Raw genomic sequence first — 288,358 nt, 5'->3', positions numbered from 1 at the left:
AGTTGCTTGTTTGCTTACTGTCTGTTCCCCACCCCCACCAGCTCCCAAAATGTAAACTCTACAATGGACAATTCTGCCTCTTTTTTCATTGCCTGGCAGGTATGGATCCTCAATAAAACTTTAGTATTTCAGCTGTTGATGGCTGGGCTAACAGCTGGAGGGAGGCCAGAACAAGATAACAAGTGTCCTGCAAAGGTCAGAAGATCAGAAAATCATATGGAAATCAATCTGGAAAGGTCCTTAGCATACAGTTCAATGCCACACCACCCTTGAGAAAATGGATGCCCAGAAAAAAAGGACTCAAATGATACAGGAGGGTAATGGTAGAGCTGGTTACTCCAACCAGGTCCTCTGACCCTCCTTCCAGGGTTCCTGCCACGAAGTCACTTTCATAGGGATTCCATGCAAGGGGCTCAGTGTCTTTGCTCCCTTGGTTTTCTGGTAGCGTTCTGCTGGGACATTTTAATTATTTTTAAGATTATTTCCTTTTTATTTCTCTATCAGAATTCAGTTATGGCATTACATTGTGTGGAGGTAGGTTATGTTATATTGTAAATGTATTTCATTTCAGAAGATTAGCGGATCATCTTAGCCTGGGATCCCTGGAAAGCAGGGCCTTACGCAAAGGCTTTGTTGCATGGGGTTGACTATTGGAGAGGAGGATCCAGGGGAGCTGGAGTGAGAACCAGGAAGAGGAACAAGTTGGCCTGTGCTACAGGGGCTGCTGCCTGTGCATCCCACTGGGACCTTCTCAGTGGCTGTATTTGATGTATTTCAGAGCTGCATGGCAAGGGGATGAAAAGGGAAACATTTATCCATCAGCGTTCATCCCCCATTGGCCAGGGGTGGCCTTGCAGGCATTTACTCTCCCCCTCTTCTGGGTTAGGCAGGCTCTAGGGGTGCCCCATATGACAGCATCAGGATGCATGTTCACCCAAGACAGGAGGACAGAGGTGCGTGGTGAATCCCAGTAAATATGTCCAGTTGCACCTGCACAAAGCTGGTCAAAGTCAGCCTGGAACTGGTCACTGCAGTAGTGGCTGGAATAAGAGATGGGGCCCAGAAGATTTTAAGGAGTATTCAGGAAAGGTCTGTCTAATCCCCAAACCTCACAGTGCAGACAAGTGTCAGTGCTTTAGAAGGAAGCGTCTGGGAGCTTCTGCTACGAGCCTGTGGCATTTCTGGCTAATCACATGGATTTCTCATCTTAGAATCCTCTAGGAAATTCCAACTGCAGCATCAAAGTCACAGGGGAAGTTCAAGTGCCTTTATATTTGGAAAGAACTGAAACAAAATCTCACTTCTGGGAATTCCTGGCTCCTTAAGGTCTCCCACTTTTGATGCTGCAGCGGGTGTCCAACTTGTCCTCACACGGGCCCTGAGTACACAGAGGTTAGTAAGAGGGGTGCAGGGAACTTAGCCTGCCAGGGAGGATGCTGTGAGAAAATTAGCTGTGCTGACAGGGAACAGCCATCACTCACTGAGGACATACTAGTTCCAGACACTTGGCAAAGCACATAAAAGACATTTTCTCATTTACTTCTCACTGCAAATATTTGTGGTAAATAGTATTCTCAATTTACAGAGAAGCAAGACTGGCTACATAACTTACATGTCCCAGGACAAAATGAAAATGCAGGGTCCCTTGTTAAAAATTATCACACATTTTAAGATGGCAACAGCAAAGCATGAAACTAAGTAGGGAACCTTTCCAAGTGGAGGAGACCCTAAGTGTCTGCACAGTTCACAGACTCTCGAAACTAACCTTGGAGAGGAGGAAACCAAAGCTCAGAGATGTTAAGCGACCTCCCTAAGATCACACACAGCAGTTATGTTATATTGTAAACGTATGTTATATTGTAAACGTAAGTGTTGGTGCCATGATTTGAATCTGGGTAGTCTCACTTCTACATAAACATTCTCGGGCTGAAGCAGAGGGGTGTGCTGGGAAGTACACTCCATCCATAGGCAGATGACTGGTATTCCAGCAACTCCTCACTCATTACATTTCCCTACCCAGGTGTGGTCTACCCAGATTCCTCGCAAGCAGCTTGAATTCAAAAAGTGATTGTCAATACACTCTGTAAGCCCGGCACTGCAGCAGCCTCCAGAGACAGAGGAGAGTTGGGATAATAAGCGTCGTCTTGCATTTTGACAATGGCACAGATTACAATGCCCTTGCAATGTAAGGAAGGGCCTGATCGCAGAGCAGTGTTTTCTGCTGAGAAGTTAAGGATTCCTGTGTCTTTTCCTGGGGAATAGGATTTTAATAAGAGACTATTGAGGAGCAGAACCTTAACTAACTCCCAGCTGCAGCCATCAGTGCTCTAGGTTGCAGGCGATTGATGCTGGCTTGGGCTGGCTAAGCAGACAAGGAGTTTATTAAAAGGCTATTGGGGCTAAACAGTAGATCCTCTTCTCCAGTTTCTCGGAATTAAACACTGACTGGCAGAGCCTCATGCCATGAGGGACTTGCCCATTGGTGGTTTCTGAGTTCTGCCAAGTGCAGTCCCAACTCTTAATGTCAGAATTTCCCCAAACTTAGCAAAGATGCTCAAATGCTTGAGACAGACTGAAAAGCAAAAACATCCAGTGCATTGACTTCAGAATGAAACAAATGAAACCATAATGATCAGTGAGGCTCATTTTCAACTCTTGTGACAGAAACCCGACTACTGTGGCCTAACCAAACAAGGTGTTTATTCTGCTCACATAATGAAGAGTCCTGGGTGGGCAGTGCTGGGCCTGTGACGCTGCTTACGGAACTAGTCTCCTCCCTCCTTTCACCATTCCTATAATGTGACTGTCAACCTCTTGGTCCCAAAGAGGCTGCTCTACCTTCAGGCATTGTGTCTGCATTCCAGGCAGCAAAAGGAGGGGAGGGCAAAGGGCAAAAGGCACATGTCAGCCAAGTCTTCTTTTTGTCATGTTAACAACAGCTTCCCCAGATGGCCCACCCAGTTGACTTCCATTTATGCTTTTTGACAAAAACTAGGTTACATGGGATCTAAGGAGAAGCGTATTTGAACACAAGGCCATCACAAATACAATCAGGATTTTGCTAGTATAGAAGAAACAGAAATGAATATTGGTGGGCTGGCTGAGCAGTGTCCCCCACAGCCACTCTGACACCATTTTGGCTCAAAAGCCCTCGCCAGCATCCCACTGTCCATTCCAGCACTGCCTAATAAAAATAGAACACAAACCACAAATGCAAGCTCCGGCTGTCCTTTAACATTCTCTAGTAGCCACATCAAAAAAGCAACAAGAGGCAGGGCGCAGTGGTTCACGCCTGTAATCCCTGCACTTTGGAGGCCGAGGCAGGTGGATCACCTGAGGTCAGGAGTTCACGACCAGCCTGGCCAACATGGTGAAACTCCATCCCTACAAAAATACAAAAATTAGCTGGGCATGATGGCGGGTGCCTGTAGTCCCAGCTACTTGGGAGGCTGAGGCAGAAGAATCGCTTGAACCTGGGAGGTGGAGGTTACAGTGAGCCGAGATCACACCATTGCACTTCAGCCTGGGTGGCAGAGTGAGACTCTGTCTCAAAAGGAAAAAAAAAAAAGCAACAAGAATCAGGTGAAATGAATTTAAATATCTCATTTACTATAATCTATCCAAACTATTAACATCTCATCATGTAATCAATCTTTTAAAATATTAATACGATTTTTTAATACCAAATCTTCAAAATCCAATGTTTGTTTTTTCCACTTCCAGCACACTCCAATTCAGACTAACTTCATTGCAAGCCATTCATAGCCACCTGTGGCCAGTAGCTTCCATATTGGAGAGTACATATCTATACTTAGGCAATTGGTTCTCAGCTGGGTGTTTTTAAAAGCGCAGCGGAGTTGGGCTGTCTTTTGTCAGCAGCAATGATGAGGGTCCTGAGAGATCTTTGGTAATCACACAAGGCTTAGGACAGTCCCATTGACAATGAAGAATTGTCCTGCCCAAATGTTGATAATGCTTCTATTGAAAACCACGGCTTTCATACATGCAAAGAGCTTAGAACAGTGCCTGGCTCATGATAAGCACTGAATGCAAGTTTACTATTATTATAATTACTATGCAGTCAAGTCCAGACTTCATCTTCTAGCATATAAACCCTCCATAATCTCACCCCAATGCTTTTACCAAGAAACTACACACACACACACACACATACACACATACCCCATAATAATACATATCGGTACTTTCTATGTCTTCTATGCATATTGTTTGTACATGTGTGTGTGCAGTGCCTGAGTGTGTGTGTGTGTGAGTGTATATATATATATCTATATATATAGATATATATCTCAGGGTCTTCATATATCTCATTTCATTGCTCTGCAAATCTACCTTGAGAATAGGAGAGTGTATTAGTCTGATTTTATGCTGCTGACAACGACATACCCAAGACTGGTCAATTTACAAAAAAAGAGGTTTAATGGACTCACAGTTCCATGTGGCTGAGGAGGCCTCACAATCATGGTGGGAGGTGAAAGTCACGTCTCATATGGCAGCAGACAAGAGAACTTGCACAGGGAAACTTCCCTTTATAAAACCATTAGATCTTGTGAGACCTGTTCACTATCATGAGAACAGCACAGGAAAGACCTGCTCCCATGATTCAATTACCTCCCACCAGGTCCCTCCCACAACACGTGGGAATCATAGGAGCTACAATTCAAGATGAGATCTGAGTGGGGACACAGCCAAACCGTATCAGAAAGTAACTATAATTAGTTCTGTTGTACAGATAAGAAAACTAAGGCCAGAGAAGTTAAGCTGCTTGCTGAAGTTCACACAGCAACTGAGGAAGAGCCACAACCTCAGCCTTCTTTGCTAGAGATTAGAGGTTACTATCCATACATCTGGAAGCCCTAGCAATACCAAGGTTATAGGTATCAAGACTGAAGCGAGCCCATCTTCCACTGCCAAAGACCTGCCAAGCCCTTCCTTGGGCGACACACCAGAAGAACAATTCTCCCTGTGCCTGGGCCTGAGGCTCACCATACAGTTTCACTCCTGTCCTAGAAACGAGCTTGGAGCTGGTGACAAAGAGAAACATCCCAGTGCAATTTCAGTCTCAACAATGACAACTGATGATGCACAATAGCGGGATCTGGCCTGTAATCAGTTTCAAGCTATACTTAGCCATTTAAGCGTCCATTCTGCTCATTCCAGAGAGTGTGCAGGAGAGTCACACACTCCTCAGCTTCAGCTTCTGGCTCATCACCGCAGAGCACCATGCGGAAAAAGGACCCCTTTGTGACAGCACCGTAAATTACAGCCCAGGCAATCTGGAGTCTCAGCTAGAGTGGATTCTTCTGTCTCCTAAAAGAAAAATCTGTTTTAGGCTTAATTACAGTCTGTCATTACCCGCAATCTTATAATGATCCAAAGTCCCTGGAAAATGATAATAATAATAAAAAAAGAGAGAGAGAGAGAATTGATTCAAATATGAATGGAAAAAGCCAGACAAACGCAGGGCAGGGAAGTGCTGGTAGCATTCTTCAGAAACAATTGTGCCACGAGGATGAGAGCTTTACAATGGTAAATACTTATTCTGGCTCAGTTGTCAATTTACCAGGCCCAAGGGCTCAGTGTTAACTTTACTCACTTTCTGAATCTTTAATCTCGTTGCTCCAGAATTCACCTTATAAAATGCAGGAGCAGCTCCCAAGATAAATTGATGCTGAAAATCAGACGACTGAGATTTAATAGGACAATGCTACTCAGATCCCGCGAGGACGCATTGAACAGACAAAACGTGTTCAGTGATTGCTCTTAGTATGTTAGCAAGGAGATGCTGAGGTTTATCAGGAGACGCCTTTTAAATCAAGTTTTCTTTGTCAGTTTTCACGGACAGGACTTTCAGGTACAGCCGACCATTGGGAGCTCCCTCTTGTGGCCACATCAGGAATGGAAATGTATCTCTTCCCACCACCCCATTTACCTGCAAAAGCAAAACAGACCAACTGACCCAATGGTGAATCCGCGATTGCCTACTAGACAGTGGGGCCGTAGGGAGTCTCAAATGCTACATTGGAATTTTCCTGGGGTCCAGATGTCCTTCTGAATCCACGAAACCTTGTGAAGCGATGTGAACGTCAGGAAAAAAGCCTTTCTTTTCCTGTTTAACTTCCTCGTTATTTATGGACACAATTACTTTATATTATGTACAGATTATATAAAATAACTCCTTGATCATTTTTAATTTATTGCTTGTGAGAATTCCTTGTGCATCAAAGAAGCCTTTTAAGCCCATTTTGCTTCCACAACAAGATTCTCGGATGAATTCAGTTTACCAGAATTAACATCAATGCAATTGATGTGACATTCAGTTGGGAACATGGAGCTGACTGTGTTTAGAGAGAGCTGAGCAAGTTCCCTGGGCAGGTTCCTTTTACGGTAATGGTCCCTGGGTCACAATGAGAACCTGGCTACCATCCATGCAACTCCTCCTTTTCTTTCCCTTGCACTCTGGTTTCAGGAAGGAAATGATGACATGACTTACCCATCAGCCCTGTTTCCTGATTTTGAAACCACAGGGGATCTACTCAATTGTAGGAACCAGGTTAGGAAAAGAACTGAGTTAGGAATCATTACATTGCGAATAACAGAAAACTCAAACCAGTTTAAATAGCATATGGAATTTATAGGTGCAGGTAAATGACAAATCTAGACATAGGTTTCCGGTAAGGCTTGGTCCAGTAGATCAAGACTATCGCCAAGGACCCCACTTCTCTCTATGTCTTCTGTCTTTCTTCTAAGGTACAGCAGACACTGTCTGACCATTTCCCCGCAGCCTATCCTGAAGATCACTTGCAGACATTTCCTGTATGCTTCAAAGTTTGCCCGTATCTTTCTGTCTGAGGGCATTCTCTGTTCCTGGTGGTGTACACCCAAGCTGGAAATACCAGAAAGTTAACACCCCAAGACTGACCCTCAATACTAAGGAATAAAAGTTAGTTAATAAATATCCCAGGTTCCTTATCCAGGGACAATAAGGAGATATGCTCCACAGTATTTCTCAAGGTATTTCCCAAGACACTGAATCCATGTCCCCCATGGTGGCCTCATTAATTCACCCTTTATTGGCTTCCATTTGTTCCCTGTCTCACTTCCCTACTCCCTCAAAGTGTTCCCTGCAATTCCTCTCCCCCCAAACCATTTGCACGCAGTCCTTCTCAGGGTCTCCTTTTAGGGGTAATTCAGGCTAAGAACAAAGTGCACCGCCTGCAGAAAGGAGCCATGAGTGTTGGACAACCAGTCACAGAAGTCATCCTATTGAGAAATCCTAAAGACACGCCCAAGTCAGAGAAGCCAGTGGACTTCCCTTCTGGATATGGGGCATTTTACCAAAGGAAACCAGCGAGTCCAAGCAGATCTGAATCAGTGGCAAAATTGCCAGCATTTCAGCTGTGAAAAGCGCACAGGATGCTAAAACCATTTCATTGTCTGGTGGGTGGTGGGTGTGAACGGTGGGAGGAATGATGGGGAAAGGGAAGACAGTTCATTTTATTCACAGGGAAAATTAGAGACAACAACCACAGGAGAATGGGTTCCAAATGTCATCCTACCCCCATCCTTGTCGCTTCATCTGAGGTTTTTCTGATTTTTCTGACTACTCCAGAACTCACTGACCTCCCACGCCAACAACGAACCATCCCTCACAATTTAGACTAGTGGTGCCAACAGAAATAGAATGTGAGCCACATATGCAAGCCACCACGTGCAACTTACAATTTCCCAGTGCTACATTAAACGAGGGGAAAGAAACAGGTGAGATTAATTGTAACAATGTACTTTATTTAACTCAGTAGATCACAAATATCCTTTCAACATGAAAAAAAATAAAAGGTATTAATATGATATTTAAGTTATTAAAAAGATACCAAGTCTGTGAAAGCTGCTGTGTGTTTTACACTTACGGCACATTTCAGCTCAGACTAGCCACATTTTACATGCTCAGTAACAGCAGGTAGTTAGTGGCTACTGTGTTGAACAGCACAGATTTATGTATGTATGTATGTATGTATGTATTTATTTTTGAGACAGGGTCTTGCCCAGTCACCGAGGCTGGAGTCAATGGTGCAATCATAGGTCAGTGCAGCCCCAAAGTCTTGGGCTCAAGCAATCCTCCTGCCTCGGCTTCCTAAGTAGCTGGGACTACAGGTGTGCACCACCAAACCCAGTTAATTTTTTACTTTGTGTAGCGATGGGATTGTGGTTATGTTGCCCAGGCTGGAATTGAACTCCTGACCTCAAGCAATCCTCCCACCTCAGCCTAATAACCTGCTGGGATTATAGGCAAGAGCCATCGTGCCCAGCCAGGTAACACAGATTTATAGAATATCTTGTTACTATGTTCGCATTGAGCTTTTGAATTTCAAAATGCTTTCACATGCACATTATCATCTGGTCAATATTCCTAAGAGGCAGACCTATGTGGTATTATCATCCCTGTATTGGTAATGCCTTAGGGGAGGTTAAGCTATTTTATCCTCCTTAGGGGTAGCAGGGCTGAGACTAGAGCCGGACTCCAGTGCTGGGTGCCTTCTACCACGCCTTAGGTATTTCATTTGGGTCCACAACATCATCTTTTTTATCTTCTTCAACATCTGGCATTAGCTAGACAGGCTTGTTGATTCACAGATAACATTAGTCAGGATTTGTTTGGCCACAAATGACAGAGACTTGATTCAAACTGGCTTAACCATAATAACAGAGGTGTGGGGGAGTGAAATGTTGGTTTGTAAAATGAGTGCACGTGGTTTCAGGAATGGCTGGATCCAGGGAGAAATGGATGTGTCCTGACTCACGGCTCTGCTTTTGTCTGTGCTTGGTAGATCTTAGGCAGGGTCTCCACGCAAGATGGCTAAGAGGAGCTCCAACCTGCCAGCTTGGCGTCCTCAATGGAAAAAGAATACCTCTTTCCCAAAGCTCCAGCAAATGTCCTGGGAAAGGAGCTCATTGATGGGGCTTGGGTCCATGCCCATCCTTGAACCAGTCACTGCGCATCATCACTAAATCCCGTGTCCACCCCTGCAACCATGAAAGCAACACAGTGTCAAGGGTGGTCCCCCAAAGAAAGGGGAAATAATGGACTCCGGGCAAGCAGAAACCACAGAGTCTTCCCTGCCGATCCTGCATGCCTGTCTTTGGATTTTGTAATTAGAAATGAGGTTGGTTTGTTTGTTTCCTGATCAGGTCCATCCTTTAATCAAGCCTGGACAGGTGTCTCGGGAAGCACAGAGCCTGTGTTCTGGTGTGGTCCATGCACACTCCTCTAGCAGCCAGATGTTCTCCACAATCACACATAACTTCCAAATCCCCGCTTGGCTCCAGAGCCGGTGTCCATTGCACTCACCTGACAACACTTCTGGGAACATCCTTCAGAAACGACACCATACCAGCGCAGGCCAGGTGATGGCACACTTTTTGTTTTTTGTTTTTTGTTTTTTTGAGAGGGAGTCAGTCTCGCTCTGTTGCCCAGATGGCTGGAGTGCAGTGGCGCAATCTCGGCTCACTGCAGCCTCTGCCTCCTGGGTTCAAACGATTCTCCTGCCTCAGCCTCCTGAGTAGCTGGGACTACAGGCATGCACCACCATGCCCAGCTAATTTTTGTATTTTTGGTAGAGACGGGGTGTCATCATGTTGGCCAGGCTGGTCTCGATCTCCTGACCTCAGGCGATTCGCCAGCCTTAGCCTCCCAAAGTACTGGGATTACAGACATGAGCCACCGCACCCGGCCTGATGACACACTTTGGATAAATGTCCTGGTGATACCTCTACACCCACTTCTGCCTTCTCTAGCCCTTCACCCTGACACAGGTCTGGTTCCAGGGCCACACAGTGCCCAAGCAAGGAGGATACCTGCAGACAGCCTCAAGTGGGGGACTTTGCCTGTGCCCCATGTTGCTTTCCTTGACAAATGGGCCCTGGAATTACTCTACAGGGCCCAGATAGATTAGTAAAGATCCCTTCGAGCTCCAAGTACTCTTAAAAAATAATTAAACTCATTTAAGGAAAAAGGTAATTATTTGGCTCAAATAACTGAAAAATCTAAAGTAGGCACAGCTAAACACAGGGCTCAAATGATTGCCACCAGATCTTTCCTCTCTTCTCCACTTCCCTCCCTTCCCCCTCCCTCTCCTTCCCTCCCTTCCCCTCTTTTCCCTCTCCCTTCTCCTTCTTTTTCCTGTCCCCTGTCCTCCTCTACCCTCCTTTTCTCTTCTTTTCACTTCCTTGTATGCATGGACCACACTGGAACACAGACTCTGCCCTTCTCAGGACCTAAATGATGGACATGATCAGAAAAAAACTCATTTCTAATTACAAAATTCAAAGACAGACATGCAGGATCAGCAGGGAAGACATCTGTGGTTTCTGCTTGCCTGGGACCCATTACTTCCCCTTTCTTTGGGGGACCACCCTTGACACTGTGTTGCTTTCATGGTTGCAGGGGTGGACGCGGGACTTAGTGATGGTGCGCGGTGACTGGTTCAGGAATGGGCATGGACCCAAGCCCCATCAATGAGCTCCTTCCCCAGGACATTTTCTTCCTTTCTCCTCCCCTTCCCTCTCCTCCCTTCTCCTCCCCTCCCCTCTCCTCCCTTCTCCTCCCCTCTCCTCTCCTTGTATCTTTTCTCTCCTCCCCTTCCCTGTCCTACTTTTCCTTCCTTTCCGTCTCCTGTCTCCTCCCCACTTCCTTCTCCTCCCCTCCCCTCCCTCTCCTATCCCCTCTCCTCCCCCTTCCTTCTCCTCCCCTCCCCTCTTATATTCTCTCCCCTCCCCTCAAGTTCCCTTCCTCTTTTCTGCCTTTTCCTCCCCTCCCCTCCCTCTCCTTCCCCCTTCTCCTTTTGTCTCGCCTCCCTTCTTTTCCCCTTCTCTCCTATCTTCTGTTTTATCTTCCCCCTTTCCCTTCCTGCTTTAGTCTATTTTGTGCTGCTTTAACAGAATAGTTATCATAGAATACCTGAGAGTGGGTAATTCATAAAGAACAGAAATTTATTTCTCATAGCTATGGAGGCTGGAAAGTCCAAGAGCAAGGTGCTGTCATCTCATGAGGGGCTTCTTGCTGCAACCTCACAGGGCATAAGGCAAGAGAGCAAGGTAGTGCAATGCTGCACAAAGCCTATTTCATAAGAGTCTTAATCCCATGAACAAGGAGGGAGCCCTCACGGCCTCATCACCTTTTTACAGGCCCTACCTCTTCATACTATCACATTGGCAACATCTGAATTTTGAAGGGGACACATTCAAACTATAGCATTTCCCTTCCCTCCCCTTCCTTCCCCCAACCCCTCTTTCAACCCCTCTTTCCCTCCCTCTCCTGGTTCTACTCTTTCCTGCTCACCTCTTTCCCAGTCCAGAAAAAGCACCAGGATGGGGTGGCTGAAATGGAGATCTTCAGAATCAGGGAGACCCTGAGCGCCACAGAATTGGATCACCCAAGGCCATGCAGTTGAATGGGAAGATGTGATTAAGCAGACATTTATTGAGCACTTACTGAATGCAGACTGGTGTGGAGGATGTAGAGATGGATAGGACATGGCTTCCCTTTGAGAAGCTCAAAGTCTAGTGAGAAGAAGAAAAGAAAGTCACATTAGTTGAGAAATTCGTATGTGCTAGGGAATTACATTGTGAAATCTTCATGACAGAGTCACCCAGAATGATGCAGAAAGGTCTGGTGGCTTCTGGGAGCTGCAGCAAAGCTGGGAGTTCACATCAGGGCTGCTTGGCTGCAAGGTGGTTACTCTGTCCTCTAGAGCCACACATTTGCCACTTGAAAAACAACATCTCCTGGAATTGCCGAAAAAGCAAAGAAGTGTGAGTTTCCCCTGCAGAATTCAGGGATTTCACCCCTCTAGGGTTCTGGCTCGGGGCGGGGGCAAATTCATGTGGGAGTGCGGGGTGCAGAGCTGATGCCTCCCGAATCCCTCCTAGGCCTGTGAGTCTCAAACCACAGATGGCTGATTGGTGGGAAAAGCAGCCGGCACCTGCGGGTCACCTTCCACCCTGGGGAGCAAACTGTCAAAAGGAGTTGTGCCCGAGGCTGACCTAGTTAGACAGTGGGCCGCACACAGGCGCTCTCCTTTGCAGGATTTGTTCCAGGCATTTGTTTATTTGCACACCACTTTATTTGCCACTAAAAATACTCCTCCGAAGCAGAGGCGCAGTTGACCGTGACTCTTGCGAAACAGCCGAGTGCACAAACACTGAAGGGCTCCCTCTCAGGCTTCCCGGGCTCGGGGACTGCAAGGGGGACAGAGCAAGGCCTACTTGCCTTAAGGCAGGCAGCCCTATTCACTTCCATAACTCCAAACCCAATCCCTCCGTGAAGCACTTGCTGATTAAGAAGCACCTTCAGCTTGCCTGGTGGACTGTGGATGATGCTGCACAGAACTCTTCAGTTGTAACAAACAAAACTCAGTTCAAACTGGGTTAATCATATACACACACAGGTGTATTGTCTCAATGAGCAAAAATTCCAGTGACAATTGTAGGCACAGCTGGATCCAGTACCAATGGATGGCTGGAATCAGGTCTTCCTCTGGCCTTTTTCAGTTCTTGTTTTCCTCTGGGTTGGCCTCACTCTCAAGCATGTTTTCTCCGCACCATGTCAAGATAGCTGCCAGTAGCCTCAGACATGCTTACTCACAGCTCCAAGTGCAAACAAAAGGGGACTTCTTTTTCTCAAGACTTTTTTTAACTCACTTTTTTGAGGTACAATTGATATACAGTAAACTCCATATACTTAAAGTGTACAATTTGATAAGTTTTGACATATGTGTACACCCATGGGACCATCAGCATGTGGAGACAAAGAGTCAGACTCCATAACATTTTAAAAGAGGTTTATTCTGAGCCAAATATGAGTGACCAAGGCCTGAGGCACAGTCCCAAGAGGTGCTGAGAACATGTGCCCAAGGTGGTTGGGTTACAGCCTGGTTTTTATGTGTGTGAGGGAGACATAAGACATCAGTCAATACATGTGAGGTATATGTTGGTTTGGTCTGAAGAGGTAGGACAACTTGAATGGGAGGGTTACAGGTCACAGGTGGATTCCAAGATTTTCTGATTGGCAATTGGTTAAAAGAGTTAAGTTATTATCTAAAGAGCTGGAATCAATAGAAGAGAGGGTCTAGGTCAAGATAAGGGGTTGTGGAAACCAAGGTTCTTGTTACATAGATGAAGCTTCATGGGTGCCCACCCTTACAGGCCAAAGATGGCAAACGTTTCCTATTCAAACCCTTAAAAAGGGTTTGCTAGACCCTCAGTTAATCTCTTCAGGATTGGGAGGGCCTGGAAGGGGAAAGATCTAGTTAACAGATTCCTTACAGATGTAATTCCACCACAAAAATCACATTGCAGGCTATTTCAAAGTACGGCAAATAAACATACTTTGGGGTAAAATGTTTTGATTTCCTTCTTTATCTACCGTGTGATGTTATGCCAGGGTCAGATTGGAAAGTCAGTCACTTAGACAGGATTAAATAAACCTCTCTGATGAGATTTTACGGTTTGTAGTGTGTGATTCCCCAGGCTTCTTAGGAATTTGGGCAAGAGAGGAAAAAAGGCTGGGTGTGGTGGCTCCTGCCTGTAATCTTAGCACTTTGGGAGGCAGAGGGGAGTGGCTTGCTTTAGCTCTGGGGTTTGAGACCAGCCAGGGCAACATGGATAAACCCCATCTCTACAAAAAATACAAAAATTTTCTGGGCGTGGTGGTGCGTGCCTGTAGTCCCAGCTACTTGGGAGGCTGAGGCGGGAGGATGGCTTGAGCAAGGGAGGTTGAGGCTGCAGTGAGTTGAGATGGCATCACTGCATTCTAACCTGGGTGACAGAGAGAACTTGCCTCAGAAAAGAAAAGAAAAGAAAAGAAAAGAAAAAGGTAAGAATTTAGTCCTCAACCACAATCAACACAGCAAACAGGTTCATGACAGCCAGGGTTTTCCTGTGTCCCTTTGTCATCCTTCCCTCTGTCTGTGAAAATAGTCAAACTCTGTGAAATGTTTGAAGAGATTTATTCTGAGTGAAAGATGAGTGACCTGTCCTCCACAGATTCTGAGAATATGCCCAAGGTGGTTGGGCCACAACTTGGTTTTATATATTTTAGGGAGACATAAGGGACCAATTGATATGTGTAAGATGTACATTGGTTTGTTCTGGAAAGGTGGGAAAACTGGAAGTGAGAGCTTCCAGGTCATAAGAAGATTTAAAGATTTTTTGATCAGCAACTGGTTGACTTATTTTCAGTAGAAAGGAATGTCTGGATTGTGATAAGGGGTTGTGGAGAGCATGGTTTGATTATGCAGATGAAGCCTCTAGGTAGTAGGTTACAAAGAGAATAGATTGTAAATGTTTCTTATCAGACTTAAAGAGTCTGTTGTATCAGTGATTCTAAAAGAGAGGAGGATATAATGAGGCACATCCGGCTCCCCCTTCCCATCATGGGCTGAACTAGTTTGTTTTTCTGGTTAACTTTAGAACGTCCTTACCAAGAGGAAGGGAGTTGGTGGGCGAGTGGTGGATAGCTGGAAAAACATTCAAGGAATCATGCACAGTTTCTACACGGCTATACTCTCTCTCTGGGCACAAGTGAGCCGTATATACAGCATTAGCAGGGTAATTATACCTTCTATACCTTGGCTCGGAGCCAAGCACAAGCTCACATGGGTGATCACCTAATGCATCTCTTGTGGCATGGTTACATAATGTGCAGGGTTGTGCACCTGCTGAATCATGCTGCACTGGAAGGCCACTTTGGCCTACTCCTGACTAAATTACAGCCATCTCCCTTATACTCCACCTCCCAGGGCAGAGGGTATCCCCTGGGCAGGGACACATGTCCATAGGGTGGAGCCCTGAATTCATAAGCCACAACAACAATACAGAGAGCAACAGCTCACTACTAGGATCCCAGCTATGCTACTTATGACTATTAGGGCCCAGCATAGGCCAGAGTCTAGGGATGCCCATCATCTCTGTAGGGGGTCATCAGTAAGATTCCTGACCACCTTAATCTCCCATGATACCCCTTGCAGGGCTGCTGTTATGTTCTGCCAATTGTCAGGGATAAAGATACAACATTGTATTCCTAAAAGGGCACAGGTGCCTCCTTGGGCAGCAGTTATTATGTCTAAGGCCATTCAGTTTTGCAACACCACCTTTCTCATCCAATCAACCTCCTCTGTAACAGGAGGAGGGCCACTTGGGTGTAATTCAGAGCCCCGGTGGTGTGCTCTTCAAGAGCAGTAACTTGTGCTTCTACAGTTATGACACCCGCTCCAGGGATAGTCATTGCCAAGGGGTAGAACCACCAAGGGGCGCATCGCACTCATAAAAACCAAGAGCGTAGTGCCTCCTGGTTATGTGGGAATCTGGACAACATGGAGAGAACAGTGCCAGGTACATGAGGCCACCCCCAGGTACAATGTCCAGTTCAGTCCACTGGTAGGTAAGGCCACTCTGTGTCACCCAGGACCCGTAAACTCCCGGGGGCACAAAATCCACTGGGGCCTGACATTGGTGGGGCTGCTTGTTCCACCACCTTGTCACTATACCTTTGGTGTAGTGACATATGTTATGTTTACACAGGCCGTGATGGGTACCCACCCCACAGTGGTGTCACCCCAGTGTTGCTCAGTGTACCGTAATGCCTGGACTGGGGGTGCTACATGTTCTCCCACCAGCCAGCCCCACTCATCATAAACACTACAGGCCAGCCAGGGCGTGGGTGTGCCGTGGATCTTGTGGCATCCTTTGTCCAAAGCTTGCCACATTGCGTTCCAGGCATCAGCCATGGGAGTCCAAGTCTCCAGCCATGTGCAGTTCTCTGCAGGTGCTGAATGTATGTGCCAAGGCAAGCCATCCACAGCTTTTGCTGGAAGGGTGGTGCAGATGCAACAGCTGGAAACACTGGTCATCTCAGCGTAGGTGTGGACTCAGTCCACAATGCAGTTGGAGCATGTTAACCTATGGTGGAAATGACTGAGTAGGCACAGGTACTAATGGAGGTAAAGCACGTCCCTCAGGCAAAATACAGGCTACACTTTCATCTCTGGATAACAATGCAGCCACCAAGGACTTTTGCCACGGGCAATGGTACCACACCTTCTCAGCTCCCCATAGTTCCTTTGAGTCCTATATCTGTGCCAAAGTCATGGGGGAGCTCATAATAGGCGGCACAGACAGTACATATATCCCCTAGAGGAGGGTTCTTTCCCTGACCGTTCCCCTATGAACAGTCAACTGCAGGGGCCATGTATTGAACACCCAAGGAGTGAAATGCAAGTCATACTGTAGGCCCTCCCCCCAGGGAGCTACAATGGCCAACCACTGGCTGTGGGGGCTTGGAGGGTACATGGCCACAGCCAGGTTTTCTGTTCCCTGCCTTCAGGGGAGCTGTGGCAGGCAACAGCAGGTTACCATTCGTCCACATACCTGGTCGACGGAGGTCATCCTTGGTCAGATACATCCAGAATGTATCTGCAATTGAGTGGGGCAGCGGCCTGGTGTAACAAAGCCACCACTGGGGCCTGGCTGCCTTTCTGTGGCCATTCATTCCAGGTTAGGAGCACCAGGTCCAGCTTGGAACTCCAGCCCTGCAAAGACAGGGGTGTGACATGCAAGCGTAACCCATTCTTCACGAGTTTGTTACATCGCTCTATCATACTTGTAGGTTGTAGGGCACATGGAATCCTGCTTTATGTCCATTTGTTGAGCCCATTATTGTACCTGTTTTCCAGTGAAATGTGTTCCCCTATCACTGTCAATGGCCAGAGGGCAACCACACAGGGCACATAAATGTTGCAGGGCCCAGATGGTGTTCTGTTGGTTGGCCACCCTGCAAGTGTAGGTGAACAACAGGCCTGTGTCCACAGCTGTTAGTGCATGCATATACCCTTGTGACTTCGGCATTGGCCTGAGGTAGTCTACTTACCACCTGGTCAAGGGCACTCGCCCTATCATTACTTGTAACACTGGGCAGCTGCCTCTGTTTAAGGTATGCCTGAGCACATGCCAGGTATTTCTAACAAGCCTCCCAAATGTCTTGCATGGGCAGGGACAGACTCCAATGCTTATTGATCTGTTGCATCAGTTTGCCCCTTGCATGTCCCAGGTCCCAGTATAGCCACAAGGCCACATCTCATGTAGGTGCTGACTCTAACTATCAGAACTTTGGCGAGGCATCTACCTCATCATTGCCAGAGGTAGCCAAAGGCATATGGCCTGACACATGATAATAGTTATCTCTTTCTGATGACCCATTTCCCAGAGGTTGTACCACATGGGTTGCCCCCAGATGGGTCGGTGGCCAACTAGCCACTTCTGTATTTTCCAGGTAGTTAACCACAAGGTTAAGCCTCAATAGACCACCCAGCTATCAGTACAGATTACCATTACCATAGGTATCACCTCCTTGGTGATCACCATCCATACTGACCAATGGGCTACTTTGTCCACACCCAGTTTCAAGCCATATGGTGTCAGTACTAGGCTGGACTGCAACAGCAGTCCAGGCAGCAGTAACGCCTTGGCTAGACCCATCTTTGTACCATGACCCACTGCGAATGAGGGGCCTCCATTCCTTAAATGATGAAGGCTCAGGGTCTAGGGGTGCCTCGGGCCCCATGGCCTTATCTTGCATTAGGAATACAGGTCCCAAGACCTCTTACAACTCTGTTGCTAAGGGACTTGTACTCAGGGTACTCTGCTGCTCCAAGTAAGCACCCCACTTTGCCAAAATAGATGTCTGCAACATCCCAATTCAGGGGTTTGTTACCCATGAATGCACCCATCCTGCTATTGGGTAAGTCATCCGCACAATGACTGCAGCCCATCCTGTCACACTTTCACAAGCCTCAAGGGTGGCATATACAGGTGCTAGCTGTTTCTCTTTCAAGGAATACTGGAGCTCAGCTCCCTTCCATAGTTGGGACCAAAAGCCTCCTAGCATTCTCAAGCACTCCGTGTGCTGCCACAGACCTCATCCAAAACCATCTGTGGTCACATGCACATCCAGCTCAAATGAGAGCCCCCGGTCAATGACCTGTAGGGCTCATGCCTGCTGAATAGCCTGCTTGGCTGCCAGGAAGGCAGTCTCAGCTGCATCATCGCAATCCCAGATAACTCCCTTCTTTGTTAACCAATGCAATGGTTTTATCATCTGGGCTAAATGGGGCACAAATGCCCATCAATAACCCAGGAGGCCCACAAAAGTTTGCAGCTGCTTCACCATGGTGGGTCGGGGATATGCCTGAATCTTATCAGTGATAGCCTCTGGGATGGCCTTTGTCTTACCCGGCCAGATAACTCCCAATAATTTGGCAGATAATCCATGCCCTTGGACCTTGGATTCATTGGCAGCCCAACCACATGCTGCCAAATGTTGCTGCAAGAGGGGCGCCACTGCTTCTAAATCTGCAAGAGAATCAGAGGTTAACATAATATCATCAATATAATGGAATAGGTAGACCCCTTCTGGACATTGCCAGGTGGCTAAATCTGTGGCAAATAGACCATGACATATGGTGGGGCTATGCACATAGCCCTGTGGCAACACTGTAAAAGTCCATTGTCCCCCATCCCACATGAAGGTGAACTGTTCCTGGATCTCTGGACTGATGTCTGTGGAGAAAAATACACTGGCCAAGTCCACTATATAGTGGTTCTGTCCCAGTTCTGTCATCAAACGGTCCATCAAATCCATGATTGATGGTACAGCTGCACGCAAAGGGGGTGTTACTTTATTCAGTTCCTGACAGTCCACCGTCATCTGCCAAGTTCCATCAGGCTTTCTAACTGCCCACACCAGAGAATTGTAGGGGCTGTGGGTGCCACACATTTTCTGCACCTCCTCCAGCTTTTTAATTATCTCGGTTATCTCTGTATACCCACCCAGCAAATGGTATTGATGGGTGGAAGTAACCCATCAGGGTTGTGGCAGGACCTGAGGCTGGTGATGCATATGTCCGTCACATGCACTCAGTCTGAATTCCCTGGCCATGGCTTGTAATGCCAGGCCATGCAAAATATCCACCTCCAGAATGTATTTCGGTATGGGAGAGACATATATAGTATATAAATGGGGAGCCAAACAGCCGATGTCAAGGTGCTGTGATACAGGTTTCACTTTCACTGACTGACCTCCATAACTGTCAATGAAAGCAGGTTTGCCGGGAAACTTATCTGGGTTCCCATAAATGAGGCTGCAATCTGTGCCAGTATCCACCAGCACCAGCACCCACCGTACATTGGTGGGGGACCAGTAGATTGCTAATTCCACATGTGGCCTCCAGTCATCCAGTGTTTCCCCCAAGTCAGGCACTTTGGTCAGCTCCCTAATCAAACAGAAAAGGCTCTACATTTCCACCTGGCTGCAGCAAGGAGTCTTTGAACGGAAGCGTCTGGGCAGGACCAGGTCACACAGCAATGTCCTTCTCCCCCTTGGGCATTTTCTGAAATTGCTGCTCCAGAGACAACTGTCTCCACAAATTTAAGAGTACTTCATTGGGCTGCTCATCGATTTGCTCTTGGTCAACCCTGACAAAAATCAAATCTATTCACATCTGTGAGTGTGTCACTCGTTGGGGCCTCTTTTCTCCTGTCAGGGGCCACTGTGGGTGGAGCATCTTCCCCTTCTTTACAGCACAGACCCCTCAGTCCCACTGACGGCCTTCTGCCTGCCCAAGAGCCATCATAGCAGTGGTCACTTCATGTATGTGGTGCCCTATATACAGGATAAGGACAACAGCTAGGGAGCCAAAGGCACTCAGGGACACAGAACCCCACATGAGATCCCTCCTGTGGGAGGTGACATGTTCATCATGTGGCCCCCAGGTATTCAGGTCAAACATAGCCTGCCACATACCCATTTCCTGGATGACTTGCACCAAATTGGCATATGACTGCCATTTACTCACAGTTTTGGGTATTTCACCAGTGTCATTCCACACAGTCCACATAGCTGCCCATAGCCACTCAACCAGGGTATGGTCACATTGACCTTGTACTAACCACGTGCTCACCTGCAACCGCTCAGGATCCTGTTTGTGATGCCGATTGTCAGGTTCCAACTGAGGTCTGAGGGGAGTTGGTGGACAAGTGGTGGGTAGCTGGAAAAACACTTGAGGAATCATAGACAGTTTTGACATGGCTTTACTCTCTCTTTGGGCGCCATTGAGTAGTATGTACAGTATTAGCAGGGTAATTATGTATTTATAGACAAGAGTGGCTCCAAGCCAAGCATGAGCTCACGTGGGTGATCACCTAATGCACCCCACATGGCATGGTTACAGAATGTGTGGGGTTGTGGGCCTGCGCTCCAAACCTGCTGAGTCATGCTGTGACTGAAGGCCGCCTCAGCCTACTCCTGACTAAAGCGCAACCATTTCCCTACAGGGAGGTAGTCCTGGATTACTTTGAGTTAATTGGCCTTTGTTTTTCAAGGTAGAAGCTGAAGTCACTGATTTGAGATCTTCTTTCTCCTTGTCTAATGTAACTAGTGTTACAAATTTTTCCCTAACTATTGCTTTGGGAATATCTCAAATTCTGATATGTTCTGTTTTCAGTTACATTCAGTTCAAAATACTTTCTAATTTAATTGTTAATTTTGATCCATGTTATTTAAAAATGTGTTATTTACAAATGTGTTATTTAGTTTCAAACATTGGGGAGTTTTCCAGAGATTTTTCTGTTGTTAATTTCAAATTTCATTCCACTGTGGTCAGAGAACATATTTGGTATGACTTGAATCTTTTTATAGATTTTTAGTAGTTGTTCTAGGTATTACAATATACACATGCAGCTTATGACAGTCTGCTGCTATAGGTGTTTTCCCATTTGAGAGTAGAAAATTTTCTTACATTTAGGTCCCTTTATCCTCTCCACTTAAAAATATATAATTATGCTATGTATTTCTCTACATATGCTAATTAACACGTAAAATGTTATAATTTTTGCTTCAACCATCAAATATAATTTAAGAAATTCATAAGAAGTAGTCTATTGCTTCTAATAGAGTAGCATGTTTTATTTACCCCCAATATTACCCATTCCAATGTTTTTTCCCTTCTGAAGTTCCAAACTGTCTTCTATTATCATTTTCTTTCTGCTTAGAGAACTTCCTTTTACCATTTTTTAAGGATAGTCAGGAACAAATTCTTTTATCTGAAAATGTTTTCATTTTTCCTTTATTCCTCAAGGATTTTTTCATCAGACAGTCATTTTTTCCAGACTTGAAGAAAGTACAGTTCTTTCTGACTTCCATGATTTCAGATGAGAAACCTGCTCTTTTTGAATTGGTGTTCTATTAGTATTGTGTCGTTTATCTTTAGCTGTCTTCAAGATTTTAAAATTTGTCTTTGGTTTTCCGAAGAATAATTATGATGTGTTTTGGCATGAATTTCTTTGGGTTTATTGTATTTGGGATTCCCTTAGCTTCATGAATCTGTAAGTTCATGTCTTTTGCTAAATTTGGGGAGTTTTCAGCCATTAGTATTTCAAACACTTTTTCAATTCCACTTTCACTATTCTCTCCTTCTGGGTCTCTTGGTGATACAAATAACAGTTCTTTTGTTATTGTCCCACAGGTCAATATTGCTTTAGAGGTATCTCAAATTCTGATAAGTTGTGTTTTCAGTTTCATTCAGTTCAAAATATTTTCTAACTTAATTGACCCATGTTATTTTGAAGTAGGTTATTTAGTTTCAAATATTGAGAAATTTTCTACAGATTTTTCTGTCATTGGTTTCAAATTTAATTCTACAGTAGCCAGAGAACACACTTGGTTCTGTTCATTTTTGTCAGTTTATTTATTGTCCATTGTTTGGACTGGGTAAATTCTGTTCTTGGGTTCATTGATTCTATCCTGTCATCTCCACATCTCCATTCTACTACTGAGGCCATATGGTGGACTTTTTATTTTGGTTATTGTATTTCTTAATTCTATAATTTCCATTTGGCTCTTTTTGCTTGTTTTTTTTTTTTTTTTTTTTTTTTTTTTTTTTTTTTTTTGAGATAGGGTCTCACTCTGTTGCCCAGGCTAAAGTACAGTAGTGTGATCACTTCTCAAGCCAGCCTCGACCTCCTGGGCTCAAGTGATCCTCCTTTCTCACTTCTAAGTAGCTGGAACTACAGACGTATGCCACCACAACTAGCTGATTTTAAAAATTTTTTGTAGAGATGGAATCTCACTATACTTCCAAGGCTGGCCTTGAACTCCTAGGCTCAAGCCATCCTCCTGCCTTGGCCTCCCAAAGTGCTGAGGATCTTCCTACCTTGGCCTCCCAAAGTGCTAGGATTATAGGCATGAGCCACTGTGCCTGGCTTGGCTCTATTTTATAACTCATTTCTTTGCTGAAATGTTATATTCTTTACTTATTTCAAGATAAACTGTAATTGCTTGTTAAAGCATTTTCATGATGAATGCCTTAAAATCTTTGCCAGATAACTCCAACATCTCATTCATTTCAGTGCTGGTATCTGTCGTCTTTTTCTCATTCATGTCATGATTGTCTTGGTTCTTGGTATAAGCAGTGATTCTTGATTATCTCTTGGACATTTTGGATATTATGAGACTCTCCATCCTATTTTATTGTTTTTTTTAAAGCAGGCAGTCCTCTTGTTGAGATATAAATTGATGACTAGGTAGGTATGCATGCAGCTCCCTGCTGGACACCACTAACACCTTCCCAGAAAAAGTGAGACGTTGACTTGTATCACCTTGTTGCCATTGAGTGAGTGGGAATATAAACTCAGTTCCCCAATGGGTCCAGGGGAGAGAGGAAGTAGAATGTCAACTACCTTGCTTTGCATCACCTTGTTTGTGTTGGGTGAGAGTGGAGGCTCACCTGCCTGTGTGGTTCTGCTCACACTGAGTGTGTGTGTGAAGCCTAGCAGCGACTACCCAAACTGCCCTGTTAAGTTTCGCTGCTGCTGGATGGATGTGGAGGCTCTGTTCACCCACAAATGCCACTGCCACTACCCTGGTTTTGGTGATTGAAAAACGACCTACTTTGGTCAGGTGGGGAATGGAAGATCAACTCTCTGTTCAGTCTTGCTGACCCTCCCTTGGCAGGGAAATTGGTGTTCCTACTCCCACTAGGCAGAAGATGGTAAATTAGATCCACACTTCACCTTGCTACCACCACCCAGCAGAAGAATTAAAAAGTGCTTCCTGCTTCTCTGGGGTGGAAGATCAACTCCCTGCTTGATTGTGGGTGTTTTTCTATTGATGTTTGGCTAGAGTAATGAGAGTATTGCCACAAGGTTTTCAGGTGTTAGTCCACCTCTTTCTCAATTTTTTGGCTAAGGAGAGCGTGCTTTTCTTAAAGGTTATGTTTTTGTTTTATTTAATTTTTTTGTCAGTGTCTGTTTGTGGTTCTGGTTGGAGGCATCTGGAGCACCCTGTTTGGAATATATGGAGGAAACTCACCACCACCATGTCATTCCTCAAGTCCTGTGATCCTACGCTATCCACCTTCTTCTTTCTGTCCTTCAGCATCTTCCAATGAACTGGAATCCTTTTAAATTTATTAAAATTTGTTTTCAAGGCCTCAAGTATGGTCTATTGTGGTCCATGTTCTGCATGCAATTGAGAAGAGTGTGTATTCTGTTGCTGTTCTTATCCATGTAGGGTGACCAACTATTCTACTTTGCCTAGGATTCTTTTGGTTTTAGCACTGAAAAGTCCACCTTCTGGGAAACTCTCTTGTCTCATGCAGACTTGGATAACTGGTAATTCTAGTCTAAAAATTTCAATTTGGTCAAATTGGTTTTAGTGCTGTTCAAACCGTTGCATCCCTGCTGATTTTCTATTTATTCTACCAGTTACTGAGTGAGGAATATTGATATTTCCAGCTATAATTTTGTATTTGTCTATTTCTCCTTGTAATCCCATCAGTTTTTGTTTTATGTATTTTTAAGCTCTGTTATTTGAGTCTTAAACATTTAGGATTTTTATATCCTTTTGGTTAATTAACACTTTTTCATAATGAAATAGCCGTTTTATCCCTGCTAATATTCTTTGCTCTAAAATATATTTTAGGTGATATTCGTGTAGTCACTCTAGCTTTAAAAAATTATTGTTAACATGGCATACATTTTTCATCCCCTTACTTTTATTCTGTTTGTGTCTATATTAAATGTATGTCTTTTGTAGGCAGAATATAATTGTATCTTGTTTTTTTTTTTTTTTGAGACGGAGTCTTGCTCTGTCACCCAGGCTGGAGTGCAGTGGCGTGATCTCCGCTCACTGCAAGCTCTGCCACCTCCCGGGTTAACGCCATTCTCCTGCCTCAGCCTCCCTACAAGCTGGGACTACAGGCGCCGCCACCATGCCCGGCTAATTTTTTTGTATTTTCAGTAGAGACGGGGTTTCACCGTGTTCACTAAGATGGTCTCGATCTTCTGACCTCGTGATCCGCCCGCCTCGGCCTCCCAAAGTGCTGGAATTACAGGTGTGAGCCACCGCGCCTGGCCTGTATCTTGGTTTTTAATCCAATCCAACAATCTGATTTTATTTGGGATATATAGAACATTTGCATTTAATGTGTTTATTGATATGCTATTTATTTCTGCCTTCTTTGGGACTCAGTATTTTCTATGATTTCAATAGAACTGTATTTTCTATAACCCAATAGAACTTCTAAAACAGCAAAACAAAGAATTATAGCTAATAATTAACAATTGTTAAATAACAATATAAGAAAGAATTACATTACCTTTGTTGTTTTAGGAGTTCTATTAGGGTTATAGTATATATCTTTGATTTACACAATCTATCTTCAACTGGCATTATTTCACCTTATGCATAGTAAGAGAAAATCTTCACAGTAGTATGCTTCCCTTCCTGGCCTACATGCTATTGTATATATCTTACTTCTGCATATGTTATAAACTCCACAATTCATTGTGATTATTTTGTTTGAAATATTATCTATTAAAAGACATAAAGAGGAAAATAATATATTTACCCATGTAGTTAATGTTTCTGATGCTCCTCATTCCTTTGTGTAGACCCATATTTCCATCTGGTATCATTTTCCTTCTGCCTGAAGGACTTCCTTTAATATTTGTTGTAGTGCAGGTCTACTGGTGGTAAATTCTTTTAGTTTCTGTATGTCTGAAAACACCTTTACTTTGCATTTGTTTTTAAATGGTATTTTTGCTTGGGATAGAATTCTAGACTGATAGGCTTCTTCTTCCAGTTCTTTAAAGATGTCCCATTGTCTTCTCACTTGCATTTTTTTCTGATGAAAAAGCTGTTTTCATCTCTATCTTTATTCCTCTGTCCATAAAATGTATAAAAAAGTCTATTTCTCTGGCTGCTTTTAGGATTTTCTCTTTAACTCTGATTTTGATCAATTTGATTATGCTATGCCTTGGTATGGGTTTCTTCATGTTTCTTGTGCTTCTTAATGTTTTTGGGTCTGCAGGTTTATAATTTTTGTCAAATTTGGGCACATTTTTGCCAACATTTATTCAATTTTCTTTTCTGTGCTGCTTCCTCCTCTCCTTTGGAAACTCCAACTAGGTTGGTATCCAATCAAAGGTTACCAAGCATGCCAAGTAACACGGAAACAGCACAACTCATAACAAGGAAAATAATCAATCAATAGAAACCAACCCAGAACTGGGTTAGATGTTAGGATTAGCAGATAAACACAGTTGTTCCACAGGTCACTGATGTTCTTTACATTAAAAAAAAATTTTTTTTTGAGACAGAGTCTCACTCTGTTGCCCAGGCTGAAGTGCAGTGGCATGATCTTGGCTCACTGCAACCTCTGCATCCTGGGTTCAAGTGATTCTCGTGCCTCAGCCTCATTAGTAGCTGAGATTACAGGTGTACGCCACCACGCCTGGCTATATTTTTAGTAGAGAGAGGTTTTTGCCATGTTGGCCAGGCAGGTCTCAAACTCCCGGCCTCAATGGATCTGCCTGCCTCAGTCTCCCAAAGTGCTGAGACTACAGGCTAGAGCCACCGCACCTGGCTTTCTTTTTCTTCTCTATGTTTTTCATTTTGGATAATTTCTATAGCTATGCCTTGATCTTCACTAATTCTGCAATATCTAATCTGCCATGAGTTGCATATAGTGCATTTTTTACCTCTAGTATTACAGTTTTAATCTCTGGAAGTTAGAGTTGAGTCTTTTCAGATATCTTACAACATATGAAAATGATTACAATGACTGTTTTAATGTCCTTGTCAACTGTCAGATCTGGACGGTGGAATAGTTGATAGAATTAGTGGATCTCAAGGTCACGTGTCCATCTCTTTTGTTGTAAAGTGGGTCTTTGGTCTGAAGAAATGTAATGTAGGATCCCAATGGTAGTAATCAGACACTTTGTGAACTTTAGATAGTGGTTCTGTCTGAGGCACTGCAGGCAGAAAGCAAACCATCTAGAAGAAATAATCCTGATCAGGATAAAGCACCACTCTTTCCAAAAGGAAGGCATCTGGTATAATCAATTTACTTCAATGTGGCTAGTTGGACTCCTCAAGGAATGCTACCTTATGCAGGGCTAAGTATTGGTCTCTACTGTTGGCAAATCACATATTCAGCAGCATTAGTAGGTCAATGAGCCCTGGTAAGAAAGAACCTATGCCATTGGATCATAAAGAGCTTCTATATCTGCCACTGTGACTACTTCATTCATGAACCTATGGCATAAAAACTGGGATGACCAAGGACAGACATTTCCTGATGTCTACTGGCTGAGGCATCAGCCCCTTTGGTTGTTTAATGTCTCTTTTGCACCAGATACTCTCTGGTGAACTTGGGTGTACTATTTGAATATATTATATTTGATGTCTGCTCTCAAGAGTCCACCCACATCCTTCCCAGACCTTTCCATTCCCAATCTTCCAATCTTGCTCCTTCCCATTCCCTTATTAACTATGTAAGTCAGGAGTCAGCAAACTTTTTCTGTAAAGGACCAGATAGTAAATATTTTCGCTTTTGTAAGCAATCCAGTTTCTGTTGCAACTCTGCCATTCTTGCAAATGGAGCCACAAACAATATGAAAATGAATGGACATGGCTATGTTCTCATAAAACTTTATTTATAAAAATAGGCATTGGGCTGGATTTTGCCTGTGGACCAGAGTTTGCTAAACCGTGATGTAAGCATTGCTCGTTGCTTATGAATACATGTATTCCCTTAACTTAAATTTCTTACTGCTCCATGGAAAATAGATGACCCGGTGCACTGGCCCCAGTCTTTTAGGGCTGTCCCTGAATGGGATTGTACTATGGTGGTGGTCCATTTTAGGTCAACACTTTCGTATCAAGTCAATAAATCAGTGGGCTGAGTTTGGGCTTAATCCTCCTCCTTCAGCTAGTTGTAGAGAACCTCTCATAAAGTTATACATGTGAGCTGAAAGAAGAGAGTCAATGAAACACTGGTAGATTACGTGAGGATCTGTGCTACCGGTTTGGGGAGATGACTTATGCCCTCTAACCCCAGAGGTACCATTTCTATCTAACAATGGAAGGTCCCTGGATGTGCCTGATTTTGTTGCTTAGTGGATTCAACAGTTCCCAGGTTATAAAAGACAGCTCTGGCCACATAGTCACTTGATATTTCATGGTCAGATGGCTTCTACCAGAGCCCAGTTACATGCCAGGAGCTGTGTTTTGAATAGAGTTCTCTGCCATAGATTTCATGGCTTTGTTCCATAATTCTAGGGATTTGAGCTCTAATGTTGGAGCCAGAGATTCCACACAATATCTTTTTGTGATGTGTTTAGTACCGTGGGACTTCTTGGTCACATAGCTCTAATAGCAGGTATGCTTATACTATAGCCTAGGCGTAGTACAGAGCTCTTTCATGCTCTGGGCCCCATTCAAAGCTAGAAGCCTTCCAGGTCAGCTGATAAATTAGATTGTATACGCTTTCTCAAGTGTGAAGTATGCTGCTTCCAGAACCCAAAGGGACCTGCCAAGTTTCTGCTTCCTTCTTAGTGGTAGGCGATTCAAAATACAATAAATTTATTTATTTATTTGCTTTAGATGGAAGGTCATGACCTGCCTCAGGCCACTGAACACCTATACATTTAATCAATATGGCAGACCCCGATCCTTTGTAGGGTTTATTTCTCATCTCCTAGAGTGTCCTACTATGGCATCCATAGTACTTCTCACTCACTGGGCCCAATTGCTATGATATCATTGATATAATAGGCATGGAGTGCCCCAGGTAAGGTATGCGTGTGGGTGCATGCTGGGGAGAGCTGAGGTAATGGATCACTAAAGTAATTTATATTAATAGCCCAAAGTTACCTAGGTCTGGTTTAGCTCTCCCAGGAATGGCAATATAGTAATTCAGAAGTTCAGGCTGGAGAACAGAGTCAGAAGGTTGTCAGCAGCCTTTCGATGAACAAGACAGCTTTAGAAGTCACTTTGAAAGTCTTTACATATGTTAATAGAGAGTCACTGAGTGGGTGAGTTGGAACTATCAGGCCTGGGGCTAGTTCAGAGAAATTCTTGTTATGGGGTCAGGTTGTGTTAACTAGGTTTGCTGTCATCTCACAAGAACTTTGTCTTCTAAGGCAGCAGAAGGAGAAATGACTCAGCATACACCCAGTTAATTTGGGAGATGATACATGAAAACCTTGAGGCCTATATTTTTGCCTCTCAGTAGTCTAACAATTGGGCTACAATTATTTCAGAACCACTGCTAGAGTCTAATATATGCATTAAGCTTTCTGCCATCTCCTTGGATGAAGATTCAAGCAAAGATTGTGTTCCTCTATTTGGGGTAGTAGGAGGGGTGTGAATAAAGTGTTATTCGACTGAAGTTCCTATAAGAATTTTCTTCAAACTTTTTATTGTGGTAAAACACACAACATAAACTTTACTATGTAACCTTAAGAGTACAGTTCAGGGGCATTAAATACATTCATAGTGTTTTGTAATACCATTGCCACCATCCATGTCCATCACTCTTTTCAACTTGAAAACTGAAACTCTATTCCCATTGAACAGCAAATTTCCATGTCTCCCTCCCCTGGATTCTGGCAACCACCCTTCTACTTTCTGTCTCTATAATTTTGGCTACTCTAAGTATCTCATATAAGTAGAATCATACAATATTTGTTTTTTTGTGTGTGACTGTCTTATTTTACTTAACATAATATCCTTAAATTTCATCCATGTTGTAGTATGTGTCAGTATTTCTTTCTTTATTAAGACTGAATAATATTTCATTGTATGTACATATCACATTTTTCTTACTCATTCATTTGTTGATGGATACTTGGGTTATTTCCACATTGGTATGGTTTGAATGTGTCCTCTCCAAAATTCAGGTGTTGTCAATGTGATACTATTAAGAGTTAGGGTCTATAAGAAGTGACTAGGACTTGAGGGTTCCTTCCTCTTTAATGGAACTAAGGTTCTATGAAAGAGGCTACTCAAATGCAGCATTTGACTAGTCTGCCCTTTTTGCCCTTCTGCCTTCTGCCATGTGAGGAGAGAAGGTTCCATCCCTCAGGAAGGATGCAGCAAGAAGGCCCTCACCAGACATCAAATGCTAGTGCCTTGATCCTGGACCTCCCAGTCTCCAGAACCATGAGAAAAATAAACTTTTCTTCTTTATAAATCACCAAGTGTCAGATATTCTGTTACAGAAACACAAATGGAGTAAGACAAAAGTTGGTACCAGAAATGGAATGTTGCTATAACAAATCCAGCAGCAAAGCATTTGAGATACTGTGTGTCTTAGCTACTTATAATAAAATGCAAGTAGAGAAATTATTTAATTTACAATTAAAAGGGAAGCAGAATGCAGAAATTTAAAAAATTCTCAGTTTAACCACGTAAAGAATTAAAAAGCATGTTTAGGGGAGAAAACCAAGAGCGTGACCAAGCAACCATTTGGTAAGATCAGTATGAATAGAAAGCACCCAGGTGCTATTCATCAAGACAGTGGGAGAATGACCCTGAAAGCATTTTGGAGCTCTTCAGGGCTGCCGTGCTCATCACAAGTCCAGAGTGATAGGACCTTGGGGACAGAACAATTTCTAGGGAGGGGGCCTCAGGATTCACTGCTCAGGGCCGTCTTGGATCTCTGCTCCCTGCATTCCAATGCAGTGTTCCTTGCATTAGAAGAAATCCAGCTGTGGCTCAAGTGGGCCTAGGTGCAGCTCAAGCCACCATTCAGGAAAGCACAAGTGGTGAACTTTGGTGGCATCCACATGGTGCTAATGCTGCAGGCATGCACAGTGAACAAGCTGTGGAGTTATGGCTACCTCCACATGGATTTAAAAGGATATCTTGGATAGCCTCGGAGCCCAGACAGAGGCCTACGACAGAGGCAGAGCTCACAGAGAGCCCTTACTAGCACAAAGCATAGTGGAGCCTTGGGGGCAGGGCCATCCCTGAGACCTCAGAACTGTAGAACCACCAGCATGTAGCACCTGCCTGGAAAATCTGCAAACATGTGACTTCAATGCATGAAGCCTGAGCTGTACCCAGCAAAGTCATAGAGGGAGGGCTGTCTTGAGGCTGCCTATGGGTCTTTTCTGAGTTTATCCTACTTGGAGCTTGTTGAGCTTCTTGGATGTTTATATTAACGTCTTTCATAAAATTTGGGAAGTTTTCAGTCATTATTTCTTCATATATTCTTTTGGTCCCTTTCTCTCTCTCTTCTCCTTGTGAGACCTCCACAATGTGTCTTATAGGCTTTGTTCACTTTTTTGTATCATCTTTTTTCTTTCTGTTCCTCAGACTAATAATTTTAATCGTCCTATATTGAAGTTCACTGATTCTTTCTTCTGCCTGCTCAAATCTCTCTTTGAATCTTTCTAGTGAGCTTTTCATTTCAGTTATTATACTCTTCAGCACCAGAATTTCTTTTTGGTTTCTTTTTAGCTTTTCTCTCTTCTTGATATTTTGCTTTTGTTCAGACATCATTTTCTTAACTTTCTCCACATCTTGCTTTAGTTCTCTGAGAATCTTTAAGGCAGTTATTTTAAAGTCTTTGGCAAGTAGAGCTGGTATCAAGCCTTTTTCAGGGACAGTTTCTGCTGATTATTATTTTTTCCTTTGAATAGGCCATACTTTGTATGCTTTGAAGTATTTTTGTTGAAAACTAGACATTTGTATATAATGTTCTGGTACCTAGTAGTACCACAACAATACCTAGAAGTCCCCAACAATTTCTCGAAATTAGATCATCCTCCTTCCCTAGAGTTTGCTGTTTGCCAAGGATCAGGTTGAGGTATAAACTTGAGGTCTTTTTGAGTCTTTTCTGAGGTGTGCCTTTTCCTGGGTATGCGCAGTCACTTTCTAATTTTCCTAGTACAGGCAGTTGTTTTTGAATGTCTTTGTCTTTAATATTTGGGTCTCAAAAGGCAGAAAAGACAAAAATGAAGCAGGGGGCGCCCTTTTAATCTCCTGGAAGTCATTTCAGCTGGAGAGGGAGGGACTTGTAACAATGCACATGCTCCTGGAGGAAGCTGCACACAGCTTGCAAGAGCCAAAGTGGGCAAAAAGGGCCCCATCCTCCAAAATCAGGAATCTGTGTTCTGATCACTGATTGCTATTCCAGTGGAGCCCCCAGCCAGATGCTAGAGAAGTGGCATCTCTTCAATTCTCAGATGTCATCCATTTGCCAGTCTTCTCTGGACCCAATAGACAGTGGACAACAATTGGAGGGGAGCAAGTTCTGTTACTGGGGGAATGAGCACTTTATTGGAGGGTCAGGCGGCTCTCACAGGGCAGCCCAGTATTATCAGTGACATTCTACTGACATCACAATCACCTTCTAACGGATGTTCTCAAACCTAGCCTTCTCATAAAAAAATTTCCTCCTAAAAGACAGATACTCTATGATTCCACTTACATGAGGTGTCTGAAGTAGCCAAATTTATAGAAACAGAAAGTAGATGGTGGTTGCCAGGGGATGGGGAAGAGTGGGGGAAAGGTGAGTTATTTAAGGGGTACAGAGTTTCAGTTTTGCAAGATTAAAAGAGTTCTGATGACGGATGCTGTTAGTGGTTGCACAACAATATGAATGTACTTAATACCACTGAATTGTACACTTAAAAATGGTTAAGATGGTACATTTTTTGTTATGTGTCTTTTACCACTATATATACATACATATATATGGTTTTTTTGTTTGTTTTTGTTTTTTGTTTTTTTTTTTTTGAGATGGAGTTTTGCTCTTTCGCCCAGACTGGAGTGCAATGGTGTGATATTGGCTCACTGCAACCTCCGTCCAGCCTCCTGGTTCAAGCAATTCTCCTGCCTCAGCCTCCTGAATAGCTGGGATTACAGGCATCTGCAACCTTGCCTGGCTAATCGTTGTATTTTTAGTAGAGATGGGGTTTCACCATGTTGGCCAGACTGGTCTTGAATTCCTGACCTCAAGTGATCCTCCTGCCTTGGCCTCCCAAAGCGCTGGGATTACAGGGATAAGCCACCTTGCCCAGCCAAAAAATATGTTTTAAAAAGTAATTTAAACTTCACCTACTTCAGAACCAAAGTGGCTCCAAACCATTAATAATAGAATACACATACGTATAAACAAAGCCGAAGGTTTGAGGGGTGCACGTTAGCACACACTGTACACGGTGGTGTACACGTAAGCTTCACCATGCTTCCAGAGGAGTGGTGGTGTGAGTGTCCTAAAGCCTAGCTGAGAGAAACTGTTGGGGACTTCATGTGAAATGACAAGAAAGAAGATGATCTGAGAAGGGAATATTTTAATTTAACTGAAGCAAAGGCAATGAGCACCCAACAAAAAAAGGACTCTCCTTTCAAAATTGAGAAAGGAAAAATGTCTCGTCCTTCACAGAAACTCCTTTTCTTTCAAGACCGAAGGTGCCACATTAATATACAGCACTTACCTCTGCGGAGTTTCAGAGGGTGCATCTGCAGTGTGGGCTTTAGTCAAGACTTGGATTATTAACATGCAAATTAATAATCATAATGCCTGCCCTTCGAATTGCACTTCTTTCTGAAAGGCCTCAAAGAGCTTTACTGTTTACCATTCCACACAAAATGCTGCTTTCTCTAATAACACTGTGAGGTATAAATGGCCACAAAACAGATATAAAAAGAAAACAATTTAAATACAGTCACTACCACAGGTGCATTTGGGATGGGAAATGTATTTGGTCGGATAAATTGTTATCACCCAGCCTTTCCCTTCTTTTCTGCTTTTTTAAAGCCACTAGAAAAACCCAGAGTAAGTTACCATGAAAAGCTATAATAATGCCAATTTTGTTCCCATTTCCTGGCTTTTTCCACTAGACTCGAGGCTCTTTAATATGACTTTAAAATTATTTTTCCCCATTAGTAATAGCCTTTCTTTTGCGCTCTGCTCTTTTGAAGTTGTATTATTATTTTCCTCTATGACTGACTGTGGCATATTTGCTAGTTATAATCGACTCCTAATGCATGAAAGCACATTCCCAAGGGCCACGCTGTCCACCCTGAAGTTTAAAAGCTTCCAAAAACGAGAGAGGGATGCATCATTCTGAATGGAAGCACATGGGGCAGCTTGCCCTGAAACCTCCTTGGGTGCAGGCAGATCTGGACTGTGGAGTGAATTTAAATGTGGAGGCATGCATGGGATCTGTCACTTGCCGTCTGCAGTCCCGGTCACAGCCTGGGCACCCACAGAACCCACACATGTGGCGATCACCCACTACAGGTAGCGATTTCCTGTGTATCGCTGCCCGTGGCCCCCTTCCCCACTCCCCTAGCTCGATGACACCTGCTTTTAAACCCAAAGGGGTCCCCGAAGATACAGAGAGGCTGAGCTATGATGTTGAGGGAATCTGTGTCCCAAATGCTAGATTTGAGGAACACAGGGAGCAGCCAGTCAAGACGTGAGAATTAAGTCAACTTCCTGTGGCAACGTTGGCGGGGTCCTGTTTGTTAGAGGCTCTGAATGGTGGCTACACGTGCCCCAGACCCCTGAATTGGGAAACAAGTTTGTTTCCTTGGTAAACATAGCTTGCATGGTGGGGAAGAATGTATTTATTGAATACGTGAATGAATGAGTAAATGAAAAATAAAGTAACTTGTCATTACCCCCCACTACCACCCTAAGGGGTAAGTACTATAATATCCCCATTTTATAGATGAGAACACTAAGGATTGGAGAAGATCTGAGTGCTTGCCAAGATTATGGAGCTGGCTCATGGCAGGGTTTAGATTTAAATCTTTGTCTTACTCCAAAGGCTGGGATTCTCCACTCCCCTTCCAATGTTGTGCTCATTCCCATCAGCCAAATTCCCACCCCTGAGTCCACTTGATTTGGGGTCCATACTGAAATGAAAATAGTAAAATGATGTTGAGTAATAACAACTAACATTTGCATTGCACTTACTCTGTGTCAGGCACTGTGCTAAGTGCTTTGCAGATACTAATTAAATACATTTTCACAACCCTCCTATGAGGTTGGATTAGAATCACCCTTCACAGATGAGAAGGCTGAAAACAAAAATAGTATTATTTGGCAGCAAGTGACAAAGACTGGATTCAGCCCTGGGCAGTTTGGTTCCAGAGTTCATGCTCACAGCCTTTGCATTCTCACTGTTATAGAGACAGGGGCTCTGGCATACTCTCTCTGCCACCTCATGAGGCTGAGGAACGTCAGAGCTGTCCTTACCAGTTTCTACCAGGACAACAATTTCTCTCTTGAGTTCCCAGGTTGGAGGTGACCCCTGCAGAGATGGCTGTTACACACAGATGGTTTCAGCCATGTGCCTCTGGCATGAGCCCAGTTCTCTGATCCTTGGCACAACCCATCACCTCTGTCGCCATCCTTCTCTTCACGGCCACCTCTGCTGTCCCCTCTGTGCACCTGCAGGTTACTAAAGCAACCACCCACCTTAGTCACAGGCCCCGGGGAGTCCACACCTGAATCCCTGACAACATCTTGGTGAAAGATCCCATTGGTCTTATTCTTCTGCCTGCCACTTCCTTCCCGCACAGGGAATTAGATCCTAACTCCACAATGTGCTGCTCTTGCTGTTTTCTCTCAGGTTGACAGAGCCCGAGTCCTGCTTTCCTGGCCTCAGTGCTGCTGCAAATGAGAAGTATCTCAGGGCCCTTTCTTTCTGGCTCTGAGGTTTTCGTAGTTGGCTTGTGTGTTTGCAAATGTGTGTAAGCCCCCTGAGACTAGGAATTCTATCTTATTTACCCCTTAACCTCAGAACCTAGCACAGGATCTGGCTCAGTATAGGTGCTCCACTGTTATTAGCTGAATGAGTGAATAAACAAATATAGGAGCTCAATATATTTGGATAATGACAGATGAGGGATCCCCCGCCACCTCTCTACAGCTGACAATTTGGAAGGAATCTCAGAAGCTGGAAGTGTCTTTCTGCACAGGATCAGGTCCCCGTAAGTGCATGAGGGTGGGGCATAATGTGTGCAGGGAAGCCCCAGCTACACTCAGGGCAGCGCCTCTCTGGTCTGTTTTACCTAAGAAGTCTCCGAGTGTACCTGTTCCAGCAGGAAAGAGATGCCACATTTCTGTGGGGTCTTTGAGGACAGTTTAATGAAAAGGTTATTTCCAACAGAATGGACAGGGTTCCGGGAAACCCCAAAGGCATGATGAAGCCCTGAAGGCTAACAACAGCAGTTGCTAACCTTGTCTGAATGGGCAGGGTTAGGGGATTCTATTAGTCTGTTTTCATGATGCTGATAAAGACATACCAGAGACTGGGTAATTTATAAAAGAAACAGGTTTAGTTGACTCACAGTTTCACATGGCTGGGGAGGCCTCACAATCATGGCGGAAGACAAATGAAAATAAAAGGTACATCTTACATGGCAGATGACAAAGAGAGAGCTTGTGCAGGGAAATTCCCCTTTATAAAAACATCAAATCTTGTGAGATTTATTCACTATCACAAGAACAGCACAAGAAAGATCTGCCTTCATGATTCAATTACCTCCCACCAGGTCCCTCCCATAATATGTGGGAATTATGGGGACACAGCCAAACCATATCAGGGATGATTCTGGAACTCAGAGAGAGGAAGAGAGAGGTATGGTGGAAGGAGGACACTGGGCAGGAGCACTGCCACTGTCAACCAGTGGCCTGGCAGGGAGGGAGTTGTAGGTGTCAACATCCCGACCTCTATCTTATTTCATCCTCCAGTCTTCTATGGGCACCTCCTGCTGGCTGAACCTGAGTGGAAGCTAGCAGGCAAGGGAGTTTAATGATGCAGTCCTCAGCATTGTGGACCAAGAGCAGGGTGAGAATGCCGGAGCATGCGTCTGCAGAGGCAAAGTGAAAATCCAGCAGAGTAGGATGAATCCATGAGCAAAAAGCCTCCTACTATGAAAAAGACAAAGACAACACAACACTGTGAAAACCATTATTCTGCTTCAACCCTTCTATTTCACAAGGGAGGAGACTGAGGTAGAAAACAAGGACTCGAGTTGATCCATTTGCAAACCTAGAACCCTTGTCACCAGTTGGCAAATCCCTAATTTGTCCTCAAGAACATCCTTTGAACTTTCTGTCTTGGACATACTTCAGAGTCATATGCTTCTCTAAGGACTGCTGTTTGCAACCACTTGCTGATTTTTCATGACAGGTTTCTTAAATCACCTGCCGTAGCCCACTGCCTGCCACTCCTATGCCTGTGAATTTACAGTTCCAGTTAAAGTCACGTCCATGAATGGGGAGGGAACGAAGGCTCTCCCTATCCCTTCAAGCCCCCAAATTGATTTGGCACTCGAAGTCACTGTTATATTTTATACTGAGTCTTCTGAATCAGTTCATTGAATTTTAGCTGTAGCTATATACAATCCTCTCCAGTGAAATTATTTGGCCATATTGCGGATGGCTCTGCCATGATCCATCAATGCCACTAACTATCAGCAATAAAAAAAAAAATCCTCCTTCTCTTTTCATTGTAATGAATTTTCTAAACTCAGATTGAACCTTGGAAGGTACTTTACTGGCTTTTTAATTTTTAAAATGTAGCATTTTGTACTTTTTATATGAAGCCCATAAGATGGGTGGTGGCAAATTTTGAATATTTTGTATTCCGAGAAAGTTGTTGAGGATGAGGTGATTCGGGCAACCCTGGCTTGGATTTCATGGAAGAGGAGGATAGACATGGGGAGGACTTCATGGGTGTCCAGTTTGACATAGACATCTGTGACTTTCTGTAGGTTAGGACGGAGGAGTTCTCTAAGTGTATTAGTCCGTTCTCATGCTGCTAATAAAGACATACCTGAGACTGGGTAATTTATAAAGAAAAGAGATTTAATTGACTCACAGTTCAGCATGGCTGGGGAGGCCTCAGGAAACTTACAATCATGGCAGAAGGGGAAGCAAACATGTCCTTCCTCACATGGTGGCAGCAAGCAAAAAGAGGAAAAATCCCTTATAAAACCATCAGATCTCATGAGAACTCACTCACTATCATGAGAACAGCATGAGGGTAACCGCCCCCATGACTAAATTACCTCCCACCCCATCCCTCCCATGACATGTGGGGATTATGAGAACAATTCGAGATGAGATTTGGGTGGGGACATAGCCAAACCACATCACTAAGCAAAAAGCAAGGATGAAAATTCAGCTGAGATTCTTTCAATGCATTAGTAAATTAATAAAGGGGGAAAATTAACATAATTTATCCAATGATTGCAAAAATATTGTTATTGTCCTGCACAGGAACCTGATTTCCTGGGCAGAGAGGAAGCTATTGAAATCGACTTTAGGAAAGCATTGTAAAGTGGCTTGGGTGGAGGAAGCAGATGGCATTACAAAGAGGAAATAATTCACAGTTCGGAGAGGAAAATCTATAAGTACATATGAATATGTGGACACCACAAGTAATTGTGTATTAAAAACCTAAGTCTTAAACTCTGAAAGTGCATGTGTAGTTAACATAAATAAGATTTTTCAGACAAATCTTTAGATCAATCACAAAGCGGCCTTAATATTAACTTGCCCACTAGGAAGGCAGAGATGAAGCTCCTACCCACGCTAGGATAAAGTGGCCACATATTCACTGTGGTCTCCTTAGACTGCCATTTAACATATATTCCTTTCTCAAAGGAACTTCCTTTAGTTAGTCAACATTTTACTTTCTCGCTAGCTATGCAATGGTGTTTTAACCAATGGAAAGTCAATCAAAAAGATTAAAAAATATATCTTTAGCAAGTACCCGCCCTTTGTTGTAATGTTTGTATTACTTTTGTAATTAGGAAAAAAACAAAGATGTTTTAATTGAAAAGTGTTATGTTTGAATCATAGAAAAATCGAAGTAAATAAGTTCTCATTCCTCTTTAACTGAGCTAAGTACAGACCACTTCAATGACAAATGTGAAGACAAGAGATTTGCAAGCAACAGAAATGGACTCACTAATTTTATAAAAAGGGATTTATTGGAAGGATACTGGGGACTCACAAAATCTCAAGGAGCCTGGAGAACTGTCCTGAAAGTGGACAGGATTCAGGCTAGGCCATTGAACCATGACACCTCTCCACAGTGATGCCTGGTCACAGCACTGGGAAGAAGAAATGCTGTATGTTTGAGTCTGCGTCTCTTGCTAACAACCTAAAGTCCCAGAAGAGAGAGTGATTGGTCAAGCAAGCGTCGTGTGTCTATCTCTGACTGTAAAGTATGTTTTTCAAGAATACTTATCACCCAAATTCTTCCATTTTTGCCTATGGAGAGGTACTTGGCCTTCTTTCCTCTTTTCCTTTTCCTTTTTTCCTAGAACAATGGTTCTCAAGTTGTGATGCCCAGACCAAGAGCATCAGCATCACTTGATATATTAGTTTGTTAGGGCTGCCAGGCATGGTGGCTCATACCTGTAATCCTGGCATTTTGGAGGCCCAGGTGGGCAGATCACTTGAGGTCAGGAATTCAAGACCAGCCTGGCCAACATGGTGAAACCCCCGTCTCTACTAAAAATACAAAAATTAGCCAGGCGCGGTGGCAGGCCCCTGTAATCCCAGCTACTTGGGAGGCTGAGGCAGGAGAATTGCTTGAACCTGGGAGGCAGAGGTTGCAGTGAGCCAAGATCACACCACTGAACTCCAGCCTGGCTGACAAGACTTCATCTCAAAAAAAGAAAGTTTTGGCATATAACAAATTATCATAAACAGAGTGGCTTAAAACAACAGACATTGGCCAGGCATGGTGGCTCACACCTGTAATCCCAGCACTTTGGGAGGCCGAGGTGGGCGGATCACAAGGTCAGGAGATCGAGACCATCCTGGCTAACACGTTGAAACCGCATCTCTATTAAAAATACAAAAAAAATTAGCCAGGTGTGGTGGTGGGGCCCTGTAGTCCCAGCTACTCCGGAGGCTGAGGCAGGAGAATAGCGTGAACCCGGGAGGCGGAGCTTGCAGTGAGCAGAGATTGCACCAATGCACTCCAGCCTGGGCGACAGAGCAATGCAGGTAGTTTTCCATGTAAGGACAAAGGAGGGTTTGACGGGAGAGGGAATGTGGGAGTAGGGGCTGGACTCTGAAGCAGAAATGAACCTGCACCTGAGCTCTGATGACCTTACCAGTGGTCGTGAGCTTCCTTACACTTACAGTTGCCAAAAACAACTACCATCATCACTATCCTTTCAAATCATACATGGCAGAAAACAAGTCATTGAATAAAAGCTCTCAAAATTTATTTTATTTTACTTTAAGTTGTGGGATACATGTGCTGAATGTACAGGTTTGTTATGCAGGTATACATGTGCCATGGTGGTTTGCTGCACCTGTCAACCCATCATCTAGGTTTTAAGCTCTGCATGCATTAGGTATTTGTCCTAATGCTCTCCCTCCCCTTGCCCCCCACTCCCGCTTCAGAATTTATTTATTGGAGTCAAATGATGATACGTCTACCTTACCAATAGATTTAATTACTTTAAACTATTTTTTTTTTCAGTTCTTAATGCTGGTTTTTTTTTTTTTTTTTTTTTTTCCTCCCCAGGGAAATTTAAGGCTTTTCTTAATAGCCAAAGGAACAAAAAATATTCCTCTTCTAGGATTTCTAACCTCAGACTCCTCCTGATCAGGGCTTTCTGTCATTTCTCTTTAATGCCCATAATTGATGCATGATGCAGATTCACTCTTAGGGTCTGGCTGAAATGAATTTACACTATTTGGAGATCTTGATTCTGTGAACTATGGTGATTTCACCCTGATTAAACTTTACTCCATCCATCAACAAAGAAGAAATTTCAAGCATATGCTCTGTGCTCCAACACCATGTTAAGTATTTTTAGAGAGGAATAGGAAGGCACATACAGAAATATCAAATACCCCCTATACAACCATTCCGCCCCCTGCCCCCCCCCCCCCCCCGCCACGCGCCAACCACCATCATATCTGTAAGGGGCAGCACAGCATTTAGGAAAGAGTGTGAATTTCGTGTCAGAAGAACTCAGATGTATTGCCAACCTCCCTCTTCAGTTCTAGAACAGCAGGGACATTTACTCCTCACCAACTTCCATGTGCTCTTCTGTATGTCTCTGGACCCCTTACAGTTAGGAGGAGTCACGCGGCTAATTCTGGCCAATAGGTGTGAATAGAAGTGTACGTCGTCTTAGAAGATGTACATCACTTACAAGTCAGAGCATTAAAGGGCCAGGGTGTAACTCTCCAGCTTTTCTCCTCCTCTTCCTCAGCAAGCTTTGAAGCCATCAAGTGTGGCAGTACAACCAGTATGATCTTTAACAGCCTGAATCTCTGAGTGACCACATGGCACAGAGCCTCCTGCTTAACTACAAAGATTGAGCAAAAAGCAAATCTTTTTTGGCTAGGCCTTTGAGATACGGGTTTTTAACATGTCACTGCACCATAAACTATGTGTTAAGCCACTGAAATGTGAGTTTTTAATATGCTATTGCAGCATAGCCTAGTCTATCATGACTAATACAGATGCTGATCTAGAAATGGTCAACAGGTTATTCTCCCAAGACTGGGAGTCTTGAGTGAGCACCTCAATTCATGAATAAATGCTTGGAGGACATTCATCAGGACCAGTTTGCTCACCAGACTATTTATGCTACAAAACGAATACCACTGCACCTCCTTCCACCCCTCCTGAGTTCCATTTATTCCTGTCTCTTTCCCAGCCAAGTTCTCCAGATTTTTGTCAGTTCTGTGGTTTTCTTGATAACCTTCTAATAAATTCACCTTTGCTTAATTTTGGCCAAGGCCTGCTTCTGTTGGCCTTGGTAGGACTCTCTTCTCCTTGGCCTTGGCACCACCAATAACGGGATGTAAAAGAGGTCCACCTGTGCCCCTGAAGAGATTTACCATTCTTCTGCCCTGGGCACTGCCCACTGCACCACCAAAAATTACCTCAGAAACCAGGCCCCAAAGGGAGTCTGTAATTAAAACTGATTTTCCCTCTCCCTTAAGAGACCTTCAGGACTGATCTCACTACCTCCAACCTAACAGAATCATGCCAGCCTCCCAGGCCATTCCTTGTTGACTCGATTCCCATGCAGCTCTGGGCATCTCCTAATGCAAGTCAAGCCGCCAACCTTTCCCACTCTCAGGTTCTTCCAGTGAGCCTCTAAAACCCGTTCCACCAGTGGTGTCATCCCCATTGCCCTAATGGGGGACTGTGGAGGTTGATCAATGGGAACAAAGAGTTAGACAGGAAGGACACATTTTGGTGTCCTATTATATTCTAGGGTGACTATAGAAAATAACAAAGTACTATATATTTCAAGAAAGCGGAAAGAGGAGATTTTGAATGTTGTTACCACAAAGAAATTATAAATGTTTAAAGTGATAGATAGGGTAATGAGCTTGATTTGATCATGACACTATATATACATGCATTGAAACATTACATTATATCCCATAAATATGGACAATTATGTCAGTTATACATTTGAAAAATAAATTTAAAATATTTAAAGAAGATAAAGCCTGGTTTTCCCTAGAACATATATTTGATGATATATATATGTAAATATATATGTATATATATATAAATATATATATATATAATGATTGATATATTTCAATCATTGTAAAAATATGCGGTAATATTGCCCATCTTAAAAAAAAACCTCAAAAAGCAAAGCTGAAAACCTCCCTTATCCATACCCCCCACTGACCCTACTGACCCATGTCTCCCCCGCCACTTTAAGTGAAAGTCTTGGAAAGAGTTGTATATATCAGCTGCCTCTACTTTCTCATCAGTTCTTTTTTCCCTACTACTCCACTGAACTTGCTCTTCTCAAGGTTGCCCAAGACTTCTGCATCAATGAGCACTTCTCATCTGTGTTAACTAATATCAGCAACTTGGGTGAGCATTGCCTCTTTCTTGACACATTCACTTTCCATGGCCTCCTGGACATCATTCTCTTTCTCGTTTATTCTGCTTACTCACTGACCACCTCTTTTCTGTCTCTTTTGCTGGTCTCTCCTGTCCCTGACCTCTAAAAATTGAGAGCTCTAGGTTCCATTCAGTTTCATGGTTTTAAATACCAGCTATATATGGATGACTCCCAAATATATAACTTTGGTTCTCCCTCTCCCCTAAACTTTAGACTCATATATTCATTGTGTCTAGTCTTTTCTGGCTGCTATAACAAAATACCATTTACTGAGTGGTTTATAAGCAACAGAAATGTATTTCTCACAGTTCTGGGGACTGGAAATTCACAGGCAATGCCCTGCAGATTTGGAGTCTGGTAAGGGCTTGCTCTCTAGTTCATAGATGGTGCCTTCATACTGGGTCCTCACATGACCTTCATACTGGGTCCTCACACGATGGAAGGGGCAAGGGAGCTTTCTGGGGTCTTTTATAAGGGCACTAATCCCACTAATGAGGATTCTGCTGTCATGACCTAATAATGTCCCAGAGTCCCCACCTCTTTATACCTTCATATTGGGGGTTACGTTTTAACATAAATTTAAGGGAGAAACACGCATTCAGGTCACAGTATACTGCCTAACTAAAATCTCTATTTTGATTTCTAATAGTCCCCTTGAATTATTTAAAATATAAATCTTTACTTTTACTACCCTTTACCCCAAATTTGCTCTTCTTGTCTTTTCCATTCCAGAAAATGGTACCATGATTAACATGGTTGTCTAGTCCTAAAATCTTGAAGTAAGTTTGAATTACGTGCTTTTTTTCACTTCTACATCCAATCTATCAGCAAGCCTTGCTGGGTCTAACTTAAAAATACTTCCAGGATCTGGTAAATTCTTGCATCTCTGTTGTTACTGCTCTGCTCTGGTGTAAGCCACCATCATCTCTCATCAGGATGACTGATGGAGCCTGCTATCTGGTCTCCCTCATCCCACCTATCCTTCTTTCCTCTAATCCATTTTCTACATGGAAGGCAGTGGGATCCTTCAGATATATAAGCCATTTCATGTTACTCTTCTATGAGAGGTTCTCATCACATTTGTAATAAAATATAAAGATCTAATCATGACCTTTAAGTCTTGTGATAATCTGACTACCTCTGTGTCTCCATCAACCACTTACTTATTGTATTCTCAGTCGACTTTATTCAGCCATATCCCATATCTTTGCTCTCTTTGACCTTCTTATTAATCCTCAAAGACACTAAGTGTTTATCTCAAGGCCTTTGTCCTCATGTTTCCCTCTGTCTAGAGTGTGCATCTAGACCATCTTTGCTGTGGCTCAACCACCCATTTCATTTAGGTCCCTGTTCAAATGTCATTTCCTGAGATTACAATATCTAACAGGGTCCACTACTCCCAGTCACTCTTTGTAGTAGATAACTAATTCTGCCATTAGAAGGTGGAGTCCATATCTCCACCCTTGAGTCTGGGCCAGTTTTGTGGCCTGCTTTGACCAAGAGAATGCAGAATAGGTAGCAGTGTGCCAATCTGTATTAGTCTGTTCTCATGTTGCTAATACATACCCAAGACTGAGTAATTTATAAAGAGAAAGAGGTTTAATTGACTTACAGTTCCACATGCCTGAAGAGGCCTCACAATAATGGTGGAAAGCAAAGGAGGAGCAAAGGCATCTCACATGGCAACAGGCAAGAGAGAGAAGGAGAGCCAAGCAAAAGGGGAAATGCTTTATAAAATTATCACATTTCATGAGACGTATTCACTACCATGAGAACAGTATGGGGGAAACCACCCCCATGGTTCAATTACCTCCCACTGGGTCTCTCTCACAACATGTGGGAATTATAGGAGCTACAATTCAAGATGAGGTTTGGTTGGGGACACAGCCAAACAATATAACAGTCCTAGGATTAGCTTTTAAGAGGCTTGGCACCCTCCATTTTGGTCTTCTTTGGAGAGGCCAGCTGTCATGCTGTGAAGAAGATCAGGCTAGACTACTGAATGGTGAGAATGACACCATGGAGGGTGACAGAGTACACATGAAGGAGCGCTGAGGCATCAAACATATTAATAACTAATTGGACCTTTCAGCATCGTCCAGTGGCAACAGAATGCCAACAAGTGGTTGACTCCAACTGGTGTCACATGGAGCAGAAGAACCATCCAGCTGAGCCCTCCCCAAATGTCTAACCCACAATCATGAAAAATTAATGTCATTCTTAAAAGCCATTACATTTTGGGATAGTTTATTACATGCCAATTGATGACTGAAATAGTCTCTAACTCTTCATTCTGTTTATTTTTCTTTATAGCACTTATCTCAATAAGAAATCACACAATTATTCGTTTATTTGTCTACAGCTTATTTTCTGTCTCTCCCTCAAGAATATGAACTCCAGGAGGAAAAGGACTTTGTCTTGTTCACCACAGTATTCCCAGTGCTTGGAACAATGCCTGGCCTATTTCAGGACTTAATAAATATTTGTTGAATAAACTAAATACTAAGAACCCTAACATAAGCCTTAATTTTCCACAAAAAATTATACCCATCTTCACAGACACATTTTTTTCTTTAATCTCAACATCCAATTACTTTTGCTTTTTAAATCAAAGTTCTCTGTCAGTTTGCTAGAAAAACTTACCAGGCATTTGTTTTTATAAATCCAGAAAATACTTTGGTTCAAGATCTGCAGTGCATTTTAAGATGACTTGGGCATTATTACCATTCACTGAATAATCCTGTGGGTAGGTTAATGACAAAGTACCACTTAGTATCCTATCTTCCCAGGATAGATTTCTAGTGCCACCCAGCCCCTCCCACTTAAGTACATACAAGTCCTCACTTTTAGGATAGCACATCCAAGCTGGGGCTGATAGTTCCTTATTAATTCCTGAGATCCCACCAATTTTTCCATCAGGGCAACACAAGAACAGCCCCCTCTTTGTTAGTCATAGAAGAAGATCATTTTCTGGTATTTTTCCTCCCTGACTCACTGGCCCTTACCATGCATAAGACATTGGATGCTGCCACATTGGGAATGCCTTTCTGTGAAATAGGTTTGCTGTGATTTCTTTCATGCCTGGTTGGAACACAGAGTCATAATTAGAACAAGGATCCTCTCCCAGATCATTGCTCTGATGGCTCTAAATTGGTTCGCACAGTTCCATTTTCTTTCTAAACGAACAAGACCTTTGCTTTTCTGATTGTGGAGATGTGAGATTGATCACCAGGTCCCTGACACTTCCCTCTGACTAACGTTTTCCCTGGTGTTTTCAGGTATTCTGCCCTATTCATTTCACTTTGGAAGCCAGTGCTGGGTTGCAATTTAATTTTTCTAAATTTAGTCTGTAGAAGGCTCATGGCCAATGGGAGGGGATTACAGCTTACCAGGAATCCACATTCAAAGCAAAGGAAAGTCGTCTTTGGGGATCTGGATTTATTTATAGAGTTTGAGGACTCAAAAGAAGACCAAATAGACTTAGCAGCCACACTTCCCCACTTCAATTTAACAGTCTCTTAAGCACAAAATCAAACACAATATAAATAAAGTGGCCTGACTCCTTCCTGAGTGTCTTACCTTAACTTCTCCTGTCTTCTGTCTTGCTGTCCCCTAGGTGTCCCCAAAGACCCCATTCTATCTTCTGTGAAGACCTCTAGCTTTTAACAGAGAAACAATCACATCTCCTAAAGTGATTCCTGGTACAGGTGGAGCAATCTGGCAGTGCTGAAACTTAAATTACTAAAAGATCAGATCTGTTGAAGATCTTCATTAGAAAAGGTACTAATTGTGTGCAGTGTCTTTCAGAAAACCTGTTAAGTGCCTAAAACTGTACTTGGCATTATGACAAATACAGAAACAAATCAATTTTATATTTTAGTCTTTGCTAATAAGGAAGTTTAAAAGAGAAGCCACAATATAATATAATAGTTTAGAGCAAGCACTGTGGAACTAAACTGGCTGTGCTAGAATCCTGTTAGAACACTTAGCCTTTCTGTGCCTCAGTTTTCTCATCTGTAAGTTGGACACAAAAAGTGTAGCTACTTCATAGGGTTACTATGAGGATTTAAATGAGTTAATAAATATAAACAGAAGAGAGTCTGACATAGTAAGTGATTTTTATTTTATATAGACATGATATGGATTATGCATACTTCTATATATATGCGTACTTCTCTCCATACAATATAAGGGAGGAACATATTACAGTGCTGCCAGAATTCAGAGGCAGGAGACATTGTTTGTAGCCAGAGGAAACCAGGAAGGCTTTCTGGAAGATGCATAAGTGGCAAAGACAATAATGCTCACAAAATACGCACTGCATAACCTCCACCTGCTTGCTCCCCAGTGCTTTTGCAATTAGGGTCATGTGACTGGTTCTAGCCAATTCGATGTGTATAAAAGTGCTGACTCATTTGGCCTCTCTTCTCTCCTGCTTCAGTGAATGAGAAGGACACTAACCCCAGGTGTTGCAGCTAAAGATGGTAGAAAGTCCATCAGCCTGGGTACCTGAGTGGTGGTGTAGAGCAAAGACACATCCCCCCACCCAAACACACACACCTCACAATGGATATGTAATAGGAGCAAAATATAAATGTATCATGTGCTAAGGCACTGAGAGTTTAGGCTTAATTTTGCACTGTGGCATAGCCTTGCCTGTACTGATATGTGTATATATATGTATCTACACACATATATAAATACACACACATATACACAGACACATATGCATATTATACAATATATACAAATATTTTATAATACATTATATATGTGTATGTGTGTGTATATATATGATGATCATGGTGGAACAGCCCAAAAAAATAGAAATGGGACAAAGTACAACATATTGAACACATATTTGATTAGAAAGAAAAGCTGGGGTTACATCACTGAAGCCCTTAAATTCCTGACAAAAGAGTTTAGACTTTATTCCACAAGGCAGCAGGAAATCATTAAGTATGAGTTTCCTAGAATAATTACACCAAGCAGGTAGTACCAATGAGAGCCCTTTGAAGAGCAAGAGCCTTCCATAATTTTAGGTATGAGCTTGTGCCAGAGGATCCCTCCCTCCTCTAGCTCAGAACACTAGAAGTTTGTTTTATAAGTTAACATTAAAAAAAGTTAAATTTTATGATCCCTAAAACAAAAATTTTTTATCATGATTTCTAACTTATCTCTATAAACTCTCCCTGTTTAGAGTAGCAGGAACCCTCTTGCTTGCTGTTGAAACTGGAATAATGTCTCAGTATGACAACTTCTAGGAAGAACAACCAAACCCTTTTCTGCTTCCCCTCATTGAGGGACAGGGAGTTGGGGAGTGGCTGAGTGAGACATTTCTGGAAATGGGAGTGGTCTTTAAATACCTCTACAACAAAAATTAAAATTTTAAAGTGGACATATTTGTGCCCAAAGTAGAAAAAAATCATTTGCCTAAGAAAACCAAGAATCATAGTTTTTGTACTTTTTCAGCGATAGTAAAGCCTGTTTATTACAATGGTTAATGTAATCCTAGCTGCTGTAATCATTCTGTTTATGTAATCACATAAACCCAAAATTGCGCAATGACCGAAACATGGGACACACTTTTTTTTTACACAGAATCCCAAAATGGTGCTACTGAATGGTAGGTGGCTTCCCTCCATGTGATGACTCAGGGATGCAAGCTCCTTCTGTCTAGTGGCTTTGCCACCTCCTAGCTGTGGTTTCCAAGGTCACCATGCTTATCTGCACCAAGCTGGTAGAGGGGAAAGGAAATGGAAGGTCATGCATGGAGATTTAATACGGGTCTAAAAGTGATACACATCATTTCTGTTCACTTTCCACTCTCCCGGTTACAGGGTCTCCTCCAGCTGAAAAACAGGCAAGTAAATGTCATTTGTCTGTATGTCCAGGAAAAAGAGGAAAGGTGTAAAGGTGTTTGGAGAATCATAGCAGGCTCTGATAAACACTTTTCTTGCCAACACGTGTCAATTAAAAGAATAATAGTAAACTTCTAGTTTCTTGTTCTGTCAATAGACATTTGTTGAGCACCTGCATTCAAAGTGCATGCTTGTTGGTTGATGGGGGGAGAGGCAGAGAGTCAGAGAGACGGTCTAAAGTTCATAATCAGGTGGGGAAAAATATGGATATAAGCAATAAAATATAAAGCAGAAAATGACAAGAACTCCAACAAAGGCTCAGATAAGACTTTTTGGAAGTTCGGAAGCAGGGCTAGCTGGAAGATTCTGTGACGTGAGTGGGTGTTCTAGGCAAAACATAAGCAGAGGCACAGAGGGAGGAAATTAGGAAGTCTTTATGATAGAAAGTCAGAGATTCACTTGAAGGGTGTAAGAAGAGGAGAGACAGAGTTTACGTTGGAAAAGGGTGTTGGGGTCTGATCTTTCAAACTCTCCCTAATCACACAGGATGTGCATTTCTGAGAGAGGCTATTCAATCACCTATCTCCACAGTTTCAAATTTTTCCCATCTATTTTTCATTAAGCAGGTACTCTGCTCCCTTTTCACTTCAAATAATTATAAAGATGATTATGGAAATGATAGCGGTGGTGGCGCTAATGATTAGGAGGGAGAAGAGATTTTGTAAAATTTCCTCATCTACCCAGAAATCTTTCTGCCTCGCTCTGAGAAGAATCCTTGAGACCATGATTCATGAGCCACTGAGAGCCGGTTCCCACTCCCTGGGAGCCCACATGAGAAAAAGTGCTGCAGACGATGGGCTGTTTTTGAGAATCAGCAGGGCAGGGCTGCTTGGCAATCAGTTTAGGAAACGCAGAAGTCATAAACCAGCACATTGAGGCCAGCTAGGAATGGGACCAGGCACCTTCACCAGACCACGGGACGGCAAACCCCAGAGGTAGAGGCTGGATTCCCATACCTCAGCCTTTCATAAAAGAACCAGTGGATAAAAGCTCTCTGCAAAAAGGGCACTGATTCTTTGTTTAAATTAGGCGGACACAGAGCTCAATGCATGACACTGTAGCAACCTGGCAGATGAAATTTAGCAATAATGCAAGATCATTTCAGTTGACCATAAATGTCACCTGAAAATGGGAAGTGTGCTGCCCTGCCTGTCACATGAAGTTCACCCCATTCCTCTTGTTCTTTGCCTTCCTGACCTGCTGGACTCATTTCAGTTTTTGGACACATTAGGGAGTGACAGGAAGACACCTCTCTGCCCTGTGAAGACCATGACAGCACCTGTATCAGTTTCCTAGGGTTGCTGTAACAAATTACCATGAACCTAGTGGCTGAAAACAACAGAAATTTATTCTGTCACAGTTCTGGAAGAGCATTCCAAGCAGGGGATCCCTGAGAGGGGAGAGGGCCAGGCGAGTGTGATTGGAGCAAAGAAAGCAAGCAAAAGAGTAGTAGGAGTTGAGAGAGCAGTCTTGGATCACCCAGTCATAGTTAGGCTCATATATTGACAATGAGAAGGAATCAGTGAGTTCATGAAGAAAATGAGAAATACTGGTCATCCATGTTAAGCCTTCGACTTTTATACATACCATCCATTCTGTTGGAATTCCTAGGCATCCTTCAGGACAAGCTTGTGCCCACTTTCCCTCACAATGCCTTACCCTTTCCTCCCCTTCACCATCTTCTCCTTCCTGGGCACCTGCACCATCTACACATAGTATTAATCTTAACCTCTTTTGTGCTACCACAGTCCAATGTACGTGTCTCTAGAAAAATACCTAGCATGTTGCTTTGCACACAGTAATCCCCGAATAGTGTTTTCCTTCTTTATCTCTTAAGATCCTTACCACAATGTCAAGAATTTTCACTGCAAATCAAATTTGAACTGAGTTTTTAGAGAAGTCCAAGTTTATGTGCAAAGACATAAAGATGTAATAGAATCCTTTCAAAGAGCTCTCTTGCTAATGCTCAATCACAGGGAGCAATGCATTGCCTGACATTTTCAGATTCCCAGACCAGACATAGAACATGATAGAGGGAGGGAAAGGGGTGAGACATTTTGTAGAGGTCTTTTTGGTCCTATCCTTCTTCTAGACTCTATCTTTATTCATGGGGCAAAAGGAAGAAATTCACTTAGATTTCATGGATGTGCACAGGTATAAGTACCCTGACTTTTTTTTCAAGCCAAGCATACATGTATACATCCCCTGTAAAAGATCTAATAAGGAACTCTAAAGGACTGCAGGGTGATACAGGAGAGAGAGAGAGAGAGAGAGAGAGAGAGAGAGAGAGAGCGCGCGAGAGAGTGTGCTTGAGTGTAGAGAGAGCCAGAGTTGGTGTATGTTGGAGATGGGGGAGGAGGTGGCAGATCAAGTTAATATAAGGAAGTTTATTTAATAGACATTTGACTGCTTAGCCAAATATATGAGTAGTTCCTAGAAAACTACATCATTATACGGGAAGGAGGTTGTTTGTAAGTGGAATACTTCAGGCTATGAGGTTTCAGCACCTGCTTTAATCAACGTTACAACTATTTTTGTGAAGATTTACATTTACAGAAGTTTGAGTCGTTTTCTTGAGTTCCTTCCCTTTGCTTATAGTTTGGAATTTTTCCATGTTTTTGGACGCAAATAAATGCAGCTGTTTGCTCTGCAAGAGCTATGGAAAACATATATTTATGCTGCATTTGTAATACAGAGAATGTTCAATTGAGACTGAATTTGGCTTCTTGCCTTATATTTCAACTTTTCTTTTTAATAACATGAGATCTTTCATTCATGCAAATGATGCTATTGACTCATCAGCATGGTATAGTGAAAGAACAGGGGTCTGGCCATAAACACAACTGAGTTTCAGTTCTGCTTCGTCAGTAATGACCTTCCTGGATGTGGGAAATTATATTTTCAAAAGATGGCTGCAAGAACCTCACATCTCATGTACTCCTTTACAATGTGACCTTGATATTCTCTAATTAAGAGAAGTCTATGTCCTCTTCTCTCAAATCCAAATGAGCTTGGGACTTCCTTGTAACCTATGGGATATAGCAGAAGTGACCATGTGTGACTTCTGAGGCCGGGGGTCTTAAGGGCAATGCCACTTCTGCTTTGTCTACTGCAACACTCGCACTAGGAGCCGTGCTGCCTCTAAGGAGTGTGACTGTCCTGAGGCTGCCATACTGCGAGGAAGCTAAGTGGCATGGAGTGGCCCCGTGTAGGTGTCCCAGTTAACAGTCCTCGTCTCAGGTTCTCCCAGCCCAGGTGCCAGACATGTGACTGAAGAAACCTTCAGACGATCCACAGTCCCAAGCAGGGAATCACTCCCAACCTTCAAGCGTTTCCAGCTGAGACCCTAAACAGGGCACAGACAAGCTTTCCCTGTTATGCCCTTTCTGAATTCCTGACCGACATAATCTGTGAGAATAATAAAATGATTATTCTGTGTTACCAAGTTGGAAGCAATAGGAACAGAATCAGCAGCAGTAGAAACAGAAACATTGAAATAGAAATTTGGAACCTGGAAGTGGGAGACAATTGTAGCAAAAAATGGAAACATGTAGTATTAGCACTGGGACATCCCGCAGTGGGTTCTGGAAGCCCCTGAGGGAAGGTAGGACAAGCTAGAAGGGCCTCAAGGGGAGCGTTGATGAGGGTTCAAAGGAAACTGAGAAATATGTTATCTGGAAACCCAGGAAAGGGAGATCTTTGTTATGCAGTGGAAGAAAGTTCAGCAAAACTGTTCCCTGTGATAATGCATAAAATGGAAAGCATATTTATTAAACTCAATTTCCAGGCAAAGCATTGAGGGTGCTGACTAACTTCTTTCAGTTCCCTATAACAAAATGGGAGGTGTGAGAGAAGCTCAAGAATGAATTCCTTTTTTTCTTTTTTTTTTTGAGACTGAATTTCACTCCTGTTGCCCAGGCTGGAGTGCAAAGGCACAATCTCGGGTCACTGCAACCTCCACCTCCCAGGTTCAAGCGATTCTCCTGCCACAGCCTCTCGAGTAGCTGGGATTACAGGCACACACCACTATGCTTGGCTAATTTTTTTTTTTCTTTTGGTAGACATAGGGTTTCACCATGGCCAGGCTGGTCTTGAACTCCTGACCTCAGGTGATCTGCCTGCCTCAGCTTCCCAAAGTGCTGGGATTACAGGTGTGAGCCACTGCGCCTGGCCAAGAATGAATTCTTAAGTCTTCAAGCCTAATTGAAAGGATAGATAAGGTCTCAGAATAGTCATCTTAGTCAGGAAAGTGCCCCAAATTAAGAAACAGGCTCTGGGAAAATATAAATTCAGAATGGGACTGTAAGATCCCTTGTTTAAGTCTCAGAAATATCTTACATGCTACTTCAGAGAAGCTTCCAGGAAGATAAAAGTCCTTCTCTAAGAATCTATAGTGTTTGTCCTGTAGACCTTCTTCATCAAACAATATGACTTCAAAGAATCTTGAAGACACTGTCCCACAACAGTGGCACAGACACTCAAGATAGAGAAGGACCTGACTCAAAGAGATTTGTAAGTGTGATTTTTGTCTATAAAGTTGATTGTATATCTATATATATAGATAGATAAAAAATAAAACAAAACAAAACACTGCAAAGTTTTTTTTAAAATGTTAGCTTTGATGGACAGGAACAGAGACAGTATCAGATGAAAAGAATCCTTTTGACCCTACCCCACCCCCAGTCTTTTAAAGGCAAGAAGCAGGCTAAAAGGGCTATTCAATTGCATACTGAAGTATTTCTTATGGAAAATGAAGGATAACTCAGAGGGCTGAACCAAGAGCCATGAAGAAAATCTCCCAGAGAGTATGACTGAGTCCTAAGCTGTCCCCACATTTCAGAATTGCTATGGACCAGTGACCACCAATGCTTTTCATTTTCTCTGCTTTTGAACAGGAATGTCTACAGCAGTTATCCAATGCCTGTTCTACTGTGGCATGCTGCTAGTATAAGGGACAGAGAACTCATCTCTTTAGTTCATAGATCTTCAGAACAAGAGGATGATTGACCCAAAAAACTGTACCTGAGGAGCCTCAACCACACTTGGACAAGATGTAGTTGAGATTCTGGACTTATAACTGATGTAGTAACAGGAAGAAACTTTGGGTGTCTCAGGAGAGAGGTTATTCATTTTGTACATGTGATGGGTATTGTAGCCAGTGGATGTGGCCACTGTGGTAGATAGCATTTTCCAAAGGTGACTGCAACAATTTCTTCCATCCCACAAGCTTCTTTAAAATGAAACTGACACTCATCCATACTTAAGAGGTGGCATCTGGACAAGTTTTTGACTCACTCATAACCAAAAAATAATGTGGTGGAAATGATGTTGAATGACTTCCGAGAATAGATGATGAAAGGCAGTATAGTTTCCACTTTGTTAATTAGAATAGTCATTCTTGCAACTCCATGGCACCATCAGAAAAATTCACTACTCTGAAGCAGCTGTGCTGTGAGGAAGAAACACCACATGGAGAGACCACATTTAAGGCATTTTAGCTGACAGTCTTAGTCTTTGGGTCCTCCCAAAGTAGGTGTCAGGCATGCAAAAGAATGAGTCTTCAGATAACTCCAGCCTCCAGCCACTGAGTCACCCTCTGTCTTTGAATCTTCTCAGCTGAGGCCTCATGCTTCATGGAGCAGAGCCAGCTGACCCTACTGTGGCTTTTCTGCATTCTTGTACATGGAATCCATGAACATAACGAGATGTTTCACACCACTAAACTTGGGATGGTTTGTTATGCAGCAATAGTATCTAAAGTCATGGACCTCATTTGGTTTTCACATGTGTAAGATGAAGAGTTTGGATTAACTGACTTCCAAGATCCTATTTTTTTTAAGCTATAAAGACTTGAATATCTGATATCATCACTTTATGACTTAAGATCTTTTGGGTCAGAGTGGTGCTACTCCCCGTATCCCAAATCCATTTTCATCTTTCTCGGCAAATGGCCACCCAGCTAGAGTACATTTCCCTGCTTCCTTTGCAGTGGCATGTAGCCATATGTCTGTTCTTACTAATGGAATATGAGTGGAAGCGACATATGCTACTTCCCTGTCACTTGCTTAGAAGGATATTGCCTGGACCTCTTCCCTTCCCACATGCTGAAACACACTTGAGCTGCAACCCAGCTTCAAACCCACATCTGAGGGCAGTATCCGAGGTGAAGACAGAATCACAGTTTGTAAGGAATCTAGGGCTCAGAGTGGCCTTGGGGAGCAGGGCTGCCCTGGCAACCTGTCTTGTGAAGGAGAAATCAAATTCTTTCTTAGTCAAGCCACTGTATATTTGGGTGTCTTTGTTACTGAAGCTTAGCTTTAATCCTAATACATACTTCAAAGGTTCCCAGGGCTTGTGTGATAAATTCCAACTTCCTTAACACATGACTAAGGCTCCGCTCCTCACTCTTGTCTGATCTCCTGTCACTCTCTTCCCTCCTCTCTATTCTCTGGTCACACTAATCTTCACTCAAGTTCTTTTGTTTTCACCTGTTCTCTCTGCCCACGTGCTACTCCTTCTCAGCCCATCTTCTTGCCTACCTAACTTTTATACATCCTTCAGGTCTTGCTTTCAATGACTCTTCACTTAGATTCCCTATTAGATCTCTCAAAGAAAACCTTTTTTTTTTCTTTCACAGCATTTATCACCTTGGTGATTAAATAATTTTTGCATAATCATTTGATATCTGCTTCCCCACTATACTATAGACAACATGTGGCTAAAGTTTATGTCCTTCTTGCCTCTCCTACTAGTCCCAGTACTTAAACAATGCCTGGCATAGCAGGAACTCAACATAGTAGGAACTCAAGAAGTATTTGTTGAATGTTATTTAATGAACTTGCAAGATAGCTGACCAAGGTTTGCAGTTTAGGCTTGTGGCCACAGAAGTAAGCAAATATTAAACTGTCCCTGGGATTATCAGCCTGTGTGACCTTATCCCCATAGTTATTATGCTCACAAATCAGCTGAGCTCACCCCACCAGGCTGTAACCCTCCTGAGCTTGTTCCCTATAGACCATCTTGAGTGTCATCAGGGACGCTTCTGATAATAGACTCTCTCTCTTTAAAAAATTGGTTTATGGATGAAAAAGTCCCAAGTATATAGGATGCTGAGCTGAGCAGAATCTGTATGTAAATTGGTATTTCGCTGGTGATCAATCTTGTGCTAAAAATGGAAAATCAATAAAAAAAAAGAAAATCTAAGGGGAAAAATAAGTTGTAGACATTTTTGGTCCAATGATTTTCCAAGTCCGAGGACACTGCATCTGAGACCAAGGTTACTGTGTGTTTCAAAGGAGTATGCAAGAAAACCAGACAACCATCTCACACACTCAGAATATAGCAGAAGCCCCCAGCAAGAGAAAAGTTCCAAAGGTAATACCTTCCTATAGCACTCACTGGGGAAAGCCTTTGTAGTATCTCCTTGAACTAAGAAGGGATTCATCATTTGAGAATAGCAGTTCCAGAATCTCGCCAGCTGCAGAGTTCACTAAACTGCTGAAGGGACAGGAGCTGACTCACACACCAGCCCCTGATTGTATGAACATCAGTGAGCTTCAGGACGTTGGAGAAACATGAAAAAGAATAAAAATGAATCCAAAATGCCCCATCCCGCAGCCTTCAACTAGGTATCAAAATGATTTGGCACAATAGAAAGATGTGGATTGCATGGAGGAAGGGCAAATATTACTGAATGAGTGCCAATTCAAACCGCTTTGACTGAAGTTGGTGGGGCGGGGGTAAGTATTGGAATGGTGAAGCATTCACTGGGACCTAGTGGACCTACGCCAAGTGAACATTCTCTAGATGACTTATGTAAATGCCTAATTAACTTTGTTATAACAGGAGGGATGTCTCATTGAAAAGAAAGTCGCTATTAACGGCTGGATTGTGCCCTCCTCCTCCCAAATTCATATGCTGAAATAGGGTCATTGCGGATGTAATTAGTTAAGATGAAATACTGGAGTTGAGTGGGTCTCTTATCCAATATGATGGGTGTCCTTATAAAAAGGGGAAATTTAGACACAGAGACAGATACGCATAAAGGAAAGATGTTATGAAGAGACACACACCGAAAGTACCTGGAACAGATGAAGGATCTCAAAGTCTCAAAGCCCTTGGAAGGGACCAACCCTGCCGACACCTTGACTGCAGATTTCTAGTCTCCAGAACTTTGAGACAATAAAGTTCTGCTGTTTAAACACCCCCATCTGTGGTCCTTTGCCAGCCCCAGCAAACTGACACTGCAGCACAGCACAAGAGCGGGGAATAGGGAGTGTGGATTTTGGAGGCAGTGTAGCCCTGGACCCACCCCTTACTAGCTACGTGACTTTCATCAAATCTTTAAAAAAAAACTGTGTAAAGTCCCCAGCTTCCTTTTCCTTCACATATGTGGGTAATTAGGATTCCAAATATTCAACAGCCCACGAAGTGCAGGCCAGAGGCTGCCATTCCCACATGTGGGCGCTGGGGCGTGACAGCAGGTACATTGTTCTGAAAGACCCTGTCTAGTCTTGCTTAGATGGCTAGATGGGCACCAAACATTTACATGCTGAGGTACCAGCACCACCTGCACCAGGGCTTTGCCTACCTCCTTAAAGTCTTGTCAACTTGATCCAGAAATGGGAGCCATTGTAGGAGAACCATAGAGAGCTCTCAGTCATGAGGGAGGCTCCTGGGCCGTGCCCACTGGGTCTCTCCTGGACTGGGGTGTTGAATCAGGGAAAGAAGTACATATAGGGTTCATTCAAAGGACACAGAATAGCCGTAATTTACCAATCTGTATGGAAATATTTTGATATTTAAGTGACCAATAGGGCCTTCCTCGTTTTCACCTCCTGAGTATCAGGCCTGGAATCATCACATAATTATATGGTGTTGTAAAGATTTGATGCAGCGACATGTCACATGCTTAGAAAAGTGTCTGGTGCATGAAGAGTCCTTATTAAATGCTGTTTATAGTATTGATGAGGAGACTAGTACCGAAATTGAGCTCAACAAACATTTATTAAGCACCTACTATGTGCCAGGCACTGTAGGTGCAATCCCTGCTCTCAAAGAGTCTATTTTTAGCAAAGCTGAGACACTCTTTTCTACTCCCCTGTTTTTCCTGATGAAGGGAAACTGAGGCTCTTCCAGGGTCTCAGCACCTGTTGCTGACAGTCCCACCCACTTTTCCATGCTAGATGTTCTCATACATTCCTCAATAACAATTTCCTTAGGAACTCACCTATGCCATGGTTTGGCTTAAGTGACCCCTGAACTGGTAGGTTCTAAAAAAATATATAGCTATTGAGGCCTGAATTTAATTGATTTTGTTTCCATTAAGATAAACAATGCAGGCTTGGTTAATACTTGTCTAATATGTATTTTTTCCAAACAGGACATGGAAGAATAATTTGTGGTAGAAATCAGAATTGCTGCTATGGTAGCTTGTTTCCAAAGATGGAGGTCATCAAATCCTTCCCTTCCGGTACAGACATGGCTCCATTCTATGACCATCTAGAGGTGGAGTCTATTCATCCACCCTTCTGCATCTGGGCTGATCTGGTTTTGAATGCTTTCACCAATAGGATGTGGTAGAAGTGACTCTATACCAGTTCCAGGGCTAGACTTTAAGAGAACTGGTAACTTCCGTTTCCTCTCCCTTAGAACATTAGCTCTTGGGAAGCTCCTACTGGGAACCCAGTTGCCATGTTGTGAGAGGCTCCCTTGGTAAGCTGCCATGTTGTGGGGAGCCCAGCATGAAAAAACATGAGTGGGGGCTTCAGTTGACAGCCTCAGCTAAGCTCCCAGCCAATGGTCAGCCATGTGAGTGGGCCATCTTGGATGTCCAGTGTAGTTGAGCCTTCAGATAACCACAACTGTGGCCATCATTTACATTCACCCAGGAAACTCCACATGAAAACCACCCAGCAGAGCCCAGTCACAAAGCCAGAAGAGATGGTAATAAATCCATGTTTAAGCCACAAGGTTTTGGGTGGCTTGTTGTATAGCAATAGACAACCAGAATTCTGCTCTTCATGAACTTCAAATACCTTCAACTCCTAAGCATTGTGGGGGAGCCAGGGCATTGAAAGTTCCAGGTTGTAGCCACAGGCTTGTCCTTAAGATACTTTATGACCATGGGCACATTGCTTTATCTCTCTGGGCCTCTATTTCTTCTCTTGTATAGCAAGGGATCCAGAGCTTTATGATTCTTAATATTTCTATGTTCTAGGTTACTATAATCTTTCTTGGATAGTAGTAACAGTACCTTCACTAACCTTTTATACAGAGTCCCCACCCAAATGTAAAATTAATTTCGTAGAGTCACAGGCCTTCAAGATCATCTGGCCCAATCCGCCCATGGTGGAGGTAACAACACTAATTCATGGAAAGGTAAAGGTGTTATGCTTGCTGTTCCAACCCACTGTTCCCTTTTTAAATGTTTTGTCCAATTACTACGTCCTTCACCTTGGAGAGGGTCATTCGTCTTTGTTTTCAAATATTCTGAGATATGGTGAGTATAATCACCCATTCATGCTTTCCACATCTTGGTAGTCTTCAATCCTGCCTCTCTCAGAGCTTTCCAAATAGACCTGGTTTTCCTTTCCATTTCCACCCCCCACCTGCAAAGGTTGTTATTGTTGTTTACCAGTAAAATATACATAACATAAAATTTAACATTTTAACCATTTTTATGTGTATCCAATGGACCTGGTTTTATGGTTCATTTCCAATTACTGAAAGGGCTTTTTGTGTCTCACATCACAGCTAGAGTTCAATTCTGGGGTGCCTCTCTGTGTTTCTGCAATATTAAGCTTCTTGGGAACATGGCTATCATACTCCAAAAGCCTTGAGGACAGATGTCTGGGTCCTGGTTGTCATCCTCACAGCCTAGTTCAGCATATAAGAGAAGCTCAAGAAAGGCTTATTGAGTTAATGACCCATTATGTTAAAGGAGACCCTGCTAAGCCTCTCTTATAGCACCTTAAGATTGTTATTCCTGTATCATGGAAACAAATGGGGCTAGTAAGTTAGTAAGTGGCAACCAATGTGTCATATGTGGATATAGAAGGGGCATCCATGTACCTGTTTCCCAAAGGTAAGCTGCTCAGTGCAATAGCAGGGGACATGATATATTGGCAAACACCCTTGTTGACAGTGTCTATCTAGAAATCACGTTTACTTGACATTTTGAGTTTCTATTAGAGAACAAAGAGAAATTTGACTGAATGAGGACAAAGCAATGTAATGAATGTCACCAACGGCTGGCAATTTCTGCCCTACAGATATAATAAAAGTGATGAGATCACTCCCACTTTGAAACAGTTGCCCCAATACACTGACACACTGTGGCTGAGAGCTGCAGATCAACTCCTCTTTTCTACCCTCAGACCAAGGAAGCCCCAGCAACTCAGGAACCCAGAAAGTTTTGGACAGAGAAAGGAATCACAGCTTTGGCCAAAGGCAGGAACCAGTGCTGATAATATCTGTCTCTAATAGGAATGGAGGAACAGTAAAACTCTTTGGTCTGGCTTTGCACCGTAGAGTCATGAATCTCCTGTTTCAATGCAATTGTAAGATGCAGAGCAAGGCCCAGGGAGGCAATTCTCCTACTGTGAAAGGTTTGATGTGCTGTCTTGGTCACAGCCAGGCTAGAGAGGTTGCTACCAACTGGGAGAGGCACGTCATTAGATAAATGCCATGACCTGGTGTGGGGGTGAAGTTGGATTAAAAACCAACATCTGACGTTCTGAAGGACAGCCTAATGGACAATAAATATTTCACCAGCACTGGTCATTTATATGAAAGGCCACCTTTTCACCTTCTCCATCAAATTGTTTTCTTTTTTTTTTTTCCCCTTCCCCAAGCCCCGTATTCTACAGTACAGAAGAAAAATCATTTTTGTCACTTCACTAGCGATTTCTGTGTACACAGTAGGTCCTTGATCATTTTTATTGTCTTCTTTTTTCTCCCTTAAAGATTGTCCCCCACCCTAAGACAAAAATTAGGAGGGCAATGTAGGTGATCCTATTTTAGACATTCATCAGGTTTTTTTTTTTTTCATAAGGCTTCCAGAGCGACAGGGTCAGTCCCTCTTCTGGCCTGCAGGAGAGGCCAGTGGCCCCCAAGACAGACATTTCTATTTTCAGCTCCCCAAGTCCAGAGTGCAGTAACCTCCACCTCGCCCAGGGCCACACTGCTAACCCACCAGCAGCACAGGGCCTGCTGCCTCTCTGCGTTTCCATTTCCATAAATTTACATCAAATTTGTGCTGAATCATATCCCCCCCACGCAGAAGAAATGAAATACATTATCAATAAGTACAACAAATTTGAATAATCTGAGAACGGATGACTTTTCCTGTCTCTTTTCCATTTAACTCCTTCCGTGGGCTGCATCTCCATCCACTTCCCCCTCCAGCCTGGGGTTGGGTTTCTCCCCACCCCGCCGGCGCCGGTGGTTTTCCGATCTCCTCCCGTGGTTCTTTATCTTTGGGCGTCTCCTCCAGCGCCCCAGGCCCTGTCTCTCTCTGTCTCTCAACTCCTTTCTGGTCATCCTCCTTTCCTCCTGACATCTTAGTCCCCCTTCTGGGAACCCCTCCAACAGCCAAGGAGTGGCCTTTCCGCCTCTGCTCCTCCCCACCCCTTGTCTCCCGCAACGCCCAAGCCAATCATGCCCAAGCCTGTGCCCCCTTAGGGTGACAACTACGGGTCCCCGGCCTGCCAGGCCGTCATCAGCCCCACTCAGTCATTTTGAGTGCTGCGGTTCAGCAGGGAGTACAACTTCCTTCCATCCCCTGCTGCCCTGCTGATTGGCAGCCAGCGGGGCTGGAGGGGAGCAGCTCGCGCTGATTGTTTGCCGCTGGGCAGGGAGGGCTTGGCAGGGGTGGCCGTGAGAGGACCTGGGAGCTCAGGGGTCTAAGACACACAGAGGATTCCCTGAGACAGGAACCCGGCCAGAATCCCCCATCTGCCCCTTTGGTGTCTGGCTGCTGGCCTCTGTAGGGAAATGATGGATGAGGTCCCTCCCAGAGAACCTCTAGGTAGGGGGAGGAGAGAGAGGCTTATCTTCTACAGAATTGAGGCCAGTGTTTCAGGGGCCCTCAGGTCTCAGGCCTCTGCAGGAGGCCTGGCTGTGGCACTCACCAGGACCTGCAGTCTCCTGACCCTGGTTAAAACCAAGAGGAAATGAAGTAGTTTAGCAGCCAGGCTATAGGGGCTCCTGGCAGGACCTGTCAAAATGGCCCGCCTGGCTCATATAGAGCTAATTAATATATGTATGTACACACATACACACACACACACCCACACCCCATTATAAACAACAGTCATTATGAATTGTTTTCTGCCCAGATTGAGTTTCTTAACTGAGGCTGGAGAAAAGTCACTGGGGAAAAAAGTGGCCATGAATATTGCCCCAACTATACAGTTCAGAGAGAAGCCCGGCCAAAATCTCTACTGGAGATTTGCTTAGTTTCTTTTAATGAGAACTCCAACAGCCAGAATTTTGCTTGGGCAGCCAGAATTTGAACTGAAATACTGTCTGGAGAAGTCACATCAAAAGCTTTAGGGCTTTCCCGCGTGTCTGGAGCTGCTGAGACCTGGCCAGAGTCTTCGTGCAAGTCAGTATAGAACCCATAATGAAAGCTTAGGTTGCTAACAATAAGTTCAAATCATCCTTTCTTTCCCAATATTTCCAGAGATTTTTGTTGTTGTTGTTTTCATCAGTCTGTGCTGGCTCAAGTGTTTAGATTAAGTTATTTTGGAGTTTCCACATCTAAAATCCTCTCAAACTTTTAAAAGTGAAAAGCATTACTCAAAGACATCTAAGTACTTTCTTCTAACACTATAGGTGCACATAAATAAATCAATAAAACTGGTCCTGGGGCTATGAATATATATGGAAAAATTAGGTCCCTAGAGATGAGTTTTCAGAAAGCTAAGGGGATGTGAAAATAGAGGCTAAAGCAAACGTTTCAATACTTTGTAACAGGGTGGCACATTTAAGACAAGGGCACCAGGTTTTAAAGTGGTCCTGTGAAAATGGACCGTCGGATGGGACATTTAATGTAATGCTTTTATCAGGGATAAAGATAGTTGGTGTATAGGTTTATTTTTTCTTTGAAAAAAGCTAACCACAATATAATTAGCTCTCTTTTTTGTCAGTCTGGGCTGCTGTTGATGAGGTATCTAGAGGCCTTCTGGTATAGGTGCCTAAAACGTTAAACTGCATTTAATTATTATTATTACTCAATGTCAGGCTACATAAATGAAAAGAGATAAAAAAGAATCGCTTGCAGCTACATTGCCTTGGTTTGTGATTTCATCGCATCTCACAAGCGAAGCAGGTTTGAGCTGGCACTTGGGGCATGAAACCTCCAAGGAAAACCCAGGCAGCTAGAGATGCTGTTTCAACTGAGTTGAAATCTCTTCACATTCTGGGGAGGGTAGAGGCTTGTCACGCTTTGATTTTCCTCCCCAACTTTATTTTTAAGTACCGTAATAACTGTCTGACTTATTTCAGAGAAGGAAAGCAAATAGGGGAAATGGAGTCACAGGGACAGTGGTCTTAAAGGCACATAGTCTGGAATGCGAAGATTTCTTGGCTCCCAACGCTCATTGATTGTCTGTCTTGCTGCCTGAAATACCAGTGAGGGCGCCAAAGGAGCAGTGGTATATCATGAAGGGCTCAGCTAACTGTGGAAACTGGAATGGGCTTTCCCACCTGAATGCAGGCAGAGAGCAAAGTGCAGACAAGGAGGCTCAAAAGGCAGATGGACCAAGTTCTGCCCACTTTTCCTACAGTCTATTTCATCCACAGGTCAGGATGAAAACAGATGGTTTGCCAGAGGGCAATATATTGGCGAACAGTACCTTGCTTTTTAGGCATGAGACGTCAAGCTTAGGAACAAATGCTTGGCACTGAGTTAATTAACTCTAGACATTCAGCTCAAGGATGACCTTCTTTCTACCTCCTTAGATTAAAAAGATAATGAGTTAGGCAGCCCAGAATGGTCAGAAGACCAGAAGAAACTTTAGTTGCATTCTAGCTCCCACTTTTTTTCTGTTGTTCTCTAGCACATTAGTTTGCAAGCCCCCTAGGACAGGGACCATGGTGTGCAATGTTATTGAACTTCCCCAGGATGACTGCTGCAGTTGTATACAACAGGCAGAAAACCAATGTGCTGACTAATATGCCGGTTCCTTTTCTTAGCTCCTGGCCAGTCAGTCTGTTTAGATGATGCCAGCCAGTTCTTTAGATTATGATGCCAGAGACTGTTGCTTTTTGAAGGGCTGCCAGGGAGAGTTCGAGCCGTTCAGGCCCTTCATCAGTTGTGTCACAATCCATTTCAGTTACCTGTTGATACCTAGCAAATAGCCCTAAAACTTAGTGGCTTAAACTCAACTATTTATTTAGTATGTGATGCTGTGAGTCAGCTGGTTGAACAAGGCTCAGCTGGGTGATTCTTCTGCTGGTCTCAGCTGGGCTCACTCATGTGCTTGTCATCAGCTGGGGTGGCGGAGGGCAGGTAGTCAGTGGCCTCACTCACACATCTGGTGATGGTTGGCTGTTGGTTGGGAATCCTATCTTAACCAGCAAGCTATTCTGAGCTTATTTACAAGGTGGTGATCACAGGTTTCCAAGAGCAGAAGCAAGAGTAAGTCCCGATGCACAATTGATTTAAAAGCCTTTATTTATTTATTTTTTTGTTCCAGTAACACATGTACAAATGTTGCTTTGGCCAAAGCAAGTTACATGACTGAGCACAGAATGAAAGTTAGAGACTGTGGCAGGGCAAGGGACAAAGAAGGGGAATGATTGCAGCCATTTTGCAATCTACCATGTGCAAAACAAGGCCAAGAACAAACTTTCAAGGTGATACTTCATTCCTAGATTTTCAAGATGCTGGAGCGAGAAGTCCTAGTTGAGTCCCTGTTTCTCTACGTTTCAGGCCTCAGTTTCCCCATCTGACAGATGGGGATAACATCCATTTCACAGGATTGATCCAGGATCAACAGGGGCTAAAAAATTATAAATAAATGTTGGCGATGATGCTTCCACAACTGTACAATGGGTTCACAACTTCTCAACCTACTTGCTCATCTCCACACACAGCATTTCTGCGAGTACAGAGGGCTCACTATTGATGCTGGTCCAAGAGGGGATTTTAGGTGTCATAAGAACACCACACTGAATACAATTGTCTTATGTGTGAGATACACCTTCCCTCTGTCATTCTGTTTCAGTCCTTCCTCTTAGGAGAAATCTCAGCTTCATGCCAATGTCTTCCCTTTTTGCTAATTATTTTATTGTTTTAAAGAGGGGGTGTCTCGCTTTGTTGCCCAGGTGGTCTTGAACTCCTGCCCTCAAGGGATCCTCCTGCCTCAACCTCCCAAGGTGCTGGGATTAAGGCACGAGCCATAGAATGCCACCAGTGCCAATTTGTCTTTGACTCCTCTCCCAACCCATGCTAACCATCTCCCTCAGAGTTTTTGGCCCTATTCACAATTGAACAATGCTTTATTTTCAATTTTTACATTTGCTTTCTATTTATGACAGCTGAACCGTTAAAAAAGTAAATATAAGCAAACATTAATAGTTTAAAAAACAATGCTAAGTATATAATAAAACGTGGTTCATTCATTCTCGCATTCAACAAACATTCGTTCAACAAATATTTGTAGAGCATCTCCTATGGGCCAGGATTGCCAAAGGCGCATCTACGAACCTAGAAAACCCCTGCCCTCGGGGAGCTTTCATTCTACGGGTGGGAGTCGTGATGGTGGTCGGAGGAGGACTGGATTTGGGGATTTGTTTCTTGCGGGGGACACAGGACTGCCCGTGGGGCCCGCCTTCCGCGCAGAGCGCTGACGGGTCCGATGTGACCTGTAGGCTGAGACCCCGGCTTCCCCTTGCCTAGAGGCCGGGCAGGGGGCGCGGAGCCCGGGGTCGCGGGGCTGAGGGAGCGGGGCTCGTGGGCGGAGGACGCAGGGCGGGCCCGGCGGGGCTCGGCTGCGGCCCGGGCTGTGTCTGCTGCCCCAGCGGCCGCGCCCCTCCTCCCTTTCCTCCCGCGGAGGCTGACGTGGAGTCAACAGCGCGGGCGGCCGCGGGAGGCGGCGGCGCAGCGGCTCGGAGGCGCCGGGCCCTCTCGGGGCCGCGCGGGGCCCGGGCAGCGGAGGCGGCGGCGGTGACGCCGCGAGGAGGCGGAGGAGGAGGAGAAGGAGGAGGAGGCGGGGGTCCAGGAGGCCGGCCCGCGCATGGAGGAGGAGACCATGAACGGCGACCGGACCGAGAGCGACTGGCAGGGGCTGGTGAGCGAGGTGAGGCCTCGGCGCCGGCCAGGCGGGATGGGCCGGGCCGAGCGGCCGCCGTTCCGGGCCAGCGCCCCCAGAGAAACAGAGAGGGGAGGGACTAGCGGGGGGCGCGCACCCCAAGTGGCCGCGGCTGCCGCCCCCGCGCGACCCCGCCAGGTGCGCCGCTCCTCCCGCACTTTCGGGTCTGCGCGGGCGCCACTTTCTTCCGCGCCATCTGGTGTCAGCCTTTGGGGAGGGGCCTTCCCCCCAGGCAGGGGTTGGCCCTGGATTGGAGGCTGAAGCCCTGGGATCCGGGAGGAGAAGGTGCCAAGCCCCACCTGCCTGCCTGCTCGCGACTGTTGTGGAGCCAAACCATTGGACGCCTGGGACTGAAACGGGAAGGTGGTGCCTTGGGGTAGAATCCGAGCCCTGGGGTGGCACCTGGGCCAGGTGGAATTCGGTGGTTCGAGTTAGGGGAGTTCGGGGGTCCGTCGCAGCCGTTCACTCATTCACTTGCTCAATTCAGTCAGCACGTGTTTACTGCAGGCCTACCATGTGTAAGGTGGGGAGGGGCATTTATCAAAAAAGTGAAACACAGGTGCAGAAGTGATTCGATTTGTGGAAGCACAGAACAACGTGTCCCCCTGCCCTGAGACTCTTTTGTCATAAACATACCCTGGGGGTCCGCTTTCAGCCTCCTATGCTATTTGCTCTTCAGTCCCCGCTAAGAGAAGCTGCTGGCCTCTCCAGGTGAGAGGGAACGCGGATGTCTTCCTCTCGCAGGTAAGTTGCCCTGATTTGCCACCATTTGTGGGGGCAGTTCCTGGTGTTACTTACCCATGCCAGGGAATTTCTCCCTTCTGAAAACCAAGCTCCAGCCCAAGGCCAACTTGGGGCTTCCTTTTCTTTAATCCTGTGCACACAATGCGGAGTGTATCAGTTTGCTCTTATCTTTCCCTTGTAGGGTATGGGAAGGGAAACCCTCTACTGTCTCACTCCTTTCATCGTTTTCTGGGTCTCCAGGTCAGTCTGATAATAGTGCTTCATGCCCAGTGTGTGCAGAGCGTTGTGTTTCTGAAGAGGAATGACATGCGGTAGCTTCTGCCCTAGTTTAGTTTGCTCGGCGTTGGTCTAGTAGTTGAAAGCTCTCCTGTCTGGTGTTATGATCCATTGTATTGCAACCTGGCTCCATCTTCTCAAACTGACAGGCTTTATGTCAAGGGACAGATCCTCTGGGGACCTTGTTTCTGGTCCCATCAAGAATCATACTTAGTAGTCAAGGAGCTGGAGGTAGTTCTTCTTAGAAGTCCGGTGTTAGGCCCTTAAATAGCAGCAGAATCTTCACTACTGCAACAATTGCATATCAGTTGTCTGTTAGGAGTCAGGTACATTGTGAGGTTCTTGGGATTCAGTGGTGGATAAGACAACTCCCCTACCCTCAAAGAACTCCTGGGGATTTCATGATATAGTCTGTGAGGAAGGTCACACCATAGACAGTAAGAGTGAACTAAAGGATGGAATGACTTCAAGTGCTAAATGGCAGGGGTGCCCCTCAGTGGGTTGGGCTTACCTCCACCTTGCACTGACTGCATTATTGTAACAATAATGGGTTTCCTCACTAGACTGTGTGCTTTGTTTGGCTCTTTATTTCCAGGGCCTATACACTGAGCTCTGTATGCATCAGGTGCTCAAAAAATGCTTGTTGAATAAGTCAGTGAATCCTGAAGTAGGTCCTTCAGGAGTTTGCCTGCGCATCCCAGCAGAGTTTCTCCAGAGTAACGCCTCCTTAACTTCACAAACATGAGGTGAACACATAGCCAGGGGCCATGGGGGAGGTGAAAATGGGTCTTACTTCCCACCTTAATAATAACTAATGACTATTTCTTGAGTGCATCCTTCATATTAAGCATTTTACATGGCCTCATACTCATAATGACATAAGGTAGGAATTCTTTCTTATTTTACAGATAAGGAAACAGTGGCTCAGACAGGCTAAGGAACTTGCTCAGAGCCTCACCTCTGGTAAGTGGAAGAGGCAGGATTTGAATCCTGGTCTGTTGGACTCCTTGCTTGAGCCTTGGCTTGTCTGAGCCTCGCTAGGCCACACTTTCTATTTTAATCATTACTCATCTGTCTGTATCTTCTGCTAGATGGTAGGCTCCTCAAGGAAGGAGACCATGTCTGATTCAACTTTGAGTCCCCAGCAACTGGATCGCTGTTTCTTAGAGTATGGCCTACAGATCAGCTGCATCAGAGTCATTTTGGGTGCCTGTGAAAAATTCAAGTTTATGGGTCTCTCCCAAATTTATTGTAGTGAATTGAATTATGTACCCCGCCTGCCCCCCACCCCCTGCCTGCCATAGATGCATCTGGGAACTAACCCCAGTAGGTGCGAATGTGACTTTATTTGGAAATAGGGAAGATATGATCAAGTTGAGGATCTTTGGATGAGATCACCCTGGATTTAGGGTAGGTCCTAAATCTAATGACTGGTATGTTAGAAGAGAAAGGACAGAGATTTAAGCTGCAGACACACAAGGGAGCAGGCTATGGGAAGATGGAGATACATGAAAGGAAGACCATGTGAAGACAGAGGTAGAGATTGGAGTGATGCAGCCACATGGCAAGGCATGCCAAAGGTCGCTGGCAGCCCCCAGAAGCTGGAAGAGGCAGATTATCCCTCAAAGTCCCCAGAAAAAGACAACAGCTGACACCTTGATTTTGGATTTCTGGTCTCTGTAACTGTGAGTGACTATGCTTCTGTTGTTTTAAGCCACCCCATTTGTGATCATTTGTTACAGCAATGTATTAGTCCGTTTTCATGCTGCTTATAAAGACATACCCGAGACTGGGTGATTTACAAAAGAAAGAGAGGTTTCATGGGCTTACCGTTCCAGATGGCTGGGGAGGCCCCAGAATCATGCTGGAAGGCAAGGAGGAGCAAGTCACATCTTACATGGATGGCAGCAGGCAAAGAGAGAGAGCTTGCGCAGGAGAACTCCTCTTTATAAAACCATCAGATCTCATGAGACTTATTCACTATCAGGAGAACATTATGGAGGAAACTAGCCCCATGATTCAATTATCTCCCACCAGGTCCCTCCCACAACATGTGGGAGTTATGGGAATACAATTCAAGATGAGATTTGGGTGGGGACACAGAGCCAAACCATATCAAGCAGCCACAGGAAACTAATACACCTACTGCTCAAAAGTGCCTGGGGGAAGAGCCCCCGATCTGCCTTTCTTACAAGCTGAGCTGCCCAGGTGATTCCCCTGCCCAGTCAGGTTTGGCTGGCAGGGGTTCCATGGGTGTGACTGGGTCTGGTACCAGCCAGGTGAGATTCAGGGAAGAGTGTGCTCAGCAGCTGTGGTGTTACAAAGTGATTTGGGGACCTGGCAGAAGGACCTAAGGAAGACATCACTGCACAACTAATCTACACTACATGGGGTTTTCGTGGACTTGCATTTATTTCTGCAGAAGTCCTGGGTGCTGCCTCCCACCCTGGATCCTCTCTCCATCACCTCTGTTTCACCTCATCATCACCTGCCCAGAGCCCTGTCCTCTCTTTCAATCAGTTTGCTTCCTCCACTTGCCTCGAGGAAGCAGTTTTCATTTAAAACGATCCTACAGAGATCAGTTTTATTTTCATATATTTGGTATAATAAGCTGAAATTACAGCCTTTTCTCAGGCCCTGAAGTAAACACACCCATGCATGTGAAAGAAGAATGGCCGGGTTCTGTTTTGGAAATTAAATGTCTGGGGAGGGGCAGATATTCTTATTGCCACCTGAGGTAAGCTTTCAAAATTGGAGACATCTTGAAGTACAGCTGTGCAGGCAATCAATAACTTTTTATTTCCAAGATAAAAATCCTGGTCGTTGCTCAGCCCACCACTCTATGATAAACTATACATAATTCCATTTCACTGTTTGAATTTTGGTTAGATAGCAATCAATCTCCTATTCCTTGAGCATGTTGTGTACAGGAGCCAGGAGGCAGAAGACAGTTAACCGTGGGCCTCCACCCAAAGTAGAGACTGATTTTTGGTTTTTGTTGTTGTTGCTTTAGAGATGAGGTCTCACTCTGTTGCCCAGGCTGGAGTGCAGTGGTGCGATCATGGCTCACTTCAGCTCCATCTCCTGGGCCCGAGGGATTCTCCTGCTTCAGCCTTCTGAGTAGCTGGGGTTACAGGCACGTGCCACCATGCCCAGCCAATTTTTTTTTTTTTATAGAGATAGGGTCTCACTATGTTGCCCAGGCTGATCAGGAGCTCCTGGCTTCAAGGAATCCTCCTGCCTCAGCCTCCCAAAGTGCAGGGATTATAGGCATGAGCCACTGTGCCTGGCCTAGCCACTGATATTTGGAAAGGAGAGGTTGAATAGGTATAGAGACCAGCTCTGTGGTTAATTAAGGTAAAGATCCAGCTTTGGGTTTCAGTTGTTGACTTTGACTCTGAAGATAATAAGAGACCTGGGGGTAAGTCCTGGCCCTGCCTTTTTCTTGGTATGAAAGATCAAAAACCCAAACCAAAGTGGATAAGCTTAGAGGCAATTTATTGGCTGATATTGTAGGTTGTATTGTGTCCCCAAAAGAATGTGTTCAAGTCCTAACACCCTCCCCTCAACTGCCACTACACAAACACCTGTGAATATGACCTTATTTGGAAGTAGGGTCTTTGCAGATGTAATCAAGTTATGATGAGGTCATCTTGGGTGGGCTCTAATCCAATGACCTGGTGTTCTTATCAGAAGAGGCAAATTTGGCCACAGAGATGCACAAAGAGAAGAAAATGTGAAGACACAGACGGAAGAAGGCATGTGACAACAGAGGCAGAAACTGGAGTCATGCAGCTGCAAGCCAAGGAAAGCCAAAGATTGCTGGCGACCACCAGAAACTAGGACGAGGCAAGGAAGAATCCTCCCCGAGAGCCTCACTGGGGAACACGGTCCTGCCAACACCTTCATTTTGGACTCTAACCCCCAGGACTATGCAACAGTTGAATTCTGTTGTTTTAAGTCCCCCGGTTTGTGATAATTTGTTATGGCAGCCCTTGGAAGTGAATATAACTAATATGACTAATAATTCCATGCTAGGGATGGCTTTCGGCTGATTCAACACTAAGACAGTTTCTCTCCATCTTTGAGTCTGCTTGCTGCCTGGCTTTAGTCTCAGCCTCCCTTCCTCTCAAGTTCAAGTCCAGAGGGGAAGACGAGACCCTTCTCCAGCAGATCCTGTGAAACCCTGGGATGCTCCATTTAAACCCACTTAGATCACTCACCTATCCTGCAAGAAATCGCTCAGGTGGTTAGTGATCTGATTGTTTTAGGCCCGGAATTGTGTTTGGAGCCCTGCCCCAGGATACATGGACTGTGAGTGGAGCTAGGGTAGATCCCCAAGTAAAATTGGGGGGCTTCTTTCCAGAAGAGGGAGAATGAGTGTTGAGGGAATGACTGCACCATGTAACTTCTCTGAGCCTCATTTTTCTTGTCTTTAAATAGGGTAAAAAAAGTACCTACCTCATAGGTGATCCTAATTGTGAGGATCAAATGAAATAATGCTTGTGAGTACATAGGCCTCTGCCAGGCAAGGCAGTGGTAGAATAGTGAGCGTGAACCTCACGACAGAAACTCTGGTTTGTGAAAACTATAATTTGCTATAATGCCTTAATTTTGATTACAAGTTTTTGTTGTTTGAGTAGTGAAAATGTAATCTGCATATGAAGCCACACCACTCCCTTTCCCTGAATTTGTATTTTAATTCTAGGGGACTTATGAAATACTAAGACTAAGGCTAAGTCATTGGCTGAGGTGCTGGGGTGGGCTGTTTTTATCTATCCACAGGCTCCTAATTTAGTCTAGTATCTTGCCCTTGGTCACTCTAGGTCACTGTCGTGTCATCTCTCATACCCCTTCAGATGTCCTCTGGTCTTCTGGCTGTGTGCACCACGTCCATGCTACTTTTGGGTGAATGAAGAACAATGATGAACTGCTTTTTAATGTTCTGGGCATGGTGAACTTTGCTGTCTTGCCCAAGGTGGGGCAAGTTTTATTCATTTTTAAAATTTGAATAAATTTTAAAATTTTATTTTAAATTGGGCACAGTGGCTCATGCCTATAATCCCAGCACTTTGGGAGGTTGAGACAGGCGTATCACCTGAGATCAGGAGTTCAAGACCAGCCCGGCCAAAACCCCCGTCTCTACTAAAAATGCAAAAATTAGCTGAGTGTAGTGGCACGTGCTTGTAATCCCAGATACTTGGGAGGGTGAGACAGGAGAATTGCTTGAACCCAGGAAGCAGAGGTTGCAGTAAGCCAAGATTGTGCCACTGCACTCCTGCCTGAGCGACAAGGGTGAAACTCTGTCATAAAATAAAATAAAATAAGATAAAATAAAATAAAAACTTTGTTCTGCTGCCCCTGAGTTACTGTAGGGCTAAATTATTATGCTGCCCTCAAATCACCCTGGGGCTATGGGAAACTTTGGGAAACTGTTGTGCACACAGCATGTCACAACACCAAGGCTGAGTCCAAGGAATTGGGGATTAGTTTTCACTTCCTAAGAAATAAGGGTGTATTTGTTAGGGTAAAGTCTAAGCCACTGTAAGAAATATGCCTGCCTCCAAAATAGAGTGGTTTAAATAAGGTAAGACAGTTGTGTCTCTTTCATGTGAGTGTGGTGGTTCAGGCATGGAGGGCGGCCCTGCTCCGTGAGTCATCTAAGAATTCAGATTTATCTTGTTGCTCCATGATTAGGATATGGTCCTCATCTGTGTGGCTGAAGCTTGTTGCTGCCACATTTGTGTCCCAGCCCATGGGAAAAGAGAGAAGGGGGAACTCCAGGGCAAGGGGCTTTTCTTTAATTAGGGATGAGTGGAGAATTGTACATATCACATCTGCTCACATCCCATTGGTCTGAGCATAGTCATACGGCCACTCCTAGCTGTAAGAGAGGCTATAAATGTAGTCTTTAGCAGAATGTGCCCATGTTAACTTTTGTGTCCTATTAAGAAATAAGAGTAGGCTAGGCACTGTGGCTCACACCTGTAATGCCAGCACTTTGGGAGGCCAAGGCAGGTGGATCACCTAAGGTCAGGAGCCTGGCCAACATGGCAAAACCCCGTCTCTACTAAAAATACAAAAATTAGCTGGCCGTGGTGGCGCGCGCCTATAGTCCCAGCTACCCAGGAGGCTGAGGCAGGAGAATCACTTGAACCCGGGAGGTGGAGGTTTCAATGAGCAGAGATTGTGCCACTGCGCTCCAGCCTGGGCAACAAAAGCAAAACTTTATCTCACAAAAGAAAGAAAAAAAAAAGAAACAAAGAAGAATATATAGGACATGGAAAAGATAAGTTATCAAAAAAAAAATGAGTAGGTTGACATATCAAAGTTAAAAAGTTATTCTCTTTGGAGGACTCTGTTAAAACAATAAAGAGTCACAGACTGGGAGAAAATATGTGCAGAACACACATCTTGTATCCAGAATATAAAAGGAACTCTCACTAAATAAGAAGAAAGGCTGGGCACAGTGGCTCGCTCCTGTAATCCCAGCAGTTTGGGAGGCCGAGGCGGGTGGATCATGAGGTCATGAGTTCGAGACCAGTCTGACCAACATGGTGAAACCCTGTCTCTACTAAAAATACAAAAATTAGCCAGGCGTGGTGGCATGCACCTGTAATCCCAGCTGTTTGGGAGACTGAGGCAGGAGAATCGCTTGAACCTCAGAGGCGGAGGTTGCAGTGAGCTGAGATCACACCAGTGCACTCCAGCCTGGGCAACAGAGTAAGACTCCATTTCAAAACAAACAAACAAACAAACAAATGAACGGAAACAAAGAAACAATCTGAATTTTTTAATGAACAAAAGAATTAAGTAAACCCTACACCGAAGAAGAGGGATGGCAAATAAGCAATGAGTAGAGGCTCAGCATCCTTAGTCATTAGGGAAATGTAAATGGAAACCACAGTGAGATACCACAACATACCTATTAGAATGGAAAAGCAACAAATTACAAAACTCATCATCTAAGGGCTGACAGGGGCGCAGAGCAACTAGAAGTCTCATATATTGCTGGAGGAAATGTAAAATAGTAAAGTCACTTCTGAAAAGGTTTGCAGTTTCTTTTAAAGTCAAACATACACTTAACCAAACAACCCAGCAATCCTTCTCCTAGGTAGGGTCGAAGAGAAATGAGGACACATGTCCACACCTGTCTGCACATCTATGTATGTAACTCAAACAGTATACAACCAAAAAACTTTGTTTTAAAAAATAATTATTTTAGCAGCAGAGGTACTGCTCCTTGTGGAGCAGGGCTACCCCATAGGCAGTGTGCCCAGAGCAGCCACAACCAAATAACTCATTTGGGGGAAGTGGGTTACAGGGTACATGGTACAGGGTAAAAGCTGATAGTTTTAACATCTGTGATGAGTGACTATTTTGTACTCATGAATTAATGCTGTCTTATATCTTTCTAAAAACACCTTTATTAAGGTATAATTAATACATTAAAATGTGCACATATTTTAGGTGTACAATTTGATGAGTTTGGATGTGTGCATACACTGGTGTAACCATCACCACAATCAAGGTATACATGAAATTTTTGAAAAGTAAAAATTAAGGCCAGGCATGGTGGCTCACACCTGTAATCCCACCACTTTGGGAGGCCAAGGCAGGGGGATCACCAGGGGTCAGAAGTTTGAGACCAGCCTGGCCAACGTGGTGAAACTCATCTCTACTAAAAATACAAAATTAGCCGGGTGTGGTGGCATGTGCGTGTAATCCCAGCTACCCAGGAGGCTGAGGCAGGAGAATCGCTTGAACCTAGGAGGCGGAGGTTGCAGTGAGCCCAGACCGTGCCACTGCACCCCAGCCTGGACAACAAGAGCGAAACTCCATCTCAAAAAAAAAAAAAAAAAAAAAACCAAAAACCAAAAAACAAAACAAACAAACAAAACTAAAAATTAAAAAGACAGAAAACTAATCGGTGATTGCCAGAGCCTGAAGGTACAGTGAGGAAATTGGCTGCAGAGAAACATGAGGGAATCTTTTGGATTTATGGATGTATTCTGTCTCAATTGTGATGACGGTTATATGACTGTGTAAGCTTGTTGAAGTTCATGGAACCTTACACCTAGAAGGGATGAAATTTTCTCCAAATTATACCTCAGTAAACTCAATATTTTTCGAAAGGAGGTGAATGGATATTTTAAACAGCCATTGCTACAGAGAGCTTTAGTCCTTATCTCTCCAATTCCAGAGCTCATCAGGTTTCCATCAAAACTAGCTGTGCCCCCCAAATTTCAGCCCCGAGTCCTTGCTCTGCCCTCTCGACCCCAGGCTGATTGGGCCAAGCCCAGTGTTCCTCCTTGGAGACTGATAACCAGGCTCTCCTTTGTACTCAGATTCTGCCCTTTTCTCGACTTGGAAGATCCTTTCTAGTCTTTTGAGGAGTTATGGTTGAGGGCACCACTGGAGAGACTCAACTGCACCCTCGTATCTTCAGGAGCAGGCCCTCAACATGGAAAAGCCAGTCAGTTGTTACCTGTGTTCTGCTGGGCTGTGCCTTTCTTAGATGTAAAGACGGAATGTCTGGCTTCTTAAAAAGGGAGAGAGAGATGTGGGGGAGAATTAGGGTAAGGGTTGCAGGAAATGGAAGCAAGGTGGGAAGATAGGCTGTCAGTTAATATTTTAAAATGCTCTTTTTTTTTTTTTTTTTTTTTTTGAGATAGGGTCTCACTCTGTCGCCTAGGCTGGAGTGCAATGGCACAGTCTCGGCCCACTGCAACCTCTGCTTCCCAGGCTCAAGTGATTCTCCAGTCTCAGCCTCCTGAGTAGCTAAGACTACGGGTATGAGCCACCAATTCCTGGCTAATTTTTCTATTTTTTGGAGAGACAGGGCTTCACCTTGTCGTCCAGGCCGGTCTCATATTCCTGAGCTCAAGGCAATCCATCGGTCTCAGCCTCCAACTGCTGGGATTACAGGTGTGAGCCACTGCGCCTGGCTTAAAATACTTGTTCTTATTAGCTGTTATTATTAGATAAAAACACCATGCACAATAGTGAGCAATAGATCTGAGACACTAATGTAGGCAGTTGGCGAGGCTTCATGGAGTGGGGAAAAGCTTCTTAGAAGTTGAGCTTTAACTGAGTCCCTTCCCTTTGGTTGAAGAGGGCAAGGGAGATCATGAGCAGGCATGAGCACTGGGCTGAGTTGGTGGCCTTTGCAGAGATGCTCCAGATAAAGGCAGAAATCTCTGGGTTGAGGTAGAGCAGAAAATGAGATTGGATAACCAGAGAGGACCAGATGGTGAATGACTTCAAAAGCCAGGCTGCAGGATATGCCCTGATATAGCTGGTAATGGGGAGGCACTGAACGCTTTTGTTAACTGGAGTACAAATTGATGAAAATACTTGGGATAGGTTGGTTTCCACTGAATTCAGTTACTGAGGCTGTACTGTCTGCAAGGTACTATGTCAGGCTGTGATGATATAAAAACTAATTTGGTGACCCTGCCAGGAATCAGGGAAGGACAATTTAGGAAGAGATACCAGTAATCTAGCCTTTTCTGTCACCATCAACGTTCTCAATTATTTCCATTGCACCTAAGTCCTACCACTTATCATGTAGTTTTCAACCTAACCCTTGACTTATCTGTCTCTCCTCTGAACCCAAAAGATCTTGAAATCTTTGAGAGTAGGGACCATATGTAACTTTAGCACTTAGCACTGTACTTTGCCCATTGCAGGTACTCCATACACGTGGAATGTATGAATGCTTGGATGTTTGAATGAATGAGGTGTTAAGGGGTTACAGCATTGGTGGGGATAGAGAAAAAGGGATGGCTATGGGAAACATTCTAAAGGAAGACCCCTACAGCAAATCATGGCCAGCAGAATTGGAGAGATGGAATAGAATGAGTCCAAGATGGCCCTTGCTGCATGGCTGGAGGGTGGTGGTACTGGAAGTCACAGGAGGTTAGGGGATATGAGTCTGGTGAGAAGAGCATGGGTTCTCTTCAGAACTGTGCATCATTCAGAGTTTCCTGGGAGTACTTGAGCTCTTGAGAAGCAAGATTAGTGCTTACTGGGAACATTTTCGATGAGCAGCTATCTTCATAGTGGCAGGCTAATTTCAGAGTAAGTTTATTAAAATTAGTGTGTGGGGGAAAGTGAGCTCAACTGCTATTTTTAACTGATGGGATTCATGTTCTCTCCTGTGCAGGGAAATTTCGCATATGTGCTCCTAAAATTGACAATTTCCACTCTTATTATGTTAAAAAAAATTAATATAGTGAGTTTCACATTGAATAAAATACATTGGCTGAAGATGAGAAGAGGACTTTGGCCAGTCCCTGAATGAAAATGACCAGAATGAATGACATTTATTACTCACTGCCTGGTTTTCCACCCATAAAACCATACTGGGGCTTTGGTACCTCCTGGCAGAGAAGTTGCTTAAGTTTGAGAGTCTGCACCTGTCTCTGGCCCATCAGGCAGAATGGTGCCAGTGGTAGGGGAGACCTGGTTCCCAGAGAACACAAACCTTTGGTTGATTTTTACTTTGAAGTCTTTCCACTTTCACCTCTATCTGGTCCACTCTCTTCATTATCTGAAGCTATTTTATTGCAACAAGCACCCTAATACTGTTCAGGGTATCAGATTTTCTTCAAGTCTGCTTATCCTCTGTACAGCTAGCCAATTAAACCACCTTTAAGAAAAAATATTTTTCGCAACGTCCTCTTACTCAGAAAGCTTCAGCGGTAGTTCCCCATCACCTGGTGTTCGAGGCTCTTCATGCTGGCCTTGACCTATCTTTCTGCCTCTGTCTCATTGCTCCCCACATAAGCTGGCTGCTTCAGTCAAAATAATCTGCCATGTATTCTGGCTCCCCCACCTTTGTCTCACACCCTGACCTCTTCCAGGTGGGCCTCCCACTTCTTCTCTGACCACAGCCTTCACCAGTTCTTTAAGGTGGGGTGGAAACCCACATCCCTCCTAAAATCCTCCATGATGCCAATCTTGAAGTGAGCTCTTCGTCCTGTTGCCTTATGTGGCTTGGCTTAAACTGATCCTTTCACACTCACTCGCTACCTAAGAAAGAGAGAAGCCTTGTCTCTGTGTAGATATTAACTCCTGTATAAGTTGACAAGCTCCTTAGAGGAAGGACTGCGGTCATCTATGTTGGGGCAGGAGACAGGAATTCTGGAATGATGATGTATCATGCAGTGGCTCAGGTGTACAGGTCCTGAGGCAGGGCACTGATACAGAATACAGAACCAACCTGGTTCTGGCCCATTTGCAGAGCCTCTACTTTGATCTCACATCCTCATTTAGGGAAAGTAGCTCATGCATGTGCCTGCCCACCTATAGCTCTGTTAATGGCAGGCACAAAGGTAGAGGTCAGCGATGTCAGGAGAGAGCCACCATTGTAGTGAGTTGGCTGGTTGATGTGAAGGAGGAGTGAAGGACAGCCCTCATATGTCAGTGGACAGGATGTCTAGCAGAGGAAAAGGTCAGCATTCAATGTGCTGGTTATATAGTGAGCATTACTATGGGCAGAGCCTTCTGCATATGACAGTTGCCTTCAAGGAGTTTACTGTCCAGTGGTGATAGAGAATGGGGATGAGGTCACTACGCTGTGATGTACATTGTGATAAGCATTCTTCAGGTTAAGGGGAGGCTAATTTAGATTGGAGGATTGAGGAGGGTTCTTAATGGAGGTGGCACCTGGGCCAGGAAGGTTGGGCAGAATTTCAGCAAATGGAGATGTAAAGGAAGGGTGTTCTAGACAGAAGGAATGGAGATGGCAATGGTGCAGATGTAGCAAAATGCAAGACTTATTGGGGGAAATCCCAGATCATCTGGTCTCTGGTGGGGACACATAGTGGGGCATCGGGTGTTTGTTAGGCAGGCCTCAAATGCCCTGTTAACTGTATAGAGGGCGCGAGGGTCCTGAGTATGGCATTCATTCTGGAGGTGAACAATGGCACAATAGTCTCCTTTGAGTAGAAGAAGTTGCCTGGATGCACTGGGGAGGGAACTGATCTGCCAGGAGTGTATGTGAGGGACTGGACAGGGATGGGGCTTGGGGAGAGCACAGGAGCCTGTATCTGTCTGTCCCTTTGCCCTTATCCACTTTCAGCTCACTTAGGTCTCCCGTTCACAGCTTCATTGTCCCTGATAATGCTCTTGCCAGGGTTGCCTAAGACCAGCCTCCTAACTACCACACCCAGTGGTCTTTCTTTAGGACTCGATTGCTGGCTGTGCAGCCTCTGACTCCAGGCAGCCTCCTCTTCTTTTCTTACACGCTAGGCTTCTGCATCCCTCCATGTGGCTACTGGCCATGTCCCCAGGAACTAAACACCTTACTCAGTGTGCCCTCAGTGGAACTCCTGCTCCTTCTATATTACACCTTTCCTGTCTCTCTTTCCTCTTTCTATCCCGCCTCAATGGTATCGCTGTGAAGTCTACCTTGATTCTTCTTCCCAACTTACACCTCCCAACCCGATTCTAATTCTTATTCACTAAGATCCATCTTTCTGGCTTTTGAACAAGTCGTTAAATAGGGCATCCATGTCGCCATTCCCACTCTTTCACTGTGGCCAGATTCTCAACCCCTCTCCCTGGAATATCTTCTAGGACCATCTTTCCTCCATGCAGTTACTAGAGTCATCATCTAAGCATAGAAATGATTTTACCGCTCTACTGCTGAGAGCTCTCTGATGGCTTTCTAGGGACTACAGAGTGAAGGCCGTATCCCTCAGTTGGCCTCCAAGGGCCTTTCCCACTCCCCATCTCTGGTAACTCCTGTATCCCTTATTTCCACCACCTCCCCTACCCTTCATAGTACTCCTGACTCTGGCCAGATCATTCCATGCCCTATAGCATCTCTAAGGCTTGCTTATGTCCAAAGGTGACATCCTACTCATATATTAAAGCCCAGCTCAAATGTCACAGACTCCCTTTGGGTCTCCCACTTCCCTTGGGCCGCAAGAGGTTAGGCAATGAATGGTACATGACATGTGGGAAGATGGTATGGGGGATTGTTGGCAGAGTAACTGGGTTCCTGAGGATGGGGGCTCTCAGAGTGGTGGGTGGTCACCAGTGTCTAGCACAATACTAGGCACAGGATAGACACTTAGCAGTAGCTTGTAGAAGGGAGGGAATAAGAAGGAAAGGCAGTTAACCTTGTCATTTCCAGGGTTCTCTTTGAAGCCAACCTTGCTGGTGTGCCCCACTTCCAGTCTCTCCCCCAGACCAGTCATGGCCCTAAGGGAGCTGGGAGTGTCTGAAGTGCCCCAGAGCATGCCCAATGTCCTGGCCAGCTTCCAGGCTCAAGTTGCAATGGGTTGTGTACGTCACCAAGCTCCACCAGTAAGTAGCTACCTGGTTTTGAGCAAATTTCCTGACTTCTCCAATAACTCATTTTCTCTGGACTTCATACAGTGAGGATGTCTCTTGGTTAAGATGATGATAAAGTGAGATGATATATGTGAAAGTGTGTTTTAAAGCCCCCAGCCCTCTCCAGATGAGGCGATGCTCCTATCCTTGCCTGGGCTTTGGGAAAACCCTTCCCCAGGGCTTCAGAGATGCTCCTGCAGAGAGAGGTGATGTGTCAGCTGCTGGCTGTCAACATGATGCCGTGGAAAAATCATATTGATGGGGCGCAGATTGCTGTGCCTGCTTGCTCTGCCATCTGCAGACCCCATGACCAAGGCAGTATTGGAGATGGCAGGGATGGGACTCTCTCTCACTAGCCAGTTCCAATTTGCTTTTTAATTTGCTCCAACCTGGTGAGTGCTACTGGGGTCAATCTGTAACCTCTTCTTCCTTCCCAAGAGTCTCTGGCTTTGCCAGACTTTGCAGCATGCATGCAGGCTGCTCAGTCAAGCCTGGGCAGCTGCCATTTCCACGGCCTCTTCTGAGAACCTCCTAGTTACCTTCTGACTTCATATGCCTCTTATTGTGTCCAAGTCCAAACTCATGCCCAAATTGTTCTTCCCTCTTCATTCATACCCCTCTCTGGCCTTCAGAGCATCTGTTGGCCACTCTCCTTTGCTGATTTGCTGGAGTTTGAATAAGCCTTTTATTAAGCTGATTTCAGTGCTTAGGAAAGAAGACTGCAATTGCTCACAAAGAACTCATAGCAACCTCTCTCTGGGATTTTTTCGGGCCTCCCCAGCAGCCTCCCTACCTCCTGTGTCTCCTTGTACCTTTCCATTGCATTAATTACTGCCTGATCAAGTCCCTGGAAGCAAAACTCTAACCATGACCCTTCCTCACTCACAGACCTCCATAGCTCTCGTCAGCTCTCATGTTGGCCCAAACTCTGCTGTCATTTAAGGCCTTTCTTTCTTTCGTCCAAACCAAACTTTCCAGCCTTATTTTTACTTTCTCCTTTTCACACATCCTGCACTCTTGGAAAACAACCACTTCCATTTCTGTCTGAAGCCCATGCTTCCACACACCCAGCCTTTGAGCAGGTCGTGCCCTCTGCCTGGAACTCTTGTTCTCTTCCTTTTTCTTACTTCTCTGTCAAGCTTCAGTCACAACTCTCTTGCCCCCAGACTGAAAGCCCTCCTCCCCTTCTGTGATCTTACAACATCTAGCCATGCCTCTCTGACCGCATGTCTCCCGGGCCGCCGTGGGTTGGAATTACATGTGTTTGTGCCTTGCCTCCAGCTTGGAGTTACTCCAGTGCAGGAACTGACCAATTCATCTTTGAATCTCCCACTGTGACCGGCACAATGTCCTGCATATAGTGGAAAAACCTAAAAGATATGACAAACCTCACGGTTTCTCAGTTAATACTTAAATTGAAAAACTACTGAATTAACACAAGGATGTTCATTTTTTTTTGTCCGAACAACATTATCATCTGTTTCTTTCCCCAAAGTCCTTTTGTATTCATTTTTGTCCCACAGACATGACTTTCAAAATATAGATTGTGATCTTTTCAAGGTAGTAAGTCAAATCACCTTTTAATAAGCTCTAAGGGATTTATGAACTTATTATAAGTCAACTCCTTCCTCCCTCCTTTCTTTACCTTCCTTCCTTCCAAACTGGAATTTTATTATCTCAGATATATTGCTTGAAAAAAATCTAGGCAGAGGCTGTGGGTGGGAAATCATTTGTTATAAAGAGCTACTTTCTATAATGGGATCTGACCTGTATTATAGCGTGTCTGAACGTCCACCAGGCTTTAACTCTCCCCTGCTCTAGTATTCAAGCTTGCTCCAACGGTTATTTACCACCTACGGTTGACTCTCATGCAAAGAAGTCACGTAATTTCTTTGGTCCCTATGGTCTTCTTATTAAGAAAAATAATGATAAAAATAATTCTTTACATTTGTCTTTCTTCGACTGGTATTTACAAGGATTTACTGTGTCTCAGGCACTCTGCCAAAAGTTGGGGTACACAGTCCACCAGGATGTCATCACCTTCCTCCCCATTTCCTTGTGGAACCCTCATAACAAGCTTGTGGGTTAGACTGAGCAGGTGGTAGTGACCTCATTATGTAAATAAAGACATGGTAATTCAGAGTGTTCGTGAAATGCTCAGAAATTCAGCGTCCTTCTTTGTGGTCACTCAGCAAGAAGCAAGCAAGAGGAGCTCAGTTTTAACTTCCTGTCAGATGTTTTCCCCGCTGAACCCCGGGTTTGTGCTGGGAACCCTGGATTCAGGCCCCCAGCACACTCACTTCCAGATGAGAGGCGGCAGCCCTTGCATGCTGCAAGACCGCTTTCCTCATCTCTGCTTCTGCTCACCTGATCTAAACCCAATGTGAGCTGAAAAGGAGACTTTTGGGGTCTGGTTCTAGATTCCTGCCCAGACTTCAGTATAGGCTGGAAACTGAGCAACAGTGGGCTGAGGAGTCCGCAAGAGTGTGGTCAGGTCATCCTGAAGGGACGGTCTCGTAGCCCCTCTGCTGTGGGATCCTGAAGGTGGGTGTACCAGGTGACCCAGTCCCGTCTGAGCAGAGGCTCCAAGAAAGTGAGATAATCTAGTAATACCTCGGACTCACCTCCCCAACCCCATGCCTGCTTCATCCCCATTATAGAGAATTTCCTCAGGTAGCCATGAGGGGCCTGCCGCAGACTGCCTGAACCTGTGAATGAGGACACGTTTGAGAAGAAAGTGAATGAGTGAAGGTGTTATCTAGAGATGAGAAATGCCTTAGGTAACTGGATTTTAACTTTAAACACCGAGCAATGTCAATTCACTGCACCCTCCAAATTTAGAAAATATAGATACATATAAAAGAAAAAAAAGCCACCTACAATTTGACTACCCAGAGCTGACTGCTGTAATATTCCATGTTTCCATGCCCTAATTTCTAAAAATGAGTTTATAGTATAGGCTGTTTTACGACTTCATTTGTATCGAGGCTAACATGTAGACAGCAGATGCGCACATTTTAAGTGGACAGCTCAGTGCATTTTTACATGTGCACACACCTGCGTTAACCACCACCCAGAGCAAGTTCTAGAGCATTCCAAGCGCCCCAGAAGGCTTCCTATGCTCTTCTGAGCCAAGATGTTGCTCCTGCCTCATCCAGAAGCAACCATTATTCAGACTTCCAGTGCCATATGCTGTTTTTATAACTTCTTATTCCTAATCAGCAATAAGTAGTGAATAGTTTCCATGTCATTAACTCACCATCATCACCATCATTGTCGTCGTCATCATCATCATCATCATCATCATCATCATCGCCAGAGCGGCAGCTTGGGATTCCATGATATTGACAAACCATGCCTGCACTGGACTTTAAGCCTATGTTTTAGAAATGCCTACTCTATTTTTTCCCACTACCAGAAAGCCTAAATGACTGGCATGAGGGGTTCTATTTGGTTCTAGCACAGGCTGCAGGGGTGTCAGCGACTTTGACATTTTTTTTTTCTTCAAGGCCTACTTGTGCCTTCTGTGGCTTGCTTAGTTTTTTTGAATATACGTGTGTTATGCTAAACATTCTAATAACCGTTGCTGTGTATGTTCGAAAGAGCATCTCACATCCTAACATGCGTTGTGAGATGCCCTTTCAAACATACATTTGCTCTGGTGTTTACAGGAGAACAAATACGAAGGTGCTTGTTTCTCCCATTCCTCAACTTCTTAAAGAAGAGAGAAAGTCACTGGACAATTTAACCTGGGTTTAGAGAGAGGTTCTTTTAAGATGACATTGGTGAGGAAGGAAAATGACTATTTTGATTACTGGAATTTGTGAAGACACCAACAAGGAGGCGAAAAGCTCCACACATCTCCCAGAAATACCCTCCCACTCAGTGCTGAACAGCTGAGTCTTGATTATGTAGGCATTAACTGTGCACACTTGGAAACCTGCCTCTCTTCAACCTCTCTCAGTTTAGGTTTTGATTATTTTACTACCACTATCACTACAACCACTATGCTGATTGCTACCACTACTCTTATTATTATTACTAATGGCAATAAAATTATATTAAGTTTCCATTTGCGGTGTGCCAGGCACCACATGAAGACTTTTTAATGTAATTTTCAATTCAGGAACTTATATGAAGAAAAAAGGAAACATTCATTGAGCACTTTTTAATGCTTAAGTCCTGTGCTGGATGCTTGACATACGACTTTCAGTGCAGCTAAAAGATGATAAGTAAACATCAGGGAATATGCAAGGAAAGCCAGAGCTGGTATATGAACTCCAGGTTTCTCTGATTCTGAAGTCTGTATTGTTCCTACTCTAACACGGTGTCACCAAATGAATGAATGAAGGAATGAATGAGTGAATGAGTGGACCAACCAACCTGGTACACTGAAGCCCTCATTTTTAAGAAGTCTGTATTTTAGCGTTGGTGTGGTGGCTCACACCTGTAATCTCAGCCCTTTGGGAGGTTGAGGTGGGCAGAGCACCTGAGGTCAGCAGTTTGAGACCAGCCTGGCCAAATGTCTTTACTAAAAATATAAAAATTAGCTGGGCGTGGTGGTGGGTGCCTGTAATCCCAGCTACTAAGGGAAGCTGAGGCAGGGGAATCACTTGGACCCAGGAGGCAGAGGTTGCAGTGGGTTGAGATTGCCCCATTCCCTGCCAGCATGATCGGCAGAGTGAGACTTCATCTCAAAAAAAAAAAAAAAAAAAAAAAAAAGTCTGTATTTTAGATTGTGCTAGAAGGGAAACATTCTCTTATTTAAAACCTTGACTACATAATGCCCTGATGTAGTACTTACATACTTTTGTGTCTCATATAATCAGTGTCATCTGTCAGTGGTGACACAGAGTTCTGATTGTGAAGTGGATTACAAATCTTACAATATTGGGTGCCCAGTTTCCTCATACCAGTTATTTGGGTATGTTGGTATTTTATTTAGGATTAATTTTAATGAAATGCCAGAAATAATAATGGCTTAAATAATATTGAACTTAATTTTTTTCTGAAGTGCAGTAAATGTGGAGGTGGGCAGTTTAGGGCTGGAATGCAGGCTTACGATCTGTGAAGGACCCAGCCACCTTTCATTTTTCTGGTTCATCATTCCATGCGTGAAGCTTTCCACTTTGCAGACCACTATGTGGCAGGAAGGAGGAAGACATAGGCAAGAGTGAACCTGCTCTGGTTTGAATGTCCCCTTCACAACTTACACGGAAACTTAATTGCCATTGTGATCGTGTTACTAAATGGCACATTCAAGAGGTCATTAGGTCAGGAAGGCTCTGCCCTCATCAATGGATTTAATGTCATTATCATGGGAGTAGGTTTGTTATTGAGGGCGATTAGCCCTCTTTTCTCTCTGTCTTGAGTTCTTGCTCACCATGGGATGCCTTCCCTCATTTGTGTTATGATGTAGCAAGAAAGTCATTGGCAGATGCTGGTGTCATGCTCCTGGACTTCCCAGTCTACAGAACTGCGAGAAATAAATTTATTTTCTTAATAAATTACCCAGTCTCTGGTATTCTGTAATAGCAACGAAAAAATGGACAAAGACAGTGCCCCTCCCTTAAAGGAAATGTTTCAGAAGTCTAAAACATTGGAAAGGAAATGTTTCAGACACTGTTGCTTCCATCTCACTGGACAGTATTTTATATAGGGGATCCTCATAGTACCTACCTCAGAGGGCCTCCTTGTGAGGATCAAATGGGCTAATGTGAAAAACTGCCCAGAACAGTGCCTGCCATCAGTGTTTTGGCTGATGCTTCTATGGTCATACCTGGGATCTGAGCCCATCAGGCTTGGTAGGTCTTTCCCAAGGACTTGTTTTAACTGCTCTAGTCTTTGTACCCTTCCACGTAAGTGGTCAGCAAGCAGTGCTGATGTTAACCAGGAAGATGATGATTATGGATGATGATGATGAGTATAAGCTCTTAAGTAAATGGCAGCTGCGTGCCAGTTACTGGGCTAAAAGCCTTCTTTTCGTTGTCTCATTTACTCCTTTGGCAAACCCATAGTACCATGAAGTAGGTGCTATCATAGTCCTTATTTTGCAGATAAAAGATCTTAGGCTCAGCAAGCAATGGATTTCCTTGCCCAGGATCATTCAGCTAGAAGTGATAGGGCGGGAGTTGGAATCCAGCGGGAAGTCTGACTCACACCCCGGGTCTTACTTGGGAGTATCCACTGCCTTCTATCTTTTTAAGTCTCTCCGCCTCTGAATTTCATCTCCTTTTGGAATGGTCAGCCTGGACATATATTTAACAATCCATTTTGATGCTACTCTTTATGATGATACTGATGACTACTGAATTTTCTTTTGACCTTTTTATCTTTTTTGAGACAGATTCTCACTCTCTCCCCCAGGCTGGAATCCAGTGGCATGATCATGGCTCATTGCAACCTCAACTTCCTGGGCTCAAGGGATCCTCCTGCCTCAGCCTCCCAAGTAGCTGGGACTACAGGTGTGTGCCACCACACCCAGCTAATTAAAAAAAAAAAAAATTTCCTAGAGAAGGGGTTTCACTATGCTGCCCGAGCTGGTCTCAAACTCCTGGGCTCAAGCACTCCTCCCACCTTGGCCTCCGAAAGTGCTGGGATTATAGGCATAAGCCACTGTGCCTGGCAAATTTTCTGTATTGAAAGTGAGATTCCCAAACCTTGAGCTTATCTGAATTAGTGATGTCTACATGCACTTCTCCAAAGGAATTTTTTATTTAATATTAGATCTTGTAGATGCACATGCAAGGGAGTAAACGTTCAAACAACCCATTTTTGTTGTCATTTAAATGTCCTCTTGATCAATAGTGATGACAGAGGTGATGATGGTGGTGTTCAAATGGACTGTTAAGAAAAGCAGATCAAATCATGCCCATCACTGGCTTGCAGTCCACTGGTGATCTGCAGCCAGTGAAGATTTCGCCATTTTCCCAGAAAGCCATAATTAATTTGGGTCACCCATGGGAGCCTTTTGCTAACATAATCAGCCCATCACAGTTATCAGCCAGAGAAACAGACCTGGATGGAGTCCCCACCTTGAGCAATGTTTCCAATTTAGTTTGTCCTCTGAAAACTTCAGTGATTTGAATCACCAGGATTGTACACCCATCCATGTCCCAGAATAAATTTCTGCCCGACTTTTTGCTGGGGGGCTGAGTTCTGAACTGACAGTTCTTGTTGAGGAGAGTTTCTCACTAATCAGTAGTGTCTGGAGTTGATGGAAAGAAAACAAAAATGATGAAGATGAAGTGCAGGAGCAAGTTAACGGCACTCAGGAAAATATGAGCAAGGTGCAGTGAGAGGGAGAAAACAGCTCCCAGCCACAGGGCTCGGCTGGGGAGGCCTGCATGCTGCAGGCAGAAATTCAGGGCCCAAGTGGCCCTTTAGCGATGACTCTGAGGTTCTCATCCAGAAAGACTGTGTTGATCATGATTGGTTGAAATCTCAGCAGATGGTGGTAAGAGCTCTATTTACTTGGATAATTAAAGTAGTGATGGATTTGCACGGCTGATTTCAAGATCTCAAGTCTGCAGATGACTGCCTTTTGGGGCAGACTGGGATGGAACACCTCCTTGCTTTAGAGTATGTGCACCTGACTCGAGTATCAGCGAGCTGGGAGTGAGGGACTGTTCTCAGACATGGTCCATCTTGGGTTGAAGCTTCATCTTGAACACACTGGCCCTCTTATGGGACTGTTCATCCCAGCAGGGGACTCATATTTTTCAGAAGACAAGATATGTCGACACATTTAGGAATGGAGATTGTTTTCCGTCTTCAAATGGGACAGACTCAGTTCTTTTGATTACTGTGATAATAAGATTGGTGTCTTTAGAGTTTATTGAGTGCTTTTTCTCATGTGAGTAATTTTATAGAATCCTTCCAACTCTCCTGTGAGTGAATGGGGTGCTGTGGCAGAAAGGGCATGGGACAGTCCTGGGTTCAAATCCCGCCTTTGCCTCTTACAAGCTTCATAATTTTTTTTCCCCTAAAAAACTCTTAGAGCCTTAGTTTCCTCACCTGTAAAGGGGGGTAATGGTGTTTACATTTTGGGGTGGCGATGAGGATTAGTGATTAATGTATATGAAATGCTGAATCATCTGTTAGGACTGAGTAGGCTTCCAAATGCTGCTGGCTGTTTGTATCATTATAGAAAAGAAAACTGAAGCACAGAGTGGGGGAGCGGCTTCTTGTGGTCCTCGTGGTAGGAGATAGTGGCAAAACCCACATCATTTCATTGTAAAGTCCAGGTGCCACATTGCTTCTATTAATGATGCCTTCCTGTCTGTATCTCCTAAGTTTCCCTTTTGTTAAAGGACAGTCAAGGAATCAGTTTAGTTCTGCAGATGCCATCCTGTAACCCTCTCAGTACCTCATCTATAAAGTGGAAGCACGATTACAGGTCCCCTTGGCCTGCCAGGGTTCGGGAACAGGTCTAAGAAGTTAAGAGCTGATAATAAGCAAAAGTGCACTGGGCTTCATCAGTAGTAGGGGTGTTAGGGTTTTTTTTTTAGAATTTCTCTTGAGATAGATAAAGGGAACCACAGCAGTTTTACAGCTTTTAAAGTCAGTCGGACCAAAATATTGTACATGCTTTGCTGACTTTCTACTGCTACAAAGCCCACAAGGAAAGCCCTCTGCAACTGAATTGAATTACTATTCTATAATGAAGTAACCAGTGAATCTATCGTTACATTCCATATGTGACAGTTATATGTCATAATGTGTAATTGCAGTATGTGAGGGCTGGTGATGCAAGCCGCCTGTCACCCGTATCCAGCAGATCTCAGGCCCCTGGCAACCTGGATGGCAAAGAGAGGGTTTCAGATGCATGGATAATTTTAGTGCTTCATCCTGAATACATACATGATCTCTGAAACAAACCAGAGCTGCAAGGTGCACTGGCAGCATCTCGGCCTGAGGCAAGGTTGGATCAGCCTAGCACTGGGGACAGAGCAAATTCACTCTAGGCAAGCAGTGATTTTTAGAAACAGATGCTATCTTCAGCAAGTGAGTTTCCTAGTCCGTTTATGGCCAACAAGAAAAAAGCCAATCTTTTTTCCATGTGTTTCCTTCTCATCTTTATAGGCTTGCCAAGGACAGGTGTATAGTCAGTGGAGAATGCAGAGACTGAGAAGATGGTGAGAGGGAGGAAAGGAGAAGTAAGAGAAGTGAAAGAATTGAAATAGATATTCAGGCAAACCTTCGTTATTCAAAACTTCGGTTAGCCAAGACTGTCAGTGAATTTCACATACCCCCCAGCTACCATAGTTCACATCATAAACTCTTTCAATTACCTGAAATCTCACTTAAATTTCAGCACATCCCCTGGGGCATTCAAATAATCAAAGTTTGCCTGTCAAAAGTAATACCGGAGAGGCGAATGGTGAGTGAGAAAGATAGATCATAAAAAAAAAAAAGAAGTCTTCCTTCTTAGAGAATGGCATTAGAATCATTAAGCTATGGACTTGAAATTGCTGAAATGTTATCTAAAAATTACAGAGGTGAATACAGATTTAGAAAAGGCTGTGGAAATGCCCAGGGAGTCTTACAATTGGAGGACAGAGTATCGGCGTGGGCAGGAAAGGCTCACACCCAAGATGTGAGCGTGTTAATGTTGCAGGGCTTAGGGATTGCCGCAGGCTGGAGGACTTCAGCAAAATGAACATCAGCATGTGACTAGCCCCACAGAGCATTGTACTCCATAGATACCCAAATCCGTGTCTGGAGAGGTTAAACGTACGTGTATCTCCGAGTGGCGGTTCTGAATGCCTATCTGGGGTTGGTGAATCTGCAGGACTTTTAAGAACGAAGGTGCTGAATGGAGTGTATACCCCTGTAATGGCAGGGAAGTGGTCCTTTTAAGCAATAAAAACGAGGTCAACATACAAATGTCGTTTTGATGATTCTATAGGAACTGTCCTGCATCCTCTCCATACACACTCAGTTTGTGTAACTGGATATTCTTTTTTCCCCAAAGCATGATGCTAAATGAGATTTAGACATTTAGGCATCATAATAAATTGATGGCTATCTGACTAAAATATGTAAAATCTATCTATCTTTATATGTATGTATATATTCAGCTTGGTGGGAACTGAAATTTATTTCTCAAATATGTATTCAGCACACATTGCGGGCCAGGAGCTGTACCTGGCTCTGGAGGTGCAAAGATGAATAAGATGGGCCCTGGCTGCAAAGAGGCCTCAGTCAGACAAGTGGGCAGGTGGGCAGGTGCTGCGATACAGGGTGTGTGAGTGCTACTCTAAGTATACTCACAATGCCGCATGGCTCTCACTCTGCCTGAGGGCATGGCAGAAGCTTCCCAGACAGGGACTCGGGAACAGGGTGCAGGACAGCGTAGAAAAAGAGAGAGGTGACGAAGCTTGAGCGTGGGGGCAGCCGTAGGTGGGCTGAACAGGAACGTGGAGGGCAGGAATAGAAGAGCTGATGATGAAGTCAGAGAGGTGCGTTGCAGCCAGACACTGAAAGGCTCCTGTTTGCGAATCTCCTTAACATCAGAGTTTTTTTTTTTTTTTAAAGAAGAGTGGCAAGCCCTAATTTACATCCTCCAAAGGACTGGTACCCGGACTAGACAAGTAGGGAAACCAGAAGGCTGTTGTGATGATCCCTGCCAGAGATCACAGGGCAGAGCAAATCAGAGGTTCCAGGCTGGAGGGGTGGCTTGTCAGAGGCTGGGAAAGGAGGTTGATTGTCGAATGCTGTTCACCTGGAGCTGTTTGTTGGGTGGGAAGTGAGGTATTGCTGGATGGGGGATGGAGAAGAGGGGAAGGCGAGTGCAGTTATGAGTAGAGGGTGATCGGGGTGGAGGTACCTCTGCAGAAAGAATGAGTCTGCAGTTGAGAAGTTTCTAAATTATTCCTGAACATGAACCCTTTGGCCGTTGTCTGTTTATCATCTGCTGAGAAGCCTGTCTGGATTCGCAGGCATGCCCTTGCAGTGGCTAATGAGAGCTAGCCTGATCCCATTAGTAAAAATCTCGAAGGAACAGGAGTCTTTGTTTGGTGAGAGGTGACGCCACCCCATCCCCATCCCCTACCCTCCCCCGCCCCCCCGCACTACACCCCAGCTACCTTCATCTCTCATTTATCTGACTATAAAGCACCCAAATAGTAATGTAGTATGTCAGATAGCCATTTAATTATTATGATCTTTTGATCTTTGTTGTAGCAATTATGATTTGCTTTAATGCAGATAACAGTAAACGGGTAGATAAAAGCCCCTCAATGGCCAATGGTTTGGGCTCTTAGGATGATGAGCACAGGGCCACCTTCATGGTGTTTGTGTGTGGGCGTGAATTAACATCGACAAATGAGTTGTGAGCTCTTCTTTAAAAATGTAATGGAAATGCAATTCCAGAGAAATTTATTTTTGAGAGAATAATAAAAATATTTTATGATATCTAGTATTCACACTCAAAACTGGGCATATTTTACTGAGCTTATTCCATTCGCGTGTCACTGATTACCTAGTATATTTGGCGTTAGTATATACCAGGTGGTTTCTTCCTTACTCCAGCTGGTAGGTGTGTACCCAAGGGCAGCCACATGAGCCTCGCCCTGAGTGTTCCTGCAGCTCCTATGCACTCCTGTGTTTCTGTGTATGATTAATAGAGACTTAGAGGTTAATTAAAGTAAAAGGATTATTATTACATGATCACCATTTCTTTTTCAATCTTTATTCAAAAACCACAAGAAGGGGAGCCTTAGCAAGGTTGAGAAGTAAACTCAGTAGCATGGATTCTCCCCAGGTTGGTGCGGTGCACATTTGTTGTTTTCTCACTTCCCAGAATTCATTGCTTTTTCTCAATAGCACTTCCATGTGGAGGGTATTACCATTGGATACAGTCTGTGTACATTAACAACTGTGGACAGGTGCCTAGGCAAAGGCTCCCCATAATCTGCTTTAGGCTATTGGAGACATCCTTGAACAGAGAGACAGAGAGATTGAAATGTAACAGAGTCCAGTTCATCCCATTTGGCAACCTCTGATTCAACCTTTCCTGCAACAAGACCTGGTGGTTGGTGGCTCCCAAATCGTCTCCATTGCCCAGATTTGCCTTGCTGCCCACCTGTGTCTAAGTCTAGTTCTGCATTCTCTTGCCAAGTCTATAAGGGCCAGTATCCTTCCAATATATTCCTTTGTTAGAGTGTCAGTTACTGTTGCTTACACCAAAGAATCCTAATTGATATACCCAGGTAACAGTCTGGCTCTTCCACTTACTACCTTTGTGATGAAGGATAAGTTTACCTGTTTGAGGTTCTGTGTCCTTCTCTGTAAAATGGGACTAATCTTACAACCTATTTCATAGTGGCATTAAATGTAGATTAAATACGATGTTTCAAGTAGAACATTTAGCAGTTTGGAAAACAGTAATGCTCACTGGATAGTGGCTGCTACTGTTACTGTTATAATCAAATGAAGGTCTTCTTCTTACTCCTAAGAGTGCATGACACATAGTAGATATTCAAAAAAATACTAATTTCATTTCTCTGTCCCCTCTTCTGAAAACAAACTGAAACCTTCCTGAGCTGGGAAGGAGAGAGAATGTCGGTGGTCCCTACTCTACACATGAACTTGACCAGCAGAGTTTCGTCTTGACTGAAGAGAGAAAGTGGAGGCATTAGGAGAATAAAGTGTGTGTCTCTTGGCCCCTCCTAGTGACCAGAAAGTGGGGTATTTCCCTGTTTTTCCCTGCTCAAGTTGGCCCTTTGGAGTGTGTTTGGGCAACCATGTGACCCACTCACCCACTGATGTGATTCTGGCACCAGCTGTCACAGCGGAGGCTGAAACCATGCATGAGTCTGGTTGCCTGGGTAGCACCCTGTGTAACAATACTGCATTAGACACCATGATCACAGACTGCATTAAGAAACAGCAAAGCCAGTGTGTTCTCTGTAGGACTGACAGCTCAGATCAAACTGCAGGATCCAAAGGTGTATCTGTAGAGTGGGTCCTGACCCACAATCACTTTCTCTTCTCTTCTCAAGCTTGGCAACACATTCCACCCACACTGTACTGTCCAGTATAATTTACACCACAGGATGAAAGTTTCTTCCTGAGATGATTCTTAATGACACTCCCCCATTCGGAGCCCCTCGGGGCTCCTGATTGCTGGAAGAATACAATCTGAACTCCTCAGCACCACATCCAGGCCCTTTCTGACCTGGCCACCCATCTGTCTTTCTGACTTTATCTCTCACACTTCTACTCCCACCCTCCACCCCAGCTAGCCCAGGGTGTGGCTCACTGTTCTGACCACACATCTTCTGGCCTCTCACCTTTGTGCTTTGCTGTGGCTGTTTCCCAGCCAGGAGTAACATTTTCCCTGTCACTGCCACTTGTCACAACTCCATCTATCCCCAGCCAAGATGTATCCCTCTACCTCTCCCTCCTGATCCATTTCAAATACCACGTTGTCCTCCAACTCCTTGAGCACCTTCTTTGCTAAGCTATGATCACTCTCTCCTCCGTGATAACAATAGTAGTAATGATCATTAACACGCATACAACACACTGTTTTAAGTGTTTGACATATACTAACTCTTAATTCTCATACCAACCCTCTGAAGATGCTATATCTTCATTTAAAAATGGAGAAACCAAGGCACAGAGAGGCTAGGTAATTGGTCATGTCGCTAGTAAGTGACAAAAACCAAGATTTGAACTCAGGCATTTTCGGCTCCTTCTGCCATGTTCCCAACCATTAGTCTAAACTACTTTTCTCTCTTTTCTGGGAGTTTTGTGTCTCTTTTATAGCGTTTAGTGTACTGTAGTTAGCCACTATTAGTGAATGATAATCAGCTACTTATTACCATCTATTATTATCTGTGCCCATGCATTGCTTAATGACAGGGATATGTCCGAGAAATGCTTTGTTATGCCGTTTCATCATTGTGCGACCATCCTAGAGTGTACTGACACAAACCTAGATGGTATAGTCCGCTACACCCCTGGGCTACATGGTATGTCTTGTTACTTCTGGGCTACAAACCTGTACAGCATGTGCCTGTACTGAATACTCTAGGCAATTGTAACACAGTGGTAAGTGTTTGTGTATTTAAAGATATCTAAATATAGAAAAGGTGCAGTAAAAATATGGCCGCATAATCTTACGGGACCACTGTTGTACATGCAGTTTGTTGTTGACAAATCTATAGGTGGCCTCTCGGACCTCAGCCATTCCCTGTGGAATTCGACTTAGGGCCCCAGGAGAGCTGCCTCTCGCCCAAACAGGACCTGGAAATGAGTTACAGTGTATTCCTCTGAGCTGTGCAGTTACCTCTATGGAGTGACTTGTTGAAAATACTGTTTTGCTCAACACAGGTAATGTGTTGAACCACTTATAACTAATCTGGTGCCAATACAGAATAGTAAAAAGAACCTGGAATGTGTAATGGAAAGTTCTGGTTTCAGCTGACAGTTGTTAGTTACTTATCTAGGAAAGCTGCTAACCTCTCTGAATCTCAGCTATTTTGCCCATAAAATGGGGAAAGCAGTTCTTGTTCCACCTGTCATGGAGTGTTGACTGACAAATGGGAGCGTGTCTGCGAAAGTGTTCTGGATGCTTTAAATGCTCTAAAAGTCATGTGTTCAATCTTTTTTGAGTTTACAAAGCCTTTAGCATAGCACATTTCCTTTCAAGCTCACAATAACCTCAACGTAGGGGGCAGCAGGTGGTGGACAGAGCAGGGATTAAATCCCCAGAGCTGTGACTCAATCCCAGAGAATAAGTGAATGATTTCCATGACAGAATGGTCTCTATTGAGGTGCCTTTTACACCTACTCACCTCTCAAAATTCACATCGAACATCATCTCTCAAGCTTTCCTCCCTGCCCCACCCCCACCCACCTGTGCCTCTCTTCGTTCCTTTCACCAGTTATTTGTTGAGTGAATGGATAAGTGTCCAGAGTGGCTTATTAGAGAACAGTGGTTTTCAGACTTTTAAAATGTCAGCTCATAAGAAATATATGAAAATAGGCATATGTGTATGTTTATTCCTATAGACTTTTCAAATAGAAAAGCTTCAGGAAACAATAATTACCCTTACTACAGGGCATACACCCTGATATTTTCTGCTCTGTTCTGTATCTTTTTTTTTTTTTTTTTTTTTTTAAAGAAAACAAGGATTGCAACTAATGTATCATGACCCACAATTTGGAAAACACTGTCATGGAATATGCTGGAAGTTAGGAGCCTTGTTCTTTACAACTGGACAAGTCACTTGGGTTATCCATGAGGTTTATCCCAGCTCCAGCATTCAGTGCTGACTCTAAAGGATAAGGAAGTTAGGAGGCTGGGGGAACAGGCACGTAAGCATATGGAAGCTTGAAGATTTACTGCATTTAATGCACTTACAGTTTTTCTTGGCCTATGTGAGGAAGTAGAAATCTAATGAATACTTAGCTATTTGGGCAATTACTGTTGGAGAAAGATTTGATTTTATTCACACATTCATCATCGAGACTGTAGAGATTTGTAAGGGTGACTTTCCAATAAAAGATTCCATATCTGAAGTTCCTGGAGCCCAGATGTGTTTCTCATGCAGGAGTTTTGGGAATCTGAAACGAAATGCAGTACACACACTGTGTATTATATGTCATCCCCAGCAGAGTCTCAGGCAGCAGCCAGGGATCAAACACATTGATTTTTCTTCAGCAATTACATGAATATTCACACTCCGTGGGATAAAGGCCACAGACACCCTCACGTCAGCTTAGGTCACTAACAAGATAGAAACACATTTTCAGTTTTCAGAACCTTCAGGATTCCAGATAGCAGGAAATAATGTTTTGTTATCCAGGTATCATGCCTTCCCTCATCAAAATCCAATGATATCATTTATCTCATGAGGGTCCCAATACTTAGCTCAGTGCCCAGCACATAGAAGGCACCCAGAAAATATTTGACTGAATAATGAGGCCAGCTATAGCTTACAGAAAACTCCTGTTGCAATCAAACTGCTTTTGAGAAGAGAACCTTCTAGTTCCTTTCTGAGGCCCTTTAGTTTGTCCCATTTCTTAGAAGTGAATGGAAACCTTACTGTTTCCACTTGGCTCCCTCATGAAAAGGAGAGAATAGTGAGGCTTGTGGATTTTTAAACATTTTTTTTTTCCATCTTCCTTCAGGCTTTGCATCTGAGGAAATAAGTGGCAGACCCACTAGTTTTAGAAAAAGTTGTTTGAATCAATAAAACCTTTATCACTATTTGTTCTAGGTCCAGAAAAGTAGCCAAATTCAAAATGTCTCTTTCTTTGTTTCCTTGTACTAGGAATACCAACTAGATGTGGTAACCAACTCCATGAATATTCTGATTTTTGGGGGTGGGACACAGAATGTCTAGTGTGTCAGGAGCTGGGGTTCCACAGGCTTAGCTCTATAACGAGCTGGGTTCCAATTCTGGCTTCGCAATCCCTTGGCACATTATGCAAACACTTTCATTTAAGCCTCACTTCCTCATTTATAAAATGCAGATGTTAGCACAGTAACTTCATTGCATTGTCCTGAGGATTAAAGGAGATTATGCAGGTAAAGCGTGTGTTACAAAACCTTGCTTTTTGTCATCAATAGCACTACTAATAGTGATCACATGAACCCTCGTCCTCAGTGTGGCGACTCAGTGGACACACAGCCCAGGGGCAAGTATAACCTCTCTCCACCCCAGACAGTCCCGTTCTTTGATATAGACACTGTGAGTCAGGATGAGTTAAGTTATGCTTCAGTAACAAACCCTCAAATCTCAGTACTTTGACACATCAATCATTTTTTTCTGGATCACACAAAGTTCCCTGTGGACCCAAATGGCTCTCCAGGCAGTTGTCTGCTGTGCTTGCCCCTCCAAGCTCTGTTATCCTGTGGCAGCCCCATAGCGACCTGTGCTTCCACCATTGTTGCTGCAGGGGAGGAGAAAACCCAGCAATTCTCACCTCCTCTCTCAAGTGCCTTCCTCCTGAAGCAACTCACATCCCTTCCAATCCCATTTTATCAGGCAAAGCAGGTTCCGTGTTTCTGCGTTACCCAAAAGCAGTGGGGATGGACAGTCCTGCCACATGCCTGGAAGGAAAGGAGAACTAGAAATAATAGCAAGAGCCATGAATATTGACTCAATAGATGTTTGGCGTTTTCTCACTCGATTATAAATTGCTGCTGCAAATGCAGTTTCAGTCCCAGCACCCTGTCCCACCAAGTGACTGTCCAGAGATTCTGGAAATACTCTGGCCGCAGATGGTCTTTGGAAATCATTGAGCCAGCTCTGTCTTAGACAAGGCAGAGAAAGCAAGTTCTGGGTGCTTAAAGTGAGTTGTACCTTCTGGACTGGAGCCCTTACCCTGTGCTTTCCCCTGCACTCTTCACATCCAGTGATATTCAACAGTGGTGTTGAAATCGTGGGTTCCTCAAGGTGGAGAGTGCCCTGGGAACCCCCTCATCTTTCAAGTGTGGAAATGAGGCCCGGGGAGTGTGCGTTCTTTTGGTCCTTGTGTTTTATGTCTTTCCCAAGGTACCTGCAGTTCATGATGAGCCCATTGCTGGATCTGCTATCTATAGTTACTGATCCTCCTCTGGGAGCCTAAACAACCCAAGCACAGTGACTTAGCTTGTCTGGTTTTCCATTCTAATTTGGGTTCCTTCTAATGCCCCAGCCTTATATTTGGTGGTTGTTCAAAGCTGCCCACTAAGAAGGATCTTCATGACCTTTTTCTCTCCAGTTTTTTTGGTGTTTGTTTCCAATCACAGGGATAAGAAATGGGACATTTTAACAGCTGTCATTACAGGGAATATGCTTTTACTTTTTTAGAATGAGGCCAAGAAATTTCATCTCATTCTCCAACACTCCCTTATCCCCACTTCCCAGAGTTTTCATGACATATACAATCATGCGTCTCTTAATGACAGGGATGCCTTCTGAGAAGGCTAGGCGATTTCATCATTGTGTGAGCATCATAGAGTGTACTTACACAAACCTAGATGGCACAGCCGACTACACGCCTAGCCTGTGTGGTACAGCCTGTTGCTCCCAGCCTGCAAACGTATACAGCACGTTCCTGTACTGAATACAAGGCACTTGTAACACAATGATATGTATTTGTGTATCTAAATGTATCTAAACATAGAAAAGGTACCGCCACCTTTCTATGGTAGGACCACTATCATATATGCAGTGTGCCATTGACTAAAGTGTTGTTATGTGCTACATGACTGCATAAGATTTTTGGCTAGAGGCAGTAAAATGCAGTCCATGTTTGTACTTGTCTAGAATCCCAAAAGCTACAAAAGGTGGCACAGACTCTCATCGGAATGGCTCTGAGAGTGTTCCTCACCCCTGAACTCGTGGGCTAACTGTGGCCCCTCAGTCCCTCCAGACCATTGTAGTTGGTTCTAACTTTTGAGACACTGTGCAGCTTGAGGCTTCCAGAGCCTGAGTTTTTAAAGTATGGACTGGATGAGAATCATCTGAACCATGGGCTAAGAATGCAGATTCCTGAGCCAGGCACCAGAGATTCTGATTTAGTGGGCCTGGGCTGGAGCCCAGGAATCTGCGTTTTTAACAAGCATCCCAGGTGATAGAGAGCAGTGTTTTCTTTTTCTTTCTTTTTTCTTTTTCTTTTTTTTTTTTTTTTTTTTGAGATGGAGTCTCATGCTATCACCCAGGCTGCAGTGCAGTGGCATGATCTTGGCTCACTGCAACCTCCATCTCCCGAGTTCAAGTGATTATCCTGCTTCAGCCTCCCAAGTAGCCAGGATTACAGGCACCTGCCACCATGCCCAGCTAATTTTTTTTTTTTTTTTTTTTGAGACAGAGTTTCACTCTTTTTGCCCAGCTGGAGTGCAATGGTGTGATCTCGGCTCACTGCGACCTCTGTCTCCCGGGTTCAAGTGATTCTCCTGCCTCAGCCTCCTGAGTAGCCTGGGACTACAGGCACCCGCCACCACACTCAGCTAATTTTGTATTTTCAGTAGAGAGGGGGTTTCGCCGTCTTGGCCAGGCTGGTCTTGAGCTCCTGCCCTCAGGTATTCTGTCCACCTCGGCCTCCTAAAGTGCTGAGATTACAGGTGTGAGCCACCGTGCCTGGCAAGGAGTCTAGGATTCCTTATAGATGCCAAAGACTGTCGTGCCAGGGTGCGGCAGAACTACAGGGGAGGTGTCTCACCTTCAGCCAGAGCTCTGCTTCGAGCTACTTTACAAATGAGGCTTCAGCCTCAGGTTGTCCTGCTGATAAAAATAAATAACATGGAGTAAAATTGTTGGGACCTACAGAACTTTTGCTCTTCAAATCCCAGGCCAGTGGGTCTCAGCAGAGGCCTCTGTGCCTGTTTTCTACCAGGCACTTCAGACCCAGAAGCAAGGGAGGCATTTTACTGCCCTTCTCGGCTTTCATGGCCTTATCTGGACCGTGCTTTGTGAGTGAAATAGCTTTTCTCTTAGACCCCAACAGAGACTGTTCAAGGTCAAGGAACTTGAATTTCCACTTTGACAGTCAGCAGTGGCCCTTACCTGTTACTCTGCAATGGGCGGGTGTTCCCGCGGAGCTTACCTACTGCAGCTTCCAGTGTCTCTGTGCGTGAGGATTTTTGTCCCCTAAATTGGAAGGCAAGAGTGTCTCTGGGGCCTCAGGTTTGAATCTGATAAATTGAAGGGATAAAGGTGACTGTCTCTGGGTCACCGATACTCGATACTCGCAGTGCTGACAACCAAGGGTGCTGATTACGGGAAAAGAACTGGAGGAACAAGGGCAGATGTGTTACATTGTGTGTAAATGGTGTTTTTCCTGTGAAATCTCAATACATCCCTGAGGACACTGCAGTTTGGGTTTCTGAGCCACTCTCCTCTGATATTTACTCATTGGGGATTTTACTCTTGAGAAATCACTGTGACAACAGAACCATTTTGCCTCCATGAAGACGATGTCAACGTCTCAAAATCCAGGACATTTTAAGGCAGGATTCCAACCTCATTACTGCCAGAAATAAAATTCATCCAAGGTGGAAGTGTCCTTTTTTAGAACTCAAATCCGTCTCAGAATTGCCTTTTCTTTCCCCTTTGTTTTTGAAGCTAAGCAATTACTCTTTTTTTTCTTTAAGGAAAAAAAAAATTGTGCAAATGTACAAAACTCTCTTTTTCCCTCTTTCATTTATTTGAAATTGAACTTAACAAAGTCAGTTCCGAGCAAGCACTATATATGAGTAATGCTTTTTGTCCATAAAAGAGCATTGACTCTAGTGGAATGGGAGTGCTGATTCTCGCTTCGCTTTGTGTGAGCGTCCATAATGACAAAGTACTCATGTCAGAGTGTATAATGAAACTATAAATTGTTTTCATGAATGCTCTGAATTTGGTCTTTTACGGGGCAAATTCAAAAGGTATTTAGTGCCACATTTCACATATGTGAATAATACCAGACGGTGCAATATATCCAATAAAAAGTGAAGTGTCCTATTCGGGCCCATGCTGGCCAGTATGGTGGGTCAGACTTAGGTGAGGGTGGCTTGCGGTGCAGGAGAGTGAGCAGAAGGAAGGATGCCACATCACTCTGAGGCAAGAGTTCCAACCAGGTGTACTCAACTGTTTTGGGGGAATTCAAAATGTAGCTAAAATGCTTAGCTCCTAAGATTGGTCTCTGGATGGGGAGTGCCTGCATTTGAATCACAGGAAAAGTTAAACACATCAGGGCCACGTTAGTGGACAAATTTGCAAGTGAGAAAATAGCTGATGGGTTTGGTGGGCAGTTGCAATCTATTGCAATGATTTATGGTTCAATTCAATTATTTTTACTAACTTTTTTGGGCTTTTTTTTTTTTTTTTTTTTTACAAGAAAAACTATATGGACCAGGCGTGGTGGCTCACGCCTGTAATCCCAGTATTTTGTAAGGCCAAGGTGGGCAGATCATCTGAGGTTAGGAATTCAAGACCAGCCTGGCCAACAGAGCCTGGCTGTCTCTACTAAAAATACAAAAATTAGCCGGGCATGGTGGGTACGCATCTGTGGTCCCAGCTACTTGGGAGGCTGAGGTGGGAGAATTGCTTGAACCCAGGAGGTGGAGGTTGCAGTGAGCCGAGATCATGTCACTGCACTCCAGCCTGGATGACAGAGCAAGACTCCCATCTCAAAAAACAAACAAACAAGCAAACAAACAAAAAACCATATAGGTTTACTCTGGAAACTTAGAAAACACAGAAAAGCATCAAGAAAAGTTTTAAAACCTGGGTAAATAATTTGACTACCAAGAGATTATCGTTAGTAACATTTTAATAAAAGTTGTATTAAATATCTTAATAAAATTGTACATAATCTTACCTGGATATATAAATCCTTTATAAACAAAATTGGGGTCCAGTTGTCTACCTGTTTACCCGTTTATGCAACTTTTTGAAACGTTCTGGTTTTTAACTTACTGTCCAAGGTTTAGGTTCTGTCGTGAGGGCACTGTATGTTAGCACTGTGGAAGCCTTTATGTACATGTCATTTGCTGAAAAATATCTCTCTGGGCATATGAGCTCTAAAAATGAGAATGGCAAAAATTCTCCACAGGGTGTGTGAGGTACGTTGTGTGTTAAATGGAGGCCCATGGATGTTTTTAACCTGTTGCCTGGATTTTTTGCTTTGTAGTACCTGGTGTGTAAGAGGAAGCTGGAGAGCAAGAAGGAAGCCCTGCTGATCCTCTCCAAGGAGCTGGACACCTGTCAACAGGAAAGAGACCAGTACAAACTCATGGCCAATCAGCTCCGGGAGCGCCACCAGTCACTGAAGAAGAAGTACCGAGAGATGATCGTAAGTGTTAGGCTGCCCTGTTCAGCCACTTTCCTATTCCCTGAATTAAGATATAAAGAGATTTTCACATGCTGTTTCTTTAGAAATGGTTAAATGTAAACAGTTCAAAGTGGAAGAATTTAGAAGTAAAAGTCACCAGCTCTATTTCCTCCACAACCCAGTCCCACTCACAAGTTAATCTCTCTCTCTCTCTCTGTGTGTGTGTGTGTGTATGTGTGTATGTATATGCTTCTTGCTCTGGCATCTGTGAACATATACGTGTGTGTTTGCAGTAGGCTCCCCAGCTTATCCAAGGGAGGCATGTTTCAAGACCCTCAGTGGATGCCTGAAAGCACAGATAGTATGAAACCCTATATATGCTGTTGTTTTTTTAATCTGATAGCCAAATCAGCTCCTAAGTGACTAGCGAGTGGGCCACATAGACATCGTGGATACCCTGGATGAAGGGGTGATTCACATCCTAGGTGGGATGGAGGGGAATGGTGCAAGATTTCACCACACGACTCAGAACAGCATGCAATTTAAAATTTATAAATTATTTATTTTTGAAGTTTTCCATTTAACATGTTTGGACCATGGTTGACCTCAGGTACCTGAAACTGAGGAGAAGTGGGGACTACTGTATGTGTGGCTGTTTATTTGTTAATTTGATTATATAGAGTTCTTCAAAAAGAGGATTCATAAGTCTACAGTAATACAGAGGCCACTAGCTACAGGTGGCTACTTAGTTTTAAATTAATTAGAATTAAATAAAATAAGAGACTCCATTCCTCAGTCTCAATGTCACATTTCATGGGCTCAGGTGACTGATGGCTGCTGTATTGGGCAGTGTATATAGAGAGCATTGCCATCCTTCCAGAGAGTTATATTAGGCCAGATGCAGTGACACACCTGTAATCCCAACTACTTTGAGAGGCTGAGATGAGAGGATTGCTTGAGCCCAGGAGTTTGAGGCCAAGCTGAGCAACATAGTGAGAACTGTTCTCAAAAAAAAAAAAAAAAAAAAAATTCATGGAGAAATAAAATAAATTCCAAATTTATTTTTAAAAATAATAAAACATGCTGTTTTCCCTCAGCACTTTATTTTGGACATCTTTCTAGGCCTACAGATCTAACTCATCCAGATTTGAATCATCCAGATTTCTAGGCCTACAGATTTAACTCAGTCTTTTTTTTTTGAGACGGAATCTCGCTCTGTCACCCAGGCTGGGGTGGAGTGGTGCGATGTCCGCTCACTGCAAGCTCCGCCTTCCGGGTTCATGCTGTTCTTTTGTCTCAGCCTCCCGAGTAGCTGGGACTACAGGCGCCTGCCACCACGCTCGGCTAATTTTTTGTATTTTTAGTAGAGACAGGGTTTCACCGTGTTAGCCAGGATGGTCTGGATCTCCTGACCTCGTGATCTGCCCGCCTCACCCTCCCAAAGTGCTGGGATTACAGGCGTGAGCCACTGCGCCTGGCCTTTAACTCAGTCTTTTAAACAGTTGCATGGTAATACACAGTATGGACATAGCCATACTTTTTGTAACTTTTCTCGTATCCTGGGCTTTTTTATTTTCTCTAGGTTTTTATATGGCAAAACTTTTAAGGTGCAAATGATACTGAAATGGAGAATGCCAGCTGCATAATACTAGTTTTCATTCTTGCTGCTTTTGAGGCAATCTCTTTTTTAAGTGGGACACTATTACTGACATTTAACTATCTGCGCTGGCATTATTAAACAGCCCTGGAGTAGAAATAGAATAGAATAGATTCCTCAGGTTAAAATCATGTTGACTTATATGTGGACAGCATCAGATATTAGAGTGCTCATTTAAGGAGCATTCGCTTATTCACCTGAGATATTCGTCTTCCCTGATAAGGCACAAAAGGGAGAGGAATTGAATCCTTTTTTTTTTTTTTTTTTCAGAGACAGAGTCTCACTCTGTTGCCCAGGCTAGAGTGCAGTGGTGTAATCTCTGCTCGCTGCAACCTCTGCCTCCTGGGTTCAAGCAATTCTCCTGCCTCAACCTCCCTAGTAGCTGGGATTACAGGCACCCGCCACCATGTCTGGCTAATTTTTGTATTTATTTTTTAGTAGAGACATGTTTCAGCATGTTAGCCCAGCTGGTCTCAAACTCCTGACCTCAGGTGATCTGCCCACCTTGGCCCCCCAGAGTGCTGAGATTACAGGTGTGAGCCACCACACCCGGCCTGAATCCTTTTAAGGCCAAAAAAAAAAAAAAAAAAATCTAATAGGACTAGAAGTTCTCAATGTCTTCTTAACTTTGAGCAAGTACTGTCCCTCCCAACATTGATTGTTCTGCCCATAGAGAAAACTCTCTCTCTCTCTTTCTCTCTCTTTTCCTCTCTCTCTGTGTGTGTATGTGTGTCCCCATCACTGTTCTTTGGTTCTAACTATTTAAAGGAGGAACTCAAACCAAATGAAATATTATTTCAGTTTAGGCTCTGATCAAAAATAATTTTGACAAATCCAGTTTTTTTATTCAAATAATTTTAGAAAATATATAGATTTGGTCCTAATGGGATTGATTCTCTAGAGGTTTTTCCAAAATAACTCTGGTTCAGTTTGTAGTTATTTTTTTAAAGTATATTTGAGCTTGCTTCAGCACATTACTGGCTGCAGGGTGGGGAGGGTGGGGAGAATCTACATTTAGGTTCATCATTTAGTTCAACTTCTTGTTTCTAAGTACATCTATATTTTTTTACAGAGTAAAATGTAGCATGTGTTTCTTTGTAGGATGGAGATCCATCACTTCCTCCTGAAAAAAGGAAACAGGTAAGACTTATTTCTGATCTCAGATTGTTTTACTGATAACTTGCAGCAATTGGGAGGATCAGGGAATGTCATAATGTAAAGAACTTCCTTTAATTTCCTGGAATTCTTTCTGTTATTGGGAGGAGTGGGTAGAGATTCCAACTGCAAAGAGAAATTGGGAGTGGAGTGAAGGAAACCCAGTGAAGTCTGGATGGGGGAGGTACACCAGTTGACTGCATTCCCCTTCTTGTTGGGAATCCTGATGGGAAATAGAGTTGAGGGCACATGGTTACAGGACTTGAGCTACCTACTGTTCAGTGGGTACATGCTGCGGGCATATACCATTTGGTGGGTGCATACTGTTCAGTGGATACACACTGTTCAGTGGGTGCATACCATTCAGTGGACACGTACCACTTGGTAGGTACATATCATTGTGTGGCTGTATACTCTTCTATGGGTACATACCATTTGCTGGGTGCATACTGTTCAGTGGGTACATACTGTTCAGTGGATACATACTGTTCAGTGCATACCATTCAGTGGACACATACAACTTGGTAGGTGCATATCATTCTGTGGCTATATACTCTTCTATGGGTGCATACCATTTGGTGGGTGCATAGTGTTCTGTGGCTGCATACCATTCTGTGGGTACAGACCGTTCTGTGGATGTATACTGTTCAGTGGACACATACCATTCGGTGGGTACATCCCATTCTGTGGGTGCAAGCTGTTCTGTGGGTGCAGACAATTTGGTGGGTGCATGCTGTTCTGTGGGTGATTACCATTTGGTGGGTGCCTGCTGTTCAGTGGGTGCATACCATTTGGTGGACACATACCACTTGGTAGGTGCATATCATTCTGTGGCTATATACTCTTCTATGGGTACATACCATTTGGTGAGTGCATACTGTTGTGTGGGTGCATACCATTCTGTGGGTGCATACCATTCTGTGGGTTCCTGCTGTTCTGTGGGTACATACCATTTGGTGGGTATGTGCTGTTTTGTGGGTACATACCATTTTGTGGGTGTGTGCTATTTTGTGGGTACATACCATTTGGTGGATGCATACTGTTCAGTGGGTGCATACCATTCTGAGGGTGCATACCATTCAGTGGGTGCATACTGTTCAGTGGGTACATACCATTATGCAGGTGCATACCATTCAGTGGGTGCATACCATTCTGTGGATGCATACTGTTCTGTGGGTCTATACTGTTCAGTAGATGCATATGGTCCAGTAGGTGCATACCATTCAGTGGGTGCATACCATTCTGCAGGTGCATACCGTTCAGTGGGTGCATATCATTCTGTGGGTGCATACTGTTCAGTGGATGCATATGGTCCAGTAGGTGCATACCATTCAGTGGGTGCATGTCATTCTGTGGGTACGTGCTCTTCTGTGGGTGCATACCATTTGGTAGTTGCATACCGTTCTGTGGGTGTATAACATTCAGTGGGTGATACCATTTGGTGGGTAAATGCCATTCTGTGGGCACATAATGTTTAGCGGGTGTATACCATTTGGTAGATACATAATATTTGGTGGGTGCATGCCATTCTGTGGGTGCATACTGTTCTGTGTAGGTTCTGCCACTTCACACTCTTAAAAGCCGTCTTCCATTAAAATTCACATGCCTTTACTTTCTTTTGTCCTGCACCGTGGCCAACACTGTTTATTGACCAAACCAATGGTTTTAGATGCACATTTTTATCATCAAATCCTTATATATATGTGGATCTTCTTCTTAACTCTTTGTTCTGTTCCTTTGATCTCCCTGAAAAGTCCTGTGGTTCTACCACATTATTCTTATTGTTTTGCTTTATAATACTTCTGATATCTTTTTGGGCTAACCTTCTTCGCTTTGCTCTTCCTTTTTAAAGGTTTCTTATTTGTTACTTTTCTCAGATAAAACCTAGAAACATTTTATCAAGTTCTCCTCTGATCCTTCCCACACAAATCCTACTGGTATTTTGATAGGGGTTTTGTTAAATTTATAAATTAACTTGGTCTCTCTCTCTCATAGATAGATATGTTCTGTGGCTTTATAATTCAAAAATTTACATTGACTAAGGAGAATCTGATGAATTCCAGTAAGTCTGTTAAGCTGCATTCTTACAACTCTAAAAATGCAAGTTCAATGACCTACACATTGGCTTTGTAGCATTTCAAATTGCATTAAGTTTCTATCCCTTTAGGATTGAGAGTGTGGTGGTGGGAGCTTGGCCTCTGCAGGCTTTCTGCCTGGGTTGGAACCACTGAGTCACTCTTTCTTATACACGTATTTATGAGAAAGAGAGAGAGAGAATGAGAGAGCAAGCTATTTTCATATATACTTTTGTTAGAACTTTCCTTAATTTTATAGTTGTTCTGTACCGACATGCCCTAAATGGCAACTTTTTATGGACTTGAAGGGAGTCCAGATCATGGTGATGTTAATGCTGTGTGTTTCCCATTATAGGGAAGCCTCTGTGCCTGAGCAGGACTTTGAAATGGGTGGATGCGGATAGCAACCCAGGAATGATTTGCTCTCTTCCCAGCTGTCACGACTAACCCAGCATCCTGCTTCTGCTCATTGATGGTGTACCAGCATCACATGTATATTCCTTAATTCTGTGGAGTCATTACCTTGAAACTTTTTTGTGCTGGTGAACAGTATGTCCAACACACACACATTTAGCCTCAGAGATCAGCTCAGTCCTACGGTTACCCATTCATTCGTTCATTCATTCGTTCATTCAGTGTGCTTACTTATACACTCCCTCTCTATCTTATGGATTATTTTATAATGCTCCAGGTTTGATCTAAAGTCACATTTTTCTGTGATGCTCATTGACTTTTTTTTCTAAACAAAATGTAGAAATTTATCTTTAATGTTTAAAAATTGGAGTTCTTAATCCTGAATTGCCAGGTGTTTTGGGTTTTAAGGTTTCAGTGGTTATAAGCAGCACCTTTGCTGCTATTTTAGAGTTTGTTAGTATTCATGAAGGAGTTTTATAGTTTTAGGGGAATTCATATTCCATAACTTTATAATAAAAAATTTATATCAACTGAAGAGAATCTGATGAATCCCAGTAAGTCTGTTAAGCTGCATTCTTACAGCTCTAAAAATATAAGTTCAACATCCTAAACGTTGGCTTTGTAGCTTTTCATATGGCATTAAGTTTCTGTCCCTTTAGGACTGAGTGTGGTGGTGGGAGCTTGGGCTCTACCACCTTCCTGCGTGGGTTGGAACCAGTGACTGCTGCATGAGATAGGATGCTTTGGGGTGCAAGTGACAGAAATTCTAAACTGCTTGAACAATAAACGAATTAATTACCTTACCTAGCCAGAAGTTCAGCGGTAGTGTGGGCTTTAAGTACTTGATGGTTTATGGCTTCATGAAGTTGTCATGTACTCATTCTCTCCACTGTGCCAAATTTAGCAAGTAAAAATACAGGGCACCCGGTACATTTGAATTTCAGATAGGAATGTAGAAAATTGTACTCTTTTTAAGTACAAAAGTGTGTTCTATGTGATTTTGGGGATAGGCTTATATTAAATTATTATTCATTGTTTATCTAAAATTCAAATTTAGCTGGACATTCTGTATTTTAACTGACAACTCTACCATTTTGCCGATTTTAACTCGTCAGCTTCCTCTTACATTTAGTATCAGCTTCCTTCTGTGTCTGGTTCCCCTCAGGAGAAGCAGAAAATGCAGCCATGGAAAATAAGTCCTCCTCTGCAGTCTGGCTGGGCCAGTATAGGACTTGCTCCCATTCCTGGTCTAGTAACACGCACCAGGGGGCTGCTGTACACTCATCGGCTTTGATTCGTCACTTGGGATGGAAGGGCTATTAGAAGTTAGCAATGATGCCCACTAAACTAATTGTGAGACTTTGGGAAGGCTCCTTTGAGTGTCTTGAGTCTCAACTTTCTCATCCATAAAATGGGGATAAATATGGTACCCAATGCATAGTGTGGCTGTCAGGATCAAATGAGACAGTGCAAGTAGAGGCCTCAACACAGTGCCTGGCACGAGGTCAGCATCCATCAATGTTTCTCACCTGCTGCTCCTCCTCGTCATCTCTTTTTTAAACAATTGTATGTTAGCAGGTTGATTCTGTCCAGCACAGCTCTTGGCTGTCAACAGGACACACTGCCCTTGTTGGTACTCTTTTGGTTGCAGTTGCCGCTCAAAGTAGCTTGCTCCAAAGACAGGTTCTGGCTCATAGATTATGGGAAGAGTTGGTTAAGCATTCCCCGTGGAAGACAGAAGTGCCACTGGGCCCCAGGAATAGCCACAGCAGGGCCCAGGAGCCCAGGCCTCTCGTCAGCTCTCATCTCCTTTTCTGCTTCCTCCTCAGAAGCGGAGATGAGATAGAAAACAATATCACATTCTTAGTCTTTGAAACACTTCATATTTTTCAGAGACCATGTATATATGCATGCCTGCATGCAGTCTCCCAGCATTCTTCTGAGGTCACACTGGGAGGTATGTCTTTCGTAAAGGCACAGGGCAGCATCACAGTTAGCAATAAATAAAAAGAGTTTAGATTCTGGCATTTAATTGCATGGATTCAAGTTTAACCTTTCCACTTGCTGACTGGGCAAACTATGTCACCTTTCAAAGACTCAGTTTCCTCCTGTTCATAATGGACATGATATTGAGATGTGTTTGTAAAGCTCTTATGAGGAATTGATGTGACAGTGTTTGTGCTGTGCATTGCCTGTTAGTTGGAGAGTGCTCAATGAGTATTGGATATTTTAAATTTTTCCTGTGACTTATCCAAGGGCACATAGCAGGTTAATGGAGAAGGCCTAGAATCCAGACCCCTCTAGCTTGTAGTTTGGTGGTCTAGTTCAGGCTTTTTCTTCTATATTCGATTCCTAGACTGTTTGAGCTGGGGAAAACCGTAGTCAACATTCAGTCCAGCCCATTTTGGAAGTCTAAAGATTAAGTGTCTTGTTCAAAGCCTTCTGCCTAGGAGTGGTAGAGAACCAGAAATTGAGCTAGAAATTTTTACCTGCTAAGCCAGGCTTCTTTCCCGTAGCAACCAATATATATGTGTATGTGTGTGTGTGTGTGTGTGTGTGTGTGTGTGTGTGTGTGTGTGTGTGTATTTGTTTTTTGCTTTTTGGGTCTTCACATTAAAGGATAGATGAGAACTTTTACATTTGTAGTTCTAGAAATATAGTTGTTGAGGCTTTCTTTTGGAACTCAGAATCCTTTTTAAAACAACCAATTTCCAATGGCAAATCATCCGTTAAAGAAGCTGTGGAGAAATTGAGACAACAGTGATTGCACTAATAGCTTCTCGTGGGATATTGAAATGAAAATTTCTTCTTGTGACTTCAGGCAGAAGTGTACACAGAGTGCCCCTTTGCACTGCAGTGAGAGATCACCAAAAGATCTCCAACGACCCTTTAAATATTTTTCTTTTGCTAAACAAGCAGTTCCTGCAAAGCAGACAAAGGGGAATTTAAATTATCTTGGGTTAATTTTCTTATAAGATGGGATTCTTCGGGGTTACAGAGGTACATTTTCCCCACGAAAACTCCTTGAATAAACAGTCAAACACATCTTTAAGATCTTTGTCTTTTCCTTTTTTGATTTCAAACAGACATACCACGAAAGGTATCTCTCTTGGTCCAGGAGGGAGCTGTTGCTTTCTCGCCTCTAAAACGTGATGGCTTGTTTAGACAGTGACATGTGCCAAGGTGACAACCCTGGAAAAATCAGAGCATAGAGTGGTCCTTTGTGGGATGGGAAGGAGCCTTTCATTTCCGTAGAAAAGTCTCCTTGGTCAAGCTTATTTTAGTCTCCTGTGACTGCAAATCACAGTGACTTTGTATATACGTCCTGGTTTGTTGCTCAGAACCTAAAACTTCCTTCAAAGATCTCAAGTGCTTTGAGATGTTTCTTTTTATATCACTTTGAATGGTATGACTTTTTCATTACACCAGAGAAACTAGGAAGAAATCCCAGGTCCTGTCCTTAGGAGCACTCCCAAATCATAACAATAGCAACTTTATTGTGAGGACTAATGCACCTTGCCATAAGCCCTCTCAATCCTTGAAACCATTTTGTAAGGAAGGTGGAAGCACCCCCCCAATTTATAGATGAGGAAATTTAGGCTCAGTGAGTCTAAAGAACTTGGGAGCTATTAATGGAGCCACTAAGTGGCAGATGCAGAATCATAATGGCCAAGATTAAAGCAAACATTTATTTAAATAGCAACCTCCCAAGCCTATTCAAAAGCATTTGCCTGTGGGGCCTGGAAATGCATTCATTCACAAGTGTGTGTTTTGAGATTACGAGGTGGCAGTAGGCTGCTAAGGTCTCCTTGCATAGCCAAAAAATATGTACGAATAAGCTCTCAGCTGGTCGTTCTTTTTGTAAATAAGACAGCTGTCGCTGTAGCAAAGGTCATCACTTGGCAGTTGCGGTGAACAGGGGCCCCTTGCTAAGCAAAGCAAGTTTCACTCTATTACTATTAACACAGGAGTCACCATCAGACTAAAGCAGCAGAGTAGAAATTGCAATTAAGTTTGCCATCAATCACATCTCTCAAGAATGCTTGATGTGTCATCAGACTTTTTTAAAAATGTATTCTTGCTTAATCTAGTACTTTCCCATATTGAAGGGATGGACGAGGGTCCTAGAGTATCAAACTTTTTAATACCATGCAAAAATCTGGTCTCTTTTTCTCATTCTCTTTTTCCTTACTTTTCTTGAGAAAGTGCCTAGGTCAAGGGCTTGCTTGTCTCTCTCTCTTATTTTCCTCTCATTTTTGAGTTCCACTTCTGATATATGTCTTTCAGATTGAGAGGTATGTTACCCAGACTTTCTGGAATACCTCATTTTTATATTATCGTATAGAATAACTTTTCCATGGCTAGGTTACATGTACAGTCATTCCTCAGTATACAAAGGGGATTGGTTCCAGGACCCCCGTGTATACCAAAATTCTCACATACTCGAGTTCCCCAGTCAGCCCTGCAGAACCTGTGGATACAAGAAGTTGGCCCTCCATATCCATGGGTTTTACATCCTGTGAATACTATATTTTTGATCTGCATTGGGTTGAAAAAAATTCACATATAAATGGATCTGTGTGGTTCAAGCCTGTGTTGTTCAAGGATCAACTATATTTAATAAATTCTGAAGAATTTAGGATGATTTTGTGGCTGCCCGATAGGTTCATTTTGCCCACTGCCTAGATAGAGCCAATTTATCAAGACAAGGAAATCGCAATAGAGAAAGAGTTTAATTCAAGCAGGGCCAGCTGAATGGGAGACTAGAGTTTTTTTTTTTTAATCACTCAAATCAGTCTCCTTGAAAATTTGAAGACTAGGGGTTTTCAAGGATAATTTGGCAGGTAGGGGGCCAGGGAATAGGAAGTGCTGTCAGATCTGAGATGAAATCACAGGGAGTTGAAGCTGTCTTCTTGGGCCGAGTTGGTTCCTGGGTGAGTGTCACGGGACCGGTTGGCTAGTCCCAGTAAGGTTATCCAGTTGTCAGAAATGCAAAAACCTAAAAAGACATCTCAGAAGGCCAATCTTAGGTTCTACAATAGTGGCACTGTTAGCAGGAATAATTAGGGAAACTGCAAATGTTGTGATCTCTGGAATAATGGCTGGTGATTATTTGATGATACCTACCTTTCAGTAGAATTCAGGCCTTCTAACTTGCTGGCTTTTCATTAGTTTTACAAGAGCAGTTTAGTTTTTGAGAAGGGCTATTATTTAAACTATAAACTAAATTTCTCGCAAAGTTAGCCTGGCCCATGCCAGGTGTTAGAAATACCAAAATTGTTAGAAATAGATAATCGGCCCCATGAAGAAAAGTCAGCATGGAGACAAAAGATCTCTCAGCAAGGCAATCTTTACTTTCTGCAGAAAGGGTGCTCAATAGCAGATGGAACAATGGCGAGAGCACACCTGAACAAAGAAAAAGCAGACATATTTATCCCTTACGATTTAGGTCATCCTTACTGCTGTGTCCTGCATCCATTGGCTGGAGCTGAACCTCACAATCTTAAACTGATACCTGATTTGCTAATAGCCTAAAACTTTCTTAAATAGGTAAGTGCAGGGAAGAAGAAAGAAGGAGAAGAAGTTGCTTATGAAAGGTATAAGGAAGCAATAACATTTCTAAATAAGGAAGGTGCACAAGCTATGAGCTAAGACTAGCCTGGGCCTGTCCAGACATGCCTGGGCTAAAGTGTAAGAACTAATAGTTGATAGGAGGCTTTAGAGTAAGGAACTATTATTCCTACTATTTTATTTTTAAACCAAGACGAGCTTTGAAGAGAAACTTTTCTACTTTCTACACTGGAGAATAAGTGAAGACAGCCAGCCTGTGAGGTTAGAAGCCATGTCAGATTTCTCTTACTGTCGTAATTTTGCAAAGGCACTTCAACTTGCCGTACTGTTCCTGGAATATTGGTCTTTTCCTCTCTTGGCTACTGGTCTGAAATATTTAAGGACCAGGTAAAAACATGTGGCCTACCCCTTTGATTCCTATTTCCAGTGCCTGGAATAACACAAGGTTAAAAGTTTTTTCTTAAGGTTTTTTGTTTTTGTTTTGTTTTGTTTTGTTTTTTGAGATGAAGTCTTGTTCTGTTACCCAGGCTGGAGTGCAGTGGTGTGATCTTGGCTCACGCAAGCTCCACCTCTGGGTTCAAGCAATTCTCCTGCCTCAGCCTCCCGAGTAGCTGGGACTACTGGGACTACAGTTGCGTATTACCACGCCTCGCTAATTTTTGTATTTTTAATAGAGATGGGATTTTGCCCTTTTGGTCAGGCTGGTCTCGAACTTCTGACCTCAGGCGATCCTCCTGCCTCAGCCTCCCAAAGTGCTGGGATTACAGGCCTGAGCCACTGCCCCCAGCCTCTCTTAAACTTTTATCACTTTGTTTTTTGTTTTGTCTGTGGGAGAAATAAAAGTTTTCCTTTCTCCTCTTAGGTTCAGTGACTGGGGCCTGCAAACTTAAATGACAGAAGACAAATTAACAGGAGAAAAACAGCATACAATTTTATTAACATTTTACATGCAATGGAAATTCACAGAAAAAAATAAAACTCAGGAAGCAGTTAGGCTCCGGGGCTTATGTGCCGTTTTAACAAAGGAAAGGGAATTTGGGCTTTGAGTGATGACGAATTGTGGGAAAGCAACCAGGAAATATATGGGAGAAATTAATGGAAGGTAAGGGTTATTTTAGTAAGATTTGTTTATGAAGAATATTGTATCAGGTTTGAATCAGCCTAGTTATGTTAACTCCAGCAGGGGCCAAGAGGTTTCACGATGAATCAGTGGCCAACTAAATGTTTTCAAATTCACGATTTGTGTTGTGAGGCTTTCACACACTAGCAATCACGTAAGTATATTCAGTGCATAGGCAGTGATGAGAGAGAGGGGGACAAACCACAGCGAGTAGCTGGGGAGAACCGCACATCCACAGACAAACTAGAGAGGGCTGGAATCTTCTAAAATTGCTGACCAGCAGGGGGTGACTGCTCTTTTTGGGCAGAACTTCTGGTGGCCACTCCTGGTGTCCAGAGGCGGCCTCAGAGTTATCACAGACAGAAGTTCTACAGATGCTTCTCCATGGTCAGTTGCTTTGCTGTTTTCACGGCCCTCCACAGAGTGTACACACTCACTATCTCAGCTGCCACGTGACTTCAGTTTCTCGTCAGGTCTCAGGGTGCCTAGCCGCAGCAGGAATCATCACCTCAGTCCATTATACATATGTTTATCACTTTGAGGGGTCAACAGTTTCACTGTCACTTGTCATCAGTGACTTCATTTTGAGACAATTAGCATCACAAAACACTATTATCTATCAAGATTCATCTTGGTTCTGACTGTCTCTGGTGACAGTCTCTCTTTTCTTCCTGGTACTGGAGTGAGGAACACCTTCTCAAAGGGAGATGTATGCCTGCTTTTAGGCAGAAAAGGGAGTGTAGAGAACTCTTCCTGCATTTGTTGATTCTCAGTTGCCTTTAGCTCAAAAGACTTATGCCAAAGTGGCATCATTCAGGGTGGTGTATCGTGATTCCCTTCATGTCCATCTTCTCATTTCTGATAGCAGGGAGAGAAATGGTACAGAATGGAAGCTTTTCTCCCAAATCTGAAAGATTTAGGGCTGTCAAATTTGACCACTGTCAAATATTTGATCATTGAAAATAGGTTCCCTTAACATCATGGTCATTGCCAAATGTGATCCATGATTACACAGATGCTCCTCAGCTTACAAGGGGGTTACTTTTTTTTTTTTTTTTAATTTCAGTATTTTGGGGGGAACAAGTTGTGTTTGGTTACGTGAGTAAGTTCTTCAGTGGTGATTTCTGAGAGTTTGGTGCACCCATCACCTGAGCAGTGTGCACTGTACTCAATATGTAGTCTTTTATTCTTCTCCCCTATCCTGCCCTTCCCCTTCGAGTCCTCAGAGTCCATTGTATCATTCGTATGCCTTTGTTTCCTCATAGCTTAACTCCTACGTATCAGTGAGAACTTAAAATATTTGGTTTTTCATTCCTGAGTTACTTCACTTAGAATAATGGTCTCCAGCTCCATCCAGATTGCTGAAATTGCCATTATTTTGTTCCTTTTTATGGCTGAGTAGTATTCATAAAAACATAAAAACAACAAAGCAACTGACCATGGAGAGAAGCATCTGTAGAACTTCTGTCTGTGATAACTTTGAGGATGCCTCTGGCTTAGAGAGTTTTCCCTCTCTAGTTTGTGGGTGTGAGTGTGTGTGTGTGTGTATACACCACATTTTCTTTATTTGCTCGTTGATTGATGGGCATTTGGGTTAGTTCCATATTTTTGCAATTGTGAATTGTGCTGCTACAAACATGCATGTGCAAGTGTGTTTTTCATATAATGACTTTCTTTTCCTCTAAGTAGATACCCAGTAGTGGGATTGCTGGATCAAATGTTAGATGTACTTTTAGACCTTTAAGGAATCTCCGTACTGTTTTTCCATAGTGGTTGTACTAGTTTACATTCCCACTAGCAGTGTAAAAGTGTTCCCTTTTTACCACATCCATGCCAACATCTATTATTTTTTGATTTAAGTTATTATCGCATTGTGATTTTGATTTGCATTTTCCTGATAATTAGTGATGTTGAGCATTTTTTCATATGTTTGTTGGCCATTTGTATATCTTCTTTTGAGAATTGTCTATTCATGTCCTTAGCTCACTCTTTGATGGGAATATTTGTTTTTTTCTTGCAGATTTGTTTGAGTTCCTTGTAGATTCTGGATATTAGTCCTTTGTCAGATGCATGGTTTGCACAGATTTTTCTCCCACTCTGTGGGTTGTCTGTTTACTCTGCTGATAATTTCTTTTGCTATGCAGAAGCTTTTTAGTTTAATTAAGTCCCATCTATTTATCTTTGTTTTTGTCACATATGCTTTTGTATTCCTGGTCATGATGTCTTCGCCTAAGCCAGTGTCTAGAAGGGTTTTTCTGATATCTTCTAGAATTTTTTATGGTTTCAGGTCTTAGATTTAAGTCCTTCATCCATCTTGAGTTGATTTTTGTATAAGGTGAGAGATGAGGATCCAATTTCATTCCTCTGCATGTGCCTTTCCAATTATCACAGCATCATTTGTTGAATAGGGTGTCCTTTCCCTACCTTATGTTTTTGTTTGCTTTGTCGAAGGTCAGTTAGCTGTAAGTATTTGACTTTATTTCTGGCTTCTCTATTCTTCTCCATTGATCTATGTGCCTGTTTTTATATCAGTACCATGTTGTTTTGGTGACTATGGCCTAATGGTATAGTTTGAAGTTGGGTAGTGTGATGCCTCCAGAGTTGGTCTTTTTGCTTAGTTTTGCTTAGGCTATGCGGGCTCTTTTTTTTTTTTGGTTCCATATGAATGTTAGGATTGTCTTTTCTAGTTCTGTGAAGAATGATGAGGGTACTTGATGGGAATTGTGTTGAATTTATAGATTGCTTTTGGCAGTATCTTCATTTTCACAAGATTGATTCTACCTGTCTAAAAGCATGGGATGTGTTTCTATTTGGTTGTGTTGTCTTTGATTTCTTTCAGTGGTACTTTGTAGTTTTCCTTGTAGAGGTCTTTCATCTCCTTGGTTAGGCATATTTCAAAGTACTTTATTTTTTTGCAGCTTTTGTAAAACGATTGAGTTCTTGATTTGATTCTCAGCTTGACCTCTGTTGGTGTATAGCTGTGCTACTGATTTGTGTACATTGATTTTGTATCGATCTGGGAGCTTTTTGGAGGAGTCATCAGGGCTTTCTAGGTATATGATCATGTCATTGGCAAACAGCAACAGTTTGACTTCCTCCTTACCGATTTGGATGCCCTGTATTTCTTTCTCTTGTCTGATTGCTCTGGCTAGGACTTCCAGTACTATGTTAAATAGAAGTGGTGAAAGTGAGCATCTTTGTCTTGTTTCAATTCTCAGGGGAAATGCTTTCAACTTTTCCCTGTTCAGCATAATGTTGGCTGTAGGTTTGTCATAGATAGCTTTTATTACCTTAAGGTATATCCCTTCTATGCAGATTTTGCTGAGGGTTTTAATCGTAAAGGGATGCTCAAGGGGGTTACATTCTGATAAACCCATTGTAAATTGAAAACATTAGAAGTTGAAAATGCGTTTAATACACCCAACCTACTGAACATCATAGCTTAGCTCAGCCTAGCCTACCTCAAACATGCTCAGAACACTTACATTAGTGTACAGTTGGGCAAAATCATCTAACATAAGACCTATTTTATAAAGTATAATTTATTCCATACTATACTGAAACTGAAAAACAGAATGGCTATATGGATACTCAAACTACAGTTTCTACTGTATGCATAGCTCTTTCACACCATTGTAAAGTTGTCAGAGCTTCATTAAATCAGGGACTGTCTGTATTTTAAAATCTCCCATTGGTTCTTGTAAGTTTAGAAAACATGTTGCATCTGTAGTGTAAACCCTTCTGACATACTTTGCGGCATTTATAGGGGAATTGGAATGGTGATAGAGGCAAGAGCTAGAGTTCAGGGTGCAGTAGGGCTTAAAGAAAGGCTGCAAGATAGCTCCCCTCTCCCACATGGCTAACCTCCCTCCGTAAGGATTCCTGCAAACAGTTGGGAAGAGGTTGGGGTGAGGTTCGACGGCTCTGTCAATTCCCTGGTCTTTGCCTTCACAACAACTGTCAGTATTTGTAGTCATCATCCCTGTCCAGAGAAAATTTCCAGGGCCTCCCAGTTCCCACACCAGGGGCTGACTTTGGTGAATTGTTTCTGCAGGCATCATTTGTAATTGGGGATTGAGTTGTTCCTTGACAAAAGAAGGTATTTCAGAATGGAGAGCTGTCATATCCTTTTGGCCTTGAATCTCACAGCTATGTTTTCATCAAATCTCTTTTCCCTCCCTTTCCCATCACAATTTTAATGAACTCCTATCTAGAAAGAGTGACTTAAATATATGGATTCTACCACATATCCCACTATTTTCAACATTCCACTATTATCAGAGCAAAAATGTCAACCTTTAATGTCGGCTCTCGCTTGATCTGAATATTTAAAAGAGGCTTCTTTTTAAACCTCTTTATGTTTTGCTATTTATGCTGCCTCCTGCCCCCAAAAATTTAGAGAAAAGAATCTCTTGGTTTTGTTTTCCTTCCCTGTGAAACCCAGTCTTAGGCAGGCTGCCACTTTTCCCTGACATTTCCTTTACATAGTGCTGTTATTCTAAACTGATGGTCACAGAGTCCTTCTCAGTAACAGGGAGACAAAGCACTCTGCATAGCTGATAAATTATAAGCAGGCACCGTGTGTTAGCTTGATGGATTGTTATAGTGAATGTGTGTGAGTCATGGGTGTTATTTTTGGTCAAAAGAATCGTGTGAACTTTTCTCCTCTATTTTGAGCACTTTGAAATGTACTCCTTTCTTTTTTTTTGTTGTTCTTTAAGGTGTATGTCAAGGAATTAGGCACCATTATCAGAATAGTCATTTTCTAGTTTTCAAAGTTATTGTTTTGGAGTTGAGGAGGTGGAGGGACTGAATACAAAAGATTGTGTGTTGACAAGGAATCTAGCCTGTTAAATGTAAAAGAAAATTACAGTCACCTGCTTTGAAGCAGCGGCGCCGCCCCCACCCCACCGTACTCCAGGGGTCAAGTTTGAAGCTGGGGTACATTTACAGTGAACTCACTTGGAGGCATGGCGATTTTAATAAACCATTGTTTTGCAGCTAATGTAGAAACGCCTGGCTCTTCGTAGATTTCTTTTCAGCCAGGCTGCAGAGTAAATCATGTTCAATAATCACGTCACTGGGTCTCTAAATAACTGTTTCCTAAAGCAGCCCTGCCCTCTGTCCTGGTCATCGCTGGAATTATCGACTGATTTTTATACCAAGTGTCTTCCTAGTTTCCACATCCCTGGGAAAACCATGTGAGCTCAATGCTTTTTAAAGTGAGGCCCAAGGACCAGGGCCAGGCTGCAACCTAATTGTTTCTGATCCATGACAAGATACATACAGAAATTGAGAGTAAGTGTTCAGAAACTTTCATAGCAATTTGACAGCATGGTTTTATGTCTGTTGAATCTAATGATACACATTTGGGGTTTTATCTTCTTGTCTTCTTATTTGCCTAGTAATTCATTTTTATTAGATTTTACAAAAGTATTGATCTGTTGTGGATTGGAAAAAGAGAACTGGTCTTTCCCCACCAATAGATTGAGTTGTACTGGTCTACCAATACAGTAGCTACCAATGTAGCCACTGCAGTTACATTGGTCAGTGAATGTCAGGATCTTCCCACCCACCAGAGACTAAGGAAATATTGATTTAAAAAGGGAAGGTTAGGGAGGTTGGAGATTTTTTTTCCCTTGTCTTTTGTTACATTTTCATTGTTGCCCTTACAGACATTTCTTTGGGCCTCTCTTCTGCTAAATGAAGGTTTAGGTGGATTTTGCTGCATTTCCTCCAGATGGGGATGCTGAGATTCACCTGAATGTGCAGTTGGCAGCCAGCTCCCAGACCGAGCAAGCGCTGGGCTGCTCCTCCTGCCTCTCCCCAGGGATAGTCACTGCTGCCGAGTGGCCTGGCCCTCCATCTGGTAGAGAGGGATTATGTTTGCTGCCAGGGGAAAGGATCAATGAGCTAATGTCTGGGGAATGTTCTGGAGTTCTGTGGAGGAAAGGCAGAGTCCACCCACATGTGACACCTTGAGCTAAGGAAGGAGAGCTGTGGATGGAGAGGGGGAACCAGGAAAAGAAAATCAGGAATTGAGTCATCTCTTGACTTCACTGCAGTCCCTGTGGTCAGCCTGCTCTTGTGGCCTTGAGCTGTGCTTCCAAATGGAAGTTTTGAGATGTGATGGGGAGAGGGAGAGAGGGAAGCCTGTTTGCCTTTTCCTCTGTCTGGGACTTTTTCTCCAAGATATCTACAAGGCTCTCTCCTTTTTCAAGTCTTGACTTAAATGTGACCTTCTCAGTGAAACCTTCTGTGGCCCTTTCTTCCAGCACATTCTGTTCCCTTTGCCTGCTTTATTTTTCTCTGCAGCATGTTATCCTCTAACGCATGGATTCATTGTATATTCTATTGTAATATAATGCAGTTAATGTAATGTCACCCATTCAATGTCAGTTTCCAAGGGTAAGGGTTTTGTCTGTATTGTTTGCTGCTGTATCTCCAGGTCTAAAACAGTGCCAAGCAGATGCCAGGTGTCCAATAAATATTTGTCAGATAAATGAATGAATGAACAATCAACAGTGAAGGGGCAGGATTGCAAAGGAGTCAGCTGTGTCCAAGGAAGCCTTCACTGCATCTACACAGCTCTGTTCACTGAGTGTTAGAGTAGGAGTCACGGGGTGGGCACAGTTGAGGGAGGTATCCCACCTTTAATGAGTGCACACTGGATGCTGGGCACTGTGGTAGGCATTCTGTGTTCATTATTTAAAGATCAAATCACTATGTGTTGCTAGCTCCACCTTACAGATGAGAGACCCAAGAGATTAAGAAACTCCTGCCAGGTCATCGAGCCCAGGAAGTGGCATGATCAGAATGCAGCCTCGTCTCTCTGATTCCTCCCATTCAGGGAAATTTCCAAAGGCAGTCATTTGTTCACAATGTCTCTTGTTTCTTTGCTTTCCTACCTACAAAACAGGTTTTGATTTTCCACATCCATCACTAAATTTTTGTCTTGGGAGAACAGAAATCTGGGAAAATTAGAACTCAAATATTACAAGATGGGAGCTTTGCAAATAGGGGGCTGAAAAATTGGATGGAGTTACTGAGTAATATTCTCAAATAAGTGAGTGGAGATCAGGGCTTGATTACATCCAGCCAATGGGAATGAATGTCTTTCTTTCTTTTCTTTTGTTTTCTTTTCTTTTTTCTCTTTTCTCTCTTTTCTTGTCTTGTCTTGTCTTTTCCTTTCCTTTCCTTTTCTTTTCTTTCTTTCTTTTTCTTTCCTGCCTTCCTTCTCTTCCTTCTCCCTTCCTTCCTTCCTTCCTTCCTTCCTTCCTTCCTTCCTTCCTTCCTTCTTTCTTTCTTTCTTTCTTTCTTTCTTTCTTTCTTTCTCTCTCCCTCTCTCTCTCTCTCTCTCTCTCTCTCTCTCTCCCCTTCCTTCCTTCCTTCCTCCTTCTCTGTCTCTCTGTCTCTTTCTCTTTCTTTCTTTTTCTTTCTTTCTCTTTCTTTCTTTGACAGAGTCTCTCTCTGTTGCCCAGGCTGGAGTTCAGTGGCATGATCTCAGCTCACTGCAACCTCCACCATCCGGATTGAAGGGATTCTCCCGCCTCAGCCTCCACTGTAGGTGGGACTACTGGCATGTGCCACTATGCCTGGCTAATTTTTGTATTTTTTAGTAGAGACAGGGTTTCACCATGTTGGCTAGGCTGGTCTTGAAATACTGACCTCAGGTGATCCACCCGCTTCGGCCTCCCGAAGGGCTGAGATTACAGGCATGAGCCTCCGCAGCCAGCCAGGAATGAATGATTTTCTATGCAAGTCTCCATGCCAGGCACTGGTTTCAGTCTTGGTGCCCGCTCTTATTATTCCTGATCTCTCCTGGTGAGAGCGCAACCTCCACACGCAGCTTATTGCCTCTTATTTTAAAAATAGTTATGGAGCATCTACTACGTGCTTGGGAGAGGTCAGTAAAGACAACGAAGTTCCTTGCCCTTCATGGAACTTACGTTTTAGTAAGGAGAGGGAGACAAGGAGGCAACAGTAAGCAATGAACCATGAAGTAAATGATATGGTATATTAACAGATGGCAAGTGCTCCAGAAAAAAAGATAAGGTAGCACAGGGGAAGGTTTCAGTATTAAATCAACCGGTCAAGATGGACCCTGTTGAGATGGTGACCTTTGAGCAAAGACTGAAGGAGGTGAGGAAGTGAACCAAGAGGCTCTCTGGAGGGAGAGCATTCCAAGCAGAGAGAGCAGGGCCCTGGCACTGAAATAGGATCATGCCTGGTCTGTGTGGGGGACCACAGGGAGGTGAGCATGAGTTGGGGAGACCTGGTAGCTAAGACAACAGGATAAATGGGATAAGGCAGGTCAGCCAATATGTAATCATTATCTTTTCCCTTTAATTCTCTTTTTAGTACCCACCATAGGTGCATATTCCCCAAAGTATTAGCATTGAAGTATTTGGAAATGTCACCATTCCAGTCTGGCTAGTTCCCTAACCTCTCTGGATTTGGGTTTCTTCAGCTGTAGCAGGAAAGGATTCTTTCATATTAAGATCATCTCTAATATCCCTTGTTTGACTCTCCTTGAATGATTTCCCCTTCCAACGGGACTGTTTGGATTGCTTACTGCTTCCTTCCCTCCTTTCTTTCTTCATTTATTCATCATGAGCTTTTAAAACACTTGTCAGTACCTGAGCACTGTCTGGAACAACACACATGGAAGGGGAGGAAGCAGAAAGCAGAATCTCTGCCTTTCAGTAGCTTGCAGTCTCTCCCTGCTAAGTTTCAATGAGAATGTGGTAAGTCAGGTGAGAATTAGGGCAAGTCCATTAGCTAAATAAGAATAGTACAGGAGAACAAGAAGCCATGTGCGCGAGGAGGAATATGAGTAAAAGGCTGGAGTAGGTAGTTAGATGGGCAGCCAGGAATCCCAGGTTCAGGAAATGTGGGAAAGGGGTGAGGATATGGCAAAAGGTGTCTGCATGCTCTGGGAAAAGGAATGATGAGGCTGTGAGATGGAGCCACACCGAAAGGGGAGGCTGGCTGATGGACCGGCCGTGGAGATCGGAGGGACCTGGATCCCAACAGGAGGCAAATCTTAAGGAAAGGATGATGTCATGAAGATGGGAATGAAAGGCGACTATCCTGGCTATTTAGTACTTCTCCCGGATGTGAGGTAAAATAAGGAAATAAAGAGGGGGAAAACCAGCCCAGGAAACTGTTGCATTTCTTCTGGATCCTGATTTCAGAAATTGTTGCTCGTCCCTGACCTCTTTTCTGGCCGCCCACTGGAATTGTAATCAAAATTCTAGGCATTGAGGTCACACACAAAAACTCATGAGACAAAACACATATATTTGAAGAAAAACAAAAGCTATCTAAACAAGAAAATGAAGCTTTTTCTATATTGTTGGCCTGGCCCAAATTTTACAATTGAACGCTATGTCCATTTTCAAGATTTTTAGTGATAAACTCTCTCTCTCTTTTTTTTTTTTTTTTTTTGAGATGGAGTCTTGCTCTGTCTGGAGTGCAGTGGCACAATCTCAGCTCACTGCAACCTCTGCCTCCCAAGTTCAAGCAAGTCTCCTGCCTCAGCCTCACAGTTTTTTTTTTTGTTTTTTTAACTCAAATAAGACTGACTCTTCCATTGCTTGTCCTAGTGCCCTCTGTGAGCCATTCTGGAAACAAAAGAATATCCCCAAATTGAGGTTCATGGCCAACTTCATTTTCCTGCGTGCCATTGTAGTGGCGTGATTCACACACTGGCTGCATTCATATATGTGTTTACTATAACAGGCTTTGTGGGGTTCAGCTGGGGTTGGACGCCAGCATCCACAAGCCCAATAGAGCCCTGCATTTATCTACTCCTCCATTTCTCATTCTGTTTCATAATGTGTTGATATTTGTAGGCGAATCTTGCACAACTATTGAGAGATTCTCAGGACCGAAATAAACATCTCGGAGAAGAAATTAAAGAACTTCAGCAAAGGCTTGGAGAAGTCCAGGGTGACAACAAGGTACTGTGAGTATTTACAGGGAGAAAGCTCTGCTGCAAAACTGTGCATTTGAGGTTTATATATTGCACATTGGAAAAATGTAATGCAGCATTTGTTGAAAAGTTTGTTATAGATTTTTAAATTTATAATGAAAATTCGCAGTTTAGTGTATCTTGCCTTTTTACATTCCCTTTATGTGTGTGCATGCATGTATATGTGTGTTTCTCAGTGGCTCTAAAATATTTCCACAACCCATTGTGGAAGTTTCATTCTGTTCAGCTTGGTGGTGAATAACACTGTGGTTGAGGGCAAAATAAAACCCAAATGTTATACTTTCCCCCTTATATACACATAATGGATTTGTGGCTCAGATGATTTGGAATTATTCACATTCGGTTTTGAATTTTAAATAGTCATCCTACTAATTATGTTCGCATAACCAATTTATTTTATTGCTAAATTTGGCAATTTGTATGGAACATTGCTCAAAATCCACTGCTTGGCATTAATCAAACTCCCCTGTTGGCAACGTTAATTATAAAATATGAACTCATAAACTCCCAACTAAACGTGTGCACTCTCTCTCCCAGCTGAAGCTACGAACAAAAGTACAATTGAGAAAGGAAAGAAAAACTACCCAAGTTTAATTCTGTCCCCCAAAATCATTTCCCGTTTTGCCAAGATTGATTCATTTCCAACTCCTTGCCCGAGGCGGCTTTTGCAACAGAGATGGCTTTGAAAGTGGACTCAAGAAAACTATAGTGTGTGTATGTGTGTGTGTGTGTGTGTGTGTGTGTGTGTGTGTGTGTGCGCGCGCGCGCGCGCAGTGTGTTGGAGGGGAGCAGTTCTTAGGGAACTGTTTTTAGATGTTACCAAATTGCTTGACAAATGATGGTGACTTTCATCATTGCTGGGAGTTGTTGGTTATTAGAAGGAGCCATTTTGAAAAATGCCCACTCTTTAAAAAATGCATAGAATTGCCTGGGTCATCCAGAGAGCTCTTCCATAACAAGACATCAGAGAGGGTGCTGCATACTGCTGGCTTGAGAGTCCTGACTTGAGGGCATATATACATCTAGTAACCCTTCTTTACACAGCTTCTTCTCCACTTAACTGGCCTTACATTTTTTTAACCTCTTGGATTTAACATAAATTTGAAAACTTAGGCTTTACTATTCCTGGTCATGAAATAAAGGGTGGGAAAGAATGTGCAGGAAAGGCTCTAATTAACACTGGACAAGCTAATCCGGCCCCTTGTGTGGTTTTATGCATCATTAAAAGGATTTAAGCTCTGTAACCTAGGTGTTTGGTCAATAATTAAAGGACAGACCTTCTTACTCACTTCCTCAAGTGATAGCAGCAGGGCAAGATTTGCTGGAGAATAAAACAAAATGTATGCAATAGTTTTCTTTAAGCCCATGAGAATACTAGAGGAGTTTATAAACCTGTGAAATACTGAAACATATTTAAGATGTGACTTCTGGAGCCGTGACTCTTCTTGACTGACTGATAACATATTTTTTCTATTTCATTTTTTTTTTCCTGAGCTGCTCCTCCCCTCAGCTTTCCTAAATGTGCTCCTGTCTCATCTATTGATCACTTTCAATTCTTTTGCCTTTTAGGTATGAGAATTTTAGGAATTGACGTTCGCAACTGACAGTTCACGGAAACAGAGAGCAGCCAGGCGTGGTGGCGCACTTGTAGCCACAGATAGTCAGGAGGCTGAGGCCGGAGGATTGTTTGAGCCCAGGAGGTTGAGGCTGCAGAGAACCATGATCATGCCAATGACCTCTAGCATGGATGACACAATGAGACCCTATCTCTTTCAAAAAGAAAGAAAAGAAAGGGAGGGCATGTGTGTGAGTGTGTTAGTGTGTGTGAGAGAGCATGTTTGTGTGTTTAACACTGAGCACAGGTTGTCACAGTCTGAACTTTGTGATCTGCATGCTCTCTGGGTCTTTATTCCTGTACCCGGGCACATTTATCAAACTTTGTCTTCTCACCTTAGGTTTAGAATTTAATGACTCCTATTCATGGCCTGTGAAGAAGTTTGCCTGCCAAAAGGGGCATGAGAAGATGTTCTATTGTTCAGCAAACCTCCCCATTTCAGTATCTGGCCTCTCTCCCTTAAAAAAAAAAAAAAAAAAAAGTCTAACTGCAGTGAGCCCTAGAGATTCCATTTATTCTCATTTGCCTCTAAAGTTACAGGGCTGGTTTATTTTCAGGCTCGTGTGAGTCACGATCATCCTTCCCCCATCCCCCACCTAGAGGCCAGATTACTCCTTCCATAATGACACCAGACTTTCTTGAGAACCTTGGACGCCCCTGTTCCCAGGTTCCTGTGGCTGTGTGGTACAGAATGAGTTAAACCTTCAGTGTTTTTTTTTTTTTTTTTTTAATTAATGCACTTTCTACTCCAACTTTTCCATCACTTTCTGCATTCAGTTCTACCTCCTGGTGCGCTAGGCCTCCATGACCATGGTGTGCTAGGCCCCCATGGTCTGACCCCTACTGATTTCTACGGCCACATCCTTGCTCCTGGTCACTTCATACTTGAGCCCTAGAGCACTACTTTCAGCCCCTTTGCTGTGCTGCACTGCCTGTGGCCACAGGACCTTTGCACCTGCTGTTTGCTCAATCTGGAATACTCTTCCCCTTTACTTCCCCTGCAAGCTTCTGTTCCTCTCCCAGGTCGTAGATCAAATGCAGCCTTCTCCAGCTCTTAGGCGTCAGTCCCGTGCAGCCTGAAATGTCTTGCTCTGCCCCTCTGCTCACACTTGCGTGGCACCGCCAGCCCCAAAGGGAAGCTCTTTGAAGGCCGAATTTCCATCTGTATCCTATAAATTAGCATTCTTAGTTCCTGATAGGGAGGTATTTTATAATCTCTATTGAAGGAGTGGAATGGAATAAACGAATGAATGAATGAAGAGGAGAAAAGAAGAACGAAAAGAAGAGCAAAAGGATTCAAGGAAGAGGAAGAGAAAAAGAAAAAAAGCATGCAAGAAATAAACAGACCAACTGCCATCTGGTTGTCATCAGTACTTTGTGGAGTAAGAAGTAGTTTAGAAATTTGGAGAAAGGAACCTTCCTTGAAAATGACAGTTCTTAAAGATTAACAAGGTTAGAGGAGCCCTCCGGGAAAAGGAGGGCTCACGAAGCCACACATTACCCTGGAAAAGCTTTGCAGAAAAGCAAACTGTCCCAACAAGGGGGGAACTAACCCCAGATACGTGTCTTTGAGGAGCTTCTGTGGAGAGAGCAGAGGGTCAGTTGCTGAGCCTTGGGGGACAAAGGATAAGTGTCCTGCTCATTGGCTGGTTCAAGTCTGTTAAATCAAGAATACTTAATAATTGTTGTTTTTGGACTCCTAACTCTGAGGCCAAACAGCAGGGCTGATGGCGTCATTTTATGAGTGACTGTTAAAGTGGAAGATTTTTATCTCTGAGTTGCCATTTTAACTGATGACCCTTATCCATATTTTGAGAAGCCGAGATTCTAGATGTTAAGTACATTTGAAAAACAAGGTGATAGGAAATTACTTGCCTTGGATATTTTAGGGTAGACTAATTTTTCCATTTGTTCAGCTAGAGCCTTGTAACCCTGTGGGCCATAAAGCATTTCCAAACAGCCTCCCGAAAGATTTGTTGCCACCCTGGCTCCCAAGCAGCTTAGCTCTCCCATGGGGCAGGGGGCAGCGTTCTTGTGCCAACATGGGCATCCTGTGATGGGGGACCTGTGTGATCGATTACCTCCTGCGATCTCTGTCCAGTGCCCAAGAATTTCTCAGGCTCCCAAACTAACCCAAACTTCCAAGCCAAACCAGATGAGAGATGTGAAAAGGGAAACCTACTGGATACCCTCCCCTTCCTTAAAAATTACAGTTGTTAAAGATTAACAAGGTTAGAGGAGACCTCTGGGAAAAGGAGGGCTCATGAAGCCACGCATTACCCTGGAAGAGCTTTGCATGTTGCCCAGGGCTCTCAGTGTATCAGTCTATAAGGAACGAGGAAAGACTCAGGCAGTGCTGGGGCCACAGAGACAGCTGCAGCTCCCCTTGGCCTGCCCCAGAGGTTGGCCTGTTCCTCTTCTGGGCATTAAGAAAAGAATAGATTTAGGGAAAGGGGATCAGGAGGAAGAAAGGGGTCTCAGAGAATTGAAGGATTAGTAGGTCAAACAGCAGAACTAGCAGAGGACATTGGAATCACAAAGACGGCAGTCCTTCCTTATCTGGGGGAGACTTCCCAAGACCCCCAGTGGATGCTGAAACCTGGGTTAGTGCAGAACTTGGTTGCCATCAATCAGAGCCTGTTTGTCTTCATGTCTTCTACCTACAAATGTAATGCCATTTCCATCTTCACCGATCATTTATGCACGGTGGCCGTAGCTTTTGTAGTTTTGAGGTGCAGCAGCGAAACTAGCACAGATTTCTTTTTCCTTCTTTACAATTTCATGGATAGAAGATTGGTTCTTATTGCAGATCTTAGCAACCTCAGCATATGAATTTTTTTTTTCCTTAAGTTGAGAACTTTCACCTTTTCACTTAAAAGAAGCAGTATGTGGCTTCTCTTTGGCATGGCCAAGTTGCCAGCATCACTGCTCTTGTGTTTGGGGTCATTATATTTTTATTGTATGTATGTCTGTATTTATTTATCTATGATGGAGTCTCGCTCTGTTGCCAGGCTGGAGTGCAGTGGTGCAATCTGTGTTTGGTGTCATTCTTTTTTATTTTATTTATTTATTTTTTTAGATAGAGTCTCACTCTGTCGCCAGGCTGGAGTGCAGTGGTACAATCTCAGCTCACTGCAACTTCTACGTCCTGGGTTCAAGTGATTCTCCTGCCTCAGCCTCCTGAGTAGCTGGGACTACAGGCACGTGCCACCATGCCCAGCTAATTTTTGTATTTTTAGTAGAGACAGGGTTTCATCATGTTAGCCAGGATGGTCTCAATCTCTTAACCTCATGATCCACCCACCTCAGCCTCCCAAAGTGCTGGGATTACAGGCATGAGCCACCATGCCTGGCCAGGGCATTATTAAGTAAAATAAGGGTTCCTTACACAAAGGCACTGCAATACCATGACAGTTGATCTGATACCTGAGATGGCTACTCAGTGACTAAGGGGTGGGTAGTGTAGACAGCGTGGACCCTGGACAAAGGAAGGATTTGCATTTCTCCAGCGGGGCCAGGTGGGATGGACCAGGACACGAGATTGCATCATGCTACTTAGAACGGCATATGATATAAATCGTATGAATTTTTTATTTCTGGGATTTTCCATTGAATATTTCCAGACCACGGTTGACCGCAGGTAGCTGATACCAAGAATTAGGGGGACTACCACTCCCTGAAGTGTGCTCCTGAACCAGTTCTCTGAAAGAAGAAGCCTGACTTGTAACATTTTGCCTTTGCCACTGTCTGTGTGATAGATACTGTTGCCATGACAAATGTCAGGTTACCAGAGTGAAGTCACTGAACTTGGAAATATTTGGACTCCAGGAAAAGATAGCTCCAGCCTGCCTCTGTGAAGTGGAGCAGTGTAGTGCAGTGCAAGAGGTCCACCTTTTAAAATTGTCAGACCCAGGTTTATGTTCTCGTTCTGCCAATTATTGTCTGTGGCCTTCGGCAAGTCAGTTTTCTCTCCAGGCCTCAGTTTCCTCATCTGTAAAGTGGCAATAATAATACTTCTCATAGAATTGTTTAATCATTTATTCACATCATTTATTCCCCACGTAATTGTGGACTTCCTACATGCTAATTAACATTCTAGCAGCTGAGGACACATCAAAGAATAAGAAAGACAAGGTACTAGCTCCCATGGCGCTGATATTCTAGTTGGGGAGTAGATAATAAGAAAATAAAATACATAAGTAATTTCATCAGACAGTGCTTAGTCTGAGAAGAAAAGAGAACGGACAATGAGATTTAATGATTTAGGGATGGACTTGCATGCAATATCGTTTGTAGAGGGTGTTGCATGGTTCATAACACCTAGCAAGCACTTACCAGCGGGTAAGTGTTGCTGTTATCTTTAGCACAACACGCACCCGTATTGACTGAGAATCCACTTGTGCAAGAATTCCACCAGAAATCTTAAGATCTTCCTCTCTATTTATAAGCTATTTCCAGTGAACTAGATATGTCCCCCCGCCCCAGTAGAGACAATGATCCTGGTGAGACACCTGGCATGTGGCAGATGGATCCCCAAAAGTCAGCCCTCCTAATCACCAGCCTCGACTTCGCCGGCATCAAGCATTATTGCTTTGGTGCCGAGCTCCTGGGAACTTTCTTGCATTTTGTGTGCCCCTTGTGGAATAAGCATCTAATAGGATACGTCAGAAGCAGCAACTCATGTTCCCATTGGGACAGATGGCAGTTGGTCTTCTTGTCTGTTTGCTTTAAAGATTATGGCACTTTTGTGCAGAAGGCCAATAATACAGTGCGATGTGTTCAAAGGCAAGGAAGTTTTCGGTAGGTGAATGCTCCTACCAATGTCATACATTTATACTTCCTGGGCCCCTGCTGGCAAATTTAAATTTAGCTGTTGTGATATTGCATAAACACAAGGTTTTGCCCTTAATAATGAGTTTTATGTTACGCCAGCTGAAGGTCTTTAGGTACCTCTGTTTTATCTGCGTTGGTGCCATAAAATGATAGAGACCTTCTGTGAACATACCTCTATTGACATGGGACTTTTGGATGAATTTGGTGAGCAAACCAATTAAGATACAGCTACAAGCCAATAAAGACAGAGCAATGAGTGTGCAGGTGACTAATTAAAGTACACTTCACTGAAAAGGAGTGCTCAGCTGTGGATGTTCGTAATGGTCCAGGATGAGGGATCAGAGAGCTCTTCGGAAGCTGTTTCACTTTATGCTTCAAAGGGAGCAGAGAGATGTCCTAACCTGCAAGAAACCGAAGTAAAGATGGCACTCTAATGAAAAGCTCGGACCTTGGGGCACTATAGAAGTTAATTATGAAGAATTACAATGAGTGAGAAGGGGCCTTCACCGCACCCCGCCTCCCCACCCTATCATGTCTTGTTCTACGTGGGATCTTGATTATGAACTATAGGCAATGCTCAGTGAGTCCAGCAAGCAGCCAATCTAGTTCAGCAGTCTCTCATGTTTTATTTGTAAGTGAATTGGATACACTTGGTCTTCAGATACCTTATTTGAGCCTGCCATGGCTTACATGAGCTCATAGTCTGGGTAGACCATGTGACCAAAACAGCATGATTTTCAGATATTCATCCCATAGACTGTGAACATAATTACACTTCCTAGTGGAGAACTGAAAGATATCTCTGCCCAAGACTTGTTTTATCATACACCATGTCCAAATTACACACTAAAGTGAAAGTAAATCAGAGCTTCTTTAAAACTGCTTGATGCAACACTAAAGATTTTGGCTCTGGGAGCAACATGTGCTGAACTATCTGACAGTAATTCAGGGGCTTCTTAGCTGTGTGATCTTCGGACAATTCCTTGACTTCTTTGTGCCTTAGTTGTTCTCATCTGTACAATGGGGATAGCAGTAGTACTTGCCTCATGGAGGTTGGTTCAGTGCAATTCGTTTCAACACGTATTTGTTGAGGATGGACTGTCTGGTCTAGGGCTAACAGCAAACAATATCAGTGAGTCCCTGCTCCCACGGGGGCTTCGTTCTAGTGGGGGCAGATGGACAGTAAGCAAATAAATCATATTTCACAGATTCCGAGATGCACAGTTTTTCCCATTTGGACATCTCTGATGCAGTCGGTGTATTGTGTAGTTATGATTGGCATAACTACCTCTTTTTAGAGGTGCACAGTGGTGGCTCTTAAAGTTGATGGAGTCTTATATTTGATGAACTGTGGTATAATATGTCAGGAGGTGATAAGTGCTAAGTAAAAAACTAAAGCAGGATAAGGGGCTAGAGAATACAGCTCAGGTGGGGCAGGGATGCCGTTTATATCAGGTGGTCGGGGAAGGCCCTCTGCTCATGTGGGTGACACAGAACACTGAAGGAAGTATGGTGGGAGGGGTCAGATATAGGGACGAGGGGTGTGAAATCCAAAGACCCTGTGAGGGGAGCGAGCTTAGGGAGTCAGGGGCTTGGTACGGAAGGCATGCAGTTTGCCTTTTGTGAGGATTAAATAAAAAAAGTTCTATAAAGCACTTGACATAGAGCACGTTCTCCAGGGGAGCTGCTGTGTATGAATTGTTGCCACAGTTGTGAAGAGAGGCAGCACAGCATAGACTTCAGAGCCCTGAACTGCCAGGGCTCAATTCCTGACTGCCATTTATAAGATGTGTGACATAGGCGAGTTCCTCCACCTCTCTCTGTCTCAGCTTCTCGTGCAAATAAGGATAGCAACAATACCTGCCAGGGTGCTTGGTGGACTTAAATGGGTGAATGGGGATCAGCACCTAGGACAGTGCATGGCATGGCACATTAGTGCTAAGTGTTACCTGGCCAAAAGCTTCAGGCCCAGGCACTGTGGCCCACTGATTTTTATTTTTATTTTTATTTGAGATGGAGGCTCGCTCTGTCACCCAGGCTGGAGTGCAGTGCGTGATCTCGGCTCACTGCAACCTCCGCCTGCAGGTTCAAGCAATTCAACTGCCTCAGCCTCCTGAGTAGCTGGGACTACAGGTGCGCACCACCCATGCCCAGCTAGTTTTTGTATTTTTAGTTGAGATGGTGTTTCACCATGTTGGCCAGGCTGTCCTCAAACTCCTGACCTCAAGTGATACGCCTGCCTCAACCCCACAAAGTGCTGGGATTACAGGTGTTAGCCACCACACCTGGCCTGGCCCACTGATTTGTACATGGTTCCCAGTGGGTCACAGTGCCCTCGCCCTGAAGCTTTTGGCCAGTTAACACTGGCCTCAGAGCCCTGTGCCAGCTTCTCAGGGGGTTCTCTCCACTGTAAAGAGGAGATGACAGTGTCTGCCTCTGAGAGTTGTGGGGAGCCCAGAATGCGGACTTCCTATTTAATAGATCTAAGAAGCATTTGAGGACAGGCTATGGTTAGCCAGACACGGTTGTGGAGACCAAGGTGTTTCAGTGCATTTGACAAGCAAGGTTCATGCCTGATGGAGCTGACAGTGGGGTGGACACAAGCAGATGAATGTGATTGTTTCTGGTAAGTATGATGAAGACAGGGAGGCAGGGCAGTGTGGGTTGAGAGTGGCTCAGGGTGAATGCCTCTGGCGATAATGTGCAGAGAAGACTTCTCAGACAGTAGAGATCTGATCTGACCTGCATGAGACAAAAGAAGTGGGCTCTGGACAGACCTGTGAGTGGGCTCTTCCAAAGGCAGAGGAAGTGCAAAGGCCCGGGACAGACATGAGAGTGGCATGTTTAGGACAAGGGAGGGAAGCCGGCATGGCTGGAGCATAGACATAGGGGGATGGTTAGAAATGGGGTCAGGAGGCAGGTGGGAGCAGGTAACGTTGTGCCTCTTCAGCCCTAGTAGAGGCTCTGTGCGGATCTCAGTGCTGTGAAGAGCCACTTGGGGTATCTATCAGTGGTGTAAGAAAAGCTGCTAGCACATTGCTTGCTTGGACGACACTGGGAGCTTGTTAACTGGGCGACATCCGTATACACACTAATGAGTGCGTGCGTGATGATCTCCAGGGTAGGAGACAGAGGATGAAAACTACTGTTTTGATTTGTTTTAAGTGACAAATTATTTTGTTTGAAACTAAAACTGGAATGTCATATAAATCGAGGAATTTGGACTCTGGTGTACACAATAGGTGGCCCACTTGGAGCCTTTTTAATCTCTCACGTCCAGTTTTATTGAAGGTATTTCCAAAAGGTAAGGGGGCATTTGGAGAGGATGTGGAGGAAACTAACAGGTAAAGTAAAGAAATAATAGGCAGAGTCTTGTTTTTGAGTTGCCCAGCGCAGTGCCACTCCAAATGAATGTTTAATAAATGCCTTTTGGTGCTGACCTCTCCCCAGGTGAGCTATCTACAGCAGTGCATGAGGACTGGGGGCAACGAAGGGCTAGCCTCCACTTCCTGTTAATGATGCTTTCATTTGACCCTCTCAATAGCTCTGGCAAATTGACAGCCACTGTATAAGAACTGTACCTATACCAACTGTAACTGGGGATGGCAGTTTGAAAGCTCATGAAGTTACATGGACAGTGATCATTGCATTGTATCTTCCCATTGTGGTAATGTGATCTCCACAGATGGAGTTGTGCAGTGCACAGCCTGGGCAGCCATACATGGCTGTCCTGCCTACAAGATAGATTTTATCCTTTTTTTTAAAAAAAACAAAACAAAACAAAACAAGTCACATGTAGCCCCCCAGCGTTAGAGAGCTTGCCAAGGGCACATAGCTAGGATTAGTAGAAGCTGGATCTGAATGTAGATAATACCCAGAGAATAGCTGCTCCTGCACCTGGCTGCCTCTCACTGTTGGGTAAAACAGATTCAGGTAAATGAAAATAGGATGAGGTAGAGAATGTTGAGGACTGTGGGAGACGAAGGCTGAGAAGAGATCGAGGAAGGAGCAAGTCATTCCGACTTGGAAGGCCTGGGCAGGCTTCATGGAGGACAGATTGAGCAGGCTCTTGGCAGAGTTGGGGGCAGGGCACCCAGAAGCCATTTTACCACATTGTTTTGCGGCCATGTCCCTCAGCCACTTCCCAGCTGCAGCTGCGCCTCATCCGCAAGCTGACGACTCACACCCATAATTCATTCATAAACATTTATTTCTATCTAAATCAGCAACTGAATGCGTCTATTGGCGGCGGCGCGGGTGCTGTGCAAGGCACTGATCCACTTTGTGGCTTGGCACGGGGAGGCTGGCTGTGCAGCTTTGATGGCGCTGTTTGAGGAAATTAAGTGCCCTGAGCAGTTGCTTCATAGCCATTTTCCAAGGTGGAAAATCAACATCATTTGCCTGCACTACACAGATAAGGTTGGCTCGGGAGCTCTGCTTTCTCCAGCTTAGAGGAAAGGTCGGACTTCCCTAGTGGGCTTCTGTGTGGGGAAACATACATGGAGGAGGATGATGATGATAATTACAATAATCATAAGAGCCCCTAACATTTATTATTTATTAAACACAGTATATACTCCAGGGCCTGTGCTAAGTATTGAAGAGAAGTCCCGTCTTTTCTTACTTAGGGTTAGGTTCTGAAGTCAGCACGTAAGAGGCAGAAACTTGTATGTAGCCAAAATTCCCCCGATTGTCCTTTGAAATTGTCCAAAACTTTCATGGTGTATGTATGCTTCGGAATAGTGGTATTATGTAAAAATAGAACAGTGTGACTTTGCATAAATATATTATCAGTCACCCTCTCCCCCTCACTCTCCAGCAGGGATATTGAGCATAGGAATTGGGAGAATCACCCAATGTTTTGGTTTATTTCTCTCTCATCCTCTCTTCCCTCTTCTATTTAATCCCCAAACTCGTATATATGAGTATTTGAACTTCCCTGAGTTCAGTGTTCATTTAACTCAACCCTGCTCTCTCATTTCATGCCTACAGCACTTCTCTGAGGCTACACTTTTACTGCTGTGTTTTTACAGAGGAGGATACTGACACTCCAAGAAATTCAGACAAGGTCCTGAGGTTGCACAGCTCACAGACTGTGGGACCAGGATGCAGGCCCTAGGTGGGCCAACTCCAGCGCACACCAGCTGTCAGCTGGGAAGGCAGGAGCCTTCTCCCTGGGGCTCTGCTGTCTCCCCTGCAGTGACTTCTTAGACCCCCTCGGCTGACTGCACTTGAGCTTCAGACCCAACTAATGATCTAGCTATTACCAACTTGGGCCTCACTTTTAAAAATAAGTGTTTCAACCAGTCCAGCCCTGAGATTTAACAGCCGATATTGTATGCACATTAAACACCAAATGATTGTTAACGTATTTATTGAAGCTTAACAGGCATCCAATATATAAACGATGACTCTCTTATATGGCTGTCAGACCTCAATAAACATGTTTAATAATTAATTGGCATTAAGCAAACATAATTGTGCAATTCTAAATTAAGTGCTCAGTGAAGCATATTGGGAATAGAAAACCACAGTGTTTTATTACTTAAAGTTCAGGCTGTCAGTATGGCTTCATAGACCAAGAAAAATACCCTGCTTTCAAAGACACGACCTGAGCCTCCTGTTGGCCTTGTACTGAAAGCCAGGAGTTGTCTTGTTTCTAGACCCTCAGATCTGATAGACCTTTTTTTAATTTGTCTTGCTGTTTGCCTTCCTGTGTATCCACTTTTGGGATTCTGATGTCCCAAGCCAAGAGTTGTGTGATGTAATAGAGTTTTTGTATATCAGCTTTCAGTGGAATTACCAGTTTTGCTACAAATTTGTTCTGTGAAGTCACTGCCAACTACTGGATTAGTGAATACCGAACCACTGCTCCTAGGAGAAATGCAAGGTTAGGTTCCTGTAAGCCTCCGGTCACAACATTTTTGTCAACTGATCAGTCATAACCTTGTTTTATGTGTGTCTGTGTTTAACATCACCTTATTTGACATATACAGTTAATTCATGAACACTGAACTGAGTTCAACAGCACTGTCACTCATACCTGGAGGAAGCTTCTGTAACACACATATTGTCTCCATCAGGCGCTTCACAGCCTTCTTGCACTGATAACACTTAAGGGCAAGCACGTCCAGCCCTTCAGCACTATGTGTGGGGGCCACTTGAAACAGCAAAGTCACCAATGGAAAGCACAAAAATGTGACAAATGTGGTGGCACTCACTAGATCATGAAAAGGACGTTTGTCTACAGTCCAAGGGCTGAAACAAGAAGGCAGAATGTGGCCTTGTTTGACCTCCATGGGAACGTGTGTGTCGGGCGACTGTAATTTTTTGCCACTATCTGCATGTCTGACAGTGACCATGAAAGCACTGCAAATATTGATTTTGGGGTTAAAAATAAATTTCAGCAAGTAGGCAGATTCACAAATACAGAATCCATGGATAATGAGGATCGCTTGTAACCAGATTCCAGGAAGTGCAGCCATCTGCACATCTAAGCGTCCTGCATCTTCTGCCTGCCTTTGCACGGTCTGTTCCACCTGCCTGGGACACTGTCCACCCGGTCCCAATGGTGCTTTTGCTCTTGGTAGGGACACAGCAAATATTTGTTGAGTTCAACTGAGTAGTTTTCAAATAGGGACCCAAAGTAAGTGTCATTTGAAAATGTACTTTACTTTTCTTTAGTCATCATTTCTTTCAGAGTTCCTTGCTATTATTTATTATTTCAATTTAGTTAATATTCTTCCTTGGCTTAAATTAACTTCCTATCTCTCACCTGCCCATAAATCCTTCAGAGACTCTGAAAATTAAACCATTTTCTCGACTGGCAATGAATCCCTTAAGATTCATGCAGGAACAAGGAAAAGCATGCCCCCCGCGGGCACTCCTGCCTGGGTCGGATCGGTGTGACAGTGAAAAACTGTCCTCAGGCTTCCGTTCATATATGAAACCCATCCACATCTGCCCTATGGGGAGGCGTGGAATCAGATTAAAACCTTCATAAAAGAAACATTGGAAAGCGCTGCCATAACTTTTGAAAGTCACTCTTCAGTGGTGATCCTTGGAGTTGTGATGGGCAGGTAGGGGATGCTCTGAGACCATTGGGGTCTTCTTGGGCCTCTCACACAGTTTCCATTGCAACCCCACCTAGAAGGTTTGGAGCTGCAGGTGGATCTTGGCTCTGGAGTCCAGGAAAGCTATGGGTTCTGCAGGGATCTTTTGGAAAATTATGTTTTGGAAGACTGCAATTTTATTCCTGAGGATTTTAAAACATAAATAAAGGCATATTATGAAATTCATGCAGTGAATGAATATTTTAAAAGTTAGAAAGTAAAAAGCAGATAGCAGCAGTCTCACCATCACCAAAATATATACATTTTTTTTTTTTTTGAGACGGAGTCTCGCTCTGTCGCCCAGGCTGGAGTGCAGTGGCCGGATCTCAGCTCACTGCAAGCTCTGCCTCCCGGGTTTACGCCATTCTCCTGCCTCAGCCTCCCGAGTAGCTGGGACTACAGGTGCCTGCCACTTCGCCTGGCTAGTTTTTTGTATTTTTTAGTAGAGACGGGATTTCACCGGGTTAGCCAGGATGGTCTCAATCTCCTGACCTCGTGATCCGCCCGTCTCGGCCTCTGAAAGTGCTGGGATTACAGGCTTGAGCCACCGCGCCCGGCCAAATATATACATTTTTAATATTTGGATGTATTTGGTCATTCTCTGTGTGTGTGTGTGTGTGTGTGTGTGTGTGTGTGTGTGTGTGTGAGAGAGAGAGAGAGAGAGAGAGAGAGTTCTTAGTATAATTTTAGTCATACTGCATAGAAACATTAGTATTCTTTTTTTCCCCCACTTAACGTGGCATCATAGACATGTTCTCTGGTGTTACCTAGTTCACATAAGCCTCATTTCAGACAGCTGCAAATTAGCCACTTGGTTGGTTGCACTGTAGTTTGCTAAACATTCCACTATTGTTAGACATTGTTTCTAGTTTTTTTGTGTTTTTTTTTTTAACTCTTTAAATAACAGTGCAATCTACTTTTTCATTTTTTCCTAAAGTTAGCAGCCTGGAATTATTCTTGGCCCAGATTTTCAAAAGTAGAGTTACTGGATCATTGGGTAGGGACACTTTTAAGGCTCTTGATAATGTCACCTCATTGTTATGAGTGTGGGAGTGTGCCCATCTCAGCAGAATCTACCAGCATTGGGTTATCATTTTTGAATCTTTGCTAAATTTTAATGGGAACCAGAGTTTGTTTCCTCCCAGTAGCAGTGCTCCACCAGACATCCAGCTTAGAGTGTCCAGGCCTTAAGCAGTGTATACATGTGTACACTACAATCTATATTTTTAATTTTTAAAAACATTGATGATACTGGCAAGTAATTTCTTTGTTTTGTGCTTTCTCCAGTATTTCTTGAAAGTATCTTATCTTCCAAAAGTTTCTTAGTGTCCTTTGGTTTTTATTTGGATCTGTTTACTCTCTGTCCCTTTTTCTTTTCTACCAATGGAAAATGCAGCTGTTGAGGATGACAATTGCCAAACAACGGCTCGGAGACGAAGAAATCGGCGTGCGACACTTTGCAGCCCATGAACGTGAAGACTTGGTGCAGCAGCTGGAGAGAGCGAAGGAACAGGTTCTCACTAACATCTATTTGGAGTCGGGGATGCGTTTACACGGCTGGACACAACACAAACAAGAGTGGGCCCTGTCCCCCGTTTCTCAGAGGGTGGGGTGGCTGGAATGCACGTTGAATGCTTTTACTTCCTTGGCACTGCACTAGGGTCCCAAGCTGACTCTTGGGTTTCTGGCCTCCAGCAGGCAGGTCTGCTCCCTGCCATTGAGTACCATTGTTCTGAACACAACAAGAAACTTTCCTCCTACCCAGGACAGACAGGGAGAGAACAGCACATGACAAACTTGGCCTTACTTTGCAAGTTTCTGCTAAAATGCTGAGCAATGCCTCTTAGGCAAAATCTCAACAAGTGCAAAATCTCAACCCTAGTTAGGTAACATCTAAGAGAACCTAAAGTTCATTTTCTTCCTCTTACTAACTGAAGAGCAGAACAAGATTTCTGGGTCTAGAGTGGATTTGAAAAAGTATGGATTTGTAAGACACTGGCAGCTGCAGGGCATCCTGAAGTAGTCGAGGGTTCAGTTCTGGTTTTCCAAGCTGCTGCACCTCTCCTATCTTAGATATAATAAGTGTCTGGCAGGAAGTCATCCCTCACTTTTAGCTGTTACTGTATTTCAGTGTGTGGCGCTTATGGTTTTAGGGCAAGCGGGTAGTGTTAATAAACTCTCTAAAAATCAGTCAACCAAGTGGAAGGCTCCATCTCTGGCCATAAATCCGGTGCCTGAGGAACATCTTGGGTAAGGGTGCTCCCTGTGGTTTTAGATTGAGTCTCTGGAGCATGACCTGCAGGCTTCTGTGGACGAGCTTCAGGACGTTAAAGAAGAACGGTCTTCCTACCAGGACAAAGTGGAGAGGCTCAACCAGGAGCTGAACCATATCCTGAGCGGGCATGAGAACCGCATCATTGACGTGGACGCCCTGTGTATGGAGAACAGGCAAGTGGCCAGGCCCAGGCCTGTGTGTGGGAGGAAGGCTGGCTCTGTACAGGCCTGCAGGCTGGGAGTTATTTGCAGCCCTATTTACTTTGGAAAAAATTGCCTTACAAGTGAAAAGAAACTTACTCCCCCAAAATGATGACATCAATGCCATGTATTAGTTGGAAAAGTGAAAAAGGAAAACAGCCCACACCTGCACAGCTGCACACGTCTCCCTTCTCTTTCCCTACACCTTCCTTGGTAGGTCAAGAAGGGCGAGGAACCCATGAGAGTTGCTTGTTATTGCCATCAAGGAGAAAGAAAAGAATAAGAAAATAAATTGAGAAATTCCCTTAGCTGTTTCTTTTCCCTGAGGCAAATTTCAGTATGTGTGTGTCTAACTTAATGTTATGTCTGGTGTCGCCTCTTCCTGCCTCTCTTCCCAGTGGAATCGTCTTAATGAGAATTATGTGAAAACTGTGTTGATATCCCTTAGGGGATCTCTGTGAGGGCTGTTTTAAAGTGGGGTGTGTGTGATTTGGGCATGTTTGACCTTGATTGCATTCATTTAAGAAAAGGTCACAAACATGCACGTGTTTCTCCTTTCTGGTGAGCAGGCAAGGTGTTATGTGTAAAAGATAGCTCTTCTGGCAAGTGATTTTTGTTTTTTCCTCTTATACTTCAGTGTGTGTTTTTTGTTTAGCCCTTAAACACTTCCTAGTTTTATATATTCTTTTCCAGGTACCTTCAAGAGAGATTAAAGCAACTCCATGAAGAGGTCAACCTCTTGAAATCAAACATTGCCAAATACAAGGTAGCAAAATCATGATGACAATGATGGTGATTCACTATTGTGCATCTAAATGTCATTCTATTTTAATTCCCTTTTATGTGCCAAAGATATTTTAGTACTTGCCTGCCATCCCAGATAGAGTCTAATAAGAGCTTTAACTGGGTAACCAGTAAAAACTAAGAATCCAAAACAAAAACCCAAAGCAGCTTTTCACAAGAGCTCTTTCTGCGGCTGTTATCTGAGCAAGGCATGCCCACCCAGGATGTGTTTTAGTGCCTGGTGTAGCCTCTCCACTAGAATCTAGACTTGTGTATTACACAGCCTTGGTCTATTTGCAATTAGGTTTCTTACCCGTTTTTTCTATAACATGTTCACTCATCAGATGCCATTTCTCTCATAATCACCCATAAGAAAATGGTTTCCGAGTGATGAAGAAACAAAGATTGGGAAGGCACAGTCTAAACCATAATGTTCACGTCACACTGCAAGGACAGAATGTTTAAATTCTCCCCACTGTTGTTTAGTCTAATTCCAGCACCATTAGTTTGATAATATCTATTTCTGCAGATGTTAGTTGTAAGTGTTATAATTAGAAAAATCTCCTGGGTTTCTCTGCTTGGAAAATAGATTGATTTCTCTTCCTGAGGGTGAAGTTTTACAGCCATCTAGATACTTGGAAGAACCTTATTTTCCTGGCTTTTGACATTAGCATTTGTTCTCACAAGTCTCCATGCTGTTCTTCCTTTCCATTTTGTGGGGGCCACACATTATACCAGTCTATCTATATGCATTCAGCCAAAGAAGGATATAACTTTTAAAGTTGTATAATTAATCCATAATTTTTAAAAATGTGTGGATGCATTCATTTAACAACATTTATTCAGTTCTATGTGCCAAGCACTGACTAGATGCTACATATCAATTTTAATGTAAGTCTGTTCTAGGAATGACATGTAGGTGGCACATATGTACTTCCCTAATCTGTATCCACAGCAGACATCACTAATTGATCATGGCTCTCTTTCCTTCCAGAAATCACCATTGGTGCATGAAAATAAACCTAGTCACCATCTCATGTCTATTCAGAAGGAATTTTCATTACTAGTGACTTCACATGTTAGGCTGCATTCTTGCTTCAGATTTGATTTAATTTAACATGTATTAAGTGCTTTTTGTATACAGGGGACTGTAATTGCTATCATTCTGCCATGCACCACCTTTGTTGGGAAAAAAAAAGTCTTCTTACCAGGCTGTAAAAATTATAACTCTTGGGCATAGACTTGGAATTCTAAATATTAGGCTAGCACTTGGAGTTTGCAAGGGGTTCTTGTGTGCCGATGAGAGGAGACATCTGCTAGGTACTTTTCCATTGTTGACTTTTCTGACGGGTTTTTATTCTCTCCCAATCCTGTTTTAGAATGCTCTGGAGAGACGGAAAAACTCGAAGGGCCAGGGTAAATCCAGCAGCAGTGCTCTGACAGGAGTCCTGTCTGCAAAGCAAGGTAGGATATCATGCTCCAGGAAAGACCACTCATGAGCGTAAAATACTACAACTGCAAGGCCACATCCCATCCAGGATGCTGCTTTTGTGGTCTGGGAACCAAGGCGATCCATAGAACAGTGGCTCCCTGACTTCCACGTGCATCAGAGTTGCCGGGAGGGACTGTTAAAACACAGATTACTGGTTCCACCCCAGAGTTTCTGATTCAATAGGTCTGGGGTGTGACCTGAGAATTATGTATTTCTAAAAAGTTCCCAGGTGATGCTGATGCTGGTTCCCACTTTGGGAACCACTGCATTCGAGGTTTTTCTAATGACTAGACCCCATTTGGGCATATTCCCCTAGATTGTGTTCGCCTTTCCAGAATGTTCTCTCTTTCCTCATCACCAATTCAGCATCTCCAAGGATGCATTTCGACCTCCTTGAATTTCCCCTTTTCCTGGCCTCTAGGATCAGAAAAGTCTCCTAGCTGCTGAAATCATTTTCTCACATGACATGTGCCTTTTTCGAAGAAGCTTTTATTGATTGCAATTTTGTTCCTCCTTCTTGTCGATTCCAATGAAAAATAATGATCTTCCAGGAACAGTCCAGGGGAATAAATAGCAGCACACTGGCTTCTGACACTTAATATTCAGAATTCAATGCTAAACATAAGTCTCAAGTTGAACATGCTCAGCTGGCCCACTTTTTGGTTGTTGATAGTGCAGACCAGCAACTATCATATGGCAGTCTTAATCAGCACTACAGTGGCTTAAAAAAAAAGTGCTGAGTCTCCAGCCTACATAACAACCAAGGCTCTTTTCCAAGCAACTTCTTTTTTCCACTCAACCAGAAAAGAACACCCTAGAATTGTTTTTCAAAAGAAAACTACAATACTCTATAAAAATGTGAAGTAGCCCATCTAAGTTTAGCTCTGGATACCATATATAGCAAGCCATCTTTGAATGTTGATACCCAGTGTTATCATTGATGTGGAGAATGCCAGCCACACTCAAAAACACTGTGGCAGAACCATCAATCTGGCACAGCCTTTCTAGAAAACCTATGATGAAAAGCATTCTATCAAGAATCTATTGGTATTGGTAAACGAAATCTATGACTCTATGGCAGCGTGCTATGGAAAGCCTTAAACTGGCCCCCTTTGAACCAACAAAAAACAATTACCGATAAATGCAGACATTTTGCTACAAGACAGTTCTTCATACATTGCTTATAATAAAAAATATTGAAAACACAATAAATGTCCAGCAGTAGTTAAATAACTCTGTATCTTTTTTTTTTTGAGACAGTCCCTCTGTTGCCCAGGCTGGAGTGCAATGGCGCGATCTTGGTTCACTGCAACCCCTGCCTCCCAGGTTCAAGTGATTCTTCTGCCTCAGCTTCCTGAGTAGCTGGGACTACAGGCGTGTGCTACCACACCCAGCTAATTTTTGTGCTGTTAGTAGAGATGGGGTTCCACTATGTTGGCCAGGCTGATCTTGAACTCCTGACCTCAAGTAATCTGCCTGCCTCGACCTCCCAGAGTGCTAGGATTATAGGCGTGAGCCACCACACCCGGCCAAATAATTCTGTATCTATACACGGACTACAAAGCAGCCATCCAATTTTATGTTTTAAGGGAAATTAATAATGAATAATATTGTTAAGTGAAAAAAGCAGGGTTTTTTTTTTTTCATTTTTGAAAATAAAATTTGTGAGATTTTTATTATTATTATTTTTTAATGTCTGGTAGGAATATCAGTGGTTGTTGTCCTTTTGTTTAACTCTTAGTTTGTCTCCCTTTGAAGAGTGCTTTTGAAATACCCAAAGCAGACTTGAAGAACAGCCATTCAGAGTCAGGAAGGACACATACGCAGGAGCACCTGAGTGACCATAGGGTAGAAAAGAACGGTGGGAGAAGAAGCAGAAGTTGCAGATGTAGATTGGGGCCATGCTATGGATGGGGCTGGTGGTTTCTGAGAGCAATTTAAGCCATTTCAAGCCCAGCCAAGCATAAATGGGGAAACATAGTTGTAACAGCATCACGTGTGAAAGAGTCACAGATGTTTTAGTAGATAGTATTGTCATATTATTCATTAATAGTGTTTTATTGCCAAAGAAGCTAAGGAAATCTTACGTTCTATTCACAGAAGTAGGAAATTTGGGATAAAGGAGGTGACAGTCCTATTATGTGCTAAACTAGTATACCACACTGTAATATCCCTTTATGTATTTGTAAGTGGCATGCAAACAAATTAGGAATTTTTTTAAAGTATACACTTTAGAAACTAGACAAAAAAATAATTTTCTATCGGAGCCATCCCTAGATGACTGGAGACTTGTTAGCAGACTCATCCAGGGCAGGATATGCACAAGGGGTGGGTCTCTCTCATGTGGGTCTCAATCCTTCAATTACATGGAACTGTGTATGTTGTTTGGCTTTCATTTTGAACTTGGCCGTGAATGGGATTTGGCAGTTTGTGGAGTAACAAACATCCAAGAACAGCTAGATTTTGCATAAGGTACTCTTTCCCAATATTTAGATATTTGCTATTTGCAGTCTGTTATATATCTTTTTGCCATATCTTTGTGCCACCTTGCTATTGTTTGCTTAATGTTTTTCTTTAAGTCGATTTTAAAGTGACTCATTTTACTTGGCCTTATCCTAAGTAGTAGCACCTGTGAAATCACTGGTTTATTATGCCATATATAACCTTTTCTATAATACCTTCAAACAAATGCATAGCTACTAAAATACAAAACATATTTTGAACTTTAAATAATCTCCTAAATTATCTTATCACCTGCCAGGGGTATCACATGGTGGGAAACTGACACAAAGCAAGGTGCTTGGAGCTAGGAGTCATTGTCATTTGCATGGCTGTGTGACCTTCAGCCAATGTTCTTAACCCATCTGCACCTTGTTTTGTCCATGAAATGGAAAAAATCAATATTCCGTAGGGTATCTTTTCCCCAAATTTTAAGACTTTATGTGTTAGTCATTATGAAAGTGTTTAAAATACTAGACAAATGCAAATATTATTATCCTCTTAAAAATTGCTGATAAAAGTCCTGAGAACTTCCTCCTTTCTGTTTAGTCCTCACACTGGATTTTACTTTGTTGTGTTGACACTTGAGGTGGACTCTCAATACAACACAGTCGCATTTTGAAGCTGGGGACATACCATTATCCAGGAAGGATTGACATTGGTTTGCATTCCAGTGTTTCAGAAGAATGACAACTGAGTTATATATTTTGTATCCTATCTAGTTCAGGATCTGCTATCTGAGGATCATGGATGCAGCCTCCCAGCTACTCCGCAGTCCATTTCTGACCTGAAATCTCTGGCAACAGCCCTGTTGGAAACAATCCACGAGAAAAACATGGTCATTCAGCACCAGAGGCAAACCAACAAGTAGGTGGCCTAACTCTTGGGTTGGGGTGTGGGCGCGAAGGAAGTGGGACGAGGCTACCAGAAGTGAATGTCAACCAGGTGGAACCACGGACCTGTAGGGAAGGTGAGATCCCTCAAATCAAGAAGGAAACTCACTAAACTAGAATGGTGCTTCTGCTTTATATCAGCATCTTGGCTCTCAGCTGGAGCCAAGCAAGGAAAGAGTACCAGCCACATTGAATGCTTACTCTGAGCTACGCCCTGAATAGTATGTATTTCCTGGGTGAGTTCCATAAAATAATTGCCTGGGTGACTTGACCCACCTCTCCTCCAGCTCTTCTTTTAGGGGAGAAACTGTCTCAGTGCCATTTGAAACTCCCAGCATGACTTTGAGGGTCTTTGAATGGCAGAAACCGCCCAAGCATCAACTTCCGTAGGCTGCTGGACCTAGAAAAGAATCTCATGTCACTCTTCCAGATCAGCAAAAAAGATGGTGAAAAGGCAGGGTAATTAAAATGGAATGTCTTATTTGGTTTTTATAGCATGTTGACTATATTATGTAAAACCAGGCAGGTTAAAGTAGCCATTAGAGATGACAGAGGCAATATAGAGAGTGTTCAGAGAATGGTGAATAAACAATAAATTAAAGTAGCAAATACTACACATGGTGTTGGCTTCGTGGGCATGCAACCTGTGCTCAGAAGGACCCCACGTTAGGTCTCATCCTCCACTGTCACCATCTTGGAATTCTTAGTCATTTTTTTTAAACAAGAGGGCCCCACATTTTTATTTTGCACTGGACCCTGCAAATTATGTAGCTGGTCCTGCTTGCAAGACAGACGTACACCCAGAACCAAAATGCAAGTGTGAGAGAACTGAGTGGGTCCTGGAAGGCTAGGCTTCAAACTTCAAGTGACAAAGGGAGGGACCAGAGAATCCGGGGCCTGACAAACGCAGGGGCATGGGAGAGAGGCAAGTGGAAAATGATTGAACGTATTATAAAAACAAAATAGAAAAAGAGAAGCTGGAGTGAAGGGAAGATCGCACCAGAGATGAAGATGTATGTGGAAGAAAGCAGAGAGCAGCAAAGGGAAGCAGGGCAATCTCGAAGGGATGACAAGGGTAATTTATTGACAGGAGAAGGTTTAAATGTTCTTGAAAAATGAAATCTTAACCAAGGAATGAAAAGCCAGATGCTGAAATGCAGATGCTTCTCAGGGGAGGAAGAAGGAATGGGCATCCCCCGCAGCACGAAATGTCCTCCGTGAGCTGGCTTCGTCGTTCCCTCTCTACAGAATACCTCATCTTTCAAGCCTTCTCAGGTCTTCTAAACCCTGGTCCATTCTCAGCAGGTGACCTCAGTTCCTTATTCACTGAGAAAACAGGGCTTCTCACCCTGAGCCCCTCAGCTTGCAGCTGCCCCAAAACCAGTGTCTCCCCATGTTCTGCTCACTCCTGTCTCCAGGAAGTACACCAGCCGCCATCTTGTTGGTCCCTGGGATCGTTTCTCTTCTGGGCCTCTGCTCCTCTGGGACCTCCTCTCTCACCCTCTTCAACCTCTTCCCTTCCTCTGGCTTTTGCCTCTTTGCCCCGAGCCCCCAAAGCCTTTCCTCAACCCTGCTGCCTTCTCAAAAATACCACCAGCCTGGAATGTTTGTGAAGAAGGCCTCCTCTCCTTCCTCAACAGCCACCCTGTCTAAATGTGTTCTGGGAGGTCACTTATGTTGGAATTGCTAGGGTGCAGCAGCTGGGGGGTGGGGACACTTTTTTATAAATGCAGAATTGAGGATTTGTGGGAGGGAAGGTTAGAATTCTGGATTTTAGTAAGTCCCAAATGAGTCCATGCACAGGAAAGAAAGATAACCTTGGCTTTAATGCCTCCCAAGACCTCTTCCTACATTTCCCACGGCATTCTTTCTTTGCAGGTCACCAGTATCCCCAAACTCCACCTTTGAGTCTCTTTCTTCTTTAATTTCTTCACATTGAGATTTTCATCTTGAAATCCAAGTAAGATGGATTTCAATGGGGAAACTCCAGCCTTCTCCATTGTCCCATTTCCTTTTCCCACCTCTTCCCCTGACCCCTCACCCCAGACCCACTCCATCTTTTTTCTTTGTCTTCGGTGCTTTTTCCCCCACCTGGGAGACCTCATTCCCTGTCTCTGTCTTTGCCTCTCATTCTCTGCAGACTCTTCTCAGATCTCTTATGCCCACCACCCCGTCAAGAGCAAGACCAAGACCCACATTTCCAACTTCTGGTTGATGGTTTCTCCGGATATTCTTTCAGCTCCTCAAATTCCGTCAGTCAACATCCATCCTAGTATGTTTCACAAATGGTTATGCCCTTTGACCATCACTTCTTCCTTGGGGAGACCCTCCCACAGCTCCATCCTCAGACCCCAGCCCTACCTCCCCCCGCCTAACCCACCTTCCTGCTACAGTTCTGAGCATGCCACTAGCCTTCCCTGCAAAGCAGGGTGAGTCCCCATTACCTGCCAAAGGTAGCATCCACAGCTGTCGGCCTGACATGCCTCTGCAGAGGATTCCAGCCTCCTCTGACAGATTGGTTCCCTAATGTGTTCCTAACCATACCCACTGCAAACATGCCCATTCCCCAGGTTCATAGCACTCTCTCGCTCCATTGAGAAAGACTGACATTTTCATTTGACCATGTTTATTTTTGTTTCCATGTACTTTTTCATGTTTATTTTAAAAATAATTTTTGAACCCTCCTCTGGGTTGGTTTGTTTGTTTGTTTATTTATGACAGGGTCTTGCTCTATTGCCCAGGCTGGAGTGCAGTGGCACAATCTTGGCTCACTGCAACCTCCACCTCCCGGGTTCAAGCGATTCTTGTGCCTCAGCCACGCCTGACTAATTTTTTGTATTTTTTTAGTAGAGATAGGGTTTCACCGTGTTGCCCAGGCTAGTCTCAAACTCTTGACCTGAAGTGGTCCGCCCGCCTCAGCCTCCCAAAGTGCTAGGATTACAGGCATGAGCCAGCATGCCTTGCCTCTGTGGTTTTAATTTAATATTAATTTAAGGTTAAACAACAATGTATTTCCAAACTACTCCCAGCTACCTTAATCCCCTTCCTGGAAGAAACGTCCATTCCTCATTTGTTATGTATCCTTCCAAAGGATGCATAGACAGTATAAGCAAATGCACAATACATTTATGTACATACACATACTCATATATTTACATAGATATACTGTCTTTTTTTTTTTTTTTTTTTTTTTTTTTTTTACAAATGGTAACTGGTATTCATTTTTTAAAAAGCTTTCTTTTCTCATTGTTCTGCACCTTGATTTTTTTTTTCCCCTGTAATAATGGATCTTGGAGATTGCTTTATATCAGTACATAAGTTGCCTAATGTGCCGTCTTTAATACTTAGAAGGTCCTCTGTTTCATACTTTTAATAAATGTTTTATTTGGGGGCGTGTAAAGAAACTAATTATACTACACATGGAATGAGGGCTGAGAATAGAATGTGGCTTTGGTCTCTGTGTGTTCTCCCGCTTGATTTAGCCTTGTGTAACTGAAATAATAAAATAGCTTTTGGAATACACTGGAAACTACCTTGGTCTCTGTGTGCATGCCCCAATTGCAGTCTTAGAAAAAAATAATTAATTAATTTTAAAAAGAAAAGAAATGGCTTTATTTTGCTGGAGCATTATACATAGCAGTAAAGGTGTTCCTTCCTGGCAGCGTGTGCTCCCCTGCTGGTTTTCCACTGCCCAACAGTTACCACCCTCGAGAGGCTCCAACCGGAGCCATCTCGAAGAATTGATGAAGAAACCTAGGACTTTACATCTTGAGCGACGTTCAATTAATAGGCAATTTGCTTGAGCTACTTCTTGCCAGCAAGTTGGCAGTTACCTGGTGATCGAGAAAGAACGGATGTGAGGTTCATTTGTCTTTCAAACCGGGTGGCAAAGCATTTGTGGACGAGGCGGTTGTTCAAGGGCTGTTTCACTGTGCACCACATTTAGTTCTCCAGGGTGGGGAGGTGGTGGTGAATATATGAGGACATATTGGCCTTTTGCTATCCTTCCTGCTATGCCTGAAACCGTTTCCTCTTCTCTTTCCCTGGCCAATGGTGAATGAGCTTGGAAGTTCAGCATCTTGGGGAGCAGCAGCAAGAGGGTGTCATGGATCAGAGGAGAGACGCCAAAGGAGGCCACTTGGGGTGGGAGGAGGCAGGGGCATCTCCAGGTGTGTAGAGACACAGTTACCTGCTTCCCCTTTAGAGCCAATCTTTCCTTAAAGACCCTCACTCAGGTATTCCTGCTGTCTGTGTTGTCCAGAGAGCAAGCACAGTAGTGCAGTTCCTATGTGAGTTCTGTCTTCGCAGACTCCTTGTCCTACCTTCAATGATGTCATTACTGTCTAAAACCACTGCAGGGAAGCCATCTGGAGTCCTGGCGTCCTGAGAGATGTCCCTAGACTACTAGGTAGATATATGCTGAAATCTACCCCAAAACAACCCATAACTAAATAAAAACTTTAAAATCTCCCTCATCCTGCAAGAAAAACGAAAAACAAAAAAACCCCAAACCTCTCTCAAGTTTGAGTTTGCCTCGAGCTACTGCCGTTTGTCTCCTGCTTTTCCCTGCTAAGCTACTTGAAGAGTCGGCTATATTCACTTTTCCCAGAGTCTGCTTCTGTCTCAGCCCAGTCCCTTGGACTGTGGATTTCATCCCCTCTACTGTCCTGAAACATTCCTCCTTCAAGTGTCAGGCACATCTTCTAAGCCGCCTCTTCTCAACTCCCATCCGGTGTGACCACTTTCTAGAATAAGACAATATTGACCACGCTTCTCATCTGCACCCCTCTCAACTTGGCTTCCAAGGTGGCACATTGTCCTGGCTCTCCTCTGCCCCCTCCACTGTTCCTTCTGACTTCACACCTTCTGGTGGTGAGCTACTGACTCCGCTCCCCCAGCCTGCACTCTCAGATCTTTGCCTTTCTTCCTGTGTCCAGTGTGTCTGCACAGATCTCCCACAAGCATCTCAAGCTCATCTACCTCCTTGTTATTGCCCCATTCCTGTAGCACCCCTGCATCCCCACTGGCTTGATTTGGACCATATCGATCCCACCTGGACAATGCCCTTCTAACTGATCTTTCTGCTTCTACTCACACTCCTTCCACTCCATTCTCAACTAGGCATCAAGAATACTTTGCCTAAACTTCCTCATGCTGCTTCCTTGCTTAAAACTCTTCACTGAGCTGGGCACAGTGGCTCACACCTGTAATCCTAGCACTTTGGGATGCCGAGGCAGGCAGATTGCCTGAGCTCAGGAATTAGAAACCAGCCTGGGCAACATGGTGAAACCCCGTCTCTACTAAAATACAAAAAAAAATTAGCCGTGCGTGGCAGCGTATACCTGTAGTCCCAGCTACTTGGGAGGCTGAGGCAGGAGAATTGCTTGAACTCAGGAGGCAGAGGTTGCAGTCAGCTGATACCACGCCACTGCACTCCAGCTTGGGCAACAGAGTGAGACTCCGTATCTTAAAAAACAAAACAAAATGAAACAAAACAACAACAAAAAACCTCTTCGCTCTCTCCCCATTGCCAATATAGAAAAGTCTGAATGCTGTCAATATGGCAGATAGGTCATTCATTGTCTGGGTTCCTACTGGTCTCTCTCAATTCATCTTCCACGTAGCTCTTCATTTCTGCTCTACAGTTTTAATAAGCATGTGTGTGTTTTCAAGCCCATGTTTTTGCCTGGCCCCTCTGCTCATTAGCTGTGTAAGCCTGGGTGAATTAAGTGACCTTTCTGAATCTCAGTTTTCCTATCTACAAAATAAGGCTAACAAGAGCTGACGCATCAGTTGTTGCAGGACACTAAGGGAGTGTGTGTGCATACCTGGTATACAGCAAGTGATTAACAAATATCAGCTGTTATTAAAGCCTTCCACTGCACCGTCCATGTATGTTTTTGTGTGTATGCATCAGTCAGTCTCCCACGAGACGCTTAGTCTCTCAAATGCAGGGACAGGGTCTCCTTCTCCTCATTATCCCCTACAGCCTGTAGCACAGTGCTTTACAGAGCTGGATCTCAGGAAATGTTTGTTGAATTGGTCAAACTGAATTTAATGGAGTCGGCTCCTGCTGTTCTCTCCACCTATCCATGCTGCCGGCTACTAAGACGTAAATAGCCCCTCTTCTCTCCCTGGGCTGTGTCACACCAGGTTCAGTGGGCTCCCTGCCACGTTCTTTCAGTGTGAAGCTAACAGAGATCCTCTTTGCCATTTGAAGCATTGTGGCTTGTATTTTGCAAGGCAGCTGCGGCCACATCCATGTTTCAACATGAACCGTTTTTAAGGAGCACTTCATGCAGACATGAGAAAGAATGTGTCAAGGTTGGTTTTAAAGTGCCATTATGGGGCATTGGTTAAGAGCATGTGCTTCAGAGGCAAGTCCAGGCTTACATTCCAATACAGTCTCACCACCAGCTGAGTCTTACTTATGGTTTTGGTCAAGTTAACTAACTTCTGTTCCTCACCTTCCTAGTGGGAAGAGGGGAGTATGGTGGATGAGATTGCTGGGGGCTGGGGAAAGAGAACTTTGAGATAAACTGTGCATCCTTGGGCAAGTTGCCTAACCTCTGTGTTCCTTAGGGTCCACGTGTAAAAGGAGTACAACAATACCATGCATACCACAGGGTTTTTGTCAGGTTACATGAGGTAACACAGATGAGGTGAGTGTTCAGCATGGCCTCTGATGTGTGTCAAGGACTCAGGAAAGATTAGTTGTTTGTGTTAACAGTAACGCAGTTGCTATTGTTGTCGGTGGTACTATTGTTATTATTTCTACTGTCGTAACTTCTACTGAGTCCATTTTACTACCTCCAGCCCTGCATCAGACGCTGATAAGAGTCAGGTCAAAGAAGAAAGCACTGACAAACTTAGGCAGGGGCCCTGAAAGTAGATTGCTGGGGACACCAGGAAATTCACTTCATTCTATTTCTGAGAGAAATGGCTGTGTTATCCCGAAACATCAGAAAAAATATAACCCAGTATCTCATCACCACACCTTCAAATGCCGCTCAGACGACATCCCTCCACCTCCACGGAAGAGTTAAGCCTTATCTTTTGTTTCCAAGAAGCAGCCACCTACAGATGATCTGATCTCGTTAAGAAACAGGCATCAACTTGAACACTGTTGTGATTGCATCTCAAACTCATCAGCTGGTAAAAAGGGAGCTTGGATCAGAAGGTCTGAGCAAAATATGGAAAGCGAGATTACAAAAGGATAGCGCCTGTTGAAGGGTCAGGGACATGAAAGCAAAAGAGACCCAACAAATGGAATGAAAGTGGAAAGTAATTGATAAAGACTATGCATAATTTTAAGACTTAGGGAAAAGAAGAAAAGCTCTAAGTACCTAGATGGAAGAAAACCACGTAGAGTAATTCCTGAGTTTTCTGTGAACTCAAAGGGAATATTAATTAAGATGATACAAGTCAATTCAGGTAAAACAAGGATGAATCCACAGCCATATGTATGTGCAGATATATACATATTCATGCCTCTGTGTGTATGTGGGTGTGTGTAGCTATCTCTGGAATATAAAGAGAGATAGGAGAATAATTCTAGTGTTCTGATTTATCTTGCTGAAAGGAATTGAAACTTTGCTATTAAGGTGATTTCCACATTATTTTAGCACAGCAGTGCCAAGAAAATCCCCCAAATAAAATAAAGGCTGGTTTTTCAATTTCCAGCCCAATGGGAAGTGATTCAAGTTTTAGAGGACTATTAAATCATTTCCCAACTATATTTAATTTTTTATAGAGTGATGTGGGAGTCTGTATGCCCACATGTCTGTCCATGCATGTAGTGAGAGTTTGGCTTCCAAGTAAACATTATGGTCTTTTCAAATACACACATTCTAGAATTTATATATCTTAGTGACTCAGAATGGTCACCTTGGAAAACAATGTAATTATTCTAATGATTCTGCAATTACTGAAAACTCTTTTGAAATATCTCTTTTCATTCTTCCCATAGCTAATTATGAGTCATGAAAAAAGAAAGGCATTTATTTAATCAAATATATTTATCAAATACTTCCCATGTATCAGGCATTGTGCTAAATATCAAGAATGTGGACATCAGTAAGACATGGGTCTAAGAAGGCTGATGGTATTATTTATTGACTCAAAACAACATTACCAAGCGTGTCCATCCATCTTATTTTTCAGACCTGATTGTTTCCAAAAATCAGATTCACCCTCAAAGAATCAAGGTGTGATACTATTAAGGGTATTCAAAATTTATTGTCTTCTCTGCAATGAGCATTTCTTAAATAGAGATTCCATCAAATGATTTGGGCAGCGGTGGAGTCATCGTTTAGCTTCCCAGGAAAACTACCTTTTGGGAGAGGGCTCACTTTCACGGTATTTTAGTATTGTTTTTAATCATTCATGTACTTTCTATTTGCATATGCACTTGCAATAGAGCACATATTATTTACACACACATACATACAAATGCTCCATTTTTAGCATATATCATAAATCTCAAAACTTTTCTACTAGGGCACCAGTGGGATTTCCAGGGCTGCGGGCTGACAGGAGGCTCAATAATCGACTGTCATCTTCTCCCCTTTTTTCAGAATCCTAGGGAATCGGGTGGCTGAGCTGGAAAAAAAGTTAAGAACTCTGGAAGTTTCTGGTTTGTGGAGTCTTCCAGGTAAACAGAACTTCATGAAAACTATTTTCCTTTTTTAAGAAATGAAGCTCCCACATAATTTACAAGAATCTTCTACCTTTTTAAAGTCCTTTTATTCTACCTTATTTAAAGTAGATCATTGCTGAAAAAATCTACAAGTGTTCTAAATTTAGAAACTACGTGGCAGGCTGGGGGTAGAATCAGAAAAATGCAATAAATATTCAGGGTCTCATCTGTGGAACTATGAAGTTTAGCAAGCCTGAATTCTGAAATTGTCACTGTGTCTATATATTTTTTTTAACTTTTGTGAATGTAGTGAATTGTTTCTTTTCTTTTAATCTGTAGATATCCTATAAAGATTTATTCAATTTGTTTAATTTAATTATCAGCCCTAAAAGTTAATACAAGAACTTAATAAAGATTTGTGTGATTTAATCACCAGTCCTAAAATTGAATCTAAGAACATACAAAGATTTGTCCAATTTAATCACCAGTACTAAAAATGAATATAAAAACCGACAATTTTTCTAACCCAAAATGTACTCCACCACCTCCTTCTCTTCCCTTCCTCCATCCCGTTTTTACTTAGTCTGAAAATCTGAATTTCCTGTGTTTTTTTTTTTCCAGTTGTACACTGTATTTGGAAGCTCTGGTGTTCTACTTTAATTAGCTGTATTTATCCCACTTGTCTTGGTAAAATACTCCTTTTGTGAGACCCCAGTCAGCCATTCCCCATTGACTTTTTACTCTTCAGAAACTTGTATTTACCATTTCCACCATCTCCCCTTTCCCTGGAAACCATGTTGTACCTATAGTTTTAGTTAGTTCACCTTCCGCACAAACCAGTCTCCTTCATCCTTGAATCATATGGGTGCTTCCCTGGAATGGACGATAAGTAAAAGTCAGCACAGGGAGGCAGGTGGCCAACAACACATTTTCTGAAATGTAAACCTGAATTGCTGCTTTAGGTTGCCTGGATGTGTGTTTCAAGAATTGGAATTTTTAGCCGTGATTCCTTAAATTTGATGTCAAAAGACCTAACAGAACTAATTACTGCCGGGTACAGTCCTGGGGATTTGAATGATCCATTTCTGCACAAGAATCTTTTGACGCTGTTAAAGCCTCATCTTCTAGGAAGGCCTTTCTTTTATTGCATTGAATTTCAACACAGTTGGGCAAATTGATCATGTATTTGTACATTGAGATTGCCATGTCTGTGCGTGTATGGGGGGTTTGATTTTTTTTTCTCAAAATGACTTGGTGAAATTTCTCACTGTTTCGCTTCTACAATTTATATTAAAAGATGGAAGTTACTTGAGTGAACAAATGCCGAGAATTTTCTGTGGTTTTGTTTGGTCTGGGTACAACTTCAAATGGCTATTATGCAATAACAACTATTTCCTTTTTTCCTTTTGCTGCCTGAAGGCCTGAGCTACAATGTTTCAGTAGGATTTGGGAGTATGTTCTGTTTAAAATATCTTGTTTTTGTGGCTAACGTCAGCAGTGCATTATGTCATCCCTGCATGTAAATAAGTAGAAATGCATTATCTACCTTTCCTTGAACTTTTCTGATTAGAATAGTCAATTGAAATAGAGAATTCAATTAGTACAAAACAAATATTAAAGGATGAAATTAGCTTTGGGGACTTGGCTGAATGAATTTTATGCTGTGGCCCTGTTTGTTCTAATCTCTGGTCTCCACATAGATACAAAATGGGAGGACAGGAAAGAGTGGCAGCTCCCCAGATCTGATACAGTTTATGTCATGGCAATAGCATTGACCTTCTGCAGTGGTGAAGGGTGTTAGGATGAAGAAACATGTTATGATATTTTCAAACCATGTTGAAAGTAAAGGGAAAAAGAGCCTCTTCTAGTATAAATAAGATCAGTCTGTTGTGTCTGCTCATTGTTTTTTTGTGTCTCCATTTAAACTACTGAATGGTGGAATAAGACACAATACAATTTTTTTCTCCTCCTCCTCTTCCTCTTCCTCTTCTTCTTCTTTCTTTCCCAAAGTAGGAGTCAAATCATAGTGTTTAGCCAACTGGAGAGCAGAGTTCCAATGACATCAAAAAATTGCCAACTCTCTCTCATTTACCAACACCTGGGAAGAATCAGTGTCTCTTCCAGTAATAGCCCACCAATGTGTTGTTACCCTTTTGAGCATTGACTTTGTGAATTCAGTTCTGTACCAGGCATTCTAGACATGCTTATTGCCCCCTTCAAGAACCTGTGGTCCACTTAGGGAAGCAAGATGAATATACATCAAGCAGTGAGAGGAAAGTAAGAAATGGCCTATAATTCAATACTAAATTAATGATAAGGATTGTGTGTGTGTGTATGTGTGTGCAAGGGCTAGGGCTAGGATGGTGCAATAGTGTAAAGAAGTATGGAGGATGTCAGCAGTCGTAGCAGGCTTCCCTTCAATGGTAGTGTCTGTGGGCAGCCAGCCCTGAGCCAGTTAAGTGTGTGGGCCTAAATGTAACCCAGCTCCACTGATGATATAAGACATCCATTTTCCCCTTTTCCGCAACAGGGGGAAAGGACACCATACTGTTCAGCGACCCCACTCTTCCTAGTGGACAGAGGTCGAGATCCCCACTGCTGAAGTTTGTCGAGCAGCCCACTGAGAACAAAGCAGATCCCAAGGATGGTAAGTGCACCTCAATTTCTCCATCTTTACCTGGACTGTGCCTGCCACAGAGGAGTGGCTCAATGAACATCGGTCTCTTCCACTTCCCTTTCCTGCTGCTGCTTTGGCATCATTGGGACATTCCTCAGATTTCCTCTTGTTGCTTCTGTGGGTTCATGTTGTTGGGAGGTTTCAACTGCAGCATGCAGGCCCCTGCTCTCTAGGCATGTTGGCAGAGAGGTTAAGAATGAGGACCCTGCGCCAGGTGCAGTGGCTCACACCTGTAATTCCAGCACTTTGGGAGTGGAGGTGGGTGTTTCACCTGAGCTCAGGAGTTCAGGACCAGCCTGGCCAACATGGTGAAACCCCGTCTCTACTAAAAATACAAAAATTAGCCAGGTGTGGTGGGGCATGCCTGTAGTCCCAGCTACTCAGGAGGCTGAGACAGGAGAATCACTTGAACCCAGGAGGCAGAGGTTGCTGTGAGCCAAGATTGTGCCACAGCACTCCAGCCTGGGAAATAGAGCAAGACTCCATCTCAAAAAATAAATAGTGAGGACCCTGGAGCTGAACAACCTGGGTTCATGGCCAGTTCCATATCACATTGGCTATGAGAACTTGGGCTGGAGACTTCAGCCTCAGTTTTCTTCCCTTTAAAACAGTGACACGATCATGTCAACCTCAGGGAAATCTTGGCACGTTGCCTGGTACATGGGAAGTCTGCAAAGCAGTAGAATAGAGAGAAAAGCTCCTCCTCTACCAGATAGACTGTTCTGGAGGCAGGGTGTTCTGGAAGGGATCAAAGACCTATATAGAGACCCGGATGAACCAACAGGTTTGAGAGTCTGATCTCTACTCGTGTGGGAGTCTTGTCTTCCCAACAAACTTCATATCTGTTGAAGTTTTGCTTGTCTTGTTCTGCCACCCCAGTGTGGCAGCCAGCTTCCAAGAATGCACCAAATGTTCCCTATCCCTTGGTATTCATGCCCCTGTGTAACCGTCTTCCGTGTCGTATCAGGATCAGTCTGTCTGATTAATAGAATACAGAAGTGAGGGTATGTGACTTCTACATCCAGGTCATAAAAGACATGAGACTTGTCCCTTACGCTCTCTCTTGGGTCATTTACTCTGGAGGAGGCTGGCAGCCATGTCATGAGAACACTCAAGCAGCTGTCCACACTGTTCACGTGGTGTGGAGCTGAGGCCTCCAGCCATCAGCCACTTGGGTGAGACATCCTGGAAGGAGATTCTCCCGCCCTAGTCAAGCCTTCAGATGCCAACGGCCCTGGTCAGCATTTCATGGGTGCCTCGTGAGAGACCATTAGCCAGAACCACCCAGCTCAACTGTTTTCAGACTTCTGAGTCTTAAGCTGCTAGGTTTGACGTAATTCATTACACAGCAATAGATAAACAATAGACATCCACATTTCCATCTTCTCTTGCTCAGACTCATGCCTTTAATCATTACCTCCATAAAATACTCTCAAAGTATTTTCCCCTGCAGGGTTCCATCTGCAGAGTTACACCCCACATTTCCCAGAGCCCCAGCTTCCCTTGCCGTGAATACTCTGTGGACTTCTCAAGCATGGCATTGCCAACTCTTCCTGCTTTCTTCCTTCTTTTTTTGTCACCCTCTCAGCTTTTCAGGCTTAAAACCTTGGAGCTGTCAACCACTGTCAACCTTCTGTCTCCATCTACATGTGGTCTTTCACTCAACTCTTTCTGCAGAGTTTTTACACCTCGGGAGCTACCGCCTCTGGCATGGTTCAGGCCCTCATTTTCTTGTCAGGAGGGCTCCTCTCCTGGTTTTCCATCCTCCCTGACTGTCTTTCCTTTATTCTCATCTTCATCCTGCTACTATAGAATAAAGCTTTTGGAGTACTGTTTCATCACATTTGTGCCGTGCTCAAAAATCCCAAGTGGCTCTCCACTGTCTTCCACTTAACATCTCTGCAGCCTGGCCTAGCCTGCCTTTCCAACCTCATGATTGTCTGCCCTAAAAACTGTGCTTTCAGCTAAATGGACTAACCAGCTGTGTCAGTTAGCTATTATTGGGTAACAAACCAACTCAAAATGTGGAACTTAAAGCAACAACTATGTATTGTTTTTCATGAGTCTTTGGGTCAGATGGGTAGTTCTGCTAATCTAAGCTAGGCTCTGCAAGCTTTCTCTTGCGTAGGGATGAGGGAGCCTTGCCGAGCTGAGCTTAGATTAGCAGAACCGGAACCACCCATCTGACCCAAAGACTTGTGGAAAATAATGCATAGTCATTGCTTTAAATCAGTCATAATAGCACATGGAGTGGTAAGAAGACCACTTCTTATCGCTGAGTAAGAAGACCCAGATAAGCCAGCAGGGTTGAGAGCCTGATCATAAGACCATAATAGTTCATGGAGTGGTAGAAGCCAGGACATATCTGGGATTTGAGCAGAAAGGTTACCCCTCAAGTACATGTGGGGAGAATTTCTAGAGCGAGACCCTGACTTTAATTGGTTCCACACTGGCCAGAAAGCCTCATATGGCTGCTTATAAGGCTGGCCTGGATCACCGTGGCCCCCTGTGTGATTTGGAGCGTGTCTTGGATGGTGGTTATGCCATGCCGGCATCCAACGTCCACGTGGAGATCCAAAGCTTTCTGTCTGTTCTGGGCTTGCTGAGCCTCAGGGTGGACCTGGGCCTGCTAACCTGAAATGGAGCATGAGCCTGGCTTGATTTTCACAAGGGCGGTGTAAGTCACGGACTGATTCAAAATGATAACTTCCAGAGTTGCATCATTAGCTCTCATTGTTCCTATCCCATCCTCCGACAGCGCTGGGTGGGAACAAGGAAGCATTTACGCCGTGGCTGTCAGCGTCCGGGATGGCCTCATCACTGTCGCATCTGTGATCAATTCCAACTGAAAGCAGCGCACACTTGGGAGGACAAAGCCTATCAGAGAGCAGCTAACAAAGGAAGATGAATCGCCCCTTCGGGCCAGTGGCAGTGGGGAGTGGGGGACACACTTTTGGGTGATTAGCAATCTTTTAAGCAAAGAGATACTGTTGCTTTATCTTTTAGAGGAAATATTTTTTCTTTCCACATTATTTGTGTCATAATGCGTTTGTAGCCGTTCACTGCCTCCTCATCATTGATATGTGTATCATTATTAATAATAAGTGTTAATGATTCTGTTTGCTAAAACACCAAATAATTACGATTATTTGTAATATTTTCCTATTCTTGGCTGGTTCAGAAATATTTTATAGAAATAGCAATGCTATGTGTCTGTCCTTACAAATAAAACGCCCACAGCTTAAGAGTTAAGATTCTAGAATCTTCAAAGGAGGATTTTGCTCCCACAGCAAGTAACCAGAGGTCCCAGTGATAGCTCAACGCTCGTGACATTTTTAATAACTTTTTTTGGTCTCCGGATAATGACTTGAGTATAATTTTAGGTATCTTTTGGATTAAAAAAAAGATAGTCTAAGGGTGGTTCATACTTGTCATCCCAGCACTGTGGGAGGCTGAGGTGAGAGGATCACTTGAGGCCAGGAATTTGAGACCAGCCTGGGCAACATAGTGAGACTCCATTTCTAAAAAAGAAAATGAAAACATTAGCTGCAAGTGGTGGCACATGCCTGTAGTCCCAGGTACTCGGGAGGCTGAAGCAGAAGGATCCCTTGAGCCCAGGAGGTTGTGCCTGCAGTGAGCTGTGATCGTGGCATGGTACTCCAGCCTGGAACAATGTGAGATCCTGTCTCAAAGAAAAAAAAATTAAATTAAAAATTAAAATTTAGATTTGAAAAGAATGGGGGAGTGGGTTGGTAAATCCTGCTGTTGACTTACAATCCAGTCCTAGATCCTGGCTCCTGTAGCTCTGTGGTCCTAAGGCTCTAAAAATCTAGCCTTTCTCAGAAAAAGTAAACAGAGTAGGATTACAGCCTGAGTACATTCCTCTTATTGTGGCTGTGTTTTAACCCCTAATGAGGACAGCGGTGTTGGCACCACACACAACCCCCCACACCCGCTGCTTAAAAAGTTCTCCCTGCTAATCTCAGAGGTTTACCATATTAAAAGAGACTCATACCTTTGGACATGAGCAGAATGTCATCTAACGAAATGGCACAAGGCAAAATACCAGCAACTGAAAGTCCCCTGTGTAATTTAGACCACCCTCACTTAGATGTAAATTAAGGTAGAGAAGATTAAGCTGACCTCCAGTAAAAACACACCACAGATGGTTTAGGGGTTAGGTTGTTACGAGTAAGGTTAATTAATTTTTCAGGGGCACTAGAATATACTATTAAGTGTCCTGGAAGAAGTAATTTCATAAGAGTAATTTCCAGAAGGAGTTTATTCGTCTCACGTTGGTGGAAAATTTAGCTGCTGCAAGTACCATAATTTACTCCTTTTAAATAAAGCCTCCCCACCATGCTGGAAACCTGCTCATTTTGACCCGCTGTTTCTCATGTCCCCTGTATGACCACTATAAAAATTTTCATCTGTGAGTATGAAAATTATGTGATTGCTTCCCTGAGCTACCTTAGATGTAGATAAATGTTTGTGCAAGTCAGAAATCTTTGTCTTTCTTTTTCAAAAGTACCATTTTAAGAACTTTTAGAGTAGCAACCTGAATACAACCTTAAATGAATACCGTAAATTCAAGGATTGCTTTCATATATTAACGAGTGGTATTTAAAGAGATGTACTCATATATTCATGGATTCATGCATTCATGTATATTGTTCATATATTCAAACATTTAATAAGCTATTTATTATTGAGTCCCCACTATGGAACAAGGTTAAAAAATTAATCAGGCAAGTTTCTATATTTAAGGTAGGAGTATTACTTCTGGCCAGATTTAATCAAATAGGCATCATGGAAGATGTGGAGGTGGAGGTGACTCTTGAAGTTCATCCCTGGGACATACAAGAGAGAATGATAGTCATGGAGGAATCAACTTTCTAAGTTATAGGTGCTGGGGACAGGGGTGGGCGACATGAAGGGCCAGTGTGGCTGGAGTAGAGGGAAAAAGAAGAGTTGGTTTGCCAGGTAGAAATGTAGATGGATGTTAGTCGTGGAAGGCCTTGAATGTCAGGTTATGAGCTTAGGCTTTGTTCCTGAGACACTGGCAGCCTTTAAATGATGTATAGCTGGGCAAAGACATGGTGAGATTTGTGCTTCAAGCTTGCAGTGCTGCTCAAACTGAAGTGCGCACCCACATGACCCAGGATCTTATTAAAGTGAAGGTTCAGAACCAGTCATTCTGGAGCAGAGCCTGAGACCCTGCATGTTTAATAAGCCCCCGGGTGATGCTGCCACTACTGGTCCATGAACCACACTTTAGGTAGCAAAGCTTTAGGGAAGGTTCCTGTCTCGCAACAGGTTGGATTAGTGCAGGAGGAGACTAGAATCAAACGAACCTGTTAGAAACCAACATACCTCATCCTTGCTAAACAGATCTGAATAGTTGTTTTTTCAAAATCCAGGCTTGATTTATTCACACATCTATACATCTATACATTGCGCATCAGGAATAACATACCTTATCCTGGCTGAACAGATCTGAATAGCTATTTAAAAAAAAAAAAATCAAGGCTTGCTTTATTACATTCATGTATTTCATTGTAAGTACAAGTAATGGTCTCCTTTGCAGATATAATGCTTACTGAGGTCAGTGAATTCTTAGGAGAGTGAACATAGTTGTCTGTGACTAAATGCAGTCTTCAGAAAGCATAAAGTAGATTTGGTCAAAATTCTGTCCCTGGGATTTGTCTGTGGTCATCACAAAGGCTAAAGGAAATGGAAACTTATTTTGAATATGAAAAGCAAATGTATATCAGGAGAATTAGAGCTATAGGGTGTGGTGACAGCAGCCAAGATCCACCTTACTTAGCTGAAACCCACAGTCCCTTTCTCTGTTGATACTGATGTTTGTTATCACATTGCTGCTTCTGTCTGTGATCATTTTCTCTTCCTTGTGCTGCACCCTTCATCTTGGTAGTTTCATTTTAGTCCTAAAGTCCCTCTGATTTCACTCTTTCATTTCTTCTAGAGCTTCTCAGAATTTTTACCAAGGTTCAGTCTTTAAAAACTTTTAAACATTTGATTAAATAAATAAATGCTCGAAAGTGTATTCAATTATGTAATTAAGAAATGCTCACCACACACCATGCATATCAATAAATACTTTTATGTCATATCAATACTTTTATGTTGTATTAAAATTAGAGTGGATCACAGATGTAATAACATTATTACATGTTGCAGAAATTCTAAGCTCCATTTTAATTCAAACTTGTTAGATTATATTTCTTTTTTAGGTTTTATTTATTTATTTATTTATTTTGAGACGAAGTCTAGCTCTGTCACCAAGGCTGGTATACAGTGGCTCGATCTTGGCTCACTGCAACCTCCACCTCCTGGGTTCAAGCGATTCTTCTGCCTCAGCCTCCTGAGTAGCTGGGACTACAGGCACACGCCACCAAACCCAGCTAATTTTTTATATTTTTTTAATAGAGACAGGGTTTCACCATGTGAACCAGGCTGGTCTTGAACTCCTGACCTCGTGATCTGCCTCTTTAGCCTCCCAAAGTGCTGGGATTATAGGCGTGAACCACCGTGCCCAGCCCTTTTTAGGTTATATTTAACCTAAAGTAACCACATGCTTAGTCTCATGTGTTTTTAAATATACATTTTTTCTAAATTATGAAATAATCTTTGTAAATTCATCTTATAAATTGTCACCACATACCTGTCACCTGCCAGGGTCTGAGTTCCGGAAATATTGGGCATTGTTTGCACTTGCCTTCTGAATGCTTACCTGTTCATTGGCTGGGGGGATGGTCTAAAAGTCACATCCAGCTGAACCATGGGGAAATATGCCTCAGCAATTTATCTAGAAACCTTAGAAATCCAAGCAATGTTTGGTGTTGGGCAAAGAGAAGAGTGGGCAGATGCAAGGAACATTTCTGAGTGTCTTAGTCAGTTCAGGCTGCTATAACAGACTACCATAGACAGAGTGTTTTCAATAATAAGCAGACATTTGTTTCTCATAGTTCCAGAGGCTGGGAAGTTCAAGATCAAGGTGCTAAGAGATTCTGTGACTCAGGAGGGCCTTCTTCCTGTTTTGCAGATGGCAGCCTTCTTGCTGTATCCTCAAACAGCAGAGAGAGAGGGGGTTCTGGCCCCTTCCTCTTCATATAAGGGTACAAATCCCATTATGAGGGACCTGTTTCATGACTCTTCTCACCCTGAGTACCTCCCAAAGGCCTCACCTCCAAATACCATCACACTGGGGATTAGGGCCTTAATATGAATGTTGGGAGGACACAAGAATACAGTCTCTAGCACTGAGGCTGATATGGTTTGTCTGTGTCCTCACCCACCTCTCACCTTGAATGGTAATCATCTCCACATGTCAAGTGTGGGGCCAGGTGGAGATAATTGAATCATGGGGGTGGTTTCCCCCATACTGTTCTCTTGGTAGCAAATAAGTCTCATAAGATCTGATGGTTTCATTAAATGAGAGTTCCTCTGCACACGTTCTCTTGCCTGCCGCCATGTAAGATGTCCCTTTGCTCTTTTTTCATCTTCCGCCATGATTGTGAGGCCTCCCCACCCATGTGGAACTGAGTCCATTTAACCTCTTTCCTTTATAAATTACCCAGTCTTGGGTGTGTCTTTATTAGCAGCATGAAAACAGACTATACAGAGGGACAAAGACAGGACTTAGCGTTGACTGGTCTTCAAGGTCTTAAGCCCATGTGACTATGAAGCATTACTGAAACTGCAAACAAGAGGTTACTCTATGGGGGAAAACTATCTTCTGGAAAGTGCCAGCAGATTTTCCAGGTAGAGGATCCTATTTGCAGCCAGAAACGTGGGTCTGTCTCTTCTACAGGAAGCTAGCAGAGCCATCAATATAGATCTGGGAGCTGTACTCAGAGGCAGGAATTAAGGTCATATGATAGCCAAAGAGTGAGAATGAATGAAGAGAAACAGATGGCAGATCACTGGGGAAAGTGCCCTCAGAGGGGCCAGAAGAAAATATCAGAATCAACAAAGGAAACTGGGAAGGCATGTGTAGGAGGTTGAATACTGACCCTCAAAGAGTTCAGGTCCAATTCCCTGAAACCTGTAAGTGTTACCTTATATGGTGAAATGACTTTGCTGATATGATTGATTTATGGATCTTGAGATTAGGAGATTATCCTGGATTATTTGGGTGGGCCAAAAATGCAATATCATGTATCCTTTCAAGAGGGAGGCAAGAGAGAGATTGTGCACACACAGATGAAAAGGCAGTGTGACCATGGCAGCAGAGATAGCAAGGATGCAGCCACAAGCCAAGGAATCCTGGCAGCTGTCAGAAAGTCGGAGAGGCAGGAAATGGATTCTGCCCCAGAGCTGCCAAGGGAGCACAACCTTGGTTTTGGCCCAGTGAAATTTTTTTTTTTTTTTGAGTCAGAGTCTCACTCCGTCACCCAGGCTGGAGTGCTTTGACACAATGTCGGCTCACTGCAACCTCTGCCTCCCGGGTTCAATTGATTCTCCTGCCTCAGCTTCCTGAGTAGCTGGCATTACAGGCAGGCGCCACCACACTTGGCTAATTTTTGTATTTTCAGTAGAGACAGGTTTCTCCATGTTGGCCAGGATGGTCTTGAACTCCTGACCTCAGGTGATCCGCCCGCCTCAGCCTCCCAAAGTGCTGGGATTACGGGCGTGAACCACTGTGCCCAGCCCCAGTGAAATTTTTTTGGACTTCTGATTCCAGAGTTATAAGGGAATAAATGTGTTTTAAGCCACTACATCTGTGGTTATTTGTTGCAGCAGCTATAGGGAACTAATACATCATGCTCACAGAACTAGATTGAAGGAGAGATTACAGGGAGAAACAGCTTGTGAGGAGCATGTGGCCAATGGGAAAGTATGCTACAGGGTGGGGAGGGAGATGTAGGAGGCCTCACAGGCAGGGGGGACGCAGGATAGACTGAAGGATTGAAGGTGTGAATCAGCACTGGGAAGTGGAAGCAGTGGATATGGGTTCCTAGCTTTACAGATCAGTGTAGCAAAGGAAAGATGAAGTGATAATGGATGGTAGAATCTTGGAGGTTGCATATCTTGTTTTATAAAATAGGAATACAGCACATGTTAAAAAATATAAATAGCACAGAAAGATGGAAAATTAAACTTAAAGTCTTCCTCCACCCTTGCTTCTTGCTGTGGTCCTCAGTCTGCTTTCCAAAGACAACCTACAATTTTTAGTGCATATTATCAGAAAGAATCTCGCAACTTGGCAAGTAAATCTGTATACATAATCCCCTGTTGATGAGCACTTGGATTTTTCCAGACTTCTGTTTTTAAAAACAGTGTTGTAGTGAGTATCTAAGAACAATATGTCTTGAAATATCTGGCCTATAAAAGAGTCTTACTAAGTTTTATTTTCTTCATTAACATATGATTGTACCTGTTTCCCTGCATCCTTCGCCACACTGAGCTTTGTCAAACCTTTTCATTTTTGCCATTCTGGTAGAGGAAAAACTACATTTTGCTAGGACTTAGATTTCTGCAATTTTGAGTGATGGTGTAAATCGTTTAATATGTCTGCTCTCCATTTCTATATCTTTTTCTGTTTCTGGCTTACCCATTTTCATTCAACATTTACATACCTGTTGGAGATTGTGGTACATTCAAATGAACAAATTCTGTACTCATAAACATGGGTAAATCTCACAAACATCATGTGAAGTGAAAGGACCCAGCACAGTAAGATTCCTGAATATAAAGTTCCAGGACCAGGCAGTTCTCATTTCGGAATTTTAAATAGGCTAATGGTTATCCTTGGCAGAAGAAAAGGGACTGGAAAGGGGGTCCAGGAGTCCTGGACTCTAAAGTGTTTGCAGGGGTTGGTAATATTTTGTTTCTCATCCTGGTTATATGGGTGAGTTTGCTTTGCGAAAATTCATTGAGCTGGATACGTGAGTTCTGTGCACTTCTCTTCATGTGTATTATACTTCCATTTATAAAAGAAAGGGAACTATTTTTTAAATATTGTTGAATGCTTAGAATGTGTCAGACACTGGATGAGTCAGATGAGGCTCCTGCTCTCATGGACTTAAATTTAGAATGAGATAAACACGTCAAATGTTTAGCGCAGTGCGTAGCGTGGAAAAGCACCCAATAAGCATTAGCTGGGAGGATTTATTTAAGACAGGGGGGAAACTGATCAGTGTGTGTGGAGACCTAATGGGCGCATGGCATGGCTGGGAGGACATGTGTGATGGAATTGTGGGAAATGAAGCTGCAGAGTGAAACAGGAGCGCATCAGCAGGACAGGGCCTAAGTGAAAAGAAATTTATTCTGAAAGTGACAAGGCTCCAGTAGAAGGTTTTAAGCAGGAAAATGGCATGGCCAGATGATGCTCAACATCCTTTCTAACCTGCTGCAGTTCTCCAGCTCCCCAAATTCCAACTTACAGCCTGAAAACATACCTGCACATATCTGATAGCAAGCCCCACTGCAGTAGGGTTCTGCTGTGGTTCCATTCAGGGGTACTAGGAAGTGTTCCTGGGGTCCCCTTATTCCTAGTCTAGGACCTGCACCCAGGCTAAACCCAGTCCCACTGTGGCTCTATCATACCTTTCTTCACTGTTTAGCCTGAGGGCTGAGAAGAGATTGGCTTCTGGGGAAACTCAGTGTCTGTTGTTGAATGCACATGCCCGGGTACTAAGAGCTGGCTCCACCATGCTGCTCCCCAGTCATGCAGAGCAACCATTGCTGGTTAGGTTCAGAAGGAGCATCAGAGTCCTGTCCTGATCACAAAGCAAGTGAGTAGGAAAATGAGGGCTGGATGTCAGCACTTCAGGGCTCACCCTTCTCTCCCATGCCCTTCCTGTTGCAGTGCTAGAATTTCCATCCTATGGCAAAGGGGTTTAGGGACAACAACTCAACAGGGGAGGAAGCTTGAAGCTGTATTTGCATATGATTTATTTTATATTGAGGAACACCAGGTGTCTGCATTAAGGAATGAGATGCTGATGGAGAATTGTGGAGAAGGGGTGGCACTAAATCCTTCCCGAACTATCCTTCTGCTTCCCACCCTCAATGCAGCCGGAACCTTTTTTCATTACTCACAAGACCCAGTTCTGAGCTGCAGAACCAACAAAACCTTTGTCCTCAATATAAATATTTAATGGGCACAAGAAGCGGCCATTAGAGAATGGAACAGAAGCTAACCAGGTGCCTGGAAAGGATGGATTATGACATGGCCCAAGTGCTCTCTTGCCCTCTGTTAATAATGCAGGAATCACTAGAATGCATGTTCACTGGTTTCACCTGGGTCCTGTGTTCCCCTTTGTCTCCAGTTCCCTACACAGGGAGCCAAAAAAAGTCTTGATCCTTTTTCAGAGGCCCTGTGCTGGTAGGCTGGGTGGGAGGTTGGCAGAAGAGGGGCGGTGAGGGTTGACTTGCTGCCAGAGGTTTAATGCTGTCCTCGTTCTGTTTTCAGGGGAGGCTCAGAAGCAAGAAGGAGATGAAAGTTGTGCCGCTGCTGAGGCGTTGACAGCGCCTGAGGATGCTGGGAGGCCCGCTGTCAACTCCCCAGCAAATCAGAGCCACGGGAACCAATGCAAGCTCTTTCATCCTTCATTACCCCAGTTACCTTCTGAGGAAGAAGTAAACAGCCTTGGAAGGGAAATAATTAAACTGACAAAGGAACAGGCAGCTGCAGAACTGGAAGAGGTCAGAAGAGAGAGTCCCATGGAGGGTCAGAGGAGTGAGACGGGGCCAGCCCCACCGGACCTGGCCATCCAGGGGGAGCTCCCCAGATCTCACCTGGACTCCATCGAGGCCAGCCAGCCAGCAGCCGAAGCTTCCACACCGGAAGACGGCAAAGGGATCCCAGAGGGCAGAGGCACGAGGAGCACCGTGAAAACCTGAAGGGGAGAGGGATCTGACACAATGACACATTGAAAGCCCAGAGAGGGTCAAGAATGAAGCATCAGAACGGCGCGCCCACGTCGCCTTCTCCTGAAACACCTCCGAGTCTGCAAGTGAGAAAATGCTCTGATCCTGTTGCAAACTGTGAATATTCTGATGATGCCAGTTCAGTTTGATTTATTAAACGTAGGTCCTCAAGCTTCTCAGTGTCATCTCTTTCTGCCAGAGAGTGCTACTGTGAACAGGGCCAGGCCCAGGAATTGTGTCCACCATATGGCTGGTTGTCAGCATCCGTCTTTCTGTCAGCTTTTGTTTTATCAGAGATAAGATGTTTTCGTATTAGCATTTAATGTTGTCAATCAAAATTACGGGAAGAGCTAGAAACTGATGGGGTTTTTAATCAGGCCCCCATCTTGGTCAAGGTTAGGCAGCTGGAGAGGAAGGTGTAATTGAGCAGAACATGTCCAGAGGGCCCATGGCTGCACCCCATCAAGTCAGGACCCGCCCGGTAGGACTGCCTGGCATAGGTGTGCTTGGCATGGAGCCCACAGCACTGCTGTTGTGCAGACTGGCAGGTGGAAGGGGCCCTCAGCAGGCTGAGAAGCTTGGGCTTCTGGGTTGAAATCCATAGCCCCTGTTGAGGCCTGTGTGCTGAGTGCCAGAGCTGAGTTTTCTGGCTCGTAAATCTGAAGAATTAACTGATCTGAAGTGATTGGGAGGGGTGAGCTTTTGTAAAAGCCGGGGAACAGGACTCCCAGTGGTGGTCTGGTTTTTTGTGAGATGAGATGAGAGCTACAGCCTGGAAATGCTCCTTCTCTGCATTCAACCTGTCTCACATACAGGATCGTATGGCCATTTCAGGTTTGGGAAAGATCTACCTGCTGGGAGCCAGTCTAGTTCCCCGCACCACCTGGAACTTCCAAACCCTTCACTCCTTCAACAGAATGTGGAGGCTGCCTCATTTGTGCCATCAAGTATTAGAATTTCAAAGACCAGACACAGAGCTCATAACCTTATATGGGAAAGAGAGAGGAAAACAAAAAAGTTTCACCACAGCATGGCGAGGGGGGATGTGGAACCAAGAACATGATCCAGGGGTGGGAAAGGGGGGCGTGCTCAATCCCAGCTGGTGCTTTCCTTGCAGATAAAGATTAGCTTTTCTAGGTGGCATCCGGCACCGCAGAAAATTAAAAGGTCATCCAGCCATAGCTTTTTCCTTCCCTGGAAAGCCTGAGACTAGATCCCAAAGCTCAGAATGCCTCTGAGAACCAGAGTCACTCCTTTGAGAGGCGCTCCTTGCAGGAAAAAGAGGCTCCCAGAGTGGTAGGCTCTCTTAGTGAAAATGCATCCTAAAAATTCAGTGTGTGTCCCAGGCTCATGACACTAAGATGTGACATCTGGACACGAGGGGCCAGCCACACAGATACATCCCTCCCAGATTGCATCTCCAGGAATCAGTCTGCTAGCAGAATGGGCTCCCCATCCCTTCCTGTGCTGCTCCTCTGAAGTAGGCCAAAGTGCAGCCCAGAAGCACCCATTCCTTTGTCTGACGCACACTGGGTGGGCCTCCTGTTACTGGAGTTGAAATGGGAGCATGCTGGAGTCAGCGTTCTCTTGCTCCTGGTGAGAAGGACATCCCATTGACCCCTGGCCACTGGGTCCAATGTTCCATCCTTCCTTCTGTCCCAGCCTATCCCTCTCCCCACCAGGCCCACCCCACAACCTCTCCTCAAGGGCGGTTGCTCCCACAGCTGGAGGGCTTGCACAGACCAGCAGTCAGTCACGGAAATCATTCTTCCTGCTGGAGTGGGCCTTAACTGCCTGCAAATGTCCAGCACTACTGCGTAGAATGCCAGAGCCACCGAAGGAAAACACAGCCACGTTTAATATAATAATAATAAAAGGAAAAAGCTCAGCCTGCAGAACTCTGGTTTTGACCCACCGTCGGCCAGATGCACATCTTCAGGGCCTGTTCAGCACCTTCGGAAAAGCAGGGCTCGTAATAGACTCCAGCACATTCCATCAGAGTGAGGAAAACTGCGGTGAGTCCCAGAGAATCTAGGGTGCAGGGCAGGGAGCAGGAGTCATAGGGAGTGATAACCTGAACTGTGTATAGTCAGCTGGGAGGGTCTTATGTTATTAAGTGAAATGAGAGCCAGTTAGTTGATCTTGTCACAGATGTAACCATGATAACACCCCATAGATATGTGACACGTGTGTCCTGCCCCTGCTTTCCCCATCCAACATGGTTCTTCTGTTCCACAGGCATTAAAGGGAGTTTCTGCAATTACTTACAGCTGTCTTTTGTCTTTTTTAGGATCATTGTTTAAGGGTGTGGCATTCTCTCCCCTACTTCACTAGATAACCCTGCATCAGGCATGGTCCTCTCAGCTTCAAGCCACACTTAACAGAAACTTAAACAGTAGGGATGTGAATTCTGTTCTATAACAAGAACTTTGGAAGTAGGGCATTCCAGGGCTATACATTCAGGAAAGTCATCAAGGTGTTCTAGGTTTCCATCTTCCTTCTCTTCCTGCTGTGTCAGCTGCTTCCTCATAACAAGGTGACTGCAATAGCTCCAGATAACATCTGTTCAAAGGCAGAAGGAAGTTTCTTTCTCCCCACAGACATGTGTGTGTGTTTCAAGAGCGAGAAACCCAGTTCCTATCACATTTTATTGGTCAGAATGATCACCTGGGGCTTGTGGTCGCATGCGACGTTGTCACATAATGATGTCACATGACAATGTCTTAACCATTCCTTAGCAAGGGAGATGGTATTACCATGATCCGTTTAGGTTCACCAAGATTCACCCTTAAGAACTGAAGAAGGGCCCTGTCCCTAGACATTCAGACTCTAAAACACCAAAACAGGATCATATCTTGGGATGTGTAAGAGAGTTGGGAATAGACAACCAATAGCGTTGTCTCTGAACACCATGTCTTTTTGTTGCTGCATAAAAAGCCAGAAAATCATGTTTCTGATGACTTTGGAGTTAGGGGGAGGGGCTATGGTTGTTTGCTCAGAAAAATGCCATCTCATCCCCCTTCCCTGGCATCTTTCTGATCTGTCCTGTTTTGTAGGTGGAATGTTCCCACCTTCGTTTGCCTGTTCAGACGTGTTTGTCCTTCCATTATTTTTCCAGCTGGGTTGCCAGCAGAATGCAGAGCAGTCTAGAGAAATGAAACAGAGCTGACAGGTCTCTTAATGAAAGCTTGTTTGCACACCTTGCCTTTCCTGTGATCGCTCTGTGCCTGAGAGCCTCTGGGTGTGGATTTTTACATGAGCGTTTGTCTTTCTTTTAATTAAGGCCTGTAGAAATGGATTGGTTTTTATAAACCAGGCATTTCTCATCCCCTCACTCTTGCTCTTCCTCTTTCCACACCTTCTCTGCCCATCTTCCTCTCCCCTCCCCCTTCCTTCTCTTGCTCCCGCAGCATTCCCAAAGCCTCTCTAGCTGGGAGGCTCCTGATGGCCTCAGCTCAATGCCAGCTGGACCCTCCCCGTTTTTGGCAATCTTAAGCAAGCTAAATTAGTTTGCCCATTGTTGCCCTCTTCTGTGACCTCCCTCCCAAACATGCACCACCATCACGACGCAAAGTTCTAGAAAAGGGCTCTGCTATCAGTTATTCACATGTTGGAGTAAATATTTTGGTGTATTATTCCTACTGGGAGCCTTTGCATCCCAGTTCACCACATGACATGAAAAGTTCTGTCTCTTCTTTAAGAAATGGCAAAGACCAGCTACTTACTTACAGAAGTGATCTTCCCTGTCTCTTTAAAATTACAACATGCCTTTGCCCCTATTGGTCTTCACTCCAAAAAAATGGGGTGGCCTCCTGGCTTTGTTGGTTTCCCACAGCCCTATGGATGACTTGGTACCCTACTTTTTTTTTTTTTTTTTGAGAGTCCCACTCTGTCAGCCAGGCTGGAGTACAGTGGCATGATCTCGGCTCACTGCAACCTCTACTTCCCGAGTTCAAGTGATTCTCTTCCCTCAGCCTCCCGAGTAACTGGGACTATAGGCATGCACCACCATGCCTGGCTAATTTTTGTATTTTTAGTAGAGACGGGGTTTCAGTATGTTGGCCAGGCTGGTCTCAAACTCCCGACCTCATGATATGCCTTCTTTGGCCTCCCAAAGTGCTAGGATTACAGGCGTGAGCCACTGCCCCGGCCTGTACCCTACTTCTTTTTGAAAAAGCACCTTCTTCCTCTACTTTCGTTCTGAAACCTCCATTTAAAACACTTCGCCTCCTTAGCAATAGTGAGAATCCCTTCAGACTAGATAGGGTGTCAAAAGGCCAAAGCATTGCCCCCAACACAGTCCTTTGATGTATTCCCTTCTTTCCAGGTGTCTTCCTGAACAGAGAAAAATGTATAGATCAGAGAGATGCAATTGGGAGCTCCGTAGTGAATCTAGTTAGAAATGAGAAGCAGAAAAAATAGGAAAGACCCGTCTCTCAATATTATGGTTGCTTCCCAAAACAAAACAAAACAAGTTGATACGGCATGAAGGCAATTTAAAATGATAGATACGGACATGCTGCCTTACATTTCATATCACCTCTTTTCTAAATTGAGAGGTTTTTTTGGATGCAGAGAGAAAGTTTGCATACTATTGAAAAGTTTGACTTTCTGGAATCTATGTGAGCTCAGGAATAGATTTGGGGATCTTAGCAGAGGCCGGTGGTAGCCTATTAAATGTAAAACAATTGGCTTTGTTTTTAAAACCAGCTGCCATTTTGTAGTTTCATTTAAAGAAAAAGTACCTTCTATTCATTTGCAGAACTTGCTTTATTGGATTCTATGGTCACTGTGTATCATAACTCTTATCTTTTTTTGTTACCTGAAATAAAAATGTGGCAATTTTCCTGATAGAGATGATTAATTATCTTTATTGTTTACTTCCTATTCCACCCTCACCACAGGGCAAGCATGGGGGCTGAGCATGACTTGTGGCATACTACAGCAACTTATCAGTTGCAATCTGTCACCTAAAACTATTTGATCATATGGTAGTCATGAAAAATATGGAGAATGTAAAGATTTTATGCATTCAGTCAAAAAAAAAAGGCAGATCTAAAATCAGTTGGTTTATTTCCTGCAGTCTTTCAAGTTGACCAAAGCGCTCACTGATTTGCTCTATTTTCTTACATTTTTAGTATTTCTGTATATATGCACTAAAAAGCCCCACTCGGAAAAAAAAAATCAGTGCAATTCTGAGAAAAAGCTTATCCTAAACATCTAAAGATAGCATTTCTAATTATTGTCTACATTGTGTTTAAACTGTGCAAACTTGAGCATTATTCTCACTTTACCAGCTGTGTCTAGGTAGAGTCATTACATCAAACGCTTCTAATTTTACAAAAAGAAATCAAAACAAGCGTGTGTTTCAGTCCCAGTGACAAATGCAAACCCTGTGAGTCAAACAGGCAAACTGATTAGCAAGCTGGCTGGGAAGTCAAAACAGCAAATATAAGGAGATTAACAAAATAGATCTGTAAGATGAGAGGAGTAAAAATAGACTCCAGGGGCCAAGTGGGGTCCGGTGGGTGGCTTTGGTGGCACACATATGGTTCTGTGCCAGGAACCAGATGTCTGCCTTTATGGCCCACAATCTTCCCTTCATCCTAGGCCCCCTCCCCGCAAGACATGGGATCGCAGAGTTCATGTCATCTAGTCTCTCAATGGATGCAGAAATCCTTCTCGGGAACCTCAGAGGTAGCAACTGTCCTTCATTTGAATCCTGGTTGCATGATGCTCGCTGCCTTACAAGGCAGTCCCATCTATTTATTAGTAGGTAGCTATTTTTTGGATCTTAGCCGTTGTTATTAATTAGATACTTATTAGGTCCTTATTTATTGTGCATGCAATGCTATGCACCTCTCATGAATAACCCTTGATTTAATCTTCAAAACAATCTGGTATGATGATCTTATTTTACCCATGCTCAGAGAGGTTAAGTGACTTGTTCAGGTCACACAGTTTGTGAGTGTGGCAGAGCTGAGGTTCAAATGGGCCTTTCTACCTGAGTCTGACCTGTTAACCATCATGCTAGACGCATATCTTTGCCCTGACAATGAACTGTAATTTGTCCTCCTATTATTTCCTCTGTGTGTGTGTGTGTGTGTGTGTGTGTGTGTGTGTGTGTGTGTTTCTTGTTTGTTTTTTGCTTTTTTTTGTTTTGGGGATTTTTGTTTTGTTTCGTTTTGGTTTTTTGGCTCTGGAGGCCCACAGGATAATTTATCCATCCCATTCCTGGAACAGAAATGGAGTGAGTCTGCTAGGGTGCCTCTTCAGACTCCATCTACAGGGTCAAGGGTTGTGAAGAGAGAAACTAAGAACAGAATGCAATTGACAAGAAGTGTCAGCCTCCTTCTGGAAAAAAAAAAAAAAAAAAGGTCCACACCTCCCTTGATGGTCGTGAATTTACCATAATCGAGACAGCAGAGTAGATGATGGGTGTTTGACATTTTAATCCTCTCCATCCTCTGTCCCCATGTAATAGCTGCCTCGTCGCAACTTGTAATTGGGGGGATATTTGAGATCAGGATTGGGAGGTTTAGAGACACTGTTTGCTCATCCCCTTTCAGTGCTGATGAGTACAGTTCAAGTTAGTATTCAAACCAGTAGGAACCAGTTGGTGGAAAAAAGTCACCAGGCAATAGCCTTTCGCTCCAGTTATCACTTGGGTTCAAGGAAAGATTTTAAAATAACAAGTTAGTGCTAGTTAGAGGTAAAAATAACCCCTGGGGACGGGTTTCTGGCTGTGGTTCAGTTGGTCGCACTGCCTTAGGAGTCTGGGAGAAATGGAAGCTGCCTCCCAGTAACCAGGATGGAAAAGTCACAGCTAGGAAGTGAGGCTACCCTGAGAGGCTAAAAAGTTATTGCAAGTAAGTTTATTCTGTGAATGAAGGTGTATGCACAAGACTGTTCTAGCATGGGTATAGATTGTAAGTTTCAAAAGAAAGCTAAACTCCCAACAAGCCTTCATCAAAATCAACCACCTTTCCATCCCAGTGCCTCTGTTTTCCTCTGGTTTTGGTCCTGCCAAATGCTAACAATGTCACATTCCAACCCTACTCTTCTGTGCTTAGGCAAGATGCAGTCACCTGGTTTCCCTGGCACTGTCTCTGATATCTGGGAAAATGGACCTAAGGCTGTACTCAGAGGCAGATGTGACAAGCTGCCAGCCCAGCTGAGATTGAAGGTTTCTTCCCCTCTCAGGCCAGAGGTTCCAGTGTCAGAATCATCCTGAGGCTTGTTGCAAATAAACTTTCTCTTCTCCCTTTGGATTCCACAGCTCTGGGATGTAGCCCAGGAAGCTGTATTTTTTTTTTTTTTTTAACTGCCCTGAGTGATTCTGGTGATGTTCCTCTTGGAGCCACACGGAAGGGCAAGACAAGCAGTGGCTGAACGTTGTTGCCAGCAGGGTTAGTGGGGTGGGGGCAGAGGATAAGGAGAAGTCCTGCAGGGATTTGGGAAGTATGTTTGCCACTTCCAAAAAAAAAAAAAAAAGGAAAAACAAAACAAAAAGCTCAGCTTGGGAGAGAAGCCTAAAACAAATAAAGAAAAAAAGTAACCAAGGCCCCGACGCAGTACTGAATTGCTGAATTTTTAATGTGCAACACAAAGATTGCCAAACTTTCCCCCCAAAGGAGCAGGTCTCAGTGGGGCGGCGGTGGATGAGAAACAGCTGAAGACGCGGGGCATTTGGCCTGGCTTCCGCTGCACGGGCTGGCTGGCCGCGAGAGCGGTGGTGGGTGGGGAGGGGTGGGGGTAGGGGGACTCGAGACAACCCTCTAGAGCGGCCTCTGAGCTCCTAGGAGGAACCTGAAGGCGGGAAGGAGGAAGATCGTCAGGTCAAAGGCGGTAGTCTCAGGGCTTATGGGGTGGAGAAGGAGGGTCCGGATGGAAAGGTACCTCAGGGAGCCTAGGAGGCCGTCAGCGTGGGTGGGGTGTTTCGGTACAAATGGAGGCCTTCAGACCTACTGAGTGGGGGGCTCCCAGGGTTGGGGCGGTCCTCAGGATGGAAGGTTGGTGGGTCTCGGTATAGGGGAGACCTCTGGGTGGAGAGGGCTGCGGGGAGACTTCAACAAAGGCGAAGGTGAGACCTCAGGGTGGAGGGTGTCTGTTGGAGCAGAGGAGAAGCTCAAAGGCAGACGGGGACCTCGGGAGTCCCTGGCCGCCGCCGGGTGGGGGCTCCGCTCAGGCGGCCTTGCACTCGCTTTCGCGCCGCCGCTTCTTGCGCTCTGAGTGCTCCCGCGCCTGGCGCTCCCAGAGCCCGGGCCCGCACACGCCCACCACGCAGCAGGCCAGCCGCCGGCCCGCGTTCCCGTTCTCCACGCTGGCCTGGTTGCCGCCGCGGCCCAGGTCGTCCTCGCCAGCGTGGACGACCACGGCCCGGCCCACGATTGAGTGCGGGCCCGCGAGTGAGGCGGCCAGGCCGGCGCGGTACTTCCAGAGGCTGCCGTCGCGCACCGCGAAGTTGCCGAAGTCGCCCGGGTGCCGCGGGTGCGGCACGGCCAGCGGGTTGTAGTGGGGCCCGGTGGACTCGCAGCCCTGGCTCAGGTCCCCGAACTGGTGCACGTGGATGGCGCGGCTGGAGTTGTTCGGCTGAGTCGGGAAGCCCTCCAGGGCGAAGAAGGCCTCGAGCTTGGCGCGGGGCGCGAGCTGCCGGAAGAGGACGACTCCGGTCACCCGGGGCTGCGCGGCGTCCAGCGTGGCCGACGGCTGCACCTGGCAGGCGGCGTGGAGTGCGCCGTCGTCGTCCCGCCGCTGCGTGAGCTCCTGCCAGATCTCCGTGATCTTGGCGTGCATGTCTCGGATCGACTCTGCCAAGTCAGAGTTGGGCTCCGCTGAGTCCTTGCCCGTCCAGGCGTCCGACGCACCGGCTGCCAGAAGCAGGCAGGAACACAGCAGCGCCAGCATGGCTGGAGTCGCGCACCTGCGGGACGCCCCCGCGGAGATGGGGGCAGAGTGAGGCTTAGTTACTTGAAACATGGACTCTCAGGGACCCCACTGTCGCAGACCCAACCTCCCAGTCCCCAGTGGGCTTCCTGGCCCAGTGGGCATTCCTTCGTGTGGCAAAGGTTTGTCCACGGTCTGCTGTGTGCCGGGCACTGTGTTAGGTGTTGTGGCTGTAAAGATGGCTGCGACCCAATCTGAAGAAACCCACAGGGATCTGAGTCGCAAATGATCATGGTCCTCTCCAGTCCCATCTCCATAGCGTGGAGGGGGTCTCAGGGAGCATGAGGGGTGTCTCATGGCCTTCTCTCATCTCCCCACCTGGTCTCCTGTTACCCTCTTCCTCCATCCTCCCCCACAGACAACCCTGTCCCTGCCTTCTGTGGCTTTGCATGTGCTATGCCTTCTCCCTGAAGCGCCTTCTCCATGTTCTCTGCTACACTCAGTAGACTTGGAGCTTCTTGAAGACAGAAACTCAGTTTTATTCATCGGTATCCCCAGCACCTGGGCCCACACCTGGCCATAGGAAACATATAATATGTGATTTTGCATAAGGAGTTAAGTGAGGGACAGACTTGGCATCCAATCATTCCAGCACAATCCTACGGTTGAAGACGGGCCTGTGCTGGAGAAGGACTGAGGAGGCAGTACCCATCTCCCTAGGAGCCTCCGGGAAGGCTTCTCAGAGGTGGTGACTTTTGAACTGGGTTCCACAAGATGGGTAGGAGTTTTCCAGCCAAGTAAGTTTCCTTCTTACTTAGGAGTAAGAAGGCCATCTCAGCAGGTAGTGCAGTGGAAGTTTTTAAGAAGAAAAGTGGGTGATGAGGTGGTCTTTCATTCCTTAAGTCCTACAGGTAAAAGGATATGTATGGGTTGGACTTTGGGATGAAGAGGAAAGGGGAGAAAGAATGGGAGTAGCCTAGGAAGAGACAGAGAAGCAGAAATAGAGACAGTGAGATGAGTTAGGGGGCATTGTAGTAACCCAAGCAGGAAATGAAGGCTTTTACCAAAGTGGAGGCAGTGCACACAGAGGAGGCATGGGTTTAAGAGACACACCAGGCAGCACTGGCAGGCTGGTAGATGAAGGCACAGTGCAAATGACCAAGGCTCCCAGCAGGAGAGACTGGGTGGAGGGAGGGTGGGGCCTGTTCTGGAGAAGCAGGGAGAGAGGATGAGTTCAGCTGGAGTCTCCTGAGGGTGAGATGCTGGCGGGTGCCCAGGTGGGGAGACAGGTGGGCAGACAGTTGGAAAATTGGGTTTGGCACTTGGAAGAGGAGATGAAGCTGGCAGGGGTTCTCAGTGTTGACTGCACATCAGATTCTGATTTTTAAAAATCAGATGCCCAGGCGCCACCCCAAGAGATTCTGATTCTGTGAGAAAGAAAGGAGAAAGAAAGAAAGAGAAGGAAGGAAGGAAGGAAGGAAGGAAGGAAGGAAGGAAGGAAGGAAGGAAGGAAGGAGGGAGGGAGGGAGGGAGGGAGGGAGGGAGGGAGGGAGGGAGGGAGGGAGGGAGGGAGGGAGGGAGGGAAAGAAAGAGGAAAGAAAGAAAAGAAAAGAAAAGAAAAGAAAGAAGAAACCTCCATCAAAGATTCTGGAGCCCAGCCAGGACTTATAAAGTCAGGTACATATTTGAATCCCAATTCCAACCTATACTAACTGTAACTGTGACTTCATGGGATTACTGATGCTTAGCTTCAGGTTCCTTACCTGTAGCATAAGGCCAGCCATACCACCAAGATATGTCCAGAGGGATCGGTGCTGCCTCCAAAGAACTGCTTTAAAGGTCAACTGCATTTCCAACACCAAACTAGCTGCCATTTAAGAAACTCCAAGATTGAGTAGATATGCTTTATATAACCATTTCAGAAAGCCAATTTAGTGTGGTGATTAAAGGGATGGATTCTAGAGCTACCTCATGAATCTAAAGCCTGACTCTGCCACTTACTCTAAGGGTTAGCAGTTATTATTTTTATTGCTGAGTAGCAGAGTAAATGCTGGACTGCAGACTGTGCACTGCCTCATCCCCTGTGAACCTCAGTTTTCTCATCTGCAAATAGGGGTACTAATACAGACTTACCTTAGAGGCTTGCTGCGAGGCTTAAAAGATTATTAGAATTGCTAAAACTTATTGAACAGAGGTGCCAGACGCTATTATAAGTACTGTGCGTGGGTTAATTCCCTGCATCCTCACAAGAACATTATTCAGTAACTGTTATCCCCATTCTAAAGTGTGGGAAACTGAGGCACAGAGAGGCATGTGTCCTGCCCAAGGTGACATGTTCAATAAGGAGCCGAAGGCAGGATTTGAAAGTGTGTGTCTGCTCCAAGCCCAAGGTTTAGGCACCACACTGCACATCTCTCATCTAAGGCACTTAGCACAGAGCCCAATACCTAGAAAGTTCTCAGGAAATGGCAGCTCTTAGCTATCAGAGAGAAGCTGCTGGTAGAGATTTTAGGACCATTAGCTAAGAGACGCTGTGGACACTGTGAGAGGAGGTGCCCTTGAAAGGCTCCAGGAAGAAGTATCCAGAAAGAGGGAGAAGCAGAGAAAGTGATGTTCAAGGACTCACCTAAATGACATGGCCCAATGTGGTACTACTACCCCAAAGCCCCAGGGAGTAGGCAGGAAAGTGGGGTAACTCTCCTGCCAGACCTGGACATGAAGTTCCCCATCATCAAAGACATCTTCCTCCTAAGACAGCCCTGCCACTCAGAAGGGCTCTGCTGCTTAGAAAGTTCTCCATAAAAACACAGAGCAAAACCAGATTGTTTTGGGTGTGTCAGTGAGCTTTCTTTTTCAAGAATCCTTGGGAAATAAATATTTTAAGGAGATGTTTTTCTCTTAAACCAAAAGAAGAGCCGGGCATGGTGGCTTCTGCTGTAATCCCACCCCTTTGGGAGGCGGAGACAGGAGTATCATTTGAGTCCAGGAGTGTGAGACCAACCTGGGCAACATAGAGAGAACCCCATCTCTAGCAAAAATAAAAAAATAGCTGGGTGTGGTGGCATGTGCCTATAGTCCCAGTTACTCAGGAGGCTGAGGTAGGAGGATCACTTGAGCCCAGGAGGTGGAGGCTGCAATGAGCCATGATGGTGATCATGCCACTACATTCCAGCCTGGGTGCTAGGCGACAGAATGGGTGACAGAATGAGACCGTGTCTCAAAAAAAAAAAAAAAAAGAAAAGAAAAGAAAAAGAAGAGGAAGAGGAGGAGGAAGGGGGGAAAGAAAATTCTCCCTTAAACCCAGGTAAACTCTGACTTCTTGTTTCTTAAGCCTTTGACACCTCTTCCCCTTGGGACCAACTTCATTTTTCTCCCACAGCCTCCTGCTCAGTTTGAGCTGTGAAATGACCAAGTGCCTTTTTAAGGGCCTCCTTTGTACATGGATCTGGAGGGGAGGACAGTGTTATCAAAGAAAGAGGACAGGGGCCTGTATCCTGAACCAAATGGAGGCACCAAGCCTTTATCTCCTTCCTGGGTCTATATCTGGGAAGAACCTGCCCCTCTTGAGCCTTGGGTATATTTCATCCCTCAGCTCGCTCCTAGAAGGAGCTCTTTTTCCTAACACTAAGGTCCTCTTGGACTGGTCTTTGCAGATCCACAGGAGGAACGGTTTCTTCCTCCCCTCATTGCCTTCCTCTCCCTTCACTCCACCTCCCTACTAACCCCTCAGAGCAGCCAGAGAAAGTCCATTTCCCTCCCAAGAAGATGCAATTTGTTCCCAAGAAGAGGCCTGTTGCCCCAACCCAACTTCAGACTCAATAAACACACTCCAAGAAGAACAAAATGAACCTCAACTTAGCACCCACCTTTCCAGCTCCTCCAAGAGAGCTTTCTCTCCTGAAAAGAGTGCTGCACCCAGCCGGCCCAGGAATGCTGGCTGTCCCTGGAGCCTGGGCTGTTAGCCCAGCAGGAGGCCAGCCCAGAGGAGTGGTCAGCGTGAGGGAGGCAGGCCATTGGGCTGGTTTACGGAGGAAAAGCAGGCCAGACAGCCCCGGCTTGTAGAATTGGTTCGCCTCCACCTCCTCCCGCTCTGTCCCCACCTCCCCTGCCCCTCCCATTTCTGGGGTTTTGGGCCAAAGATTTCATTCCGTGACTTCACCGGCTTGTAGCCAGTGACCTTCAGTACACAGCAGGGGAATAAAAATGAGAAAGAAAATCGCCTGTTTGGAGAGATGTACAATGACCTCTTTATTGAGAGGCCCTTTGCTTTTCTCTAAGGCGGTAACTTATTGACTTATTTTTGCTGCATGGAAATGGGCACCTCGCAAATGTGCACGGTGTTTGCTGCGGAGCTGTGCTGTCATACCTGAGAGCAGAGCAGCGGGTGGGTCGTGATGACACAGGCTGCAGAGTCCCAGCCTTGTCACTTCCTATCTGTGTACGCCTGGAGCAGCTGCACCGCTCCCTGTGCCTCCTTTTCATCATCTGTAAAATGGGGATGTGATGCTGTCCACCCCGCACGCCCACCGTGAAGATCCAATGAGATCATCACTCGCCCAGTGAGAACACAGTGGCTGGCACTAGCCGCACTCATAAATAATCATCATTGTCATTGTCGTTACTGTTATTATTAAAGAGATGAAGGAGTCTTTTTAAAAACTGTGTTGTCTGGGAGAACTCGGAGTGTTTCCCTCCTGATGTCCGTCCTTTTTTTGCTACCATGAACTTTTCTCAATCATAGCAGCCCTTTCCAAAAATAGAAGCTCTTCTTTCCCAGAAAAGCCCATGTGGGAACAACCAGGCAGCCTGCTTGCTGGCCTGCCCCTCCTCCCGCATTCCTTCAACAAATGTTTATTGGGTGCTCATCCATTCCAGGCACTATGCTGTGTGCCGGGCACCCAAAGCTGCATGAGTCACCTTGGAGGTTCATACTCTGGGGACGGAGACAGCAGCATCAATAGATGCATCCAGTACAGAGTGGGGAGCGCAGCAACGGAGGAATGAACAGGGCCTCGTGAGGTCCCAAACACCCGTTTTGGTGGCAGGAAAGCTTATAAAAAATCTAAGTCTCTGAACTCCACCCCAGGCTGGGTGAATTAGTTACCAGCAGGAGCTTCCTAGAATCATCTTGGAAAAACTCAAACTAATGATCTTTATCCAAGGGCAGGCATTCTGTGAGATAAGAGGGAGACTTTCCCAGAACTCAGAGACTCCAGCCCTTCCACCCTACCGTCCTTCCTTCCGGCCTGCTGAGAACCCAGGCACCAGTAGCTCAATCTTGCAGCTCTGCGTTCTGTAGGTAGGTGTAGTTGTCCTCGACTAATGAGTTTTCAGAGTTCCACATGCCACCCACCACCCCACCCCCACCCTGCAACAGTCTAGTTGCTTATTGTCAATCGTTCATCCCATTTTAAAAACATTTATATTTTCATTCAGTTCTTGAAATCATAATTATATACATTCATAGCTACTATTTTTATTATTTTTTAGTTTATTTTATGTTATATTAAAATGAAAGCCAGTTTATTAAGAAAGTAAAGGAATAAAAGTGTGGCTACTGCATAGGCAGAGCTGAACATTCCTGAAAGCAAGAGGAAGAATGCATCCAACTTAGGTACAATATTTCTTTATTTATAAGATAACAAAACAAAAAATCATAGGGGAGATGTGTTCTACTACAAGGGCTTGTAACAAAGGATTGTTAATCTTTGTGTAACTACCGTCTTCCACAAGAATCTATATTATGATTTTTAAAGTGAAGCTTTAAGAATGCTTTCGTTCTTAAGATAGCTACTATTTTAAATGACACTTTCTTCACTTGACCGAATTTTATTTCTTTTCGGGTCCAAGAAAGCATGTGTCCATTCTGGTATTCTAGGACTGGTGCTAAAGCCTAGACTTACTTTCATTTTGATGGCATTCTAAAGGAAGTCTGCCTTTTTCTCGTCCCCTACCATGGCAACATTCATTTCCTCTTCCTTTGGTAACAGCATCCCAATTTCCTTTCTGAGAAGCCACTATACTTTCAGTCCAGCAGGTGGTGTTGACTTCATCTCCTGCTCCGGAGGTAGCTTGTGGCTTCGATATGATAAATCATACTGTTGCATTGGTTCAGGGATGATCCACCTTCACAGCCAATGAGACGCAATGCCACTTTCACTGGTACTGTTGAAAGAGATGCATTCTCTCTTTCTTGCTGGACTTGAAACTGGAGAAAAAAGGCTGGAGTTATTACAGCCATCATGCTCCACTAAGGGAGAAGCTGTCTGAGGATAAAGCCAATGCAGAAGGCAGAGAAATAAAAGTAGAGTGAGAGCTCGGTGCAGTGATAGGTGCATGTGTAGTCCCAGCTACTAGGGAGGCTGAGGCAGGAAGGTTGCTTGAGCCCAGGAATTCAAGGCTATAGTGTGCTATGATCACTTCTGTGAACAGCCACTGCACACCAGCCTGGGCAATGTAGCAAGACCTTGCCTCTAAAAATAAATAAATACATAAATAAAGGGTAGAGTGAAATCTGAACCCACTGGCATGGGTTCAGATGCTCTATTTTCATTATATGAGTCGATACATTCTTATTTTGCTTAAGGTGTTTGCGTTGAGTTTTCTGAAGTTGCAACTGAACACTTTATGAAGCACTTTCTCACATAGTATCATATTTCATGCTTCCAATACTTTTTGTGGGGTGGATATTAATTTGGCAACTTTATTTATAAGAAAATAAGGTCCAGTAAGAAAAGGTAATGGACCCCAGGTTGGAGAGGTAGAAAACGGCAAAGTCAAGATTCAACCCTAGGACTTTGATTCCTAAGCTTGGATTCTTAATCATATGCTTTACTGCCACCTAACCTAATGAGAAGATGAAAGCAAAGTTAGAAACAAGTAACAGAGGAGTCAGAGGAGTTCACATTTCACAGTGATCTCTGTAACATCAGTGACTGCCACGCAAGCGAGACACTAAACCATTGACCTCTTATCCTTTTCACATTTGTTAATGTATAATACACTGGAAAGTCAAATGAGCATTGTCGAGCACCAGTTTTAGGAAATGCATTGAAAAGCACTCTTCCTACCCACGTGGAAGAGCTCTCTGCTACAGAACTTTGTACATTTTGTACAGGAATGCCAGTTGTAAATAGTTTCCTCTTCATGTGTTCAGAAAACTGATAGACTTAAATTCCGCCAGGAAATAGAGTGGTTAGCCTGAAGAGAAAATTTCTGAAAACAATTAAGGTTTCAGGTTAAGCTCCCTAGAAAGCCAGGTTTTGTGTGATCACTGTTTACCCAACCAGATTACTTCAAACATGCCTGAAAAAACTTACAGCATGTTTTGCCTGCCCGGGGTTCTCCCAGAAGCCCCCTGGGGAGTTAAAGTAAAACCAGGGAACTGCACAGTACAATCTTGAATCTTATCATTTTATCTAGAAACATCTGGGTAACAAGAAAAAGTGGATCCTCACTCGGAGTGTGAGCAGGAAGACAAGAAACATCATTCTTATTATGAATAGAAATAAAATAATGGGCCAGACACAGTGACTCACACCTGCAATTGCAGCAATTTGGGAGGCTGAGGAAGGAAGATTACTTGAGACAAGACCAGCCTCGACACCACACGAGATCCCCATCTCTACAAAACATTTTTAAAAATTAGCTGGGTGTGGTGGCACATGCCTGTGGTCCAAACTACTTAGGAGGCTGAGGTGGGAAGATAGCTTGATCTCAGGAGATTGAGGCTGCCGTAAGCTATGATTATGCCACTGCACTCCAGCCTGGGTGATAGAGCAAGACCTATCTCAAATAAAGGAAAGAAAACAATCACGTCTAACATTTATTAAGTGCCTCTTCTGTGCCAGGAACATGCACCCTTCATGTGCACCTCTTCTTTTGTATTATTAGTGCTGTTCCTCAGTGAAGAGGAGAAATTGCATGCTGTCCTGTGCCCCATTCTGGCACGTTTGCTTTCACTGTCAACATGTCAACCCTGCCCTTTAAATGTTGGAACAACGTGTATGAAGGAGAAGGTAATGAAAACCTGTCAGAACCAGTAATTTCTCAACTAATTACACATGAGGCCACATGAAGAGAATGACCAATGGCAGAATACAGAAGAAATGCCTTTTCTGATCCAAAGGTGAGTGTGTGTAAAATATTCCCTTAGGAAAACATCAGAGTTAAATCCCTCCACACTGAGTTCTTCATGAACTCTGACTCTCCCTCCAGTTCTACTCCCTGCCCCATGCCTATGAGAAGACTTGGGCTAATTCTGGTTTGCCCTAGGGAAACAAGATAGCATGGCTCGGGAATGTCAATAATAATAATAAAAGAGTTGTGTCACATCTTAAAAGCAAATCCAATTTAGTGCTTATTTCCTCAAAATAACGTCATAGTACACTCTACTTGGGGAAAAAAATAAGACTTTTCCAGCTTATTTTCTAATTATATTTATTTAGCAAACATTCAGTGGGCTCAACAACCATATTTGCCCCAATTCTTACTCTCTCCTTCCCAAGAAGCTGAAAAGCTAGACATTTGCTTTCCCAGAATCCCTTTCATCTGACATTGGTCATGTGACTCAGCACATAGTCCATGAGACATAACCTGATGTGCATTTGGAAAAGCTTTTTCTTTCTTTATAAAAGGCAGAAACGGCTGGTGTTTTCCCCCTTCCTTCTGCCTAAAATGTGGGTGTGATGCCTGGTAACATGGTAGCTACTTTGGGTCCATGCGATGACAAGAATGAGAACATAAGGCCAACATGTCCAGGATGGTAAAAGGGAAAGACGGAAAGAACCTCGGTCCTCAAAGACCTCACTGAACACCTTAACCAACACCTGCACAGCTCTAATCTTCTTGTAATAGAAGAAAATCAGCCTCAACACATTCTACTATTGTGGGTTTCTGTTACTAGCAGCCAAATGTATGACCAGCTGATGCAATCATGTGTCAGACCCTATACTGGGCACCATGACTATGAAGATGTGGAAATCACAACCTCAATTCAAGGGACTCATAGTCTATTTGGAGAGACATATGTGCAAGGGACCATAGAATCCTCCCAGTGTCATACTCTTATTTTACAGGTGGAAACCAAAATCTAATTGATTATTCCAGTGTCATCCCCATTAGATGCAGAGGAGGCACTTGAAGCCTTCAGGCTGCTGACCTTCAATCTCACCAGTTCCAAGGCTCCATTGACCATATTGACCATCTCTTCACCTGTCTCCCTGCTCATCCCATCACACACACACCCCGCAATTTCACCATGAGGAAGAAGTACTCTCCCCACTCTGAAAGCCAGCTTGGCCCAGGCCCTTTCCTCCACACTCCTAGAATGAATGAAGTAATAGAAAAGATGGGCAGAAGATCTCCAAGGAGCTGTGTAAAATGCACAAACATTGCCAAATGTAGAAAATAGAATCTGAGGACAGAGGTGAGACAAACTACTCTTGGAATTTTAGAAAATTGATGTTAGAAGCAAATGTAGAGGATAGAGAGATCCTCTTGACTCAGAGTTTATTTTAGAGAAATAATTAGGAATTCTAAATGCTGACAGGATTCAAAACGAAGCCTCAGATCCAAGGCCTAGGGAAGAAAATAGGGCAGCAGCCATGTGTCTCACTCAGAAATGAATCCAGGGTGGTTCTGGCCAATCTTCAGGGATGATTTTAAATGAAGTGGGTCATAGCTTCCATCACAGTCCCCAAATCACCCTCACCCACCAGGGTTACCTAAAGAGGAGCAGCTACAGCAGAACTAGCATCTGGAAGATTAGAAGATTCTGTGTTATAGCTAGCTCTGGTAGTATATATGGAATTTCACTTCACAGAATATTGGAGCAAATCATACAAAGCAGCCCACCTCCTCGTAGTGTTCCTGGGCCATGGTCCAGCTGTGCAGACTCCATCATGCCCTTCTAGAGAAAACAGAGGGAATGTGGTTGAGTTATAAGACATCCTCTGCACACTGGGGATATACTGCAGGTTTAGCATCCTTCATCCTAAAAGCTCCTAAATCTAAAATTTTTTGAGCACCAACATGAGACAATGACACCTTTGTTTCTGGTGGTTGAATGTATATGAACTTTGTTTCATGCACAAAATTATTTTTTAAATTGTATAAAATTAGCTTCATGCTATGTGTTTTAGGTATACATAAAACACAAATAAATTTCACATTTAGACTTGTGTTCCATTCCCAAGATGTCTCATTATGCATGTGCAAATATCCCCAAATCTGAAAAAATCCAAAATCTGAAACAATTCTGGGCCCAAGCATTTTGAGTAAGGGATACACCACCTGTACGAGCTGTTGGCAGCCTTAGCCTGGGACAAAGGCATGAACTTTTAGAATATCTCTCCCAGCTTCTGTCCACTTTAGCAGAAGAAACTTATCATACTGGCCATTCTCCCCCAAACTGTTACACCAAAGCAGGAATTTATCACTCATTGGCCAAGCCATTGCAGAAAAGATGGACTCTAACTACTGGCTCAACTAGTTTATTTCACTTAGGAAGATGAGATTTAATAGATCAAAACATTCCTCTGGTTGGGCACTAGTGACCAAAATGAAGTTATCTTTTCACTCATGAATATATTCATTATTTAAACACAAGTATAGATTTGCAACCTCCTTAAAAATGTATTTTCAGAGAGAGAACAACTACTTCTATAAGAAAATGCCAATGCATAGGCTGAAACTATCATCTCCTTTTTATATTATTTCCCTCAAAGCTAGAAAATCTCAAATTTACTACTACAGGAATTTAAAACTCAGTGCCTTTGGGGGCCATACAGGTCACATAATGAGTAAAGTTGGCTGGATATAGACCTCTTATTTGTTGATGTGATTTGGATATTTGTTCCCTCCAAATTTCATGTTGCAATCTCATCCCCGGTGTTGGAGGTGGGTCTGGTGGGAGGTGTTTGGATAATGAGGTTGAATCCCTCATGAATGGCTTAGCACAATTCCCTGGGTGATGAGTGAGCTCATGCAAGATCTGGTTATTTAAAAGTGTGTGACTCCTCACCTATCTCTCTCTTCCTCTTGTCACGTGACATGTTGCTCCTACTTTCACTTCTGCCATAAGTTCCCTGAGACCTCACCAGAAGTCAAGCAGATGCCAGCACCATGCTTCCTGTACAGCCTGCAAAAAGATGAACCAATTAAACCTATTTTCTTTATTAATTACCCAGCCTCAAGTATTTCTTTATAGCAATGCAAAAATGGCCTAATACATTTGCCCTTACACTCACAAACTGCATATCTACATTTTGTCTTTCTATCTTAGTGGAGATACTAACCTAAAAAATATTTCTCTTCCATGAGAAGAAGAACAGCAGCTCATTGAAAAATGGCAATTCAGCCATTCTCAGATTGGATAAAAAAACAAAACCCAACTATTTGCTGCCTCTATGAGATGCATGTCAAATATAAAGACACAGACAGACTGGCAGTAAACGCATGAAAAGAGGATTTACCATGGAAACAGTAAGCAGAAGGACATAGTTACATTAACATCATTCAAAAATTGACATCAAAACAAAAGCTACTGCTGTAGATAGTCATAGCAACTGGACAGTTCACAATGATAAAAGGCACATTTATCAAGAAAACATAATAATCCTAAATTTTATATATCCAACAACAAAACTTCAGAATAAATGAAACAAAAATTTTAAAAACTAAAGACAGAAATAAACAAATTCACAGTCATAACTGGACACTTTTAACATGCCTTCTCATTAATTGGTAGAAGAAATAGACAAGACAATCAGTGATTATTTGAACAACATTATCAACTGACATGACTGAACTTGTGTTTTCCCAGTAGTTCCATAATAAATATTCTTTTCAAATTTACATGGAATGTTTACCAAGATAGATAATCTCTTAGGCCAAAAATAAGTTTTTATTAAATTTAAAGAGGTTAAAACTTTTCATCAGAGTATGTTATATGAGTACAATGAAGCTAAAATACAAATCCAGGAGATATGCAGAAAATCCTCAAATATTTAAAAATTAAATAATGCACTTCTCAATAACTTATGAGCCAAAGAATAAACCACAGGGAGATCAGAAAATATTTCACATGAATTATAATGAAAACAACATATCAAGCCATAGAGGATGGAGCCAAAGCAGTTCTCAGAGGAAAACACATAACTTTCAATGCATATATTAGAAAAGTAAAAAGGTTTAAACACTAAGAAGCTAAAGAAAGGAGCAAATTAACCCAATGTAAGTAAAAGGAAATAAGTAATAAAGAACATAAAATAATAAAACAGCAAACAGATAAACAATAGAGAAAAAATTTAAAAACAAAAAGTGGATTATTTTTAAAGATTAATAAAATTGATAAATTTCTAGCAAGACTAATAAAAAAGAAAGAAATCAAAATTACTAATATGATAAATAAAAGAGGGCACATTATTTCATATCCTATAGCTATCAAAAAGATAAATAAGTCTTGTGAACACATTTATGCTAATAAGGTCAATCACTGAGATGCAATGGGAAAATCTTTGAAAAACGCAACTTACGGAATTTACACAAGAAAAACAGTGTGCATTGCCCTGTGTATATTTAAAAATTTTATTTTGTTATTTAAAACATCCTTCTCACAAAGGAAAGTCTAGGCCAGATGGGTTTGCTGGTGAATTCTATAAAATGCTTATGAAATGTTTAAGAAATAAGTAATACCAAATTTACACAAACTCTTTCAGAAAATAGAGAGAAGTAACGTAGTAACGTTCTTCTCAATTTCTCTTCTGAGACTAACATAACCATGAAATTAAAAGCCTGACAGATAAGTATATCTAATGAACATAAATAAAAATTCCTGAACAAAATTTTAACAAAACAAATTCAGAAAATACACAATATGGAAAATATATTGTGACCGATTACAGTTTACCCCAGAAATGCAAGCTTGGTTTAACATTTGAAAGTTAGTTTATATAATTAACCACATTAACAGAATGCAGTGAAAAAAATCACATGATCATCTGGATTGATGAAGGAAGAGTAGTTCACAAAATCTAACCTCATTCATGATAAAAAGAAAAAAATTCTTAGCAAACTAATAATAAAAGACAACTTCCTCAGTTTGATTAAAGGCAGTTATGAAAAACCTACAAGTAGCAGCCGACTTAATGGAGAAATATTGAATGTTTTCCATCTAAGATTGAGAGCGAGGAAATATCTGCTCTCCCCATCTCTAGTCAATATTGTACTGGAATTCCTAGACAGTGCAATAGAACAAGAAAAAATAACAATAAAAAGCCTGGAGGCCAGGCACGGTGGCTCACACCTGTAATCCCAGCACTTTGGGAGGCTGAGGTGGGTGAATCACCTGAGGCAGGAGTTTGAGACTAGCCTGGCCAACATGGTGAAACCCCATCTTTACTAAAAATACCAAAAAAATTAGTCAAGCGTGGTGGCGCATGCCTGTAATCCCAGCTACTTGGGAGGCTGAGACAAGATAATTGCTTAAACTCAAGAAGCAGAGGTTGCAGTGAGCCAAGATCAAGCCACTGCACTCCAGCCTTAGCAACACAGCAGGACTCCATCTCCAAATAAATAAATAAATAAATAAATAGCATGGATATTGAGGGGCATATTTAAACTTTATGCAAACATGAATACCTACACAGAAAAGTCTAGGCCAAGTGCAATGGTTCACGCCTATAATCTCAACACTTTGGGAGGCTGAGGTGGGCAGATCGCTTGAGCTCAGGAGTTTGAGAGCAGCCTGGGGAACAATGGCAAAACACTGTCGCTACAAAAAATTAAAAAATTAGCCAGGCATGATGTGCACCTGTAGTCTCAGGTATTCTGGAGGCTGAGGTGGGTGGATCGCTTGAGCCTGAGGGGAGTCAAGGCTGTGGTAAGCTGTGATCGTGTCACTGCATTCCAGCCTGGGTGACAGAGTGAGACCCCAAGAAAGAAAGAAAGGGGAGAGAGAGAGAGAGAGAGAGAGAGAGAAAGAGAGAAACAGAGAGAGAGACGAAGAAAGAGAAAGAAAGAAAGAAAGAAAGAAAGAAAGAAAGAAAGAAAGAAAGAAAGAAAGAAAGAAAGAAAGAAAGAAAGAAAGAAAGGAGAAAGAAAGAAAGAAAGAAAGACAGACAAAGAAAGAGAGAGAGAGAGACAAAGAAAGAAAAAGAGAGAGACATAAAAAGAAAGAAAGGGAAAGAAAGAAAGAAAACAGAAAGAAAAGAAAAGAAAGATAGAGAAAGAGAGAAAGAAAAAAAGAGAAAAGAAAATTCTAAGGATATTTTTTAAACACTACTGAAAATAATCAGGGAATTTACCAGAGTCACAATATACAAAGTCAGTAAATAAAACTAAATTGGGTTTCTAGATACTAGCAACAAACAATTTGAAAATGAAATAATTACCATTCATAAGACCAAAAGGAATGAAATATTTAGTAATAAATTCAGAAAAAAGTTTTAAAACTCTACACTTAAAATGTGCAAGATATACAAAAACATGAAATGTTTCTGAGAGATATTAAAGTAGATCTAAACAATTCGAAAGATGTGTCATATTTGTGGATTAGAAGATTCAGTATTAAGATGTCAGTTATCTCAAATTTAATACAATGCCAATCATAATCCCAGTAGGCTTATGTGTAGAAATTGAAAAGATTATTCTGCAGTGTATGTGGAAAAGTAAAGGACTTAGAATTGCTAAAACAATTTTGAAATACATACACACAGTTGGAAGACTGACACTAACTGACTTTAAGACCTATTATAAAAATTTAATAATCAAGTCAGTGTGGTATTGATATGAGGACAGACATATCGATCAATGGAACAAAATAGAAAATTCAAAAATAGACCTATACATATATGGTCAATTGACTTTTGCCAACAGTGCCAAGGTAATTTAATGGGGCAAAGGGTAGACTATTCAACAAATGGTACTGGAACAACTATATATCAATATGGAAGTAAAACAAACTTCTGCCTTTATCTTAAACACATAAAAAAGCTTTTTCAAAATGGAGCACAGACCTAAGTGTAAAAGTGAAGCTGTAAAACTTCTGGGATGTAAATATTGCTTACTAGAACACCAAAAGCATAAACCATACAAGAAAAAATTGACAAAGTGGACTTCATCACATGTAACAATGTTTGCTCTTGGGCCTATCATGGGGAGCGGGGAGGGGGGAGGGATTGCATTGGGAGTTATACCTGATGTAAATGACGAGTTGATGGGTGCTGACGAGTTGATGGGTGCAGCACACCAGCATGGCACAAGTATACATATGTAACAAACCTGCACGTTATGCACATGTACCCTAGAACTTAAAGTATAATAATAATATAAAAAATTTAAAAATAAGATTTATCAAGTATTTTACTTCCCCATATACAATACTTTAGAGAAATTTTGATGGATAAAATTACCCTTTTTATAAAACACAATGAGTGATGGGATTATAGGTGATTAAAAAAAATCTTTATTATACATTCCTGTAATGGAACAATAAAAAACATGTGTTCCACATTAAAAAAAAAAAAAAAGAAACCTTTAAGAAACTGAAAAGACAAATCACAGATTGGGAGAAAATATTCTTAATACACGTATCTTTAAAAGGACTTGTATCTACACTAGAATTCTTATAACTCAATAAGAAGAAAGACAATCCAATTGAAAAACTGGAGGAACGTATTTAACCAATGCTTCACAGAAGAAGATCTACAAACAACCAATAAGCATATTCATTGATTGTCAGGAAAATGCAAAACACAATCACAGTTTAACATCACTCTATGTCAATTTGTTTGACTGAAAATAAAAACACTGACAATGGCAATGTTAGCAAGGATATGGAGTAACTAGAACTTTCATACATTAATAGTGGGAGTGTGAAATGCTACAACTACTTGGAAAAACTCTGTAGAAGTTTTTTATAGGTTTAAACATGCCTTTAACATATGATTCAATATTTTCTTTCCTAGAAAAATGAAAATGCAAGTCCACAGATTTATACATAAAAATACACAAGAGCATTATTCATAATGGGTCCACTGGGAACATCGCAAATATCCATCAGCAGGTGAACAGATATATTATTTGCGTTATATTTCCACAATGGAACACTATTCAGAAAAAATATGGAATAAACTACTGGTACATAGAGTAACATGAAGGAATCTCAGAAATATTAGTCTAAGTGAAAGCAGCAAGATGCAGATTGGTATATGCTGTGTGATTCCATTCATATGAAGTGCTAGAATAGGTAACCTAATCCTATTGTCGTGGAAATTGGAACAATGGCTTCCTGGGATGGAGGCAGAGGAACATTGAGAGAGGCAGAGAAAGAGAAAAAGAGAGAGAGAGAGTGTGTGTGTGTGTGTGTGTGTGTTTGTGTGTGTGTGCGTGTGTGTGCATGCGTGTGTATGTTGAAATTAGCTGCAAAGGGGCATGAGAAATTTCTCTGGAGCGATGAAAGTGTCCTATATCTTGAATGTGGGATGCTTACATGAGTGTTTACATGTCAAAGAGCATGCATTTTATTGCTTATAAATTATCTCTTAATAAATTTGAAAAGCACAGGCATCTTGTAAGCATTAGCAAAGTAAGAAGGTTGGCAACTCTTGGGCTGACCTATTGGCATGAGGATGACCTCAAGTTCAAATCCTTTCAAGGCAAGGTCATCCAAATAAAATGTTGTATTATGTTGTTGGTCCTTCAGATTTAGTCTTGCAAAGTTTGAAGTCAGAACTCTAATGAGTAAGCCCTGGAGAGTAAAAAGAGAAAGCTTTCTTATTCATTGGTGGGACAGTTGTCCTGTTGAGACCCTCCTCTGAGGTCTCCTGGGAGAGCATGCTCCTGACCTCAGGCTAACTAAATTGACAGTTCCCACACAGCACTGATCCACTCCAAGCCTCACTGTCCCCACCTGTAAAAACAAGGTAGGATTTTGTGAGGATTTTTTTTTGAGGATTAAATGAGATAATTATGTAAGGAAACCAACTAAGTGCTTGGCATGTAGCAATCATTGAATTCTGTAATTTTATTACCTGTTTTTTGAGGATTAAACCTTTTGAAGTTTTTTTGAGGTTCTTCATTTTATAAATTGAACTGGAGAACACAAAGGTATCAGGGTGGAAGTAGAAAGACTTGTGAATGTAGAATCAATTTCTTTATATTGTCATGGATTTCTGTTTCTTCTTTTTAGGACTCAAGACACTGGTTCCTTTTGTTTCTGTGTTAGCTAGATTTCCTTAAGCTGCAAGTGACAGAAATGCAATTCATGCCAATTTCAGTGAGAAGGAATTTTACTGGCTCATATAAACTGAAAAATCCAGGATCTTCTATTTTCATAGCTCTAAAACTTCTAATAGTTCCAACAAAATTGCCCGATGAGTCCTGTTTCCATATCTGAACCAATCACTGTGTTGCTGAGGATGGAATACAGTATTTCATCATAGGCTTACTCTGTTAGCCAGAAGTAGGATCAGCACCACCGGAACCGCATGGGGAGAAAGGAAAAGACACTGTTTCACAAAGAAAAATACAGGTGCTGCTCTGTTTTGTCCTAGTTTTGTATGTCTGACAAGTGGTTTCTCTGGCACTACAGATTGTTCTTCCTGTGCCTGTGTTTGCAATACAATGGTGGATTACGCACAAGCAGCTTAGTGTTCTGTGGGGGAGATTCACTCCTGCGAAGCTGCCTACGCATTGCATGATCCTGCTACGCAGTTTTCACATCTATTCCCAGTGAGGCACCGGTTCTAAAGAAAGAACATTAGCTCCATCCACACGGGGATGGAGGGGAAAGAAACTATTCCTACTAAGAATCTATGACTTGGTCTTGTTGTTAAACAGACTTTGGAATCTCTTTTTTTCCATTTATACAGAGTTTGAGTTCATTTTGGCACCACCCTTTTGTATACTGAAGGTGCCTTAGTTGGGAGGGCGAGAAGGATGAAATTATTTGTTTTTTCAAGTATTCAGTTTTTACAAGCAGGCTAGTTGGTCACTTGGAACACTTTAATTGCTTCCTGTTATGAAACCAGTCAAATTGGATGAATGAATTAGACCATTCATTTAGAAGCCATAAATGCCAACTGAATGGAAAGAAACTAAACTCCCCTTTTCCAAATGGCAGCCAGAAAGTGTCCAAACCAATGCTGATGGTAGGCTGGCATCATCCTCACCATCATTTTGTGTTTTGGGACTTCGCACATTTTGCAAAGTATTTATATAACATGTGGGTAGTAGACACTGATGGTTTCCTGTAACGTTGATCCCTGCTTTTCTTTTCTATCAGGGATCTGTTTTGTTCAGGTATAGAAATCTGCAAAAAATGCAGGGGGTCGCCAAGAAAGTTCCTGATTAATCTTGTTCAATCAGCACAAGATGCTGAGGATGGCCAAGCAGTGAGATGGAATGATCTGGGTCCTTGAGGCCCTGATGGCTCTGCATCTGCCTCTTTTTTAACCTCTGGACTTCCCACTCTGGGAGTCTGTTGTGTAAGTTAGTGTAAGCCAAGACTTTCTTTTCTTACAGCCCAAACTAATACAGTGTGCCCATCATCATCATCCATCCATTCATTTATTCATTCAATCTAACATTTCTAAATCCAGTTGAAGAACAGTCTTGTCAACAATACTTCTGGCACTTTAGCTTTGCTAGTGCCAAGACTACAGAGCAGGTCTATGTAAATGTTCCTGTAAATACTCTGTGAGAAACTGGCCTTTAGTCAGGTAATGTGCAATAAAGAAGGCATATTCCTTCCACCTTCCAGACACTGGAACCAAAACAGTAGTTCTCAATTGGATCAACCCAAGAGTATCTGCCAGGAATGCTTTTGGCTACAAATAAGGAAAGTATGACGAAAACTTGCTGGAACACTTAGGCATTTGTGGCACGGAACAAAAAGTCCAGAGCTGGTAGGGTGGCTCCATGATACCTACAGGGCTTGCAATTTTCCCATCTTTGCTTCCCATCATTGTCAGTGTGCGGGCTTCTGACCCATGAATGTTGCCTGAAGGCTGCAAGGTGGCTTATACACCTCCAGATATGGCACCTTCCTTCAGGCGGGAAGAAGGAAAAGGGAAGTAGCAACACCCTATTTCCCAGACAATTTCAATTTATGTCTCACAGTCAGAAATGTGGCACAGGGCATCCCTAGGGGCACAGGAGTCTGGCAGAGTAAATGGTCTTTCATTGAACATATTGCTACCCTAGCAAAATCAAATTTTCCTTACTATGAAGGAAGAAAGGATTTTATTGGCTAGGCAACCAGCAATACTCGCCACACTGGTTCAGATATTTACCTTTAGTTCTTAAGGAACTACAGACATTCTTTAATTTGAGATTTTATAAAGAAAGCAAGAAAATTAGTTGGAAAGGACCAAACTCATTTCATGGAATTAACTGCTTACAGTTAACTTGAGCATGAATAAAGAGGCTCCAAACTACAAGCAATGACAACAATAAGGTCTCATATAATCCTTACCTGGAGGGAGTGATGTAACTCTTAACTGGGTTCAGCACAGGGAAATTTTTCTGCCTGGATATTCATCTCTCATCATCTTGGTTCTGAGCCATTCACAGGTCTTCAGGTCCCACAGTGATACCCAGTGGTTTCCCTCTAGCAGAGCTGGTGGATAAATTATACTCTCTCTGCCCATCATCATCATCCATCCATCCTTTTATTGATTCAATCCAACATTTCTAAATTCAGTCAAAGTACAGTCTTGTCAACAATACTTCTAGCACTTTAACTTTGCTGTGCCAAGGCTATAGAGCAGGTCTATGTAAACGTTCCTTCAATGTGGTCTCAAAATGCTTTGTTTTTCTTTCTCTCCTTCAGGGCTGCACAGATACTTTATGTCACTCTCTGTTATGAGCAAGCTGTGACCTTCACTACAAAAGTTGAAGTAGTTTTGTTATCTACCCCGATTTTTGACAGAAATGCAAAGCTTTTTGCTTGAAAAAGAAATCCCCTTTTCAGAGCCATCACTGACTCTCTAAAACTTAGGGAGATGCTCAGTACAGCATAATCAAGCAATGTCTCTCGTCCTTCCCCCAACCAGCACCACTAGCCCACAAGCACAGGGTTTTGCTGTTTAACTCCATGGTGGAGAATAGGTGGAGTTCCTATTTTTATACAGAGAGAAAACAAGAGCAAGAGAGTAATGGAAAAATTTAATATTTTTCTTTTGGCTTGCACAGGGAAGTCAGGAGTCTCATCTCTGAGCATCATAGTGAATATGAAATTTTTCTAAGAAACAGAGGGAGACTTTCTTCCATGAACACGCATGAACACACATGGATGATTTTCCTAAGGGTGCTGGGAGATATCTTGGAAATACACAGATAGATGGTTTCTTAGTCAGCTTGGGCTGCTGTAACAAAATGCCACCGGGTGACGTAGACCAGAGACATTTGATTCTCACAATTCTGGAGGAAATCCAAGATCAAGGTGTCCACAGATTTGGTTCCTGGTGAGGGCTCTCTTCCTGGCTTGCAGACAGCTGCCTTCTTGCTATGTTCATATATGGTGAAGAGAGCGAGCTCTGGTTTCTCTTCCTCTTCTTGTAAGGACATTTGTCCCATCATGGGGGCCCTCACCTTCATGACCTCATCTAAACCTAATTACCTTCCAAAGGCCCCAACCCAAAATACCATCCACTGGGGTTTAGAGCTTCAACATATGAATTTTGGGGAGACACAAACCTTCAGTTCATAACCAGTGGTCAAGGGTGGGTGAAAGGGGCATCCTAACAGGGATAATGCAAAGAGGCATTTTGGTTATTTATTGTTTTGCAACATCCACCCCAAATTTAGTGGCTTAAAACAACAATCATTTTATCATATCTCATGATTCTGTGGGTTATCTAGGGATGGGATGGCAGTTCCTCTACAGGCCTCGCTTAAGTTCTTTCTTGCAGTTGTAGCCATTTGGCAGCTGGGGCTGCCACCAGGCTGAATGTCTAGGCCTCAGGTGCTTAGAGGCCATGTGGCCTGTCTCCAGGCCATGGCTCATCCTCCAAGGCCTCTCCCTGTGGCCTGGCTCTACAGCAGGGGAAATTGGACTTCCTCCATGGTGGCTCCAGGCATGGCCAAAGATTTCAGGTCTTTGCAATGCCTGGGCTCAGAAACCCAGAAACATCACTTTCTCCAAATTCTATGGGTCAAAGTAGTCACAGGTCAAACCCAGATGAGGCAGCAGTGAATGTATAAACATGTCAGAGGAGTTTTAATGTTTACAGTGCGAAAAAGAAGAGAAGAAAAGGCACCAGACCAAACTTGGCTATTGCGCAGCTTGATGTGTAGCCAGCACCAATGCCCCACAGCACATCATTTGTGAGACAATCCTGATGTTGAGTGTCTGGATTGAGAAATGGGGTTGTGTGAGATTTTGGAGTCAGGCTCAGAGCCAGAGAGACTCTAACTAATACGCTCATTTCCTCTCTGCAGCTCCACATATGTTTTTAATAATCCTTTCCTTGGAATGAAGATAAGACCTACTTTAAAGCATCTGAAAAAAATGTGGAAAAATGGCCTCATTCTGCTATGAAGGAAGCCTTCGTGACCACCTGTAACAGCGCCTTATTTAAACAAAATGTGTGGATTATTTTTAGCATAATTTAAGCCCCAGGAGACTAATGAGGTGTTAACAGTGTGTGTTAATTATGTGGTTTTTGTTGTCTTCATTAAAGTTAAGATTCTCAATCCTATTTGCCACCTGAAGTCCCAGTGGAGCCACATTTTACTCTTCTGACCCTGGCATCTTTTAGTTTCCTGCAGTTCACACAATCACGTAAACATATTCTGCTTCCCCTGCAGAGAACCAGATGAGCACGACTCACACACTTAGAGGACCTTGGATTCCCCCTTTTTAGTTCTTATCCATTTTTAATCTCCATTATTAGTTGTTAGATCTTACCGTAAGTTCATGGTGTGGGAAGCTAGCAACATGAGCTCATATTTCATCATTTAGACCTGACTGTCCTTCACTCAACAGAAAACTGCCAGAGAAGCTGAAAACCAGGAAGAAGAAACACAAAAATCAGCTTTCATTGCTTTTTGCAAGCATTTTAATTAACCAAGGAATTGTGTTGCATACACACGACTCTGATTATTTTAAACTTCTGCAATATATGCTGTACTTACATATTGTCCCGAGTGACAATACATCCCACCCAGCATAACCTTTCCTTAGAAAGAGATAATCACCTATCCCACACTCATTTGAGGTTGCAATCAACATCCCTCTCATGACTTTGTCTGCATCACTGATGTTCTGGAGTAACTTTATTTGGCAATGGTGTTAGGGGCCTTATTGCAAGTCCAGGAGGTAATGGAGTTCAGGATTTCAGCCAAGGATGTCTTAATAATGGCCTCATCAGGGTGTATGAAGTTGTAATGAAAATAGCAGGTGAATCTGACTGGCAAATAGCACATTATGAGTCTTTCTAGTAATTAGAGTTGTCTAAAAATGGAATGGGCTGTCACATGAGGTGATGAGCTTTCCATCAAAGAGTCAGGATGTTGAAGTAGAGCTTTCTTATGAGGTGAGGGTTAGACTCAATAATTTTTTGGGCCCCTTCCACCTTTCATCTAGATTCTACAATTGTTTTAGGTCCACACAGTCCACTAGTCTTGACTTTGGCAATTTGCAAGCCGGGTTCCATGATGGAATATGATAGAGTGGAAAGCCAGGCAGTCCTGGGTTCAATTCGCTGCTCTAGCACAAAGTAATGGTGAGCAGGTTCCTTAAGCTCTCTCTGTCCCTATAAATGATGATTGAAATATATTGCTTCTAGGGTTGTTCTAAGTGTTAGAAATAATGCATTTAAAATATGAGGCCCAAGGTAAGCACTCAATAAATCACAGCTCTAATTACCCTTAAGAATCTAATTCTCTTACTTTTTTATTGACTCTCCACTTCAATGATACTGTCTTGGTTTATAAAACAGAAGAAATGAAGGGCTTGTAAAGACACAGGAACAAGGTTATGCTGATGCTGGGCCAGTTGAACAAAGCAGGCTGAGGAAATCTTCAGGAGTCATCAGGGAGAATCTCCTGAGCAGGCAGAATCCCCCTTCCCAGGAAAGGATATCAGCATTGCTCAGTGCCTACAGTGTGTTGGGCACACGCATGTGTTATCTTAATTCTCCATACCATTGTCATACCATTTCGGAGAGGTGGACCTGATCATCTCCGTTTTACAGAGGAGAAAACTCATGTTCAGACAGGTTATGTGCCTAACCCAAGGCCATATGGCTGTTCCCAGATCCACCTCACCCACTCTACGACTAAGTACCCCCAGCATTACTCTGCATCCTGCATTCGCAGGGCAGAGTAAATACAGGTGTCCAAGTGCTGCCTGGGAGAGATACTCCCACCTGATGGGATATGGTGATGGAAAACCAACCAATGAGAGTCTCTGGAAAGCTAGTGCTTTCAGTTTGTAAATTCTAAATTAATTGTGATTTGCCATTAATTCATTTTTTATCCATTTACCTTGGGCTTTACAGAGGGGATGTACACCTTCCTATCCCCTCTTGTCCATATGGTTCAAACAATAAGGCATACAATGAAATTACTCCCACACCCTGTCTCCCAGCTACCCAGTTCTCCTCTTTAGAGACAGCTTACCAGTTTCTATGTACAGCCTGCCAGAGATTTATGTTTTTGTTTTCTTTCTTTCTTTCTGTTTTCTTTTCTTTCTTTCTTTTTTTTTTTTTTTTTTTGAGATGGTGTCTCGGTTAGAGTGTGGTGGTACAGTCTCAGCTCACTGCAACCTCCACCTTCCAAGCTTAAGCGATCCTCCCACCTTAGCATCCTGAGTAGCTGGGAACGCAGGTGCACACCACCATGTCCAGCTAATTTTTTGTATTTTTGGTAGAGATGGGGTTTCACCATGTTGCCCAGGCTGGTCTCGAACTCCTGTGCTCAAGCGATCTGCCTTCTGTCCTTCCAAAGTTTGGGATTGTAGGCATGAGCCACCACACCTGGCCTGTTTTTGTTTTCTTAATTGAAGCAAAATTTATACAACACACAATTAGCCATTTTAAAGTGTACAATTCAGTGGCGTGTAATGTATGCATAATGGTGTGCAACCACCACCACTTTTTAGTTTCAAAACTTTTTCGTCACTCCAGAAACACACACACAAAAATTACCCATTAAATAATCATTCCTCATTCCCTTTCCTCCATCTCCTGTTAACCACTAATCTGTTTCTGTCTCTATGTATTTGACTATTCTGCCTATATCATTTAAAAGGAATCATACAATATGTGACCTTTTGTGTCTGGCTTCTTTCACTTAGCATAATGTTTTTGAGGTTCATCCAAATTGTAGCATTCATCAATACTTCGTTGCTTTTCATGGCTGAATATTATTCTAGTGTATGTCCATACCACCGTGAATGTATTCATTCATCCGCTGATGGACAGTTAGGTTGTTTTTACCTATTGGTTCATATAAATAATGCTGCTACAAACATTTGTTTTCATGTTTCTGTGTGGACATATGTTTCCACTTCTCTTGGGAATACATACAGTAATTCTATGTTTAAGTTTTAAAGAATCTAGAGGTTTTTTAACGCACAATAATTTCCCCTATTTTTACCCAGTTGCTCACATACTATGCAGATTGCGCAACACCTTGCTTTATTCACGTTAAAGTGGGTCTTAGAGATCTTTTCAGTGGCGTGCTAGTAAATATTTAACAACTGGCTCTTATGGGGTGAGCTATGCTCTGATTCATACCATTTATAGATTTTCATAGTGTAACTCCCACCATGGCAAATTTCAAGTTGTCGCTGACTGCAAAATTAAGAAGAGACGCTAACAACCTGCCCTCGTGAACTGGTCCAAACTGGCTGTAGCACTGTACCGGATCATCCTATATCAGAGCATGAAGAACTGCCTCATTCTCCTTTATGTGTGCATAGCACACCATTTTTGGAAGTGCTATAATTTTTTAACTTGTCCCTGATGGCAGACACTTAGGTTGTTTCCAGTCTTTTACTTCCACAAACCAGGCTTTAATGGATAACCTTGTGTGCATGTCACTTTGCTCATGTGCAAATATAGAAGTAGGCATGGTTCCATGACTTCATAAGAATCACCATGGGAGGAAGATCTTAAAAGGCAATTTATTACTTCATTGGACAGTTATGACTGATAGGAAGAATTCCATGCAAAGAAATAATCATTTTTGCCCCAGCTTCCTTGCAAATAAAATGGATGCAAACTAACTAGCCACTTGCCAACGTCAAAACGTTGTCATAAAACTTTGAAATGAAATTGAAAAGCATGCTTTTCTTTGAAAGATAGGAATTTCTGTAAATACAAAGTAGCATGGTTCACAGTTAGTAATCTAAAGAACTTTCATAAGTAGGTTGGTGGGGGAAAAGTACCTGTTCCTAGGACTTTGTGATTCTGCTCTAGAGTCTCATAAAGGTAAGATTCACAGCAAAGGAATTCAACAACTGATTGGGAAATAGGATAGTTGAAGAGCTTTAGCTCAGTTCTTATTTAGATTTTTTTAAACCAAGGAACTCTAAGACAATGTTTCTCAACTGTGCTTTTACAGATGCTCCTCAACTTATGAGGGGTTATGTCCCAGTAAACACAATATAAATTGAAAATATAGTAGGTCAAAATGCATCAGGTTACATTCTTATAAACCCGTGGTAAAGTCAAAATACTGTAAGTTGAACCATTGTAACTCAGATGGTCCTCAATTTACAATGGAATGACAGCTCAATAAACCCATCGTAAAATCAAAAAACTGTAAGTCAAAACAACATAAGTTTGAGGTCATCTGTACTTTAGAATCATCTGGGAAGCTTTTAAAATCTTAGTACCTAGGCCACAGTCCAGATTAATCAAACTGAACTGTCTGAAGATGGAGACTCAGGCATCTGGGGTTTTTTTGGTCTTTTTTTGTTTGTTAGTTTTCTGAGATGGAGTTTTGCTCTTGTTGCCCAGGCTGGAGGGCAATGGCACAATCTCGGCTCACCGCAACCTCCACTTCCCAGGTTCAAGAGATTCTCCTGCCTCAGCCTCCCAAGTAGCTGGGATTACAGGCATGCACCACCATGCTCAGCTAATTTTGTATTTTTAGTAGAGACATGGTTTCTCCATATTGGTCAACCTGGTCTCAAACTCCCGACCTCAGGTGATCTGCCTGCCTCAGCCTCCCAAAGTGCTGGGATTACAGGTGTGAGCCACTGTGCCCAGCTGTATCTGTATTTTTTAAAGCTACCCAGGTGATTCCACTGTTCAACCAAGGTTGGGAAGAGAATGTAAGAAAGGAATCAAATTAGAGAAGTACGGAAACACATTTGTCAGGATTCTCTGGAGAAATAGAACCAGTAGAATGTGTGTGTGTGTTTGTGTGTGTGTATATATATACACACACACATAAACAATTGTATACACACATATACAATTTACATGTGTATATATATGTACATACATATATTACAATTTACATACACACATACATATGTAAATTGTATATGGTACATATAATTGTAATTGGCTTACATGATTATGGAGGCTGGAAAGTCCAAACTCTGCAGGGTGGGCTAGGAGGCAGGAGACCTGGAGGCAGGAAGAATTAATACTACAGTTCAAGTCCTGAGGCCATCAGGTGGGGACCCAGGGAAGAGCTGATATTGCACTTCCATCTTAAAGACTGCTGCTGCTGAATTCTCTCTTGTTCAGGGAAGTCAGTTCTATTTGGACCTTCAACTGATTAGATAAAGCCCACCCATTTTATGGACGGAAACCTGCTTTACTCAAAGTCTCCTGATTTCAATGTTAATCTCATAGAAAAACACTCTCACAGAAATACCCACAATAATGTTTTGTTTCTTTGTGTGTTTGTTTTAAAAAGACATTTATTCGGCATCATGATCAGACTGTTACATTTAGGAACTAACAGCATGCATGCAAGAAAAAAGTCTACATTTAATGCTTTTTGTGGGAATGCTTTATGCTTTCCACAGAACAGAAACTAAAATAACCTATTATGCAATTAATTACAAATACAGTCCTTGAGTTTTTTGCCCATACACATGAGTATTGTCTAACACATGTCTTCTTTGTGGCAGCTAGGCCCTGCCACCACTGTGCTTGGCTGAGTTCACAAATCTGTTGCAGCCTGTAGCTTCCCTGTCACTTCTCTGGCTCGCTCTCCTGCCGAGCTTTGTTTCCTGGCAGTAATTAAAATCTTCCCCCACTGCCATAGCTACTGCTGCTACTGAAACCTTGGTTTCATGGTTTGGCAAAGTATTGGCCTCCACCACCACAGGGGCCAGAGCTTCTGCCTCCAAAGTTTCCTCCCTTCATGGATTCAAAATGTGAAGACCGATTGTTTTAATTGCCAAAATCATTGTAGTTTCCACTGCCTCCAAAATTACTTTCATCATTACCAAATTCCTTAGAGCCATCGCCACTGCCACCACATCCACCACCACCGTGGGTGCCACCAAAGCCACCACAACCACTGAAGTTTCCTCTATGACTGAAGTTGTCATTCTCACCAAAACCACCTCTATGACCACCACCAAAGTTTCCAGAACAATTTTGACCTCTTTGGCTAGATGAAGCACTAGCCATCTCTTGTGTGACAGGGCTTTCCTAACTTCACAGTTGTAGCCATTCACAGGATGGCATTTCCAAATGACAATCTTATTCTTGGAGTCATGGTCTTCAAAACTTACAAAAGCAAAGCCCCTTTTCTTGCTACTGCCTCATTCAGTTATGATTTCAATCACTTCAGTTTTCCCAAACTGTCTGAAATCATCTCTTTGGTGATGTTCTTCAGTGTCTTCTTTCATGCCACCAACAAACACCTTTTTCACAGTTAAGTGGACACCTGCTCTTTGAGAATCTTCTCTTGAGACAGCTCTCTTTGATTTCACAGCTCTTCCATTCACCTTGTGTGGCCTTGCATTCAGGGCTGCCTCCACCTCCTCCACAGTGGCATTGGTGACGAACCCAAAGCCCCTGCAGCTCTCGGTATCTGGATCTGTCAGACCACACAGTCTGTGAGAGTGAGCCTTCCCCACTGCTCAAAATGGCTCGTCAGACTCTCATCAGTTGTTTCAAAGCTCAAGCCCCTAATGTAGAGCTTCTGCACCTGTTCAGGCTCTTTAGGAGACTGGCTTACACACGATGCCCATGGGAAGAGAGACTTTGATGATGCTTCCTCAGCAGCATCCCCAGGCAGAAAGCCAGAATAATGTTTGACCGCATATCGAGCACCATGGCCCCACCAAGTCGGCACATAAAATTAACTATCACAATTTAAATTGTTTGGAAACACTCAAAAACCTCATGTTTAGCGAGTGAAGACAGAAGTTTGGTGGTTATTTGAAGTTGTGCTTCTCTTGTTTGGTTACAAACAGATTCTCTCTGAAATTCTCCTGCGGCTTCCCCAGGATGAAGCTTTCACCTGTCATTTGTAAGCTCTGTTCCCAGAGCCCATAGATTTTATTAAAATTAAGGATTATGAGAAGATACAGTGTTTTTTTTCCAGTTTTCATTATCTCTGAATTGGATGTTTTTATTAGAAGATTATCAACTTTTTTGTCAGTGGTAGCGAGTGTTGTAAAATGTGCAAAGAGATTCATTTTAAGTCATGAATATATCCTCTTAAGAAAATCTGATTCTTTCTGTCCTCTTGAAAGAACCTCAGTGTCCAAACCCAGAACTCACAAAGATTGGTGGCAAGAGTTCTGTTGACCTCAATAGGAAGGAATCCATGATTTATTGGGAAAATCCTGGACAACCAAATTATCCCTTCTCTCCTTTATAAAAGAGCTTTGGAGACTTTCCATGTCACCAGCAATAGGATTTGCTTTCTTCTATAAATGATTGGATAGTGTATTTAGAATTGCTTTTTATAAGCAGCTGGCCATCAGGTTGTCTGGATTTCCTGAGGTGTTTCATCTCAGGTAACAGGTGAGAACTTGGAGGCCTTTGGCTAAGCAACAATCTCAGTACTGCACGTCCAGCTGGCCTTGCATCCTCTACCCTTGTTCAGGCTCCAGGTTCAGAGTGCACACGTCAAATATTCAGTCCAGTGAGAAGGCCCAGGCCATGTGGAAACAGCAGGGGGTCGGAGGACTCATGCTAAGCCTCTTGCAGTGGCCACATGCAGCACTCTGGTTCCCAGGGATCTTGGGTTCTGCCTGGAGCCACTTTTAACCTGGGGAACCAGCTGACTGGTAAAGCTGGGACTGCCGTGAGTCAGCAGGAAATTGAGTCAGCCTCATTGATTTGGAATAGGAGGGTGTGGGCTGAGTTTGTGGGGACCCTGAATGGGTTTTTGTGGTCATGGAAATAGCTTCATTTTGCCAGCTATGAATTGACTAGCATTCATGCAGGCCCAGAAGCAGAAGAGTTCGTTAAAGGTAAGTCAACCTTTTGGCAGATCGCAGCCCTAAAAGAGGAGCTATGACATGTGGATCTGCCTTGTTTTAGAGACTTAAGAGCAAGGGGGCATAACATGGGGTCTCTCCCACATGGCTTCTCTGCTTACACAAGGGGTACGTGAGAAGAGCTATCCAACCACTAGAGACAGCCTGAACCAGCGCAGTGTTGTGCTCCTATCCTGTTCCCTGCTAAAGTTCAGCAGAGTCTCAGTTTTCTATGTAAAACCTCTCAGGAATGACACGGGTGTGAGAACAATTCTGCTGTGTGTGTGGTCCTGGTTGTGTAGGCAGGACGGGTGTGCACCAGTCCCAGATGCTCCGGTTGTTAAAACATTGGAATATTTTCATACAACCTGGTAAATAGACATTGACTGAAGCTCTCTGTTTGCTTCCCCACTGTCAGCTATCCAGCCCCTCTTCTGGAACCTCATAAACTTCTCCAGGATCCAGAAACTAAAGGGTTAATTCCTGGCACAGTGGGACATCCAGAAAATCTGATTCACTCTTTTTTGAAAACAAAAATAAAACAAAACAAACAAACCAATGAAAAAACCAGTAACAAAACCCAGAATTCAGTAAGATTGGTGGCAAAAGTTCTATCAGTCTCAATAGATAGAAATTATAGTTTGTTGGGAAAATGATGGAAAACCCAAATACCCCTTCTCTCCTTTATAAAGGGACTTTGGAGATCTTCCATGTCACCAGCAATAGGATTTGCTTTCTTCCATAAATGATTGTAAGCTTCAGCACCAGGACCAGCTACATCCTTTTGGACTGGTCTTTGACGACACAGTGGTGGTTAAATACAGTGTGACCATCCCCACTGACTGTGTGTTCTGTTAAATGAAGGTTTTGGGCTAGTAACCCAAGGACTACATCTATGGTCCTGCCCACATAGTTAGCAGAAAATATCCCATCATCGCATCCAGGGAATTGCAGCTATTTCAGGGTTTTGGGCATCTCTCTCAGGTACTCAGGCAGACTCTTGTGTTCTGTCACTTGGGTCTCTTCACCATACCACCATGTGGTGCCTCTGCCACCAATGATCCTCTTCTGGTGGCCTCACTGCTACCTCCAGCCTGACCTCAGGAAGGGATTGCTACCTCCTTGTGTCCACTTCATCTCACACGTGGGCAGGGCCACCTGCTTGTTTGCCACAGCAAATCAGAGGCCAGGGCGTCATTCTTATTGAGAACTAGCCTAGGTATAGGAATAATCGCAGGAAAGTAAAAGTTAGATTAAAAACTCACAGATCTGATGGACCCAGGCCTATCCCCACATTTTTACAGGTCAGTTTCCTAGATTGCATCCTGATGGCCACTTTGGGTCTGGGCTGGGCTTCCCTGAGCAACTGTCAGAAGCACCGCAGATGTCTCCACACCTTAGAGTCCCGGCCAAGCTCCAAAAAGAGGAAGTGTTTTTCTCACCTACATCTAGGCCCAAGACCAAGAGCTTGATCAAAGTAAAGTAACACCAAACTCATCAGTCTCTCTTCAAGAGTTCAGACATTTTGCAAAAGAGTCAGACCTGGAGTCAACCAGGTATAGAATGATCTTCAACTCCCATTTACCACAAGGATGTGATATTATTATTTCCATTTTGTGGAAGAGAAACAGAAGCCCAGAAACGTTTAATAACTCAACTAAACTCACACAGCCTGTAAAGCTTCTCAGGCCTTGTACCTGGATGATCACTCCAAAATCCACGCTTTTAACCACTACAAAAAGCACTTTTCTCATGGGGATGAGGAGAGTTCTTTAAAGTCTTTAATCATCAACAAGTTGCAAAAGTATGAAAGGCATACAGAGCGTTTGAGTTAGGCATGAAGGCAAGCTTGAAGAGCTTTACTGGATTTCATATGAAACGGAAGCCAATAACGAAAAGCTTAGAAGAGGATACATCAGTGGAACGCTTTTGAAATTTCCCAGTTAACTTTTTCACCATCTTACCTGTGATGCCAGGACAGGTGGCTTCAATCACAGCACTAACGTTCTCGAGTTCCTCAATTGCTCTGTTCCTGCTAACATTATCCACACACAGCTGTTTAAGATCAGCAAACACAGGTGCAGTGGCTACAACCAGCTCTGTGTTTTCACAACACCTTGATCTGCCACGTTCTGTTGTTTCTTTTCTATCAGGCATCGTTCCATTGTGATAAAGCTCCATTTGGGATGAGTATGATTGTCCCAGCTGATCTTCTCCAATCAAATTTGTCATTGCTATATTTCTTCCTTCTGTCCTTAAAATCTACGCATCAGCTGAATCAGTACATCAGTCTTCTGATTTACTTGCTAGCACTACAAAATGCCCTTATGTATTCTAGGTAATCTCTTTGGTTTCCCATGTAGGTGAGAAAATATCCCCAGATTGAATCTTTTGAGGACAGGGGCCATGTCTTAAGCATCTTTGTCTTTTTCTCAGCCCCTGGCACTGCACCTGATGTAGACACGTTGGAATTTCCTTACCACCCACTTCAAGTCCATCCTATGGCAACTCTAAACCATTTCCGTGTATCTCTGCTGTGCAGAGAAGGTAAGAAGCAAACCATTCTCATCCCCAGACAGCCTTTTATTTTCTTAAATTTCAGTTAAATTTCTTCTCAATATTTCTCTCATTAGGCCAAGTGACAAATGTGATTTTCCAAAAATTTTTTCTTGCTACTCATGGAAACTAATTTTACATGGTAGCATATGCACTGGGCCAAACACCTTTAAGGCAACTTATTCACAGGTGCAGGGAATTCCTATGTGGACCTCTTTGGGAGGCCATCATGCAGCCTACCACAGGCAGAAAAGGTACTAAATGACACAGATCATCTTATTGTGCTGGAAAGTAAAGAAATGCTCAATAAATGATCAGGGCATGCCGAAAGGATACCACGAATCAGCTTGAAGGACTTTGTATTAGTTTTCTAGGGCTGCCATAACAAAGTACCACAGTCTCAGTGACTTAAACAACAGAAACGTGTTTGAGCACCGTTGAGAGAGCTGGAAGTCCAAGGTCAAAGTGTTGGCAGGATTGACCACTCCTGCAGCCTCTCTCTGCAGCCTGCAGAGGGCTGCCTTCTCTCTGTAACTTCACATGGCCTCCAATGTGCATGCACTGAGAGAAAGAGGAGAGATATTTGGTGTCTGTCTTCTTAAAAGGACACCAATCCTGTTAGATTAGGGCCTCACCCTTATGACCATATTTAACCATAATTACCTCTTTAAAGGTCTTATTTTCGAAGGCAGTTACACTGGGGCTTCAGGTTTCAAGATACACATTTTGGGGGAACATAATTCAGTCCATAACAGGCCTCTGGATCTGTACTGGGATCCAGGTCCTGCTGTGTGAGCAAAACCAGGTTAAGAAAGTTCTCTGGACATCAGCAGGTGGAGAGAAGTCTGGGTGTGTAGTGTAGAGCGTCTAGTAATAACACATGGCTTTTAATTCCACATTGCTTGAGTGACTGAATGCAAAAACATTCTGTTTGGACAGATCTGTACCACTTTTCAGTTTCAACATTTGACCTCTGTCTCGTTACTTTTTTCATGGGGTAAACATAATTTGATGGCCATGAAATGTGTGAAGCTACTTGGGTGTCTTGATCCTGCACATAAGAGATAACACTTTTGGGCTTCTTCCTGGCCCTAATTAGTCCTTGAAGTGTCACATAATAGCCCTGTGCATTACCACTCAATCCGTCTTCACCACAGCCAGGGCTACCTTCGTATGCAACTGGTCACGTTCTCAATGCTCCCTCTCACCCTCAAACCCAACTTAAAGTGATTCTCATCGTTATCCCAAAGATAAACTATAAGATAAATGGAGCAGAGGTTATAAAGAAAAAGCATCGAATCACTTAGAAATATGTTTTCTTTTCTTTCATTCATTCTTTCCTACTACAAAATAAATGGGAAAAATTATCTACAGTAATGAAAAAAATGCAATATTTTTTGCATTTCTTTCCAATGTTTTCCATATGTCCATTCCTGGATACTGCTTTCAATCCCAGGGCATACACAATTATATATTCTGCTTTTTATCCCTAACCTTAGAGAATTTAGTATGTTGCATGGCAGTTTTAAAACACACCTGCAAATTGTTTGCCACTCATCTCATGGAAGGGTGGTATCTATGTCCCCTACCCACGAATCTGGGATGACTTAGCAAGCACTTTATAACCAATAGAATGCAGCAGATGTGACACTGTTTTTAACTTTCAAAACTGGGTCAGAAAAGACCATACAACTTCTGCTTGGTCCTTTTGGGATGTTAGCTCCAGGGGAAACCAGCACCATGGAAGAAGGCCAAGTATCCTGAGAGCACTGTGCTGGAAAGCCCACATGTAGACACCGAAGATAGCCTAGCTGAGCTCACAGCTGACAGCAGCGCCGGCTCTTAACCGTACACGTGAGCCATCTTGGACATCCAGGCTGGTCAAGTCATCAGATGTTTGCAGCCCCAGCTGACATCTTACTGCAACTGCATGAGTAACCTCAAATGAGAACTGCTCAGCTGAGCCCTTTTCAAATTTCTGATGCACAAAATTATGAGCAAAATGAAATAGCTGTTGTAGGCCACTACATTTAAAGACAAATTTTCACACAGTTAATAGTAACCAGAATGAACTGTGGTATCTGGAAATGAGGGTCTGCAACAATAGAAATCTAAACCACATGCCATTGGTTTTGAGGCTAGGCAGCAGGCAAGGGCTAGAATGTAAACTGAAACCTGATGGGCCTTGAGAAGTGCAATGTGTCAGGGAGGGCTTAAAAGAAGGTGAGGGAGATTTACAAGAAGCTGAAGGAGAGGAGACCGTGGTTATGTAGTGGTGGAAAGTTTGCAAAACTATCACCTGCAGTAATGTGGAAAATAGAAAATGTACTAAAGGAACGCAATGATCTAGCTAAGAAAATTCCCAGGCAGAGTGTTTAAGATGCCATCTGGCTTATCTAATTGCCTATGATAAAATGAAAGTAGAGAGAATAAACAAATAAAATTTAAAAACTAACTATTTTATTTTCAAGGGAAATTTGAAAGAAATACAAAGGGCTCAAGAGAATATTTTCAGTCAGCAAAGGATTCTTAAAGTAAGAAAGGACCTTAGGGAAAAGATCAAACTCAGGGCTCTTTCAGGAAAACACCATCAAAAGGTAAAAATAAAGCCAGAGGGGCAACTTCAAAACACTTTTTTTTATGATTTCAGAAAGATTTAAAGCGGTATCTCCTAGACCCGGTCTGCTAGATAAAATGTCTAAGGATCTTAAGATCATGCTTTGTAGTAATCATCCCTCTTAAGTCATAGATCTTCTAGGCTCTGAAGGACGTTGCAGCCTTATAGAGAATTAAAGATAGAGAACAGTCTGTCCCAAAGACCCTTTATGGTCTTTGTCCAATGAAGGGACTCTAGTAAGATTCATAAAAGCTGACAAATATTTCAAGAGAATTATATTGGCAGAAGCAATACCATCTTGGTCGGAAAGAGACAGAAGCAGCACAAAATGAAAGTGGTTCTGATCCACAACCTTCTGTGGGAAGGCAGCCAAATCAGACAGCCACCCAGCTGCACTCACAGGCTGTTTTTCGTGAAAAGGGAAGGACGACTTAGAGGGAAAAACCAGGAGCCCAGGTGGAGGAGCCGAGAACCTAAGAGGAATTCCCTAGTACAATCAGTACAAATCAGTACTAATGAACAGTCCCCTAGTATAATTAGTACAAATCAGTACTAGGGAATCAGTACTGATGTACTTAGTACTTAGTACATCAGTACAATCCACAGTACTGGATGACATGAACCAAGAACTGGTGACAGGTACCCAGTTGAATTTCAAGTTTCTCTGGACTAGTGACTGCTCTGTGCTTGCCATCCCTTCCTTTTTGAATAGGAGTGTCTATTTTATTTATGCCAACCCTTGATCTCTTTAGTCCTGAGGTCTTCAGAAACTTGAGCAGGTGCATTTACACCTGGATGTGACTGAGATGATGAGATCCTGAACGTCCAGCCTGAGCCTGATGCTGTCACAGTTGAGCCTTCGGGAGGTCTTGATAAGGGAGAGGGTATGTTGCACGTGGAAGGAATGCAAATAAGACTGTAGCAATTTTAAAACATGTCTGTAATTCCTCTGACATTCCTCCCATTGATGGGTGGAGCGTGTATCCCCTCCCCTTGAGTTTGGGCCAGCATTAATGACTCACTTTTAACCAGAAGAATACAGGAGACATGACGCAACATAACTTTCAAGATCAGATCAGAAAAAGCTAGGAAGCTTCCACCTGGTGTTCTTGGGACTTTACCTCTGGGAGAAACAAAAACCCTGTAAAGAAATCTAATTATCCTGAGACTGCTATGCTGGAGAGGCAGGGTGTAGGTGCTCTGGATGACAGCCCAGCTAAACTTTCAGCTGAAACCAACTGCCTGTCGTGTGAGTGATCCATCTCAGATGACAAGCCTAGTCATGCCATTGGAGAACTACAGCCCCAACAGAGATCTGAATGCAGTCCACGGCAGACTCCAAGTAAGAACTTCCCAACATTTTTGAATTTCTGACTCATAAAACTGTGAGCAAATGAACATGACTGGTTTAAAAAAAAAAAACTGATTTTTTAAAATTGTTTTTGTTTTGAGACACAGTCTTATCCTGTTAGCCAGGCTGGAGTATACTCCAGCAATCATGGCTCACTGCAGCCTCATCCTCCCCAAGCTCAGGTGATCCTCCCACCTCAACCTCCCAAGTAGCTGGGACTACAAGCACACACCGCCATGCCTGGCTAATTTTTGTATTTTTTTTGTGAAGAGGGGGTTTTGCCATGTTGCCTAGGGTAGTCTCCAAACTCCTGGGCTAAAGTGATCTTCCCATCTTGGCTGCCCAAAGTGCTGGGATTACAAGCATGATCCACATCACCCAGCCTAAACTGCTATGTTTTCAAGTAATTTTAATATGCCCCAATTATAACTAGATTATATTGTTACATAAATATCATTTGAATTATATAGCTGCTTTCTGTGGTTTTCTTCTTCTCCAATATAGGTAATGAAAACAATCATCTCCCTTGTTTTCCTTCTTGTGGATTATTTCCTTAGAATAACTTTCCAAATGAAGAACAATCAAGTGACAGAGTATGAATATTTTCATAATTTCTAATTCATGCTGCCAAATTACTTTCCTAAAAGTACCAATTTGCCACCAGCAGGTTATGATATAGAACTTTTATTGCAACTTCACCAGTTTGGGTGTTGTCATCTTAAAGCATATTTAAAAGCATCACAAATTCAAAAGCTGTTCTGGTGAACCTGTCGTAAAATTTCAGTACTCTAATCTTAGGAGGGAATTTACACTCGTCGTAGCCATAGAATCTTCCCCTGCTCAGTCTAACTCAGCCCTTTACTATCTAGTTAGTGCTTTTTTTTTTCTTGATAAAATTCTTCTGCTGTGTTCTCAGGCTCCTTCTGGAAAGTTGGCCCAGGAGAACATTCGTAGCTTGGGCTAGATCTTCTCCTCAGAATTGCTTACATGTATCTCAAAAAGAGCCCTGAACTATGCTGACATCCTGGTCTATGTCCAGCCTGATACCAAGTTACCATTGATTGAGAGTTAACCATGAGTCATGCATACATTCATTTCATTCATTCTCTCAAGCAACTTGCAAGGTAGACTTTATCCGCCCTTTTAAGATGAAGATACTAGGTATCAAAGACATTCAATAACTTGCCAAGGTCACACAATTTGTAACCGATGGAGACAGGATTTGAACCCATGCTTTTGGCCACTACATTTCACTGCCTCACCTAGTCTGCTGCTTTCCCAGACTTCCTGGGAGGAACCTAGAAGGCAGTGGAAAATCACCCTTGGCTCCCTTAAAATACTATCTACTCCCTCTAAACACTGTCTTGATCCATATTTTTGAAGCACCCCAATTTAAAAGTCCATATTCATGTCATGCCTCTGTCTATATCCCCATATGGCAAGAACATTATAATGTGTCTTGATGTATATTTTGTTAGAAATTATTTGGAGGAAGTATAAATGAATATGCCTGTATAAATATATGAACATCTTTTCAAAAAATTTATTTACAAGTCTAAGAAATGTTCAGACTTCTTAAATAAAATGGAAGAAAAAAGTACTTTGAGTTATTCTACTTTTCTCTAGTCCTTTATCTTTCTCCTTCCTCAGGATAAGCTGTGATATGAAAAATTGAAGCCAAAAAAAGAATCCTCTGAGAGATTGAAGAGTGCACTATGAACATGATTTTGCTTCTCAGGAATGGGAATTCCATGAAAGCAAGGACTTTGTCTTGTTCGCTGCAGTGTCCCAGCACTTTAACAGCACCTGGGACAGAGTAGGTGCTCTGCTCATATCTGCAGAGTCAATGAGTGAGCTACCTCGTTCCCTGCCCAACAATGTCTGGTCTCTACAGCTGCAATAATTTGTTATGCAACTACAAGCCCTGCATCTGCCACTGAAACCAACCCTAGACCCTTGATGCTCAAAGCCTGGTCCCTGGGCCAGTATCTGGATGCTTGCTCAGGAGTGCAGAATCTCAGGCCCCACCCCAGACCCACTGAATCAGAATCTGCATTTTAACAAGATCTCCAGCTGATTTGCGCCTACATTAAAGTTTGCAAATTGACTGTCTAAGCCAATCTCAAGATGTGGTCTCTGGCCTAGCAGCATCAATATTACCTGGGGACCTGTTAGAACTCCTATGAAATCAGAGACTCTGGGACCAGGGCCCAGCTCTATGTACTTGTAACCTTTAGGAGATTCTGATGCATGCTGCTGTTTGTAAACCACGTTCCCAAGCTCAGCTTCACCAATTTTGCTCCTAATTCCGCTTGGACCTTAAATCTTAGTTGTAGTCACTGGGCTATTTTCTTCCATCCTATAACCAAAACTTTGCTTAAACTTTTAATTATGGGGAATAACTTCCTCCTAATATGCTTTGCATTTCAAATTTGGATAGTTTTGAAAGTTCTTCTTTGCCATTTGTGTGGAGTTTGATATATTCCATTCCATTCCAAACAAAATGAATAATCTCATCCCTGTGACCCAAACCTTAGAGTCTAGATAGAAAATTCCAAACATGAGTTTCAGAAAATATGAATAGATGATGTGGAGACTATTCATATCCATAGGTACAGCTATTCCCTGCATGAAGGTGCTCAGCAGATGGCCATGTATGAAAGCCGAAATCCAGCCTATATTTTATTCCCCAAGCAATTCACCTACAGAACTACATCCGCCCAGTGTGTGCCTTTTTCTGATTGACCCAAAGTTATTGGACAAGCTAGCTGTCGTCCTGAGTCTTATGCCTGTGACTGGGGACCATGATTTAAATGGCTGTATACAGTATAGTACTACTGTCCAAGATCAATGTAGTGCACACCATTCTAACAGCATTTTCTATGCTATGCCCATCCACCTTGATTACAGTGATTGATTATTCTCCTCTACTCCTTCTAACGGACAGTCATAGAGCTGTTTGCTCTTCTTCTAATTCCCACTCTTTCCTCCAGGTTCACTGTTAGTCTCTCACTTGTCAACTATTTGATCTTTCTTCTAAGGCTTTATTTGTGTATCTTGTTTCATTTGTCAGAGCTCCTATACGTGGTTCTGCAAATTTTTACAAAACTCCTAAAATAAATAAATGTTAAAAATATACATAGTCATTTTATAAATAGGGTTTGCATTATATCAATTTCAAAATAGAAAATGCATATTTGTTACTACAGATTACAACTTGTGAAAGAATCACTGCATTTAATTTTTAAAACAGTAGGCGAACAAAACCTTAACCAAACACACAATTCTTACAGCTTTCACCTGCCTGTCACTCATCAGTGTCAGTATTTATAAATTAACAGTGTTAGTCCTCACAATTATACATACTTTAACTAAAATTACAAAATGAAAGCCCACTTCTACGTGACCTTATAGAAAACATATTTAAGTATTTTATATAGAGTCATATGAAATTAAAATGTATCTACTTGTAGCGTCTGCCTGTTGATCCTAGATCTGTCACTGGAGATAGAGAGAACAAATGCTATACTTCTTCCACATCTCATTTCTGCAGATTTTGAAAATAGCTATGTTACTTCCCATTCTCTATTATTTCTACCCCCTTGTTTTGTACTCTGCAAATTAAATGCTCCTTCCAGTGTTCATTAAATGGTGGCCAAAGTCAATTCACCACCTTGATTGTTGTCCTCTAAATGTGTTCTTGATAGTCTCTAGCACATAAAATGTGTGATGTCTCCAATGAAGATATAACTTTGAGTACTCCAAGCAGGATGAAACAGAGCAGGACTACCAACTTCCCTGTTTAATATAATATACCTCTATTAATGCTGTTTAATAACACAGATTGCTTTTTTATCAGCCACATTCTGCTGCTGGCCCACATCAAACAAAACCCAAAATTGTTTTATACCTGATGTTGATAAGCAAACCATTGCTACCCACTACTCCTTTGAATGGTTCTTTCAACGATGGCCTTCTTCTCCCTGCAACTTCCTGCCCCTCCAGAAAAGACTACCAGTAGCCAGTTCTCACTATGCCATGTTCTTAGGACCAGTCCAGATCCCATGTCATACAGGCCAGGACAGGCTTTATAACTACTGCCGGCTGTTTATTTACCAGCAGACTTGAAAACTTGATTTTTAACAAGAGCAACAACAACAAAAAAGTGTGCTATCAATGAGGAAATCTGGTGACAATGATTTGTTATTATTACTGCTATTCCCAGCCCAGATGGTTCTCCAGATGAAATGGATAAAAATTGGATTCTCTTTGTGACTGGTGACAGGTGCAGACTTGGCCCCTCCAGTGGGATTTCATCAGGCACACAACATACCGTCGGCATAGGAGCATCCCACAGGCACGCGTGTGTTGTAGCAATCCCAAAAACTGTCAAGTGAATAATTGGCCTCTTATCTGGAGTCTTTAGAAGATTCCCTTCTGCACATCCTTTGAAAAGCTGTATCAGTCAGATTCTTTGTTTGCCAGCAACAGAAACAGGCTCTGGCTAACTTGAGAAGGAAAAGTATTTATTGGACAGACATGGGGGTCCTTCTAGAATTGATGAAAGGCCACAGAACCAGGCTTTGTACATGATGAGAACCAGAGGAGCCCTAGAAGTAGAGGTAGCATGAGATAATTTAGAATCCAGTCAGGGTGCTGCTAAAATGAATGAAGTATAACACTTTATTTTCAGTTTTTATATCACTCCTATTTGAAAATTTGGGACGAGAGTGTTTGATGGCTCAGCTATGTCTTAGGTGTATTTCTTGGTGAAAAAAAAAAAAAGGGTGGGGTCTCTGGTTGGCAATCCCAGCAAAGCAGCACACAATAAAGCAATAACAACAAAATTACATTGAATAGGTGAAACTTTGAGAAAGGTAGAGAAAGGAACTCAGCAAATTCTTCACCAAAGAAACAACCGAACAAAATTGTCAAAAAACAACTTTGAGAAACTGAACATTGACCAAAGTCATGCAAAAAATTGAGAAGAGTTTTTTCAAATAAACCTACTGACACTGGGCTGAGGACACTGGAAAGCTGATATTTTAACCTGGGGCTGCACCCATCATCCCCTCAATTCCATCAGTGTAGTAGATCTACCAGGTCAGGGCACACTGCAAAACCCAATAGCTCTTCAGAGCCAGAGAATACTGACTTGATTTGAAATGAATATGGAAAATATCCCATGCCCCCAGACATCATGGAAAAGAGTAGTTGATTCACAATAGTGATTTCATTAGCAAACAAATGGGGAAGGCCAAGGTTGCAGCTAGTCTGTGGTTATAATATTGGTTAGGATAAGCAACAGATCAGAAGCATAGCCAGAAATTTGACAGGGAGCTCTAAGTAACTAGACAGCCATAGTGAGCCTTGTTAAGCTCCAAAATATCCCTAACGGTCTGAAAGGCTGTGGTTATGTGCAAGGCTGACTGCATGTGCAAAAAAGACTGAAGAGGACATTAGTTATGTACATATGCCTGGCTGAATGTGAGATCTTGTGTACATGCAAATAAGGCACAAAATCTCCATAGAAGGTAAGAGCAGGGACAGAACTGTAAACTGCCTGAACTTTAAATGTGTTCTGCAATCCATATAGTGATCCATCAGCAAAGGGTAGAAGCCTTACTGACTTGATGTGTTTGAGCACAACCTCTGATCAATTAGTAAGCTATGCTGAACCAAGGACTAACAATAGGAATTAAAATTTATGGAAAAAGTAAGAACAAAAAAGAAACTTTAGCAGAGATATCACAGCCACACATTATAGTAGAGAGACTTTACAGAATAAGTCCAGGAAAGTCAATACACAATCAAAATCAGCAGTAACAACTCCTGGAGAGAGGGTGAGAATTTACAGTTGCTAAAATATATTATTTAAAATTTCTAATTTCCAAAAAATGTTGTAAGACATCAAAAGAAACAGGAAAGTGGAAAAAGCTCAGGGGAAAAGTCAATAGAAATTGTCTCTTGGAGGTCTTCTAAGATGTCAGAATTTGCAGAAAAAATTTCAAAGCAGCTAGTAAAATTATGTTCAAAAACTAAAGGAAATTATATTTTATAAGTTAAGGGAAATTATAATGACAATGACTCATCAAATAGAGAATATCAACACACGGATAGGGATTTTATTTTAAAAAGAACCAAATGGAAGACTAGAGTTGAAAAATAAAGTAAGTAAAATGGAAAGTACACTAAAGGGGCTCAACACCAGATCTGAGATGCCATAATAAAAAATCGGTGAACTTGAAGATAAATCAATAAAAATTACCCAATCTGGAAAAATTTTTAAAAATGAAGAAAATTGAACAGATTCTCAAACAGCTGTGGAACTCCATCAAGGATAACAGCATTCATGTAATGGGAATCCTGGAACAAGAGAAGTGGGAAAAGGGGCATAAAAATATTTGAAGAAATAATTGCCAAAAACTCCAAATCTGATAAGAGACATTAATCTACACATTTAAGAAGTTCCATGAACTCCAAGTATGATAAGTATAAATAGATCTACATCTAGATACACAATATATCAATGGTTGAAAGCTAAAGACAAGCTTGAAAACAGCAAGGGAAAAATAACGCATCATGTATAGCGGGGCAACAACACAATTAACAGCTGACTCCTTATCAGAAACAATGGAGGCCAGAAGACAGTGGGAGGACATATTGCAGGTGCTGGGGAGGAAACATCTGACCACAAGAAATTAAATTAGATGTCCTCAACAGAGAAAACTGGGAAATTCACAAATATTTGAAAATTAACAATCCACTTCAAAATAACCAATGAGTCGAAGAAAAAAGTCACAAAGGAAGTTGAAAAATGTTTTTAAGTAAATGAAAATGAAAACACAACATATCAAAAATTTATTAAGTACAGCTAAAGCAGTACCAAAAGGAAAATGTATAGCTTTAAATGCTTACGTTAGTAAAAAAGAAAGATCTTAAATCAATATTTAAGCTTTTGTCTTAAGAAACAAGAATGAAGGAGGAAAGTAAACCCAAAGCATGCAAAGAAAGGAAATAATAAAAAATTACAGTGAAAATCATTGAAATAGAAACAAAATAATTCTAAAAATCAATGAAACGAAAAATTTGCTCCATGGAAAAAATCAGTAGAATTGGCAAATTGTTGACTAGACTGACTAGGGGATAAAAGAGACAGACACAAAAGACAAAAATCAGGACTGAAAGAGGTGAATATTACTACATATCCTACAGAAATTAAAATAATTACAAGGGATTTGTGTAAACAATGTTATGGAAACAAGTTAGGTAACTTAAATGTAACTTAAATGAAACTAAAGGATGCACATTATCAAATGAACTCAAGAAGAAATAAAAACGTGAATAGACCTATAACAAGAAAAGAAATTGAATTTAAAATCTCTTAACAAAGAAAACCCCAGAGACAGATAGCTTTATTGGTGAATTCTATCAAATGTTTAAATAATAAAAATACTAATCCTTCCAAAATCCTTCCAGAAAATGTAGAGTGGAAACACTTTCCAAAGCATTCTATGAAGCAAGCATTATCCTGATGCTAGTCAAACATATTACAGGGAATTAAAACTACAGACTAATAGTCACATGAATATAGATACAAAACTCATCAACAAAATATTAGTAAAATGAATCCAGAAACATAGAAAAATAATTAAATACCATGACTGAGTGGGTTTATCTCAGTATTGCAAGATTGATTTAATATCTGAACATTAATTAGTGTAATACACTATATTAATAGAATAAAAGACAAAAGCCACACAATTATCTCAACACATACAGGAAAAACATTTAACAAAATCCAGCACTCATTCAAGTAAAACATTTTCAACAAACTAGGAATAGAAAGGAACTTTTCAACCTGCTAAAGGGCATCTATAAAAATCTTACAGCTAATGTCATACTTAATAGTGAAAGATTTAGTGCTCTCCCCTCCAGATCAGGAACAAAGCAAGATGTCTCCCGCCACTCTCTACTTAACATTGTGGCTAGAGGTTCTAGCTAGTGAAGTAAGAAAAATATTTTTCATTGAAATGGTTCAGATTAGAAATGAAGAATAAAATGGCTGAATTTTGGTGACGGTTCCAAGACTCTAACATTTACAAAAATCATTGAATCGTACATTTAAAACAGGTGAAGTTTCTGGCATATAAATTTTACCTCATGAAGTGGTTTAAGCATTATAGTTGAGTGATGATTCCAAAAGAAAGAGGCCTGGTGGCTCACACCTATAATCCTAGCCCTTTGGGAGGCCAAGGCAGGCAGATCATTTGAGGTCAGGAGTTCTAGACCAGCCTGGCCAACATGATGAAACCCTGTCTCCACTAAAAAACACAAAAATTAGCCATGTATGGTGGTGTATATCTATAATCCCAGCTACTAGGCAGGCTGAGGCAGGAGAATCGCTTGAACCTAGGAAGCAGATGTTGCAGTCATCCATGATCGTGCCACTGCACTCCAGCCTGGGCATCAGAGCAAGACTCTGTCTCAAAAAAGAAAGAAAGAAAGAAAGAAAAGGAAGGAAGGAAGGAAGGAAGGAAGGAAGGAAGGAAGGAAGGAAGGAAGGAGGGAGGGAGGGAGGGAGGGAGGGAGGGAGGGAGGGAGGGAGGGAAGGAAGGAAGGAAGGAAGGAAGGAAGGAAGGAAGGAAGGAAGGAAGGAAGGAAGGAAGGAAGGAAGGAAGGACTCCAAACCCAAAATGTCCAGTCTCGTCGCAAAACCTCTCACTTCTATAGATCCCGTGCCAGGTTTGACTGGGCCAAAGCTATCAGCTCCTCATGTCCTCTCCTTGTGTCCTCTCATAGACTTCGTCATAATCACCTTTGTACCCTCAGCTGTCTCCCTCTCTTTCTCTGCTGGAGGTATCTGTGTTACAACATAATGTTTGAGCTGGATAATACCCTAGTTACAAAGATCAGTGGTTTTCTAATGTTTTTAAGCTGTTAATGCCTCTTTTTTCCAAAACAAATTCTTATAAAAGCACAATATATGATGCAGATATTAAAAGAGACCTGAATAGAATTAGGAGTGGGATCCAAAAGTTACTTTTGCCCCCTTTTCCCTTCTCACCTGGGCAGCTTTCTCCAGAATTCCTAGAGCTCTGAAGAACATAGTTTGAAAACTACCAACATAGCCATATGACCCCATGGAAGCCACTGGCATAGCCCTACTCCTTCATGAAAACCACTGGTGTAGCCCTATGCCCTCATGAGAACCAGTGGCATAGCCCTACTCCCCCATGGAAACCACTGGCATAGCCCTGCTCCCCCATGGACACCACTGGCATAGCCCTACTCCCTCATGAAAACCACTGGTGTATCCCTACTCCCCCCATGAAAACTACTGACGTAGCCCTACTACCCAATGAAAATCACTGGTGTAGCCCTACTCCCTCATGAGAATGACTGGCATAGCCCTACTCCCTTATCCTGTGGGCAGAGCAACTGAGCCCAAGAGAAAAAAGGACTTCCCCAGGACTCCACTACTTCATCAGTGTCAGACACTGGAGCATCTTCTCACTCCCTATTTAGTGCTGGTGCAACTACAACATGGAGCCTCCCACGCCATATTCCCCTTAGCACCAATGTTCTTCTAGAATCTGAAAATATCCAACCAAGCAATAGCAGGACCAATCAGAAAAGGCCCTTTGGAGGAAGGAGTGGCTGAGCTGAGGCCTGGAGAATGAGTTGGTGTTAGGCAGGCCAAGGGAGGCAGCTTGTATTCTAGCTCAAGGAAGCTGTCTGTGCAAAGGCCCTGAGGTGAGACAGACAGTGGTAACTTCAGCAGCTGACAACTCTAACCAAGTCATAAGAGATGAGGTTGAAGGGCCGGGCACGGCGGTTCACACCTGTAATCCCGCACTTTGGGAGGCTGAGGTGGGTGGATCATGAGGTCAGGAGATCAAGACCATCCTGGCTAACACGGTGAAAACCCGTCTCTACTAAAAATACAAAAAATTAGCCGGGCGTGTTGGCAGGCGCCTGTAGTCCCAGCTACTTGGGAGGCTGAGGCAGGAGAATGGTATGAACTTAGGAGGCGGAGCTTGCAGTGAGCCAAGATCACACCACTGCACTCCAGCCTGGGTGACAGAACGAGACTCTGTCTCAACAAACAAAAAGAGAGAGATGAGGCTGAAACTGCTACCAGGGACCAGATCATGAATGACATCATGCTAAGGAGTTTGAACTTGGCCTTTGTCCTAAAGGCAATGAGAATAACCTGGAGAAATTATATATTACAGAGTCTTACCCTGGCTGTAGTGAGGAGGATGGTTTAAGTTGACAAAGACTTGACAGAGACAGCACAGTTCGGCTGCTGTGATAACACATAAGGGGAAACAGGAAAGCTTAGTACCAGGGCAGTGAAGGCATGGGCAGACTAAATAGGGAGGCAATATTGGCGGGGCCTGATGAATGATCAAGTCGGGAGGATGACAGAAAGGAAAGCACCAAGGATGGAAGCTGGGTTTATCTCGTGGGTATTTGGGTTAACGGTGATGCCATTCACTGTGACAAGGAACAGAGGAGCAGGGAGCCTGGAGTAAAGAAGGTATGAGAGCCATCCATCAATCAGATGCACTTGTCTCTAAAAATCAGGAAACTCAATCCCAAACGGTTGAGACAATAAGGGTTTGTACGATCTCGTATTACAAGAAGATTAGAGGCAGGGGAATTTCCAAGCTGGTTAATCCAGGAGCTCAACAAATGTATCAAACACCCAGGTTCTCCTGACTGTGCTGTCACTCTCAGTGTATCTGTGGGCACACCTCATGGTAGCAGGATGGCACAGTAGCCCAAGGAGTGGCACTGTCACACACTGAATCAATTTCCTAGGGCTGCCCTAACAAAGTGCCACAAACTGGGAACTTAAGACAATAGAAATGCATTGTCTCACAGTTCTGGAAGCCAGAAATCCAAAATCAAGGTGTTGGCAGAGTTGATTTCTTCTAAAGGTTCTGAGGGAGGATCTGCTCCACGCCTTTCCCTGAGCATCCAGTGTAGTGTAACATTTGGTCTTCCTTGGCTTACAGCTGCAGAATTCCAATCTCTTCTTCCATCATCAAATGACATTCTCTCTGTGTCTGTATCTTATAAGGGCACCAGTCATATTTGATTAAGGGCTCACTCTACACCAGTACGACCTCATCTTAACTAATTACATCTACAATGAAGTCATTCCCAAACAAGGGCACATTCTGAGGCACCAGGGTTAGAATCTCAATATATCTTTTTGGGGGGACATGATTCAATCCACAAGCCACACCAAGTTAAAACGGGGATATGATGGTTCATTTTCTGTGTCAACTTGACTGGGCCACAGGGTGATATTTGGTCAAACGTTATTCTGGGTGTTTCTGTGCAGGTATTTTTGGATGAGATTAACATATGAATCAGTAGACTGAGTAAAGCACATTGCCCTTCCTAATGTGGGTGGGCCTCAGCCAATCAGTTGAAGGTCAGAATAGAGCAAAAAGGATGCCCCTCCATCGAGTAAGAGAGCATTCTTCCTGCCAGACTGCCTTCCAACTGGAACACTGGCTTTTGTCCTGCCTTCAGGAAACACGAACTCTTCCTGGGTCTACAGCCTATCAACCTTTCAACTGGAATTTACACTGTCAGTTGTCCTCATTCTCAGATCTTTGCATTTAGGCTGGAATTAAATCATTGGCTCTCCTGTGTCTCCAGCTCACAGATCTTTGGACTTGTGAGACTGCCTAATACATAATAGCATGAGCCAATTCCTTATGATAACTTTCTCTCCCCCCCCCCGCCTCTCTACACACACACACACACACACACACACACACACACACACACACTGTGATGGTTAATATTGAGTATGAACTTGATTGGATTAAAGGATGCAAAGTGTTAATCCTGAATGTGTCCATGAGGATGTTGCCAAAGAACATTAACATTTGAGTCAGTGGGCTGGGGAAGGAAGACCCACCCTTAATCTGGATGGGCACCACCTAATCAGCTGCCAGCAAATATAAAGCAGGCAGAAAAACATGAAAAGGTTAGACTGGCCTAGCCTCCCAGCCTACATCTTTCTCCTGTGCTGGATGCTTCCTGCTCTCGAACATCAGACTCCAGGTTCTTCAGTTTTGAGACTCGAACTGGCTTTCCTTGTTCCTCAGACTGCAGATGGCATATTTGTGGGACCTTGTGATCGTGTGAGTTAATATTTAATAAACTCTCCTTTATATATATCTATATATCTATTTCATTAATTCTGTTCCTCTAGAGAGCCTTAATACACACACACACACACACACACACACACACACACACACATCTTATTGGTTTTATTTCTCTGGAGAACACTGACTGATACAGGGATAGTAGCTCTTCTTCTTATCACTTTTACCCCCTTTTTTTTTAGAGCTAAGAAGCCTTACTCAGAAGCTCTATTCTCATTGGCCAAATTTGGCGAATGAGGCTCCAATGATTGCCTTAGACCAATCTGAATTAATCCAAGCGACCCAGGGGAGATGTGGCTACTGGAACAAGATTAAGACTCCAGCATGGAAGAATGAGGAAAGGCCTGCCAGTGCTGGATGCAGCAGAGGGCAGAGAAGTTCAGGGCCAAGCACACCTTGGTCAGGACCCAAGCAGACAGGCACAGCAGATAGGAGTCCGCCAGAGATCAACAAACTCAAGTCGAGGCTCTAGTCCAGCGAAACATTTCCTGGTGTATCTTTCTCAAGGCCAGGGCTCATCCCAGCCAATGAGTCTGCTGGAATCTCTAAGTGTGTGGAAATGGGGAGGTGCTGAAGGCAGGCCCTGTCATCCAATCTTAACAGGAAGAAAGATTTCCCCGGCTAGGGAAATGTAGAGATGTCGAGATTTTGCTCACATGTGTCCTATGACTCATTCTTACCCTTCAGATGAACCTGAAGATGCTGCTGCCCTTCAGCAAATCCTCAGTGGCTGGTACATCATTTGTCCCTGAGAGGCAGGCTGAGAACATCCATTATCACAGAAAGCAAGTCCATCTCCAAGCACTGGGTGTGGCAAAGAACCGCAAACGTGGGGTCCCTTCTCTTCGGGCACTTATACTCTACTCCAGATCCCAAAACATAACGCTATAATTAGCATCACTCCTCTCTATAAGGAATACTTTCTAAATGCTGATGACCTGACACGTCCATTGCCATTTCTCTCTCACAACAACATAGCGGGTTACCTTTATAGTTATTCCCATTTTGCAGGTGAGGAAGTGGAAGCTCAGAAACATTCTCTCCCTGTTCAATTTACACGAGTGGCAGAGTTGGGACTCACACTCAGCTGTGACACCAAAGCCTGTGTTCCCACCCACAGTATCTATGGGGACAAATAATGCCTATTGGAGTTTCAGAAAGAGAGAAATGCTTGCAGATGGGATAGGGGTAAAGACCACAGATTTCCTGAAAGGACAGTAGTTTAATGAAGCTCACCTAGAATGATGAATTGAATTTATTCTACACTTTCTTTCCCTTCTCAGTGTGAGCTAGTGAGACACAGTAGGAGCAATGAATCTCCCAAGGTCATGCCACAAGTCACTGGCCAAGCCTGGCCTGTCGCTCAAAGCTCTGAATTCCCAGCTCACTGAACTCAGCGGATGAAGCCACTGTGGTGGGTCTGCGTCAAAATAAGTCTGGAATAAAACACCCACCTACAATGTTTCCCCTTCTTCGACTTTTCCCCACTGTGTCCCCTGTCTTCTCCACAAACAACCTTCTTATGACCCCCTCCCACCCCATAAACTGTCCCAGGAAATGCCAGGATCTGAACATCGTATTGGCCACGAGGGACTCGGTCAACTTCTTTGCCTTCTGGCTGTTCTAAATAAACAAAGGGCAGTTCACAAGTTATTAGTAAATACCAAGGCTTAGTTTATTGTATAAAACTTCAATCCAACAAATAAATGAGCCATCAAGTTTGAATTTATGTAGCATTCAAAACACATTAAAGCCATTTGACCATGACAAAGGCCTTTCCTGCTTTGAATGATGAAGCCAGCACTGCAAATACCCTTCGGATGAGACATTAAGCGAGGTCCTTTCAGTTTGTCTCTGGGGACTGCCAAGGTGGAAAGTAAAGATTCTGAAACTGTTGCTAAAGAATTCTTTGGGGAAAATCCCATCCTGGCTGATACCACCTTTCTCAAAAAAAAAAGAAAAAAAAAAACTAATTTAAAAAAGAGTTTGTAAACCTATAACAGTCAGAAGAATTAGTCACTCATCTAGCTGACCACTCTTATGCCCTTATTTCCCTTAAGATATCCCGGAGAGACACCAGGGAACACATGGGTTCTCACTAAGGGATGCTGGTAGCTTATTCTTTGGGGCTCCAGCTGCTATTGTGGCCTGTCTCTGAGCAGTCTCTCCATCTGCAAATTGGCTGTAATACCTCAAAGTGCGTGATGAGCAATGAATGAAATAATACAGGAAAAAGCATGTTTTAAATTCCAAAGTGCTGTTCAAATAAAAGCTGTCATTATTAATAATATGTAAAGATAAGGCCAGGCCCGTGGCTCAAGTCTGTAATTCCAGCACTTTGTGAGGCTGAGGCAGGCGGATCACAAGGTCAGAAGTTCGAGACCAGCCTGGTCAACATGACGAAACCCCGTCTCTACTAAAAATACAAAAATTAGCCGGGCTTGGTGGCGGGTACCTGTAATCTCAGCTACTTGGGAGTCTGAGGCAGGAGAATCGCTTGAACCCGGGAGGCGGAGGTTGCAGTGAGCCGAGACAGTGCCATTGCATTCCAGCCTAGGCAACAAGAGCAAGATTCCGTCTCAAAAAAAAAAAAAAAAAAAGAAGTAAGGATAATAGTTCAGCCTTCATTTTAATTTGCTTTCTTTTGCTATAGGCAATAAAAAGTTTCTCATTTCTGTGGCTGTTTCTACTTTTGCAAGGAGCTCTTGGAGCTTGCAGCTGCTATTAATGATTATGGGAGTCTTGGGATTTGACACATTGGAGTTGAGCTCCCTCTACAAGGCCCGAGCCTCTGCATAAGCAGGCAAGTTTTAGGCAGGCATCCCCTAGGGATATAGAGAGCCTAGAGGAATTCTATTTGTGTGACCTCCTTCCCAATGCACCCCCCAAGCCCCACCCAAGTGAAGATCAAAGACCACATTGAAAGTATCCCCTCCAAAAAACACCAAAAAAGTAGAAATCCAATGAGTCTTAGTAGGAGGGGTTGAGAAGGGAATATTTATTCAACAAACAGGAATTGGGCACCCACCATGCAACAGCACTGTGTTGCCTTGTGAGTTACAAAGATGAGTAAGACGCAGGCCCTGTCCCCCAGGGGAGTCAGACATAACTAAATATACTCTGTAAGTACTCTGGCCAAACACCATGAGCGACCAGCTGTGTCTTCCTAGAGTCCAGTTCCGTTCCCTTTGCTTCAGGGCCTTTGGGGTTAAGACTCAAATGTGTGTGTAAGTTTCTGGTCCATTTCAGCACCTCTTTCTTCCACTTGCAGGGCTCTCAGTCATCACTCCTCAGTCTCAGCTTGGGGTGACCAATCTCAGTGGGTGCACCATAAAGATGCCCAATACAAATTCCCTCCTTGAAGGAACTCTGGGTGACACAGCGAAGGGTTTCAAGAGGACAAAGAAGACACAGAAGTCAAAGAGAGTAAATCTGGTTCTTGGTCTCCAGGTTTCTGAACTTTTTTGTATAAAAGCTGGAAATAGTTACTAATATTTACTAAATTCTTTTTGTGCTATGCACTCAATCTTATTTAATCATCACAACAACCCTGGGAAACAAATATTCACATCCTCATTCTACAACTTAAGAAATGAGGGCCTGGAGCAAATGTCTTCTCCAAGATCTATAGCTGGTAAAGTCAGGATTCAAACTCAGCTCCAACTGATTTCAAATATGGACCCTAAAATGTACACTGCACTGTCCCCAGCCCAAGCTTTTGTCTTGGACTCCTTGTTAAAGGCTTGATCTTTTGAAAAACATGCTTTGAGGCTGAGCACGGTGGCTCATGCCTGTAATCCCAACACTTTGGGAGGCCAAGGTGGGTGGATAACCTGAGGTCAGGAGTTTGAGACCAGCTTGGCCAACATGGTGAAACCCTGTATCTACTAAAAAATACAAGTATTAGCTGGACATGGTGACATGCGCCTGTAATCCCAGCTACTAGGGAGGATGAGGCAGGACAACTGCTTGAACCCAGGAGGCAGAGGTTGCAGTGAGCCAAGATCATGCCACTGCACTCCAGCCTGGGTGGCAGAGTGAGACTTCATCTCAAAAAAAAAAAAAAGAAAAGAAAAGAAAAACAAAAAGTTGCTTTGAAGGTTAATGTTCAAGTGAGATGATGAGGGTAAAGCCTCCAGTATAACATCTGGAAACTACTAAATATTTGCTACAGACTGAATATTTGTGTCCCATCCAAAATTCATATGTCAAAACTGAACCCCCAATGTGATCGTATTAGGATGTAGGACCTCTGGGAATGATAAGGTCATGGGGTGACTAAGCCCCTGAATGGGATTAATACCTGTATTAGTCCATTTTCACACTGTTGATGAAGACATATCCAAGACTGGGCAATTTACAAAAGAAAGAGGTTTAATGGACTCACAGTTTCACATGGCTAGGAGGCCTCACAATCATGGCAGAAGGTGAAAGACACATCTCACATGGTGGCAGACAAGAGAAGAGTACTTGCTCAGGGAAACTCCCCTTTACAAAGCTATCAGATCTCATGAGACTTATTGACTATCACAAGAATAGCATGGGAAAGACCCAGCTCCCCATGATTCAATTACCTCCCACTCCATCTCTCCCACAACATGTGGGAATTGTGGGAGCTACAATTCAAGATGAGATTTGGATGGGGACACAGCCAAACCATATTAGTACCTTATAAAAGGGACCCCAGAGAGGTCCCTCACTTTTCTCACCATGGGAGGACACAGGGAGAAGATAGCCACCTATGAACCTCCTTCAAAAGGAAGCCAGCCCTCATCAGACACCGAATCTGCTGGCATCTTGATCTTGGACTTTGCAGCCTCCAGAAATGTGAGAAACAATTTCTGGTGTTTATAAGCCACCTAGTCAATGGTATTCTGTTGTAGCAACCCCAAGAGACTGAGACAGAGTTGAATATATGATAGCTATTTCTCCTACTACTATTATTATGCCATGGTGGGATCTCAGAGAACAGAATCCAGCTCTGGCAGAAGGCACTGAGGAAAGCCATGGAGATTATCAATATATTCAGGACATGTCCCACGTCCTAATGGAAAGACACAGCTAAGCAAGTTCCTGAGGCTGCCTATGAAAATAAAGGCAGATCTTTCAGCTAAACCACGAGATTCCTGAGTGTGTGTGTCCATCCAATCAACAACATATTTTTAAGCACATCACGTGTACCTGGCACTGAGTATAAAGTGGTGAACAGATGTAGCTCTGCCCCTGTGAAGCTATAGGTGAGGAGGATGGAAAAAGCTAACACATAAGTAAATAAATATGTCATCACAAATTGAGAAAAGCTTGATGAGTATAATTTATAGAGTGCTGTGCTAGAGGATAATCTAGGAGGTAACCTATTTAGAATAGATGATCAAGGAAGACCTGTCTGAGGAGGTGACATTTAAAACAGACTTGAAGGATAAGAAGCCAGTCAGCAGAAAGGATTGGGGCAAAGTGACTTGAGACTTGCCCAGGAGGCTTCTTAATAGCAAATCTGGTTGGAAAAATGGCCCAACTGCAATGTTTCAACCAATGTTGCACCAAAAGCTGGTGACGGACCCCTCCTCATCATTGGTGCAGAGACGGGATCATCTGGCTTTGAAGGTGATCCTAGAGAGATCCCACCACAGGGAGCTGGGATATACTAAACAAAGACACCCGTAGGGGCTGATGAGTTGCGGTTCAAATTGTCTCCCAATTCTTCATAAGATGCATTGAATGAAGGGGTTGGAAGTGAATCAGAGGAAAGTGGAGACTGGTCATCCAGTGACCTCGGGTCAGTCTATTTTCCCAAGCCCCGAAAGGAGCACTATTGCTATTTATATTTCAATGTAAATCAAGCCAACTTCAACCAGCAAGGCTGTGTAAACGTGTGTTTAATGTCAGGTTTATATTAATATTTGCATTAACAAGATTGATCGTTTACATAACAATGCATACGTAAAGTCTGGGCTAGGTTTGGGTTTACACACATTTACATAATGTTTACAGATTGATTGATTAGACAGACTGTGCATAAATCCAAGTAAACTGCTAGTTGTTTATTTTTTCTATTGGGGCTTGGTAGCCTATATCTTAATAAATGGCTAAACTGAACCTAAGTCCTCTATTATAACCTTCACAGAAGATTTAATAGTCCTGCAAAGTAATTTTCACTGAAAAACAGTGAGATGAAATCACTGGGGCTATTTTTTCCCTTAATCTCCAGCATTGAGTGGTTAAAAAGGAGGACACTGGCTTAAACTGTGCTCTAATAGAGGTAAAACCAGGCCGGAGGGGGAATATCTGGATTCAAGACTCCTACCTGAGACATTGCTGAGAGTTTCTTAGAGAGGCTCAGGTTTGGCAGGGACCTTTCTGGGCCCTGGGAACCTCCACTACCGGCTGGTCAGAGGAGTGAGGTGGAGTGTGGCTTCCTTCCTTTCATGCCCTGAGTGCTCTGCCGGGGGAGTAACGATCTGGATACTTAGTCCCCAAGCAGAGGGAAGCTTGAAAAAGGGCAGGAGGAGTAGAAGAGATTTCAGAAGAGAAAAACATCATGCAAAAAGAAATAAAAACAAGCTTTTTTTTTTTTTTTTTTTTGAGATGGAGTTTTGCTCTTGTTGCCCAGGCTGGAATGCAGTGGCGCCATCTCAGCTCACTGCAACCTCCGCCTCCCAGATTCAAGCAATTCTCTTGCCTCAGCCACCCAAGTAGCTGGGATTACAGACACGCAACACCACGCCCGGCTAATTTTTTTTTTTTTTTTTTTGTATTTAGTAGAGACGGGGTTTCACCATGTTGGTCAGGCTGGTTGCGAACTCCTGACCTCAGATGATCCACCTGCCTCCGCCTCCCAAAGTGCTGGGATTACACTTGAGCCATCGCGCCCGGCCCAAAAACAAACTAATTTTTAAAATGTTTGTCTGTATTTTGTGTGGACCTCCAACAGTTTGGTGAATCACTTCCTCTGCTCATGGCACATGGTCTACAGGTTCGTGCAAGGCCCTGAGCTCCATTCTCCAATCCAGTTCATTCCCACCCCTCAAAAGGCACCACTCATGTGCCCTGCAAGTCTCTTTGGAGACTGTAGGAATAAACAAAGACCTACCAAATGAGAACAGGCAAGGGCTCTTTACTCAGAGCTTGTTGTATAGCAACAGACAGCCAACGCCACTTAGGTTTGGCAGAGACTCAAAGGCAGGCAGAGGAATGGGGAAGCTTTATGGGGGAAAGGGAAAGCTTTGGGTGTGCCCTGATGGGAGGCTGTTGGCCTAAAGAAGCTGGAGGAGACTAAAAGTGGGGCATCTTATGTGATTGGTTGGGGGTGTATATTTGACTTTCGTTAATTGACCTCGAGTTGGAAGTGGGAACAAAAATTATGGAAATTGTCCGTTGTTAATCAAGTCCTGGCTATTTGAGATCAGTTGTTACAAAAGTTACTGCTTAGCTTCTTGAATTGTTACTAGACATGGCATCTGACTTTCTAGATGTCTGACTTACAGCAGGCTGGCTTCCTGGGCTGGCTATTGTAGATAAAGGTTTGATTTCCTGGGCAGGTTGCTGCAGGTTGTGAGTCCTAGTTCTATTTTCAAATATGGTCCTACCACTGTTCATGTGTACATTCAGTCTCTCAAGATACAGATATCTTACAAAATATGTAGTGTCGTTTTCTGTGGGTATGTTATTAAATAGTATTGTGCTAAAGATCTCTTGATTTTCTTAACCTTTTTTCTTACTCAATAGTATAAGTTAAGGATATATCTGGGTTGCTGTCCATACATAGTTCCTTGGACCTTATGGTTGCAGGTGCTACATACTGTGCCCCCACCAGGACACGCTTTCCACATTTTATAAAAAGTTGCCTCTGGTATCCACCATCACTAACAGCACTGAGATTAATATCTTCATATTTGTTCAATTAAAGGATGGTTTGCCAGAGTTCCCTATTTATATACCCAGGATAGGAGGGTTGAGTCATAATGTATGTGTTTCTTAGTGTCAGTATATACCACCAGATTGTTCTCAGAATGGTTATAAATGTTTATATTCTACCAACAGTGCATGAGAGTTCTCATTTTCCCACATCCTTGCCAATGCTTGGTAGTAGCAGTCTCTCTTTCTTCCTTCCTTCCCTCCCTCCCTCCCTCCCTCCCTCCCTTTCCTTCCTTCCTTCCTTCCTTCCTTCCTTCCTTCCTTCCTTCCTTCCTTCTTTCTTTCTTTCGTTCTTTCTTTCGTTCGTTCTTTCATTCTTTCTTTCTTTCTTTTGTTATACCCAGTCCGTTTATTCCCCCAAAGAAGACCACCAGAGACTGCAGTCAAAGCCAAGCGGCAAGGATCTTTATTGCAGGTTCAAACCTGGACCCCCGACCAAGTGTCGAGCGAGAGCCCTGAGGAGGGGTAGGAACTGTCTTTTATAGTCAGCAGTAAACAAGTACAGAGTCATAGGGGTCTTTTGAACAACGCAAGCTTGGGATTGGTTGATATTTGAACAGTGCGAGTTGGCTGTTCTTGATTGGTTCCCGCCATCTCCCGCCATCCGAGCTATTTCAGTTACTCTTCTTGACATGTTTATGACCTCTGGCAGGGACTTTCCTAACCGGTTTGTCCCGGCTTCAGTTCCGGGAGCCAACTGTACTGTTCCCACTCTTTCTTTTCTTTTCTTTTCTCTTCTCTTCTCTTCTCTTCTCTTCTCTTCTCTTCTCTTCTCTTCTCTTTCTTTCTCTCTCTCTCTCTCTCTCTCTCTCTCTCTCTCTCTCTCTCTCTCTCTCTCTTTCTTTCTTTCTTTCTTTCTTTCTTTCTTTCTTTCTTCTTTCTGACAGGGTCTCCCTTTGTCACCCAGCCTGGAGTGCAATGGCACAAACTTAGCTCATTGCAGTTTCAACTTCTCGGCTCAAGCGATCCTTCCACCTCAGTTTTCTAAGTAGCTGGGACTACAGGCACACGCCACCATGTCCAGCTAATTTTTTGTATTTTCATAGATACGGGGTTTTGCCATGTTGTGCAGGCTAGTCTCAAACTTCCTGAACTCAGGCAGTCTGCCTGCCTTGGCCTCCCAAAGTGCTGGGATTACAGCCACCACACCCAACCAGTGGTAACAGGCTTTCTATTTATGGAAAATAGGATGGTATTCAGTATCTACTTCATTGATTTTTAATTTTCCACTCATTTATTACAAGTGAGTGAACATCTCATCACATAGCTATTACACATACAAGATTTTCATTTCCGTGAAGTGTCTATTCATACATTTTTACTTGGTTTTCTTGTCCTTTTCCTTGTTGACTTGCAGAAACTCCTCATTTATTCTAGATGTCAATCTTTTGTTGGTTTTGAAGGTTGCAAATGTTTTCTCCTAGTCTGTCATCTTATTAAACAAAATTTCTGAATTTTAAAGGAAACAAATCCATCAATTCTTTGTGCATTTTGGGGCCACTATCTTGGAAGTTCTTCCCTAGCTTTAAGGACTCAAAAATAATCTCTTCTACTGCTATCAGCTTTATTGAAGGGGTTTTTAACCAGATTGGCATTAACCTGGAATTCAAGATGTCAGTGAACTTGGATGGGAAAAAAAATACATTTTTATTTTCAGTAACCTCTAATGGACATTTAGTATTTCTTCTGATTATGAATGTGGGCAACAAGCCACAGTGATAGTAGTAGGCTTTCAATTTTGTCTCCAAAAAAAGTATATTTTTAGCTTACATTACCATTGTTGTATATGTTTCAAAATTGTTTTTGAGTGCCACATTTCAAAATTGCTATAGTTGTTAGATTTGCTGCCAGATCTGAGTAATGCTTGTATTATTCCATTTTCACGAATATTAGTCCATTTTCATGCTTCCCAAGACTGGGAAGAAAAAGAGGTTTAATTTGATCTACAGTTCCATGGCTGGGGGTCCTCAGAATCACAGCGGGAGGCAAAAGGCACTTCTTACATGGCAGTGGCAAGAGAAAATGAGAAGGATGCAAAGCAGAAGGATAAAACCACCAGATCTCGTGAGACTTATTCACTACCATGAGAACAATATGGGAGAAACCACCCCCATGATTCAAATTCTCTCCCACCAGGTCCCTCCCACAACATTTGGGAATTAAGGGAGTGCAATTCAAGATGAGATTTGGGTGGGGACACAGAGCCAAACCATATCAATGCTTTAATACAGAAGCATGTATTTTTCTTCACAAGTTTTAAAATTTGTACATAATTGTTTCTTTTGATAATCCTATTTTATTTTATGCATTTAAAAATGTTATTCTGAGGAGTCTATAGTTTTCTCAGATTACCAAAAAGCTATATATTAACAGCACTGTTTTATAGCTATACCTTTCACAATTAGGTCTTAATCTGAAGTTCATCTTTGTATATGGTTTGAGTCAAATTCCTGATTCACACCGTATGCCAATACCATATGCAGAGTAATCCTTTCCTTCCCCATGGACTGATTTCTGGTGCCATCTTTATTATGACAAACTTTCCATTCATACCCAAGTCGTCCCCTGAGTTTCTGTTCTATTCTATCAATCATCGCCTGATCCAAACTTTTAAGATGTAGACCAGGAGGGATGGAGAGTGGAATTGGGCACACCCATGATGTCTGCATTTGGAGGTTTATTTTATTTTGGTTTTATTATTACATGTTAATTTTTTCTATATTTGTTTTTAATACAAAAATTAAAGAGAGACTTTTTAAAGTCTCTCTTTTTTTTGTTGGATTTTGGATAAGATTACTTAGTTCTCTGACACTCTACATCAGGAAATCACAAACTTTTTTTTTTTGTAAAGGGCCAGACCGTAAGTATCTTAGGGTTTACAAACCCGAGCTTCTCAATTCTGCCCTTGCAGCATGAAAGCAGTCACAGACAATGTGGGAGCAAATGAACTTAGCTGTTCCAATAAAACTTTATTTACAAAAACCTGCTGGCTGGATTTGGCTTACAGGCTATAGTTTTCCAACCCCTATCCTGTATCACTTGAAGTATTTTCTTCCCCATATAAGGTAGCAATGTTCTTTACTGTGAAACTCATCAAAGAAATTATTATCTTTGATTAAAGACCCGTATCTGTGGAGCTGGGCATTAGATGTCCACATTTGCTATCCCAGCACTATTTATAACAGATAACGTAATAGAAAATTACATCATAAAAGATAACCCAGGCCGGGCGCGGTGGCTCAAGCCTGTAATCCCAGCACTTTGGGAGGCCGAGGCGGGCGGATCACAAGGTCAGGAGATCGACACCACAGTGAAACCCCGTCTCTACTAAAAATACAAAAAATTAGCCGGGCGCGGTGGCGGGCGCCTGTAGTCCCAGCTACTCAGGAGGCTGAGGCAGGAGAATGGCGGGAACCCGGGAGGCGGAGCTTGCAGTGAGCCGAGATCGCGCCACTGCACTCCAGCCTGGGCAACAGCGTGAGACTCCGTCTCAAAAAAAAAAAAAAAAAAAAAAAAGATAACCCAAATAGCCAGAAGTAAGAAAACTATTAAGACAATTATGATAAATCCAAATAATAGAATATTACGTAGACATTTAAAATGTTTATGGAATTTTTAAATAAGATGCACATGCTTATAATATGCCTACTTTTAAATGAGAATAAAAATAATACATATAAAATATAAACTATGTTTTAAAATTCATAGAGGAAAGCCTAAAAGGAAAAACATTAGTGACAGATCTGGGTACAGATCTGAGTGAAATTATGAATGATTTTTATTATCTTCTGAATATGTGTCTGTATTTTCTATTTCTACAGCAGACCTGTATTAATATTAAAATAAAATGCTGTATTGTTTTAGTGTAAAGAAAGTTTAAAGGATGGCACCCACAAAAAATCTGCATAAATCCACTTAACATCAAGGAACATTGAGCAGATGGACAATGGAAATGCTCATTTAGTAACAGCCCAATAATTCAGAATATCAAGTCAAACCAAAGCCATTTGTAACTTTAATCTGGGTATTGAAAAAAAAAGTAATAGCAAACAATATTTCAGAAAATATTTACTAACACTGGGAACTCTTATCAGAGTCACACATAGTATGCTAAGAGTTTCTCAGGGATTGTCTTGATTAATCTTTCCAAAAGCTGTCTAAGATAGGTACTGCTAATATCATCATCATCATCATCATCCCCATTTTATAGAGGAGAAAACTGAGGCTTATGCCCTTAAGAACTTGGTTCAAGCTCTATGTACCTAGAAAGTAATGGAGATTGGGTGCAAATCCAGGGAGATATGATGCCCAACCAAGCACTGAAGAAATTGAACTCTTATAGAACTTCAGAAATAACTAATAGAAGCATGGCATTTCAGGCCAGGCACAGTGACTCAGGCTTGTAATCCCAGCACTTTCGGAGGCCGAGGCAGGCAGATCACCTGAGGTCAGGAGTTCGAGACCAGCCCAACCAACATGGAGAAACCCCATCTCTATTAAAAATACAAAATTAGCTAGGCGTGGTGGTGTGTGCCTTTGATCCCAGCTATGTGGGAGGCTGAGGAAGGAAAGTCACTTGAACCCAGGAGGCAGAGGTTGCAGTGAGCTGAGATTGTGCCATTTCACTCCAGCCTGGGCAACAAGAGCAAAACTCCATAAAGAAAGAAAGAAAGAAAGAAAGAAAGAAAGAAAGAAAGAAAGAAAGAAAGAAAGAAAGAAAGAAAGAAGAGAGAGAGAGAGAGAGGGAGGGAGGGAGGGAGGGAGGGAGGGAGGGAGGGAGGGAAGGAAGGAAGGAAGGAATTTCCATCAGGTGAGGTGGTAGTTTCAAGTGGAGTTATTAATTATTCACAGCAACAGTTCCCAACAGGATCTCTGTTTGCCAAAATTTGATCTAGATGTCTTTATGTTCTGATCTCTGGAAAAGCTGCATTTCTTTAAAAATGCTCTCCAGTCAGACCTTTCACTGGTTCAGACACTGGTGCAGACAGGAAGTCACCATGCCTTCCTTCCAGCTCACCCCTTTGCATCCCTTCTGCTTCAGAATTACAGAGCTTGTACTTTCCAGCAATGCACTGCAGTGGTTACAGTGGGAGGGCTTTGACTTTGGATGGCTTCCTCAGGAAGGCACACACTAGGCCTTATGTGCCATACTCCTTATATTAGTCCATACTCACACTACTATAAATAATAACCCGAGACTGTGTAATTTATGAAGAAAAGAGATTTAATTGACTCACAGTCTCACAGGCTGTACAGGAAGCATGGCTGGGAGGCCTCAAGAGACTTGCAATCATGGCAGAAGGGTGAATGGGAAGCAAGGACATCCTCATGTGGTGGCAGGAGAGAGAGAACAAAGCGGGAAGTGCTATACACTTTTAAACAATGAGATCTCATGAGAACTCACTATTGTGAGAATAGAAAGGGGGAAATCCACCCCCATGATCCAATCACCTTCCACTCTGTCCCTCCCTCAACACTGGGGGTTACAATTCACAATGTGATTTGGGTAGGGGCAAAGAGTCAAACCATATCATTCCAATCATTCCACCCTGACCCTTTCCAAATCTCGTGTCCTTCTGACATTTCAAAATGTGGCCCTCTTTTCACAGCATCACTAGGCAATACCCTAGTGAGGACTCTGTGCAGAGGCTCCAACCCCACATTTCCCCTATGCCTGCCTGAGTAGATGTTCTCCATGAGGGCTCTGCCTCTACAGCAGACTTCTGCCTGGACATCCAGGCATTTCCATACATCCTCTGAAATCTAGGTGGAGGCTTCCAAATCTCAACTGCCTTCTGCGCACCTGCAGGCCCAACACCGCATGGAAGCCACTGAGCCTTGGGGCTTGTGCCCTCTGAAACAATAGCCCAAGCTGTACCTTGGCCCCTTTCAACCATGACTGGAGCTGGAGCAGGTGGGATGCGGGGCACCATGTCCTGAGCATGTTGTACAGAGCAGTGAGTCCCTGGCCCTGGCCCACCAAACCACTTTTCCCTCCTAGGTCTCCAGGCCTGTGATAGGAGGGACTGCCATAAAGGTCTCTGAAATGCCCTGGAGTCGTTTTCCCCATTTTCTCGGATATTAACCTTCAGCTCTTCTTTACTTATGCAAATTTCTATAGCCTTAAATTCCTCCGTAGAAAGTGAGTTTTTCTTTTCTACCACATGGTTGGGCTGTGAATTTTCCAACTTTTATGTTCTGCTTCCCTTTTAAATACAAGTTCTAGTTTCAGGTCATTTCTTTGTTTATGCAAATGAGCATAGACTTTTAGAAGCAGCCAGGCCACATCTTGAATGTTTGCTGCTTAGAAATTTTTTCTGTGAGATACCCTAAATCATCTCCCTCAACTTCAAAGTTCCACAGATCTCTAGAGCAGGGGCACAATGCTGCCAGTCTCTTTGCTAATGCATAGCAAGAGTGAACTTTACTCCATTTCTCAGTAAGTTCCTTATCTCCACCTGAGACCACCTCAGCCTGGACTTCCCTGTCCATATCACCATCAGCATTTTGGTCACAACCATTCAACAAGTCTAGGAAGTTCAAAATATTCCCTCATCTTCCTATCTTATTTTGAGCCTTCCAAACTGTTCCAACCTCTGCCCATTACCCAGTTCCAATGTCACTTCCACATTTTCACATATCTTTATAGCAATACCCCACTTCTTTGGTACCAATTCTCTGTATTAGTCCATTCTTGCACTGCTATAAAGAAGTACCTGAAACTGTGTAATTTGTAGATAAAAGAGGTTTAATTGACTCACAATTTCACAGGCCATACAGAAGCCATGCCTAGGGAGGCCTCAGAAAACTTACAATCATGGAAGACAGTGAAGAGGAAGCCAGTACGTCCTACATGACTGGAGCAGGAGGAACAGAAAGTGAAGAGGGAAGTCCCACACACTTTTAAACAATCAGATCTCATGAGAACTCACTATCTCAAGAACAGCAAGGTGAAATCTGCCCCATGATCCAATTACCTCCCACCAGCCCCTCCCCCAACACTGGGGATTACAATTCAACATGAGATTTGGGTGGGGACACAGAGCCAAACCATATCACTCCTCACGTGTACTTGTCACGCTGACTTCTCTCGCCTTGCTCCAACAGGCCCTGCTGCCTCCTACCGGAGGCATTTGCATTTGCTGTTCCTTCTGCCTATAATAGCTGTTCCCAAAATCGTCTAATGGCTGACTCTTCATCATTCGGGTCTCAGCTCTAACGTTACCATCCAGAGCCCTCCATTCTATCTGTATCTAATATCACCCCCAATCCTCTGCCCAGCATGAGCAATTCTATTCCTGTTATTTGATGCATTTTGTTTCTTCATAGCACTGCACCTGTTTGTAACCATCTCGTTAATTTTTAAATGCGTGTTGTTTATGCCCTCCATTAGAATATTAGTTCTTTGTGGACAAAAACCCAATATGCAGTTTTTGCTACAGTCCCTGTTCCTGGCACCTAGGAGGGTCTCAGTAAAGATTGACTCAGTAAGGCCAGGCTTGGTAGCTCATGCCTATAATCCTAGCACTTTGGGAGGCTGAGGTGGGCAGATCACTTGAGGTAAGGAATTCGAAACCAGCCTGGCCAACATAGTGAAACCCCATCTCTACTAAAAGTACAAAAATTAGCCAGGTATGGTGGTGTGTGCCTGTAATCCCAGCTACTCGGGAGGCTGAGGCAGGAGAATCGCTTGAACTCAGGAGGTGGAGGTTGCAGTGAGGTGAGATCACACCACTGTACTCCAGCCTGGGCAACAAAAGCAAATCTCCATCTCAAACAAACAAACAAACAAACAAAAGATTAACTGAGTAAATGATCTCATTTAATTTTCCCAAAAAACTCATAAAGCAGATGCTGCTCTACAGTTGAGGGAACTCAGAGAAGTTATTTCCCAGGTCACACAGCTAAAAACTGGGGAGGACAGGGGTTTGAAGACAGGGTTTGTCTACCTCTCATTATTTCAATCACCTCCTATTCATCCCACTGATGACAAGCAGATTCTCTCCCTAGGGCTACAGGAATAGCTGAACATGAGACACCTAACACTGGACAGCTAAGATCAGCAGCAGTTTACTAGTGACGTATGCTCACACTCAAAGAGAAGAATTGCTGCACCATGCAGGGCCACACAGGAGGTGCAGTCGAGCACAGAGTGAACCACAAGAGGTTGTGGAAGGCAGGCTGTGTAGTATTAAGAGGGTGGAGTCCCCCTTGGTTCCCATGAGAGGATAGATTGGCTTGTTTAGATAATTCTGCAGACCAGCAGAGAACTGAAACTTGCTACTCAGGGATAAGCAAGAGCTACACCTGGCTCATTTAACAAGAAGGTTCCTTTGGTCACTGGACTTTATCTGTGGGACTCTAGAGTGGGAAGGGGAACTTGTGATTAGGCATTTGAGACCCTCCCAATATTATCAGATGTCAAGGAACAGATAATATTGGACCTTAATTTTAAGCCTTACACCAACCCCATATTAGAAACCACATGAATATTAAAAGAGAAAACAGGAGGACTGGTAGTAAGGAGATGAGGTAGAAGTGGCCTTTGAATAAGGCAGCCTAAAAATAGAGTCAGTCAGCGCCCCCTCAAGAAAATGCATGGTTCTTTCCAAATGCCTTACAATCTTCCAGAAATTCTTTCTTATTTCAACAATACTGCAAAATTGGCAAGGCTGGTCTCTCTGGGAAGAACCTCAAGGGCAATATTTTAGGGCATTTGAGCTCATGAGCATGATAGACGATGGCTGACTTGCATCCTGGAACCAGTTCAACACCTACCCATAATACCAATGGGTTTTGCTAGTATGGTTTTAAACACCCATAAAAATCAAGCTTTATTGATGGGGAAAACATAATATCTTCTTGGAAGTGGGCCCTGCTTTGTGCAAAGAGAGTATACACAATGTTCCAACTATAGATAACTGACCCAGGAGTCCTCTAGGGCTATTGTGGCCTCAAACATAAACACAGCGGAAGAACTCATTCAAAGCAGCGTGATTGGCAACTAAGTCATGTCACTCTTGCCTGCATTTTAGATACTTAGTTGTGTCAAATATCAAATTATTTTCATCTGTGTGGGATGAAGAGCTGTTTGAAGCTCTTGCTCATTTTGCTTTGGGCATGTGTGTGTTGTTGTCATTGTGATGTTCTTATCTTCATCTCTGAGATTAAATTACTTCTGCACTTTTACACACCCATGCAAAAGAGAGGAGGTGAGCATTGAGGCCAACAGTCCTCTAACTGGCTGGGGAGATATGCAACCTTTTTAAATGCATTGCTTGGAGATGTATCTCCTATGCGCCTTCCCTCCGCACTTAAGTGTGCACATGTGCACACATCACACACACACCACACACACACACAGCTGTGCACTAATGCCACAGACAGTCTGGGTCGAGCCTACCTTTGCCATTTACCACCTCCCTCTTTCACCCCTGCTGTAGAGAATATTTGCAGACATTTCAGTGTCTTCACCTCCTGACAGTCCTGCTGTTTGGAATGCTTTTCCCCACCACTCTCCTCTCTCCTGCACCTGCCACCTCACTCTGTTTCACTGGTTGACTCACACTCACCCTTCAGAGCTCACTTCTGCACAGAGGTACACGCTTTAATTAGAACCCTGCATTTCCCCTTTGTCATTCTCTGTGTTTGGAGGCTGCCCTGGGGTTGCACACAGCAGGCCCTTCAGCTACAATATGGAACGTGGTCAGACGACACGGGCAAGACCACAGCACCAGCCAGAGGGTTGCACCTGTTCATTTCCTTCTTTTTTTTTTTTTTTTTTGAGACAGCATCTTGCTCTGTTGCCCAGGCTGGAGTGCAGTGGCATGATCTCGGCTACTGCAACCTCCACCTCCCAGGTTCAAGCAATTCTCTGCGTCAGCCTCCTGAGTAGCTGGGATTACAGGTGCCCACCACCATGCCTGGCTAATTTTTTGTATTTTTAGTACAGACACGGTTTCACCATCTTGGCCAGGCTGGTCTTGAACTCCTGACCTCGTGATCCACCCACCTTGGCCTCCCAAAGTGCTGGGACCACAGGCGTGAGCCACCGTGCCTGGCCACACCTGTCCATTTATTTCCCTGAATTGTTCTCAAATTGGTCTTCTTCCTTTCGACCCTGTTTCCTGCCCGTTTCAGACCACCACTGATATCCTATAAAATACTTTAGCAGCCTTTTAACTGGCCCGGCCTCAAGGGTTGTCCTGCCCAATCTGATGAGGCAAGAGGCACAATCTTTTGCCTTGGGCTTCATTCCTGGATTCTGTACTATAGAGGGCCCAGCTCTGGCTCTCAGCGCTCTTGGGTCTCAGCTGCACCCCTCCCTATGGAACAAGGAGTCTGCAGGCTAAAGGAATGTTCCCAACAAAGCGCTATCTCATCCTCCACCCCCAGAGGATTCCAGATTAGAATGCAGATACCCAGGACGCTGCATTCCTGATATGCCAGCCCTGAGCCAATTCTGGGCTTGCACAGCACTCCTCCCCTGAAGGTGGAGCCACTGCTAGTGTCCACACTACCAGGCCTTGAAGCGTGGTCAAGGGGTAGCAGTTTCCCTGGGAGTGGGCTGTGGAGGGAGACTGGACATAGGACGGTAAAAACACACACCCGCCCAAGTCGGGAGAATCTGGGGAGGGAAAAGACAAGAAGCAGGCAGCAGGCTGTAGGCGCTGTAGATGTGAGGACAGGCTGAGGTTGCTCCCTGTCTTGAATCCTCAAGGACTCCCTACTTCTTTCAGGAAATAATGCAAACCGCTTAGCATCGAAATAAGGCCCCAAGAGAGCGTTCCCCTTCTGTACTTCTCCAACTTCGACCATGTCTCACAGTTTTTCTTTCAAATTCTCATTCCAGACCCACTAAACAATTTGCATGCCCTTAGCGAATAATTGATCCTATTTTATCATGACTCCTTTACTTTCTGGCCCACTTTTCCCCACTAGACTGTGTGCTTCTTGTCATGTCTTATCCTCTGTGGACGTCTCCCCAGCATCCAGGATCGGGCTTGGCACACAGTAGAGTTCTGCGAAATACGGTATGTTGGGGGAGGAGAGAAAGCAGGAAGGGGCCACAAGAGCTGTGTTTCTGCCTGTAGGATTTGTACCCCTGAACCTCTGAGAGCAACGCCAGACCACATGGCAACACTCTGGGATGCTTAGACTTCAGTAGAGTTCAGGAATAGGGGAAACAGTGAGTGGGAAGAAGATAGAATTAGTAACGAGAAATATTTGTATGGAGATAATGATGAGAAACAAGCCTTCATTAGAAATTCTTCCAGAATCAGAAGCTGCAGTTCCCACCCTGGCTCTGCCAGGAGCTTGATGTGTGGACTCTGGTTCAGGGCATTGCCTGGGAGCCCAAGTTCTGAACTATCTTAACCTCTGGATGTGGGACACTGCTGTGCACACTATGATAAGAGATGAAGAAATATGTTTTAGGTAGATTAAAAACATTCAAAAACAACTTCAGAATTATTTTGCTGTCTGCTGCCACCATTGCTTTTTTCATTTAGAGAAGGCACATTCCTGATGTAACCCTGGACTGAGGCATCCGTAGACAGGTGCATTATTTCAGTCCTGGTTCTACCACATATCATCTATGTCAGAGGTCAGTAAACATTTTCTATAAAGAGACAGATAGGAAATACGTCAAGTTTTGTGAGCCTATACTTCTCAACTGTGCCTTTGCAGTGCAAAAGTGGCCACAGAAAATGCAGAATGGAATGGACATGATTGTGTTCCAATAAAACTTTATTTACACAAACAGACAGTAGGCCGGATTTGGTCCACTGGCCTTAGTATGCAAACCCCTAATCTCTATGATCTCCAGCATCTCAAACATTATCTGAAAAAAAAAATGGGATATGATATCTGCCTCTATAGAAGATGAAGAAATGATATATGAAATTATTTTGAAAACTAGAATGAACTAAAGCACTAGCAAAATGTACATCCGTGGTAGTAGCAATAGTGTTACTATGCTGTAGTTAGTCTCATTAATAAATCACGTTTGTTAAGTACCACTATATACTAGCTGCATTGTATTGATGATATTACTCAATCTTCACAAAGATCTTGCAAAAGAAAATGGTTACAAACATACAGATGAGGAAACTGAGGCTCAGAGGCTGTGACTCAAGGGTTACATAGGAAGTCAGAAGTAGGACTGAATTCTAACAGCAGTTCCTGGAACCAAAACAAACAATGACCTCAAAAAAATATATAATGTGTTAAGCATGTAAATAACAGATATATATAGATGAGTACATGGCTACCAACAGATGGGCCGCTGCTGCATTTAGTCAGCGGGACAGGATCAGGTAACATTCCTGTTGCTATCAAATGACAGAAACCCCATGCTTGCCATGGCATTTGGGTGCTGGACACTCTTCCCTGGAGGAAAAAGGCCTTTTGTGGCAGGGTCCCAGATTTAAATCCTAAACGAGGTGAGCTACCCGTGATGGGCTCTGCCAGTGGTGCAGGGCTGACCATCTCTGCAAAGGATTGTCTGAGTCACAAGGCAGCCCTCCAGAACTTTCTGGGCCTGCCTGAAGCCAGGCCTGCATCAGCCCCACAGGGAGGCGTGAGCAGCCGGCACCACTTGAACGCCGAGTCTCCTGCTTGGAGGAGGCCAGATTTAGCAATCTGTCACACACAGCCCGCCTCATTGTGACACTGGGCTCCAAGAGGCTGGCAGCGCGGGCAAGCAGAAAAGCATCTGTCGGCATGCCACGCAGACAGGGATTAGAGAGGATGGGGGAGGATAATTATGGCATTTGCTTTCCTATAAAGTGCATGTCAGGAGGAAAGGATTAAGCTAATTGAAGAAATCTCCAGCACTTACGTCAAAGGTGGCTGAAAAGCGATTGCTTTATCTTGCATCTCACCTGCTTCTGAGAGCCCGGCTCAAGGAGGCCTACCCACATCTCCACTTTGTCCCCAGCAACTCTTTGCAGAAATAGTTTGAGTTGGCGTTAGCCATTCTGCAAAGGAGAGAGGAGCTAAAAATAAGAGCATGTGAAGGATGCTCCCCACTTTTTTTTTTTTTTAAATTTCCAAAGCTCACATCAAGTTTCTCAGAGAGATGGAAAGCTGATTTTCCTGAGGTTTACACATTTGTGTACGTGTGACAGGTGAAATAAATGGCACCTGTAGTGCACGTACTACACGGGGACAGGTGGCGGCCGCCCTCAAACTCTATCTCTTTTTCATCTCTCTGGAACATTAGCTTATGCTCCTGAGGGCCAGGCTGCATGCAAAGAGAAAGCTTGGGCTTCAGGATCATTTATCATCACTCTCCCCCATGCAAAACCCAAACATCTCCAAACCCAAAACCAATGGAAAAACACAGGAATAGTCTTTTGTCCTCTGTCATCCAGATGGAACTTGGTTTTTGAGTTCCAGGTGACAGGTATTGGAGTTGTTGTGATAATGAATTTGGAAAGGAAGCAAATAGAAAGATTTCCTCTTTCTTTTAATTCCAAATATTATACTACATCTACACAAATATGACTTGCCCAATGGACTATCATTTTTCAAAGAATAAGATATCACATCTGGAAAACATAGTTAGCTGCCTAATTTTTGCCGTAAAGCATCCTTAGACAGCTTAGATAATGAATTGCCAGAGGAATCTTAGAAATATTTGTTCCAGTGGTTAGGACCAGAAAGCTGGCTCTATTCTCTGTCGCTTTCTAGCTCTCTGACTTTGGGTAAGTTATTTCAACTCATTTTCATTTCTTCATTTGTGATAGCTCAAGAAAAGTATCTGGCATATAGTAGGGACTAAAAACTGGGCACTGTCATTGTCATTATCACCATCATCTTCATCTACCAGAAAGGCATAAGGTATTGTATTAGTCAGAGGTTGCCAGAGAAACCGAACCAATAGGGTGTGTGCATATATCCTATTATACATGATAGAGATAGAGACTGAGACATAGAAAGAGATTTATTTTTAAGGAATTGGCTCACACGATTATGAGGGCTGGCAAGTCTGAGATATGTAAGGCTGGCCAGCAGGCTGGAAATTCTGCCAGGATTTGATGTTGCGGGTTTGAGTGCAAAGGCAGTGTGGAGGCAGAATTCCTTCTTCTTTGGAGGATCTCAGTCTTTTTTCTTAAGGCCTTCAACTGATTGGATGAGGCCCACCCCCATTATGAAGCATCACCTGCTTTACTCAGAGTCTACTGATTTAAATGTTAATAATTTCTTAAAAAAATGTCTTCCCAGCCACATCTAGACTGGTGTTTGACCAAGCAATTGGGCACTATAGCCTAGTCAAATTGACACATAAAATTCACCATCACCAGTATGTTATTTCAGGTTTTCATCTTATACAGGTTTTCAGGGAAAATCTATGCAGTAAACATTGAATAAGCCAGATGTGGTGGCTCATGCCTGTAATCCCAGCACTTTGGGAGGCCGAGGTGAGTGGATCACTTGAGGTCAGGAGTTCGAGACCAGCCTGGCCAAAATGGTAAAACCCCAACTCTACTAAAGATACAAAAATCAGCCAGGCATGGTGGCAGGCACCTGTAATCCCAGCTACTTGGGAGGGCAAGGCAGGACAACTGGTTGAACCTGGGAGGTGGAGGCTACAGCGAGCCAAGATCACTGCACTCCAGACTGGGTGACAGAGTGAGCCTCTGTCTCAAAAAACAAAACAAAACAAAATAAATATATCTTAGACTTACAACATGCTATCTTAAAAGGAACAACAACAACAACACCACAAAAGGTACAACAATCACCTGCTTAGCCCCCTTGGAACCTACCAGAAATCATAGCTGGCGTCCCAGTTTCCAGCCCCCTCTGCCTTTGGGTTAGTGTGTGGTTTTAGGCAGGTTCCTGAGAATCTCTAAACTTCCACAGCTGCAACTCATACTGAACGTATCTGCCCTGCCTTCATAGGGGAAAGGTGAGAATAAAATTAAGCAACTCTTGGGAAGGGCTTTGTAAATAAACTTTAAAATGTCTCAACATAAGACATTATCCTACGAGAAGTGTAGTGCTCTGGACAGGCTGAGTCCAATTATTTGTACTAAAGCCAATAAAAGGCAACTCTAACATGTCATAAGTTTGACCTAACTCTAATATGTTAGCTAACAAAATCATTAATGTTTTCAATTAGAATTAATTTCCTTGCCTTTTGTTAATCACATCCAATTCACATCCAAACGCCATTCTTGGGATTTAGAATGGCTTTTGGATATGAATTAGATGACCAAGTTGTCTGAACACTAGCCTTTCCCCCGCTTCCCTCAATAAATTTTCACATGGAAAACATGTCATTGCCTTTGAGCAGGGCTCAAAGCAGCAGGTCCAACAAATGTTTGTTGTAGGATAATTCATTCATTACAGAGATATTTATGGAGCCCTCGCCTTGCACCATGCAGCTTGCGGGGATCTGGACGAAGAGGGTGGTGACTTTAAGTGCTGAGAGTTCAGTCATGGGATAGCATAAGAATTTGATAGATGTCACTATTTATTATTGGTTCATATATTATTATGTGACCATTTTTATAAAAGTAAGACAGGATTAATGATTTAAAATAAAGGCATGGCTGAGCCCAACATTCTTTCTAACATCGGCAGCTTTTTCAAAGTTCCCAGGCTTGCGCTCAGCATCAGTATAACATCACAGCAAAGCCAAGGCACCAACAGACCAGAAGAGTGAGGCAATTGTTCTTTGGAAAACTTCACCATCAAAGGAAATTGTCTTGTGTTGTCTCTCAGAACAATTCACACTTCATTGGGAAGCTATAAAAACAATTACCAGGTCATTAGTAAAGGTGATTATTTCTTTTTAAGATTCAAACACCCACTCTCAGAATGACCTTAGCTTGCATTTCAGTGGGAGGCAGTTGCTGTAGTGGAAAGAGTGGAAGCTTGGGAGTGGAAGCCAAACAGCCCTGCAGCAGGTGTTTAGTCTTTCCCGGGCCTCAGTTTCCTCAGCCCTACACTGAAGAAGCTAGGAGTCCCTGCCTATCTCACTGACTGTAAAGAGGTTGAAATAAAATGGCTTGGAACTGGATGCAGAGGTACAAGGCAAGCCTGGGCAACATAGCAAGACCCTGTCTCTTAAAAAAAAAATGGCTTGAGAATGACTGCCACCACCAGCCTGGCACTTGGAAAGTGTTCTGAAAATGCAATCCTTTCCATTCCCAGGCTCCAAGTTACCTGTGTTTGGGGCTAACGATATGAATCAATAAAGCAGGAAAGATGGAACTGAGCTCTGGATTCACTGGAATAGGCTAGGTTGTGCTACAGTAACAACCTGAAAACCTCAGCAGCTGAAAACAACCAAGTTCATTTCTCACCACAGCCCACGTCCATCCATCACGGGTTGACAAGCGAGCTATACCTGCCTTAGCCACTCAGAAACCCAGGCTGGCAGAAGCTCCATCTGGACTCATGACTCCAAGATCAGGAGGAAGAAAGAAGGCGTATAGCAAACAATACACTAGCTCTCAAAGTTTCTGCCTGGACGTGATACACATTACTTGCACTCACATTTCATAGACTGAAGCAAGTCATATTGCTGCACTGAGTAAATGGCATGGGGATGTATCATCTTACCACAGCCATAAAGACTGGAGGTGTAGGAAGGGACTATGGTACAGGAACTTGGCTCAAGGCAATTTCCATATGTAATAAAAAAGTACATGGAATTCTAGCAAACGTTTAGGCTTTGAATCCTGTCACAGCAATTAAAATTATTTTCTATACGGGCTGGGTGTAGTGGCTCACACTTGTAATCTCAGCACTTTGGGAGGCTGAGGCAGGTGAAACATTTGAGGCCAGGAGTTCAAGACCAGCTTGGTCAACATGAGAAGACCTGATCTCTACAAGATTTTAAAAAGTAGCCAGGTGTGGTGGTGTGCACCTGTGGTCCCAGCTACTCAGGAGGCTGAGGTGGGAGGATCACTTAAGCCTGGGAGGTCGAGGCTGCAGTGAGCCATGATCATGTCACTGCACTCCAGCCTGAGCAACAGAGCAAGACCCTATCTCAAAAACAATTTTTCCTATAACCCATAGTTTGTTTAAACATTTAGACCTGTGTTTATTCAATAATTTGGTTATGTTATCCTCAATGCTCCAGGCACTGTTCTACGCTCAGTGAACATGATCTAGTCCTGCCATTATGAAGCTTACCTTCTAGAAGGAAGGCAGATGACAAACAAGTAGAACATATATACTTACATTTCAAGGCTTATGTGCTAAAAAAAAAAATAATAAAGTGGGTAAGGGTACTAAGGATGACTAAACTGAAGTGAGGGACTCAAGAGGATGTTGAATGAGTTGAATGCTATTCCCTTCAAATTTTATTTTATCACCTCCTCAGTTCTCTAAAGCTTTCTGGAAGGCAATGTGACTGCCTCAAAATAACAACAGCAATAACAATTTTCACAAACACAAGCGCTAACACCTTTCTCCCACCACCACCGCCTTGATCCAACTCCTTCCTCACAATGTGAACCTCAGATACTGGGCAGTGCTCCCGGGCTCGTGCTGCACCATTGCCCCACGGGACACAGAGTGTGGCAGGTTAGCCCAAGGCAGGACAAGAGTGGCCTCCACCAGGGCCTGGGGTTACCATGTAACCACTGTTGAGGCCTCAACTTCCCTGTGCATCTGTACTGATGGAACTATTCCATGTATTCACCCACACCTGTGCATGAATGTTCAGGTCACCTGTTAGGAGCCAACACAGAACTGAGACGGAGGGAGGAGGACCATAGGAGGGAGGGATAGCCCATTTCCTGAACACCCCACTGGGCCAGTTGCTGTCCACACACACCTTTTCTTATCTAACCTTCTCAATATCCTCATGAGGTGAACATTATGATCTCTAGTTTGAAGATAAGGACATTTAGGCTCAGAGAAAGGAGGTCATTTGTTCTAGGTCACAGAGGAGTAAGTGCCAAAGGCGTGCTCTTTTCTTCTGTGCTAACTTCCACCTCTTGACCCTCACCTGTGTTTTCTTCCTATCTTTGCCTCAGGTCCCTCCATTGGCATCAATAGTTTAGCCCTGCAGGTGATTCTCAAGGTCATTGGTTATGACCTTGAGATGCTAATGACTATGCTAGTGCATTAGACATGATAAAATCATTTTGTATTCAGTGAATTACTATACACCACATTAAACCTATGAGATGAATCCTTATGATCCCATCTTTTGCATTAGAAAACAGAGGCTCTCAGAGGCAATGTCAAACTCTAAAAGCTACACTTGCACCTACGGTGCCACGTTGCCTCCATTAACCCAAATTTCTTTTCCGATAAGGCTACAAGCTACTGTAACTCTCTCACACAACAGCCCATCAGGTAGACTTTCCACAAGGGAACTTTTTCTTTCTGTCTCAAATTTTTTTGAGGATCCGATGAAGGGTATAAAACCCTTCTCCAGAAAAATGCTCATTAAAAACACAAGAGGGAAAAATTAGTACACTAGAAATGGATTTACTTTATAAATGTTCAGCCTTATGGTTTAATATATCATGTCTCTCACTTTTATTCAATGATGCAGCAATTAATGGTTCATTCCAGAAAGAAAAAAATGCACAATAAAAGTTTATCCTAGGCCAGGTGCAGTGGCTCACGCCTGTAATCCCAGCACTTTGGGAGGCCAAGGCGGGTGGACCACCCGAGGTCAGGAGTTCGAGACCAGCCTGGCCAACATGGTGAAACCCCCCTCTCTACTAAAAATATGAAAATTAGCCAGGCGTGATGGCTGATGCCTGTAATCCCAGCTACTCAGGAGGCTGAAGTAGGAGAATGGCTTGAACCTGGGAGATGGAGGTTGCAGTGAGCCACGTTCATGCCATTGTACTCTAGCCTGGGTGACAAGAGTGAAACTCTGTCTCAAAAAAAAAAAAAAAAAAAAAAAGAAAAGAAAAGAAAAGAAAAAGAAAAGAAAGTCCATCTTAAATATGCTAAAAAAAATCAATTTTTAAAACATGACAGTGCTTGCTTTGAAACAGAAGTTGAAATGATAATATGCAGCTTGACATGGTCCATGCATATCATCTTTGATATCCTTTCAGTCTGACTTTTCCTTTTGAAGATATTAAATGCTGACTCACAAAAGAATCAGTGCTCCCAAAGTCTCTGCTGAGAGACTTGTGCCAAAGAGCACCAACATTGTCCAAAAGAGGATGAAAAATCAAGGATTCTATCCACGTTTTTTAAACCGTGATGGAGAAAAAGCAACAAAATATGTAACTAAATTGATTTAAACCCTAAGAATGTATTTTTTTCCCAGGTAATAAGTCTGAAAATCGCACTATTAATTCAGCAGGTCAGCAGCATCAAAGTTCTGGGTAAGCGTCTCTGTAATTCTCTTCATGTCCCCTTCACGGTCACAAGATAGCTGCAGCAACTCCAAGCAACACATCTTCATAGGCTATCACATTAAAAGAAATGGTGATAATTCCAGATGGCTGGTTCCATCTGACAGAACTGTTGCTTCCATTTTCTTTATCTACCTCAAGTCCCAAATAAGCTACGTCAGCTCCACAGAACAAGGATTTCCCCAAATCTCTTCAACTGTATATGGCTGATTTTATTTGAAGGGTAAATAAATAACTGTGTAAGATGTTTCAACCAAAGGATTTTGTGTTGAGACAAATACAAGTTTAAATATAGGTCCAGCCTTTTAAAATTAAGCTTTCTCATGAAAAAATGTCTGCATTGTCCAATGTCACGATGGACAAACATTAACTTTGCCACACAAGAAGCACCGGGGTTCGGAGAGGTAGGGAATCCCTATCATGTTCAGTCATATAAATGGAAACAATGGATATATGTAAATTTGGACCTCATCTCTTTTCATTGATATTTTTCCACTCAAGCTAGACCTGATGTGCACAAAGGCAGGAGTGCCCATTCACAATGATAGGGTGTGTTGTCATGCATTCCTATCAATAGGAATCTCCTCTCATCAATGGGATGTCAGGGTAATTACTATTATATCTGTTACTAACCACATACAGAAACATCTTTTCCATCCTACATTCATTGCAGTGAAACTATCACATCAACAATATTTTTACATTTAAAAAGCACATTGCTTTCACAAAGATAATTTAGCACAAAAAAGAAATTAAAGAAAATACCTATCTTCCCACCGGGAGGCTATTTATGGACTGCAGGCTAAGGAACTGTTTGCAAACAGTTCTTCTCTTGTCCTGGTGTGACAGAATGGTAGATGATACTTTTCACGTGATCTCGGAGTTCTGCCTCTAAGAACACCACCCACGCCGGACATGCTAAAAGGACAGGATGCAACTGGTTGGCAACCTTTCACACATCACTTGCTCAGGGGTCGATACAGCAGGTGAGGGAGAAAGGTGAGAGAGTGAGGGTGTCTCTTTGGAGGCACCTGGTAGAGAGGGGGAAGTACGGCCTGCTGAGTGAGACAGATATGGGTTTAAATGCTGGCTTTCCCACTTCTTGGACCTTTGTTAAGTCAATTACTGTCTCTCAACTTTCATTTTCTTGCCTGAAAAAATGAGGCTAATCATTACCTCCAATGGGAGTGAACTTTTTTTTTTTTTTTTTGAGATGGAGTCTCGCTGTGTCGCCCAGGCTGGAGTGCGGTGGCACGATCTTGGCTCACTGTAACCTCCGCCTCCCGGGTTCAAGCGATTCTCCTGCCTGCTGAGTAGCTGGGACTACAGGTGCCTGCCACCTTGCCTGGCTAGCTTTTGTATTTTTAGCAGAAACGGGATTTTGCTATGTTGGCCAGGCTGGTCTTGAACTCCTGACGTGAGGTGATCTGCCTCAGCCTCTCAAAGTGCTGGGATTACAGATATGAGCCACTGTGGCTGGCCAGGAGTTAACATTTTTAAATTACCCAAGTTGATCTGTGTCTGTGACTAAAGGTGACCAAAGAAAGTTTTACTGTCTAAGAGCTAATGGGACCAGCCTGCGTTTCTACTAGGAGGGTGAGAGAAAGACAAGGTTGGTTGCGTAATTCTACCCCCATCACATAAATATAAATACACGTGAGAGGTCACTGGAGTCCACCCGCCATCCTGCATGCTCTACCCCTCTTTGGAGGCAGCAGGGTAAGGGAGAGTAGTCAAGGCTTACATTTGTAGGCCATTCACACCCAGCCTCCAAACCCACCAGGAGGAGACATTCTGCCACCCTGTGGTCCAGGGACGCTTCAACAAGTAGGATGGGCAAGGCAATGTGGGAGGCACCAACTTTTGATTTCTTTACCTTGGTCTTGATCAGTCTAGAAGGAGAAACAGTAGCCATGTAAATCCAAGCTCATACCTATATGTCTTGGGTTAGTCGCTCAACCACTTGTTCTCTCTCATTCTTTCCATTTACTTTATTTGCACATGTTTTTGCTCATTATAATGTCAGTAGCATGACGTACTATTGGGGAGCCAAGAGGGCTGAGACCACTAGCCTACAAGATCACAGTCTTCATCTGTGTCCTTAACTCACTTCATTCAGTGGGTCGCCAGATTGTAAAGTCTTACGTTTTTACTACATCATTCATATATCTTACTAACCAAACATATTCATCTAAATCCACATATTGTATATACTCATTTCCACATTCATAAGCACATGATTCTTTGCATGTAGAAATGAATGTTGTATGTGTGCCATCTCATGCATACCAAACACACTTTAAAAATGCATTACTTAACCTAATAAATTGTCCTTCTTACTATTCAAAAGATTAAATTCTTGACCACTCCCCATCAATCTCTCTGTTATACTAAGGGTCCTGACAAATGTGTATCTTTATATAAAAGAAATCCATTTCTGCCCTTTTCTATATTCTGAGCAAGACTTCACATCTCTCAAAATGTTAAAGAAATTGGATCACATTTCCTACATTTCCAAGAACTGATGGAAGTCAAAAGGTGAGGAGGATTCTGTGAATTCCTATGTGACTACAGGCTCTTGAGGCCACCTGCAGAGTCCATGTTTTCTCATGCTGCCTCAGATCTGCTGCTTGCTGTGAAACTCAGGTCCTTCCTCCGATTCTCCCTCTACAGTCAGTCACTCACATCAAATATAACCAGAAAATATTATCCAAAAATGCCAATTCACAGCTCTTCTACCACCCCCTCATCCTGAGTTAAAGGGAAAATTTGGATGTGATATACTCTGCATTTTTCTTTCTTATTCCTCTCTCACCCCACTGTGGGCTCTTATTATGCAAATGTGGGTACTACAGAGTTGGAGAATCAAAGGTTGGGGACTGCATTGGAAAATGCAGAGATTCCAAAGAGAGAGTAAAAGAAAAGAGTAGAAAACTGATTAGAGAGAGAGAGAGGAAAACTAGAAATGGTCTTTTAGGTCAAGTGTTAGGAAAATATATCTTAAGATGTATTATTTATTTAGCAACGATTTGTGTAGCTCTTCTTATGTGCCTAGTACTATCTTGAGGGTACAACAATTATTAATGCAATTACCTGTCATCACTACCCTATGAAGTAGGTACTATTATCATCCTCATTTTACAGATGAGAAAACCAAAGTATAGAGAGGTTAAGCGACATGCCCAAGATTCCACAGCTTGTAAGCGAGAGAGCCAAAACTCAAACTTAGACTGCCTGGCCCAGATTCCATACTTGAGAATCCTTGCTCTATCCTCCTTCCCATGTGATTTGTGATCTGCATTTCCTTTTATGATATTACAGATATTCAAGTAAACTTTGGAGTGAGCATTGGATGACATTATTTTGCCCATGACATCCACTTGAGACTAACCCATGAGGCCCCAAAATGTATTTGGCTTTTGTAAGAGCATCTGATTTGATAGGTTTTGCTGAGAATGGAAGGTGTAGCTCACAGAGAGGAATCATAACATAATGTTACAGACTTCTGCCTCCCTGGCATCCTCCTCCTTCTTTTCTCCTCCCTAGTCTTCTTATCTCTTTCCTCTGGGATTGCCTTGGGAGCTCCAAATTCTTCTCTCTTTATTATATAGTTTTTATCAAGCTGCTTCTTTCAAATATGCATGCCCTGACCCATCACTGGACCACTCTCCTTCAGACAGTTTTAAAAGTTTGCCTTTGGTTGAATTCCTTTGTTTCTGTAGTTTCTGAAAAGATGAATTAAAACTCAGTATTACTAGGGTGTTATCCATAGGGTGCTGATAAAGCATGAATACCCAGAATTATAAAGAAGAGACATTTAGAGCCACCCTCAAGAGTCTCCATGGAAAAATACTCTCATCTGTAGCATGCTTGGCTTTTCTACGTTATCCGGTTTACCTTCACTTCACTCTTCTGATAAGCAGAATCTAGAGGTTGGTGCTTCTTAGATATAATTGCTTATTGCTGAAGCTTTGAAAAGCCAAGGAAGAGATACTTTTCAAAAATCTGGTCATTTTGATATCAACAGTGACTTGAACCCAGTAGAGAATGTTACTTCCTGTTGCCAAATTGCAAAAACGCCCTCTTGAGTTTCCAAAAATACCTCTTTGCTGAAGAGTTCTTTGCCACAAAGAAGGGTGACGGGTCACAACAGCCACTGAGTAGAAGGCAGCAGGCATTAGTCACACAGGGGAGAAGTTGCAGATAAATTTTAAGAGCTGCCACAAACACGGGACCAAATGGTGTCCAGGGGCATTTTTGTTTTAGCAGATATATCTTGGGATCTTAGAAGGAATGGTTGCACTGCCAACTTGTCAATTAATCAAGCCTCCCAAGGTCACCTGGGATGTTCTGGATTGGGTTCGGGCAACAGGGGCCTGGAGGAACCGGCTTTAATTAAAGGATTTGTGCAGTAATGGAATCCTCAAATCCTTTGAGCAATGTTGCATGAACTGGGCCTTTCAATCCCTGTGTGCATTTTCCATGGCTGCAAAAAAGTGACAAATATCCTGACCAAGCACTTCTTCCGGAGGGTGTTATTGTTAAACCATTTAGAAACCCCACTGAAGGACACATGGTTGGGAAACAAGCCCAAGCAAATGAAAAAGAAAAAAGAAAACTGCACTCTGCAGCATTGGGAAGGATATTTATCCTCCAAACTCTTGTGATAAAGTCCTGACATAGTCATTACTACTTTAAGGAATAATTGTTTTGAGGAACCTTAAGTATTTTGACATTATCTGAAGTCCAAATTCTCAGCAGCCATCTTCATTTTAATTATTACTTAGGATTTGGATAGGATAATTAATATCTGAGAGTTAATAGTCTTGCAGTTTGTGCGACCCATTGACGGGATCCTCTTGCAGAACTCTGCCCTTAGATGGCTTTCAACATGCACAATATTCTTGCAGGGCATCTTTTGACTTTTGAAAGATCAGCTACTCTCTTTTGACCAAGTATACACTCTCTGGGCCACTCCATACGCAGCCTCTGGCTCCTGAACATATTTTTGAGTTTGTGACTGATGTGATTTGGATCTGTGTCCCCACCCAAATCTCATGTTTAATTGTAATCCCCAATGTTGGAGGTGGGGCCTGGTGGGAAGTGATTGGATCATATGGTTGGATCCTTCATTAATAGTTTAACACTATCTTTTTGGTGCTGTTCTCATGATAGAGTTCTCACAAGATCTGGGTGTTTAAAAGTGTGTAGCACCTGCACCCATCTTGCTTCTGCTCCAGCCACGTAAGATGTGCCTGCTTCGCCTTCCCCTTCTACCATATTTGTAAGTTTCCTGAGGCCCCCCTAGAAGCTGAGCAGATGACAGCATCATGCTTCCTGTACACCCTGTGGAAGGATGAACCAATTAAACCTCTTTTCTTTATATATTACCCACTCTCAGGTATTTCTTTTTTTGTTTGTTGTTGTTGTTGTTGTTGTTGTTGTTGTTGTTTAGACAGAGTCTCACTCTATTCCCCAGGCTGGAGGGCAAGATCTTGGCTCACTGCAACCTCCGCCTCCCAGGTTCAAGTGATTCTCCTGCCTCAGCCTCCCGAGTAGCTGGGATTACAGGCATGCACCACCAAGCCCGGCTAATTTTTGGATTTTTAGTAGAGACAGAGTTTCACCATGTTGGCCAGGCTGGTCTCAAACTCCTGACCTCATGATCCACCTGCCTCAGCCTCCCGAAGTGCTGGGATTACAGGCATGAGCCACTGTGCCCGGCCCCTCAGGTATTTCTTCATAGCAATGTGAGAATGGACTAATACAGTGACCCTGATCAGACACTTCTCCAAAGCCATGTTCATCCCCTTTCTGTCATTTGGCACTTGTGAAATTCACACATATGCCACCCTTGTACCCTCATGCTTGTCCCATATTATGGGTTATAGCACAGAAAATATGGGCTAGGAATAATGCCAATTCCCAGTAACTAACGGGAAGTCCACCTCACTGCTGATTGCCACACATCTTTTATCAAGTCCCATCACCAAAAAGCTCAGAGCCTGTGTGACACTACTCAGTTCTCTAAATCTTTTCAAAGAACTATGATTTAACTTTCAGGCACCCGCTTTTTATCAGGAACTGTTATAAGGTCATCTGTATGTGTTTTGAGAAACTGCTATCAAATTCTAATATATTGTTCAATGTCTCTTATCGAAGCAACCTGCAGGTTGGGTTACTTGCAGAGCTCAGAACTGGATAACAGTTTGCTTTCTTGATAACTGGAGATACACAGTACGCATGTCATCGTCTACTCAGGCTGCCATAATGAAATACCATAGAGTGGAGGTTGAAAAAACACATTTATTTTTCATAGTTCTGAAGACTGGAAGTCTAAGATCAGGATGCCTGCATGGTCAGTTACTAGCAAGGGCTAACTGCCTGGTTTGCCAATGGCCTCCTTCTCTCTGTATCCTCACATGGTGGACAGGGAAAGAGAGTGCTTTCTTATGTCTCTTCTTATAAGGATACTAATCCTCTAGGATCAAGGCCTTACCCTTGTGACTTCAATTAACCTTAATTACTTCTAAAAAGTCTCTATCTCTAAAGTCATTCACATTGGGGACTAATGTTTTCACGTGTAAATTTTGAGGGGACACAATTTGGTTTATAGCAATATAAGTTTCTGTCTGGTTTCTTTCTCCCTAGGAATATCACAGCAAATTTTGGACTCAATTCCATTTGCTTTTTAAATATAGGTTTTCATTTATAATATTTCCAGATCCCCTTAGTAGGCCCATCCCAGCACCAGGCCCCTATTGCCCCAGCAATAAGCCAGTGCCCATGGCCTCAGGGTCAGGGCTGGCCCCTACAGACCCATGCTCCTGGTTGGACCTCCATAGCCCTAGGCTCCGAGCTCATCCCTGAAGACCCATGCTCCAGGCCCACTCCAGTACTAGGCTATCTTCCACCACCCTAGGCCAGCACTCATGGCCTCAGGCTCTAGGCTGGCCCCTGTAGACTGAGTACCAAGCTTTCCCAAGTACCAGGCTGGACCCATGGCCCGGGGCTCCAGGTTCAACCCATAGAGTCAAGCTCCAGGCCCACCCCAGTGCCAGGTCAAACCTTGAACCCCAGTCCTTGTAGACCTGGGCCCTAGGCCCACCCTTACAGGCTCAGTCTCGAGGCCCACTCCAGGATTGTGTTAATCCCCATGGACCCAAATTCCAGGGCAGCCTCATGGATCCAGGCTCTAGGCCCAACCACTGGACCCAGGTTCCATGCCTGGCTATGTGGATCCAAGCTCCAAGTTGACCCTTGTGAATCCAGGCATCAGGCCCATCCACTCAAGGGGTCCAGGCACCAGACCAACCAGCCCAAGCACTCTAGCAGCAAATTGGCCCATCCAGAATCTCTGGATGGGCTGACCGGTAAAGGGCTTTCCCTGCTGAAGCCAATCTGTAAAAGCTAAAAGAATTGCCTACTTCTTCAAATACACAGATACCTATGCAAAGCCACAAAGATCTTGAATAATAATAATAATAATTAATAATAATAAAATGATACCACAAAAGAAACAAAGCACCAGTAATCAACCCTGAGAAATGGAAATTTACAAACTGCCTTACCAAGAATTCGAAATAACTGTCTTCAAGTACAGTGAACAACAAAAGAATATAAATAGACAACTAAACAAAATCAGGAAAACAAAACATGAACAAAATGAGAAGTTTAACAAAAAGATAGAAAACATAAAAATGAACCAAGGAGGCTCAGTGCAGTGGGTCAAGCCTGCAATTCCAGCACTTTGGGAGGCTGAGACAGGTGGATCCTCACCTGAGGTCAGGAGTTCGAGACCAGCCTGGCCAACATGGTGAAATCCCATCTCTACTAAACACACAAAAAAATTAGCTGGACATGGTGGCAGGTGCCTGTAATCCCAGCTACTTCCAGGAGGCAGAGGCAGAAGGATCAGTTGAACCCAGGAGGTGGAGGTTGCAGTGAGCCGAGATTGCGCCATTGCACTCCAGCCTGGGAAACAAGAGTGAAACTCCTTCTCAAAAAAAATAATAATAATAATAAAATAAATTAATTAAAATTAAATTTTAAAATATGAATGAAGGAAATTCTAGAGGTAAAGAACACAATTACTGAACTGAAAAATTCCATAGAGATCTTCAATAGCAGGCCTGATCAAGCAGGAGAAAAATCAGCAAGCTAAAAGATAGGTATTTGAAATTACCCATTCAAAGGAGCAAAAAGGAAAAAAAATTAAAAAGAGCAAAAAAGTCATATAGAACTTACAGGACACCATCAAGTGACCCACATATACATTATGGCAATTCCAGAGGAGCAGAAAAAGAGAAAGGGGAAGAAAACTTATTTAAAGAAATAATGACAGAAAACTTCTCAAGTCTGTAGAGGAAAATGAACATCTAGTTTCATAAATCCTAAAGAATCTCAAATAGATTAAACATGAAGAGATCTTCACCACGACACATTATAATTAAATTCCCAAGGGTCAAAATAAGAGAATTTTTAAAATAGTAAGAGAAAAAAAATTGTCATTTAAAAGGAACCATCATAAGATATCAGCAGATTTCTCAACAGAAACCTTGCAGGCCTGGAGAATTTGGGATGATATATTCAAAGTGCTAAAAGAAGAAGAAAAAAAAATCTTTCAACTGAGAATACTATAGCCAGAAAAGCTGTCCTTTAGAAATGAAAGAAATATAAAGATGTCCCCAAACAAATAAAAGCTGAAAGAGTTCATCACCACTAGGCCTACTTTACTAGAAATGGTAAAGGGAGTTCTCCAGGCTAAAGTAAAAGAATGCTAACAATATGGAAACATATGGAAGGATCAAACTCACTGAAAAGGTAAGAATACAGTCAAATGCAGAATACTATAGTACTATATTGACTGTGTGTAAATCTCATCTAATTCTAGTATTAAAGTTAAGAGACAAAATACTAAAAAAACTACAGCTATAATATTCTGTTAATAAATATACAACATAAAAGTGTAAACTGTGACATTCATAACATAAAATGTTGGGGAAGGGAAAGTTGAAGTGTAGAGTTTTTGTATACGGTAAAAGTTGAGTTGTTACCAGCTTAGAATAGACAGTCATAACCTTAAGATGTTTTAGATCAGCTTCATGATAACCACAGAGCAAAAACCTGTAATAGCTATACAAAGATAAAAAGAAAGAAATCAAAGCATGCCAATATTTTAAAAAATTATTCATATCAGAAAGAAAGACAGCAAGAGAGGAAGAAAGGAAGAAAGGAACTACAGAACAGTCAGAGACAATTAACAAAATGGCAATTCTAAGTTCTTACCTATCAATAATTAGTTTAAATGTAAATGGATTAAATTCCTCATTCAAAATGCATAGATTATCTGAATGGAATATGTTTAACAAATAGGATCGGCCGGGCGCGGCGGCTCAAGCCTGTAATCCCAGCACTTTGGGAGGCCGAGACGGGCGGATCATGAGGTCAGGAGATCGAGACCATCCTGGCTGACACGGTGAAACCCCGTCTCTACTAAAAATACAAAAAACTAGCCGGGCGAGGTGGCGGCGCCTGTAGTCCCAGATACTCGGGAGGCTGAGGCAGGAGAATGGCGTGAACCCGGGATGTGGAGCTTGCAGTGAGCCGAGATCTGCCCACTGCACTCCAGCCTGGGCGGCAGAGCGAGACTGCGTCTCAAAAACAACAACAACAACAACAACAAAAAAAAAACAAATAGGATCTAATTGTATACTGCCTACAAGAAACTCATTTCAGTTTTAAGGACACACTTAGGCTAAAAGTGAAGAAATGGGTGAAAATATTCCAAGTAAATGGTAATCAGAAAAGAGGAGTAGTAGCTATACTCACAATAAACAAAATGGACTTTAAGCCAAAAACTGTCACAAGAGACCAAGAAGGTCATTAGATAATGATAAGGAACCAATTCATCAAGAGGATATAACAATTATAAATATATATGCAACCAACATTGGAGCATCTAAGTACATAAAGCAAATATTAACAAAGCTGAAGGGAAAAATAGATAATGCAATGATATGAGGGGACCTCAATATCCCACTTTTAATGATGAATAGATTATTAAGGCGGAAATTAATTAAGATTATTAAGACAGAAAATTGATAAGTAAACAGAGGACTTGAACAACATTATTGACCAAATGGACCTATATATAGAACATTCTATCCAACAGCATCAGAACACACGTTCTTCTCAATTGACCACAGAATATTCTCCAGGATATTAGGATATTCTCCAGGATATTAGGTCACAAAACAAATCTTAGTAAATTCAAGAAGATTGGGATTATATCAAGTATCCTAAACCCTAAAGACTCCACCAGAAAAAAAAAAAAAAAAAAAAAAAAAAACCCTTAGAACTAATAAACTAATACAGGCGCATTGCAATAATAATAGAACTTATACTATAAGTTCCATTACATAAAAGCGCAGTATCATTTAGCCTTTTTTTAAAAAGCAAATCCCATCATTTGCAACAATGTGGATAAATCAGGAGGACATTATGCTAAGTGAAGTAAGCCAGACACAGAAAGACAAATATTGCACAATACCACTTGTATATGAAGTCTGAGTCAAACTCATAGAAGCAGAGAGTAGAACAGTGGTTTCCAGGGTCTGGAGATTGGGGAAAATGAGAAAATATTGGTCAAAGGGTACAAAGTTTCAGTTATTTGGGATAAACAAGCTCTAGAGATCTAATATACAGCATGGTAACTATAGTTAATAATACTGTATTGTATATTTTAAATTTGCTAAGAGAGTGTATATTAAATGTCCTCAACACACACAAAAACACACACACACACAAAGGTAACTATGTGAGGTAATAAATGTGTTAATTAGCTTGATTATGGTCATCATTTCACAATTTATATCTGTATAAAAACATCACTTTGTACACCTTAAATATATACAATTTTTACTTGTCAATTTTGCCTCAGTAAAGCTGGAAAAAATATCAGGAAATTCTAGGGCTTGTCTGCTATCCTCTAATAAGTTGTGCTCTACTAAAACTACTGTGAGTGGTTTTCTGTTACTAAGAACTCTATGTCAGACAGGATCTTAGTTTTAAACAACAGAAGCTGACTTTGATTGATTAAGTTGAAAGTAGTTGAGTTAAAGGATGATGAATTGCCTCCACTTTCAGTAAGATAGACATACTTTCCCCTATTCCTCCCATCAAGTATGACTAAAAACTCTGAACATTATATGAATAAACATAAGAAGTCTCCAAAAGGTGAAAAAAAGAAGGTAGACTGTCTAGGAAACCTGAGATCCAAGGAATAACACAGTGATAAGGGTTTTATTTTGACATGGGCTTTATTTTGCCTCATATACCCTAGATTGGATACTGGAGAAATTGGAAACCCAGAAATGTCAATGAGTATAGACAAAAACATCCCCAAGGAAACCTGCTTTCTTTTGCCAAATGACCAGAACAGGGAAAACCAAACATACCAGAAAATGTTAGACAATAACCACCCTAGTTAAACACCACATACACACACAACACACACACACACAACACACACACACAAAACACACACACACACACACATGAAAAGCCCTGCAACCCCACACTTACCTTTCCTGCAAAAGCCTATAGCCTAGACTCTCACTCTTGCCAGACTGTAGTGAGGTACCCCAACTTCCTCCCTGGGGTAGTGTCAGAGAAAGCCAAGTACAGAGCCAAGATGTGTATCTCCCTCAGCATCAGGCAGTAATGACTCCTCTCCAGCAGTATTGGTGGAGGCCATTCAGGAGGCTGTATATTCACCCCCACCCAGCCATAATGAGGTACCCTTCCCCGTCCTTTCACCATCACCCAGTAGTAACAAGGTCACTCTCCCACAGTGTCCGCAAAAGTCACAATGTGCCCCTCCCCCTCCCAAGTATCAGGGGCCTAGTGAGGAGCCTAAAAGCCCCTTCCACCCGGCAGTACCACGGAGCCCCTCAGAGAAAAACCTGGACTCCCACCCCCAGGTGGCAATAATGAGGTCTGCTCCCGCTTCACTCACTCGGCAGAGCAATGTCAGAGGAGGCCTGCCAAATTCCAATATTTATTACACATAGATCCAGAGTTGTATCATATAAAAATAAAAATATTGAGACTGCAATAAAAAATCATTCTTCATACTGAAGATCAGGAAGAGCACAGAGTAAATTTAAAAAGGCAGTCAATAGACATCAACACCAAGATGGCATGTGTTAGAATTATTAGATAAGGAATTTAAAGTAAAAATGTTTCAACAAGCAATTGCGAGCATGCTTAAAATAATTTTTTAAGACTTGGCAAAAAAAAAAAAAAGAAAGTCTCAGAAATAGAAGACCCACAGAACTGAATAAAAATTTTATAACTAAAAAAGGCAATGACTAAAATTTTAAAACTCAGCGGGTGGGCTCAACAACAGAATGGAGAGGACTGAGAAAAGAATCAGGGAACTTGAAGAAAGAACAATAGAAATTACCCAACCTGATATCAGAGAAGAAAATGACTAAATAATAAAAGAGCAAAGCCTCACTTTTCCACAGGACTATAACAAAAGATCTAATATTTGGGTCATCAGAGTTTCAGGAGGAGAAGAAAAAGAGTGTGGGGCTGAAAAAATATTTGAAAAAATAATGGCTTAAAATGTCCTCAATTTGGCAAAAGACATAAACTTATATTCAAGAGGGCAGGTGAACCACAACCAAAATTTAAAAGTTCTCTGTAAGACACCCTAGAGTAAAGTTCTGAAAACTAAAGACAAAAAGCAATTTTGAAGGCAGTCAGAGGGAAATGACATTACCTACAGTAGAAAAACAATTCAAATGTCAATGGATTTCTCATCAGAAACCACACAGGCCAGAAGGAAGTGGCAAATTTTCCTTTTTAAAAAAATTATCGTTTTTTATTTTTATAGAGATGGGATCTCACTATGTTGTTCAGGCTGGTCTCGAACTCCTGGGCTCAAGCAATCCCCCCCTGCCTTGATCTCCCAAATTCCTGGGATTACAGGTGTGAGCCACTTCATCTGCCCCACATTTTTCAAGTGTTGTTGAAAGAAAAGAACTGTCAACCCAGAATTCTACATTCAGGGAAAATATCTTTCAGGAATAAAGGGGAACTCAATACCTTCCCAGATGAAATAAAACTGAGAATTGGTCATTAGCCAACCTACCCTAAAAAAGATGGCTAAAGGAAGTTCTGTAAACAGAAAAGAAATGACGATAGAAGGACTTTAGAACATTAGAGAGAAGAAAGAACACTGTAAGAGCAAAAATATGTGTAAATACAATAGACTTTCTTTAAGTTTTCTAAATTATGTTTGAAGTTTAATGCAAAAATTGTAACAGACTAGTGTGGTTCTCAATGTATGTAGAGGAAATATTTAAGAATTATTGGTAATGGAGGAAAGTGAAGAGACATAAAAGTAAGTAAGGATTTTATACTTCATGCAACTGGTAAAATATCAATACCAGTACATTTTGATAAGTTATGTTTATATAATGTAGACCCTAGAGCAACTTTTTAAAAGCTACACAAAACATATACCCAAAATATTATGGATAAATGAAAATAAAATTCTAAAATGTTTAAGTAATCCAAAGGAAGGCAAGAAAAATAAAATAGACAAAAAAGAAAAAAACAGAAAACAAACAAATCAAAAGGCAGACTTAAGCCTTAAAATGTCAGTAATTACATTAAATGTAAGTGTTCTAAATATACCAATTAAAAGATGGAGAATGAAAGAGTGGATAAAAAAGTAAGAGAACTATATGCATACATTATATATACACACAAAAATTCCACTTCAACTATATTGATATACATAAATTGGCAGTACAACATGGAAAAAGTGTTCCATGTGAGTATTAATCCAAAGAATGCAGGAGTGGTTATCAGATAAACTATACTTTAGGGCAAATAAATTTTCCAAGGACAGAGAAGGACATTACATAGTGATAAATACATAGCAATCCTAAATGTGTATGTACCAAACAATAAAGCTGCAAAGTATATGATACTGATATATTGAACTGGTAGCATTGAAAAGAGAAATGGACACATCCACAATTATAATTGAGGACTTCAACACATCTCTCTCAAAAATTAATTGGAATGAAACAGAAAATCAGCAAGATTGTAGAAGAACTCAATACCATCAAGCCATCAGGTCTAATGATTATTTATAGAACATTCAACTCAAAACAGCAAAATGTGTGTTATTTTCAAGTTTTCACAGAACATATCTCAAGGTAGACCATAACCTGAGCCATAAAAAAAAACCCTCAACACGTTTAAAATAATTGACATCATTATGTTCTCTGACCACAATGAAATAAAACTAGAAATCAGTAACACAAAGATAAAAAGGAATTTTTTTTTTTTTTTTTTGAGACAGAGTTTAGCTCTGTCTCCCACGCTAGAGTACAGTGGTGCAATCTCGGCTCACTGCAACCTCCGCCTCCAGGGTTCCAGCAGTTCTCCTGCCTTAGCCTTCAGAGTAGCTGGGGTTACAGGTGAGCACCACTATGCCCAGCTAATTTTTGTGTTTTTAGTAGAGACAGGGTTTCACCATGTTGGCCAGGCTAGCCACAGTGGCTCATGCCTATAATCCCAGCACTTTGGGAGACCAAGGCAGGTGGATCATGAGAAAAAAGGAAATCTTAAAACATGGTTATATTAGTTTGCTAGGACTGTCATAGCAAAGTACCAGAAACTGGATGGTTTAAATAACAGAATTTATTTTCTCACCATTCTGGAGGCTAAAAGTCTGAAATCAAGGTGTTGGCATGGTCGATTTCTTTTGTAGCCAGTCTCTTTGGCTTATAGTTGGCCACCTTCTCCCTGTGCTTCACGTGGTCCTCCCTCCGTACTTATGTGTGTTCTAATATTCTCTTCGTATAAGTGCCTCAGTATTGGTTTGGGGCCCACACTAATAATTTTAATGTAACTTTATTTTCTCTTTAAAGACCTGATCTCCAAATATAGTCACAGTTTGAGGTACTAAGAGTTAGGACTTCAATGTACGAATTTTGTTCATATGTTGAACAAATTGTCTATGGAACATAGCTGAAGCAGTGCTGAGAAGGAAATTTATAACACTAGATGCTTAGTGTTATACGAAGAAAAAGCCTCAAATCAATAACCTGAGCTCCCACTTCAAGAAACTAGAACAACGAATGAACAAAATAAACCAAAAGCAACTGAAATAAAGAAATAATGAGGAACAGAAATCAATGAAATTGAAAACAGAAAAACAATAGAGAAAATCAATGAAACAAATCTAACTGTTTGGAAAGATCAATATCACTAACAAATCTCAAGTAAGACTGCCAAAGAAAAAGAGAAGACACAAGTTAATAAAGTCAGAAATGAGGCCTGGTATGTTACCACAGATCCTGCAGTCATGAAAAAGACAATGAGGCAATACTATGAACAATTCTACATATGTAAATTTGATTTTTGACAAAGATGCAAAAGCAATTTAATTGAGGCAGTATATAGTCTTTTCAACAAATGGTAGTAGGGCAATCGGATATTCACAGATTTAAAAAAAATTGCACTTTGGGAGGCTGAGGTGGGAGGATCACAAGGTCAAGAGATCAAGACCATCCTGGTCAACATGGTGAAATCCCATCTCTACTAAAAATACAAAAAATTAGCTGGGTGTGGTGGTGCGCACCTGTAGTCCCAGCTATTCAGGAGGCTGAGGCAGGAGAATCGCTTGAACCTGGTAGGCGGAGGTTGCAGTGAGCCAAGATCGCGCCACAGCCTGGCAACAGAGCGAGACTCTGTCTCAAAAATAAAAATAAAAAAATAAAAATAAAAATAAAAAAACCAAGAACTTTGACTTAAACTTCACAACTTATACAAAGTTAACTCAATGAATTATACATTTATTTAAATGTAAAATGTGAAAATTTTATAGGAAATATTATAGGAAAATATTAGAAAATATTATAGGAAAAAACGTTTGATATCTAGGACTTTGTGGAGAGTTCTTAGCTATTATACCAAAAGAACAACCCATAAAATAAAAAATAAATTGAACTTCATCAAAATTTAGAGATTCTGCCTAAAACGACCTTATTAAGAGGTAAAAGACAAGTTACTGACTGGGAGAAAATATTGGCAAACCACATATCTGACAGAGATCTCATTTCTAGAATATACAAAGAACTTTCAATACTCGTCATTAAAAGAAAAACAATTCAATTAGACAATGGGCAACAGCCATGAAGACAATATATGGATGGCAAATAAGCACATGAAAAGATGTTCAACCTCACCAGCTGTTAGAGAAATACAAATGAAGACCACAGTGAGCTATCACTGTGCACCTATTACAAGAGATAAAATAAAAGACAGTGACAATACCAAATGCAGGGAAAGATGCAGAGAAATTGGATTTCTAATGCATTGCAGATGGGTATGTAAAATGGCACATCCACTCTAGAAAATAGTTCAGCAGTTTCAAAAAACAAAAAAATAGGAAAAACGAAGCCTATACTTACCATGTGACCAGTAATTGCACAGTTGGACATTTACCCTGGAGTTATGAAAACCCATAACTACACAAAAGCCTGAACATGATTGTTCATAGCAGCACTATTTGCAATAGCCAAAAATGGGAGACAACAAAAGTATCCCTCAATAGGTAAATGGTTAAAGAAACTGTGGTACATCTACATCTATACAATGAAATGCTACTCAGTAATGAAAAGGAATAAAGTATTGTTACAGACAACACTTAGGATGGATCTTAAGAGCATTACTCAAAGTAAAAAGTAAAGTCGTTCTCCAAAGAACACATGCTGTATGATGGCAACTGAAAAAACATCCTCAAAATGATAAAATAGTAGAAATGGAAAACAGATTCGTGGTTGTAATGAGCTGGGAATGGAGGGTTGGGGCCGGGAGAATGACCATTTAGGAGTGAGAAGCGCTCCAAAGAGTTAGGTGTCTTGATTGTGGTGGTGAATACATGAATTTACACATGCGATAAGATGACATAAAACTATGCACACATATTTACCAACATCCATTCTCTAGTTTTTACTACAGTCATCTGAAAAGTAGCCATTGGGGGAAACTGGGTGAGGAGTACATTGAACCTCCCTGTATTATCTTTATGACTTCCTATAAATGTATACAGAATTAAATTAAGTCTAAAACTAATATTATTGGGGAGGCGCAGTGGCTCAGGCCTGCTGTCCTGGCACATAAGTAGGTGAGGCTAGGTGCTCGAGACCAGCCTGGGCAACATAGCAAGCCCTCATCTTTAGAAATAAATAAATAAATAAGATTATTGACCATTTCACAGTCGACACTGGAGTATTAGAGAATGAGCTTGAGGATAAGATTTGGTAAAGGATGACCAACTCCAGGGTGAAGGCCTGATCAGAAACAGAAGAAACAGCAGCCACCACCATATGCATGGATACTACAGCCTGCACTATGTCTGCAGCCTCCACTGCGCAAAAGAGAGAGAAAGGGAAACACAGGGAGGAAGAGAGAGCTGGAGTGCAAGGGAAGGAGGGAAAGAGAAAGAGGAAGAGGGAGAAGGAGAGAGAGAGGGATAGGGAGGGATAGAGAGAAGAGGAAGGAGAAGAGGGAGGAGGAGGAAGTGGAGGGGAAGAGGTGGGGTAAGAGAAAGAAGAAGGGCAAAAGGAGAAGAAGAAGGAGGAGGAAGAGGAAGAGAAGGAAGAGGAAAGAGAAGAAGAGGAGAAGAGAGAGAGTAATTAAAACGTCACATAGGACCTTCTGATTGGCCAAGCTAAGGTTACATGGCTGTGTCCCAGCTATGAGGGAGGCTGAGAAAGTGAATGTTTATCTTTGCAGCTTCTAGCAGGTGAGGCCGTCTTTATCCCACATCAGTACTCATGAAGTGAGAAATCCCCCCAAATAAACAAGAAGTGCATCCTGATGCCGGGTGGCTCAAACAAATAGCAGATGCTGGTCTCAAACCCTGATGGAGAAGGGCCTCTTCCTGGGTCTCCCTGCCTCCAGCCGCCCTTCATCCTCCACATGCAATCTTCACCAGATTATTTCACTTTCCTTCATGGACTCTTAACCTTCAGGGCCAAGAGCAAACACCTCAGCTGAGCACACAGGCATTTTATGATGTGGCCCCTGCTAACCTTCCTGCAGCTTCACTCCACTATCACCCGCTTCCTCGGCTTATTACACAGGCATCCTAGACTCCAGCTCAACAACCATGCTAAGTCCTTAGAGTTCCCGCACAGGGTCCTGTTGCCTTGACTCTTCCCGTAGGCTGCCACCCAGGCCTAGATGGCTCCCCATCAGCACCAGGTTACTCCTATTCCTACTCAAAACGCAGTTGGTCATATCGCTTCCAGAAGGAGAAGCGGAGAAGCCACTCATTTCCCAGTCCACTCCCTGTGAGCTCTAGCCAGGCTTTCTACCCATGGGTTCGAGCAAATCTCCCCCCTCCCCTTTTTAACAAAACTCCCTTCCAGTTTAAGCCTGTTTGAAGAGCTCTCTGATTCTCACATCCAACTGTATGCTGGCTCAGACAAAATTCAAGACACCTGGTACATGGCCCAAGCACACACTTCAGGCACTCCCCAAGCCTCTGACTCCGCCTTCCTTTCTCCAGGTAAACACCACTTCATCTGAGAGGGCTTCTCTATCCTGACGATCCGAATTATGCCCCTCGTATCCCCGTCTGGCACCTCCTTGGAATCCTAAGCCTGGTGTGTAATTTGTACATTCACTTTTGACTGTCTTCACATTAGCTGCGGTTCTCTGGGAAGAGACAGCATGTTTTTGTTCAACTTCACGTACCCAGCAAGACACAAAACACAAGAAGCCTAGTAGGCGCTCAATAAATAGCATTTGAAGGAATGAGCGCCGCAACATCAATCATTCGCCGCATGCCTAACAGGCTTCTCAGGTGATAAGTGTAATGATGTGCAATGTGGAGGGTCAGCCTGTTATAATCATGTGTCTCCTTCTTCTCTCTCTCTTGCTGCTGCCAAGCCTGCTCTCCTCACTGGGCAAACTCCCAAAAAGGAGAGAGCTGATGGTGACCTCCTCTCTCCACTTATTCCGTCTTCCAGCTGTGAAGAGAGGAGACAGGAGAGGAAGAGAAAGGGCAAGGAGGAGGCAACGCCTACAAACCGGTCCGCCCCGGAGGAGGCACCTGGCTCACATTTGCGCTCAGTGACATTTTGGCAGCTCCTGCAATCACGCCCAGGCCAGAATGGCAGACAATGAACTCTTGATGACCCACAGTCATAAACTTCACACCACTGTCAAAACAACCCTTTCTGTCCTCCAGAACTCAAAATATCCGAGGTTTTGTTGTTGTTGATTTCCATCATTTTAAATTGGTCACATAAGGAGTATGCTGCGGTGGCTGTTGCTTTTAAGTAGGTGGAAGGTGCTTTTGAGCTAAGACCTCTCCTTGGCCGGTTGCTGCCTGGAACAAATGTTACAATCAAATCATCGTTCCCTGGAAATAGCAGCCTAAGTGGGAAATGCTGACAACTTCTAACCTGAGCAGTGCAAATGGCGTTGATGGACTACCTAAAATAAATGAATACAGCAAAAAGAAAAAAAAAAAAAACTCCTGAGGTACGGATTTCCTTAACACAGCAGAACCATGTGGCTCCGAGCCTTCTGTGAACAGGCAAGGGAAAGGAAAGGAAAGAAGAGATACCCAGCATGTGCAGGAACGCCTTTGCCGACCTTTGCATAGTATTGTGTTCTGAAGGCATTGTTCTAAGGAGCAAAGCTGGCTCTGTAATGAGACCTGGTCATCAGAGAGGTGTCAGAAACCGCCCCTACCCGGCCCCCTGGCTCTCCTGCAGCATGGAGAATGCCAGCCACAAAGCACCGGACTGTGCCTCTCAGATCACGAGGACTGTGCCTCTCAGATCATGCTTATGTGCATGAGGTCTTGGATTTACATAGCTTTTTCCCTTTGTCACAGTTATTTTTAAAAGAGACAAGACAGGTATTTAACACTCCATTTTATAGGTAAGGACACTAGGAACAAGTACGTGGCTCACCAGGTCTAGAGCTCAACCTTTCATATGTATATATATATGGAAGAGAAGAGACAAGGTCTTACTCTGTTGCCCAGGTTGGAGTCCAGTGGTGTGATCTCAGCTCACTGCAGCCTCGACCTTCTGGGCTAAAGCAATTCTCCCACTTCAGCCTCCCAAGTAGCTGGAACTACAGGCACAAACCATCACACCTGGCTAATTTTTTCATTTTATTTGTAGTGGTATGGTTCCACCATATTGCCCAGGGCTGGTCTCAAACTCCTGAGCTCAAGTGATCGACCGGCGTTGGCCTCCCAAAGTGCTGGGATTACAGGCGTGAGGCACCATGCCTGGCCAAGCTCAACCTTTCAGATTTCTAATTCAGTGCTCATTCCACCAAAATCATGTTTGGAAGTACATGGAAGTTTAAACAATAATGATGATCATCATCATAATAGCAATGATGGCTGGCTTTCATTAAGAGTTCACAATGTGACAGGTCTGCGGTATTTCAGTGCACATTATCCCATTCCATTGAGTAAGCACCGCCATTATCCACATTGTGTAGGTGAAGAAACTAAAGCTCAGAGAGGTTAAGTAACTTGTCCAAAGTCACACAGCTAGCAAGTAGCAGAACTGAGATTTAAATCAGGTCAGACTCCAGAGACAGAACTCTCAACTCCCAGATAGGAGGCCTTGCCAAGGGTTCAATGTTAGGGGAAAGAGTAATGTTATTTAACTTATATATTTTGTTTTATTTATTCATTTCCTTATTCTAAAAGTGATTTAGTTACACAGCTTAGAAATTAAGGTATGTTCACTTAATGGACTCTCCCAGCAAAATGTGGAAGATATAGAAAGGTGTGACTGATAAACATTTACATATAAAAAGCAGGATACAAATTTATGAATACACTAGAATTACAACTATGTAAATAAGTACAGGGGTAAAAATGTATAAAGAAACACATCAAGATAACCAGTAGTTGTGTGGTGGAATTGTGTGAGATTATCTGCGTGTTTCTTCAATATTCTCTATTTCTAAATTTTCTGGGTTTTGTTTTTCAGAAATCTTAAGAAAATATGAAAAACTTTCCAAAAATATAGCTTGACTTGTTGCTTTGAATCTCTGGCATTTGGGATCTGTAATGAAAAAAACAATGTTACATGAAGCTAAAAAGGTAGAAACAGCTCATGTTTTAAATTTTCATTGTACCAAAACTTCAAGGAATTTGTCTCAATTACGCCAGGAAAAATTTGTCCCCACTGCCCCCCCCCCCATTCCACCAAAAGAAAGAAAGAAGGAGGTAAATTTTGTTTTTGCACAGCAAAACCATTAAATTTCATTGCTTTGTTTGGGAACTGCTTAACAAGTCCACAAACACCAATCTTGCTGGGTAATTAAAACAGTGTAAATGTCACTATTCCAATCTTTGACATTTGGTTTAGGTCCTGACAGGGCGCAATGAATCATAGAGAAGGAATCGTCCTGTTGCAAGCACGTGTGTTAGTAATCCTGGCACAAGGTTTTACTATTCCTCTGAATGTTTGAAACGATCTGTATAGCTAGATATATATGTTTCTTCTGCACTTCATCACACACTGCCTTGCGGCATCTCTTCTATGGCTTTTTCGTATTGCTCTGTGTTAGTCTTGAATCATTTGAATTTCCATGAGTGTGGGTCTGGACTTGCCATAGACATGGCATTTTCCCTGAGATAATTTATTGTGTTCTATTTCTTAGTAACACAATATCATATACACCAGAGAAGGTCAGCCACATTTAGATAGTAACAATATTAATAATAACAGCTACCATTAATTAATCACCTACTATGCACTGGGCACTGTTCTTCATTGACACCTGCTTGTTTCATAAGAAGCAGTGTGTGCAGCGAGCATGGAGCCAGTCAGCCTGAATTCCAAGTCCCCAATTTACTAGCTCTGTCACCTCTGACCATTTGTTTAGCCTTTCTGTTTCTTAGTTCCATCTTCAGTACAATGAGGAAATAACAGTGCCTTACTTCTTAGGGTTATCACAAAATTAAATAAGTTGGTATAAGCATGCTTGGTCATGATAGGCACACAGTAAATGTTAATAAATATCAGTGCATCACTGTTATTGTTCATTCTTACATTCATTGTTCATTATGATGTGTTCATTCTTTTTTTTATTTTTTGAGACGGCGTCTTGCTCTGTCACCCAGGCTGGAGTGCAGTGGTGCGATCTCGGCTCGCTGCAAGCTCTGCCTCCCGGGTTCACGCCATTCTCCTGCCTCAGTGTCCTGAGTAGCTGGGACTACAGGCACCCGCCACCACACCCAGAGGATTTCACTGTGTTAGCCAGGATGGTCTCGATCTCCTGACCTCGTGATCCGCCCACCTCGGCCTCCCAAAGTGCTGGGATTACAAGCATGAGCCACCGCGCCTGGCCTGTGTTCATTCTTAAAATTCTTGCGTCTCCCCGACCCTGTTTCTCCCATAGACTTCTCCATCTCAATAGATGGCACCACCTCCCTCCTAATCATCCATGTCAGACTTCAAGGTATCGTTCGTTCTTCAAATTGACAAATGATGATTGTACATATTTATGGAATACATAGTGATGTTTCCATACGTATAATGTGTAGTGATCAGATCAGAATAATTAGCATATCCATCATCTCAGGCATTTATCATTTCTTCCTGTTGGGAAGATTCAATATCAAGGTATCATTCTTGATGTCTTTCTTTGCCCTTCTCCAAATCCCATTACTTAGCAAGAACTGGCCTCTCCAGAATACCCGGAATTGTCCCGCTGGATTCCATCCAGTGAAGAAGCACACTGCGGGGGTCTGCCTGGATTAGGAGTCTTTCTGTACCACTTACTAAATATGTGGTATTGGGCGAGGAACTTGAACTCTCATCTGGTACAATAATGGAACCTATATCATAGGGTCGTTGTGAGGATAAAATCATATAATCTATGTAATGCACTTTAAACAATGCCTGAACATAGAAACCACTCAGGCAATGTTACTTACTGTTGTTTTTGTCACTATAATACATCCACCGATTGCAATGCCAGTCCAAGCCGCCTTCTGTTCTCACTTGGACTCGGACCGTCATCTCTGAATTCATCTCTACTTCAGTTCTTACCCTTCAATCCCTTCACCACACAATAGCCAAAGGGATCTTGTAAATGGAACCATCTCTCTTTACTGCTAAGAATCTTTCAGTGCTTCCCATCACACTTAAATAAAAATCCAGAGCCTTGATCTGGCCTACAAGTCCCTATATGAGGTGACACTGTCTGCTCTGAGATGTTATTCTCCCCTCTTTGTAATCCAGGGGCACCAGCTAAAAAAGTTCCTCTAATGTGCGCAGCTGCAGCCTTCCCTGGGCCGTTGCATTCACTGTTACCTCTATCCTCAGAACATTCAATCTGGCTCTTCTTTTTATATTTTCAAGTCGACGCAGCTCAAATGTTCTCTCTTCTGCCAGGATTTCTATGGGGAAAATCTTCTAGCAGGAGTTGCCTCTCCCTGCCTTTCCTCAGTCACATCACCCTATTTTTAGTTCTTTGAGGTCATGTTTGACAATATCTTGTTGTTTACTGGCTTAGCATCTTTCTGCTCAACTTGCATACAGCTTTTTTCAGTTATAAGGGTGCCATAACAAATTACCCCAAAACCCGTGGCACAAAACCCCTGCTTATTATGCTCATAGATTATATAGCATGACGTTCAGATAGGGCACAGTGGGGATGGCTTATCTCTGGGGGCCTTCAACAAAGATCAAAGGCTGGGGCCTGGAACAGCTGGGATGCTATGGGTATCTTTCTCTGTCTCTATGTGGTCTCTCGTTAGGACCTTTCCATCTTAGCAGCTACAGGGTAGCTAGATTTCTTATATATCAATGTAGGGATTTCAAGGCATGTGTCCCAAGAGAGAAGGCCAGGAGAATTCTGCCTCACCTTTTATGATGAGCTTGAATAGTTATGCAGTATCACTTCCCTGATAGCCACAGGCCTGCTCTGACCCAAGGGGAGGGAACACAGACCACACCTCTCTGTGGAGGTGTGTCAGTGTCACCCTGCAAGGAGAGAGTGTAGAATACACTGGTGCTGCCATCTTTGAAAATACGGTCTGCCAGAGAGCTCTGTGAGAGCAGCAACTTTGTTTTGTTGCCATCGCCCCTATATTCTAGAGCAATGTCTGGCAAATAGTAGGTGCTCAATAAATACTTGTTGCATCAAGGAATGAAATGCTGTATGATTTAAGTATCTCATCTTCAGTTTACAGATGAAAAATAATTGGGCCGGGCATAGCGGCTCACACCTATAATCCCAACACTTTGGGAGGCCAAGGCAGGAAGATCACTTGAGGTCAGGAGTTCAAGACCATCCTGACCAACATGGTGAAACCTCGTTCCTACTAAAAATACAAAAATTAGCTGGGCATGGTGGCATATGCCTCTAATCCCAACTACTCAGGAGGCTAAGGCAGGAGAATTGCTTGAACCCAGGAGGCAAAGGTTGTAGTGAGTCGAGCTTGCACCACTGTACTCCAGCCTGGGTGACAGTGCAAGACTCCTTCTCAAAGAGAAAGAAAGAGAGAAAGAAAAAGAGAGAGGAAGAGAGAAAGAGAGAAAGGAAGGAAGGAAGGAAGGAAGGAAGGAAGGAAGGAAGGAAGGAAGGAAGGAAGGAAGGAAGGTAGAAGGAAAGAAGGAAAAAAGAAAAAAATTGAAGTTCAGTAAGTGGCTCAGGTAGAAATAAATCCAAGTGTGACTCCAACACCCATTTCTGAATAAATTACATACTGCGTTCATATCCTCCCCCATGTTGAATACCAAATAAATGAATAAAATAAAGGACTGAATGATTCTATTTCCTACCCTAGTGAAATTACTCTGATATCAGTAATGAACATTCAGATTCTATCAAGTCTTCCAATTTCATTCCTATATTTTTCTTTCCCAAACTTTTCAGTACTGATTCTTAACACTTATATGTACCAAGCATCTTTTTGTTCAATCAGGTCATATAACATGTGGTGTTAGGATACCTAAAACTACTCTTTCCAGGTAAAAGGCCCTAGGAATGGCTACACATGGTTCTCAATGGACTACAGCCAAGGGCTATCTAAGGAGCCTTCATAACTGAAAACACCTAAAGCCTCCTTTTCTGTCCCTTTAGGAAGGCAGGCTCTTCCTGTAGGCCAATTCCCAGTTTTAACCTCAATAGGGCGGGGTGACTGGATCGTGGTTCAGAGGCAGAGCGCCACCTATGGGTGACCGACTCCACCTCCATCACCCTACAGCTGGGCTTGGACCATCCTGCTCAGGATCCAAAGGATGTGCAGGGGTCTTCTGAGCAGAACAGTGGAATCTTAGTCTTGACCTGCAACCCAAGTATTTGAAGTAACACTAGGACAAATGGAATCCTAGCACATTCAGTATAGTGCAGGCCAGTGTGGTTCTGTTCGACAGGGAGGTAACTCAAATAGGAAAAGACTCTTTCTAAAATACCACATGCATTTTTCTGGCAAGTCTCTTCACTAAATGTTACTTTATTAAGGAGAATAATCCCATAGCATACTTAATAGCATTCTAGCAAGACATTAACTAGGTTATTATTTCCAGAACGGTGCTTTCATTTCTATTTTCACATGTTTCTGAGAAATTCCAATTTATAACATGAGGCAGGAAAGACCAATCTCAAATGGGTCTTGTTTTAACTAGAAGGCTCACCGCTGCAAGTAACAGAAAGCCCATCACAATCTGACTTAGCCATAAGAAACCATAAGCTCCTGTTAGAGAAAGTGTGGAGTTGGGATGGGGTTTAGGGTTAGTTAAACCAGTGTTCAAAGATGCCATCAAGGCCGGGCGCGGTGGCTCACGCCTGTAATCCCAGCACTTTGGGAGGCCGAGGCGGGCGGATCACGAGGTCAGGAGATCGAGACCATCCTGGCTAACACGGTGAAACCCCGTCTCTACTAAAAATACAAAAAATTAGCCGGGCGTGGTGGCGGGCGCCTGTAGTCCCAGCTACTCAGGAGGCTGAGGCAGGAGAACCGCGTGAACCCGGGAGGCGGAGCTTGCAGTGAGCGGAGATCGCGCCACTGCACTCCAACCTGGGTGACAGAGCGAGACTCCGTCTCAAAAAAAACAAAGGATGCCACCAAGAATCAAGGTTACTCTGCAGCAAGAAAACGAAAAAATACTGACAGATGCAATGACATTGTGCTGAGCAAGAAGAGAGGTACATGAAATATTTCACAGGATATGAATCCGTTTACATGAAGTTTTAGAACAGGCAAAACTAACATGCAGTCACAGAACTTAGCTCCATTATTGTCTGGGGCAAAGGATGGTAAGAAATGAATTGCAAAAGGGCACCAAGGAAGTTTCTGTGGTGATGAAAATTTTTTATATTTTGATGGAATTTGAGTTACTTGGGTACCCAAATTAGTCAAAACCCATTGAGTGGTACAGTTGAAATGTATATTTTACTTATATACATTTTATTAGAGAAAGAAAAAATGTAGTTAGTGACATGTATGCTAAAGTGTTTAACAATGAATTTATTGATGCCTGCAACTTAGTTTGAAATGCATTAAAAAATAAGATGGGTTAAGAGATGGATTGATAAAATATAAAGCAAATAGGGCAAAATGATAACCATTGTAAGATTAGGGTGTTGGGAGGGGGAGGGATAGCATTAGGAGATATACCTAATGTAAATGACGAGTTAATGGGTGCAGCACACCAACATGGCACATGTATACATATGAAACAAACCTGTACGTTGTGCACATGTACCCTAGAACTTAAAGTATAATAATAAAAAAAAAGATTATGGCGTTATGCATTTGAGTGTTCACGGTATGATCCTTTCAACTTTTCTGAATGTTTGAAAATATTCATAATAAGAAAAAAGGAAATTAAGAAAAGGAAGCCTAATGAAAATGTACCCATCGTACATTTTCCCGTCGTCAGGTTGAAATGTACCCATCGTCAGGTTGAAATGACATAAGAAAATATCAAGTTTGGTATGCTTTGGAAAGGAATTATCTCAACTTACTAAATTATCTCATCTTCGTAAGGAGGACAGATTAGGGAGTTACTGATGGCATCAATTAATTTAAATAGGAAAATTTAAAAATTCGAGGTGCCCCTGAGCTTCCTGGCATATCCCTATGGGAGAGATGAGCTCTTAAATTAAGTTAATTAAGCCAAGTTAAAGAGACTGCTTTCCCAATTCTGTGTACCTTTCTGCAACCTCTTGACTAGCAAGAATGTTTTAATGAATGCCTGGGAGCCTGCCCTTCCCCAAGTCCATCACCTTCCTAAATTTCTAGTTTTTTTGAATGAGAATCCTCCCTCCTCAGCTTCCTGCCTCTGGAAAAAAAAAAAAAAAAAAAAAAAAAAAAAAAAAAAGCTGCCTAAAAAATTCTTATTTAAAAGAGCCAACAACACTGTTTGAGCCATCAAGTGAGTTAAGTGAAGATGAAGCAGAAGTATACGAATTAAATTTCCCCTCAAGTCCCATAGAAATCCAATAAATAAATTAAGTGCATGTGGATTTAAAAATTAAAGGCCAAGAAGACTTGAGGCAAAGTGCATTTGACATTTGAAATAATAGAAATGAGAGGAGGCATGGAGCAGGATGTGCACTTACCTGATGTAATAGGGGCCCGTGGTCACTGCGTCTGCCTGACTGTGTTTACGGAGCATAATAGCATTGCAAGGCAATTCGATAAAACTCTCTGCGAGCCAGGTGTGACTTGGGTGACATCATTTAGAGGTCAATGTCAATGAGCCCCAGTTCAGTCCTCAGCCCAGGACAGCCATGATTGCTGCAGTCCATAGTTCCTGCAGTTACCATTCCCATTTGGAAGAGTTTGCCTACAGCTCCAAAGCAGGCCTGCAAAAGGGTCTGGTTCTCTCTGGCAATATGTTGCAAGAAGATAAAAGATGTTCTCTCATTTTGACCCAGTTCCACTTTTAGGAATTTAACGTAAGCAAGGAATTCTGAGATGTGGCCAAAACTGTATGTGCAAGGATAATAATCACAGTGGTATTTAAGATGGCAAAAATTTTCAAGCAGTCTTATGTCCAGCAATAGTGGATTGGATAAATAATTGTTTTGGGGGTGGTTCTACTGTGTTTTACTTAAGAGTAGCTAAAATAATAGATGTGTGTTTGAGACCTTGCTTAGCTACGTGACTAGCTTTGGGACCTTGGGCCAGTTACAAACATAGCTCGCTGAGCCTCTACTTCCTCATCTATAAAATGGGAATTATAACATTATCTCATGGGTGTGTTGGAAGGATGAAAGGAGACAATAGAAGTCAAAGGCACTGCTTGATACACTGTAAGGGATTAACTACTAGTATCACAATTGTGACTATCTACTGTAAATGTGTATATATATATAGGCTATATGTGTGTATATATATATATATAGGCTATATATATATATAGGCTATTATGTATCCATTACAAACTACATTGTTTGAAGAATATTCAGTGGCAGGGAAAATGCTTGTAATATCTTATTAAGTAACGGAAACAAAGTACAAAATTGAACATAAAATATCACTCTATTTTTATTAAAGTAGACATTTTATAGACGGAAGAAAAAAAGACTGAAGGAAACTTCACTAAAACGTTGATAATGATTATTGTATCTGATAGGGAGAATATAGATGACTTGAGTTCTGTTCTTTATGCTTTCCTCTATTTCAAAATTATCAACCTGCATCATGTATTGCTTTGTGTAAGTTCCTCTTAAATAAAATGTATTAGTTTATTTTAATACAGATGAACATAAAGAAAAGAGCGACAAGAGACCAATTATCTTACCACTCAGAATAGCCCATTGGACTTTTTTTAAGTAACATATGAACATGGCTAGAAAATTCAGAAAAGTATACAATTAATAGTAGAACTTTCTGTCTACTTAATCACCCAAAGAATCCCCCCAAAAATGAATTGTTTCCTTCAAGAAGGAAAAATCAGAAAAACTTAAACCAGCATCTATCCATGCAAACAGACCCATCTCATTCTTTTACTTTTTATCAAATTTGGTTTACATTAGAAAGACTGTGGCTTTGAAATCCCTTTAGCAGGCCAGGAGTGGTGGCCCATGCCTGTAATCCCAGCACTTTGGGAGGCCAAGGCACATGGGTCACCTGAGGTTTAGAGTTTGAGACTAGATTGACCAACGTGGTGAAACCCCATCGCTACTAAAATTACAAAATTAGCTGGACATGGTGGTGCATGCCTGTAATCCCAGCTACTCGGGGAGCTGAGACAGGAGAATGACTTGAACCTGGTAGGCGGAGGTTGCAGTGAGCCGAGATTGAGCCATTGCACTCCAGCCTGGGCAACAAGAGGGAAACTCCATCTCAGGGGAAAAAAAAAAAAAGGAAAAAAGAAAGAAAGGAAGAAATCCTTTTAGCAATCACCCCAATCCATGTCACTAACCCCTCCTTCTTCTCCCAGCTCAGGCATAGTTATCTGTCCATAAACCTCTTTCTATGCATTTACTTACATAACTCATCCTCAGACTCAGCTTATGGCATTGTTGTGGGGATTTGCTTTTTGTGTAAACGGTTTAACACTGTACACATGAGTTAAACTATGGCATACTTTTCTCTAGTATGAGAAACTCTAGTATATCACTAGTATATTTAGCATTTCTCTAGTATATCATAGTATATTTAGCATTTCCCTGATGAATAGATATTTTACCTTGTTTAACATTTTAGGTATTTTACCTTGTTTCATTTTTTTATTATTTGTATAGCAAGAAGGAAATATTAATTATTTTTGTTTCCTCTTTGCTGAACCTAAAATATACACACAAATTTTAAATGGGATGTTGGAAGCAGAGAAACCAAAGCTCGTGTGGCTTACTCAGGTATTCAGATTCATGAACTGTCTTGGGGTTTTCGTGGTGTTCATCCCACTCTGGCCCTTTTGAATGAAGTTGGCCAGTGCAATCTCACCCACACCAAACCCCCCAGGCTACCTCCAGTTTCACCTCCTCTGCCACTGTGAGTTTTTTGCCCCATCCACATATCCATTCTTCTCTGACCTCCACATAGCTGCAAAACTCAGCTCCCACTTCTCTTCCAAGCCAGGAGGTAGCTAATCCAGCATTGAACATGCTATTGCAGCTACTCATTGAGAAACAAGAAGAAAAGGGGGCCAGGAAAAAAGACCTTTGGCCTATTTTTATACCTTAACAATAGGAAAATCTATACTCTGTAGTGGACTGCTTCTGTAACATTCCTTTAACTAACACAGAAGTTTATACTTAAAGTGGGAGGCTGTTGTAACATAAATTTAAAATCTGTGGCCTTGTTTAGAGGTCTTCCTTTTAAGCCATCGCAGGTGTTTTGTCACTGCGCGAGTCTTTCCAGTCTCCAGAATCAGCTTCCGTGTGCCCACTGCTCAATTAATGGTGAGTGACACGTGATTTAAAAAAATGATTTTCGAAGCTCTAAAGGTGCAGATCATGTTACGTGGTAGCAAAACATTTGGAGGCAAAGAAATAAATTAGATGAGAACATTCTTGTTTAGAAAACAATTTTGACCATGGTTACTGGTCATGGAACTGAATGGAAGCATATAAATCAGAAGCCTAATAAGATTTTGAGGGAATGATATTGCCAAAGAAACCATGAGCCAAGACTTTGTTTAAGCCTTAAACCAGTGGTTCTCAACTGGAAGTGTTTTTGCCCTCCGAGGGACATTTGGCAATGGCTGGTGACATTTTTTGGTGTCATACCTGTGATAGAAATGCCTCTTCCCATGGCATCTTCATAAGTAGAGGCCCTTGGTGGGAGATGATGGGATCATGGAGTGGGTTTTTCCCTTGCTATTCTCCTAATAGTGAGTGAGTTCTCACAAGAGCTGATAGTTTTAAAGTGTGGTACTTCCTCCCTTGAGCTCTCTCTCTCTCTCCTGCTACCGTGTAAGATGTGCCTTGCTTCCCCTTCACCTTCTGCTGTGATTGTAAGTTTCCTGAGGCCTCCACAGCCATGTGGAACCATGTGTCAATTAAACCTCTTTTATTTATAAATTTTTAAAAAATTAAGTAGAGGCCCTGAATGTTGCTAAGCATCCTACAATACATAGGACAGACTCCCCACAACAAGAAATTATCTAGGTAAAAAGGTCCCTAGGACTGAGGTTGGAAAATCCCACTTTAAACCAATCTCAAGACCCCCAAATTGCAAAAGCTTTACAACTCTCACAGTACAAGAGGCCAAGAAGACTAACAGACCACAGAGAGCAATAGACAAGGAAGTTCAATTTCTGTCTAATCAACAAAATTCCCCGACTGACCAGCCGACTGCAGCATTCCTATTTGGCAGGAGTGTACAATCGCTATGGACCAGGGACAGCCATGTGACTCCCATTCTGCCCTTTTCTGAATGGGAGTGCTTGTTGCCTTGTGCCATCTATATTCCATCATAGCTTATGGGGGACATGCAGGATGGTGGCAGATAACTTGTCTTTTTATATCACAGGTCAATGAACATGAAATATTGCATCTGGACTTGGAGATATTACATATCACCCAGAGATTCAGAACACTGAGCTGGACACAGTGACTAAACTGGGATTTGAGTTACCTCTTTTAAGGATAAGGGTCAGTGTGTTCTATGAATGGGAAGAAGGGGGTGAAGGGGATTTAGTGATCGGAAGGACAGACTGCAGCAGAGATCCTCAAGCCCTGGCCTAGACTACGTTTCCCAGTCTCCCTTGTATTCTGGTGTGGCTGTGGCCTGACTTCTGACCTACAGAATGGAAGTACATGTCATGCTCACCACTGCCTGGCCTGGGCCATAAAAACCTTTTGCCAAGCCCTCTCCTCTACCCCTACTACCACCAAGTTGATGCAGAGAAACACAGAGGACTTGGAAGTCAAGTGTGGAAGAGGACAGAGCCAGGTCCCTGAAACACTGCCTGGAGGAGAATGGCCGGCTGATCAGAGGCAGCTGTACAGGCTTCATGTGAGCAGGAAATAAACTTCTCTTGTATTAACCACTGCTAGTGAAGGTGTATCTGTTACAGTGACTAGCATGACCTTAACTAATACACCAACATAAGGGACTATAGTCCAGCTGAAGTCTGTGTAGCCCAACTAAAGTCTGGTACCCAGTTCAAATTTTTTAGTATAGCCAACCTCATTTTATTGCACAAACTATGTGAGGTCAGCACATCGATTAACACTCAGTTGCTTGTTCAACAACTGTCTCCTTCATTAGACTATAAACTCTATCAGCAAATGTGTCTCTTATTCCCTGCTGTGTCCCCTGAACCTAACGGAGCACCTGGTACACGCCAGCCAATGAACAAATATGTTTTGACTGAACAAAGTATTCTTTATGCTCTCTCTCTCTCGTTTTTTTTTGTTGTTGTTGTTGTTTGTTTGTTTTGGTTTTTTTGTTTTGTTTTGTTTGTTTGAGACAGAGTCTTCTCTGTCACCCAGGCTGGAGTGCAGTGGTGCAGTGGTGCAATCATGGCTGACTGCAGCCTCAACCTTCCAGGCTCAAGTGATCCTCCCGCCTTAGTGCCCCACCTCCACCAAGTAGCTGGCACTACAGGCATGCGCCACCATGCATGGCTAATTTTTTGTAATTTTTGTAGAGATAGGGTTTTACCATGCTGCCCAGGCTGGTCTTGAACTCCTGGCCTCAAGTGATCTGCCCACCTCAGCCTCCCAAAGCGCTGTGATTACAGGCATGGGCCATCCTGCCTGGCCTCTTCATGGTCTCTTAAACGCTTTCTGAGGAAGCTTCTAAACCACTCATAATAGCATGAACTATGTTTATGCAGATACTGTGCTAAGCACTTTGCATGGGTGATTGTATTTTAATCAACATTCAACAGATGTTTGCTGTGTGCCTAAAATATGCTATTGTCTACCCCAGGCTCTGGGGATTCATGAGATATATAAACAGATGAAAATCTCTGTCCTCAAGGAGCTTATATTCCGAAGGATTTAAACACCTGCAGCTCTTCCCTTGTGTACACGAAAAACTAGGTACCTTGTCTGACCACTTACAGTGGGGAATGGGGGACCATGTCATCCTAAAGCCCAAGTATTAACAGCAAGAATGCAGGGCGGGCAGCCCTGGCGCCTCTCCTGGGGAGATATGCAGGAAGAGCACGGGGTGCTGTCTGTGCTGCTCTTTACAATGCACCCGACGCCCACACAGGAACTCCTTTGGAGGGACTGTCAATCCACAGACCCCAGTCTGGGGAAGATAACGCCGAAGAGGAGGGAAGCAGAGAGTGCTGGGCAGAGACTGTAAAAACTGCTTTGGGAGACTGTTGAGTACGATGTGGGATTCAGGTCCTCAAGACCCACCCGCTGACCTGTACCCCAGAATAAATGGTTAAGGCTCACTGTCCCACAGGCCTGGGTGTAAGGGAGGGGCAGTTCCGGACTGGCACAGCTGCAGATGTTTTCAGGCAGGCCTAGGAGGCCTGGTCCATCAACACAGCCTCATTAGTCGGTGGACAACTCTCGAGCGTGGCCTCTTTAGAAAAAATATGGAGCTGCCTTGAAAAGGGGAGAGGTTTGCCATATAAAAGTAGCCATGGGCCTTAGTCCCTCTGGTGTCCTTGGCCTGCTCCAGGGCACCTGATCCTCATTCCTCTAGCCCAGGCCCACATCTGGTCCCTTGTTCCATGTCAGAGCTCTTGGCTGCCAAGGCTCTGTGCTCCTCCTGTCCACTCTTATATGAGGCCGAGTGTTTCATACTCCTCGCCCATCGTTGCCTGAATTCCCTGCTTAATCTGTCTGAGCCAGCACTTGCAGCTCGAGATGGCTGGCTCTCCCAGACACCCTACTTCCCCAAGCCAACACTCACACTCACAGATACACACACATCCCAACACTTACCACCACCCCCTGGCTCTTCTTAGAGCACTCACCTCTGAGAGTCTTCATCTCCCATTTGCCTCGAAACTGACATGGTAGAAAGCCCAACCCCAACCCAAGCCCTCAGTGAGGGCTGTGTCTCATACACATAACCCCATTCTCTTGTTCCCACAGCCAAGTTCATTCACAAGACAGGTCTGCCAATCACATGAGACCAATATCAATAGGGTTGAATTTTCATGTCTTTCAGATGTGAATGTATCACCAGCTTATCTTGCAAGGCAAATCTACTTGGGTCTCAGAATGTTAACTCACATTATCCCCAAACCAGTACATGATACAGGAGATCAGTTCCGCTGCAAGAATATCTCCCTCTGCTGCAATTAACAACGTGTTTTCTAAATAATACACATCTCTTTTTTTCAAAAGGGAGGGGCTCGCTCTGAGAGGTTTAAGGACCCCTCTGAGAAATGACTAGAAATCCTCTTCCCATTAGGATGCCCCAGAGGGTCTGGAGAATGAGGCTGACTCACTGAGATCTCTGGCCCACTTGTCTAGGAGACCTCCAGACCAGAGGCGACCCCGGCTGACTCAGACCTGAGTGGAGCAGCCCTCACTCACTCACTCACTCACTCACTCACTCACTCACTCACTCCAACTGAGAGTCCTGCTGGTCTGGGGCTCTCTGACTTAATCCTGGCCCAGGCTGGTAAAGATGAGGAGCGGCAGAGGCTAGCTCAGTCAGGAGGATTACAACATCTTCCAGGGTGCCAGAGCTTGGCAGGGTTCAGAGAAGCCCTTTCTGGCAAAGCAGATTTCCTGTCCTCAAGAATATTCTCTTTGGAAGGAACCTGAGAGAGCATCTAAGCCAGCCTCGTTGCAGCGGCCTCCCCACAGATGCCAAATCTAATTCACCCTTGGCAATGACAGAAAAAGAGAACTAACTCAAATACATTGCATATTGAAAAATATTTATCAGTAAAATTACTCTGCATTTTTTTCTCAACTGTAAGGTCTTTGAGTACAGAGTATTGTACCCAATTCTCTATCCTCTAGGGACCAACCACCCTGCTTTATACACAGTCCGTGCTCAATATACTTGTTGAATTGAATCTAAATGTCCTGATTAGACATTTAGGAAGATGGAGACCACCCCATTTGGGAGTGGGGTGATCTCTAAAAAGCAGATTTCTCATTGTAGGGATCCCTCCGTTTGCTGCAATAAGAATGTATTTTCTAAATATGATAATATGCATTTCTTTTTTTCAATATGCTTTTTTTTTTTTTAACTACTTTTTCTGTGTGTTTCTGGAGCTCCGGACTTTGAAGACCTGCATCCAGATTTTACAACCTTGGGCTAGACACATATGGTCTCTGGTTTATAGCTTCAACATCCCTTAAAAAAGATGATAAAGATGCCCCATTTGCCTGCCTTCCTGGTATGTTGTCAAATCGAAGAGGCAATGTTTGTGACAGCATCTTACAAACTGTAAAGCTCTGTATAAAGTCTTCTTCCTCTCCCACTTCTGTTTCTCTTCTTGCTAACATTCACTGAACATTATTTTGTGATAAACACTGTGCTTGGCTCCTTAC

General features: G+C 43.0%; 2 protein-coding genes across 2 annotated transcripts; one reads left to right on the top strand and one right to left on the bottom strand.

Moving 5' to 3' along the window:
• The first annotated feature begins 65,307 nt into the window (after positions 1-65,307).
• Positions 65,308-170,848, top strand: CCDC149 (coiled-coil domain containing 149). The gene is made up of 12 exons (XM_015138115.3): positions 65,308-65,537; positions 101,541-101,702; positions 104,440-104,478; positions 123,531-123,638; positions 138,627-138,743; positions 139,506-139,678; positions 140,399-140,471; positions 141,868-141,952; positions 145,202-145,346; positions 153,949-154,025; positions 156,541-156,657; positions 168,128-170,848. The coding sequence occupies exons 1-12, from the start codon at positions 65,475-65,477 to the stop codon at positions 168,556-168,558; spliced, it is 1,590 nt and encodes a 529-aa protein (XP_014993601.1). The 5' UTR covers positions 65,308-65,474; the 3' UTR covers positions 168,559-170,848.
• Positions 170,849-176,730: 5,882 nt separating this feature from the next.
• On the bottom strand, positions 176,731-181,505 carry SOD3 (superoxide dismutase 3). The gene is given in 2 exon segments (NM_001194332.2): positions 176,731-177,508; positions 181,338-181,505. A coding segment is annotated over 1 exon segment (723 nt). The 5' UTR covers positions 177,493-177,508; positions 181,338-181,505; the 3' UTR covers positions 176,731-176,769.
• Positions 181,506-288,358: the final 106,853 nt, after the last annotated feature.

Source organism: Macaca mulatta, chromosome 5 (genome assembly GCF_049350105.2).
Source record: "Macaca mulatta isolate MMU2019108-1 chromosome 5, T2T-MMU8v2.0, whole genome shotgun sequence".
NCBI lineage: Eukaryota > Metazoa > Chordata > Mammalia > Primates > Cercopithecidae > Macaca > Macaca mulatta.
Note: the sequence above shows the minus strand (reverse complement) of the source record. Positions and strands in the feature narration are given on the sequence as shown.

Bases quoted from the DNA above. Each gene is read 5' to 3' on its own strand.
- CCDC149 (XM_015138115.3), top strand. From the start codon at position 65,475: ATGGAGGAGGAGACCATGAACGGCGACCGGACCGAGAGCGACTGGCAG. The intron at 101,703-104,439 runs GTAAGTGTTAGG...GTTTCTTTGTAG, and splicing joins AGAAGTACCGAGAGATGATC to GATGGAGATCCATCACTTCC. The intron at 138,744-139,505 runs GTTCTCACTAAC...CTGTGGTTTTAG, and splicing joins TGGAGAGAGCGAAGGAACAG to ATTGAGTCTCTGGAGCATGA.